This window comes from Anopheles stephensi, chromosome 2, assembly GCF_013141755.1.
Source record: "Anopheles stephensi strain Indian chromosome 2, UCI_ANSTEP_V1.0, whole genome shotgun sequence".
NCBI classification, from domain to species: domain Eukaryota; kingdom Metazoa; phylum Arthropoda; class Insecta; order Diptera; family Culicidae; genus Anopheles; species Anopheles stephensi.
In genome coordinates this window covers 26,296,686-26,548,429 of record NC_050202.1, presented here as the reverse complement: position 1 = coordinate 26,548,429, position 251,744 = coordinate 26,296,686, and the positions used below count along the sequence as shown (strand labels likewise).

The window sequence follows — 251,744 nt, the reverse complement described above, 5'->3', positions numbered from 1 at the left end:
ATGCTCGGGATACCTGTCTTCCTGTTGTTAAGGCGTGGATTTCGTCGTCGAACGTATCTTGTTGGGCGAGTTTACATAGGGCGATTTCGGCTTGATGAAGATCTTCAGTTGTGATGGTTGCTTGGACGATATCTGTATCAGCTACATCTCGTTTGTTTTCGGCACGACACCCCTTTGGATGTTGTGAAGAATATGCCTTGGTTCTCAGGCACCGCACGTATTTGAATATGTATGCTACCACACGGCGAAGTTTGTGGTAACTTGAATACCTAGCGAAGAGTGTGTTGGAGAAGGCTCGTGCGATAGTGGTGCAAGTGATGGGTTGAGCAGCCTTCCGCTCTTCATCTGCTAATTCACCTTCATCGTTAGACGGAATAAACGTTGGCCAATTGCTTTCATTTTGTGCCAACCAATGTGGCCCGTTCCACCACCGGTGTCGATTGATCAGATCCTCAGCCTGTACACCACGTGAGATATCGTCTGCAGGATTGTCCCTTCCAGGGACGTGCTTCCAGCTCATACCGTCGGTGTCCCGTTGAATCTGTGCAACATGATTAGCCACAAACGGTTTCCAGCGACTCGGCAGTGATTGCAACCAGTATAGTACCGTGGTGGAATCAGTCCAGAAATACACCTTGATGTTGAATCTCGTTGCGTTGATGATCTTCTTGTAGAGTTGTGTGGCTAACCTTGCGGCACAAAGTTCCAATCTTGCTATTGAATGCGTATTTGTCAACGATACGACTTTAGATTTTGCCGTTATTAGTTGTACTGAAACATACTCCTTCGTTTCTGCACGAATGTACCCGCATGTTCCATAAGCTGACTGTGATGCGTCTGCAAACATGTGTAGTTGAACGCTACGTGCTTGCACCAGTGAGACGAATCGAGGTACTCGGACCTCTCGCAATCGGAATATTCCTTGATGGTATTGATTCCACTCCTCCTGAAGCTGTGGTGGCAGCTTGCTATCCCAATCTAACGCCGTTCCGTTCCTCTTCAGAGTCCATAGACGTTGCATAAACATTTTTGAAATGATTATGGTGGGCCCCAGTAGCCCGAGTGGATCGAAGATCTTCGCGATGAATGATAATGCTTGGCGCTTGGTTAACGACATTGGTGGAGGTGGTAAATCTACTTGAAACCGAAATGCGTCGTTTCTTGGTTCCCAAACCAAGCCTAATGTTGAGACGGAGTGATCTTCTAGCTCGTGAACGGATTGTATTGCTATATTTTCTGCAGGAATGCCTTCTAATGCTTCTGGACAGTTTGATACCCATTTTCTAAGCACCATTCCTGCTGAATTCAGCATTGCAGTTATCTGAGTTACTTTTTTTACCACATCTGCGATATTGCTTGCTCCAGATAGAAGATCATCGACATAGAAATCGTGCAGAACAGGATCGACCGCATCAGGAAAGCTCTGCTGATGATCACGTGCAATTTGTTGAAGTGTTCTGGTGGCTAAAAAGGGTGCTGATGCTGTACCATACGTTACTGTAGCCAGTTCATAAGTAGAGATTGGGTCTGTGGTGGATTTTCTGTATCGTATGCGTAGCAAACTTCGATCTTCGGGGTGATGTAGTATTTGGCGATACATTTTTTCGATATCAGCGGCTATAGCTATGGCATGTGTACGGAATCTCAGGATGATGGAAAACAGATCTTCTTGGACAATCGGGCCTACTAGTAATGTGTCATTGAGGGAGTAGCCGGACGAGGTCTTGCATGATGCATCAAACACTACCCTAACCTTGGTAGTGGTACTGGAATCTTTGACGACAGCGTGGTGCGGTATGTAACAATGTTCGATTGTATCATCTACAGGCTCGGGAAGCTTCTTCATGTGACCGAGGTTTTCGTATGCTTCCATGAATGCACTGTAAGCTTTCGCCATTTCAGGATTGGATCTCAATCGACGTTCTACGCTCAGCAAGCGCCGATCCGCAATTTCTCGTGAAGCACCCAGGGTTGCACCGTTAGTAACATTTCGGGGGAGTCTGACCACGTACCTGCCCGAAGGTTCTCGATTTACTGTTGATGTGTAGTATTCCTCACAGTAATTTTCCTGTACTGAGAATGCTGGTCCGTCATCAACAGTTTCTAGCTCCCAAAAACGTTGTATCATGGCTTCGAGTGGTTCTGATACGATGGCGGCACTCAATAACGCAGTCTTATTGGATGGTGTTTTCTTGTGCGTTGCATTTCCGGCAACCACCCAGCCAAACGGTGTTTCCATAAGCCATGGTTTGCCTGGACCAAGTGCTCGTTTGCGGCCTGTATGCAGTTCCCAGAAGGCCTCCCCACCAATTACCACATCGATCTGGCTTGGAGTGTGGTAATTTGGATCAGCCAGTGTAACGTCAGGAACCTGCCATGAAGAAACATCAATTGGAGCCGAAGGAATGTCTGATGTGGGTGCCCTTAAAATAAAGAATTCCATTTTAGTGCTGAATTCTTGATTTTGAGATTCAATAGTAGCCACGATAGAGTTTTTAACTTGCTGTACTGCTTGCCCAATGCCAGTGATGACGATGTTGACCCTTTTCTGCGGCGTTTGCAGACGTTTAGCCAATGACTCCGTGATGAAGTTTGAAGTAGATCCGGAGTCTAGCAGCGCTCGTGCTTTGATTTGCTGGCCATGGTCGTCTACAATGGTGATTATGGCGGTTTCTAGTAATACCATGTCGCCTTCCTGGACCTCATCTGATTGTGCTGACATGCTGATTTTTGCCGGAAAATTCGGTTGACCGAAAGGTGTGGTTGTTGGTGCTGGTGATGTAATATGCAGCAGTGTATGGTGACGCGCGTTGCAAAACCGACACGAATATTTTGAATTGCACTCAGGAACCTGATGATCCATTGACAGGCAGTTGAAACACAACTGCAGCTTTGCCACGATGTCCCGACGATCCTTCACCGACTTTCTATCGAATGCTGGGCACGTGCGCAGTGGGTGTCGGTCCGAGCAACCCAATGAACACGATGTTGGTTTCACTGCGACTGTCTTCTCACGCCCTGTGGTCACAGCATAGGATTGCGAACGACGATGTGATGGGGATGATGTAGTTCCTTTGACCACGGCACTCGACTTGTGTTTCACCCCGGCCACCGTGATCGCAACCAGCTCCTTGCTCCTTTCCAGGTTGAGTGTTGATCGTAGAATGCGAACTCTGTCCTGTAAAAAACTGATTAGTTCCGAATACTTATCTTGAGGCGACGTTGACGAGTGTCGTTCCCAAGCCCATAGTGATTCGGAGTCCAGTTTTAAGAACAAGATGTTTATCAGCGGCACGTCCCAAGAATCCACGGGTTGATCCAGTTTCCGAAGTCCATTCACGTTTCTCGTGAATTCGTCCACGAGTGAGGCCAGGTCATCCACGTTGGTTCCGTCCACCGATGGAAGGAAATGTAGTCTCCGGTAGTACTCGCGACACAACATGCGTTTGTTGTCGTATCGTTTCAGAAGCATCTTCCACGTTACGGCATAGTTGTCAGCCGTCAACGATGTGTGCTCGAACGGCCGAGCAGCATCACCTTTCAAGGTACCGAGCAAGTACTGCAGCTTCATGATCGGTGGGATTTCGGGCGAAGAATCGATCATAGCAACAAATCGATCTCTGAAAGTCAACCACTTTGTATCATCACCGTCGAAAGTCGGTAGCTCGACTTTGGGAAGACGAATGTTCACTGTGCTTGAGCTGTTTAGAGCTGCGGTGCTCGAAAGCAGCAATGAATTGTTCACTGTATGGTTCTCCATTGGTTTATGTTTGAGGAAGAAACCACGCAACTTTCTATAACGTTCGTCCATATCACACCTATCGTTGATGCACGCTTCAATAGTATCTTCTTTGTCATCTAGTTCCTCTAGTTTCCCGATCGCGTTTATGAAACTATTATGATGTGAGTCCAACTGTTCTAGGCATGTGGACAACTCATCGACTTGATTTTCATCGTACCTCAACATAAAATCCTCTAATCGCGCAATATATGCTTCGGATTGCCTTTTCTTCAACAGCACATTTTTAAGTTTTTTGTCCATAGTGACATATGAAATATTTCGCACTCGATACGCACTGAAAGCTTTGTTGTATGCAAAATTGTACGCAGGTCCAAGTACGCGATTCACTTAGCACGGTTGCAGTAGTAACAACACCTTTACTTTACAAGATGGTGGTGAGATGACGCTATGAAATTGGCGCGCGATGGTGATGAGGTTGTCGACCGAAGCTTGGATGAAGCGACGCTTCCACTAACACAATTATCGAAATATAAAGCGGATGAGAAGGACGATTGTTCACGGAAGTCTGCGTTGACGGAACGCGGTTCACTTTCACACGCGAGCACGGATGACACAAAAACACACTAGTAATCGGCTGGCAGGAAGGTCCGTGATAATGATTGTTCACAATATTGTTCTATCACTGAGCACAGCACTAACGATGTACGAAAGTTACACTCACACGCATATACATACATGCACACTCCGTGGGAATGTTTCGATCTCTTGATGCAGAGTGACCACACACGGATGTTGAAACGAACAGACGCGATGATTCGAAAGGAATTCACGATGGATGGGTATCGTGAATTTCACAGTAGAGTAGGATACTCAATGTTCGTGCCCTTGATAGCGGGGCGATGATTGTACTACACCGTAAGCCTAGTACAACCGGAACTGGCTTGCACAAAACTGGATGAGAATTGGTAACACGTAGTGCCCTAATTCACTATTGTACAAGGATACAAGTCACGACACACGATCCGGTTCGAAGGACCAAAATGTAGAGATTTTACTGGTTGTGATATCGTGATTGTAGAGCGATAGATGTAATACGTCTGGTTTCTTTGCGAGTGTGAATTCAATTGTCCTTTATTCTTATGCATTAATTAGAGTTCATTACAAATTCATCATGATTCATTTCTACCCTATAAACATTTTCGTAATTCGAACAATTTTAAAATCATCAAAAAATATCTGAACCGATTCAAAAATATTTTAAACACTGTCTAAACAATTTAAAACGGATTCAAACATGATTGGGAAATTGTTCCGACCAGACATGGGAAACTGTTTGAAGCCTGTGGAAATTGATTCAAAAATACATGAAAAATTGTCAAAAACAAATTCAAACGTACTTGGGAACATGTTTAAAAACTTGTTCGGATTCAAAGGTATATGAGCAACTTTATCATAACTTTATCGGCAAGAAAATCAGCCCGAGAAACCCTGTAAGGACTGTCTGTCTGCCGATCATGCCCCTTTAGGTGGTACCGTCCTGCTAATGTTGCTAATGTGATGGAGTGTATGTAAAGTAAAGGCAGACGCGTGCCTTTTGCTGTGTACAACCTCCGGGGTATCTTATTCTCCTAAAGAAATCTGCCCAACCGAAAACCGATAGGGCAATCCGAGGTGTTCGCTCACGTGATGCTGCCAAGTGCACTGCGTACGGTGCGTGGACAGATTCTACCCCTCCCTAAGGTTGTGGTGTATCGGCGTTGTGTTTTAACGATGTCGCGCACGAGCCAAAAACCATTGCTTTTTTATTTATTATTTTTTACTACCGAAGTCTCTTCATACGGTCGGTTGTTGGAATATGGTCCCGGGGCACAACGACCAAGGGTAGCGCGCGTATCATCAGCGATAGGCAACCAATATTTCCTATCAATAAATTTTGCTACCACAGATACCCCTCGCCTTGGTGAGAAACGATCGTGCACAGAGTGTCCTTTTTCCTTGATTTCGCTTCGTTTTCGGTTGTCCTCCCTCCCGTAACGAGTTCCGGTCCCCAAGGGAAACAAAGAAAGCAAACTCGCTCGCTTCCATATCGGATACATACAGTCGCAGTAGGCAACTGGATGTGTTATGAACCATAACAACCATTAATTATTGCACGGCGTACGGGGATGCTTTTATTCTATGAACCAAGCATTCGGTGTTCCTTCCTTTTTTCCATTTCGGGTTTCTCATCTTAATGTACCTTGATGCGGTGTCCCCCTTGTGCCCGGGTTTCATTCATTTGCGGATCGTTTTGAAGGACATTCCGTGTGGAAATAGGGAGTTTTTTTAATAATAATTTTTAACGGTGGCACAAATTAGCTGCCACTGGTTTAGCAGATGAGACAATTGCAAGCACAGGACGACGGGTTTGTATGTGCGTGTGTATGTGTGTATGCGAAGTTTTTAATGATTCCGTTCGTGCAAAAATAGGAGGGAAATGTGCGATCGTTCACATTACAACGACAACTACTCGTTGTCGGAGGACTCTTCTATCGTCCCGCTGCACGTACAGTGCCTCAAGCATGAGTTCGGACTGGTAGAATTGAATAACCGGTATAACTAGGAATGAGCATTCAACATTTCTTTTACACCTACCTTTATTCCCTTCTACTAATTACTCTTGTGTGCGATTCAAACGAACCGTTTGCGATTTGATTGAATTCATCAAAAAAAAATCTTTTAAAAATGTTCAACTGTTTATTTCACTTTTCTTTAGCTTTTATTATTTTTTTCATAAACCTAATGCTACTATACCATTTAACAAACATTTAACTATGATTTTAGTTTTAGCAAATTTAGCCAGCTGTTTTCATCGCTTTGAGACGTCGTGGGATTTGAGACCTCCGGAGACCTACCTTATGAAGATCAGCGCCGTCGTCGCTGCTTCTACCAACGCACCACCCTTTATATTATTTAGACAGTTTTTCATAACATCATGCGGGGAAAAATGAAATGTGTGTCAATGCCAGTGATAGAAACAAAAATTGTCATTTTATAATCAGTTAGTGTATGCTATTTAAAAGCTCTAAGTGCAACAATACTTATCAGCATCTCGTTCAAAAAATAATATGTATGTGGTTTTATCAACACCTTTTGATGGTTTATTTAATTTGTGGATCAGAAGTATAAATCTTTAGAAGCCGTAATGTGAGTCTTGTTTTAACTATTATGAGAAGTCCTAACCATTGGCAATTTGTTATTATTGTTAATACACATAATTCACTTTTATTACTTTTATTACGTTTCCTGTCGTAGCTCTTCTCTTTCTTTTTTAGCCTATCGACTTCTAAGGTCATGCCTGCAATATCTGGCTTGCTAGACTTAATGATACCGAATAGTCGGATAGTCAACTATCGGGGAACGGCTCATATGGGATTTGAACCCCGGTCCTGCCGTGTGAAGACCGGCGCCGCCATCGCATCTACTACCGGACCGCCTGTGGCTGGTGTTAGTTCTACATAATTTTCTTAATTTTCGGACCCTCTTATCGTTTAAGTTTATGATAAACTATTAATCTGCATTTATGATTAACATTCTCGAAGAGTAACATATTACATTTGTATTTAAATTTAATAACGTCTATCATTTTTTGTAAAAAAAAAACATAAAATACAGAGAATTTGTCTTGCTATAGGCCAAGAATATCAAATTCTAGCAAATGTTCAGTTTCATGGTGTCCATGTGTCCATTTGAGCCACTGTATGTACAGAGAGAATGTTATTGTTTCACTCTTGTTTTGTTTTTGAATGAATGAATGCAAAAAAAAAACAGTACAAACCAGTTTCTTTTCCCTCTGCCTGCGCCCGTTGTTGATCCTGCTAGAGGTTCGATGGTTCTTACACTCTTACCACATTCTTGACTATCTTCTTCGGGATCCTTGTCGCGCTCGGGATCGTCTTCGCCGCTTTTGTCACATGAAGCTTCTTCCCATTTTTGTTGTTGTTGCCTTGCTTTGTTTAAACAAAGAAATAAAGTAACGAAACCGATGTTGGGAAAAAGGATATTCGCCAGAACGGAAACATGATGGATGATGGATATAATGTTGATGAACCAGAGAAGACAAAGTGGACGTACGCGTGTGTGAGTGTGCGTGTGTGGAATGAAGGAAAGACAGCACAATCCCAGGATGCCCTAAAGGACACTGGTTGGATGGAACGGTTTACAGCGAATGATCATTTCACGGAGCTCAGCGGGCAATGTGGTGCTGCTGAAAGGTGTGAACGAGAAAGCAGGACGAAGGAAGAACATACCGTGCTGATGATCTTTCATTATGTTGCTCGTCTTTCCTCCTTTCATTTCAGCATTAATTATGAAACTCTAAATCTAAAATCCGGTCCCTGGCTGCTGCTCGCTCTACTGTTTTCGGGGCCTGCGTGGCGGAAATGAAATGAGTAAGAGCAACGGAAAGCAGCTTGCATGCTTTGGCTGACAATATCTAGCCAAAGCTGTTTCAATATTTACTTCAGTATCCCTTTTTTTCGGTTTCAGGTAACAGTATCACGTTACGCATTCACGTTGGTTGCGCAAAACGGACGATCTTTGCTTAACATTTATGCTTAAATCATTCCAAGCGATATGAAGAAACTAATATACTGGAAACAATTGACAAGAATCAACCAAAACGATATAAAGACAAATGTTCAATCTTGTCTGTACTAATGATGGTGTATTTTTCGAACAAATACGGGTTACATATTGGAAGGACATATTTCAAACATATAAGGGGAACACAGCATAAACACAACAAGCTCGCTATAATTAATGATTGGACAGCATTGCACATCATCTGTCAAATTTGCGCAACTACAAGAAACCATTACAGCATTGGACAGCACTGTACAAATGTTTGAATTTGATGTATAGTTCTTGCTTAATCATTGTAAAAAATGATGGTACAGTGTGTGAGCAAGACTGCTTATCTTAGCTTACTTCACGTTTGTTTGTTTTTGTTTTGGCGATTCCCTAACGGTCCACGGCCTGCGTATGCTTCAGAAGTCTTCAGGACGTCAGAAACGAAATTTTTGGTGGACCGATCAACGCCACCACTCCATCTCAATTTAAGTATCCTCTTATGGGCTGGATCGTCCGGTGTCATTCTCATGGCATGCGACTCTCGATCGCGGCTTAGAAAAATTTGAAAATTTTGGAGAGAAACCCTGTCTTAGAGACGAGTATGAGTCTTGGAACTAAACATATTCTGCCCAAGTCTCAGCCTCATCTCACGCGACAGGTGTTTTAAGTGAACAACTTTCCTAAGATTGTAATCTGATTTGCTTTTCAGCCAATGTCCTTGCGGGTGTCCTATGTTGCTATAGGACCCCAAACCCTGTGTAGATCCTTCTCGTTGTTCTATTGCCCAGGAGAGCCTCAACACAACCATGTTTGTGTCATCAGCAAGTATACCAGGATCTGGATAGACTTTTAGAGTATGGCCCTCAGCGATTCTTCTTTTGAGTCTCGGTTGGTTTTCCTTAGCGTCAGGTTGCAAAGAAGACAAGTGAGCTCCTGGTCGCTCTGTCCATTGATGGTAGCAAAGAGCCCTGAAAGTTTTTTTTATCTACTTTTACAAATCATGTGATGCTGGTTATTACAAGCCTGATAATATTGGACAGGAAAATTTAAAAAAAGTTAGATGTAAGTCCTTTTTAAGGGGTCAGACGTAAAATCAGACTTTCAAATAAATAGTTAAATCTTCTTCTTCTTCCTTGGCACTACAACCTCGAGAGGTCTTGGCCTGCCATTTCTTGCTTTCTGTGACTTAATTTTACCCGTAGTAAAGTAGTCAGACTTACGGGGAGGCGGTCTGGATGGGATTTGAACCCCGGCCGTGCCGTGTGAAGCCCGGTGCCGCTGTCGCCTCGGCCACCGACCGCCCCAAATCAGTTAAATCATTAAAACTAAAATTATTTAAAACATTTGAAAAGGCTCCCATGTTGTTTCTTTTTCTCAGGTTCTGTTGAAACATATTAGTTGGTTTGAAATACAGGAAAGTAAGACATACATTATTGTATTTTTTTTTGTATCAGATAGTCTTCTGTATCGTCCGGTTAAACAGAAGATAAGAAAACCCATCTTCCTGGCGCAGGACCCTGATCTATCCCTCCACTCTCAGTTTACAGGTGATGTTGGTCACTGACAAGGCAGGTTAAGTCGGAAAATTCTTGATCGTTACGCTTATACCGTTGTTGGATTCGAATAAGCCATGGTGAAATCTCTCTGCTACTTCACTCCACCTAACATTGATTTATAGGAATATAGGAATATCATATAAGGATATACGAACACAACATAATGTAAATTATGCAAAAGAGAAAATATTAATAAAGAAAAAACTTTGAAATCCACTAGATGGTACACCCTGTACACGTGTAATTTCACTTAAATAATGCTTTTGTTTTCGCTTGTATACTCACATAATTTACAAAAAAAAATCATTAATTTCTTTAAAAAAACAACTCATATTTATAATTTACGAAAAATTTCACAATTTTTACGCAATTAATTTGTAAAAATCCACCTCCAGCCAAATCATTCCATGGGCTAGTCTGCACACTCCCCAATGTAATGGGTACGAGCTAGAATGCGTGTGTGTTCTTCATTCATACACCAAAAAACCCCAGTACTGGTGTGCGTACAATCACTATACGAGAGAGATACGGAGAGAAAAGCCGCTCGCGGGCAAGCAAAGAACGAGAGAGAGAGAGAGCGTGCAAATCAAAATGCCACAGACGACCGCGCGGTACCGTGAAGAGAAAAAACATCAAAACAAAAAAAGCCCTCGAAGCGTGCGGATGTGCGTCCGTCGTTCGCTCGTCCAAAACCGACACTATTTACAGTGTGTGTGTGACTTTCCATCCCAATCGGACTTGAAACCCAAAGTTCCTGCTTAAAAAGTGAAGAAACAAATCCGTGTCTCCTTATTTTTCGGATAATTTGTGGTGTGTGCGAAAAAATCGTAAAAATCACGGCGTGATCACTGTACGTGTGTGTGTGTGTGTGCGTGTTTGTGTGTGCAGCGGCAGCATCAATCAACCTCCCCTCGCCCCAATGAAAGGTGGTGCGGTGTGAAGTGGTTGGTGGGGTGGTAGTTGTTGTTAAATATCTAAACGGAGTAAATTATCCAAATTGGATGGGGCCTGCTGCTGCTGCTGCTGCCGCCGCCACACGACAAATTCGGCCCAGTGAAACACCAAAGCAAGGCAGAGCTAGATCGGATTGAGAAGAAGCAAATTAACACCCGTCCACCTTCCCACGGGGGAAGATGATGTGGTGATCGGATAGCATCGAGTGACATCAAAAAGGTGTGTAAAGTTCGCGAAATACTTCTCCAGACAGCTCTGCTCGGTGCGTGCATGCATGATCCTGTTCCTGTAGTGTGAGCTTAACGTGATGCAAAGCATCCGTGCCGCTGGAGCCTAGTGCGTGTGTGGTTGCGTGTATGTGTGTGCGGGTGTTGTGCAGAATCAAAAATCAAGGTGAATATGATTAAAGGCAGCTAACAAAAAAGGCCTTCTGAAACAAACGAAAAAATGGCAGCAATATAAACGCGGGGGATTAATATTCAAGTCCTTTCCCTCGCTCTTCTTGTCTCCTTTTTGCTCTCCTCTTCCTTCCCATCACCTCAGCGGCGGGTGGGGTGCGAGAGGATAACATTCCTTCCCCGTCGTTGTGTTTCCATTTTCCATTGAAGCTTTTCTTGAGCGCTGCTGCTGGTGATGGCCGCAAGGAAGAAAACCAGAATTGGGAAGAAGTGCGATTCCAGTTCGGCCAGCTTCGTTCGATTCGCGCGTCGTTTCGCGATATGTGTGAGCTCGTTCGTCTCGCTCGCTCGTTCCTGTTCCATGCGGATGTTCTCTCTGTCACGCGCGTCAAAAAACGTAAACGGTATAGCCTGCTGTCTCGCTCTGTCTTCAGTTGCATCTGAGGTGTGCTGTGTGCGGTTTTTTTTTCGCTCGCTGGTGGTGTTTTCGTTCTGGAGTGCAAGTGTGTAGCGCACAAGTCGAGAAATATCGTTTTTGGGTGCGTATGCGGTTGCACATGTGCAAGTGTATGTGTGTGTGTATACCAGTGTAAAGTGCAGTGCAGAATGGAAGAAAAGAAGTGAACAGTTGCACTTCGGATGCATTTTAAAAAAATATGAAAAACAAAACTTGCTCAAAAAATTATTTGTCATTTTAAATATAAAAAAGTTAAGAAAGACCGTTAAAAACGGTTTTGATTTTTTCAACTGCAAAAAAAAATCGCTCACCGTTGCCAGAGAAACGCAGCGCTTTCTTTTATCCACCCGAAAATGCATGATATTCGCACACACACTCATAGAACCATCCATTCAAGCATGCAAATAGAGTGGCATCTGTGTGTGCGTCGGACGCCGTCGTCGCCGGTTAGAACGGTTCTTTTTATCCCGGTTTCGCGAATGTGTGTGCGAAATCATCATCATCATCTCACACTACCGGCCAGGGTGTGAGTGCGCGCGAGTTGGTGCGAAAGCGAGAACGAGAGAGGGAGAGAGTGAGCGAGAAACATAAATCGTCTTCGATTCGACATCTTCGGTGGATTTTTTTTGTTCCTCCTGCTGGCAGTCCTGTCACCCTTTTTTCCTGTTTTCCCTGAAACGGAAACGACAGGACGATATATGAGGATTTTTGCGTATTTTTGTTAGTTTCTTCTTCGCTCTGCTCGTTCCTGCTAATGTGGTGGCAAAAAAGGGGTGCGTGGATCTTTGCTTCCCTTCGCTTTGATGGTGTGTGCGATTTCGCGAAAAAAAAAACACACATAGGAAGCCGTGTGACGTACGCGTGTGTTGTCCAGGGGAACGCAGGACGGCTTCCCGGTGTGTGTGTGTGTGTGTGTGTGCGCCGCTGGGAAGTAAAAGGAGTGAAATTAAATAAAAAGGGGAGTCCGCGGCCGGAGCACATACTTCGCGATTGTAACCGGTGTACCAGCATAAGCGAAAGGTGTGTGCGTGTGTATGTGTCTGCGCTTCTTCTATACAAAGTTTGCATATCGGACAATCACCAGGACGTAAGGAGTTGCGAAATGAAAAGGTGTTCGGAAGACGTTCCTGTGTGTGTGTGTGCGTACGTGTGCATTTTTGGTGTGAGAATTGTAATATTGAATATATATTTTATCGCTTCATATTTAAAAAAAAAAAAACAAGCATCAAAAGCCATTCCGTTCGGATCAAAATCCCGGTACGGCAGAAGAGTGTGTAAGAGCGAGAGAGTGAAAAAAGCCGTCATGTAAAAGACGTGAAGCTGATGGTGGTGGTGGTGGTGTATGCAAACAGAGCATGTGGAAGGGCAGACAGGCAGGTGGTGTCTCGATAGCGGGAAAGGGTGTATTGATTGACAATATCGAGAAAATACATCGTTACTGATTGAGAAGCGAAAGGTTTTGCTCTTTACAAAAGGGTGTAAGAGAGAGAGAGAGAGACGGAGCGGGCACGAGACGCACCGGTTAACGCGTGAGTGAGAAAGGGCACATCGAAACAAAACGGAAAAAGAGACAATTTAGAGATCTCGCGTCCGTACGGGTATATATGTGTGTGAGAAAGAGAAAGCGAAAGCGGGAAAGAGAGTGTGTGTGTGTGCGAGTGGAAAGGAAGGTGGAAGGTGTTTTTTTGCTGTTGTTGTTCTTTCTTCGGTACCTTATATTTTAATATTATTCTTTCTTTCACCCCGACGATTCTTCCAACATCCTCCCTCACATAACCCCTGCTCCTCTACCACCCCTTCCTCCCTTTCACCCCCTTCTGATGATGCGTCCATGCGTGTGTTTCTCCTTCGTAAACGTAAACGGATATTTTTCGATTGTTGTCTCATCGGAATCCCCTCCTCCACCTCCAGCGCCACCCACAACTCACCCCCTCCCTTTTTACACCACCCTTTCTTCATTCACGCAGCCCTCACGATTTCTTCGCTCGACCCGTTTTCTTGTCAATTTATTCATTTCGAAGATTTCTTTGCGCTTATTCCGCGTTCTGGCAATTCTTTCGGTTTTTTTATTTTTTATTTTGGGGGAGTTAAATGTATGTATCGTTAAAAAGTTTTACCCATTTCCCACAACACCCTCTCACTCAGTAACACACACACACACACACTCAGTAACTCCCCCTAAATAGCGAGATAAAATGCGCTGCTCGGTCTCTCTGCGTAAAGAGGGCGCAAACCGGGTGCGCGCGCGTCCCAAACGAGGAGATGCGTTGGGGTTGGGATTGTGTTTGGCCCGGTTGAGTTTATTGACTGGATATTTTAATTTAAATTAGTTCTCCACACCTTCACGGTGATTTGAAAATACGAATAAAATATTTCTCTTTCTCTCGCTGTAGATGCTTGTTGTTCTTCCTCCTCCTCCTCCTTCTCCCATTCGGGGTGGGTGGAAAAAGCTCAAATGAATTTAGCTGCCGAGCACGATGACATCGTTTCCCAAGGGCTGGGATGGGAAGGAATCATTTTAAAATGAATATTTTATGCTCGCAGCAATCATTGGAAAATATGTATGAAGGAGAAGGAAGATTGATCGTGGTGCAGCGAACAAAAGAGGGAGTGTTTGAAATGGTCCAGGAACTCTATGCTTGGATTCAAACGATTCGAGAGCGTTCGTCGCTATTGGCAACCGATGGTCATTTTGAAAATCTTTTATGCGTTGACGGTTACATGCAAATTTAATTTTTAAGTGCAGAGGTAGAAATGTCCCTTTTTATGTGATATTAACTCTGTCAAGGAATTATTGTTTTGTGCTCAAATCCCAGGATGGCCTGTCAGTTCTGGCATTCTGGAAGTTTGTTTGCCTGCTTGTTGCTGGATAATGAATTCTTCGCACTGGGAAATGGCCAGATAGTATTTGCTAGTGGTCTACTAGTCATGCAACTTATGAACAATTTTGTTGCGAAAAATCCAAAGAAATCTCCAAATATTTGAAGACAGAAGTTTTGATAACATATACACATTACAACAGAAAAAATGTCCAAATTGAGATATGGGTATAGCCAGTTGAATTTGGGAAACTATCATCATCTGCCCTATAGGGATCACCTTGTAATACTATACATCGTGCATCGTGTAACAATGACGAGATCATCCATGTAGATCAACAATTAGTGAGATTAATCGAAATCCATCTGCACAACAGGAGCTGACACCAATAGATTGATTTTTCGAGCTGTCCAGCAACTTTAGCAGATCAAAAATTCAGACCAGCTAGTTGGCAACTGTGCCACGTGCCTTGTGCTCAGCTAAATGGGTCATAATTTGCCAGACAGATTTAAATTATTTGCGATTTGCGTGAATCAAGATTAAAGTGATGATATCGTTTATCATACTGGCTTTTTTATAAGCGATAAACGTTCTCGTTAAGATCGATTTCGAGAATAGTTCCGATTTGTCTGTAATACATTTAATAGACGATGATATAGATAAGGGAAACGATTTAATTAAATTAAAATGATTAAAAGCTTCGACAATACTTTTATTCATTTTGCAGGACAAAATTCATAATTACTAATAGATGATATAGAATACGAATCACTTTCTGTCATGTGTCGTCATTTTCCTTATACAGCCATACTTCCATACTCATTCCATACCATTACGGTTCACCTCAGTTTGATTAACTATTTTTCTTCGACTGACGTCAATAAGACAAGAAATAGCTTCAAACCTGGCGTACTGACCACTCTGACCGACATTACGCTGACCGAGTTCGGGCGGTAAACGAAATGCCGGGTCTGATGGCTTGCAGGAAGAAGTATGGCCCGTTGAAGATTCTACAAGGTGCCCGATTTGAAACGCTACTCGAGCTCGGTGCCGAGGTGCAATGGAGTAGCTGCAACATCTTCAGCACACAGAACCAGAAGCACGCGTGCATTAGGCAGACGCTCATCTTCCCGGACGGAAAGCCGTTGAACATCATGATTCTGGACGATGCACACGGAATATCCGGAACTGCTGAAGGACATTCGCGGGGATTGAGCGAAGAAACGACAAGGGGTGTACACAACTTGTACAAGATGTTCCGTTGTCTCGCTCTACCTGCAATTTAATGTGTACGATTCGGTAACGAAGATCAAGTTTGACAATCCGTACGGATGTCACGAATCGTTGCTGGATGGAATAAATCGTGCAGCGGATGATCGCCACCGAGATCGATCCGTTCAATGCGTTGCAGGCGGCAATGGAAGGTTACGAAATGACGACACGATAGAGGGGGCAAGCAAGGAGGCCCGAATCTTCGTCACAACGTCGGGCTGCACGGATATCATTACGGAGGAACACTTTCGGGCCATGAAGGACGATTCGATCGTGTGCAATATTGGGCACTTTGATTGCGAAATCGTTGTGACATGGTTGCAGGCGAATGCGGTCGAGAAGGTGAACATTAAACTGCAGGTGGAGCGACCGGTTGGCGAAAAGGGCATCATATTATTCTGCTGGTGGAAGGACGTCTGGTGAATTTGGGTTGTGCCACGGGACATTCGAGCTTCTTGATGTCGAATTCGTTTACCAACCAATTACTGGCGCAGATTGAGCTGTGGACAAACCGGTAGAAGTATACGATTGGTGTGCACGTGCTGCCGAAAAGAACTGGACGAGAAGGTTGCTGCACTGCATCTGGATAAGCGGGGCGTGAAGTTGACAAAGCTAACCTCCTCGTCAGGTGGATTACTTGAATCTGCTGGAAGCAGGGCCTTACAAACCCGACCATTACCGTTACTAGAGATTGGTCATTAAATGTTGAAGACAGTTTGCATACATGATTTTTATAGATCAGGTTCTAGACACTTAAGTTTCAAGGAACTATGACCGAAATAAAGTTAAAAGATAACTCAAAATGCGTTAATAAGACAACTACATCATGACACACATGGCTGGGAATGATGATTTCGCAGTTGGGTTGGAGTGCGGTGCATGTGAACCGTGAACCAGCGCACATCTCATTCCGACAACTCCACGGAGCTCCCGTTCATGCCGTTCTCCCTCCGACGGACACACGATTTGATGACATTTGAAGGTAGAATAAGCTTTGTTGCGCTAGCAATTATTAACCAAGACAGCTGGGGTGAGCGGTAGAGACGAAACCGTGGATGATGGGCGGGATAGGTGCATAATTGTCCCCCTGGTTTGTGCTACCCCCTTCGTTTTGCATGCCGAACCGACAACAATCTTGCTGCGTACATTGTTGTGTAATTTAGTGAAACAATCAAACTCATTGCTTGTCTGCCCGGTCTCAAGCAAAAAGCGAAACGATTCGATTTAATGTTTTTTTTTTTTTGTGGCAAAGAAAAGAGACGATGATGATGATGATGATGCCTTTGCTGGAACTTCGCCCCGCGTTCCAGCGGTAGGCGACGATAAAATGACAATTACGATTGTTTTTAAATCATAAAACCAACCGCAGCAGAAGAAGAGTAGCGACTTTCCATCGGTGCATGACGACGGTGGTTGTGTGTGTGTGTGTGTGTGTGTGTGTGTGTGTGTGTGTGTGTGTGTGACCGTCGCATTTGTTGGTTAGGTGCATGCAGAAAATGGCTCGAAGAGAACACGGGAACACGGGACGACATTTATTATGCAGAGCTCTGAAGCTTCTTCTCCCACGTTGGTAGCGGCCAAAAACGGGAGACCGACATTTTTTTGTAGAATCGTTCGCGATGTCACCGACCACCGCCAGAGGGCGCGCCTGTCTTTCCTGTCAAATGTCAATCATAGTAAAAGTTGGGCTCCAATGGTATCTTGGATGTTGATACTTGGAACTTATGATGAGAACCGATTCCCCGATGCCTACTTCGCTTCTGTCCTGCGTAAATTACTTCTTGTAGAACCTACGGATAGGCCAGAAGGCTTAGTTGCTGCTCCAGTTAAAAAACGATAAATTTTATTTTTAATTGCAAACAAACCCTTAAGCTTTATAGTTCTAAACGTTATCTTTCCAATCTAGAATTCCACTTTCTGAAAGGCTTAATGAGGACAAAGAATGCAGATCGAATTCCAACACTTCATTACCTTCCTCCAGGTGAAGGAAACAGATGCCTTGGGCGCTAGACCTGCGGTACTGATGTTACTTGAGATTGTAACCCCTTTTTGAATGATAATAAGCGCAGAACCGGGTCATAAATAGCGCAACCAATTTGCAAAAACTACTCCACCGCCGTTAGGAAAAAAGGTGTGAAACAAAAATTCGATCCGTGCTGGGGCAGCTGTTGTTGCCAGCTGAAAGATTCTATTTTCGGTGACTGTGACCACCGTATGCATGCCGTGAAAGTAGAGCAAAGTAACAAAACTATAGATCCATTTTGTTTTAGAAATAAAAAAAAAATCAAATCACCAGGAAAAGCCAACATAAATGTGTGTGGGTCCCCGCGTAACCAGTAGTTCGAATCGCGGCCCACACCGCTCCAAAACAATTACCATATATCCGGGACTCTTGTGAACCGTAAATGACGATGATGGGCTCTCAGGTCTTCTCTCCTCCCCGAATTTAATGCTGGCCCAGCATACGAGCTTCGTGCCACACCCTTCGAAGTGTATGTAGAATTTTCCCTACTCCCGACAAAAATGTAACATTAACCGTATATGTCTGGTTCGTATGAGCGCACATTGTTGCTTCCAACGGGGCAGGCCAGCATATTTGTGCCGTTTGTTCGAAAGGTTCGAAATGAAATCACTCACTAGACGTATAATCTTTAATTAACATCAACAGTCGTCGCTCGGATGTCGTACGGTACGTAGCAGCAGCGAGAACGAGTGTTAATTATCATAATTTGATCAGTTAATGAACAACATCCGTTTAGTTCTGTTTGGTTGTTGGTCAGCAGACGGAACCTTGCAACAGCAGCAGCGGATGGGATGGGGAGACTGAAAGCGGAGACACATTATAAGTGTTATTTCACACTCGGTGACTTGGTGGTGGTACCTACAGTGCGACGCGCATTATGGTGATGAAGCACGCTAAACCACGAGACAGCGATGGACCTATTTTCATGCGCTTGTTGTTAAATCATAAAAACAATTATCACAGAGAGGGGGACGCCATTTTAAAATGGTTTGACAGCTGATGTTGACTATTGTTGCTTAGGGGGTTGCTGTGATGTATTTAGTTAATGGAGATGAATCGCTAGGTATCTGGTCCATACGAGAGGTTGTTTGCTTCGTATTTGGTGATTTGGACAACTTTGAGTATCTTGTCAATTTTGCCTAAAAATATTCAAACTATTCGTGTGGATGTTCGGCGCCATTGTTGTTGTGCCCATTGCGTGTTGTCTGGTGAAGATTAAGAAAATGAGCTTTTAGTTTTATTTTTTGAAGAACCATTTTTGTCCTAGATAATTCATTGGCCGAGGCGTCAGCGGAGTCGGTTTTCACACGGCAGGACTGGGATTCAAAACCCATCCAGATCGCCTCCCCGTACGCCGGCAGGCAAGGCAGGGCGAGACTTTTGAGGTAGTAGTGGCAAGGAAGAAGAAGTTAATGTAGTTGACAACATTGATGTTGAGTTTCGCATAGGGGTGCTGGCTGCTAACCGGTCAGAATACAGTCCGAGGAAACTTCTCCGCTCTAAATACCTGTCGCGACGGATGAAGCTGGGACTGGGCAGAACATTTATAGTCCCAGTACTCACGTACGCCTCTGACACGAATGCCTATTTTCCGCGTTCAAGAGGAAGATGCTCAGAAGGATTCTTGGTCCCGTATGTGTGGAAGGACGAAGAACCACAACAATGATCTCACCATCGTGCAGCGAATAAGATTCGCCAGGCTCTGGTGGGCTGGTCACGTCATGAGAATGACACTGGACGATCAAGTCCGTAAAGCCCTTTTAGGCCGTCCACATGGGACAGAGGAGCTCAAACTGGGATGGAGAGATGGCTTTGTCTAGATGACGGACCAGGACCGTGAGCGCTATCGATGATGATTGCAGCAGGCCACAATCGCGAAGCGGTTTTAGCGCACGATAAAAAAGACGTTATTGTAGACAAGTAGGGCTACTATCAGAAGTAAGACCAAAGTAGGCATTGATTCGATCATCTCAAATTTGGTATAAATCGAGAGCATTCTACTGAGAAAAATAGCTTTTAGCAAATCACTTACCGTGAGTAGTTCGTATAGTAATTACATAAACTTCTCATAACTTTGAAGTAACATCAGAAGTATATCCTTAAATTATAGATGAATATCCGAATAATCAAGTAACAATTTATCTACATTTTTAAGGCTTCCGGTACCGCGTGGAACCTAAACTTCAAGCTATATTATTCTAAAATGTCCCTTTTTTCTGTTTTCCATTTCCAGCTACGTTTTGGACCATCCGAAAATCCACAATTAAGTCATTAGAGAAGGAATGGAAACAAAATTGTGATTCACGCACACCGCCGCCGAACACGCGCTCACGGATACGAACGAGAAAACCGACGCATCCCCGGATCCGGAAGGATAAAAATCCGTCACTTTCTCCCGTACCCTCTAATACACATTCCCTCTCACCGAAAAAGAAAGGTAAGAAATCATCGCCTACTGCCACCGCTACGGGAAGAATATATTAGAACTCCCTCCCCCTTTTCTCAACTCACAAATGCAACATAAATAATTCCCAACCAGTGCGCCACGCTGAGACTCCTTCCCACATGCTGCCGGTTCGCCGGTACGAAGGTGCTATAAATTTATTTTTATGCTCCTTCGCCTATCGTCACGAAGGATGGATGGCGTGTGGTGTGTCTAGTTCCTGTTGCGGTTAGCGATAGTGCGTGCGTGTGTGGTAGTAGTGGATATGGTTGACAGTTCGAAAGTAAACAAAACCCCGCTCACGCTATCGCTCTCTCGCACCTCGTTAAGGGTCGAATCCAAAGAAACCATGAAGCAAAGCTAGGAACTCCGGCTGTCCTGCTGTCCGCCCTAGGCCTGACCACACAAGGCCTGTGGAGGAAAATCCTTGCCCACCGAAGACGAAGCAAAAAATGGGATAACCAACCAAACAGGCACATTCCTTGCCTTACGATTTCGCTTGTTTTTTTTCTACGGTTTTATCGGTTGTTTTACGGTTTTTTTGGGATGTATGTGTTTGTAGAATTGTAACACTTTTTACCTTTTTCCCATTTTCGTTTCTCACTTTCTCAAGGGTTTTTGTCTATTTCCTTTGCCTTCGTTCCCCCGGGTTCTCTTTCGCCTAGTGTTCCTGTTTCGCCCTATTGTGGTTTCCATCTGCTACACAGGATATGCTCTATGCTACCTTCCGACACTTGCATTTTCGAACACGATTTTTCCGTTTGGCCGTTGTTGTTGTTTTTTCCCTTCACGATCGTTATCTTCTTCACTTTCCTCTTGCTTTCCATCACCAGACGATAGTTCGAGTTCGATTTTGCTGTTTTAAGGTATCTTACTGGTGTTTTTTTTTATTATTTCCATTTTTGTTGATTTGTCGATATCCTTTCGGGTTGTATCGGGTGCTCTCTCGTCCTTCTTCCATCTCATTTTAGCATTTTTTTATGTAGTTTGGTTTGGGTTTCGATAGGAGGGTTTTATACCATTCCATAATCGTGTTTTGTTGACGCGCTGTTCCAATAAGGACCAAGGCATGGGCGAGGTCGACCGGCGGTTGCGGTGGTAGGTGCCGTTTGTAACAAAGCGAAATGAAATATAATTTATGACCTGCCCGTTGTCATCGGGGACTTCGGAGGCTCTTGCTCTCTTCCCACCTACCCGGTTTATCGGAGTTCCCGGTGCCTTCGACCAAACCACATTCATGAACCGGTCGGTCGGTCGAGCGTCGTGGCGTTGGTTGCGAGCTATTGCTTTGCTCCTACATCTGGGAAGAATTTCGAGCACCCTGCTGTGCGTGTGTGTGTAAGAAAAAGGATAAAGAACTGTGTGGTGACGGTCGACTAATTGATTATTTGCTCACGAGAACGATTGAAGAAGGGACAGCAGCAGCAGCAGCTAAACGGAGTAACAGTTTCCAGACAGCAGAAAGGAATGAAAAATGTGGGAGGATGTGTGTACGGTGCCCCCGGAAGGCGACAGATGCGCTACCGTGAAGCGAAACGGTGGGCTTTTCGAATCGTTCGATTCTTGTGCCTTGAAAGCGGGCTTTGGAAAGTCGTTTCGTTCAGTCATTAACTTGCGGACTGTTACGAGGACGAACAAGAGGATCATTTTGCCAAAGACAGAGCAGAATGTAGAGTAACAGTTGTTACACGACCTTTTTCGTCCTCTTATTTGCAATTAAAGTTGGACAACATGCATCAGTTGGCTCAACATTAGGCAAGGGAGCGTTGTATTGGCGTTGAAGATATTTATCTTGAAGTGATAACTTTGGAAATTAAAATGTGTCCGACGTACCAGTGTAATGTATGTGCAACAGTTGTTTATTTCTAGCGACTGCTGCTTAAAAAGTTTGCTGGCGATCTCTTGGCTGTATGGATATCTTTCAGCAGGAACTATTCACTATATACCTCAACTACCTGTTACTGCAGAGAATCCACGGCATTCTAGCTGATCAAAGCGGCATAAGATGCCCGAACAGAAGAGAGTTGCGAAGTAAAGGCGCCTCGCCCTCTTCTCGCTTTTTAGTCATATTAGCCATCATCCCAAAGAATTCTGTTTCAAGGTATTTCGAGTTTGAAGAATTTTCTCAGATATTTGGAAAGACATTCTTTGCATTGTGTAGGAACATTTCTTGCATAGTCTAAGCTACCCTTTTGAAGAGAGTCAGATTCATGCTGATCCTTGGTGAAATTATGAGAAGAATTTCGGATTTGACATCACCGATATCATCATCTTGGGGTAGTCTGTCAGTCGATGTCTTTTTCTGCTTCTTCTTTTTTGGCCTAACAATCTCTTAATATCACGTCATGACTTATTAATACTTCATAGCTGGATAGTCAGTAGACACTATGGAGGAACGGCTCAGTTGAGATTTGAACCTCGGTCCGGCCGTGTGAAGACCGGTGCCGATGTCGCATCTACCACCCATGTCAGTCGATGTCTTGTAATGCATTTGTGAATATCTTAGACTAATCCGGTCTTCACCTTGTACAGGTACTTCTGTACGGTTTTGGGCCATCAGGTCCTCAGCGTTCCTCTTCAATCTCCTGATGCGCTTGATAATAGTGTGGCTCTAACCGAACATCCTTTCAAGGAACGCGCCTTCTTTCGTAGGGGAGATGACGTTCATAAGGCGTAAAGGATGAAATTGTAGCTTTGTCTAGTCTAATATCACAACTATAGGGATGCTCGCGAACATTTGATCCGGGTCACGGATCCAAATGTTTGCAAATTGCCCTCGAATAGGACATTTTTGATAACTTTTGAAGGTGTTAAATTTCCGATCCTGGCCACGGCACCATATGTGCGCACAAACGATTGATGAAAAACTCGAAATAAAACAACATAATTTATAGCCTATAGTGGATACACGAAGGGCCTTATTATCCTTTCTTCCCTCCAAGAGTTGTTTAATTCAATGTAAAATCAGCTTTATTATTTCGTAAAAGTTAGCTAATAAATGGAAACGCATTAGTCCGTAATGTTTTCAATCTCTTGCAAAATGGACGAATTTCTTCATCATCGCGCGATTAAAATGTCGCCATTTGCACGTAAATTTCCACCCGCACGTAAAACATGCGCAAACGTGTGTGTGTGTTTTTTCTTTTTTTCTCTTAAAATAAAAAAAAAATAAACTCGCTAAAGAAGCAAAATACGGTGCAAAGGCCACCCAGCAGGGAGCGTGGTTTTGCGTCGCGTACGTGTTAGTTATATCGTTTTAATACTTTTGCATTACGCACAGTAAGGAGTCCTAGAATCGATCCGCAGTGTAAAAGTAAAAAGAAAAATCACCACGTGTGTGTGTGTGTGTGTGTGTGGAAAAACAATTTTTGACAAAAAAAAAAATGGAAATAAATCATTGGGACGGTTGTGTGGTGTATACGGCAACTACGCGTGTGGGGTATTGTGTGAGAAGAAAATCTTACATTTCCCCCACATGCCGGTCGAACTGTGTATGTGTGTGTATGGGGATGGATTTCCTCCGCTTTCCTCCATCTCGAAGAGTGCTCTTGTGCCACAGCTTGCTTTGATGGAAATTCAAGAAAGTGTGTTTGATTTCTTCGTGCACGACTTCCCAACCCTCCGCTTACTTCGTTTCGGTAGCAACGTCAAGCGGGCTAAAAAAGGAGAAAAAAAACTCGCAAAAATTTTCTCTTATCACTCGGCGGCGAGGAACGCGCGCGTTGAATTTATTGGCCTTCGCCGGCACGGAAAAGGAAAAGCTTAGAAGGGAAAGAAAACCTCCTCTAGCTAACGGCAAAAGGAGACGACGTTAGACGCCTTCCCCGGGTGCTCTGCTCCCTCCAGCATCACCCACCTAATTCCGTGGGGGAGGGTTAGCGTTTCGATACGCTAACGAGCAGCAGGAAAAGGACGATGTCCTTTCGCGCGTGGTGTGTGTATGTAGATGTTGAGTTTTCGAAGTTTTTTTTTTCTTTCACCCCCACAACTTCATCTTCTGCAGCACAGTGTGGGTTGCGCTGGCGAGGGTTCGTATCGGTAATAAGATTGGCCCTCATTCGGGCGGGAGGACCGACCGAACCCAGAAAGGATGCTGCGATGCGCGCGACGCAAAGTGGCGTGGAAGGATAGTAGAGAGCGAAAGTAAATTTAAATTGGATACCGAAATACTTGAAAGTTTCCGTGACGGACGCAGTGAGCGCGGTTCGCCATTTTTTTTCTCGGCCGTTGGAAAAGGACATTGAAAAGGTTGAGGGACGGGAAAAAAGAACCTGCTAGGGAAAATAATGAGATTTTCCACTCGTGCTCTTCGGAAGTGGTGGACAAGGTAAAGGAGGGATATTAGTGTATTCACAGTCAAATGCAAACACTCTCTCTCACACACACAGACACCCACATATCTATTCTGGCTGGCTGTTGTGCAGGAGGAAACCCTGACGATAAGTATTAACTATACGCCTTGAAGCGTTTGACATTGGTGGGATCAAGAAGACGGCGAGCGGATGTAAAGTGAAAAGCTCAAGCATTTCCGACGAGAATTGCTTGCTTCTCTGGCATGTGCTGCTGTTGCTGCTGCTGCTGCTGGTGTTTCCGCTAGCAACAGCAGTGAGGAACTTTAGGAACTTGAAGTCAGGTGCACCGTGATAGGGTGAACAATCAATGAATGGTCTAATTTCACATTGTAACAAAAAATGTCTAAATTTATTAAAACTGTTCTTATAATAATTTTCAGTTCATAAAGCTCCATGTCTCCATGTTTAAAACATTGAGCGGTTTTGATATACTTGTAAGCTCATAAAGCTTTTTGTCAAGACCTGACAATCCTTCAAGGGCAGACAAAAAAAAAATTTGGCCTGCCATTTCTGTCTTCCTTGGCTTTATTTTACCCTTATTTGAATATTCATTCCTCTGTAAAAGGAGACGGTCCAGATCGGATTCGATAGCTGGTACTGTCGTGTGAAAGATCCCTATTGCCGCTATCGACGAGGACAGATCACACATTATTCACTATATTGCTTGATAAGCGCTTGTAAAACACTTTGAACCCCAATGTAACGCTTCGTAACGCTTTTCAACGGTCAGCGAAAAAAGACTGAAGTTCGTGACAATATTGGATTAATGTTGGGATTCAATGTCCGGTCGCTCTTTTGTCGGGGATGAGTTAGTTAAGGATAATGTTTTTTTTTTATATTAAGTTTTCTTATATTAGTTATTATATTCTTCCTAATTTTACCTCATTGAAAATACGAATTTTATCTATTTTTGCTGAGCTCTTAATTTAAAAAAATTCGGGAAGATCGATCAAGAAATACTTAGGATTTGTTTAGTTGACACATGTCTAGTTAGGATATAATATGATTTATTCCATCACATAATTTAATTGTAATATTATATTCATCATGATTTATAGGAATTTTGCCAGAAGCTTGCCTTTGAAGTCTGTTTTTTGTCCCTTGTCTAGTACCTTAAACTCTGTGATGTAATTGTCGCTAGCGTCCAAATAGAAATGCCACACTCTCCCACATCATACAACGCACACAGTGTCAAAGAACTCTGGAACATACAAGCAGGGCCAAAGAACTCTGGATCTTTTTTTTGATTTTAAAGCCAGTGGAAATCCTGGGTGTCCTTTCTTCCATGTTGCACATTGGCAGTGAAAAGACTTTGGCGTCATCAGCAGCGGGGCAACTACAGCAAAACGACAACCACCAAGATGCAAAGCACATTTTTAAGAGTCTGCGCAATTGACATCCCTTTGCCGTGGTGCCGGCTGACGACTGAAGGCTCTGGGGAAACTTCTTTTGGTTCGTTTAATTGCTTCCTTCAAAGTCTTGCATTATTCGCTGCTCAAAAGCTGCTTCCTTCGCAGTAGAGATCATTAGTTTTGTCTGACAATTGAAATAAATCGTAGAAACAAGTTTGCCGACAAACTAAATCGACTGTCGGACACAAATATTCAAATGCTTTTCTGGCGTGTGAAACGACGGCTTGGCTTGGTGTTTCATGCTAATTTTTGAAAATCGTGTGACTGAGCGATGGTGGCTCTGAACTCCTAATAGATAAATGACACCCAGAAAGAGACAAAGTGGCCGTTTAGGTGAGAAGGCAAAATGAAGAAACGAAGCCGCTTTTGGAGAATATCTAAATCCTCCTCCTCAACAGTCACGCTCTGGGATGTGGGGATCTAATAGGCGAAGGAGAAGCAAAAAAAACACGTTACTGACGGATTTAACGTCTGATTCACGTTACCTTGAAGGTGGTCGATCTCGTCTTGCATTCTAATTACCCTTTGGTGGGGTACCTGAACTCTGCGCACGAGGGGGTGTGGAGTGTGACGAAGTCGCGGCCGAGAAGGTGTTAACCGTTAATAGGGGGAGTTGGTTGGTGTCTGTTTTGATGATCTTCCCAAACCCTGTGGCTTCAGGAATGCCGTTGTTGTAATGAAACTTCATCAATAAGGCTCTCCACCACGGGCGTATCTATCTTGGCGGAGTTGTCGGAGGGATCGTTTGGGCGCCCTTCCTTTCCTGCGCACACGCTTTGAATGGATTAGACGAAGAAGGTGTGGAAGCGTGTGGTTCGTAAGCTAACTGGAACATGAGAGGGTAGGGAAGGGAAGAACGGCCACAACCAACCAACACACCACCCTAACGTTAATACGCGATAGGCCCGGCCGGGAACCCGTTGGCCATTGACTCGGGTGCGCTCACACGAAGGAGAAGATCTGGTTACGGGAATCATTTTTCAATTTCATCGCGCTAATGAATTAGTAAAACCAATAATCCGCGCTCGTCCATCCATCGAATGAGAAGGGGGGGGGGGGGGGAGGGAGCGGTACCCCCTTGCTGGTCGATATGGTGGTGAAGGTAAGGAACTGTTTGCTCTGGTGTAAATCCAAATGTGTTTGGCTTACGATGAACGTGGTTGTTGGGGGTATGTGGATCGCGCCGTTTGTCCGTCCGGGTGAGCTAAGGGTTGCAGTTAACGCGGATGATGAGCGCTTTCTTTCACGACTTCGGCCCCGAGACTCAGGCCCGGACTATGCTGACTGATTCTTCTCGTTGAGAAGCTTGATGTGCCCGGTCGGCAAAAAGGGGAAGATGGTTAGATGGAGTGTAATGCTTTTTTCCCAATAAACCATCAGGTTGTCGGAAAAGTTCGGTCGTTGTTTGCCTACTGTAATGTCATTATATTCTAAATCTGGATGTTCATTGGTTACCAATTTTTCTTAAGAATTTTCATGAATTAGAGAGTTAGTATGCTACGACATTGGACATGATTTCTAGTATCTGGTCGATTTGATTTAGTAGTGCTTGTTTTAAGTATAAAGTTTTACAAATCTGAGCATATGGTTGCGGAATTTATAGAGATTTTAGATTATGAATAAGGGCTCCCCAGATGCTTAAAATGATTAATTTTTATGTTTGCCGGATCTATCCACTATTCGATCGAGTTCAGCTAATTACAACGAACACAGTACTTTCAGCAAGGGAATTAAATAATAATTGAATTAGACTACACTACAGTGGCAAGAGTTCGATCCGATTCCAATGGACAGTTTCTTCTTCTTCTTTCGTACTATAAACTCGACAAGTCTCGGCTTGCCATTTCTGGATTTCTGTGACTTGATTTTACCCGTAGCTGGATAGTTACAGGCCTGGGTACAGTGAGACGGTCTGGATGGGATTTGAACCCCAGTCCTGCTGTGTGAAGATCGGCGCCGCTGTCGCCTGTGAAACTGGACCGCCCCAAAATGGACAGTTTAGTGGTTTGATATACTTGTTAACAGTTGATCAAGTCCAGGGCAATTTTGACGTGCCTTGAGAAGGATTTGTAAGCAATACGGTCTGGTCTGGTAAATAAAGTGAAGGCATGTATTTAGGGGCAAATCTCTTACCGGCCATTTCCTCGTAGTGAGGACTGACTATCCATCTACGTGACATCAATAAGTCTTGTATGCCATCAGTCTAGTCGTTACGTTAAGTAGAAGAAGAAAGGCATTTACAGCACAGAAAAATACACTGCGATCTAATCGATTGATCGGCTCATAAACAAGCTCAAATCAGACCCGCAGCTTCTCACCACTTCTTTAGGGTATTTATGGTAGAATCCTCCAAAGTTACTTTCAAATACTTCAAACGGAATCCTTATTAAAATTAAAGATTATTATCTCCTAAAGGTTATCCTCTTTCCCACTTGCTGAGGACTCATACGAGGGGCTCAATATTTGCCAAACGAACGTGTCTGAAAGCAAAAAATGAATTTATAGCTTCTGTGGAACATTAGGTGGAGCTGTGGAGTTACAGGTTGCAGAATGTACTGAAGAATGACTTTTCCTTTTTATATTTCTTGAATACAATAATATAATCGTGAAATTTAGTTTCATTTATATAATTTTATATTTGGAAAGCTCCTTAAATTTAATTTAATTAAATTGTGGGAAACCGTCACAACTTTTCCATCCACGTAAAAGCGATTGACGCGTTGACGCCTGAACTTAAGCGCAGGCACACACGGGGGGAGAGGAGATCAAGGAATTCAACACACAGTTCCTTGCTGACTTCTTTTGCGCACCCGGACCATTTATTTATCGTGCTTATCGGGAATATAGCTAATATTGACATAAGGCATGTTATGAGAGTTTGCAAAAAGCTGAACGGAAGACATCGTGCAAAAATGTTCTCTTCTTGGCGACGCTCATCGTACATCCGGTTGAAATTAAAAAAAGGAAAAAACTTCAATTCCGAATTTGTGGAAAAAAACATCGAAGAAATGAAATGTGTAATGGAGCATAGTTCACATCAACGCGCTATACCCAGGGTTAAGGGAGCGATTCCTGGAGGTCGGTTGAATGACTGTAATTTCCCTATCGCGATCGTTCTGCAATGGGTCCGAATGTGGATGGATTGGAACAACATTCAAGCGGGAAAGAGAGAGAGAGAGAGAGCGAGCGAGGTGTGCTTATAAAAATCCTCAATCATTACCCACCATAATCGGCACTCGAGGGAGAAGCGGGACTACAATTTCGTTCAGACCTCAGCGTTTCTTCAACCGAGCGTGGTGAGGACGGGGAAACGATTAAAGCGTCGGATCAAGAAACCTGGGACATCTTTGTCAGCTCCAAGACGCGGGACCTCTGGTTAGGGAGGTTGATTTCGTTTTAACTCAATCTTTCACCTCACCCACCGCTTCTCGACGTTCTATCGCGACCGGCTGGTGAGGCGTAAGCTTTAAACGAATCATCGATGCAAACACGTTTAAATCATTTCATCGTATTTCTGCTTCGGCTTCTTCCTCTTCCTTCTGTTGGCCTATAATCTCCACCCGCACTCCCGACGAGTGGTGAAGCGGAGGGGATAAAGTCAATGCTTTCAGCACTGGACCTTGGATATTCATTATTCCGTGCGGGACAGCATAGACTCGACGAGCATTCCACCACTCTGTGCCTTTCAGTTCTCGTCGAGTTCCTGGTTTTCTGGATCTCCCTAGGGCAATTTTAGGGTGGTGGTGGTGGGACACCTTCAGAAAACGGAACGAGTCGGTAATGTGGCAGTCCCTCATTATCGGGTGTGTCTCGGGTAAGCTCTTCGGGAAAGACGTCAGAGAGTGTACATACACAGCCACATCAGCCTATTAAGGCTGCACATCCATGGTCACTCACGAAGACGATCACGGCGAGCAGCTAGCTTCTTGTCCTCGCACTCCCGCCCTTACCTTGTGCTGTGAGCTTTTATTTGTCTATGCTATTAATATTTCCGTATGATTTATAAGTCCCCCGTGAGTTTGCGTCTTTCGTTTGCATATCGCGTTCTCTGCGTTCGATTTGCCCTCCCGCTTTCGCCTCGTATCGGTTTACCAATTAGGTTTTGCTTTAATGGTTCTTTCGCTTCCCGTCTCGCGCTTGCAACGCTTCAGTTTATCGCGGCACGCACTCCAACATTTACCCGGCCGTCAAAGGTGCTCCAAAACAGACCAACCCATTTATGCGCTTCTGCTGGAGCCGAACACCGCGCGCGAGTGTGTGTCTGTGTTTTCTTTTCTCTTCCGACATGGCTGTGTCTTCCTGGCCGTTTCTTCGGTTTCTCCGAACAACCCGTGATGTATGTTGTGCAGTTGTTTGATTTAGCACTATTGATTAACATCCTGTGCCTACACCCGGCTTCGATTGCTCCGATTTTTGTAACCCCAATGGTCCCGCGCTCTGTACATCATCATCGAGCCTGCTCATTTGTAACGTGCTGTTTTCTCTTTCAAATTTTAGATAACGCCACAAGGCACACACTGCTACACCCGGGACGGTTGGGGTCACCACAACAACATCACAAGGATCCAAACGGCGCGGGGCACAAATTAAACACCGCGGCGGCGGCTGGAGACACGGCGTCATTCGACGACAGACGAGGGCTAATTTTTATTGAACGACGCTGTTCAAACACCGTACGCGCGGGATACCGCTGGGACGACGCGCATATTGCGCAGCGCACGGCAGCAAGGCAGTGTAGCGTTTGGATTAGGAGGTCCCCTGCGAGCAGCCAACTACAGTTGAAAAGCTACCTAACTTAGGTCAAGCACTTCATACCATCGGAATGCCGCCGCACTGGTGGCGTTTGGTGCATCCGCTGCAGGCGTGATGCGGGCGCGGTTCACTACTTCCGAAGCCTCCATCAGCAGCATCGATGGCAGCACGTCCTGCAGGGCAAAGTCGCAGCAATGGAAGCAGCAGTAGCTCAGACCGTTCAATCCTGCCCTCAGCAATGAAGCGCAAACAACTGTACCACTGCGTCAGTAGCATTAACATCGGCAAACGGAACCGCAAACGGAGCGGCACCTTATACCACCATCCCGAAAGCACCGACAAGGGTAATGGCCAGCGTGCTGCACTACTACTTACCTTACCTAGCGAGCGTTGTTGTCGTCATCACCAGATACAGCTGACCGGAAGCGATCGCTTTGGCGCACCGGTGCGGAACTGAGTGTCGAAAAAACGTTGAAGAAGAGAGAGAGAGTGAGAGAGAGAGAGCGAGAGGGGAGAGAGAGGGAGAGAGCTCTAAGATTTCCTAAACTACTATCACGAAGAGAAGGAGCAAAGACGTTATACCCTATTATACGATCGCATTTAGGCCTGGAGGCCTCAAGACAGGAAATCAAACGAGACACGTTGTGAAGCGAGCGAGCGGAGGCGCGTATAAAAGAATGACACAGCCGAGCTACTATGTCAGCAAATATGCCGGTGAATTCTGCAAGCTGGTGGTGGAGGGCGACTTCAGCAAGGTCAAGTCGAAATTTAAGGAGTTTGTGCTGGACTACCAAACGCCGGAAGATCTCAACACACCGCTGCATCTGTCGATCATAGCCCAACAGAACCGGAATGAAATCATCCAATTTTTGGTGGAATCCGGTGCGGACTGCGATCTGCGCAACTCGATGAACCTGACCGCGTCCGAGCTGGCGATCAATCTGAACTTTATCGACGTGACAAAGTTCATGCTGGCGGTGGAGTTTCGGAACCTGACGGATTATCGCTGCTTCTATCGGTTGATCCGGCGTGGATCGGTTCCGCTGCTGCAGCTATTTCTGGAGCTGAAATCGTTCGACATTCATCAGCAGATCGGGTACGTGTCGAGCGTGTGGCATGAGCTGTACGTGAAGAATGTGCCGCTTACGAAGAGCATGGAGAACTTTCTGGAGTATCAGCTGCTGAACTACAGCTACGCCTACCACCATCCGCCGGCCCACCGGCCCGAGCGGCCCAAGTTCGACAAGGAGCTGGAGCAGCGGATAGAGCTGATCGTGGAGTACACGCGCTACCTGACGAAGCACTACGGTGCGACGGACAATCTGAACGACTACGACGACAAGTTCCTGCTGGCGATCAAGATCGTGTACGACAATCTGTTCTTTGTGCGGGAAAAGCGCGAGCTGGTCGGTTCGGTGCCGGTGGACGAAATCTGTCGGCTGCTGGCGGTGTTTCTGGCCATCTTTAAGAAGGCACCGCACTACGAGGTGTACAAGCTGATCCTGAACAAGCGCACGGTGCTGCAGTTCCTTTCCGCCGTCAGCGATGAGCTGGACAGGATCAGGTGCGATACGGTCGAGAACCGGCAGTCGTCGTCGCGGTGGTCGAACGAGCTGTTGCTGTATCTGATTTGCTGCATACGCGATGCGGCACCGGCCAAATCGACCAAGGCAATCAATGCGCTGTGGCGCAAAAAGTGTGTGCTGAAGAAGAAGCTTATCTACTACGTGAAGGCACGCTTGAAAGCGAACCCGGAGCTGAACGCGATCCAGGCGCGGTACGTGAACAATCTGTCCAAGCCGGAGCTGGAGGTGCTGCGGCACGAGCTGCGGGCGAGAGAGTTCGTGGAGCTGACGCGAACGACGGGCCGCAGAAATCGGGTCACCTTTTGCCGGCTGCGCAAGACGTACGATCATGTGATGCAGCTGTACTCGATCAAGAAGATCCTGCGCTATCTGGACGGGATTGCAAGGATTCAGCTGCCACAGTACCAGGTTTCGGGTGTGCTGGCGATCAAGCGCACGTTGCAGGTGATTGCGGAGACCGTCTCGAGCACGCGCTATTCGCCGGCGATTTCGCGCAAGCTGGACAGTGTGGTGCACAAGATATTGCCGCTCAATCTGGACGTGGATGTGCGAGACTTTTACCAACCGAACGTGTCGCTGTACAAGATGTGTTCGGATAAGGCGGAGAATGGTCGGTTACTGCCGTTCGCGGAAGTGCAATGCAGTCTGAAGTCGGTGCGGCGTTACTTCGCGTATGTGCACGATCTGAAGATGCTCGAGGCGTACAAGTGCTACCTGGGGAATGTGCATCAGCTGAAGAACCATCGGCAGGTGGCGAGCTACAATCAGTACGTTGGGGATGCGAATCGGATGTACTTTGAAAACCACACGCTGGACGATCTGTACTTCGAGCTGGAGGATTGCATCCGCGTGGTGGAGGAGCTGCAGGAAACGTTCAGCCAGCAGCAGGACGAGAAGCTGTGCGATCTGCTCCGCTGCGTGTATGGACCGTTGGCGCAGCGATTCGAGTCGCTCACCAAGGGCGACGCGGGCGGTGAGCGTGCTGCGTTGGCCTCGATCAGTGCCAACTTTAACACGGTGATGCAACTATGCGGGACGGAGATCGAAATGGCGAAGGTGCGTCGGATTGTGGGATCGTTTTTGGCCGAAAGCTACCCCAAGTACGATATCTGCAACGATGAGCAGCTGCTGCTGTTGAATCCGCTCCTGCAGGAGCTGCTGCATCTGTTCACGAACTATCTCTACCAGTATCAGATGGACGAGCGGGTGACGAAGAACTTTGTGACGATGGTGGAGGTGCTGCACGTGGGTCGGTACATGGCGGTGGATCACTTTATGCCCGAGCGAACGAAACCGTTCGACAGTTTGCTGCATCAGAACTACACGCACGACATACTGAAGAAGTTTAATCTGCAGAATCTAAGCTCGATTGAGTTTGCGGTGTTGCACGAGCAGCTGTCGCAGAGCTACTACGACAATTGCTACAATCTGGACAAGAAGTACGCGGTGCTGACGATGTTCTTCAAGTCCACGAACCGGCAGGTGAACGATGCAATCGTGAAGCGCAACAAGCGGATGGATCGGGAAGAGTTCCAATCGTTTCTGGATGCGAAGCTGAAGTTTATAGGGCAGTTTTTGCCGTGCAGTGATTTCAACGAGGTGACGCAGTTCATCAACGAAGCGGCACCGCACGTGGAGTATGCGCTGGAGCACTGTTTGCTGGAGCTGTGTGAGATCCTTACCGATCTGGGCGTGTTCCAGGACAATCAGTACGTGTTGAAGCTGCAGTCGGCGAACGTGAGTGGCCGAAATCTGCACGACTATCTGCGCCAGGATGCGCTCGAGTGTGACATGCTAACGCTAACGCACAGCACCAAGGTGAAGGTGTTTCTGAACGGGCTGATCTTCAAGAGCAACGAGTTTAAGCTGTACCAACCGCCCAGCAGCCAGAAAGCGAACCCGGACGAGCTGCTGGCGATCAACGAGAATCTGATCAACAACTACAAGATGCGCTGGAGCTGGGTGGAGCAGCAGGAGCGATTGTTCAAGTCGGTTGAAACGATCGATTTGAAGCTGCTGCAGGCGCTCACACCGGACTATGCGGACATTCGCGGCATGCGGTTGGGCGTGCTGTGCGACGGTACACCGTCGACCGAGTACGAGATCATCGACCACACGATACGCAACAATCTGAAACAGATGGTGGACTATCTGTCCGAGGAGCTGCAGGCGATCTCGTTCGAGAAGAAGCAATTCTTCCAGTATGTGCTGGTGCGCAGCTCCAACTCACTGTTTATCGATGCACACTTCAGCCTAACGACGGTACAGGAACGGCAGGCAACGATCCTCTTTATGGCGCTCTACTTCCGGGCGTACGATGTGTTTCTGGAGTGTGTGAAGCGTTTCGAGCTGACGGTGAACCTGGGCAAGATCATCAAGTATCTGAACCTGGAGTTTATCGAGAAGATTGCGAAGCAGATGAAGGACATTAGCTGGAACTGTCAGGACGGGAACGGAACGACCGTGTTGGATCAGTGTGTGCAGAAGGGCGATCTACCGGCGATCAAGAAGCTGATCAAGCTGGGTGTTGACATTTGCTCGCAGACGGCCGACGGTACGTCGGCGCTGCATCGTGCGTGTAGTTTGGGCCACACGGAAATAGCTAAACTGCTCGTCAAGCAACAGGTTCCGCTAACCTCGCACAGTGGAACCGATCGCTTGCCGTTGCACTACGCTATCCAGTATCACGAGAACGAACTGCTACCGTTGCTGTGGTGTGACGATATTGAGGTAGACTCGGACAACCATCGTTTGGTGAAGCGTGCGATCAAGTACGGAAATTTGGAGGCGCTAAAGTTCCTGGTTGACACCCGGCACGCGAAACTTTCGCTCGTGGATCAGCGTCAAAATACGGTGCTGCATCTTTGCGCGAGTTATGGACGGTTGCACATGTTGCGGTATCTGTTCGACAGCCATCAGAGCACCATCGAGGAGGACGATCTGCTGAATCGCCGTAATGCCAGCGCCAAAACCGTGCTCCACATTGCGGTACAGAAGCGCCAGTCGGCAATGGTTGCGCTTTTGCTCGATCGTGGTGTCGATGCCGGTGCGGTAGATGATACGGGCCGATCGGCGTACGAATGGGCCGTCCAGGAGAACAGTGTGCGCATTATGAAGGCGTTCGCAAAGCATCCCGCAACGAGGCGTGCGATTGCTGCCGGTAAGTCCGGGGGAAGCTACTCTCATCCGCTGACAATCGCGATCGAGCAGAGGAACGTGCGGATGCTCAAGTTGCTGCTGCGCAATGGGTGTAGTTTCGTCGGACAATCGCTGTGTCTGATAAAGGCGGTTTACACACGCTCGTTGGAGCTGGTGCGGTTTATTGTGGAGCTGTGCAAGCCGGCACTGCAGTACCGAGATCCGTACGACAGTACCCCGTTGCATGTGGCGATCGCGATCGAGTGTAACGAAATCGCGGCGTATCTGATTGAATCCGGTGTGGAGCTTAACGCTGTCAGCAAGTTTGGCGATACGCCGCTGCATGTGGCTGCGCGGCACGGTAACATTGTGGCCGCCCGTATGCTCATCCTGAAGTACGCCACCATCGACGAGCGCAATGCGTCCGGGTTGACACCGCTCATGCAGGCGATGTACTCGCGCAATCTGGACATTATGAAGCTGCTGATCGGGGCGGGCGCCAACATCGATCTGCTGAAGCTCCATCTGGCGGAGATTGAGCAGCTGGCCAAGCTGCCGACCATTCACATGTTCGTCGACCATTACGGGCTGCTGGAGTTTATGGTCCTGCAGCTGCAGTACGACCCGAACGTGCGGGACGTCCGCAACCAGCAGAGCTTGCTGCACAAGGCGTGCTACGCGAACAACTTGCAGATCGTACAGTTTCTAGTCGACTGGTGCCGGTTGCAGACGGAGCAGCAGGATGCGAACGGGCGCACACCGTTGGCGATAGCGAACGAGTGCAAGAACTACGAGGTGTCGGAGTTTCTGCGCAGCAAGAAGAGGAAAAAATCACAAATCGCTCCCCAGCGTTACTTCGATCCGGCCGGTTTGATGTAACGGGTTGGGTGTAAAAGGTTGGGGTAGAAAGGCATCAGTGTCAGGTTGTTTGAGGTCTTTTTCAGTTAGAGTTGGCACGCAAAAACCAAGGATACAGCTTGTCATTTCTGGGTGTCGTTGCCTTTTAATTTACCTGTATTCGAGACGGTCCGGATGAGATCTTACGTCAGTTCCTATCCGTTTAGATCCCTCTACTTAATAGCTATCCCAGTGAATATACCTCCCAAATGTAGAAATGTCCCAATCGTTTTGCTTCTTGTGGGCACAATCGAAGATTAAAAAAAAAAAGAGAACAGAACTCTCTCCGAGAATAATGCAATGGAACTATGTTAGGTGTTTGGAGCACTAACCTCCTATCGATTAGCACCGTGTGCTACAAAAAGTAGGCTCAGTCCAGGAGCAAAACGATAGCCGTACATTTCTAGTTCCTTCCCCGTTCCGGCAGCTTTGTAAAGGCTTCTCGCAACAAAGTTCCTCGCGTCCTAACTCGCGTCCTACGTGAATCAACCCCAGAATGTTAAAGCCACGAAGCATCGATCGCCTGCCTGATCACCGTACATCATCGGGACCGGGGTTGCGGTAAATGAAGTAAAGGTGTGCGTGGCACACCTTTTTTTTAGATGTAATATTTTATCGCTTCGTATCGTGAGCCTCTCGTGCAGTCGTGAGCCTCGAGACACGGTGGTTACTACGTTTTGTGGAAGTCTGGCGATCGATGTTTTCGTGCCAATTGGCTGATTCGCATTACGCGCTCTGTGGGATGCATTTCAACAGAAGCCTTCAAAAGTTGCTTGTCCTCAGACTACGGTCCTGGACTTACCCTCAAACCTCTGAGGCCTATCCCTATTTTTTGGCTGTTCTAGTCAGTTTAAAGCAAAACGACTGCTTATGAGTAGCGAAAGGAGTAGCCCGCCAGCCCGCCCAGCAAACAAAATGACACTGATGGCGCACGAGTGCTATGATAGCACGGTGGAAACGGAAAACAAAATGGTTGCCATTGCTCGTCTACGAAAAGTGAATGTTAAGAGCAGTACGGAGCAAACTGATGGATTTCTTTTCGTGATTTTAGATGGCAAAAAGGTACGTGATTTTAGCTGTTTACAGCACACCCTTACATTCCTCTCCCACTGATACAAGCGCGATAGTGTAGGATGCGCCCGTACGACAGTCAAACCACAGGCATACTACTTGTAACTACTATTGTGTGTATGTGTGTATATTGGTGTATGGAAGCTGCTAAACTCCTAGACAAAACAAACAACCACCAATATGGTATTTGTGTGCGTGTGTGTTTAAAGTAAATGGATGTACTACTACTACCACTACCACTACTCCCTTGATGTCTGTCTAATAGGATTTACGATAAAGCGCGGTGGGCAACAAGTAGTAGCTGTCTGTTTTATCCCCAATATTCCTCGCCGTAGAATAAGAAGGACCCCGGGGGGGATCGGGGAAAGCGCATCACACGTAAGGATAAGGAAAGGGGCAGTGTGTATCAAGCAACAAGCACAAAAAGATACACACTCTCGACACACATTTACTAGACGCGTAAGATAAAATCTTTTACTGTACCTTTTTAAGTAACGAAACCTCGCATATTCCTTCTCACCCGGATGCAGCGTCCAGAGTGGTGTGTGTGCCGCGGTGTAGTAGCAGCGCGTGATGGGGGAGATACGGTGGGACAAGTGGCTATACGTTCGTAGTGTTTTAGTAAGACGTGAAATGAAACTACTAACCTCGCATTTATTACACGATTACAAACTACCATTATATTATATAAATATATGTATACATAAAGCGACAGACTGTACGTGCGGAAGCAATCTTCTACTATTACCACATTTTATATGAGTGTCGTAATTGTCCCCCAACTTTATCGCGCCTGTCCGCACACATGTCTCTCCGCAGAGGCGCAATCACACGCGGCGCTTTGCTGATGGGTAGAAGCAAATAAAACTATTACTATACTGAAACTTAACCACATAAGTGAAATGGGAAGCGCCGAAAAACGGTAACACATGCCAGTGCAGAGTAGGGAGAGAAGAAAAGGGGGATAAAAAAAAACCCGTAAATTATTTATTAGGTAGACACTCGTTATGCATGCACCAAATTTAATATAATATATTAAATGGCAATGCAGCAGAGTATATAGCAAAACGGAAAGTGGAACTCTAACAACTAGCTGTCGATCAAGATGAGAGAGAGAGAGAAGGAGAGAGAGGAAAAGAAAAATCCCGTGTATATGTGTGTGTGTGTGATGAAAAATATGTTTCAACAAAATACTACATGCTACGGATAATCCTAGTTCTACACACACACACACACGCCGTATAAGCCAACACTGATCTACACGGCTCCCTTCAGCGGGGGGCGCCGTTGATTGGGAAATTGGGTTTTTGAAAAAACGAAAACTCAACGCTAAACCTCGCATGGTTTGTGAAAATAAGTAACAAGACACATATAGAGCATAGTTTGTAAGTAATGTAAAACAAGTGAAACAAATGTGTGAACACTCGCAAAACACGTAAAAGTCGCCATCCCTCGCATAGTACGTAAGCAAAAGAAAACAAAACAAAACAAAAAAAGAACATGGAAACGAAAAAAAGCACAGAAGAAGAAAACATATAATTATAATAAACAAACAAGCAAACATATTAAGAGAAGAAACAACAACAAAGTGGGGGAAAAAAAGGATGAAAGTAAAATGTAACAATATCAAAATTAATGGAATGAAAGAAGATGAAGAGCGGGAGAGCAAGAGAAGAAATGCAAACTAAACGATTTCGTAAAAGAGGAAAAGCAAAAACAAAATTAGCAAAAATGAAGGCAACAAAATGGAAGGAAATAGCAAAGAGATGATAAAACTCGAACAGCGGCAGCAGCAACACATTCCAGAAACGCAAAATTGCTTCCTTTCACCACTACTGGAGCAACCATTCCTTACTACTACTTGGCTAGAGAAAAAAAAAACGAAAAAGATGTTAATTTGGAAACCCCAATTGAAGATGACTCGTTGGTGTCAAAATTGTGTCAAATCGAAGCAAACAAAAAACACTTGTTCAAATTTATTGCATAAAACAAAAAAAATCTGTTTTCCCTGCCTGCGTTGTGAACTCTACTCACGGAAAACGGCTCATCAAATGAAGTAGAACGACACTGCCTTATGGATGACCGGATTCCAGCGGTTTATTTGCGGGCTTTTTTGTGTTCATTTATTTGTTCCTTTTTTTTGGTTTTCCCTAGGGAATGTTTTTCTATCGATTTTTGGCACGTTTTTTTTACGAAAAAGTGGTAATTGCCAACCAGAGTAATGTACGCACACTAATCCTTCTACTCGCCGTGTTTCGTTGGCTCGTGTCTCGAACTTCCTTTTTCCTTTTCCACTATTCGGTAAGCGTGCAGTGTGTTGTAGCAAATTCAATTTATCTTCCAAAACATAACTATTACATTCCTAACTGTAGTGTAAGCTAAGGCGCGCCAAGATAAGAAAGGAGACAGCAAAGCAAGGCAAAGCAAACAAAACTATTCTTTGTATACGCATCTCACCCAGATACATTCATTGATTCAGGATCATGTGTTTTTTTATCCTCGCAATCCTCGCATTTTATTTTTATTAAGCAGAGATTTATGCAAAGAAAAACGAGCGGTGCAGCAATATTTTGTTGTACCGCGCGTGTATTGGTCGACAAACCTGATAAAGGGATTTATTTCATCTGCAATATAGAAAACAAAAAAAAACACACACAGCGGCTCTTCACAGTGCTGTACAAGATGTACCGGTGTCAGATTATTTTGTTAACAAAATAAAATGAATTGATTTTTGGAGTAATGGAGCGATCCCTCCGGCCACGTGTTTTATTGTCACATCCGAAGTGGGAAGAAGTGTTTGAATTAACGATTCAGTTAATTTGCTGGCAGTTTGAATGCATGCAATGACTGCCAGTATGTGTAAAAGGGGCGGAGCTACGAACCGATTCGTAGGATTGAAGGCGCTGCAGTAAATACTGTTTAATATGGTTATTTGTGTAACAGAAAGGAATTTTAAGAAAATTTACATATATTTTTCTTGAAATTACTGAAAATATATTAAAAATCATAGAAATTTCATATAATAAACCCTAAATATCTCACTTCAAAAGCAGGAATTTGAACCCGAATCCAATCCGAAGAACTCAACCCTGTTGTAAACCGACCCGGCTGATAGAGTCGAAATTGACGTGGAATTGTTTATTCACGGCGACGAGAGCAAAAAAAAAACAACAACAATTCATCAACAAAGTATTTCAAGGTGGATTTCGCAGCAAGGAAAAGCTTAAATAATTCCCTTATACCATCCGTAATGATAGCAAAGCGTAGATAGTTGAAGCTTGGCTTTGTTCTTTTATTTTAAATTCGCACTAAAATCGGCTCCCAGCGAAAGGGTGCGAGTAAACTGCACAAAACGGAGCTGTAGAAGTACAATTTCGGTTCGCTTTTGTAAATCCCACAATAGTGGGCTTATCAGTGCTACGTGTCGATTGTTTGTTGCTTTCCTGCTGCGTTATTCGATTGCTGGCGGAAGCGCATTGTCCATTACAACCATGCTGAAAGCGGTAATCTTGATTGGTGGTCCTGAAAAGGGTATGCTAGTGTAGTGACACGAAGCAAAACGTTCTCTACTTGATTCGGCAATATTCTGTTTTCTGTCTTTCAGGAACCCGGTTTCGTCCACTCTCGCTGGACACACCGAAACCACTGTTTCCGGTAGCCGGGAAGCCCATCATACAGCACCATGTCGAATCGTGCGTCCGGATCAAGGAGCTGAAGGAGATCCTCATCCTTGGCTTCTATCCGGCCACCCAAATGCAACAGTTCGTTAGCAACATGCAGAACCTGTACGACGTAAACATTCGCTACCTGCAGGAGTTTACTGCGCTCGGGACGGCTGGTGGAATGTATCACTTTCGCGATCAGATTCGTTCCGGCAATCCGACCGCCTTCTTCGTGCTGAACGGTGACGTGTGTGCGGATTTCCCACTGCAGGAGCTATACGATTTCCATCGCAGCAAGCGGGACAAGGCGCTCGTTTCGATTATGGGTACGGAAGCGACGCGTCAGCAGGCCGTCCACTACGGGTGTCTGGTGCTGGGGAAGGACGAGGAAGTGACGCACTACGTGGAGAAGCCACGATCGTACCTGTCGACGCTGATCAACTGCGGTGTGTACGTGTGTTCGATGGACATTTTCGCCAAGATGGGAGCTGTGTTTCATTCGAAGCAGCAGGATTACAGTATGCTTAACAACGGCAATGGGAAGGATAGTGGACACATTCAGTGGGAACAGGAAATACTTACACCGCTGGCTGGGACGGGCAAGCTGTACGCGTTGCCAGTGAATAATTGGTGGTCGCAGATCAAGACGGCCGGATCGGCGATTTACGCCAACCGGCACTACCTCGCACTGTACAAGAAGGCACACCCGGATCGGTTGGCGAGTGCCGGTGCGAAGACGGAGAATGGGAATGCGAACCTGATCTGTAATATTGTACCGGATGTGCACATCCATCCGACGGCTTCGGTACACCCAACGGCGACGGTAAATTTCAATTTTGTTTGGGACATTGACTTGAATGTTATTCTAATTAACTTACTTTTTTAGCTTGGGCCAAATGTATCTATCGGACCGGGAGTTGTAATAGGACCGGGTGTTCGTGTTCGCGAGACAATCGTCTTGGAGAATGCCGTCATCAAAGACCATTCGCTTGTGCTGCATAGCATCGGTTAGTATTTTTTTATTTTTTATTTATTTATTGGGAAATGAGAGTATGATTTTTTCTTAACCTGCTACACTATTTGTCACTTTTTTTTTGTTCCTTCTAGTCGGTCGTGGTTCGCAGATCGGTATGTGGGCGCGTGTCGAGGGCACACCGAGCGATCCCGATCCGAACAAACCGTTTGCGAAGATGGAAAATCCGCCACTGTTCAACACGGACGGTCGGCTGAACCCGTCCATCACGATACTGGGCTATGCCGTCAGTGTGCCTTCGGAGATGATCGTACTGAACTCGATCGTACTGCCGCACAAAGAGCTCAGCCGTAGCTTCAAAAATGAAATCATCCTATAACGCGGCGAGCCTTCGCTACCTCATATCCTTGCGAACGGTGGTAGGAATATGTTACACAGAGACACGCACGGATTTTCGTGACACGGATGCGTGCCAAAATTTTGTTTTACGTTTATAATGCATTATATCAAAGAAATAGATACATTGACGATACTGGTTTTGGAGAAAATGGCATGCAGCGCTTATCCGAAAACAATGCAGGCGGTATCTTAACTAAACGATGAGCTCTTGAAGTTCTGCTGCAGGTTGGTAATGTCATGAGAAACACACCGGACGACCTAACCCACAAAGGGATATTTTGAGATTTTCACTGAACAGAAATGAAATGTAGGGATGACTCTTTCGTAGGTTCTCCAGAACGATGCACGAGCAAGCAGAGGACTTCAAGCAGCTACAGCGCCAGACAAGTAAGTATAATTAATCAAATAATTCATTTGATGGCAACCGTATTAAATATGGCGTCTCAACCACTCAAAAAAACAACGTTTTTCTTCCTCGGCCCTAAAAGAGATATTGGTGTGTCGTTTCAAGCTTCCTTCGTTTTTATTTAGCCATTGCTGGATAGTCAGTCCCTGCGTCCGAGAGGGAGCTGGTATTTTCTAGCCAGAAAATATCCACTCTTGGTGAGTATATTGCCTGGTCCTCCGGACCTCTGATCAGCTATTGTAGCTATTGAGCTAGGGGTAATTGCAGTCCAACATGGTCACAGATGTGGTAGGGGCCTGAGACTTCAAAGAATATTTATTCAAATAAGAGTAAAAGGTACTGGATTTGTAGCTAAGTTTGTAAGTCATGCATGAACAAAAGGACATCCAAAACAAGTCTAAATTTGGCCTTAATTTACATTCTATTCCTACTTTGTTAATAGCACGTAAAGTTTAGATGATTTAAAACGTTAAAAAATGCAATAAAAGTAGATTGAACGATCATTTAACCTTAAAAAGATTTGAATTATGGCTGCTCCCAACGCGGCGCACATGGAAAGGAGCTCAAAGTCGTTGAAAGTGAGCTACTCGGGCGCTTCAAACGAATCTGTCAGCAGGGAACGTAGTGCGCACACTGGGTGCCGACCAAAACTAATCGGACATGTTCCTCCAAAATACAAAACATCTTTTATCCACTTATCACTTAGTTCTTGCTACTAAAAATTTAATTTAAATAAATAAATTATTTGTGAAGCTTTTTCGTTCCGCTCCTTCTCCGAAGCTCGATATAAACACAGACAAAACTGCGCTCACTCACAGCAACCGTGGACTTCCATATCGCAGTTATATCTCCCCCCCAATCCAAAATTCCAGTCCATCGGCGGCACTCAGTGGAAGCAGGTAGCAGCAGGCTGCTGGAAGTGGGCACGCAGAACCATCCCGTCGGTGCCTGGGTATAGACGTTGCGCTCAGCAGTTCCATCGCCACGGTACCCGATTTCAACCTGTTGCGTGCGAAAACTACAACCGTGTCCACAGTTGATTGTGGTCATTTGCCGAGGTGTGACACGGTCGGTGAGCATTTCCGGGACGTGGGCAACTCTGCCCGTCCGTTTAACGTGTTCAGCGCACTATCGTTTCTATCCATTCAATCGAAAACTGGTTTCTGGTGAATGAAGTTTTGGGTGTGAAAAAGCGTCGACGTGAACCTGTGTGAATCGAGAAAGAAGGTGATTTTTGAATGAAATCAAAGGATGCGCTAGCGCGGTTAGCAGCAGCACGAAAAAGATTCGTGTTTCGTTTTTCGCGTGCGCTTAATGCAGACGATTTTGCGCCGTGAACAGCAGCAGTAGCAGCGGCATCCTTGTTTTTCCCCCCACCCTGGGTGATCAGTTTCCACGGTTACTCTCAAAAGGAAAACAAGCAAATTCTTGCATCAAACCGCATGCAACACACTGCAGTAGCAGTAGGCAGCGCCAGCAAGCAGCAAGTGATTTTCGGTCGAATTCCGGAACCAGAGTACGATTTGTTGTGTGTGTTGTGCGTGACGTTTTCTTTTCGTGTGTTGTTTGCTTATTGCTCGGTGCGTGCAAACTCTGTGTGGTAGTTTCGTCCGTGCAGTAAAGGTGAGTAATAGTAGTAGTAGTAATCGTAGTAGTAAGTAGACAGGTGAATTTCAGTGAAATTCGGGAACGCAACACAGTTTCTACACGCACCTTTTGCCACATCAAACACGGTGGCTTGTGTTTTCTTTCCTCCACGAATCCCTCTCCCTCGCTCGCTTGCTCCCGTGCGCCCTTTCCTGCCCACACCTGCACGGTGCGCTGACGTATTGTGAAAGATCCGCGTAGTGGTGAGACACAGGTAGACGAGCAGCGAGTTGCCTTTTGCCACCAAGAAAAAGGTTTTCTGTTGCCCTGGCAACCGTAACGTACGATTGCGGACAACCAAAATTGTTACGGTGTCATCGGTACTGCGGTAAGCTTTTGGTTTTCCGCACAAATTTCAAGTGTTTTGCACTGTTTCGATTCGCCAGCAGGCGATTGTTTTGCTTTTGCGAGTGGCTGATGTGCGTGTGACAGTTCGACTCACACGTACGATCTCACCACGAAAATTCAGATCATTCTCACCTGGTGAGGCAGAGCCTGTTTGCTCACCTGGAACGCTTCATCGCGAACGTCCATCATGATGCAGGAGGCATCCAGCAGCAGTGCTCTTGTTTTCCGTTAAAATGTTTAACTGTTTTAACTTAAACCTTGTGCAGAGTGTTTTCTTTAAGTCGAAAGTGATTCGGTTGGGGAAAGGGTTTGCCAATTGCGACTGAAAGCAGCCGACATTAAACCAACTTTACCTGCGCGGCGGCTGTGAAGTGCCCCTGTGTGCGTATGTGTTAGTGAGATCGGGCTCACGCAACTCACCACCGGAATGCTGCCAGATCGATTGATTGCAGGTAGAGCGAGATGTGTGTGTGTGTGGAAAAGCTAGCATAGCAAGCGCTCATACTCCGAGCACTGCTCACTCGCTGCATTGGAAAGCCTCATCATTCGGACTTTTCTTCTGCGAGCATCTATAAAAGCATCTATGCTGCATGTGAGGATGCACCTGCAGACGAACATCGTCAATAACTGGTACCGTGTGTTAGGTGGATGGGTGTGCGTGAGCCTGGCGGTGCCAATCGGTAGACGCAACAATACCACACACGTTCGGTCTCTCTCTCGCTCTACCTAACATTACACTCATTATCAGAGTGGCCACAAATGCCCGAAAACGTCCGCCGTCATATCGAACCAGCAGGGAAAAGCGCAACGGAAAAGGTAACTTTTATGATAGCTTACTGTGCGCATCGCCGCCAGCAAGCAAGAAAAATAGGTGACTGCGTTTCACTCACTCTTCTGGTTAATTGTTTTGTACAGAGGTACAGCGCAACCACCTGGCGGGCCTGTGTGAAAATGTGTGCGTGAGTCTGAGAAGAGTACGACAAAACATTATCCCGTTTGGAAAATTGTGCGCCTAACATTGGTACGATTGATGGTTACCTTAATCACACGCCAGCCTGGATCTGGATATCGAATCCCGTCTGGACCGTCGTCTGGTCGTACGCAAGGACCAACTGTCCAGCGGTTGCAATCTTAAAGAAGAAATTAATATTTTGGGCTGTAAAGCTTGTGGTCACCGCCAGAAGGACTCCCCTCAATCATTAACGGCCCTAATGCGTGTCGCGTCTACCGATGTGCTACGAATACTGGCTGGCTGAAGATGGTTCTTTTAATTTGTATTCCTCAATCAGCTCGAGTACTTTAAAGACATTTTTATTGCTTAACCAAAACAGAATGGCGCGGGACACGCATTCCCCTCCATTGGTACCTGTTTGTTTGTTTGTGCCGCACATGATTCAGCAGTTTTGGTTGTTTAGTAATCAGGTGTACCACTAGACCTAAGTGGTTTTGTGATTTGTTTTTGAAATTTAAATTCATTGTTGGATTCACGGGCCACTGGAGCGCAGGAACGGGTAGCGAATCCCATCAGGACCGTCTTCCTGTACGCAGGATTGACTTTCAAGCTACGAGTTGACTATGATAAGAATGTCAGAAATCACTTACCAGACCATATTCAAGTTGTAGTTTTTTTCTGTAAGTTTCCTAAATTATTATCTTGTTTCCAGAAGTTCAGTTCGAGCTACTAATCATATGGAATAGGTTTAAGTTGCGTAATCCACAAAATATTAGACATTGGTCCCATTGCTTGTCTACAGCCACGTCTACAAACGTTGTCATAAGGCTACAGTTCTCGAGAAATGAATACGCGGAAGGATAGCAAGTATTTTGGAAACTTTTGAGCATATGACAGGGTTTATCTCAAGTTTCATGTAGCTCATCGGAACTTGCAAAGAGAGTTATGGAGAACATTCACTAAAATTACAACACACAAAAAAAGTGAAATACCCATTAAACGATCCCTGTGAAATTGATTTAAAATCTGCTGAAAAATTTCATTTTCAAATCGATTAGGTACAGCAATGATGTCGATGATGATATCTATCTCATCGATCAAGCCATCGATCGAATCACCACTTGGCTGGAGATCGTTGTCGTCAGCTTGAGATCCAAAGCGAAAACCTCCTTCCTTCCTAATGCTACTACAGACTTGTATGGTCAGTGATGTGAAGAAATCACCCCAATGATGGTTATGTGTGGGGTGAGTGTGTCTCAAGATAAAAGTGAAATTCCTTTCCCCCCCAATTCACCGAGCTCTGGTGACCAAGATAAAGGTAGAGGATTGAAATTGTTGTTTGTATTAATTTAAAAACGCAATATGCAGTGTTAATTAAGCGTACAAACCGAGGGTATGAAATGTTTATTATGTTTGCTTCATATTTGCATATGGAAATGCGCTTCAAATTAGTTGATTTGATCGTGAGAAAATTATCCAAAAGATATTAACAATAGGTCAAACATTAAATTAAAGCTGATAAATTAGTTACTATTACTAGGGAATCTATTAAAGAAGAAAAGTCCTTCATAACCATTAAGAAAACGGCTTTCTTTATTTAGTGCTTGTTAAAATGTCACCTTAAAATATTTCTCTTGCATGACGAGCTTGATTGTGTGTATGTGTGTTGGTGAGGATGATTTCTTAAATTAATTCCGACTCCATTTCAAACTTTGCGCTTCCCTTTGATCTTTATTCCTTCTCGTTTCGTTAACACAGAGTAGCCCCAAGTGGGTGACTGTAGATAACATTCCGGAACCGTTTAAACGCAAATTTTCCTCCAGAGGAAATGGATTTAAAAAGCGATCTATTACATTCATCACTAAACAAACCTAATTACTATAGAGAAACTAAAGCAAAGAAAAGGGACAGACTTTACCTTAAGCACTATTTTGCAAACATTGGCATCGGGGAAGTAGAACACAAAGCGCGCGCAGACACACATGAGATGAGGTCTTCCGTAATATTTAAAGCAAGCGCGCGCAGAAAAAGACGGATGGAGAAAGTCTGCGGCCAGCCACTGCCGGGTGGGTTACCATGGATACATAAAAATTGCTTCTGCTGCTCCTGCTGCTGGAATGTTGGAAATAGGGTGGGGATATTTTCTTTGCCTGAGATCGTGGTCGGGTTGCTTTGATTCTCTGACCAACAACGCAACAGGTGACAATGTTGTATGCCGGCGACTGGAAGAAAGAGAACACTGGAGGTACTGTGAAGGAGGGAACGAAAGAGAGAGCTCTATAGAACGGGAGAAATGCTTGGAATGCAAAACAGAAAGATACATATGGTGCCATGGTTGGTTAGCCAAAATGGGGTGGTCACCCTATTTTTAGGGGCGAATGAACAAAAGTGTCATATTGTCGGATGGAAAATTGACCCGAAGAGGGGGATTAAATTTTCCCACAGTCTTTTTTTTTTATTCCTGTGGAGTTTAAATGTTATGGGGGACATACATGTGGTTATGCTGTATTTGCTGGTTGCTTCCTCTAAATATTCAACTCCAGGTTATATCTCACTAAACGAGGTTCTTTGCCTGTGTGTGATAAATGTTCAGCTTAAGTTAGGGAGAAAATTATGTTTATTGTCCCATATATTGAATCCTCACAATCGGTTGACATGTTTCGATAATCAATGTCCAATATTTCAAGCATCTTTTTAGTAACGGTCCACAAAACAGCCGTTATCAAATCTTGTCTTGCTCGCTCTCTCTCTCTCTCTCCGCAGTGTCTGTGAGCATAGAAGAGAAGCAGGTCGATCTTTTTCCGTATCCGGTTTCGCAGATAAATTCAGTTCTGTAATTGGATCGTTCCGAGTTTTGTTGAGGATAATAAATCCCCATGCCTCTTTTTTTTCAAGAACCACACAGGTTTGCATGTGCTGCAAGGTCGATTGGGGAAAACAGGAAAAACAACTTGATTAACGGATGAAACTAAACCTTTCTGATGGAAAATCATTTCGTGCACCTGTTGATAGTCCAGGTGCGCTAGATTATCCACGAATGATAACTAATCGAACGTGAGAAAACGGGTTAAAAGAAAAGAGAGAGAGAGGGGGAAAAACAGTCTTAATCCAATCTAATTAATTGCTTATGTGGCGTGTGCGGTAAACGAGTCTGTCTTCTTAATGCGGCGCGACACATTAAGCACCTTAATGCACATTTCCTGCTGGCGGTTGTACCAAATGTGTCGCTTACGGTTATTTTGGTAGATTAATGTTTGGCGCGTAGATTTTGAGATAAATTAATATTATTTTAGAGTTAATTTATATCTGGCTCCTCCGGAATTTTTTTTATCAAACTCTGCTACAAATTTTTTTAATAATTAATATGATTTAAATATGGAGATTTTTGTTGTTTTAAAAATACATATAAGTACTGCTAGACCCAGGAAAAGCGAATGATAGCAGATTTTGATCTATAGATTGTGGATATTTTAAAATTCTGATCATTTGTTGACACAGATATAAATAATGTCCTAATTATTTGCCAACGCATCCTCAGGAGGTCTTCGCCCTGTCTTAACGACTTGTTTAGATCTGTCGGCTAGATCTTATCCTTCAGGTATCCTTTCCTTGATTGACCTTTAGCTGGGTATTCGCTCCTTCGTTAGGGGAAATAAGAAAGAGGGGCGACCCGGTGGTGGTGGCGACAAAGGCACCGGTCTTCACAAGACAGAGGTTCAAATCCCATCTGGACCGTTCCTCCGTAGGTAATCCTGACTATCCAACTATGTGGTATCACTTACTCTAGCAAGCCAGAAATGGCCTAAGAGGTCTTTAGGTCAAAGTAGAAGAAAAAGAAAGATGAGATTTAAGACAGGTTCTGTCTTGTGATAGACTTGCGCTACTATACCATCCGATCCTCCCCCTAACTGGGACTCCGTCTTCGGATGTCTTCAAAATGATAACTTAGACTTACGAAGTAACCCAGCGGCGAGTATACTGAAGTTGCATAAGCAAAGACTTGCAGAACTTCAATTAAAGATAGCTCAGGTACAAAATTTAGAACAACGTGAAGGCTAGAAAGGCTTCAAAACAGTTGGATTTTCTAGTTCTTTCTAGGTGCTCTCTAAGGATCTCTAGCATAGTTAGCCCTATGGTAAAATAAAGCTAGGTTTGGACATGCCTTCAATTGGGATTAGATTTAGTATTATATTAAAATTAAGGTCCAAACAAGACAAATGTGAAGATATTCTACCAGGAACTTGAAATCTTCTAATTTGGAGCTGAAAAACAGAGACACCTCTTTAGCCTGTCATGTATGTCACTTTTGGAAGTGATCTAATTGAAAGCACACGCAAGAAACCCTTGGAGTAGGCAGTGTCTCAAGTCGACGAAAATCTTCTTCACCAATCGTGAAGCAGCGTGCATGAGCGTTGTGTTGGAAAAAGGGTGTAGATTATTTGTTTAGTGTTATAGTGCGTGCGAAGCGTTTTCTACTAACGCTCTCCACCACCCAATCCTCCCGCCGAATGAAGGTCGTGTGCGCGTTTCCATTCCACGATCATTCTTTGCACGGCGATCTCATCTCTTTCTCGCCCATCCGATCCCCGGACCTAGGCAATTGAAGTCGTGCGTGTTTGGTGCGAGGTGGTGAAAACAACAAAAAAGGCTTACCACTCGCTGGAGCACTACTTTTGGAGGGTGAAAGAAGGAGCAGGGTGCGCAGAGATTTGATTAGAAACGCGAAGCAACCACAAACCGACGGCGAAAGGAATCAATTAGCTTTATGAGCGCGCGCTGCTCCTCTCACAATGACTGGGCGGAATATGAGAATAGTCGGACTGCGAGCGTGAGAGACATTTGTGTGAGGATCGCGAGTTGATGACAGCGGTAAGACTCGAACGGGTGTGATGGGGATGAAATTTGAAGCGAGACATGGCGGCCGGCCACAAGAGTACCTTGGTCAACATAATCCAACAGCGTTTTTGGCGTCATTTTTGCGAGTGACACCTGTTTTGACGTCTGGACGCGCTCTCCAGGGTGGTTGTTGATTTAACGCGTGCGTACGTGTGAGTGTATTCAGCGTGGTGAGGGTTGGATTGGTTGGGACAATCAGCTCCAGGTAAAAATGGCGACGAACTTTATCGGATTGGGAGTTGGCGGTATTCCAACAGAGTGATCATCCTCTCCAGGGGGAAAAAAACCTGTTGTTGTGCGTTGGATTTTTTGGGAAGTCGAAAAGTACCAGGAATTGATGGAAAAATATTGGATAGTTCTATATATAGACCACGGGTTTCTGCCGGGAAAGATATCCAGCGTGTGGCCGATATGTCTAATGGACGCCAGTCAAATGCGCGTGCGTATCCCGTCCGCGTCATTCGTGACACGTGTACGGTTGATATGTCTTGGTGCTCACCGGTTTCTCATTTCTACTCGTACTGCTGGAATGAAGGAATGAAGATGATGATGATGATGACGACGACGACGACGACGACGGTGACTCCAAAGTGCGCGAACCGGTCTCTCACGCCCCGAAGTCCGGTTTGTGGTCCGGATACATTCCCCCGTATATGGGTGGTGATGAATGCCCTCATCCTGCTCGCACCGCACCTCCTCCAACTCCAGCTCGTTCCCCTGGATTGCTGTAATTCATTCTTGACCATCTCCGTGCCCAAGAATACCTGAGTGAAGCGTGGTGTGGTGCTTTCTTTCCCGCGTACCGAGGTGGTCGGGGTGGCAGTTAATCGAGAGAAATGGCTATGTGGAAACCGTTCCCCCCACGAATGTTTCTGCTTTTCGACAACCCTGCAAGACTTTTGGTTGCTTTTTCCATCGTATCTTGCGTTGCTCTCTTCTGTTCGTTGGGTTTTCTGCGTTTCTTTGACGCTTTTCGTTTAATTTCTCTGCGCTTCACATCTCTTCCTGTCCGTATGTTCGTATAGGTTCGGGTTCTTGCACAGAGCTCGCACAGTTGTCGCAAATGGTTTTAAGGATAAAGAAAGAAGCGAAGAAAAGCAAATGTTTCAAAAGTGTAATAAAATAAACAAAATTGAGTTGTAACAAAAACGAGTAAACTAAGCTAATGGTAGGCTATAAAGATCACAAAATTGACTCTTACACCCAAAGGGAGCACGCAACGTACAATTGTGAGTGCTAAAAAATCACTTAAACCTCTTCTGAAAAAGTACAGTGATGGTCATTAAAATAAGGTCAAATGTTAGTTAAAAAGCACTCCATCATTAGAAAAAAAATTGTTAGGTCATTTTCATCCGCATTTTAAGAAAAAAATATTTCAGTTCAAGATCAGTTTAAGCTATCAGCTAAATTTGAATGAGCAAGGTATCAATGTGCCTGATCCAAAAACCATAAAAAAGCGGCATTTTGGTACAAAACCAATAATTTCAACCGAATAAACCAATAAAAGTTTGCAATATTGGCCAAGCTCACAGTCGCACTCAAGTGTGAAAAGGTGAGAAACAGAAAATGATAGCTGATGAAGGCGTCCCTTTATTTCATTGGTTGGTCAGACCATAAAATGAAGATTTTTTTTGCTTGTTGTTTGTTTACCATATTACTGTATTATTATACGCTGACAAATGCAAATTTCGGACTGTTTTGTTATGCTTTCGGGTTTGAAGTAACAAGCTAACCGTTAATAAAATTTCTGCAGCCTCATTTGATTCTGTTAAGCTGATTGCCAGTGTTATTGGCTAGAGCCTGAAACGATGATAACATTTTGCTGGATTAATAGTAGTTTATTTATATTATAATTATGACGGCTAGCACTAGTATTGTCCTAAATTGATAGTAGTTGTAGGGAACAATTAGACGAAAATAGGAATGATCAAGCGGTATGGGCTTCTACTTGAACTTTATTTTTTTTTTTTTTTTTTTTTTTGCAGATTGGTTATAAGAGACGTTGTTCAATAATAAAATTTCTCAACTTACCTTAGAACATAAAAAAATGTATTGAAATTTTTGAAGCGATATTTTTTAAATGCCCACCACTGTATTTTTGTATTTCATAATCGTTTGTGGGCATTTAAATTTTGTTTTAAAAACGGCATCGGACCGTCATATTTTATAAATGAAATTAAAATAATACTCTTTACTGACAGATTTTTTTGGTTAAATTTACCCAAAACATAACTAAAAAAAAACAATTAAAAATCCACTGTTAATGAATTAAAATATTGAAAACTGGCAACCACAGCCATCTCACAGTTGCAAAGTTACATCGCTTTGCAATTAAACCCGATAAGGAAACAGCAAATTGAATTATGTCCATTCCACCTGTGCACCATTCGACCACAGTTTGCGTTTGTGCCACGGCGGTGGTAGTAGCGGCTTCACCAGGCAATCAACACCCGGTACATCTATACACATATATCTTGGCCGTATATGATATATACACACAGTGTGTGACGTGATCCACGTCGGTCGGTTTTGGTTGGCTACATTTTCGCTGGCAAGTAGAGAAAGTTTCCCTACACCCGACCACAGCGGACGGACATACGACGCACCTGAAGACGCTTCTGCACGCACACCACTTCGTACGATTTCATTGTGTTGTGCGTGTGTGAGTTGATGATGATGGTGGTGGTGGTGTTTCGGAGCTTAATTTTCCGACCTGGCCTGGCCTGATGTCCGCCTTTGGTCCTGGCCTCTTACCTCACGCACTACAACAACAACACCATCATACACCACCGCAGCATGTGAGCAATACTCTGATGCCGCCCCGTGCATGTACATCAACTCCACACCAGTGTTGGGGCTGGGAATGAGTTGGTGTGTGCTTCTTATGCTGTGGCTGCTGGCTGCATGATTTAAATTGTTCTTCATCGTTTCGGTCATTGGGCTTTTAACAGTTAGCAGCATCAATTCACTGTTGCTTTGTTGTTGCTGGGGCGTCCTTTTATCCCATTCTGTTTTCATATTGCGTGTTTTTGTGTTTTTTTCGCTCTTTCTTACTTTCTGTCTTTATTTTGTTCTTTCTTTCTTTCTTTCGTTTTTTTCTGTGCCTTGTTTTCTTTTTCGTATTCATTCCTTACTTTCTTTCTCTTTCGTTGATGATGATGTTGTTGCGAGTTGTCCACTCCGCTTTGTTTTTTTTAAGATGTTGCAAAATTACTTCCAACCGATGATTCCGTTAGCTTTGGATCGCGAATTTTCGCGAGTGTATCGTCCGGTGGATGCATCCGCCAACTTTTGTTCCGCGCTTTCGGTGGAATTTCTGGGTGGTGTCCGTTTATGTGTGTGTTGTCTCTCTTTCCACCATAAACAATTGCATCGTACTGCAGCATGTGTAATTAATTGTATCATTTTATTTATCTTTCCCGCCCGGAAAGGTTCCCGGGACACACTTACGACTTTGTACTTTTCTTTTTCTTTCTTTCTTACAATACTTACCAAAAATTTTAATCCTTTTAATATTTTTTTACTTACAGTGTGTGTGTGATCAATAAGCTGCTGCGATTTGGCGGGACCACTTGGTAAATTCGGAATTTCTACTAAAAACGTTTCTTATCGGTGTGAAATAACAGTACTGGAGGATATCGTTAAACATAAATAATATTTTTGAGTGAAAATAAGAAACACAAGCACATCGACTACCTTCTGCCACGGTCATGTTTTACCATTCGCCGCTGGTGGTGGTCGTCATCAACCGTTCCAGTAACGTTTATGAGCAAAGTTTGCGCCAAGGAAGTGCCGATCGAAGTGGAAGAACTTGCTGCATATGATATCAGTGCGTGTTTAGTGGCTTAAACCCCTTTTTAAAAGCTCATTATCAGTGTTTTTAGTAAGGAACGAATTCTTTGTGCTGGTTCACGAAGAAAAGAAAAAAGTAAAACAAAAGGTAGCATTTTTGTTAAGGTACAAAGTGTTGAAGAAACAAAGTGATTTGTGTGTGAAGTTGATGTTGCGATCTAAACTCAAAGTGTACACCTCACGTCCAGAGAACGTCTTTCTATCGAGATTTTGGCGTCAGCCGGTAGCATCTTCAAATTTTATCGATATCTCTCTGGTGGGATAAAGAAAATCCATCTACCACTCATCATAACTAGCGCCAAAAGCTCTCTCTGCGGCGACTAAACGTCAGTGTTTTAGGATATGCCGTCACTACCCAGCATCCAGCTGCCGGCCACCACAACTACCAACACCGGATCCGCCAACCGTACGATGGTGGTAGACACGACGAAGCAGATGCTACTTCCGGGCCATGTGGCGGTGATGCATGTGACGACATGCGGCCAAAGTGGGCCCGGGCTCGGTTCGGACGAGAAGGAGATCGTACTGCTGATTTACGTAATCATCGATGTGCAGACAAATAATGTAAGTACGATAAAGCGCGCGGGAGGGGATTTAGCAAAAGAAGATGGTGCCTACCACAAAAAGCTCCAGCAAAACAAAAAGACATTGGTTAAACCGAGGAATGATTGCTGTTTGGGTGGAGATTTTTTTTTCTACTTGTGTATTACTGCTCCTTCTTCACTCAGCACTGTTTACACAGCAATGGAGGAGACCACCGCAAGGGGCACACGGGTCAGCATAATGTCTACTTGCGCGATGCGCACGCGTGTATATGCCACAACCTTGATGTGTCTTACAAATGAGTTCTGATCGGCGATTGACGAAAGAAGTAGAAGAACACGGTACAGCGGATGGTATCCCTTCTGAACTTGGCTGTGTGTTCAATTCTGGCGAATCGTTGCTGCTGTCTGGCACTCCCTCATTTAGCGTGTTAGCACTTTTGCTACAGAAGACGCGGACGAGCATAATTTTTAGCGCATATAGGAACTTTTGTGGGGAATTTTGTGGAGAATTCGGGAAAATTGGACGTTATTTCCGTGTTGACTGTGACGCTCTATCAAGAAGATTGTTTTAAAGCAAATAATTGGACAGTGCAAATATTTTTGGATGGGTTTTTGCTTATCCTATGAATTTCCAGTAGGATAATCCCATTCTTTGAAGCATACAGTGAAGGTATTGGTTTGAATCTGGAATCCTGGCTCTCTTTAGCAAGGTACAACTGTCTGACAGCTAATGGTTTATTGGAAGTCACACACAATGAAGATCGTTTGTCGAATTTGATTTACCAGGCTTTTTGGACTAACCAGGCTTTCTAATAAACCTTAACATGGCCAAACATTGGCCCTGAGTTCGGTAGATCGGAATTTTTCATGATCTAGACCGTTAGCCCATCAACCGTTTCTTCCAACAATTCCGCCCGTAAACTTTATCGACTCTGTCAAGCTGGTACAAAGTATTCTGGTTTAATTAACCCCCAGTAGGGTACCCCAGCGGACACATGTTAAATGGACTTCGTGATGGCTATGATATCCCGCGGATATTCTCGTGGTGAGACAATAGTGGCCCAATTATATAGATACTAGAGATATTAGTGATTATTCTATGCTCTTCGACATGTTTTTGTTACCACATCAAAGTCCTGTGTTTTTCCTTGAGCTTTTGCGCCTAGATTGAGGCCAAGGATCCTCTTAAGATATTCCGTCGCTCAAGAGCTTTCAGTGCATCATGCTGTGGTCATCGACCAAGGTACAAGTCCCAGGTTCTATAAGCTGAGATATCTTGTTTTTGCTCATAAGTAACGGTTTACGTTAGCCTGTACCTCCTCTAGCCTATCTATCTCCTCACAAACGATGCTTTAAGAATAGTATAAATTCGATTAAAGTTGGACTGGAATGTACTTTTTTTTGGGTGGAGCACACACACACACACCACCAATTAAATATCGTTCACTGGCTGACCTATAATGATCAACCAGGAACCTTCACCATACAGTACAGTTCGAAGTTCGAATCCGGGCCGGAAGTCTTACGGTCGATGTACAGTTTTAATTTCCAGCAGCGAAATACTGTATTCATGTTTTGTGGTATTTGATGGAAAAGCAGACCGAAGATAAACATCCACTGTCCAGAAAACCCTTCGTACCAATGCACTTTACCCGTAGTTGAGCTGGTGCTCTCTATGTCCCTCCGGACGCTGATCAGAATCTTTCGGCGAAGAAAAGCTCCCCTACCGTTGGGATGAACTAGTTTGATCTGCAATCGGCACTAAATTAGCTTCCATTGTCGTTTTGTAGCGGGGCTCGCTCTCTCGACAGAGAGAGAGAGGGCTTTGATGATTTCACAGCGCACTACGGTTGAAGCTTAACGCACAACAGGAGCTTTTAGCTGTACCTCCCGCCATCCTTCTGGATATTCTACTGGAGATGAGCAAATTGGCATCAAGTTTTATTTGATTTACTGTTTTCGATCCTTTATTATCTAGCTTAGCGCCGATCACCGCACGCGCTCTGATCACCTTTGATGAGGCGAAGAGGACGGCAGGGTCTCTAGAGGGTTGTTACGTGTGTTTGATCGCAGCCGAAACTGTATACGAGTTCGGCAGCGGCGTGAACGATCAATCGTACAGTACCGCGATCGGTTTGGGAAGAAAACAAAAGCGGTCTCAGCTCTTGGGCTGTATTTGTTCAGCAAATGTGGAGTGGCTTTTGGTTGGGACAGGCGAAGAGGCAAGAGGATTTCTTTTCATTGATCGATTGGCGGCAGGTCTTCCCCAAAATCCGGCCGACTTTACGGTGCGGTATCCAGCTGCGAAACAGGTCCACCGGCAGCGCACGGTTGAATAGGCCTCACTCACCGGCAATCCATTCTCATGGTGATGCGCTTTTTTTTCTTCGTTGGTTTGAATTGCTTGAGGATGCCGCTTCGACTACTACTGCTTCCACGTCCACGACTACTACGACGGTGTGTGGAGGTCATCTAAAGCAATAAATTATTTTGATGAACCGTAGATTGAATTGTTATTCGCGCCAGCGGGTCTCCGGTGCGTGTGTGCTTTTACCGTTTGGTTTTGCAAGTAAAAGAAGGCACAAGACACACACGCTCAAACTAGACTTTAATCCGGAATGGGGTGATTAAGTTTTGTGATAAATGGTGCATTTATGGGTGTACCGCCTTGAAATGAAAAGCCACCGGACAGCACAGTTTTATTATGTCTTGTTGTTTTGAAGTGCTTACCATTGATGAATGATTAATTTTTTTTTAATATAATTGGAGTCACCTGGCCGTATTATCGGTGAAGGATTTATTTGTGGAGATTGAATTCTTGCCTTATTCTTGTTTATTAACTCGTTACGTTAGCGGACTGTGTTGTTTAATTCCATTATGTCATGTATTGATGGTGGACATAAAGCTTCAAGATTTAGGAAAAAGTTATTGAGCCCTTATGAACTAAGTATCTCTTATTTTCTTCTTCCTTGGCAGTATAACCTCGAAAGGTCTCGACCTGCCAATATCTGTCTTTCCGTGACTTAACTTTACCCGTAGTAAAGTAACCAGCCCCACATACGGGTTGGCGGTATGGATGGTATTTGAACACCGGTTCTGTCGTGTGAAGATCGGCACCGCTATCGCCTCGGCCACCGGACCAAGTATCTCAGCGATCCCCTAAAGTATCTGATACTGGTAGAGCTTTTGCAGGATGACGCTATTTTGCAGTAATTATAAAATGAAACAACTAACTTAGATACTTAAGTTGGAACATAAGTATCTAAACAACTTCTATTAACGATGAAGATGACTATTTGATCCAAGAGTTCAAGACCTGAAATCGGCTCAGTATTTTTTTAAACTCCCTTAAATTAATTTTTTATTTATTTATTTATTTATTTATTATGCCGACTTGAAGCCGTATTGACAGCACCGCATGTGCTGACGAAATACAAATGCCAAAAACGAAGAAAAATTCCCAAAAAAATTACCAAGGCATTTCCTCCCTGATATTTTCGCCTTATCCCGGGCGTGCTCGGTTTCCTTTAAATTTCCCAGGGGTCTCAGTATTGCTAAATTTCCCAGGGTTATACCTGATACGAAACTGTCGTATGAAGACTTTTAAAGGAAAATTATTACAATACAATTATTACAGCGCATCCGGTTACTCCATACCGCCAGCGGAATATCGCTTCTTCGTGCACGATAAAAAGAGGTCAACCTTAGCGCAGTCACTGCAACTACTTTGCTACACCGGGTGCGAGTGCGTGTGTGGGAATGACATTGTGTATCGCGCGACGGTGTTTCCTTCCCTATTTAAACCGGATCGATCGATCGATCGTGTGCGAGAGAGGGTCATTTCCGGTCGGACATCAAAACCGCACGAAGGGTCGACCATCGCTGTCTCACTGTCGGTTCGAGAACAAAGCCGGCAGCGGAACGGTTAGTGAATAGGTTCTCCCGACCCCGGTTTAGGGGGGTCTAGGTGATGATCTTTCGGAGGTATTTTAAGAAGGTGCAACAGATTATTTAATGGTACAGGGTGGACGTTCCAGTCCCGGGCCGATAGAAAGAGAAATCTTTTTGGATGTAAAACCGATGGTCCCTTAGAAATGGAGTAAAAGATAAGAATGAAAAACGATTTCAGAGCGGTCGGGTGAAGTCGATGTGATGTGTTGTGTGGGTCTGTCCCTGTCGATGGAGTTAAGTGTGTGTGTCCCGGTGGCGGATAAGAATGAACAAACGGCAGACCAGACCATCGGTTGACCGGTTCGTTTTTTCCCTTCGTGCGTGTTTCAAAGTTTGTTGCATCATGTAAAATTCATGATCCACACTGTTCGTCGTCTTCGCCGACGTCGGCCACTGTCGTCGCCGGGGTCGAGAACTATGGCTGACCCTGTGCCAACAACGGACGAGAACGTGTACCGCCGTGGACGCAACTGTCCTCCGACGGGGGTTTACTGTTCTTCACTCTCTGGACGGTACGGTGTTCGCTTGAAAGTCGCAAGTACCTACGCGCGCGCTCTACTTTGAGGTCAACAAGCTTGATGGGCGATTGCCTGACGTTGCTAAAATCAAACCACGAGTTAGCTCTAGCTTAACTTGATGCAACAACTCGTTGGGGAATTTTTTTTTCGTGTTTTTAGTACAATTTAGTACAACTATTTGACAGACGACGGCCCGCGCTCGTGCACATTCTCCCTGGTGCACAAAACGTTGTTTATTCATAAATTGTTCTACATGCGAGTGCATCATTGCATGCATGCGTCGGTCAGTTAAATTTGAGTAGAATTTTATTCGTTATTGAGGCATCAAAATGTGCATAATGATCCCTGCCGGTGGTGGTTTGCTGAATTCGAACCGACGTGTGTTTGTGCGCTTCCGTTTTTAAGTTGGTTAGGAAGTTCATTTTGTTGGAAAAACTCCAGTAGCGTCCGTCGTCCATATTGGCGAGAGAGTGCTTCGTGTCGAAAGGAAATTACCGTTTGACACCAAGGTCAAGTTGTCCTGGTTATGCGTCCGTCGCCGTCGTCCGATCGTACGGTGCACGCCGATTCCGTGTGCGGTCAGTATACACCGACAGGAAAAGTGTTTCGCCCCGGAGTGCGGTCAGTACTTTGGGGGGTGCGCTCGCTTTGCCCGGGGGAACTTAATTGTATGTAGATTTATGTTGCTCCGTTGCGCGGTTTATCGTGCACTCGAACTCTTTTTATCCATCGGTTGTTCTGGGGTTGGGATTCAGGGGTTTTTGTGTGATAGTGTGAAGAAGTTGAAGGGGTGAAAACAAGGCGGGAGGGATGGGGGAAGCGAGAGGATTCTTGGAACTTGGTGCGATGACGCCTAAATCGCCAGGGTGGCGAATCTCCCGAAAAGTAAACTCAGATAGTAATGATTTAAGTTTGTGTGATAATCTTGCCTTTTGTATCTGTTTGTTTTTTAAGATAAGTTCTCTTTTAGTTTATTGTGAGAAACGTTTTCGGTTTTTTGAGAGTTGTTTTGTAAAAAAAATATTATTTGAAGAATCAGAAATGAATTTTATCGAAAAAAAAGCTTCGTTGTAATTCATCTTGTCCCTATAATTCATCAGCTATAATTTGTCTTGTAATTGATTGCTATAATATATTTGCTATAATTCATTTTAGGACTGACTATCAGGCAAAATCGTATAAATAATTTACAACAAATCTATGCCTTTTTCTATAGAATCTTAACAAACACCAATAATTGCAACTAAATACGGCAAACTAATCCAAACAAGATGGATGGTATAAAATCGTCCATACGTGGTTAAGTTCATGAAGTTGATGGGTCATGATAAACATCTGCAAACGGAGTAGCGTCGTGCACAATATCTTGACCCTTAACGATGAGAGAACAATCCACTCTTCCGAGCACGTAAATCAACATTTTTCAATCATATATCATCTGGCTTTACACATGGAGTCCCAGCGGGCAAAAAATACACACTCAAAAAAAAACCCAACTCCAACACACATTGGAAGCTATGATTTGCCGATTATGGTTTTGCGCTAACCGTCTCTTACCGTTTGTTTGCTGTTCGCGAATTCATTTCCTTCTCCCGTCCATTAAGAGGTCCGTTGGGCTAGCTGGTTGGCTTGTAATATGTGGTGTACCCGTGTTGTGATAAAACTTCATTTACGGAACGGTAAAACTTGCCATTTTGCGCGATCGCCTCCGATCGCCGAACATGTGTGCAGGGCCAGATTAAAAGACCTCCGTCCGGCACCGTCTTAAGGCGGCGGAAGCACAGATCATCTAAATCGGCACAGCTTTCGGACCACCGGCTCAAATCCAAAATCGTTGAGCCTGCTGGTCAGTGGTGTCCAAGTAGCAGAAAGGCGTCTAAAAAACCAACAAAAAAATGTATTTGTGCGTTGAATAACGGATGATGAAACGATTTCGGCGCTTGTCGGATGGAAGGTTGATAAGCCTGCCGGGTGGGGTGAAGATCTGCTTTTCTTCCCCATCTTCACCGTGCGCTGGCTGTAAAAAGAGGTGGCTTATCTTATCGTGGCGCATATTTCCTGATACTCACTTTCCTCGCTCAACAATAGCCAAAAAGGGTTGGGAGGGGAGAGGTTTTCGAGTTTTGAGTGTGTGCTTTCGCGTCGGACACTCAGCCGTCTATGGTCGAAATTGGTGGCGGTGATTGTGTGCTGCATCTGCATGCATTTGATCCATAGTTTCATAGATGTTGTTAACCGCGGTGGTGAAATGCAGACATGGCAGATGGGTATACAGCGGCGGAAGTTTTAATGATGTGAAGGGTTGCACCTGATGCACCTGATATTTCGAGACTTTGTCCCTTCATTTGAAATCCTTTCTCGATTATTAGTTTTATCTGAATCAAGCATCAAGTGCATCATCTCCCTATCGCTTCAAACCTTCATTTCCTACGTCAAACTTAATGAGCATCACCTCACAGACGGGTCGGGTCACATCGCAGACGGTAATAGCATTATTATATCGTTATCCTCAAAATGCCTCAAATTTTCCAATTTGAAAGTACTTATATACGCTCACGGTGCAATGACGAAGAGCGGCGATAAGAGTGTGTTAAATTTTTTCCCCATAAAAAGGCTAGAGTTTCACGTATAATTCATTTGGCCACAAAAATTTTGCTACACTGGAGAAAGGGAACCGAATGAGAGTAAATTCAGTCACCACCGTTTCTATTCGCGCTATCTATTGCTTTATTGATGAGCTAAAGTACTCCTGCTCCTGGCCGCTCATCTTGCGTCCGTCGTATGTGGTACATTTGAATAAAAATTTTGAATATTTATACCGGGGCCCGTATTTTTTAACAGCTCAAAAAGCTTATTGGAGAAGATTACATTTTAAAGCGGGGGGCTCATTAGATGACTAATTTGCACAATTAGGAGCTGATGTGATGTCTCGCATTCAAAGGGACCGCTGAAAGTTTTGTGCTTAAAGTTGCCTCTCAAAGCTGAGCTCAGGAAGCTTGTGGTTTTGTGTGAGCAATTATGGATCGAAATATACCCCGTTGCCGCTGCTGGCTACGGTTCAGCTCGCCCGAAGTCTTAGGCACACACACCAGAGACCCGCAATACTGCGCACACTTGAGCTAAACTATCGGTAGCTCTAAACTGGTACAGTTCCAGGAAAGAATGTGGAAGGGCGTAATGGATTTTCACAGGATGTGTGTGTGCTGGGTGTGTTTAATCCGGTGCTTAGAAGAAAAAAAACAGGCAGATTTCTTTTTGCTAATTGCTTGATGCTTCCCTGGTGCGCGGTGAAGTAATATGGCCAAGCCTTACCAACGTCGACCATTTACGCTCTCGGGTGGCGTAAGAAAAGGCGGCCGAAAGCATAAAAACACCAATTAGCTCGCGAAAGTTTGCACATTAACTAGCGCAAGTTTGTTCCGTTCTAGGTGTGCTGGTGGCTGGTTTTGAGCTAGCGATAGTTCGCTTTCGATAGATATTGCACACACAGGAGGGGTCTTACCACGATGCGCGCGCCGGAAATTGTGGTTCCGGTCGAAACGAGCGAAGCTAGTCGTCGGATTGAATTTATCGCTTATCTAGTGCGCGATCCAGACAGATGGGTGCGCGCAGATCATAGTAACGCTCTAAATCTAACCGCAGTTATTAGACGTCAACATAGACTTGAATGGTGGAGGAAGTGTGCAGCTCGTAACCCCATCGGGCATGCTATGGACGGCTGGGTAGACATCGTTCGTGTTTGCCTTCTACCTCGGTGTGTGTTGAAAGGTATAATACTAGGTGTATCAAGAAGCTCTTATCATGTTAGCTTCCTAGTTTTAATTATTTATATGAAGTTTAAGATAATCGTATAACGTCTAGCTCAGTATACGGTTCAACTCTTTGCTCGATTTGTCTTCTTTATGAAATTTCTATCTCGAGAATTAATATCTCCTCATTTCTTGTCAGTCATAACCGCTGGTGAAATTTCGAAGCAATGTTTGGGGCGATCCGATGGCCGAGGCGATAGCGGCGCCGGTCATCACACGGCAGGGCCCGGGGTTCTAATTCCATCCAGACCGCCTCCCCGTACAAAAGGCTGACTACTTTTTTTTTATTCATAAAGAACGGCCTGGCCGTATTGCTTAAAGCCAAATTACAAAATTAATACAATTCACAATAGAGACATTTCCTTCTCCAAACCGTGAAAGGGCACCTTATCCCGGGTGAGCTCGGTTGATCCGTTCATAATATATCCGTCATCCAGTAGCCGTGGCAGTGTTGGTTGCGAGGGTCGGTATCGTAAGTGATCATCCCGTTTGTTTTGGGAAATGCCATCGTCAGATTTCGGCGTGTCGAGATCCAGCGTTCTTCCATCCCTCTGTCTTGAAGGCTGACTACTTTACTACGGGTAAAAATAAGTCACAGAAAGTCAGAGATAGCAGGCCCAATGCCTCTCGAGGTTGTAGTGCCAAGGAAGAAGAAGAATAAGTTTGGTGTGGTCCGGCAGTCGTGACACGCAAGTCCGGGGTTTAAATCCCATCCAGGCGGCCTCCACGTACGCAGGGTTGACTACTTTGCTAAGAGGAAAATCAAGTCACAGAAAGTCAGTAACGTTAAGCAGGCATGACTTGAGAGGTCGTAAGGCCAAGAAGAGAGAGAGAGAGAGAGAGACGTCTCAGATTCCCAAACCTTCTATAAATACAAAAAATAAAAAAAATCTTCGCAACTTTGTCCTGATGGTGGAGAGGTTGTCAGATGATTAATTCGAGATTTTATTAAAGATAATGCTCGATGTAGAGCCGTGATTTGCTGACCCAACTATTATTACCCGTCCTATTAGACTCTCCTCACAGTGTCACATATGTGATAGGTTTAATGAATTTCTCGTACTTCCCAGCAGTAGACGTCCATTACTGAAAGTGGTGTGACGTGTGAGCTTTGTTTTCTTCTTTGTGGACATACATTCGTGACGCTAGTATACACACAGTAGCGATCTCCAACACACACTGCCAACTGGGAAGTAGCACAAACGAGTAATTACCAATTCTTGAAGGCTAAAGCCAGCTTTACCAGAGACAAGAAACGCATGCATTAGAATGTGTGTGCTTGCTCGGGACAGTATCCCCCGGCTCTATTGGTGTAAGCAATCAAGTTGGAGTTTCACTCTCTACCTCCTGAAGAACACAATGTTTATGTAGATGATGCAGGTGAAGAAGCTGCAACATTCCGATGGGATTATGTTGACGCGAGGAGACAGCTTCTTGCGCTTCACCAAAAGGTCTAATGTTGCGGTGAAATCGAACAGAGAGGGATCGTATTGATGTCAACAAGTTGATGCAGCTATGGTCGCCGGTCCTGTTGCTGCTGCTGCTGCTGCAACTGCTACTCTCAACAATGCTATGATCCACCGTCCTAAACTATGCTTGGATATAGCGTACAGCAGGTGTGCACTTTCGCCTGCTCGGCGCTTTAAGGTTTTAGCGCAAAAAAGGAAGAAGAAGAAACCAAACAAAAAAAAAAATCGGTTCGCTTATGCTAACACTTGACCTTATTTTGTGTGAAGATGAGGCTCCAAAACAGGCTCCTACAGCACGGTTCGGAAAATGGTCAAGCCGATTGGCGGAATTCACCTTCTTGCTTCACATTGGGTTTCTAATTTGATTTGACCATGGAAGCAGCATTCGATTTGTGACACCAAAAACTGCGGTTGAGGTTTTTTTCTTCTTCCCTATTGCGACGTATGTTTGAACAGCTGCTTCTTTATAAACAAATCCCCCTCCCCCTCTGCCTCTGCTGCTCCGCTTGATTCACATCCTCTCTCGCATCCTGAACAGAGCAGATTGAGCGGAAATTGATTTTGTTGTGGGCTGTTAATAAATCGTTTAGATATTTAATCAGGCAAAACAAAGTGATTGACAGGTTAGGGCGAACAGGAGAGAACACCAAACTCCGTACGCGAAAGTAAAGTTAAATAGTCATAAATTTAAGCTAGTCTTTGCTGGTTGATTTATCTGGTTTCCACAAGTGTGATGATATGGTTGCAGCTCTAGTGTGCGCCCGCCCTGGTGGTTAATTAATTTTTCGTGAAATTAATTTAACTACGTTTTTGGAGCGTTTTCGTTCCCGCCAATCAGCCAGACATCCGGTGACTTGACGGTTTTTCACTCGTCTGGAAGGAATTAGTGTGTTGCGTGAAAACAGAAACTGCATGCACTGGGGGACCAACTATAAATAAATTATCCAGCTGAAACTGATGCTCTGGATTGTTCGCGAGAAGCTCGAACGCTCAAAGCAAGATGGATGTTCTTGCTGTGACCTTGCGGGTCCCTCGTGTATTGCGTTTTTGGAGAGCCGATACCTTAGGATGAAGAGATTTGCGGATTTTTTTTTTAAATTTGTTAGCACTGTTTTTTGGGGGAAACTTCTCGCTTTGTGCGTGTGTGTGCTATTTTCTTCAGCTGTTGGTGGTTCACCTAAAAAAGTTAGAAAAAAAAAAATAAAAACCTGCTAATCACGCTGAATGGAGGAAAAATGGTACTTCGCCGGTTTTGCATTCAACCAGGTTAGTAGCGCCTTACCGCCGTCTGGAGATGACGCCGTCCACACAACGATGGTGGCTGTTTAAAGCGGACACGCGGTTCCGCACATTAGGGACGCTCGTTTAACTACGTCTGGACGTTGACTTGCGCCGGCTGCATCGTATCCAGACCATTTGGTGGTAGACAAATGACAAAGGGGGCAACAACAAAAAACGGAGCACCCGTCTTAATCAGCCCCAGAAAAGGTAAACGAAGTCATCGCCAAATGGCGCACAGCAAGGACACTTCATTAAAGTACGATTAATCCTTGCCTGAGCTTCCTCTCTCTCTCTCTCGCTCTTCGTCGTGCCGGCGTGCCCTACCTGTGGCTGTGCTTCCTTCTTACGCGTTGTTCCGGATGGCATTAGAGAAGAGTCTTTTTTTGCTCCAAGCTCTTATATCGTGGACATTCGCTGCTTGAGAGATGTAGTTTTTGTGGATCATGGAGAGCTGAAAAAAAAGAACAAATTTGGCACCGTAAATGATGCAGAATTATCCACGGTACCACCGAAAATTACAGATACAAACCCCACACTTGATTACCATACGCCGTATGACGTTGGCAAATGTTTTAACGCCAGAAGGAGGCAAGATGATCACTGAGAGAGAGAGAACGAGAGGTGACTCTTGTGACGACAATTTGGTTATTTTTAGCCGATGTTCTTTTGCAGAAAATATCCTTGAGATTTTTATGATAATTTCATAATTTAATGTAATTATAAGAACAATTTAAAGTAATAAAAAAACTAATAAATCAGATGATATAAAAAGCAAGCACCAGCTTGAAGTTTGGATCACAAACAATCAACACTACAATGAATATAAACAATATATTTTCAGGGTAACTGCTCGAGTTTTCGGCACGTTAGTGAAACTGATCAGAAAAAAATACAAATACAATTGTTAAACTTAATAATAATGATTGAAGGTGGCATTATTTTAGTTGTAAAACTCGGAAAGAATGTTTCAGCATTCATGATTTATGGATTTAAATCCGTTTTTAATAAAAAATAGCAAAAATGCGAACATTGGTTTTGCTCCTATTTTGGGCAGGCTGTGTTCATATTTTCGGCATCGAGATTACACGATTTGAAACACTCGAAAAGGTGTAATTAGTTAAAGAAAAATATTTTAAACAATTTTCTACTCTTACTTTGCTAAAATTCTTGATAGAAAGTAGTTAAATAATTAATTTTATGTTGCCCATTTTGGATTTCAAATTGCCAGATTTTGATGTCTCTCGAAAATCGCTCTGAAATTGCACTGGATTGAGCTGTCAAATATCAACATTTTCCATGTACCTATTTTCGGCAGCCTGTAAAATGAAAAATTAATCATTTATTGGATTTTTAAATTCTCAATGAGCTTTGAATAAATTTTAAACTAATTTTATTGTTCAGAAAAATCTCAAAACTGCCTAACTATCGGCACAAAGCCAATCTGACGAATTGTCTTCGATATTTCGGTAAATATCGATCTAAATGCGTCAAAGCTTCGTATTTAAAGAATAAACAATGATTTATTCCTTTAAAAGTAGTTGAAAGATCATTTCTATTGCGATTTTTGCCATAATTTTGCTATTTTTGCCGATCTGCCGAAAATAGGTACACTGCAGAAAACTGGAGCAGTTACCCTATATGAATACAGTAATGTAGAAGCTAAATTTGCTATAATTTTTAAATAGTTTCAACGCTGATCGCCGATAAACGCTACAAAAACGGTTCCTGTGGTACACGATAGAACAGATAGATTAATTGCCCCCAAAAAGGAGAACAAGTACAAGTTGCGAAATTCAATCGATATTAATGAGCGACTTTTTGGCAATTAATGTTCTCATTTTTGTTCGGAAGCCACTTTCGCTTCGCTCGCTGGATGCTAGAGGCTAGATGATCGAAGATGCTACCAACCATTTTTTGTTTTGCTCTTGTAGTCTATAATCAGTGAAGACTGTAGTTTGCGGACTGCTGCTTATATGTGTTTGTCTGGTTTATATCTGCTTGCCAAAAAAAAAAAGAACGACAATTCGACACTTTTGAAACGTATTGATGGCGCCGTAAACATCAGCCAAGTTTCTCTTGTACGTGTGTCTCTAAGGTTCTGGCATGCCAGTGCTACGGTTCATACCCATCATCATCATCATCCGGTCAGTAATGATTGTACTTTAAGCTTGAGTGGCCCTTGAATTGGTACTTATTTCGCAGACCCTAATGTTGTTTACTTACGAAACATTCGTGTGAGTATCGATTTTAACGGTTGGTGTGGCGTTAGGAAAGCAAAAAACAAAGAACCCCAAAGAAACAACGCACCAACACACGTAAACCCAAGACTCTGTTGGGTTAGAATGCTGTGGTTCTGCGTGGGAACACGGCACGGGGTTTGGAAACACAGCTCTTCAATGACCACCTTCAGCCCTTCATTTCATGTAACATTTGATGCTACAGACCGGCTTCTGGTGGGGAGAGGCTAGTTTTGCCCGTTCGATAACGAACGCGTTGGGCCGAAGGGCGATAAGCACAATTAGCGATGCAGTTTTTTCGGTGAACTTCCATTATCAAGTGCTGCTGATTTTGCTTTGTGTTAAAATCATACGAAACTGGTAGCATAAAGTGTGTGTGCCTCTCCGCCCAATAGTAGCGCTGATAATTGCGTGGTGCCGTGACCAGGATACACAGATGGAATGGAGCATTAAAGACGCTTATGGATTGAGTGTGAGAACACACGCAAACACACCGAAGTGGAGAGAAACCATATTTTTGTTATGCCTCATACACCTTAAGAATGGTCAGAGGAATGATTGGAATTTCAAATGAGAGAGGGTTAGGTAAGGCTGAAGAGCCAGGAGGTGGTGGCTTATCGACAGTTACACGACCGTTGAAATCCGATCAACATTGAAAGTGAAATTAGAGCCCTCGTGCCTGCGCCGCCCATTCCCGTGTCATTGCTTGGCTCGTTATTAATTTGTTGCCTCCAGTAAGTGAGTTAGACGAGCTTCTTCCACATACGAGAGCGTTACAGCAATACGTGCTAATGTTGGGTGGTGAAATTGTTCGAAGAGTGACCACAAGCAGCGCTCCCCAGTATCGGAATTCCGTTTCATATTTCTTTTGCAAGCGATTTTCCTGTGGCGCCATTCCCATGCACCGCCTTTTCGACCGCCTTGCTGCTTGGTTGTGTTGGACTATTCGACAGTTTCGGATAGTATTTCTTTCCTATTTCCGGGCTTCTGTTTCACCGAGCCGTGTATTTAACCAGCTGAGGTTTGCTGCGGTGGTTATAATGCGGTTGCATAAATCGATCGAGCAACGCACACACAACAGAGTCGATCATCGCTTGGTGGGAGATCGGAGCCGCCACCCTGTCGATGTAACATGTAGAGTGGGGGAAGTGGCGATGTTTTGGCTTTACGCTGCGTCTTTGTTTATAGTTTTTGGCAAGTTTCAATGAATATATGATTGAGTATGTATACACATGAATTGTAGTCCACGATTGTTGGAGGTAGTTGGAGATCTTAGAATAGAAGCTCTTTAAAAGAGCACCATTACATCAGCTAATCTTTGTTATCGAGCGATATTTTGGAACAATCACTGCTCTGAGCACAGATTTTCTGAAGGTTGATATTCGAGACTCTACCAAAAGATCCTCTTTGGGTGGGACTTTTCATATATTAAGCCTCACGGATATTACAGATATTTTTAACCTGTGGTGGAAGTCAGTCCTGCTGAGTGCTTCTTCATAACGATGTCTATCATGACTATCAGAATCATTTTTTTAGTGCTTGGACAATTTCTAATTACCTCTAGAATAAAGACAACTCAGTCAATGTCTGTACTTAATTGATTTACTGCAAAAAAAACGATAGACAGTCGCTAACGACGCTAGGAATCGCTAGGACACAGTGTCTTGACACAAAAAAATCTCCAAAAAGTCTCTTTTTTTCAAATTCGTTTTTATTTAAGAATTTTTAAGATAACATTAAAATTCCGGACTCTTACAGTCCACTCTCCTGTTCAAACAAACATGCACACACCCCATCATGACAGCCAATCCTAAGACGAATGAGTGATCTTTATTACGATTAGCGCCTTCTCGTCCAATCAGGCAGCACAAAAAATTTAATCCGTTAATAATGCTCCCGATTGGTGCGGGGGGGGGGGGGGTGAGGGTGGGTTTGGGGTAGAGTTATAAATTCTCACACCCTTCTCTCCCGTGGGATATAGCTGGGGATGGGGTGGTTCGCATCTCCACCACCGCCTCTCCAGGGAGCAGCATCAATTAGTGAAAGCGAACGCGCTCTGTCAAGAACTCGCTCCTCTCTCACTCGCAGGCAGTAGGCCACTGGTGGTGAGTGGTGCGCATGATCGAGACGGTGTTTTGTTCTAAAAGGAGCTTTATTGCGCACTCGCTCTCTCTCTCTATCTCTCTCACACACACACTGACGGTTGGAGCCGGTGCAGTGCATGCATTACGCGAACGAGGTTGGGTGATTTGAACGATCGCGTGTGCACGAACCTCGACCAAGCAAACGAACCTGTTTTGAATTTCGAAAAGAGTTTTGTGTTATTTTTAGTACGCTTTCAGAAAGCTTCTTTTAATATAAACTAATAAATACATGAAACGAGTTTTTTCAATAATCAAATAAATAAATGCTTTCAATAGTTTTACCCCAACCCCTTATCAAATGATGACGAAAAAAGGGAATAGCGTTGTACATTCGTCACCGGAACCTTCCATCATTAGTACATCATCGTTAATAGTACAGGCCATTACGGGAGAGAGACAGAAAAAATGAACCATCGTACTCGTGCGCGCGTTTGCCGGTTCGAGTTTAATCGCAGGAAGGTTACCGTGTGACCTTAGACCTCGAATTATTCCACCAGCGGCGGCGGTCGAGCTGTTGGAGAATTGCAGATGCATTTCGTGCGCTGATTTATCGCATCCGCGGGGTGGACGTGCGCGCGCGCGGTGATGATTGGCTGTGTAATGGATGGTTTTGAATGGAACTGGGCAATTTCGTTTGCACTTTGTGCACACGGCAGCGAGAGAGTGAGCTTTAGTGGGATGTAGACAATTGTTTATGGAGATGACGTTTTGTGTTAAGCAAACGTTTCTGTTACGGATTGAAATTTTGTCCACAATTTGGTCGGTTATTTATGCGTTACAACCGTTATGCGACAGCTTATGCGAAGGAAAAGGCAGCGAAAGTATAATCCTAAAAACAAAGGTTCCATTTTACGCCTGTCTGAACGGATTTGTTTTGGAAGTGGAAGTTTGTTCGTTTGTTTTTTGGACATTGCATTGCACTGTATTTGTGTTGCCATGGTTTAATGAATTGCCGCCATCGATTAACGAAGTGTAACCACTATGGTGTGGCTGTACTACTCTCTCATACACACTCTGTACACAGGTGTCCAGTGCTTAGCCCTCCAGTGACTAGTGAAACCGATCGATATAAGTATGTGATGGGCGGGGAGTGGAAGTTCGCAAGTTCGCTTTGGCAGGTTGGAGCAGGCCCGGCCTGGCAGGCGATTTCATGGTTGATGCAATTTTTCCGTCCCTCCCCACCACATCCCACCTGGCTCCTTTCCACACGTCTAAATCCATAACCGTATCATATTCGTTCATAATTGCAGCCCCGTACCTCGCGCACACAGCTTTTGTTCGATGCATTTTAGTGGCAAATGCAGCGTGGTGAAGCAAATATGCCGAAAGGAAAAACAAAGTGTATAACAGCCATCAACACACACACACTAGCGAATGGGCGTGTTATGGTGGAGAGGTGGTTGCGATCACCCGATCGCCGGTGTTGGAAAAGCAATTTTTCATTGGAACTAAAAGAAATGCTCCGAAAAGTGGACGAAAAACATTTTCGAGTGTCCGGTTGTGTATGCTGTAGCATGTGTGAGAGTGATGATTTTCCTTCCCGTTTTGGTTACTTCACTTGTGGTTTAATGCTCTTTTTGTCCTTTTTTTTCTCTTTACTTCGATCTTTCATTGATGTGTTGAGTAATAGATTTTTTTTCTGTGCCGCCCTCCGTGTGAGAGTATATTTATTTTGGCACAGTTAAATGAACCACCCGAATTGGGGAGGCACGTGTTGAACCACCCGTCACTGACTGAGATTGGAGAGGAAGCTTTTCTTCTTAATTTGTATAGCCATCCCACCACCCTCTCACCTCACTCTCCTCAACCTTTATTGCCAGTAGATTTGATCGATTTGTTGCAATTTTCCGATGGCTTAACTGCTGCTGCTGTTTGCCAGTTTTTCCTTTTACCTCACACGTATTACGAATGAAGCTCGATTTCATCTTGTTACTTCCCGGGAAAACGAGACGCGTTTTGATTGCCTTTATCGATCGTTTCGTTTGGACGGATTTTCACTGGAAAAATTCGCGTGCTGCTAGTTGACGATGGTGGTGGCATAATGAGAAGTAGGTTTTGCCAAAGCAAATTGATTGAAGTATGAGACGAGATTTTGAAATTCGTAGAAATATAGATTTTCGTATGCTTTAAGGTTTTTTGTATTTATCCAATCCATATATTTGGATAAAAATATGATGCAAGCAGGACCGGGGTTCAAATCTCATCTGGGCCTTTCCCTCATAGTGACTATTCAACTATGCGATATCAATAAGTCTAGTAAGCCAGAAATGGCAGGCATGAGTCAAGAGGTCTTTAGGCCAAGAAAGAAGAATATTTAGGTATTTAGATAAAAGCTTATTAATTTGTTTTTTAATTTTTGGATTTGGTCCTTGTTTGTAAAAAGGGCTTATATTTGTAGAATATATTTGTTGCCTTCCACTGATGTGGTCGAATAGAGAGCATTTGGTAACGTACATCCCAAACAATACAACCAGTCAGGGAGCACTTTTATTCTACTTATTGAGTTATATAGCCAGTAAGGGATTTGGTAAGGGATTCTCAACAAGAAAAAACTAACACTTCAAAACATCAAATTGTTTGCCATTTTCGTAGCATTTTTTAATTAATTTTAATATCGGCTCGTACTATTGCCTTTTATTAGCTCATAATACATAATCTTCAGATGATCCTAACTGTTTTCAAATATCTATTTTGTGAGATAGATTGTTCAGTTTCGAGGGTAAAACTCAGTAATCTAAACGGTAGCTTTAATAACTATTTTCTTGCTAGTGGAATTTTCGGTGAAGTATCTCGGCTAAACAGTATCAAGTCATAGACCAGAAAATTTGACCAGACACTAAAGAATGTTAAGCCACATCAAAAGAAGGTTATCTGGGTAGTAGAATAATGTTAAAGTTAAATCATTGTATCAGAGGTTCTTCAACGAATTTATCAACTGTCATTTGCTTTAATAAATTCAAACTTACCCCTTCACCCAGGTTATCTAGCAGGCGTAGAACCTGATTCCTTTTTCAAACTAGCATAATTTTTCATCCACTTGACAATTTCGTTTCCATTGTCTGAATGAAGTGACCCACACAAGTCTTGAATAATAGCTCCCAAACTGAGGGCTACTGTCAGCACATACAATCACTTTTGTGTTCTTGCTACCGAATCCAGTTTCGCGGGCAGCATTAAGTTAAACGAAACCACATGCGCACAGGTGAAATGTGAAGGCAATGATGAAAAAGTGTCTAATTTGCCTATTTTGTTGCCTCTCGTCGTGTAAAAAAGGGAAACCCCTTTTTTGGATGATGCAGCTGAGCGAAGGGGTCCCCACTAAATCGCTTTCCTACCGTTCTTATGCACTTCATGCCGGTGCTACTGGGCTGGGGATTAAAAATTATAGCTTTCGGTACACACACAGCGGGCAAACAATAGCGCCACGATTGGACCAAATCAAAGCCCAATCATCTAACGCTTAAATGTGAACGTGGCGAGACACTGTGGTCGACCCAGTGGAAGACGGCGGGTCCTTCAACGATATAGAGCTGTGGATTAATAAAAAAAATTACGGCTGGTGTAGGCTCTTGCTCTGTAGCGCCAATTCATCATTTGAGCATGGGTTTGGAAGTGAACGAGAGCGGGTCATGATCACGTTTTGCTATATTTGATTTAAATGTTTCAACGCTTTAGCGCTTTAGTGCTGAGTTTGGTGGATTTTTCTACTCCACCCGTGTCCGTACGCTGGATAGCTAAATAGTTCGACTTCTTAATGCTGGAGTGATTTAATCAATGAAAATTGCACCCTTTCTGCAGGACTCGCTTACACTTTTGCGCACACGAAATCCAACCTGTGCTCTCAAATAGTATAGTGCTTCGGGGCGTAACTAAATTTGCGCCCATTTGATGGGCAATAATGTTGACGCCTTTGGCAACGCGGTAAAACGCTCTGCCCGCAGGTAGGCAGCTCCAGCTTCTTCAGCGTCATCAGGATGGAAAGTTAAATTAGCGATAATGGGAAAATTGCTCACAATCGTCGTCCAGGGGGCGTGTAGTTGTGTGCCGCGCACATTGAACCCGAACGGAAAATCCCGGCCCACGGTGGTGGTTGGGTCAGATTTCTTTGCGGAAAATTATGCACTCCGGTTGGCTTCTGTTTGTGTGCCGTAATCGCGCAACTAAGGGGTGTTGTTGTTGCTGGAAGACATCTTCACCTGTTTGGTGTTTGGCTTTTGAATGGGAGGGGGGGATTTGGAGGGATATACCCTACGGGACCATATTTTTATGTGGCACGTGCCTAGCTGTGTGGAGCTCCAATTTCAATTTCGTTTGCACCAGCTCTCGCATCCATATTTCCCTAGAGCGCGCGGACCTGCCATCAATATATGGCTTCCGGGCATGTTGTAAGTATGTTTGGTGTGTGTGTGTGTTGCGTGCCATGGCGTTACCAGCCACCGTGCTGAGCATAATTTCATCCTAGTTTGTGCGCTTCACTATGTCTAATTCCATCTTTCCCCGACAGTAGGAAACACTAGAAGAAGTAGAGGTAGAGGCAGACAGCGAAACAGTAACAGCGGCCGAGACTATCCGAGGTCTGGTAGCCAGAGCCACTGTTGTGATTTCTTTATGGATCGTATGTGGTAATACGGTGTGCGGGAAATGTGCAGATTATCCGTAGCATCTCTCTGTCGGTTGCGGTTTGCGTAATGCACCACCGGAGGGTGGGTATCGTGTGGTAAACACACACACATGCACACAGAGAGTGATCCGATTGCTGATCGCTGCAGAAGCCAACATTTGTTTGCTCTGGTAATCGAATGATCAGGCTAAAGATAGGAAAATGAGGAAAATGATGGGAAGAAATTGCGTTTGATGGAAGGGAAAATAAACTTGGATAAAATATTGATAATCGGAGCTATTATTGGATTCAATCGTTCCCGGGAACGTTAGTCGCTTGGTTCGAAATGACAGTTTAACTGACCGTTAGGCATCAGTGGTATCGCTTTTTAAATTTCCCTTAAAAAACGTTTAATTAAATTTAAAATTAATTTCAAAAATCAATTACCTTCTCTGCTTTTTTAATCCTTGAAAGACGTTTTGCTAGTGCTGGTCGTATGGCTTATTCTTTCTGCTTAAAAACTAAACTTATAGCCGGCTTTCGTCAAACCTTTTTTTGTTCAGATATAATAGGGAAAAGATAACACATAACACAGGGTTTTTCAGTTGATAAGGCAATCCATCTGTATTGTACGCTCCTTAGATTGAATGGCAAACAAAGCTAGTTGATATAGAAACGTCGTCAGATGATAGGGAAATCAAATACCTTTTTTGTGATGCCCTCAGATGATATTCTCATAGTAGCTGTTGTTATTGCAAGCACTTATCCGAGCGCTGAAAGGACGTGTACAATATCAACGGCAACTATGACAATATGAACTGAGGACATTGCAATAAAAGGTCTTTGATTTCGTTGTCATATGAAGCCGTTTCCATATCAACCAGCTTTGTTTGTTATTTCATCTAAGAAGTCTGCCATAAAAATGGATGTTATTGCCTTATCAATTGAAAAACCCTGTAATATCGCTATTTATTTTAAAATTTGTCTGCCTTTCTGTGTTGTTAGTATCTGTCAAAAACGTAAAAGAATGCTTCATTTTGATTTTTGTGTAGCAACTTTGTACACAATATGGCGTCAAGCAGTCATAATTAAAATATATTTAGATTTAAAATAAAATATAAAAGTCTGCATAGAATTTGTTTTTATGCATATCTAGGAACATTTCATTTGCAAACTGAATAAAATATACTTAAATGTCAGCTTAAGTCTTCTTAGACCTCCGACAAGCGATAAAAGTGAAAATTGCACGTAAAATGTGAGTTACACATTAGATAATTTATTCTGTTCACGTATAACATAATTTCAAACCCCTTTCTATACTTACCTCTCTATAAAAGAATTTCAAACCGACTTTAAAAAAAAAGTTGAAAGTGAACCAAACTGAACCCAAATCATCATCGTTAACGTTCGTTCCCGTAACGATCGATTTCAAGAATAGCTCCATATACAGAAACAACGTATCAAACGAACCTGATGCATCAAACAATATTATCAAATTAACCAACTCTTGCATCCTCGAGCTGCCGATAATCGGCTTTAACCTATTTCTGGTACTTAAATGTAATAACAGCTCTTAAGGGTTCCACATTATGTCGTATAAAATAATTTACTCTATTAAAATGCTACCCTCTCCTCCTCAAGAGGAGCTGCCTTTGGGCATGGAGATTGGTGGACACAAACATATTTGTTGATGTATTATATGATTGCATCACTTGCGCGCCGTGGCTCGCTCAAACGTTGATGTCGATAAGACAGAGCAGCCCTCACCAGACACGTGAGCCTTATGGACGGTGGTGCAGTGGACCGATAGCGCTTTTCATCACAATTTGCCACAACTTACCACGCATCCGCCACTATGTGGGGTTGTTCCTCACTGCTGCGGATAGGACTGTATCAATTTTCGTACTTATTTCAATTGCTACCATAGCTTGTCACAAGAGAAGCCTTCGTAGCGTTGTTTTTCTTCTGATTGAAGGCGTTAGTTTAGTGTAAACATGATAATGATACTTCATGTGAAGTTGAAGCTGTCTTGAATACTAGCTCCGTCTAACAACTTTGTCGTTTCTCTACCGATAGTAGCGGTAGTAAATGTTGTTCAATTAATGGTAATATAAATTGTTTCTTCGAATAATGTGTGTGTGTTTTTTTCTGCTCAGATCGTTATTAAAGATTTCGAGAAGCAGTTCGATGAGTTCCTGTTGCGAGCAGATATAATCATAACTTTTCTAGCTTGTGGTCGTGTCGCGTTGTCAGTGGTACGCGCGCGGTGGTCGCAAACCGGTGATAATGACGTACCGGAAACGAGTCACAGATTCAACCTGCAATTTGAAATCCCAACCGCATATATCTAATGCCCCCCCCCCCCCCCCTGTATGTGCGTGTGTGTCCCTGTGCATGGCTGTGAAGCTAGCAACGACGTCTGAAGGGGTGTGTACTACTGATCTTGGATTGTCATACGTGCGCCGTTCGACGTACCGGACGTTCTTGTTCGGGCGTTGGGTTTGATTTCTGAAACTGTTGATTGTCGCAATGACGGATGATTATTTCGCCTGGAAGCAGTTGTGATCCAACATTGCTGATTACCGCACGAATGGGTGTATTGGGTTGTAATGAAGTAGCTTGTGCGTATAATGGCCCGTAATTAATTCAAAGCAAATTTCTTGTTCAGCAAATCAGCAAACTAGTAGAGGTAATCATATTTTCATGCAAAAAGATGTATATTTTATCTTGCAAAGCATATTCTTGATGTGAAAAAGTCAGAAGGAAGAGAAAGATAAACATGGTATGACTTCTTTTGCATTTTTGTCTTAGTCTTCCAGACGCCTAGACGTTGTCTCCGCGTTTGGCCAGTATTTCTGGTTTATTTGTTTCTCGTGTGGTAAGCACTTTTTAACAAACAAGTTCCATCACTAAACTCCCCTGTCCGGAGTTGCGTCTCACTACAGCGTTGCCTAGCGATATCTTCCACAAATACTTTATTGCTGCGGCCGAACGCCTTCTGGAGTGGAAACACCTCTTAACTCGTCTCCAGCATCAGTAGTTCTCCAGTGGTCGCACTTTAGCAGACATAGTTTGCAGCTCTCGGGAAGCGGAGAATCAGCTGCGAAGACGCCATCAACAGCAGCTTCATCAAACGAACTCTTACACCTGTGTGCTGCTGCTGTTGCACTCTTCTTAGAGCTCTCTGGATCTCTGCCTGCTCTGGGCAGGGTTGACCGAGCCAGAGTATACGAGCGTATGACGCGTAATTATCTGCACACGACACAGTTTTCCTCCCGACGAGACCCTTCAGCGAGGTAGGCAGAAACGTCTCAACGTTGGAGATGTACCACAGGTACTTTACCGATAGGTTTCGCGCATCGCAAAACCGCATCTCGTATCGGATCGCATGTCATCGTGTCCGCGAAAAAGGGTTGGCCTGGTGTGCGTCGTCTGCACCGTTGCACCTACCCCTCCCAAGAAGGTCACTTAGAACTGACAATTTTGTTTATGTTGCATTTGAAGGAGAGACTTCGATCGATCCATCTGCAGTGTGGCGCGTCGGTTCTGGGTTTGATAATCGCCTCCTCTTCTTCTTCTCATCATTAGCATCGAATGTGAGGTGTCCCATTCGTGTGGTTTTGGCCAGACGCCAGCAGGCAGTCAGGTGCAGCAGTGGTGTTGCACCAGCACCGTCTAATGGATGCACAAATAATGATTTTACCTGACTCGCTGCTGCGGCGCGGTAGTTGGCCGGGTCCAAAACCGGGAGAAAAAATAACATTGCAACTTAAAGTGTAAGGCCACTGCGTTGTGCGCCTCATCATCTCCGCCGCATACGCACTTACGCACCCGTGGGAGCTCGCGAATTGTTCACCACATTGGCACATTGTGCTGTTGAGGGCTGCTGGTATGATGGTGACGGGTTTTGACCATGCTCGGAAGCTTCAGCTCTTGAGTACGTTCCTGAGAATGTCTTCAAACTGCGCTTCAGAATGCAAAGCAGAGAGCCACACGTTTGGGCTGTGTGTGTGTGTGTGCCAATGACCATTAGACGGACCACTACAACCACTCTTTCTCTGTCTCTCTCGCGCGATTAAGAAGCGAAGGTTTTCTAGCGAAGCTGAAGCTTCTTCTCCCGAGCACATCTTAACAATGTTTGTTTTTATTGTTGTGCATTAAGCGAAAGATTCGCTTTTTCGCATAGCGGAAATGGTTTGGACACACGGCCATTCTTGACCACTGGTTGCTGGAACACTGGTTTGCGCGGTCATCGATTTGGCCCGCCGTCAAGAGCTCAACTTGTGCAAACGGACGAGAAGGACAGTTCGGTTTGTTTCTCCCGGGCGCTTCAAGTTGAAGGATTCGTCGCCTGTTTCGAACTCACTCCTATAAACGAAAGACTTCAACGGCACGTTAGAAGACGAACGGAAAATAAAGAACACAAACTTGAAAAAAAATCGATTTGTTGGTATTTTTAAAACGACCTTTTTTTTGGTTGTTGAAACAGGAATAAATTACTTGAAAAGTTCTCCTTAAATATCAGAACCGGCTGCTCTCGCTCGGGTTTCGTTCAAGTGTGGCTGAGGGTTAATCATGGTACAGTTGCCATTTTTCTTGGAATGGCTGGCGCTGGTACTTCACCTCCTGTAACGGGTCGCTTATTAATTGGCGTGTTTCTGCGAGTGTGTGTGTGTGTGTGTGCCCCATTCGAATAGAATCAGATCATATATTACGGGTGATTTGTTGCACGGTGGAACTTCGCCGGACGATAGAATTCCTCGCAGTCGATTAATCTCGTCGGCAGTAGTAGGAAGGTGTCAGGCTGTTAGCTACATCGCTCAGCATCACTATTATTGATGTCAGCACGGGCAATTGATAGAAACACCTATCGGATGTGCGTGTGTATGTGTGTAGTGAGTTGATCCTCCGGCCCGGTTTACGTTTGATGTATAATTACGAGCAAATTGGCAAGCACACAGGTTCTGGTGTGGGCAGACACTGAAGCAGTCCGCGTGCGCAAGGTCATCATCGCAAGGGGTGAAAAAGGTAAAGGTCGAACGTGTGTGCGAAGGAAGGTGCGAAAGAATGTTGCTCTTGGACAGGAGAAGTTGAAGCTGTTTTAATGAGATGTTTTGGGAAGTTGGGGGACAGGACGTAGTCATGTAGATATCTCCTTTTTATTGTTTTTCAATCTGATGTGGATTATAGGGCAACCTACTTCCAGGTTTTTTTTTGATAGTGTTGGGGTGGTTAACAATCCACCGGTAACAGGAAATCTGCATGCTGCACCTCATCTGCACCTAAGCTTCAGCCAGGAAACAATAGAAAAAAGTAGATTATTTTCTTGATTGCACCTTTTTCTGTCATCGTTGATGTTTTGCTGCACCTGCATGTAGGGATAGTAATAATCTTGAGCGTGCTCTGGACGAGTTTTCCTTTTTCGGTCATGCAATTGTTCCTGCCATGGAGTTGTTTGTTTTTCCTCCTCTGCACAGAACACCTGATCTCGGATGCACACATATACAGAAAAAGGTAACAACAACCACTGCAATATATTGATCATCATTGCAACCGGCCACAGCAGGGTAGGGAAGTAGTTATTTTCAAGATTCATCATTTTTAATAGAAAAGCGACCATTTCGGTACCGTGCTCTCTAGTCGCTTCGGTGCGTTGTAGTAGTAGTTTTTGCTGGGGGATGATTGGGGATTTTTTTTTCTGGAACAAGATGTGTAAGTGTGCAAAAAAAAACCCCAGCCCAGATGCAATGATGGTGGCGAGTACGCTACACACCGGAAGACACGTTTCGTGTGGTGGTCGATGTGGCCGAGGCTAATCATGCGCGTTTCTTACCCCTCAGATGCATACGCGATGCAGTGATTGAGTTTGAGATTAAACTTTCTTGTGCTCTGATACTATTGCCATTTTTTTCCCGCTCCATAACTCATCTGCTGATCAATAATGTTACATTCGAGATGATATTGCATAAATTGAGAGCAAAAATAAAGCGGGCAAAAAAAAATGAAACTTGTACACCGTGATCTTCTTCCTTGTCGAACGCAAGCTAATCACTAAAAGGTAATTACCATCCTAACCCATCACCACGGCGGGAGCGTTGAAGTTACATTGGGTTTGTTACTCAAAGCAGGCAATTACGCGATCATCGCGCGATGGTTGTGAGACGAACGATAGAGGACACACATATGTGGTGTTGTTGTTGTTTTTTTTTGGGTGATCAAAGACGAAGGTTAAAACACGTTCAGTATCACCGGGAAGTTTGGCTCGAAGGGGAATGACTCGATGTTATAAACAGTGATACAAAAAAAGGTTAACTCTCTGTCTCTATTTACACCACATTACAACAAGCCACGCTAATAATCTCGATGCACAGTCGGCAATCGAACAAGGTGCAACGGTTTGCTGCAGCTTCTCCAGATGACACGGGCTCCAGTTGACGGGATAGAGCGGGATTAATTGCTCTGAAATCATACCGAAGCGTAACTTTTAACGGGTTCAGAGAGGCGAAAGAAGAAGAAAAAAAGTAGGATCTTTATACGATAGAGCCACACAGCCCGATGGTGTATAAGGTGGTGGTGGTGGTGGTGTGGTGTTTGAAGATGCTCATTTTCAAGCCCATAATCAATGCGATGGTGCGCGCACACTCTTATTATATACGGCGCGTCGTCGGGCCAAACGTCAATTAGACTGTGAGCACACACACACATACGTGGTACGCGTGGTGTGGCGCCACGATGAGGTGTGTGCGATTTGGTTCCACACTTCTAGGCACTTCGGCGGCGACCCTAAGCATTTCGCGGCGTACCATGATTGGGGGGGGGGGGGGGGGGGGGGGGATGTGGAAGATGAGTGTCCTCTTCAAAGTCGCTTAATGTCTTTTTAACAATATCCATACGGAGACGTGTTTAAGATGCGCGTCAGTTCATCATAATTAGCCTGTGCGCGCCTGGTTGCAGGGGCAAGTCTAGATGCAAGAGACATGGAAAGGAAGCAGAGCAGAATACAGCAAATCCCCGCAGTACGCCATACTCGATATACGCGATTTCGCAGTACGCGCTTTTTGAGAAAATGACATTTCTTTGCGTTTACCGTAGCTGTTTGAATTCTGGTTGGACAATTTTCCTCTATAGAGTTTTCAATTCGCAATGTTAAACCGGTGGACGATGAGCACGCGGGATTATTTCGATTCGCTTAAGAAACGTTCGATTGTACTTCGAACCAGCTGATATTGCTGCTGTACGACAATAGTCTGTTGGATATTTTGCACATTTTTTGCACAAAAAAAAGCAACGGAAAGAAGTGTGCTATAACAATAGCAGAAAAGCAGAACATCATCAAACAGTTCGAAAGTGAAAAAAAACTGTATCAGCAATAGCCCACGATATAAAAAGACCACAATCAACAGTGCGGTCTGTCGTGAAACAAAAGCATACTCTTCTTAATTCTGGGAAAGGAGCTGCAATGGGAACGCGAGTACGAAATAAGCTCATTGAACATACTTGAAATAAAATTTTGAACTACATTTGTTTAGAGTTATTAGTTTACTCATTTTAGATAAGTTTTAATATAATTCTTAAGTAAACTGAAATGAACGCCTAATGGGATTATTTTTTAACAGGTTTAAGTTTTAATTCTTCATTTATAATTATTTTTCAACTCCTTAATTTGATGTATGAACAAAATGTCAAAGGAAATTCGATATACGCGAAAATTCCAGATACGCGCGAGAGTTCGGTCCCAAACATTAGCGTACTACGGGGATTTGCTGTATATAAAAAGCTTCCGCTTCTGTTGTTGGAAGGACTTTGATTTTTACTAAGATAATGCAAATGAATTGTTGCAATATACTTTCTGATACTTGATATGGTACATAATATAACTGCTATTTTTGTAAACAATATCATTTGGTTGAATAATGAAGTTCTAGATGTAAATCTGGGTCACCGGTTTGGATGTGATTTGAACTCAAAACGTGCTGTGTGGAAGGAGTATTGCCGTTGCTGCTATTTGGCCTGCTCAGCTATGATGTGTTTTGTTGGTGATAAAAGATTGTAATACAGACATTTGAAGCGTAAGATCTTCAGAGATCTCTTGACCTCTAGAGCAAGTTAATGTAGCAAGAGTAAAGATGATCCTGAATCTGAATGATACTGAACCACAATGTATTCTTAAGCGTTTTTCTCTATATCGAGAAATAAATGCAAATATTTCACCCATGCACCAGTAACAGTACCCTCTAAGTGGTCCAGCAGCGATGTCAGCCGATGTCATAGGGCTTCTGGCCCCAATATTCTACCAAGGTTCATCCTGGAAGAGAAAAAAAAACTAATACGGCACGTGTGTGCTACCTTTGCACAGTTGAATATGTTTTCTCTGGGGAGAGCTAATAAAGTGCTTTCGTGTGCAATAATGGACCCAGAGAGGTCAAGTAATACAGGACCTCGATTAGTGTGGATGCAAGCGCCACAGATGATGTGCGCGCGGGTAATTACTTGCGGCTTCCTAAACGATGCCCAGATAAAGGCAGTTAATCCCGTAAAGAGGGAGAGGTTAGTAAATGTGAAGAAGGGCTTTATCATTGTGCGCCTAAGCGGTGACTTGTTGCATTATTCAAGCGAAAAGCGAGAAACCTCAAACTGAACATCAATGCTGAATGGTGGTTTATGATTCGAGTCGTTTACTGGGCAAGCGAAAGACGCGGCTGCCTGGACGTCTGGTGTGTGTTCTACTGATTAGCTCTGTATTGTTCTCGGGGTTTGCGTGCCGTCCCAAGCAAGTCCCAAGGGCGCTTAAGGGGCTTTTTTGAAGGGTTAGCTATTCCATTTTTCTAATGCTTGTCTTTGGATTGTTTTTAAAACTAAAAGCTCACTCAAATCAAGAACAAGAGTTGTTGCAATTTTTTCACATTCTCGAGTAAACCTTTTAGCTCTCGGGCTACCGGATTTTTACACCCTTCTCAGCCGATGTTTTTTTTTTCGTACACAACAACAATAGGGCCATAAACAGTGTATTGCTATTTTGTCTTCGACAGCAAATGAGTAAGATAATCTGAGCCAGTGCACCGTGATGCTCTCGTTTGGAGCCGATTTACATCGTTATCTCTGGTACACATCTGACAGCTAATGGCAGCTGGAGGAGTTACTAGCGAGGTACGCAAGATCGCGATCATCTCACAGGTGTAGCTGATTGAAGGCTGGGGGCTTCCACTTTATCAGCATGTAACAAATCATCGGGAAGAGGAAAACGTTGTGTTTTCTGGTAGTGTGTATAGGAAGTGTCAAAGCGTAAAATTTTAATCCTTGGTTATTAGTTACGAAAGTGTTACTCACAGCCGATAGTTAGTGTAGTGTGGTAACGTCTTTCGCTCGAGGAACTTTATGTATCTTTTATTTCCATCTTCGCCAGGCAACTTACAGCTCACATATTCATTATCATTGAACGTAATAATAAAAGAAGAATGTCATAAAGTTATGTTTGCCCGTTGTGACACGCGATGTATGATGTATGGTGCAATAGCTACAATCAAGCTTTAATACAAATATATTACTGTACGAATAGCGTGCAGAATGAGGTGTGAATTGGCGGCAATCTCGCCAACAACAATCTCGCCCATCGATAGGTGAAGGTCGGTCGGAAGTTTAATTTATTCCATACAAATTTTAACACATTCAACAGCTTTAACACGACTTGCACCATACCGCATAGTTTGGAGTGTTATAGAAGGTTAAATTTATTATAAATACAGTAAATAATGTTTTGCATGTTTTAAGCGTTTTCTCGTTGAAAAGTTATTAGTTACTTTTAACCGTGGGTTTGTTTCGTTGGGAGTCGCCGACTAGCAGCAGCAGCAGTTTGTCGAAATTTCAATGTCGTGAGAATTTTCAATTCCCCGAGCTACGAGAGCACGCACTGCAGGCGAGCTTGTTGCGTTTCAAAATGCAACATTTTCTCATTTGCGTTTTGATTGAGCGTGTAAGCAGGTAGGGGTGTAGCGATTGCTGCTAGAACTGATGGGATTCTAAAGCTCTCGCCCCATCACACTCATTCTTAGACGTCGAAGAGCGTCATTCTTAGACGAAATTACTGTTGGGACGTAGTTGGGAGTAGGCATTCATTCCATAATATTTACATTCTTTTATCGGTGGTTACACAATAACCCCTTTCTCGGTACGCAAAAGGGGGGTTTGTTTGGAGAAGAGTGGTGTGAAGTTTGGTGGGTTTAGAGCTTTGTAAATCAACATGACATCTTACCCATCCATAACATTGTATTTTATGGCATGCTTTTCTTCGACACATTTTTGCATTCTTTTCGCAACTTTGTGTGAGGGCCATTGGATGGTTTTTCTGGACTGCATTTCGTTAGCTTGTTTTTAGAGATAAGTATCGTAGTTATTGACACAAGAAATTATAGAACTTAAAAATAATTTTCCTAAGGAAATCTCACAGATTTTGAAGACTCTCCACTAATAGACGAGTCACTGTGAATCAACTGCATAAGTTAAGCTGCTTCATTTTTTTAACCAGAAATGCATTAAAATATCTTCTCGTTGTATAACGTATGTTATCTCCTCCAACGCGGCTGTTTTCCCCCTGGGGGAGAGGATTGCGTGCATGCAGGATTGCGCCACATCAATTGATAGCCTTCGCATGATTAGCATGACCTGTGTTTGCGAGGAGCAACCGTAATATAATATTCTCCTTCAGCCAGCATTATCCTACCCGCCTGCCAGCAGTTGATTTCATGGCGTGTTGATCCTTCTTCCCTTTGCAGATAATTGGCGTGAAGCAGTATCTAGTCCGGCCGAGAAATTCGACATTCCGCACCGAGTCATCGGGCAGCAGCAACGCTCTCGGTGCGCTGTCCGGCAGCAGTCTTACCGGCAGCAACAGCAACATCAGCAACAGCAGCACCAGCAGTACGGCGACGGTGGGTGCCGCCGGATGCCCTGCCGGCGGTGGCCTGGTCAACGCATGCTCGGCCGCGGGTGTCGGCGGATCGACGGCGGACAGTAGTAGTAGCAACAGCAGCACGGCGCTTGCTGTCCCGGTAGGCTCCACGTCTCCGGGCGCTGTCGCCGTACCGTCCCCGCCGGAATGTGCAATAACGCAGGAGATCCCGGCCATCGAATCGCTGGTGCAGACCAACGGGCGTCCCCTGGAGGAAGTGATCCAACAGGTAAGTGTCGTGTCCCGAAGGGAGGGTGATAGGAAGGCACGGAGGGGTGTTGGGGGATGCGTTACAAATAAAGTGATCCAGAAAAGAACTGTCAGCGGTATGGAGATGGCGTGAAGATATTGGTTCAAGCTGCAAGCTGCTGCTGCTGCTGCTGGGGCTCTTTCGAGATCTTCGCGAAACAGATGCGAAACGGTTCCAGATAAGTAGCAGGTGATTGAGGTTGCTACTTCTTAAGAGACGAAAAAGTTGCAACCGCGATTAGTCCAATTATGCACACTCGAACAAACTCCAAGTTGCAGTGAGCGAGGGAGCGAGAGAGAGAGAGAGAGAAGACCCTGCGCAGCAGGGTGCAGTGACAGCAAGGTTTTCCGCTGCACTTTGGACCTGTCGGACATCGAGTTTGTTCGCGTCCTACTCCTTCCTCTTCTCCCTTCTCTTCGCCATCACAACTTTCACAACCACCACCTTCCACCCGTGCATGTGTCCTACCCAGGTCCTAAGGCGGCCTCCTAAGCAAACCCCTGCCATATGTCCAAGAAACGAATACGACAGGTTTCCATTTTGTTTAAATACGCCGTATTTTTTTTTTAATTCCATCGCGCGCTACACTTTAGCCACCACCTGATGCGATTACACGCAGCAGAGGGCTTCTAGCGGCGTCTGTCATTTGGGAACGATTTTGCATTTTCCCAGCGTTTTTCCCCCAAACCCCAGCTGTGCCAACCATCGCAGGCTCGCGAGCATCCCGTTAGCTAGTGGTGTTAGCCGGTTTTTCGGGGTAATGTATCTACTCCCGGTTCTAATAGGTTGGCCCTATCTACGAATCTGACATCGGCCAACCTGCCGGTGAAGGTCTAGTTTGGCAGGTATCCAGTTGTGAAAATCAATCGAATATGTATCGCGAGGGCAAAAAAGATTACATGGGGAGGGAAAAACGGGTTCGATTTCCTGTTGTTGGCTGCTGTTGCGAGTGGGGTGGAAAAATTAAACATGTTTGATTAGTTGAAACCAAAATGGATTCGTGGATTGCAATTGGCAACGTGTTCAGTGTGACATTTGCATTTCTTTTCCCCTAGATAATAGCCCCTCGAAGACTTGGGGCGCGTGTCACAAATATCCTTCTCGGTTAAAATTGATGATCGCGATTCAATTACATAGGGGTTCAGAACATGGTGTGTCGTTGCTATAAATTTATGGCAACTAGTCCAGGATGTGCAGGCCGTTTGATGCCGGACCGACTTTTGATGCCATGGATGTCAATTTTTAACTCGCCACAGCATAATCTTCATTAGTCTCATCAGCTGTAGAAGAACCCGTAACAAGATCACAAGTCACTGACACGATCCGCCGTCTCAGCCCGGACAGGTTTCACATTCGATGTCGGAGTGATTCATTTTTCCGTTGGCACCTAAAAAGGGAAAATCAACCCACCAACCAGCCAGATGGTGGATCGTGCCAAAATGGATGGAAATCGTTGGTGCGCGATGGAGCAATGCCAGTGTTGCGATATCTGGAGCTCCGGTGTGAGGTGATGAATATCGAGCCCCCCGATTCGATCGGATCGCGGTTACGCGCTCTGCATTATCCGTTTTACATCGGCACCTGTCCGATCTGGTTTATGTCAACGCACAGTAAAGCAAAACGTGCACAGAGCTATCTGTACGCATTATCGTGTCACTGTTGTATCGCGATGCAATGCTGGGCAGAGTTATTTGCTGATTTTATTATTATTTAATCGACACACAACGTCAAACGGGAGGGGGGGGGGGGGGGGTTTGACGTTGATGACGGGTTTGCAAAGAGTTTGTAGTAGCTGCATCTTATTTTCTTCTTCTTCCTCCTATCTCCATGATGTCGCCTATGCATATGAAGCTGCTCGGTACTCCTAGCGCAGCGGGTGGATCGGACGCAAGATAAAGTTGGAAGTGGTCGTGTACCGAGAATAACTAGGTCTCTCAATTAATCTAGTTTGAAAACTCGTTCCACTCGGGATGCAGGACCGGGTGTGTGTGTGTGTGCATGTGCGTGCCCGTGTGTATAGCATTCCTTACTCGGATGTGATCGATATTTAGCGAGATCTAGGTATGATGAAAGCAAGGAAAAAAAATCGAAACAAGCAAAATAAGCACATAGGAGATGATGTGCTTTTGCTGGTGCTGCGGCTGGTCATTTAAAATTCATTGAGATCTGCCTGAGTTTGTCGCATGGTTGATTTTCTTACCACGGAAGGGTGGCCTTCATTTGACAAGAGACATGGGATGGGATAGGACGTTTAACGGTTGGTTAGCGTCATCATACTCGATCGATCGATCTGTCGGCTTTGCGTCAACGCAATGGATGACCGGGAAACATAAGGTGGAGTTTTCCATTCACCTGGACAGTCTGCATACATAGTAAGCCCTTTGCTAATTTATTTGTCAGGCACTTTGATCACATCTATGCAATCTATTCATGGCAGGGTTAGTCTTACGACATCTTCTCTGTATGTTCTGTTATTAATTCTCCTTGTCAAATCTCTCAACAAAATGACAAGATTTGCAGATGTCCTTCTAATGAAAATACTAACCTATCAAGGTTAGACGAGTCCGTTGTGTGGAGTTTTACCAGCCTTAAACTGTGGTGACGTCTCTCTCTCTATATCAATGCTGATGTTTAATACGAGATCGGCGAAGCTTTGAACGATTTCAATAGTTAGATTACTTGCCTTATTAGTGTTTACGAGATTATTACAGGGGTTTTCAGTTGCTAAGGCAATGGCATCCATTTTTATGGCAGGCTCCTTAGATGAAATGGCAAACAAAGCTAGTTGATATGGAAACGGCTTCGTATGACAGGGAAATCTAATACCTTTTATTGTGATGTCCTCAGATGATATTGTCATAGTAGCCGTTGATATTGCACGCAGCGCTGAAAGGACGTGTACAATATCAACGGCTACTGTGAGAATATCATCTGGTCTAAGGAGCCTGCCATAAAAATGGATGCTTTTGCCTTACCAACTGAAACCCCCTATAATAGTCAAACCAGACTGACCCGTTATTAAAAATAAGCTATATTGAACCAACCAGTGTCTTATCATTGGCTCTTTTTTCGAGTTATAGATGTAACTCGAAGTTGTTCTAGTTCCCCAAAAGCAGATCCTCTTAATATTACATAAAAGACTACCCTAAGTGCGAGAATAGAGATGTGATCAGTCGAAGTACTTTGTAGGAATCAAAAATAGCCGAGAGTGTATCATTCACTTTCAACTACCATATAATGTGAGGAAGTAGATGCGACAGCGGCACCGGTCTTCACACGGCAGGACCGGGGTTCAAGTTTAATCTGGGCCGTTCCCCCATAGCGAGGACACTGACTATATTCGAATACTTCTAGTAAGTCGAAAAAAATGGCAGGCATGACCTAAGATACCGTTTGCCAAGGAAGAAGAAGTAGAAGATAACGTAAGGCGTTAGATATTTTAATAGAGATAATAATGATGTTTATTCTAAAAAGGTACATCAGATTATACTGATGGATTAATTTTTCGTTTCGGGTCTGTCCCTGACAGCTTCGTACTTACTCTTATACACATAGCACACGAAGATCTTGAAGAAATCTGGTGTAGCACGAATCCAATCTCCAATCGTAATAGCTAATCTAGCTTCCAAGTCCTCGTTAAATGGAATCATATTCGAAGGGCCCTTAAATTGGCTTCTGGCTAACAATCTGCCAAACCCTATTTCCACTCTCGTAAGAGAACCTTGAAGATTTTTTGATGTCCTATTAATTCTTGGTAGAATTTTGGTAGTATATTAGTAGTGATTTATGAGCGATTTTCGAGTTCGTTCTTCGCTATTTCAATTGACCCAACAAACCTTTTTACGCCCCTACTCAAAACAGGGCATCCGTGGATGATATCCATAAGAAATTGAACGCAGCTTCTCGAAGAAAAACACAACCCTACACCTAATTGTTTTCACTCTCATCAGCAAGGCATACCATACCTCCTTGATGAAAAACAAAGTAGAGGAAAGAGTTAAGCTTACCGCAGATTGCGTTGTTTTTCCGCTCGTATAAGACGGTTCAACGAAGTGGAAATTCATCGATCACTAATCACTTTTTTTCCCGCCACTTTGGTTACCCACCCATCGGTGAACCTGGTCTCACAGAGCGACCAGAGGAATTCGGTTTTTCTACTCGTTCCGGTGCGGTAAGCTGTAGCTCGTAGCGTTCGGTCCTTTCTTTTGGTTGGGCCCCCCCCCAGGCCGGTCTTACGAGCAATGTGGAACAGCGCCATGATGCCATACGAATGATGAGCATACGATGCAATTGATGGATACGTCCCGGTTACGGTTCGAGGGATTCTCCTCCACCTCTTCACCATTACCTTGTGGGAAGGCTTCCCACCGAATGTCGACGTGTCCGTCTAGCGCCCCTTCATCGGAGCACCTTCAGCGTGTTTCGATTTGCCGTGCTTACCTGCCGCAACCCAATCAATCCTTGGCTTAATTTATGATTTATCCGATTCCGAGCGCAAAGAAAAGCCCGGCGAGAGGGCAAAGGTGTGCTGGGCGAGAAATCACAACAGAGTCAGGCTCGGAACGCTGCTGCCGCGCGGCGTTGTGCAGCAGGGCGTTAATTAATGCTCATTAAGATGCCAGCCTTTGCCCTCACTCTCTGACGGGCAAAACCAGGGGGATTCTTGGATTGTATGCGTGTGTGTGTGGCTTGTTCACCTGTTGGCTGCTTTCTGACGCCCTAGTGATTACTGTGCTCTTTTGCCTCATTTTGTTCATCCACCACACAGCGTTCGAAGCCGATACATATATATTGCTTCTTAGGAGGGTGATTTCTAAAGACCCCCATCAGTAGTAGTAGTAGTAGTAGTAGTAGCAACAGTATGTCTGATTTTCTAACAAATTGGCAGCAAGCGCGCGTGTGTGTGTGTGTTTCTCGCCCTGATGAATGTTAGATGGGGATTATTCGGGAAGGCGGTACCCGCCGTAATTTCAAAATTGAGGTACGCCTGTGAGGTATGCAAGGTGCGTGGCATCTGTTAAATTATGCTTCCAATTACCGACAAATGGCACACTCTAGCACCCGTAAGTAGAACAAACGTACAAAGATCATTGGTATTTCGCATGCGCATAGATGAGAATGAGCTTTTTTAACTGTGCTTCTTGATTGCAGCACTAGCACTGACGCGGGGGGCTATGGGTTAGTGGCGACGAGGAGTGGCGAGAAAATTGGTGACCCCGCGCAAACACACATACACTCGCGGGCAAGACCTTTCACCGTCGTATCCCACCGTCTGTCGCTTCCATATGAGATATCGATCAAACTGCGCGTGGTGCATAATTCTAGTGATTTGCGCAGGTCTTGGGCGACGAACCTTCTCCTCGATTCCGAACCTTGTCGTAACGTTCGTTCGCGGCTTTGTGGAAGATTGCGTTCCCAAGCGAGGGTTTTGGTTGTGCTGTGCTGGAGGACAGTGCAAATGTCATCGTGACAGCGAGCGATTGCAAAACTCGGTGGATTTATGATAGAATTGCAGGGAGAGTCGCCTTATGTCATATGCATATGAGTTTTATTTTGTTGTTGTGTTTATTGACCACCAACGTTACCTTGACCATGATGCGTATATTCTACCGGCTATAGGTCCTTAACAGCGACCTCAATAATAGGGCTCACTCCTCCATAGGGTTGGCTTCTTGTGGTCAGTTGTATCTCTCCCAGTCGCTTCCGTTCAATTGAAGCTAATTGATGGATTAGACTGTCGTGATACAACGGGGAACTTACTGACCACTTCCCGATGCCCTTCGCAAAACAAAAGGGTAAATTCAACATAATTGAGACGTGTGTTGTGGTACCGTATATTCCCGACGACCGTTGCTACACAAAGTGAAAGGTAATTTCTCGAGGTCTCTTCCCTTCTCTTGCATCCTGATGCTGCACTGCTACAGTTCCATTGTTGTTTTGGTTAATTTTTAACGCCTTGAACACACGGATTGAAGGCTTCGCCGCGGTAAAACGCGGTTGTCTTCCTTTTTGGAGAAAACGGTTCCGCCCATCTATAAAGCCGGTGGTTGATCACCATTTCGATTACGTTTTGTTTGATTAAGAGCGAAATAAATTTATTGTCCCACCTCTCATGGTCAAGGATTCTGATCGTATTCGCTACCCCGATGAGGAGAAAGGTTTGACATTTCGCTTAAAGCTTTTTACCACTTTTTACAGAAAGATTGTGTTGAAGCAAACTATTTTTACATAACCCACTACTTACGGTTGCAATGGTAAAAATACTCCCAACAAAATGTTTAAAAGTTTGCCCGTTTTTTGTTGTCCACCAGGAACATTTTCACTAGTCGTCGTCCCTCTTACCACCAGCAACTAGCAATCTCAACTCTCGCATTAACGATGTGTGGTGGCTCGTGTGGTTGTTAAGTGCTCGTTACGAAGCGGCCACTGCAACAAACCACGAACACCGTGTCCTAGCCCGAGCGACCGGAAATTCCTCCACCTAGATTAACGATGATGAAACATGAAAAAACATGGCGAAAAAAAAAATGCTGAACTGCTTTAGGCATCCATCATCAGCGCGTCACATCGTCATTTAAGGTGTAAAGCGGTGCAGCAGCTACAGAAGCAAAAACAAAATGAAAATCTAGCCCTCAAAAGAAAGCGAAAATGGCTTATCCACAACACACATTACGGGGGTCGTTGAAGAGTGTTCTGTTTTTTGTTTGGCCTCACTTGTCATGTAGATGATAATTGTTTAGCATACCGCCTTTTTTCCCTGCGTGTAAAACGTGCGATTAAAAGCGAAATAAAATCCCGTAACGCGGCCCCTAATGGCAAACGGGGACGAATTTAATTTCGCTGCTCTGTGGTGGAAAGTCCTCGGTACAAAGTAGTTTAATTAATTTCATGCTGTTAATCGAGGATGCCAGCGGGAAGGCTCTACATGCTCTAGTTTTATCGCGCACAAAAAACAATGTTACAAGCAACACAAACACTATTTTTATCCTTCTATCGAGTGAAGTCCAGTCTATAAATACAAACCTGATCATTAGCATTAAATGTTGTAGCATTTTATGAATCCTTCAGCAGCACCCACTGCACAACGCAGGTGCAACTGACAGCACTTGATCTCGGCGATCGTGCGGCGGCCACAAGGTACAGAACAACACCAGATCGCACAGATCCGCACCACGAAGACAGTAATTTCCGATAATCTCCCAGGAAAATAAAGACTCTCCATCGCACGGTAGCACCGGCAAAACCGGCAGCGGCAGCGGCAGCAAAAGTTGCCCCGTGGGCTATAAATGGTGCTCAATTGTGTACCGGCTTTTTGTCGGCTGGCTGGCTGGCGGTGCGAGAGAACAACTTTTACAAAGCGTAGATATTCTAGCCCTAAGACATGCTAAAGGCGGTACGGCTTACAACGGGAGCGAGAGGAAAATACATTACAATTGGCTATGATCCGGTCGTCCTTCCAAGGAATGCGATGCATGATGCATGTTGGTTGGTCCTAATAATGTTTCGGTAGCGTTGATCCTTAGCGCTACTTTGACTATCTCGTAATGATAGGGGTCCGCAAAGAGCGCCGTGTGGCGCAATCGGTAATGACAGGAAGAGCTTAGGGTTAATTAATTGGCACCGGCGGTTGCTACCGGTGAAGCTAACTGATTGCTGTACGTACCCGGCGGGCGCTAGATTAGCTTCTAATGAAACACGTTTGTGTTCATGTTTCTGCAACATAAGTATGATGGCGGGGTTTGTGAAGTTGATGCATTTTTTTTTGCATACCATTCCAATTGGTTAATGAATTTTTGTATAATCTTCAACTTTTAAGGTGCATTGGTAGGAATCTCTATTATAAAGACTCTGGTCATTTTTCTCCGTGAAAGAGCTCACAAAAATTCTGCGATAGCTCGGAAATCTGGAATATCTCGAAGACTTTCTTCTTTAAATGTGTCTAGATGCTTCTCTTCTTTTGTTTTGGCCTAACGACCCTCTATTACTCTGACTCTGAGGTCATGCCTGCCATTTCTGGTTTACTAGACTTATTGTTACCGTATAGTCGGATAGTCAGTCCTCACTATGGGGGGACGGCCCAGAAGAGATTTGAACCCTGGATCCCGGTCCTGCCGTGTGAAGATCGGTGCCGCTGTCGCATCTACCACCGGGCCGCCCGGGATCTAGATGCTAACATACATTGATAATGTTGTAAGAAGATATCGTTGATGTTTTGTCTGTTGTTTTTCACCAAGATAGCTAAGCTCGCCCAGATCCCGGTATACGTCTAAAATATAGATATAATTTTCTGTCTACATTCTGTCTGTATTCTATATGTTTGTGTCTTCTGTCTGTTTAGTTGTTTCCACAAAAGAACTAGCATAAATTCTGAAATATCACTAAAATCCGGGAACTTCCTTCTTTAAATGAATTTATAGACATATAGTACATTGATAATGTTGGAAGTTTGGTCTTAGATATATTGGCGCTGCTTTGAAGCAGATCAAAGTTTATTGTTTTTCACTGAAGATAGGGCAGTGGAAAATTAATTGAAGATTACGTCTTGCACTGTAGATACTTATCAAGGGATCAAACGTAGCCAAAATCGGCAGTCTGACTCTGCGCCAATAACGCATCAAAGAGTGCTAATTACTCGTCGAGATTCTTCTCCTTCTTTCTTCACCTAATGATCTCTTAAAAGTCGTGCTCATTATACTCATTGATTAGACTCATCGTGAGGACTACCTCACGATGGGGGAACGGCCCATGTGGGGTTTGAACCCCGGTTCTGACGTGTAAGGACCGTCGCACCTGACGCATCCACCACTGGGTTGCCGTAGTCGAGGTTCAAAATAGGCTTTTTCTATAAGCCAATCCAGATTCTGCACGCTAATGTAGACACCCTATGCTGTTAAAACCCAAGGATTTTATCCCTCGCAACTAGCCGCTGCAATGATAAGTTCCTCAAGTTGACCGGTTGCCACAGAAGACATATTGGGTGGGCACAACATGTCATTAGAATGATACCGGACGTTCAAGCCTATAACATGTTCCTAGAATATCCAAACGCTCAGGTAAGGCTCTGAGCGCTTCCTAAGCCGCCTTCAGTAGGTCACGATCAGCTAAGTGATTGTAGTGATGCATGTTAAGTTAGCAAATAAATTGATTCCCCATCCACATGGGTCTGTTATGTGAAAGCGATCAATCTCATCGCGTGATGTACAATAGACACTGCCAAGGAAATATTTTCGCCACAATAGCAGTATTACAACGGTTTGGCTCGCGCTCTCGTCAGTGTGTGTGTGCGTATTTCTTGAAACGTGACGCTACGCCAGCATACATACGACCAGCAGCAGCATAAAATAAATATTTATCTTGCTCGTGCTCGTCTCCATAACCGAGCGTTAGAGCCAACTAATTTATGTGCTTTTCTATTTCACCGTATTAGTGCTGGCGGTGAATGAGATGTTTTGTATCGTTGCTTTCCTTCTTTGCTTTTGCCAAGGATTTAGGGTATCGTATCATGTATATTTGTAAGCATCAGCGTATTATAGCGTGCATGCTGCGCCTGGCTTACTTTACCTTTAGGAAGGTCAGAAAATTAGCAATTCCAAACCGTGGATATCCTCACAGGTGAGCTTCATTTTGCCTATCGGATGTTTGTGTGTTCTTTGCTTTTTTTGGAGCAATAACTTTCCATGCGACTCTTGGAAACATTAGTGAGATACTAAAAATCGGCTCGTTGATCGTTGTTGATCTCCCGCCACAAGGATAGTGTGGAATGCCACCCTCGGCAGTGGGTTGATGAGTTTCGAGTCGAGGTCGCACGCGACTGATGCAGGCCGACAGACAGGAACTTGGAAAAGGAAAGCACACCAAATCTGTGCCAAGGAAGATTCGCACTGCCTGCCTGCTTTGGGAAGTTTGCTGCCAAGGGTGGCAAAGTGGCTCATTAGCATACGGTCTCTGGCAATTATGCGAAATTGTGGCTGCGTAATTTTCACCATCTCACAATGGTGATGCGTTGTCGAAGGGATAGCAATAAAATTAACAAAAAAAAAACTCTTGCTCAGCAACATGCGCCAATCTTCGCGCGAAAGGAAAACACAAATATTGATGAATAAAATGTGTAAAATTTGTCACCCTGTGAAAACTGCATTTGACTGCATTTTGGCTGCACACTAGTGTGTGACATTCCGGTGGTGCTGTGGGAAGTTACAATTGTGCAATTAATGTCTGATTGCAGTGAAAACACAACAAACCCGCCTAGAAAAAGCGCAAATGTTGCGCGTTTGTGTACAGCAGCAAGTACAGTCGGAGGATCGTTGGGGCCTGCAGTAGCTGCTCATTCACTTTGGCGGAGTGTTGCAGGGTATCTTTTTTTGTGCAGTTGAGTAAAAAAAAAGCTCAGCTTGAAGCGATTTGTGTGTACATTGTAGCTTAAAAGACGGATCCATCTGATCTCTAGCAACAGCCAGGAGAATGGCAATAATTGTGCACGATTGCATGCCCGACGATCCAGTGTTTAGTTTGCGCTTTGTACCTTTTCTACTCGTTACACCACCCGGGACAGCAGCAGAGGATGTACGGCATTTGGTGGAATCTGTTTAGTTTTATAGGATCTGTTACATGAGCGGTGACTGTTTGCCGCCGTCGTCATTGCGACTTGTGCTAAATGGGCAAAAAAAGCACCTTTTTGGTGTGGAAGTGTCCGCTTCAAAAACGAACTTTGTTTTGCGTGTTTTAAGACAGGAAAGTCCACACACACACACACACACACACACATCACATGCCGAGGTACCTGCTGTTGGAAGTAATTTTTTTTGGCCTGCGACTTGGTTTCACAATTCTTTCGTGTGCTGTGGTGAAATCGTAAACTTTCATCAACGTCACACACATTTCTCCTTTGTGACCAAAAACTGTGTCTCCAGCAAGCCATTCCGCCGGCGCCGGGTTAGTTAGTGGACGGTCAAGATGGGCGATAAATCACCGCCACACACCACCGACACACCGGTTGACAGTGTTGAAGCCGAACATTTAGAGCAACGTGTCCCGGGGCTGGGCTGGTGTGTTCTATCGCGCGTGATCTCGCGCGTCTCTGCGCTGTATGATCTACTTCTCCGCTGATGAAACGCTCCACTTGGCAATGATGAAGAGATTAATGTGCGCCCGAAGCCCTTTCGGAGAGGAGACAAAAAATAAACGGTTGCTCTTCTCATAATGTCACAAGGTGATAGAATTTTAACCATTTAAACGCTTTATTGCACTACTTTAGAGGTGACACAATGGTGTGAGCCGTTCCATTTTCCAGCCGAACGAAACATGTGATACCCGCGGAACGGAAGTTCAGTTCTCATTCGTGTAGGAAAAAGTCGAATCCTAAATGGTGTCGCTTAATCCGAGTAATAGGCTTGTTACGAGCTCCACTATCGCTTTTAATTAACCTCAAGCAAATGGATGTTGGACGTTGGGTACCAAGTTTTTCTTTCAATAGAGGACGTCAAAGGAAGGATTTGAAAGGCTTGCTTTTGGTGCGATAAATGTTGTTTTTTTCTCTCAAATCGTATAGACGTAGCAGCAGACAGTCAGTCAGAGTGTGACGCAAAAGATGATGCCTCAAGTCGTGGTACGGTGTGAATGAAGAATTGTTAGAGGGTGCTGTGTGTTCCATTGTGTATGTGCTCGTTCCTGATTGTGTTGGGTCATTGTCAAAAGTCCAAAGTCAAAAGGCCCTCCATTCAAGTGTGTGGTACTGGGGCAAAGACACTTTGAGTGCCATTTGATATGGTTATGTTTGGACAGTATTTGGACGCAGGCGCAGACATCTTTAAAATATTCTTTTCTTCACGAGAGCTTGAAGTTGGTTGGAGTTGAATCATCACCAACAGTAAACCGTATAATCGGTTTTATTTTTGGTATCACTTTCTGAAGCGGATCTCAAAGCGCTGATATGAATCTTTCTTCTGTTACTGCAAAATCATGTCTAGAAGCCGACCGAAAATCGACCAGGCTTATTTACCTCCTCGCGAGCCATCCACCAATCCTGCAGTTCGATAAGAACTGCCTACGCGCTCTTTACACCCCGATGCCGATTGCGCGCGTATCGAAGGCAATAAATTTCTCAAATCTCCAGCAATAGAACACAACCTCCCCTGGTTGGAATGATCGCGGTTGATAAAAGCGTCAAAACACACGTTAGGCTTGGGAATGTGTTTGCTGTCAAGCGCACGAGGTGGGCTTGCAGCGATGATTACACGAACAACACCTCCCTCAATTGAAGGTTACTTGCAATTTTAACCCACCATATACCTGGCCGCGGCACTTGATTCCTTGTCCAGGTTTAGGTGTCGAACAATGGTTATAAGATAAGAAATAGGAGGTGTTGGGCTGATGGGATGTGTGGGGTCGGGAAGCCTCAGTCAAGAGCGGGCGCGCAAAGTTCAAGTAATCCGCGATGCTCGATAGCGCAGCATTCCGCGACGACGTAAACAGAAAATGTGCAATAAGCCGCCGCCACCGCTGCCACCACCAGTCGTCGTCGTCATTTGCAGGCTCTGTGGTCAAAGGTTCTGAGCCTATTGCGGTGGTGACGTAGGGTGGCATTCCCCGTCACCGGAGACACCTGTGTGTGGGGCCCACGGTCTGCTATCTTTACAGCGTACCAGTTCCCGTTCTTATCAGTTTCGCTTTTCTCACCGGCACCGGAGAGATGCTTTTGATCGAGTGTCCTCACGTTAATGGCTTCAGCAACTAATCCTTCTTCCTCTTTCTTCCCTTTCACAGTTCGACGAGTACACCAAGTCGCTCAACCTGGACCCACACTGTCCCAGCTTTCGGCTAGTCACCGACGGACAGCTCCCACTCCGGCAGTGTCTCCATCCCGAAGCGAGTGCCAAAGACATCGACCTGCCACAGTACTACTGGCGGTTTTGTGACCTGCGGAAGGAGTTTGTGCGCTTCCGGGCCGGCGATCTGTCCCGTGCGCTGGTCCCGATTGCCGAGGCCCAGAAGCTCGCGTCCATGCCAAGTCTGCCGCCGACTCCGGGCTCGGTTGCTGAAATTATTAAAGGTAATTTGAGGGTTTAATCCTTCGCTGAACATTACAATTTATTTTTATTTTGAGGTGTTGAGCCTGAGTATGACATAAGCGTGTTACGGCGGTGGTCTATATACAACCAACAAGAATGATACAAACAACAGAAACACGATTAAATGGGTGATTACGATAAGAGCACCGGTAATTGGACGTTTCCTTACTCTGCTGAGTATGGCGTTTCTTGGTGTGGCTTGCCGTGCTCGGCTACAGAATTGTTGCAGCATTTTACTGACAACATAATGGATATTAACAGACGCATAATAATTTGAGGACACACAAAAAAGGACACATTGAGATTCGTTTGGGATGTCAAAGCTTCTCCAAACATCGACGATTTCGACGATTTTCTTCTTCTCGTCTAAGGCCTCTTATACTGTTGAGCATGAGAAGCTGATTTGTTGGATCGCGGCTTGTATGTGAATAGAGCGCCATTTGATAAGATTAACGGTGCAATGTGTTTTAAACCTCCAAGCAGCTTATCTTGATGATATCGCTGATGTGTGTGAGGCTTATGCTCCGTGAGTCACATACGAACACCACGAATGACTTTGATATTTTTGAACCACGAAACTAGTTACAATTTCGGTATTACATGCGCCTGTATACGAAACAGCTATTAAAGATTAGTACCCGAGCGCACACCTTTTGCGTTTGCGTTAAGACACCTGAAGCCCTTTGCACGCGATTCGATCTGAAGCCGCACACAGGCAAGAAAAAGAGTAACAGGTGAGAGGTTTTTGCGCGCCATAATTTATTTGTCTATAAATAAGGATTGGTTTTTGTAAATGTATTTCAATCGAATGGAAAAACAGGTACGATTGTTGTTTCGTTTTTTTTTTGTAGTTGATGCTTCGCATTTGTTCACTTGCCTGCCCTGGTGCGCTCTTTCATACAATTGTCACTAAAAAATGGAAGAAAGCCATTTTGGCATCTGTCAAAAGTGACATCCAATCGACAAGTGCTTTTTGCGTTCCCCGGGAGCGATACGGCCGGTGGGGAAAAACCTCGCGGAAATTTGATTGATGGACTTCTCTCGTATGCTGAGTGACCGAGCTGAACCGACGCAAGTAATTTGCTTGCTTGCCAGCCACCCAAATGCCATTGGCCTCATTTGCGTATGGTCGTCACCGTACCTCGAACCTGATGGATTTAAAAATCTTTTTATCGCAATTGTTGTACAGAAGGGCAACGGATGCAAAAAAAAGTACTTTAATTGGATTCGTTCGATTTCCACAAAAATGTTTGTGTGTCCTTCGATCAGTGTTTTGTACCGGTTTGCTTTAATGAATGTTTTACGTATTAGAAAATGTCTCAGCAGAAACAAAAACTGTGTAAAAGCACATTGAAAAATCATCGTGCACACGTCACACGAAGAGTCCTCTTATCGACGAGGATACGTGCGATCAGCATTAGATAATGTTCTTCTTCCTGGTACAGCTTAATGGTGCTGCTAGAGCATCAAAGCACAAGGGCATACAGGAGAGTTCCAACTACAAAAAAGGATATTAGCTTCCTTCAAGTACAGAGCAAAAACAACGGACGGCATTAACAACCTGTGTTCAACCGTTGATGATTTACTGTTCCACACACTTCATGGCGCGAAACAAGAGGCATCGCATCTAGACACGACGTCGTTCCAAGGAGTCAACGTGACGGAGGACACGATCGAGAGTATGTGAAACAAATGATCGTTTTTTCTTCACCAACTGTCCAGAACCTGTAGTTGACATTGTTGACGTGTGTGATCGTGTGTTATTGCAGCGCAGGGGAGGTAGTGGAGCCGATGCTGATTCGCTGTTGATGATTACCTTGATGTGCTTGTTGGTGTTGTTTGGCTGGCGATGCAAAAAAAACAGATTGTCGTCCATTAATATTCGCTACCATAACCACCAAATCAGAGACACCGGTTAGATACGTTTGATGGTTGGAATAGCGGCGACTGTACTTGCCCAACTGTTTGTCATTAAATGGTGCAGTTAATTGTATGCTATACGACGTATGATACGGTTCGCTTTGTACTTGCTCCGTTACGCTTCTTTATATCCGGACAAATGTATAGACAGAATCAAATTTTTATTTTTTTTATATTGTATTTTAAGAAAGTTCAGTTTGATTGAAGAAAGACGTTTTAGATTGCATTTTGTATCGTTGAATTCGTTTAAATCCTGAAATCCGTATTCAAAACTGCTTCTTATTTGCTCGCAGCTCACACGCATATCATGTTCACAAGCAGTAGTTTCAGTACCCACCGCTTCATGGCATAATGGCGCTAGTGTGACGTTAATGCACAGTGGACGGCTTGCAGTTTGTAAATCCGTTATCAGCTACATGATTTATTTAAGATTCTCATAATGATGAAGTTATGTGCAAACTATTCCACCAAAAAGTTACGACTGTGTTGAAATAAGTTTCTTATTTATTTATTATGTCCAACAATTTTATTTGAATCGTTACATTTATAATTAACAGCCTCATTTAAATTTAATTTAAAATCTACCCTTGCGCACGTGGATTGTACTATCGCTCACTTAACTATTTCTGTAAAAATTAATTAGCTTACAAGCTATACAAGTAACTTTAAGCGAAACACAGCACAGTTGAACGCAAATGATTTAAATATTCCACATGGTGATCTCTTCTTTCACGCCGCGTACCTCATCATGTCCAGAGCGTTGAGGTTAGTGAGCGTTGCACTCAATGTTTACAATTATGTTGCACCAACACTATTGCATCAATGTGTGCGACCTGCTTATGGTGGAGATGTGCAAGCATTCTTAATGCATTTCTTACCCTCCGTCTAGGGGATAGACGGTCGGTCGGTCGGTAAAATGGGCTAAACAAACGTGCGGATTGTGTTGTTGGTGCGGCCGGCCGGCCTTGGTGTAATGTGTCCAGCGCACAGCTGACCGAGTGCATGAGCGTAAGCGAGATGCGATAGAAGGTGCGGCGAGCCGAGGTTGTGGCACGCATTACCATCATCGGGTGACACTCGAAGTGCATTCGGTCGAGCATGGGGGCGCTCAATGTGCACTCGATTAAGGAGCGATTAAAGAAGATTGTAACATACTTTAGTCTAACCCTCGATATGGTGCGACGATTAGAAGCGGATCAGTATGGTGCAATTATTTATTTTTGAAGCAATTTATTCTATTCAAATCTAGAACCAGCAACAAAAGAGACATTTATACTCAGTAATTTGTTAAGCGATATTTCAATTTTAAGTTATCTAACTTCGTAAGGGTTAACGCAGGCCCAATCACGTCAAACCTAAACCAAGCCGAGCCGGATCATTTCCTATTGGTATCACATTTGTCTCGCGCGCCTTCTTTAGGGCGAGCCCCCATTTCCAACCAGATCGTCTTACCCGGCGTGGTTAATCCATTGCCATCGCGAGCAATGCAACAAGTGTCTGTGCTCTGTTTCTTTTCCTTCACTTCTTTCTCATCTTTCGTCCGGAGTCATTTCAACAGACCTCTCGAGACATTAAAACACGGCGGCGGTGGGATGGGACGGGGTCTGTGTTTTCCTTTCTGTTTTTCCTCCCGCCGGCAATTATGCGCCGTTTTTGGTGTGGGTACGGTACGGGACACAGGCCAGGCACCGCAAAAACAGAGCTAATGTAACTGCTGCCAACGGGTGGATCAATTTGTCAATGTGCGCGATGCAAAACGAACGAAAGTTGGTCGCAATGTGAAATTGTGGTGCCGACAGGTAGAGAGACAGGTAGGTTGCTGGCGACGAGGCGCATTGGACAGGTTTAATGTGCTCTCCGTATATGAACGGCGCCGTAATGCAATCATGCGCACCTGTTTGGACGTGTGTGAGTGCGTTTTTTTTTCTCTCTCTGTGGGCACACGCTAAACACCCCGATTGGGAGCATAATTTTCTAGCGACATATTGTCAAGCCTTGTACGCGACAGGTCGATCGGTGGAACAAGTTTTATGAGGATCGTTCTGTGTGGATGCAATTACACGCTGTCTCAGATGTCGTTGTGACGGGTTAAAGGTTCATTAGTTGCAGGTTAACATCTTATGGGCGAATGTTCAATCTTAATCTGTAACATCGCAGGCATTAATTTATCATTTTGATTTCGTTTCAGACCTAGAACTGCAAGCCTGTCAAGACAATAATGAGTTCTACGTGAAAGAAGCACGCGACATGGTGACGATCGTGAAACATCTGATCACTCTAGGTAAGAATGAGCCCTATTAGGATATTGCTATAAGATAAATAAGCCATTGGGAGTTTTACTAATAATGTATTTGTAATTCTTTTTTTGATTTTAATTTTAGGACACAAATTTGAAGCGAATGAAATAATAAACCTAAATCTGGAGCCTGGCATATGGTGAGTGCATTAATTCATCTAGCAGATAGAATTTTCCAAGAGTGCGCTACTTGCTCTTCGCAACCAGAGAAACACAGACTCAGATTTCTGTGCCTGTCTGAAGACCTGCCGCCGGTCCTATCGCTTATCAATCGATTCGAGTGGGCGACGCCGATGTGTTAAAGCGGCTTTGACCTTTGAATGCGTTTCGATGCGATGCGAGCGGGAGTAGTAGTAATGCTGTCTCAACGGCAAATATTTGCTTAATTCGCTTCAAAGATGCATCAACTAGCGATTTCACTAAAATGGACACCCGAGAAGAAGGATGAGAGGTTGTGCGCCTTGAATTTTTAAGTATGTTTGATGTGTTTTAGTTGATACATAAGATAGTGAACACTTGAGCGATCGATGTTCACGGTGGTGCCATTGAATCTGAAGCAGTAGTATGTACTGATGTACGGAAAAGGTACAACGCATCTTCACAAACATAAACCGGCCATCGTAAAGTAATGGAATTCATAGCGCCATTACAACTACTGATAGACGATTGTATCGCTACAGGCCTGACGCTCGTATATTCCACGATTTATGATAGCTATACATGTTTGAGAAATTTGAAGAAAATGTTTAAAACAAACGGGGTTGAATGTTTCCCGTTGCAAAGGCGATTTTTTGCACTAAACGATGTGCAGACATTTTCATTAGTGTTAGCAAGTTGGCGTTCTGTTTCCACATTAACCGCACAAAACACACGCTTCGCGAAGCGGCAAAACCTTATCCCGAGGGGTGATGTTTAATCCGGGTAATGTTCAACCTCTTTCCTTCCTTCCCCGACCGGGTGCCACATTGTAGTAGATTAAGGAAAAACTAGAAGTAGTGAAAATAGTGTGCAGATGGAGAAGGGAAAATTAATTGACCCATAAATGTTAATTTTATGCGCGCGTCTTTTTGGCAGAAATGATACTATTTGCCTGTTATTTGTGCCGTTTTGCTCGCTGGAGCCATAGAATGATAAACTGCTGCTGCGTACATAATGTGGTGAATGTACGGGAGTGTAGCGGATATAGTTGGATACAGCTTTTAAGCATCTCAGGCGTGCTAAACATCGGGAGTTAATTTCATTTATCTTGTATCGCAAGATATGGTGCCCGCTAGTCTAGCCGGCTATCGTTGGCAAGCGTCCGTCCCGTGGGACTAGTATAAAGGCACAAGAAAATCCGCTGATTAAGTCATAAATATGCAAAAATTCGGCAAACTGCGCGTACCGAGAGGTGTGGAGAGAGATAGAGAGGTAGCGAGGATGGGATGAAGGATAGCGCACCGTACTTTCCGGATGCTATGTCAGACATTTTATTGAATTGCGAACGAGATTGTGGCTATGTGTGGCTGTCACTGTGTGATACTCACGCGCTCTCTTTGGGGCAGAATGGGCAGCTTTTACGATTATTCAGGTTGTGAAAGATTAGGGAGGCTAAAGATTAGCGTGTGCAGGCAACCGTGCAGCTAATATGCCTATGGCCCGCAGAGCTCCACAAACGAACGCGCCTGGTGTAAATGGTGGAAATGGATTTCTAAGAGTCGTTAATCGTTTCCGACATGGTGTAGAACAAATTGCAGTGATGAGCTTTACCTGGGCCGCGTTTGGGCTGCCTATTTGGAGGGCCATTATCCACAATCGGGAGGCTCATCAAACGGAAAAAAGGGGGAAGAGACAAAACAGAGCAGAGAGATGTGGGGTGGAGGGTTTGTTGCGGTTGGAAAATTTGAATCGCTCGCCATTAAAGGGGGAAACGTTCCAGATTTGTCACCATCATTCGATACAGTGCTATAATTATAGCTACTGCTTATAAAATATGCTTACAGTGGGCAATATTTGTATGATTAGTAACGACGCCCTTTCGGGACTTGAAACCGTAACCTATCAGGGCCTTAGCAAATGCAACTCCAACATGCATTATGCAACGCGATAATTGAGCACAAAGCTGCAACGAAGGGAAAACACGGTAGGATTAGCAAGCAAAATCTACCGTTCCAGGGGGTACAGATGTGTAACAGCAAGTCAAATGTTATCTTCTGACCTTCAGGTGGCGATGACGGTTCCGTTGCAGAACCGAAACTCCCGCCCTGTATCCTTATCGCGATAATCTATTTAAAGCGTAATCGTTTCGGATCCAGTAGCTATGATAAATTGTAATTTATTGCTCGAAATTCGTGTTGTGCAAGTGTTGGACTGCTTTCGTATATTATGCCAAAGAAACCTTGCAAGGCTCCATGCTCTAATAGAAGAGTATATGGTGTTCAGTCTAGGTTTAATCTTCTCCCGTGAAGATCAAGCCTTTTCGATGTCGTCCAGATCATGTTTCCTTGAGATCTCTCTTCCAGCGCGTCTGAGTGTTGAGTGATTTTCCTCCAACCGAGGGGTAGAATGTCACCAGCTAACGAGCCGATCGAATGGTAGATGGCTGAAGGCTCCCTGTCGGAAAAACTCTACCAACACCACTCTCATTTAGTCGATCCGGATCTCCGTGTAGTGTGGTGTGCTCTGTGTGTGCAGAGAGTGTGAGAGAGAGAGAGAGCGAGCAATTCGATCGGAAATTATTCAAAGTGACGGCTAACACCCTTCGGCCATATTACATCCCCGTCTCCGCTCCTCCTGCCAACCTCAGACACACTGCTGCTGCTGCTACGGAGTCATGGGACATACGGCGACGACCCTGTTCTCTCATCACCATGGAACACGCTGGTGGTTTGCGTGCCGTTCGTTTGGTCCATAGCCGTTTGAAGTACTTGTCGTTGGAAATGATACGGCTCTCAGTACATCGTTGAATGCGCGATAGGGCGAACCGCGACAGAGTGTGTACCATTAGAGCGTCCGTTGTGCACGTACACCGGAGTTCCATTCGCGGTTACAAACAACATCGCAGTCGCTCGCTAGAATCGGTACCAGCCGTTCGGTTTTTGTGCAGGATTCATCGTGCACTGGTCATCCTGTTGTGCGTCGCCTTCTATTATTGCGTCGAGAACATAGGTTTGTTGTTGATTCCTTTCGCTTGTTTTCGCGGCAGTCATTAGCGGTATAGGCCACGACAAAATAAAAACCCCATGAGAGTAGTGAGTGTTGACAGTAGCTGGTGTCCGGTGGGAATGGTTGTGGAGTATAGTGCGTTCGTGTACGTGACTCGATGCTGAAGTTACGGTTGAGCTGAGATCGATCGTATCGTCTCAGACCACTCGGTGTCGAAAAAGGGCCGGGAATGAATATATTGTCACCTCATTTGTTCGGTGTCATTTTCGCGCGGCTTCGTTTTCTTTGTGGTGGAACGTTTTGAGACTGCTGGGATTTTCCGCATGTTGACGACGCTCTGCTCCAAACCGCGCGATTTGATGCCTCCCGGCCGGTAACTTGATGTAACAGAAACTTCCATAACTTCGGTTTATTGACTTCGGGAGCCGTGGTCACAGACCGCGGCCGTTCATATCGTGCGCGGTTTTTAATGAGTTGTGTGTGAGTGTGTTTTTTTTTGTGGTGCAAACGTGCTTCTGAACCAACCCACCCCTGGCCGAGTAATAACGCTAAGCATTGAAGGTGTCATCAAAGGTGTCCTATGAATGTGTGCACGTTGCAATAAGTGCACCGATCTGATGTTCGGAAGCAAACCAGTAGTTCAGTGCACTTTGAAGATCGCTTGTGTGTGGGCCTGGAACGAACCTTGCAGGCATCACCACAAGGATTCAGATCTGAGATGTGAATAAGTAATCCAGAATAAAGGTGAGAGGTGTCTGTTGGCTTATTGAAAGATCAGAATTATGGTCAAAAGGGTCAGCTTTCGGGGTTTTGTGAAGTAGCCGCACCCAACCGACCCCCGCGTCCCCGATGGGGCTCTTATCGACGTGGCATAATAACCCAAACGCAAAGAGCGCAGTGTAAGCAATCTGCTAACGCCACTTGCTGCGAACGTGGTGTGGTGCAGTTGGTGCCGTGTTTCTTCGCTCGAGTGTGTCGTTCGCTAAGGGGAAGGGAAAGTGCCGCGAGGGTTGAAGCATGACTTCTTGCTTTTCCGATGTGTGTGCTGCTCGCTTCCCAGTGGCGGCAGCTGATTAGCTTCCGCCGATCGGTGGTATTAATCGAATTACACATGTGATAGAGATACGCGCGTGAGAGAGGGATAGAGCGTGTGTGTGGTTGTTGTACACAACGCCACAAACATATTTTCTGCCCGGCTGATGATAGTGGCCGCCGTGGCCCAGAGGTACCCGGATCGGGAACATCGGGTGAAGAAGTTTGCGTTCGGTGTACGCCTGAGAATATGGATTCAACCTTCTAACGCTTGTTACATACATTTTAGGGGTTCTAATCTGCTATTATAAATAGTGTGTGTATGTGCGCCTCTGTGCGTGTGTGTTGTGATAAGAGATCGAAGCAGCCGACCGCAATCAATCAGACGTGTGAGAGTTTCAGTAGTGTGTGTGTGTGTGCGTAGATGTAATCAGAGATCCTGATCCTAAAGAAGAAAAGGTGCCAAGAAGTTCTAACAAGTCTGCGGCTGCGGCTTGCCCAGCGCCAGTGGTCTCTGGTCTAAGAGCATTACACCTGCAGCAGTAGCAGCAGTACCAGCCCGCGTTATCGAACACTGCGTGCGGCGGATTACACGGGGCATCGATAGGATTTCACCAATACCAGTATTAGCGCTTTATTGGTGAGAGCCATAAAGCCTCTGTGGTGATAAGCCAAGTCGAAAGGAGGGGGTAAGCAATTCTTGTCGGAGTGATGATGGAAGTTGGACACGGTTCGGTATGACCTTCCGCTGCTGGAAAATTGCACCTGAATGACAGTTCTTGGTACCCTCAGTGTGCTCGTCTTTGGATTCTCTCTGAATGAGTCGTCCAAATAGTCGTACCGGCTCGTGGATTAATTGCCTCGGGGAAACCAGATAGACACAAAGATTAGCAAGCAACAAGGTGACCCGGGGAAGTACTATTAATTATACCAGCACTCTACTGCTGCCACAGACACCATCACACCATCAGCTGTGTGAATGAAGAATCAATTTTCTATCCGTTTGCTTGTGATCAAACTGACGTACTCTTCTGCTTGTCTTGGGTTGAAGCTGCGCTGAGTCGTGCGGTCGATGTGGCCGATGAGCAATTAGTCACGGCTTGCAGTACATCGTGATGGCTTGTGCACTAGTTCGTGTGCTGGTATGTTCCACTGGAGAAGATATTGGCACACAAAAAGTACATTTTTTACATGGACTTTGGAAAATAGACGAGAGGACTTACTTATATTAGAAATAGTAATAGTATTTACATGCTCCAACAGCTACTGAGCTGATCAATCATTTCGCCCAAGTTTTTATGACCCGAACCGTCGTCGCCCAGTTATAAAGTGGTGACATATACGACAATGTCGTGGTCTGCCAGGAGCCTTTCTAACCATTAGTTCCAGCATCGTTAAAACTGGCAGTTAATGCTTGTGGGCCCCGCCACTTTACCACTGTGACTGGGGTTGCTAAGCCCCGTAAAGGCTGATAAAAACATACAATGTGTGCTGTTAGTGTTGTGCTCTGTGACCTGTTCGTGCTTTTCAGGCTCTTTCTCGTACCGCAACAAATACTGCGTGGAGCTGTATGTTCACATGCAGTCGGATGGCAGTCAGTGAGACGATTCTCTACCCTTGCTCTGGTAGAGAGACTTTTGGACAAAATTAATCATTGCATGTCGTTTTTAGTTTGCTAAAAAAGTACAAAAACATACATTGCACAGTAGTAAGTCCGTGAAATGGTGATGGCGCTCTCGCACACGATCTGCCATGTAGATGAAAATCATAGACCGGAAGGCGCAGCCATACTAACGACCGCATTTAAAAAGCATATCGATACCACAAATCGCTAATTTGGCTGTGGTTTTGTCTGTTGCACACCACGGGGAGCAGCGGGGAGATTTGTTTACATTTCACTGCCCCTGTTTTCCGTTACGATGGTTCGATGGCGACAAGTTCGACAACAACGCACCGATTGCATGACACACTCGCTGAAGCCCTGGTATGGCAGAATATCTAGGTTGCGATCATGATCATGTTGTTGTGTCGTGTGATGTAGATGTGCGTATGGCTTCAGCACTAAGGGTGGGATTGGAGATGTTGTTGCTAGTGGGAAAGCAGCACTAGCACACGATGTTGAAGAGAATCTGTTCAAACAAACGTACGTACCGGGTTTGTTACACTGATTGAAGGTCTATTTTTTGCCTTGTGAAGTGGAAGGAGTTTTAAGATATGAAATAGTTTTGGAACCCTGTGGAAGCCCACCTGAAAGTAAATATAGGTGTCCATACTAAGGTAGCTATAATTATCATGGCATCTTTAGCACCTAACCTTCCATAATATGGGATGTATATGGGATGAAATTTTAAATGGATACTAAGGCATATTTTTAGCATCGCAGTAGAGGAGTTACAGATTATCTAGTACGATAACATGATAAAGAAATAATCATTACGCCGTTTTATTGCGTTGTACTTATTTTGTTTTCCTTTCCTTCTCGCCCAACAGCTCGATCGACGACGAAATCGATGGAACGTGTATAGTGCGTGCACGTGGACTGCCCTGGCAGAGCAGCGATCAGGATATTGCCAAGTTCTTCCGTGGATTGAATGTGGCAAAGTAAGTACCCACATACCGTGGTCACATATCGAAACGTTTGTGTGTGCGTGAGGCCAACCAAAAATAGAAAATACACTAAGACTTGCTATAAAATTGATCAAGTCAGCGAAATTTCTTACCTACCCTCTCCCAACCGTTCGGCATGTTCAACACACTGTTTTTTGTGTTGTTGAAATCAGGCTGCCACTATAACTGGTGGCGGCCAGCGCCAGCAAATGAAATGCCCAACTGGTGTAGAGTCGGCTGGCGTCGGATCCTTGTTGTGTTGTGTACGATCGCGAAGAAAAACAATTGATAAATCTATGACCTATTCGACTTTGGGCTCACGATCGGGCGGATCCGACCGATCGTGTCGCCGCTTCCGAGTGTGTTTGGTCGCTTGGAAAATGGCTGATTATAATTGTGCCGCTTTGTGATAGTAGTTGGAAAGTTAGCTGACTTAGTAACGACGTGTTTCCGGAAAGGTTAAAAACAAAAGAGAAGAACTGGAACATGGAAGCTTCGTATAAGTCTTTGTAATGCATGCTTCTCACTAAAACGCGATCGTTTTTGTTCTGCACCATGGCCGATGACTAAGACTTTTGTGTCTATTACGGAAAACTAAACCCACGTCTCTTTATTATTGTTTCCAGGGGTGGTGTAGCACTTTGTTTATCGCCACAGGGACGCCGTAACGGCGAAGCATTGGTACGGTTTGTGTCACAGGAACATCGCGATATGGCGCTCAAACGACACAAGCATCACATCGGCAATCGATACATCGAGGTAGGTGTCTTCTACGCGATCAAAATCGAGTCACTAGGGTGCTATAACACAATACCCCATCTGCTTTTAGGTGTATCGAGCCAACGGGGAAGACTTCCTGGCCGTGGCTGGTGGTGCATCAAACGAAGCGCAAGCCTTCCTGTCGAAGGGCGCCCAGGTAATCATCCGGATGCGAGGATTACCGTACGATTGCACTGCAAAGCAGGTGGTAAGTAGCTGCAAATACAATCCTTCCAAATGGATGCTATAATGAAAGTACCTCCTTTACTTCCCCTTCCGCTCTATAGCTTGATTTCTTCGCAAACGGCGAAAACAGCTGCAACGTGCTGGATGGTGCCGATGGCATACTGTTCGTGAAGAAACCGGACGGCCGGGCAACGGGCGATGCGTTCGTACTCTTCGAGCAGGACACGGACGCGTCGAAAGCACTGTCGAAGCATCGGGAATCGATCGGGCAGCGCTACATTGAGCTGTTCCGCTCGACAACGGCAGAAGTGCAGCAGGTTTGTAGTTGGACAAGGGATTTAACAATTTGAATATCAAACAATTTTTAAAAAATGTAACGTCAAAAAAATGTTTCATTTATGCTATCGTATTAATCTTTCGGAAACAAAAACACAAGAATCGGTAAGATAGAATGATGGAAAGCTGGTTTTTAAGCTTAGTTGGGATTTTTATTTTTAATCGCTGCGAATACGTTTGTGCTATGAAGATTTTAATCGCATCGTACCACTTTAATACGAACGCAGGTTTTGAACCGGTCGATGGATCCGAAGACCTACGAGCCACCGCAACCACCGCTGATTGCACAGTTACCGCAGGTCCAGATGCAACTATTACCCCAGCACGTCATCACTAGCGGAATCGAGAAGAACTGTATCCGGTTACGAGGGCTTCCGTATGAGGCGAAGGTGGAACATATACTACACTTCCTGGACGACTTTGCCAATCACATCGTCTACCAGGGCGTGCATTTGGTGTACAACGCTCAGGTAAGTTGTGGAGATTCCTTCATGTGCTGCCGAACCTTATTGTTTTCGTGTGTTGAGTTTTGGAATTGGAACCAATATTGGAACGTTGTCGTGTGGCGTTTTTTTTCTTCTCTTTTCCATTCACTTCCATCGTAGGGTCAGTTCAACGGTGAAGCATTCATTCAGATGGACTCGGAGACGGCCGCCTACCAGTCGGCGCAACAAAAACACCACAAAAACATGATGTTCGGCAAGAAGCAGCGCTACATCGAGGTGTTCCAGTGTTCCGGCGACGACATGAACATGGTGCTGAACGGTGGCTTCCAGCAGCCGGCCAGCCTGTCAAAACCGTCGCTCCTCTCACCGGGTATGTTACCGACAGGGGCCACACAGCCACCGACACAATCCCCCCAGACGCTCTCACTCTCCCAAATTCCGCTACCGATTCCATCTCCGCTCGCTCTCTCGGTACCGCCGCCGAACCATCAGCTGCTCGCTCAGCAGCAAGCACAGTACATCGCGCAGCACAATCTGCTGGCGCGCCAGGCAGCGGCCGCCCAGCAACACCAGCAACATCAGCAGGAACAGCTGATGCTACAGAATCTGGGCATGTACGTAACCGGTCCACCGACCAGCGTCGCTACCTCGTTGAGTGTGTCACAGCAGGGTAGTGCCGTTGCGGCCGGTACACCAACGTACGTTACGGCCGGTAGCGCCGGTGGACTGCCGACCTCTGTGACCGGTGGTAGCGCTGGTGCTGGTGGCGGGTACGGGTACGGGCACGGCGGTTCATCGGCCGGTCTTGCCGGTTTGGGTGCCGCTTCCGCAGCGTCCGGTGCAAGTGGTGCGGGCGGTTTGCCGCCCCACCTAACCGGCGGTGGTCATCCGGGCCATTCGCTGGCCGCCCAGTACCACCATCCGCTGTACTTTATGCACCGGCAGATGCTCGCATCGAACGGTGGCATACCGATGGGGTTGATGGCCCCGTCGCATTCGGCAGCAGCAGCAGCTGCAGCAGCCGCTCACCACCACCATGCCGCTGCGGCATTCCAGCATCAGCTGCATCACTTTGGAGGTGGTGGTCCGGCCGGTGCAACCACCGGCTCGGGTGCGTCCAGTTCGCTGGCGCATCATGCATCCGGCTTGGTGCATCACCCGTCCCAGCATCACGCAATGCAGGCGATGGCGGCCGCCGCCGCCTCACAGTCGGCTGCGGCCGGTATGCTTCCGTCCAAGCGTTCGTACGACAGTGCGTTCCGCGGTGATCAGTCGGCGGCGCTGGCGTCCACCGCCGGCAGTAAACGACCCTTCCACGGTACACCGACACAGGGTGCGGCTGCGGCGGCTGCTGCAGCAGCGGCGGCAGCTTCAGTCGCATTGTACGCACCGTACTATCATCCACACATTTGATGCGAAGGAACATACTTTTTAAAGTTTTGATTGCGATTCTTTTTTAACGTTCGCGTTGGCATTCGGATCTGGAACGAACGCTAGCGTGAAATTAGACAAGGTAATTTTGTTATTTATAAGGCTGCAAATCCCATTAACGTTTAGAAAGACGTTTCATATAAATATTAAAATTGACTTTCTGTGTCCTTGTATAAGCAAGGGACTCGGTCGTTGTATGGGGGGAGGTGGGAACCACACACAATGCCTTGATCAATCAGTACCTATACAGCTAATGACCACTTTGTGGCATTTTTTTTCCATGTGTGCATGCATGTGTGTGTGTGTGTATGTTTTTTTTTGCATACTTAATGCAGATGCTACTAAAAGTACTTATATTGTTAAATAATGATTGAGGGCAAGCATCTACCAGTACTGTAAGGTAGGCGATTAGGTTAGTTTATTTTAGATGGAGCACGTTGCCTGTTGCTGCTGAGCTGCTGCTGCTGATGGTGTGAGGCGCATTGTGCGGTATTTTTTAAAACATTACAACAATCAAAAACACCCCAACTGGTGCAATGATATTGCGAACCAAATCATGCAGTAGTTTTGGACACATTTCCTTCCTTTGCTCGTGCTCACTTTCTATCACCAACTCTTTTGGGGTTTTATTTCGTTCCTTCTTTCTTTGCTCTCGCTCCGTCTCTCGGAACAGCAGATTCCCCGTTCCTTGTGTGTTGTCTACTATTGTTCATTTCCCTTCTTCTGGTTCCCGTTTTCTTTGCCTGCTATTTTTGTTTTATTTTTTGCAAGACTTGGTTGCTCTTTGCTTGTCTTATAATCTTGTATAGGGAAAGAAATTTGGAAAGTACAAGGGGGATACTTGTTGGGTGGTTGTGAACATGAATAGGAATATACGTATACAGCTTGAACTATTAGTATACAACTTCGTGACCTGCTTTCCTATGTTTCCTGAGCTCCTTTCCGAACCTGTTCCCTATCTGAATGCAACACACACACATACATACTCACCCCATACAAAGACACATTCGCTGATGCTAAGACCTATGTCGACCATTCTTCGCGATGCTCCTTCCAACTTCATTTCCAACTGACCTACCCATCCATCCACACACGATTCCGACACACACACACAGACACTACAAACGAAAGGTGCATATGAGCCGGTTGTGTTGTGTAAAAGTACTTGGCTAATATTATCTTGTGTATGTGAGCAACACGGGTGTTTGTGTGCGGTTTAAACGTGTAGCGAAAGCTGGAAGGGGGCGAATGTGTGGGCGGATGCGCCCGCGACGGGAGGAGGGGGGTCAGGATATGCGCGCAGACGGGATTTAGGTTAAAGCAAATTACAAACGGTGTTGGGTCGGTGCTGCAGAGCCACCGGTACGCGTTTCCTGTTTAACATTTGACACTTTTCTTACATTACAATACTATACTATTATTATGTGTGCGTTTTACTATGTGTCTGTGCGGTACAAAACACAAAACAAAGGGGCAGTGTAGAAAGGGTGGCAATAGTAACCGGAGCTACTAGATATGTGTTTTCGTTTTTCTTCTTTCCCCTGTAGAGATCGTTAGTTGGTGGAACAAACGTACATACAAAAAAAAAAAACCGCATAAACGACATCCCATCTCCAAACAGCAAAACCATTCAATTGGGCTTTTTAGAAATTGTAATAATAAGAGAGAGATAGAGAGAGCGGTATAAACGGGAAGCTTCATTAAAAATGCAATAGGGAATATTGGGGTGGGCCGAATCACATTAAACGTTGTGTAATGTGAGTGTGTGTGTACTGTAGTTTTGCAAATGTCGGTGTAACTTGCATTTTGTTGTGGTTCTTTGAAAAAAAAAAAGAAAAACAAAAGAGAAAAACAAAATCCCATTGTGTCTGACCCTAATGTACTACCTTCATTCTTTCATCGTTTTATTATAACACTAATCAACACACACACACGGCACACAATATAAGATAAGTTTTCTCCCTTTTTTTTTTGTTTTGTTTATATTCATATTCATAGTTATCATTGCCCACTACTAGTTACAAGTGAGATAAGCAAATTTATTTTCTTTAGCTTTAAAATCATACTCTTGCGCTTAAAGCAACAAAAATACAACATAGAGGAACCTCTACACGCTGCTAGCTATATATTATATGTAAACGATAGACAAAAACAAAAAGATGGATAACTGCATTACGCTGTGATCGCGCTTTTCAAACACCAGGAAAACCATGGGTGTGAAGACACAGACACATGTATAACTCTCTCTCATTATGGGAAGAAGAAAAAAAACAGTAAAAACATGGAAAAAGATACGGCAGGTGTAGTTTAGTAATAATATTAATAATATTACATTCCATTACATGCGCACACACACACACACAGACACGCACATACGTGAAAGTGTTTTGTTGTTGTTTTTTCTTACCTTCTTATCATTATCATCATGTTATACCAAGCACTAACACAAACCACAAACCCCGTTCGAATCTTCGAGGGGGTGGAAAATTCCTTCTTCTTACAAACGTCCATTAGGCATGCTAATATTGACCCCTAGTATGTAAGTGAACAATTTCCGGTACGTTTTATATACACACACACGCATCTAAATGTTATAGTGTAATACACTACTGACCTAGTTAAAATCTAGTTAAACACACACACACACACGCAGTCTTTGCTTCTGTTTTTTTTCTTGTACTGTTTTGCTGTTGTTTCTTCTGGGTGCGCGAAATCGGATTCTCGGACTTTTGTGTTGTGGTGTACTCTTATGGTGAAATGTGTGATTTCTCCTTTCTTTACTGTTGTACAATTGGTTAGAAGAGTTTTTGTTTGTATCCTCGGAATGGGAGCGATATGATCGATGTTTGCACAGGACAAGTGGTGGTGAGTGTGGGTGCAAAGATCGATCGATTGAAGGAAACTCATTGAAAGGTGATGGTTCGCCGGATGGTACTTGTCTTGTCGCGAATGTGCGTTGCACCTGAACAGTTTCCCACCTTGATGTTTTGGAGTACAAAAGAAGTTTCCAATCGATAGACTTGGATCGCTAGACTCAATTCTGTTGCCACTAGAATCCAGATATTAGCTTCTTGACAGCTTCTTGGTTTAGAATGTGATTTGTATTTCTTAAATCTTAGCTTTTATTTTTTCCCTTGAGCACTTGCGAGTCCAATAAAAAGTAGCATATGAGGACGAACAGAACTTTTTGTTGGCCAATACGCTGCTTTCCCAAATATTATTGAATCCGTCCCACACTATATTGACAATTTCCCGAACATTTATGAAATAGCCCCACTACCAATGGACAGTTTCTCAAATGTCTTTGAATTTATCCTGACGCAATTTAGTATCAATAATCCTCTTCTTCGTTGGCACATCAACCTCGAGAGGTCTCGGTCTGCCAATTGTGGCTTTCTGTGACTTGATTTAACTCATAGCTCCAATCTTCAGTTCTGCGTACGGGGAAGCGGTCTGGATGGGATTTGAGCTCCGATCCTGCTATGCAAAGACCGGCGCCTCTATCACCTCGACTCCAAGCATCAATAATAGTGTTGAGAAATTGTGGGATGGATTCATATATTTGTATATTTGGGAAGGTATTTAAACAACTCTGGGACAGCCGGATGAAAATCAACATTACTCGGTCTATTCGTTCTAAACGGGGTCGGTCTTCCGTTGTTGTTCACCCATGCAAACACAAGCAAAGGCACACACACCCACACTCACCACCAACACTAGGCTTAAAGAAGTGGAAAAACTCTCTTCACACACACACATACACTAAAAAAAGCAAAAAGGAAAACTGTGGCAATTAAATATGAAAACTAGAAAAAAAAACCGGATTGTGCACGGCATTCATTATTCGATAAAGTAACGCTGCTACTAGTTAATATCAAAACCAACCAACCCAACACACAGGTGTGCTCACACTCACTGCGATTGGAAGTAGGAACTTAATTTTAAAATAATTTTATATTTAGTTGGTATCGTGTTTTTTTTTCTGTTTCTCTTTGAGATGAATACACCAATTAATATACTATCGCGCTGGTCTTGTATGGTTTAAGAATAATTGACTATAATATAAAGGGAATGTTTTATTTTATTTTTTTCCAACACGTGCTCGTTACTACCAACAGGGCGTTTATCCTCATTTTCTTACTATTTTCTTACTTCCCTACTCTTACTTGTACTTTGATCTCTTTTATTTGATTTTCTCGCCAGGTATCGTTTCTTTTTGTTGTCTTGGTTTTTGTTCTTTGTAAATAAGCATATTCATGTGTTTTCTTCTTTATTATCATGTTCGGTGGGTTCATTGGGTTAATTTGGTTGCTTAGTTTAAAGTTTCAATTCTTGCCTATTTTCACTGCCATTTTGCCTGATATTTGTAATGATTAAAACACATTTTTCATATATTTTTTTGTAAAACTTTATTTTTTTCATTACATAGTTTTTTTATTAATAAGTTTCTGTTAAAGTATCTATCCTTTTTGGTAAGCTCTTTAGAAATGGTAAACAGAGCTAGTTGACGTGGGAACGGCTTCAGAGAACAGGGTAATGTTTTTTCTTTCATTGTGATGGTACCAGATGATATTGTAATTGAAGCCGATAATACGGTGCACGACCTGTCAGCGCTACAAGTATAAATATGGGCTGTGAGATTGTCACAAGCTCTTGTTTTGAAGTTCATTGTGTTGGGAAAGTGAAAAACAAGTATCGCTTATTAAATTGGTAAATATCTTAAAACTGATTCCTAAAGTAAAATTCTGTATTTCTGAATTTCGTGTACCACCAAATTTCTACAAAGCGTTTACAACTCAGTCTCACACCCCGCGTTTAAACCTGTGAGTTACGCACTTACTCGAGCGCTGACAGGCCGATAAGGAGGCGAAAACGGTCTCAAACACCAAAAGCTTCTATAAATAAGAGAAATGAAAAAAAAAATGGCTGGCCGTGTACAATGTCATTAGCTTTGATTACAATATCATCTGGCAATATTATCACAATGAAAGGAAATTGATTCTCCTGTCATCTGAAGCCGTTCCCATGTCATCTAGCATTGTTTACAATTAAGGATCGATGCTTTTAAATTATCAACTGAAAACCCTGTATTACACAAACACCTCGAACCCATCAAAATGGACACATGAATATGCTTTGAAACGTTTAACAATCACACACCCGTTCTCGACTGGCTGCTGGTTAGTTGGCGGAGCTTTGTTTTGTCCGAAATTGTTGGGTGTACTGTTCGTGTTCTGCTACATTTCTTTGCTTCTTATGCTACACTCTCTTAAATTTGTGTCTCTTTTTGGCGGCCGTTTCTGTTACTATTATGCACCAGCTGACGACGATGATCATAAGATGAAAGAATAATGCTAATATGAAGGGGAAGCACGCATACACACGATAATCCGTTTTAATCCATATTTAAATTATTATAGAAACAAAATGGCTTCTCCTCTAGTGCCTGTATATGGGTGGCAAGAGCACGCTAATAATATTGCGCCATCCTTCTTTACCTTTCGTGTGTGTGTGAGTGTTTTTGTGGGTTATTGTAGTAGTGTGCTAGCGTATCGCGTTCTATCGTCTGGTTGCAAAAGGTGATTTAATTTTAGAAGTTACTATAGTTGCTAGCGTTTAAGTGCATCGTTTAGTGGAGAAGTGAATGGTGTATGCTGGCAGGAAGATGTGATCGTCGTACATTTTGTTGCAATTTTCCCGCTGGATGTTTCACTACTGTGGTGCGTTCTATCACGGTTTCTACATGTCTAAACTCACTAGACTGCTTTGCAGGAACAGCATCGGTCACGTTGGTGCAGGACAATTAGGCGTGCGTTATGGTGTTTGGGTATCATCAACGGTTAGATCGTGTATTAAATAAAAGCATCCTCCTTAAATCATATGTACGAAACATACGCCGAAGCATCAAACACTAGAGGCTGCTCTACGTAACATAACACGCAACGAAGAGTGGGGTCTTTCTGCTAATCCCAGGACTACTCTCCACAAGTCCTCCTGCTGCTGGTAGTGATGCTGGGCCATATATGAGGGGTGTCGGTGCACTCTTCTTTCCATGCTGTACCTATATTGTTCGTATTCCCGATCCGTAGTTTTGTCACCGCTCATCATCGGAACGTAGTAGTAACCGTACGGCTACTAAGGAACGGTCTAAGGGGGAATACAATAATAGTGCGTCTCACTCACGTCTCACTATCCGCTATCTCTGTCATTCTTCTGCTGTGTTTTATCTCGGTGGTGCATACCTTCTAATCTGTGTGGAAAACCGGGGGGGTGGGGGGAGGAAAATCCCTCGCTTTTCCCAAACTGTGCCGTAATGTGTGTATGTGCGCGCGCGCGATTAGTGGTATGTCCGGATGGCGGTGCGTAGTATTGCTGTTGGAGAACATGATGCATATATAGCTATAGAAATGAATAAAACTCGTAGAAACATCCATCGGACAGAACAACATACCTCACAAACAAATACACACAAAAAACACAGACACACACACACACACAAGGTGGACGGCGTTATTGTTGGTGTGGACTCTCCGTGTCGTGGCTTTAGGCGCTGGCCTGGCATCAGGTGAAAAAAAAACGTGTCCCGGCTGATGATGGTGATGACGTGCCTCACTACTAGTACTACTTCCCTTACATTACTATATTCGTTGGTGGTTTTGTGGTGGGTACACTGTGTACACGGATGCTGGCAATTAAACTCCATTTAAAGGAACGGTAATTTCATATCCTTTCCAAATGTACCTTTGTTACGCAATTTTCTTCCTCTCTACGGGTGAGTGTTACGAAATCAGTTTATTTTAATTGTGTTTGTTAATTTAGTTTGTTTCCTGTTTTTTTGTTGTTGTTGTTGTCATTCTTTTAACTCTTTCATTTGTGTCCTTCTTACCATAGCCATATATTATTACTAACCCTTTTCATTATGTTTGTTTTTGTTTTAATTTTCCATTTCCATTTTTGTGATTTGCATACAATCCTTATTCTTCTCCCCTCCCCGAACACCTGCTCTATTTATTGTAACTATGTTTGTGACGTTTTTTTTATCGGTTTTTGTCCTTTTTTTATCTTGTTTTTCAATAGTATTTGTTTTTTTTATATATTTTTTTATATTTATTTTGGTGCATGAACGTTTTAAAATTTTTGTTTTTATTTTAAGATTTATGTTTTGTGTCGTAGATTTTTTGTTAGTGTTTTTTAAAAATGTTTTTGCTATTATAGCACGCGCCGCAAGATTAAAAAAAAATGTTTCAAATAGGAAAGATGAAGCTTTAATGTGAAGGTCGCAAATATGACGATGGAAAATGTTTACGATTAAAAAATAGTTAATATAACAATTCCATCTAAAAAAACTAATGGTCAAATTAATATAAAACTCTTTTTAATAAATTAACAATACCTTTTCTAACTTAAACCCAACATTAACATCATGCTAAAGTCTTTAGCAGGACCATTGCTCCCTCTCTTTTTGGACCATACGATGGACACGTGTTTGACCGTTTCCTGTACCGACTCTCACACAAAATTATTGTTTTATCTTTATTTCGTTTCTTTTTATGATTTATTATTTCGTTACTAGACTGTTATATTTATCCCTCGTTTTTTTTCTTCTATAACTCGGTTGTTAATATAATATTAGATGTTTTTATTCTCTTCGATTTGGCGCCAAAGTACCCACAAGACTAATGGGAGCTTTTTTTGGTTACCTTCTTTTTTAGGCGGTACAATAGTTGGTGCTCCGTTCGGTGGATACGCTCCCTTCGGCCATCCACCGTCAGCCGTATTGCCACCACCGAGACATGCTGCCTTCTATCCGCAACCGATTCTCTACTGGGGCTACCCAAGCCCGCCAGTTTCACCCACGACGTACTACAGCACGGCACCCCCGCCCGGTACACCACATCATCTCGGTCCGGCAGCAGCCCATCAAACGGCTCCCGGCATCCAGACTCACGGTCAACCGACGATGGTAGGTTATGGCAGGAAGCGCTAGCTAAGATAAGCAGAACCAATGAAACATGCAGCAATCGTTTATCTCTCTCCTCCGTTCTGTTCCGCCAGCTTGCACTCAGCCCCGATCAACGCAATCAACGTAGCAATCCTTCAGTTTCCCTCGTCACAACGGTACCATCGAGACCGCCCGTCGGTACGGCAGGATCGTCCAGTGGCGAATCGTCCACCTCACAATCCTCTTCACCGCCACTACTTTCACCCACCGGTGGATGTTCCAGCTCCGGGTCTGTGACGAGCTCGTCTTCCGGGACGTCTTCCCAACGGCATGGTGCCGCAGCAACCGCAATCCGCACGTCATCACCACCACAACAGTCGTCGGCATCGTTGCTTAGTCTGCCGCTTGCATCCGTCTCACAACCGCTCGCTATACCGGCGGTCACAACACCAACCGGTGGATTGGCCGGAGCATATCCCGGTTCGCAGCTTTCCCCGATACAAGCAATCCCACCGCCGTCGGTGCACTTTCCACACCACGCTCCACTGATGGGTACGGCTAGCCCACCGGGAACAACCGGCACGACGTTCTACGAGCCTCATCCGCACCTACCACACCACCATCCGTCTCATCATCATCCACACCACCACCATCATCCGCATCCGCTGACGCACCATCACCATGATAAGCTGGTGGCGACGGCTCCAAGCATCCTGACACCGTCGCTCATTCCGAATCAATATGTGGAGCTGTTTATAGTTTAAGGACAACAGAGAGAGAGAGAGAGAGCGATCAACTCGAAAACTACCCCGTTTTTTATCCATTGACGCAATATCAACGTTTAGAGTTAAGTCGTGTGCATTACTCGAAGAGATGTTTGTAATTTAGTATATAATTGCTGCTCGAACATGGGATAGTGAGAGCACCGTGCATCTATGATGTGGACCGGTGGTTGAAACGACAACGGCGCCGGTCTTCATACGGCAGGACCGAGGTTCAAATCCCATCTGGACCGTTCCCTCGTAGTGAGGACCGACTATCCAACTACATGGAATCATTGAGTCTAGTAAGCCAGAAATGGCAGGCATAATCTTATTAAAAGATCGTTAGGCCAAGGAAAGAGATAGAGAGAGATCGCGCATCTTAAAGCATAGCACGCAGCGCTCGATCATTTAAGTACCATCACCACTACATCCTAACCAAGACAAGCAATCAAATCAAAGCTAGTGAAGTAAGTTTAGTTGATGTGTTTGTGTGTATTTTGTGTACTCGTACGCATAGCGCGTGTACATTGAAAGACCAGAATCTAGTGGCAATTGATTTGTTGTTGTGCGGTGTTTTGCTCAGCGGTCGGGAGACGAACCCCTATAGCTAGAAGCTGTTTATTTAATAATGCATCAACATTTGCAATCAACCATTTTTGCTCATTAAAAATACGCTCAAAAGCTAGGAAACTAAAAAAAAATATTAAACCCACAGAAGGCTGATCGGGGTGACGTGCGTATGTATGACCACCGACAGGAATAGTGTGAAGTGAATGTGGAAAAAAGCACTTGCAGTGCTACCAACCTACTATTAATAATGAAGAACACGGAGAAGAGTGATGCACCGTACAGAGTTTCGATCAATATCTGGGAATATTTCATTCAATATGGGAAAAATTTCATTCGTAAAGTGGATGTTTGCAATCGCAGAAGGAAATATGCTTTTCAAAACTGTAATCTGTAAGGAAAACACTGACTTCTATCATCTGTCATCTGTCATCCTAGCGAATGTCCACTTTCGGATTGTAAACTTCTCTTAATCGACTGAAAAGCGCGCTCCATACGAGGGACAAAGATCCGTTGTGCAGTTTAAATTTTCCCCACATTGAATGAAAAGTTCCCCTATATGCATGAACACTCTTTAACCGTATTGAACGTTTGTCTACAACTGCTTAGAACATATTTTATAATTTATTTGTTAATGTTTTGTTCGCGTTTGTGTGTGTTTGTGTGCATGTTTTCTTTATTATTTTTTGTAACCTTAAAAGATCTATTTGTATATGTATTTTTTCCCCCCCTATTGCTAGGCGCAATATTACCATTGTTAAAATGTTATTTCCATTTTCGTTACACCGTTATTGTTATCCGTCACAGGTTTTTTGTTTTGTTTTTTTTTGTTTTCACTGTACTCTACTTTTGTGCTTCATATTTAAGCTTCCTAGAGCTACCCTGCTGGATATTAACCACACGTTTAGAAGAAGGCGAAAATCTTATCAAATCAACTGAAAACAGCAATAACACCACACAGTTAGCAAATAGCCTTAAGTTGTGCTGGTTGTTTGAAGATTTTGTTATGTTTTATTTTTACACTATCCGGATCAGTTAACGAACAAAAACTGTAATATTTACTTAACTGTGTAAAAGTGATTGTTTCATAAAAAACAACACCCTTTATCATCTAGTTTTTATCGTTAAGAAATCATGTTGCTCGTTATGCGAGGGCTGGCCGTCGAAAATGCTTACATTGGCGGGCCCTTCTTCATTGTTAGTTAGCCCTTAAGAGTTTGTTTATTCGAATTGGAGTGCATTGCACATCGATCATCGTTACTTACCCCATGCACGAGATGTGTACGATTGAATGATATTTTCCACCACCATAAACGATAAATGTGTTATCATGTAAATGTAGCGTAGTGTTCATATATTTACATCATTATTTTATTCGCATGTTTTGTTTTTTACGAAAAAAAAACGACAAAAATCCCGATTTAAAAAAACACGAACAATCATTTCACAATCGTTCCTTTTGTAAACGAGATCAGCAATCGTCATCACCCATCATGCGTATGTCCAGCAGTATGGAAGGATGAGCAAACGCACGCGAGTAGCATTTATTTCATATTGTTAGCCAATTTTTGCCGTACTAAAAGTGTGTTATGTTTACCATGAATGTTGTATGGTATGCTGCTGCATGCCGCTACAGAAGAGACGTCTCGACGAGCTGTGCGTTTCGTTGCTAACCGACAATGAAACAATGAATTTTAGTGTATGCAAAAGGGAGAATGCTGTTGTGTGCAACGGAAGCGGGCGCCCCCTTGAATAATATCCTAAATGTATAACAATGAATTGCTCAACCACGTTCATAGGGCAAAAGCTTCCGATTTGTTCAGCCCATCAGCACGAACCGTAAGCAATAAGGGAAGGGAATGGCCATTGGAAGGTGAGTGGCAGGGAGGTAAGGAAGGGAGAAAAGTAAATCCTGCGTGCGTGAAAACACGTGAGCGGCAACGAATAGGATTTCAAAGTGTTCAAAAAGGCGGAAAACGTATGGAGAGGATTGAGAAGAACAAAACAGGATATATAATAGGATCGGGCGAAAATGTGCATTCCGTAGGATTAGTTAATACATAGTTGAAGATTTATGAAAATTTCAATAAAGTAATCACACTATAAAAATATGTGTCTTCATTTTAAACAATGATAAGCCGGATATACATTAACACGGCATTAACACATTCGGCGTCAACTAATAGCGGCACGAAGGCTTTATGAACTTATATGAGTCTTTGGGGCTTGATCAACTACAAGACCCTTAAGAGACTAGCAAATTAGGTCATCGAACCATTTTAAAACAAGAATTTATTTATAAAAAAATATTCTGATTGAAAATGTTCTTACTTAGGTTTGTAATGTTTTACTGCCTATCAGGGTAACTATTGGGGTCCTAGACCGCCCTGGTAACAAATTCATAATGCTTTCTCACTCTATCTAAGTAACAAGTAAACCTACCAAAGCGAGGAAGGATGACGATTTTGATACCGGGCGGAGATGAAACCCTTCCGGGGCCGTTCGCCTGGTCTCAGGAAGTATAAGCCGAATGATCTGTGGGATGTATGATTTCGTTATTCGCCTATTTTCGTTGTTCTGTTTATTCGTTCGTTTAATCTTTGTGAGAAGGTATCGTACGGAACTATGTTTTTGAGCCGAATTTGTTGAATTTAATTTTTATTGTTTTCATTATTAATTATTAAATTTTGAAGACATTCTCGCTTAGGGAGCAACTGTGTCTAAAGTATTATTTTAAATAATTTTTTTTTATTAAAATACCTTTTTTTTGTGTCTGAACACTGCTTCAGCACCTCGCGGGCAATTTGCTGTTTGGGTATGGGGAATTTATGTTGCTTGGACCATTTGTTTACGTTTTTCAACTCTTGAACCCGAACAAACGTAAACGCGTGCATTAATCCAGCTGTCAAACAACAGTTTGCCGATTTTCGTATTTCGGATTGGTGACTTTCTTCACTGATCCAGTTTTGGCGAGCTGAAAATGGCAATTTAGTGTTTTAGTTTCTGTTCCGTTGCCAATAAATCTTTCGCCGATTGTTTAGCAGCACGGTTGTCTGTTAGTAAAACTGTTCTTGAAGATATATTTACAGTCGCTTGGTGGTTTCTCCTTTGTGTGCGTGTTTGTTTGTGCGAAATCGAAGTTCGCTTTGCTGTGCTCGTCGCATCCGCTTTCACCGTGGGAGACAAAGCAGAACAACGGAAGCTCGAACGCGAGACTGAATCCACCGGACGGGATGGATAACACTGACGACTTCGAGTCACTGTGCCGTATCTGTTCGTGCCCCGGGTCGCACACTATTTTCGCACGCATACCGGCCTACTGCCACGAACACTATCGAGAGTACGCTCGCTGGAAGCAGCCCATTTTTCAGCTGATTGCAGAAGTTACTGGCGTTGAGGTGAGTCTTCGGGTTAAGGGCCAGATGTAACAGCTGCAACGGTGAAATATTACGCTCTTCGTTTTTTCTATTTTCAGATTACGACAGACGATGGCTTGCCGAAGAGAATATGCGTTCTCTGTATTTCGTACCTCAAGCACGCGTACACCTTCCGGCGACAGGCGATCGACAACATTGCCGGTTTGCTAACGGCCAAATATCTATCCAACCTGCGACCAGAATCCAAGAAGCCATCGGTCGATGACGAACGGCTGATTGGTCGGGATGAAATCATTTCCACCGAGGAGGGGACCGCATACCGGTCGGTTAATCTTGCCAACGCGTCGAGTGCGCGAACCGCCACAAAGCAACCGACAAAGAAGTCGGCCATAATGCATCGATTTGTGGCCAAACCACCGAACAACAATGCGGAAGAAGAGCTGGACGAACCTAGCAGCGGACTGTTCGGGTACCGGGAGAAGGAATTCATCGAGGACGACGTGATGGAGCTGGACGGGTTGCAGGAGCACGGCGTCACGTTCACGCTGCCGGAAGATTACAAGGAAAAGAAATGTTTCGCGTGCCGGAAGCGGTTCATGTTTTCGGAAACGTACGCGCAACATTTGACCGAATGTTTGCTGTACAAGCTGACCGAGGCGATCCGTTCCCTGTACCACATCATGTACCTGCGAGAGCAAAGCGCCATTTCAGCGTTTGAGTTTATCCGGCGTGCCGTGTTTACGGTGCGCAAGTGCAACCGGCTGGTACTGTCGTACGATGGTGAGCTAGATGAAGATGATACGGCTGGGGAACCGGTGGACAGCACAGATGGCTGTACCGCAGCTGAACCGGGCATGGGCACAAACTTACCAACCGGTTTCCTACCGAATCAATCTTACGGTAGGGTTGAGCTCGATTCGCTAAGCGACAGCGGCTCGTCCGGTTCGCCCAAGCTTAAACCACCGCTGGCAGCCGGTCCAGCACACGGTTACCGGTCGGGAATGAACAACTACCAGCCACCGTTAGCCGGAAGCTTGATGGGCAACCAGTCGATCGTACTGCGTCCGCCGGAATCATTCACACTCGAACACTCGAACGTAGATATTATAAAGAATCGACTGACCAAAAGTGGCCCGGAAGAGGTAAACGAAACCAATCCCAACGATCGTTACAAAACGATCAAATGCAAGCAGTGCGAGGCACGGTTCTGCACGATTTCACATCTGGACGAGCACACGATCAAGGTACACCAGCGCCGGGTGCGAAACAATCCGTTCGGTTTGTAGTAGAAGCAGAGCAGTTCGAACGCAATGCTCTGGGGGGGTAAGCTACACATTTTATTTTAACTTCCACACACGTGGCGCCGACCAGAGCCAGCCAAGATTAAATAGACTTCAGTAAGATATTTAAGGCGTCCTGTTTGTCTGTAGCGCAAAATGGAAGATGCAGTCGGACAGCAGAATGTGCTACGAGTGTTTTATATTATCTAATTTATATTCTTTCAAAGCAAATTAACGCTGCCAGAGAGCGGGTAAAGACACACACCCACACACACACAATTGACTGACTTTAAACGCACAATCGAATACGCGCGCGCGTGTGTGTGTGAAACAATACTCTTCAGGATGATTATTTATATTCTTTAAATCTCAATGACTAAATTTTTTAACTCAGTTTTGTAATACTTTCGCCAAATGTTTACTCCTATACGAAACGAGGCACATTTGAGCCGAGATTTACTTAAATAGAAGGAAGTAAAATCGGTCGCTGATTGTACTTCAGTAAAGTGCAGCACAAAAAGCAACTTAACTTAAAAGTAAAGGAGTGCAAAGTTTAATCTTACCCTGCCATTGCGCATAAATGTTAGGGTATGTAACAAATTTGTAAAAAAAAAAAGGAACAATGGATGTGACACGGTGGGAAACATACCGACCTGTTTCTGTGTGAACACGGTGTTTGTGAGGGACAAAAATGTGGTAGAAAAGTATTTATAGTGGTATGTAATAAAAGCAGTAAAATTAATGTAATCGATTTGTTGCTTTAATATTCAGGAATCATTTTATTATTATTATGCAAAGAATTAGCTGCTGAATTAGCATAATTTACTACGTATTCTACGATTTTCCTACGTGGCTTTTATCATATTGAACCACCATATCAAACAGACCTGTTATCAGTTTGAAGCAAGAGAGGACATTTTATGGAATAAGGGTTAAAATAGATTTTCAGGCAAAAGGCAATGCCGGTTCATTGAGAAGTAAATAGCTCCTTATAAATACCGCTGGCGGTATTGTCCTCAGGTCCTCACGAGATCTTCAAATTGGTCCTTCTTTGGCGGACTCGACAGCGCCAATATTCTATTTCGTATGGCCAACCTGTAGGAAAGATGATCCGGCTGTTAAAGGCCACCATGAACGGGGTGCAGTGCAGAGTGAGAGTATCGAATATACTGTCGGAGTCGTTCGAAACTCACAGGGGTCTGAGGCAAGGGGACGGACCCTCCTGTCTACTGTTCAATATAACCTTGGAAGGAGTCATACGAGGTGCGGGGCTAGACAAAGACTTCCGTGGCACGATTCTCTATCGGTCTAACCAAATTTCTTGGCTTCGCGGACGACATAGATATCGTTGGCAAGACGACAGCGAAGGTGTGTGAAGCGTACACCCGGCTGAAACGTGAAGCAGCAAGAATTGGACTGATGATCTTTGCGTCGAAGACGAAATATCTGCTTGCCAGAGGCTCCGATCGTGATAGGGCCCGATCTAACCTCGAGGTGGTAGAGGAGTTCTGCTATCTTGGGACTCTCGTTACTTCGGATAACGATGTCAGCAGCGAAATCCGGAGACGCATTGTGCTGGGGAATCGTGCCTACTACGGCCTTCATCGTCTGCTGAGATCCAGAAGACTTCTAGACCGCACGAAATGTGAGATCTATCGCACACTGATTCGCCCGGTGGTCCTATACAGCCACGAGTCTTGTCAACCATCCGAGCGGAGGATGCAAACGCTCATGGCGTGTTCGAACGACGCATCTTCCGGACCATCTTTGGCGGTGTGTTCGAGCATGGAGTGTGGAGGAAAAGGATGAACCACGAGCTTGCTGAGCTATACGAACATCCTGACGGTGGCGAAGACCGGCAGGATACGATGGCTGGGGCATGTTATGAGGATGCCGGACTCATGCCCCGCCAAGAAGGTATTCGTCAGCGACCCTCAGTTCGGCACGAGGTGTCGGGGAGCACAGCGAGTTCGTTGGCTGGATCAGGTGAAGGGAGGGGAGACCTGTCGGAGATCGGGTGCCTACACGGATGGGAAGCTGCAGCCAGGGATCGAGGTTCCTGGAGATCTATTGTTGACCGGGCCATGTCACGACAACGTGCTCTTTAAAACAGTAGGCCAACATGATGATGATTTTTTTTTTCATAAAGAACGGCCTGGCCGTATTGCTAACATGATGATGATGATGATGGCCAACCTGTACCCTGAAACCCTTTACCGGAGTTTCCTCTTCGTTCAAGGAATCTCGTCCAATTAGCCTTGCTCAAGAAGCCTTGTCCAAGGAGCCTTGCCCAAGGAGCCTTGCCCAAGGAGCCTTGCCCAAGGAGTCTCGTCCAATTAGCCTTTTCCAAGGGGCCTTGCCCAAGAAGTCTCGTCCAATTAGCCTTGCTCAAGGAGCCTTGCCCAAGGAGCCTTGCCCAAGGAGCCTTGCCCAAGGAGCCTTGCCCAAGGAGTCTCGTCCAATTAGCCTTGCTCAAGAAGCCTTGTCCAAGGAGCCTTGCTCGAGGAACCTTGCCCAAGGAACCTTGCCCCAGGAGCCTTGCCCAAGAAGATACGTCCAATCAGTCTTGTCTAAGAAGCCTTGCCCAAGGAGTCCTGCCTAATCTTACCCATGAAGTCTTGCCGAAGGAGTTTTGTCCAAGGAGAACCGTCCAAGGTGCCTCGTCTAAAAAGCTTCTGCAAGGAAGGTTCGTCTAAGGATCTCCCCCTAAGAGACTAAGACTTGTAACATTGACATCGCTGAGATCTTTCTGGCCAAGAAGCATCGTCTACAAAGAGATCGAGGCTTCAAAAAATGTTCATGGTCAAGGGACGTGGGCATGTAAAGGGTCTCGTTGTTCCACGACACTCTCTCTTCTCCAGGTGAACTTTGGACAAACAACCATGTCTCATATTCTTCACGAGTTCCAGCTTATCTGACTGTAGAGCGTCATTTGAATGATGTTTTGCTCCAATTTTTAGTCTAGAGCATCATTGGATTCGGTTACAGCTAAATTGAGAGTTCGTAAACAATTTTATTGGGACCAGCTACGCGTGATGTTCTATGAGCTATCGAAAACAAAAGTTTCATACTAAAATAGCCATACTAGCCAGAACAATTCTTAACGCATCATCAAACAGTAATAACAGTGTAATATCACAAAAAAACCTTTCTGATCTAAAAATGATTCCCTTTAAAAAATATCCAACCAGAAAGTATTTTCTGTTCTTGCCCCAGTCCATTAGGTCCTTATTTAAAGTAAAGTTTTCCAGTTCATTAACTATTGTGTTTTTTTTTGTTGCTGCTTTCCATTTTCTGCTCTCTTTACGAATATGGGCTTGTGAAATTTGAGATAAAAAAACTTCAGGAATGGCAACGTAATTGTGGTATGCGCCAGAGAGGGAGAAAAAAATGCCTAAAAATGCCACCTAGTTCCTAATTCACTTGCGAAACATGTCAACAACAATCTAAGAACTCTCATGGATAAAAAAAAATACCGAAAACAGAAAAAGGCCCACCCAGGACCTACCCATGCCGAGGGTAGACCGGAAAGAATCCCGTTGGTAAATTTCAGATGCCATACCATACCATCATCTAGCTTCTTCTACTGTTTTTTTTTTTTTATCTCAATTTAAATATAAAAAGCAACCAAAAAAAAACGTAACACAAAAGCTACTAATGGGGAATCATTTGTTTTTTGTTTGGGTCCACTTCTTTTTTTCCCACCACTACTTGGAAAGGTCCCGTTCTTTGTTTCATCCATCCTGGAAGACCTTTTTTCCACCTTTTTCCTTTCGCTTTCGCTTTTAAATCTCACCCTTCGTAATTTTTTTTCTCTTTCTCTCTCTCTCTGTCTCTTATCTTTCGTTACCCTGCTGATTACGGTGATGGAAAATGAAATTTAAAAGTTACATTTTACCGCGGGGCTGTACTAGTTTGCCCTAGCGCTGTTTCGCTTTGCTTCCGGTTTGCTAGCACGAATGCAATTAATTTGCTATGGTAGCGTTTTGTTTGTGTTATGAACTGCTTTGTTTGTATGTGTGTGTATGTGCCCTTTAGTATTCTTACAAGATGATTGTAACGAATTGATGATGTTTTCTAAAGACGTCTACTGTATTTCTTAACTCACTGGAAGCAATTAAATTTATACAGTTTGAAGAAATGTATAAGTTTATTTGGATTTTAAAGTAAAATCATTCAACGGAGTGTTACTTTAACCCCAAGCTTTAACTATTAACCGTGTGCCGGTTAACCCTGGCGCTGTTGTTTGGGAAGCTTTCTTCTGTGTAACGAGAATGATTACAGCTGCTCCATGCACATTGTTTGGAAGTCGTTTTTTCATATGCACACGTGAGTTATACTAACATGGGCATGTCACAGTGAACCTCGTTGAAGAAATAATCGGACAAAATTAATCCTATGCTTTTTTAACGAATAGATGCTTTAATAATCTTAAAAACACTTTACGATAAAAATATTCATAGAATTAAAGCACAAATAAATAATCAATCAAACAGTAGGGTGGGTTCAAGTGGGTTAGCATTCCAATTAGAAAAACTAGGTACGATGGAGGCGCCTGGTATATTATGATTTGTTAGTGCTATGCAACGGAAAGCATTATTTATTTATCAATCATTCAATAAACACAAGACTTTAATATGAAAAATCTGCTATTTTGCGATAAATGTATTTGGCTCAATGTTGGAGAAATATTGTGCACTATTGTTGTTTTATTTCTTCGCCTAAAAAAACAATAGCAATACGGCCAGGTCGTCCTTTACGTAAAAAAATCCGTCTTAAAAAAAGGATTGTTGAATGTTTAAACGATTTAGGTGATTTATACAGTACTTAAACTACTTCTAGCTAAAAAAATCTAATCTGAAACTAATTTAATGAAATAATAACAACTTGAACACAGTACTTAAACTTCGTTACGAAATACCGATAATAGTTTTAAATTTATTTACAGGGTTTTCAGTTGATAAGGCAGTAGCATAGCAATAGGTTTCTATGGCAGGCATCTTAGATGAAATGGCAAACAAAGCTAGTTGATATGGAAACGGCTTCAAATAGTAGGGAAATCAAATACCTTTTGTTGCAATGTCCTCAGACGATATTGTTGTTGATATTGAACACGTCCTTTCAGCGCTAGGATAAGTGCGTGAAACAACAACGGCTACTATGACCATATCATCTGAGGACATCACAATAAAAGGTCTTTGATTTCCCTGTCATACGAAGCCGTTTCCATATGAACTAGCTTTCTTTGCCATTCCATCTAAGAAGCCTGCCATAAAAATGGATACCATTACCTTATCAACTGAAAAACTGAATAAAGGCAGATAGAATATTTCGTTCGCGTTTGGCGTCCCCAAAAACCTGGCAATTTGCATTTTTCCACAAATTATTATTTTTAAACACGATCAAAAAAAATTTTTTTATTGTTTGCAACTTTGTATAAATAACAGAGTACTATTTAAGAAGCATTTTATAAAATTTCATTCATTCATTCAGAAAATCTACATACTGTATAAAGCTATATACTGAAAGACTGGGCGTCTCCATTGTGTCGGTTTTGAATTCCTAATATGTGCTGGTGAAAACGATTGCCTTACGGTATATGCCGACGATATTTCAGTAATACCGTCCGCTCCAGATAAACTTCACAGGGTAAAAGAAGCGATGCTTAAATTTGGAGAAGAAGCAGGAGCAAAGCTAAATTTGGCAAAATGCAAAGGAATAGACGTTGGTTATACAGCCAATCGTAACAATATTAAAATCTCTTGGATAAATACCACCGAAAACGTGAGAATCCTAGGAGTTAAGTTTCTGAACGACATTAGGCTAATGGGGAAAATAAACTGGGAAGAAGCAACACAAAAACTAAAATACCATGATTGGAATAACAAAAGCCGTCATCTAAATTCGATCCAGAAGGTTAAAATATGCAACACTTACATTCTTCCCAAGCTCTGGTACATAGCGTTGATATTTCAACCGCTCAACTCTCATATAAGCAAAATTAAGGCAGAATTAACCAGATTTGTTTGGGACAGAGGAAAGCTTAGAATTCCAGCGCAAACTCTATTTCTGCCCCTAAACCAAGGCGGACTTGGCCTGCACATGCCAGAATTAAAAAGCAAAGCTCAAAAATTCTAATTCTAAATTCTCACATTCTCAAAAATGGCTATAGAAAATCTAAACAATCCTCCCAACATAACCAATTCAAATATACCCTCCATTAAAGCAGTAATCCTAGAAGCGGCATATATACCAATCAATCTGAGAACGACACCCACCAGCAAAACAATTTACATATATCTACTAAATAAGCTAATCAGGCCTAGTATATGCGAAACACACCCTTTGAAAAAGTGGGACAAAATATGGAAAAATGTGCATAACCCCAAATTAACAAGCAATCAAAGAAATTTATATTACTACCTAATACACGGAAAAATACCTCACAATGAAATTCTCCATAAAATGAATTTAGCCAACACGGAAAAATGCTCCCATTGCAACGAGGTAGAAACATTAGAGCACAAATGTTTCTAAATGTGCTAACATATCGTCAAAATGGAAAACATTCATAAAGCTAACAAAAGAAATAACTGGAATCAGAAAGACAGATTGGGAAAATTTCGTGTTTCCCGTAACTAGCACAAAATCCTACAACCATTTAAAATGCCTTATCAACTACATTTCAGAACTTTCCAATAATATAGACGTTATAATAAACAAGGAGGCATTGGTGCAAAAATTTATAACAGAAATCAACAAAAACTAATTTATACTGTAAAAAAAAAAGTATTTGTTTAAGCGATTAGAAATAAAGGACCTAATGTTACTATTTTATAAAAAAAAGTATACACTTTAGTTTGCATGAGAGGAAGGAAGCAAGATAGGTTCGGTGATCTTAAAATAAAAAAGTTGAGGTAAAAGTTATTTAAGGTTAAAGTTTGACAATGCAAGCATTTAATTTATTCCCATGGAAAATTGTAGACTAGCGCCATCTAGAGTAATTGAGTGGAAATATTTTATTTTATTTTTATTCATAAAGAACGGCCTGGCCGTATTGCTAAATATTTTACAATTCATTTTAAAAAATCTATAGAAAGTTATATCATCTGATAATAATTCTAAAGTGTCCTTAGTGCATCGGTATTCCCTCTTTTCCATTTCCTTCTGTGCTGTTGCTTTTCAGAGACGTGTACCCCCGAAGTGTTTGTATGTGTGCATGTGTGTGAGTATGTGGGGAGAAAAATGGGAAAATCAACGTATCAACAGTTCCAACGCCCCCCGTCCAGAACCCGTCGAACGAACCAGCACACCGTGTTTAGGGCACGGTGTCTTGTACTATTTCCGACTCGAAGAACCCAAAAGGACAGCGCTGCTCCTGCTGTTGCTGCTGCATGCTTCCATTAGTGTGCTGGGGTGAGGATGGGTAAGGGTTTTGTTGATGTTTACTTATGTAACACAAACTAGATTATTTCTCGCTTTGTTCGCCGTGCTGCACGCTGCACAAGCCCGGGTGGCAGGATTTGCTATTATTTGAGCTAACCGAGCTTGTGCTTCTCGGAACTTCTGCTTGGCGGGAGATGGAGTCAGTGGCATACCAACAGGACTTGCTTGCGGATGTCGATGCGCGCTGACTGGTGATGTGGTACGGGTGGAACGGCAACAAAACATGAACCTAAATTACTGTACTACATGCAGATAAATTGAAGTCGACAGTTTTTTTTGCAACACGTGTCAGGCGGTCAGGATTCGGCGTTGAGGTGGGGATTTTCTATTGATTTTCAGAGTGAAGGAAGGATGTAACAGAGATTGGCAAGTTATGAACATGTTTCTTGTTACACTCAGATTAGAAGATTCTGTTGCATTCGTTTGCATCACGATTTCCGGTAGTCTTGTTTCGACGGAACACGGATTACAAGGATTCAATTCAATTTTTAAGCTTCCCAAGCGTGTAAGAAGAGTCGCAAGAGGGCGATTCGGTGGTCGAAGCGATAGCGGCACCGGTCTGCACTTAGCAGGACCGGGGATCATATCCAATCCAGAGCGCCTCCTCGTACGCTTGACTGACTTTCCAGCTACGGGTAAAGATCGAGTCACTGAAAGCCAAAAATGGCAGGCCGGAACCTCTCGAGGTTCTAGTGCCAAGGAAGAAGAAGATTGATCCTTGTCGAACCAAATGTCAGACGATATCTCCGATAGTGAACTTACTTATTCACTTATCATGAGCTTCAACTGTCCAGCGCATGTCATGTCATGCTCATGATCAAGCGCAACCATCTCCTGACTGCTTACCGACTCTTCTGGAAACAACACTATCACTCCATCACGGCGACCCGGTGGTAGATGTGACAGTGGCGCCGGTCTTCACACGGCTAGACCGGGGTTTAAATCTCATCTGGGCCGTTGCCCCATGAGCCAACTATGCGGTATCAATAAGTCTAGTAAACCAGAGATGGCAGACATGACCTAAGAGTTCGTTAAGCCAAGAAAGAAGAAAGAAGAAGGAGACAGATCACTCTATCTGAATTCCTTCCTGAGAGGTCCCGAATTGCCTACCAAAACATGGCTGGTCGAGTGGACCTTGTTACGAGAAGCAACAAGCGCTCCCCGATTAGTACGCGTTTTGCATTTTCTACAAATTTTAATAATTCGAATGCGAGGTAATATTTTTAGTACAATATTTACTGGCTCGAATTTCAAATCACCTGCGTTTATTCGATGCGTGTAGAAAGAGGCTCATCTCGGCGCGCGCCGGATTTTTATCCTTCATCCAGCCTCCGGTCAATCATGCTTCACCGCTGCTAGTGAGAGTTCATTTTTCGAGGCGGTCTCTCCTGGAGCAAATTCGGCCTTGTTTCACCCGTGCTTTGTCCTTAAGCAGCTTAAGGATGGATTAGCTCCGCTCCGCTGTGAAAACGACGTGGACCGTTGCGTACGTGACAGGACCTCGTAACAGATCTTGAAGAGCTGGATATTTTACAAAGACTAATCAAGCTAACCTGATAATTTAAAGAGACTTTACCGAATTTTAAGTTTATTGTACAGTTCATGGTATAGCTCGTCAGTACAAATGATTCTTTACATGAGTAATGAGGATTTTAACAAATCGCAGCATAGTACAAAACATTGATGTTGGGCTTTCTCAGTTGTTATATGCCTATTGATTTATTGATTTTCTGTAAGGTATAGCAAAAGCAATGCTATACACTTCATCTATCCTAACCTATCGAGTAATCGGAGGGAACGAGAAGGAATATACAAGGAAATCGAAGTACGTAGGTCAGGTGCATTTGTGGTCAGACAGCTATGGCATTTAGCAGAACCGCTAGACAAATGAGTACTGAGTATAGAAGATACGAATTTCAAGTGACAAAGACAAAGACAAAGCAATAGGCATTTGTTCTCGTAGCAAGGCAATCCTGTGGACTTATCACCTAAGGTGTTCTCTCTCTCTCTCTTTTCTTGGCCTAACGACCTCGTAGGTCATACCTGCCATTGCTAGTTTACTAGACTTAATCATACCACGTAGTTGGATAGTCAGTCTTCACTACGGAGGAACGGTTTGGATGGGATTTGAACCCCGGTTCTGCAGTATGAAGACCGGCACCACTGTTGCCTCTATCACCGGCTCTGAGGAATCGCGTATTGCAAATCTGATGCAGGACCTTTGAATACACTCGATACGATTGATAAGGGTCCTGGAGATAGGGCAAAATAAGGCTTTGAGGAGCATATGAGGTCGCTAAAATCATATTCGAGCTAGAAGGGTTCTACGAGCTCTAGATACTTGATGGTGCATATGGTGTATGAAATAGAGACCCGAGTCCAGCTAAACACCCAAATACTTCACCATGGAAACACGATTTACGTTGCATCCGGATTAGGGTTTCTTCTGTGATTAGTTTTAACTTAAAGTTTTCTGAAACTTCTCTACTCAGAAAACCTATCGTGAAGGGTGAAGCTGGGACTGTACAGAACATATATAGTCACAGTTCTCACATACGTCTCTGAGACATGAGCTCTGCCTAAAACTCACGAAACTCTCTTAGCCGCGTTCGGGAGAAGAGAGGCTCAGAAGGACTTCTGGCCCCGTACGTGTGTGGAATGGAGAAGCCGCTATAACCACGAGTTCTGTGGGCTCTATCTTACCATCGTACAACGAATAAGACTCGTCAGGCTCCATTTAATTGGTGGGCTGGTTATGTCATGCGAATGGTACCGGACGACCCGGGGTCCGTACAAACGGACAGAGGAGGCGTGGTAGGCTCAAATTGAGATGGAGTGATGGCGTTGATGCTTCCGCCAGAACGGCCGGGACAATAGATTGGCAGACGGAGGCGCTAGACCGTGAGCGGTTTCAAGGATTGCTGCAGCAGGGCAAGACCGCGAATCGTTTGAAGCGTCAGGTAAGTTAGTAAGCAATGTTGAGTCTGAGTCTTTGGTTATCTAAATTGAAGTTCAACAATAAGATTTTTTGAAATCTTTTTATCCTCTTTTTATCCTCACGCAGGACTGACCATCCAGACAAAACAAAGTAGAGGATGCCAAAAATGAAAGACCGAGTCCGATAATTCTGCATCCAATTTTCTAGACGTAGGAAAATTGTCCTCATATTAAATAAATTCTATTCCTTCTATTCCTTCTATTAAATAAATTTCTTGTAAAGAATTCGATTATTCACAATACAATAAATAAAAACCTTAGTAAAGCTCTCCTGTTTCAAAGCCAGCACACAGCGAGCTTTAATCTGATCTCAACTCCTGCAACGGTCAACTCTTAGAAATTCGCGACAGCTTTGCCTTCACCCAACCACTCACTGGCCATCGGTCATCAGCGGGAGTCGGCTGTAATTAGAGTCTGATTTTGCTACTTCAACAACTACCCTCAACTCCTCCTAGCTAATGCTACTACTTCCGCACACACACAGCAGAGTAGGTGGTAGCCATCCTGCTGCTGTGGCAAAATGGAAATTATACTCACATTTGTGGTTTTTGCGGTGGTGGCTACTGATGCCGTTGCAGCAACTTTCGGATGCAACATTCGGTCAGTGTTAAGCGGATTCTCGCAGGAAACAGTAGTAGTATGCATTCGAGACATGCACTTTTGTGGTCCGGGCTGTGCTGGACAGGGAACGCTGGGTTGAGAGGGTGAGAGAGAGAGAGAGAAATAGCGAGCGTCAGGACGGTAAACAGTGCAACCACAGGAGCATGCATTTTTCGTCAAGCAACTGTTTGCGGTCGGTTTGCAATAAGTGGGAAGTCCTGCCATTCTTGATGGTTGCGCCATTTCTTTCCCTTCTCGGTTGGTTTGGTTTGGTTTGGTTGGTTGGTTGGTTGGGGTGCAAAGTGGAAGAATGCTCTGGCATATAATGTGCTTGCTAACATGGGAAAAAGGGAGCGGATTAGCTGTTAACACTGCGTCGTAAGCATGGTGTTTGATGATGTTTGATTGACAGGGTCTGTTTCGGGGCTAGCAGTCGTAGGTTGGGGATTGTTTGTGGTGTTTAAAACGTCATATGGGGTATTTTTAAGGATATCCTATTTTATTTTCAAAAAAGTAATAAAATTTGAGAAAGTAAGCATAAGTATATAAAATAATAAAAGTAGGCAGAATAAATTATGCAAAATTATAGGAAAACTTGTAAGTGATAAAAAACAACATGGAAATAAAGAAACTAGCAGTCCAAGTATAACAGAAAACTCAAAAGAATTGATAAAATACCCAAGCAAAACATGAATTGAACAAAATGCAGGGTTTTTCAGTCGATAAGGCAATAGCAACCATTTTTATGGCAAGGCTTCTTAGATGAAATGGCAAACAAAGCTAGTTGATATGGAAACGGCTTCGTATGACAGGGAAATCAAATACACTTTATTGTGATGTTCCCTGATGATATGGTCATAGTAGCCGTTGATATTGTACACGTCCTTTCAGCGCTCGGGTAAGTGCGTGAAATATCAACGGCTACTATGACAAGTTCTGTAGTCAGTGTTTGTAGCAATACCGCACTGATACGGGTATGGTCCGAAGCCTCTTGAAGGATAATATAGGATATCCATACCCTACTCCGATTAAAAACGTCCACGGCGTACAGAACGGTAACATATTTCTCCTATAATCTGATCTTGGGTAAACGGGGAAACCCAACCCTTTGGGAGGATGGGTCATATGGCTAAATTGAGCGGGGATAGGGAGGATGGTCAGCGTCTGTTCTCCATGTTAGGGGCGGTTGATTGCGGTTTTCTGTCCTGGCATCCCAAGGGACATTAAGTAAGGAACGATCAATCGATACAGACCCACGCATGGAAAAAGGACTTACGATTGAAGGCTCGGAACCGCGGAATTGCAGATCCCTTACATCTGACGGGAGCACCCGAATCCTGTTAGATGAGGTCCAGATCCGTGGCTTCGAGATAGTAGCACTTCAGGAGGTGCGCTGGAAGGGTACAATGGTGCGCCAGTACCGTACTAACTGCACAATCTGCCAAAGTGGAGAAGAAACACGTGAGCTCGGTACCGCGTTCATGGTGCTAGGTGCTATGCAACAGCGAATGATTGGATGGTGGCCAGTCAACGAACGAATGCACAGGTTAAGGATTCGTGGCAGGTTCTTCAACCTGAGCATCATAAAGGTGCACAGTCCGCACCTTGGGAGCACCGATGACGTGAAGGAGCTGTTCTTTACGCAGCTGGAGAGGGAGTACGACCGCTGCTCACAACACGACGTCAAAACTGTTATCGGGGACTTTAATGCTCAGGTCGGACGGGAGGAGGCATACAAACCGACGATAGCTGACAAACGACAACGGCCTCAGGCTTATCAATTTTGTCTCCTCCAAGCACATGAGCATTCGCAGCACCTTGTCCCAGCACGCACCTCAGTTCAGCTATACCTGGAGATGACCACTACAAACCTATTCCCAAATCAATCACGTTCTAATAGACGGAAGGCACTTCTCGGATATTATTGACGTGAAAACATACAGAGGCGCAAATGTCGACTCGGACCATTTCCTGGCAATGGTAAAGCTGCGCCAGAAACTCTCCGGTGGTCAACAACCAACGGAGCAAGGCTACCCCAAGGCTCAATCTGGATGGGCTGAAACGTGCTGATGTGGCGGAGGGTTTTTCAGTTGACAGGGCAATAGCATTCATTTTTATGGAAGGCTTCTTAGATGAAGCAGCAAACAAAGCAAGTTAATACGAAAACGGCTTCATATGACACGGAAATCAAATCCTTTTATTATAATGTCTTCAGATGATATTGTCGTAGAAGCCGGCTACCTTATCTTATATTATCTTATTCTATATCTGCTACCTTATCTGGCTAAAGTCTGAATAGATGCCAGCCCCCCCCCCCCCCCAACACTCACGGCACTCACTTTTCGCTACTGACTTACCTTAAAGTTAGGTAAAAGTTAAGCAAAAATGTGAGAAATCGTTGTAATAATTATGTATAATAATTAAAAACAATAAATAAATAATAAATAAAGGCTAAAGTGAATTGATTGATGCCCTTACGGACACTCATTTTTGCAACTGAGTTACCAACTGAGTTTGCAACTGAGTTACCCAAAAGGGTTTATTTATCAGTCTTTTTAGAGTAAGTATTTATATATTTATTGTTTATTTATTATTTTTAATTATAATAAATAATTATTACAACGATTTCTCACATTTTTGCATAACTTTTACCTAAAGTTAAGGTAACTCAGTAGCGGAAAAAGAGTGCCGTGAGTGGGGGGGAGGGGCATCTAATCAGACTTTAGCCTAAATAAATAAATACTTACAGTAAAAAGTCTGAAAAATATACCTTTTTGGGTAACTCAGTAGCGAAAAATTAGTGCAGTGAGTGGGGGGGGGGGGGGGGGATCTATTCAGACTTTAACCCCTTATCTTATATCTGGCTAAATTCTGAATAGATGCCCCTCCCTCCCCACTCACGGCACTCACTTTTCGCTACTGAGTTACCTCAAATTTAGGTTCAAGTTAAGCAAAAATGTGAGAAATCGTTGTAATAATTATTTATAATAATTAAAAATAATAAATAAATAAATACTTACAATAAAAAGTGTGAAAAATATACCCTTTTGGGTAACTCAGTTGCAAAAATGAGTGTCCGTGAGTGGGGGGGGGGGGGGGGGGCATCTATTCAGAATTTAGCCCTTATATCTTACCTTATATTGCCTTATCAACTGAAAACCCCTGTATCAACTGAAAAACTCTGTAAGTGATAACTTCAGGTAAAGAAGAGAAGAAAACAGTGGATAAAAAATGTAAAAAATGTTAGAAAAATATAAAAACTTTATGCTTGGATAACTTTAAACAAAAAAATCACAAAACATCACAACACGATTCATGATCTTACCGGTTGAAATGGGATTTGGATTTGCTATGATTATCCCAATGTAAAGAACAACCTGGCTCCTGTACAGGTGTCGATAAAAGGTAATCTTTAACGGTGAACACGACACGGCTAAACAAGCATTGCGACATGAATTTCCCTCACCTTCCGACTACTGACTGTTTCCTGTTCCGGCTTCCAGTCTATTGCTCTGCCGTAGTGCATCATCACCATCCGGAAAAGCGTTTACCTGCAGCCATGCTCAGTGTGTGTGTGTGTCTGTGTGTGTTTGGTTTTATCTCATGCCTCTCATAACGAGCAGCGATGCATATCTTTATCCCGCCGTTAGGAGCAGATTTATCATTCCCATTTGTGCGCGAAGGTCGTCACCGGAGAGCATCATTCACGCGAAATGCCATGGTTAGCTTTTCCAATCCCCCTTCCTGGGGCGCAACGTTGATTGTAAGCGATATTTTTGCATGGTTTTTTTTTGGAAAGCGCTCAGCCACTTCAAAGTGAAATAGGCGAAGCGGTCTCGTCGCACACTGTCGGGCGACGGATGGAGGCATCCTTATCCGTGGCGGATCGTTTTATAAGTGGATTAAAATTGATTCGGTGCATTTTCTCCGCTGAGATCAGAGTGAAAGAGCAAAAGAAAAAAAATTAAAACAAGGTTACTGGATGGCTGCTTCAGGTAAAGCTCATTCCTGGCGAAGCGAACGTTGAGTAGCAAAAAAAAGGGTGAGGGGTTGGGGGGAGGTGTTTGCACAGGGCTTGTTGGAAGAGTGCACCTTTCAGCCGTCGCTTTGGAACGCTTTGATGAAGTTGGTTGGCTCGTTGCTGATTGGGAGCATGATTGGGTTAACATATTGAGTGTTAAAGCTTTTTTTTGTGCTAACGTATAAGCTACCGTTTAGGAAAAATGCTTTAAAAAACGCCAGAAAAGCATATCTGTTTTAAAGGGATTTCTGAGAAGCAGCTGACAGTTATTAGTACGTTTACTTAGCTCTACTGTGTTTTTGGTGTGTATGAATAAGCTGCTCACTCTAAGTTCAAACAAAGTGAACAGACAGATGACTTTAATCACCTGACACAAACATTATTTCCCTTATAAGATCGTAAAGTGCACTCACAATAGCTAAGCTACCCCCAGGGTCGTGATCATTTCTATAGTAAACTTATTTGCTGACTCAAACCCTTGCGATTTCATCTGCAGTGTAAGGATTTATTTTACTTATTTCATTTGAAACGAATTTATTAGAAAACAATCGATTTAAGACCTCTCAACTTTGCGATAGACTTTTGAAAAAATATTACAAACATCAGAGCTAACCTCTGATATTCGGAGCGAATACTTATCGTCTTCACTAACAGTGACGTACAATAGAATAAGACCCTTTTATATCCAATTTTCAAACTACAGTTTTCGTTTCTTCTACTAGTTATAATCAAAGCAAATTATGGTAAAAGCATTCTCACCACCTCGGGGCAATCCGGTGGCCGACGGCGCCGGTCTTCTCACGGCTGGACCGGGGTTCAAATCCCATTCCAGCCGTGAGAAGATTCCAGCCATGAGATTCCAGCTGTGACTGTAAAACCAAGTCACAGAAAGCCAGAACTGGGAGGTCGAGACCTCAAGCTTGTAGTAGCCAAGGAAGAGGAAGAAGATAACAATTATAGTAACAAAAAATCGATTTTTTTGTAGTGAAAAAGCTGGACTGAAATCTAGCAAACTGTCGAAGAGATAGTTGGAAACTATCAGAGAGGATTCCGAAACGGAAAATCAACCACTGACCAGATCTTTACGATGCGGCAAATCTTGGAGAAGATGGCGGAGCAGCAGCTCCACTCCTACCGTCTCTTCATTGATTTTAAATCCGCATACGACAGCATAGCCAGGGTGAAACTGTACGACGCCATGAGCTCTTTTGGAATCCCGGCCAAGCTTACCAGGCTTGTAAGAATGACAATGGCCAACATCACATGCCAGGTGAAGGTGAATGGAAAACTCTCCTTTGCTACCACCAAGGGCCTGCGTCAGGGAGATAGACTTGCCTGTCTCCTTTTCAATCTGGCGCTAGAGAGAGCCATCCGCGACTCGGAGGAGGAAACTTCGGGGACCATCTTCTATGAGTCAATCTAGATCCTGGCATACGCTGATGACATAGACATCATTGGTTTGAGGCTATCCTACGAAGCAGGACCTCGGGTTGGAGATTAACGAAGCGAAAACCAAAATGATGGTGGCACCACCAGCGGCCCTGTTAACAAACACTGATTTACGCAGGGGTGATGTACAGATAGGTGACCGCACCTTCAAAGTCGTCCAAAACTTCACCTATCTGGGGTCAAAAGTCAGCACTGACAACAACATTGATCCTCTTAGCCGCGTTCGAGAGGAAGATGCTCAGAAGGATGTTTGGCCCCGTATGTGTGGAAGGACAATAGGGAGCCGCTACGACCTGTACGATGACCTCACCATCGTGCAGCGCATTAGAATCGCCAAGCTCCGGTGGGCTGGTCACGTCATGAGAATGACACCGGACGACCCAGCCCGTAAAGTCCTTTTAGGCCGTCCACACTGCCAGAGAAGGCGTGGTAGGCCCAAATTGAGATAACGGAGGCCCAAACGGCCGGGATAACGGATTGGCAAATGACGGCGCTAAACCGTGAGTGGTATCGAGGATTGTTGCAGCAGGCCAAGACCGCAAAGCGGTTAGAGCGCCTGATAAGTAAGTAAGTAAGAATCTGGCAAGAATTCTCTCATCCTCGTAACGATTTACTATTCAATTTTTACAATTGCTCCATGTTGCTGGGTATCATCAAGCGCAAAATCATAAGATCATAAACAACACTAGAGCTCAAGACGTATAAAACAAAATTAGTCGAATGCATTTTCCCCGGTATCAGAACTGATCGATGGAAATTTGGTATTTGCTATTTTTCACTGCTATCACCGACTATGTTTGGTAACTCATCTTAAGATGCTAATTAACAGTTTCATAGATAATTTGGATTCAATTATTATAATTTATAATATCTTTTAATTTAATAAAATATCTCAAACCAAAATTCAAAATTATTTAAATTTATTTAATTCATGAAGGAAAGCCTGACCCTATTGCTATTATTTCTGCTTGATCTTTCTTTTATTTGTTATAAAATTGTTTGTTCGGCGAAAAAAGCAGTTATGATTTGTACAAAACAGTATATAAATCGCTAGAATCGCTTAATGAAATGTGTCAAATAGATCTTGTATTATTCCTTTATATTCCAGTTGATAGTCTTCATTAAATGTTATTAGTGTATGGGATATCAAAATCCTACAGAATTAAATCAATTTTGCTTATATTACATTTAGTATCAATTTTAAGGTCCATCAATTATCCTTTAGAATTACCTAACTTGCTTGTTAATATGATTTTCCAAAAAGCACTCGAATTTTCAAGCTTCATTCACATTTACTGGCAAAACTCTAGCAATATTCTTATACTAGGATACATTTTTTTAAAAAGAACCACGGTTTATACTCAATTTACTGCCCGGCAATTAAACGCACTTACTGCACTAAATGACCTTACATTGCAAATCTGCAATGTAAAAACGCCAAAGCCACAAAGCTCCCAACGAAGGAATGAAGTCACACGGGAAAAGTGGTTTCCACTCTCGCAAAACCCAGCGCACTGAGGAGAGCAAAAACAACCCGAAAAGAAATGTTCCTCGCTTTTCCTTACAACGAACCGAAAACAATGGTCATCGATAGAAAAAAAGCAATATCTCACCATTCCTATCGAATCCGAGTGGAAGCAGAACGTCAGGTCAGGTTCCATCTGCTAGATTGCAACTCGATTGCATCCCGAGATGAAACGGAACCGATGGGAACACCGATGCCGAAGCCCCACCCCCGCCGGAGCCGAGTAATGAGCTCGGAATCCTTTGTTTCATAGGGCGCACAGTTATCGCTTCGCCGTTTTTGGGATTGGAAATTCTCGCCCGTTTCTTTCGCACGATTGGTCACCGATAATGAGGTTTTCCCCGGTCCCACGGCCAGAAAATGTGGTGTCCGTCTAATGAAGATCGCACCACGGTGTGATTACGGGAATTCGCCGTTCAATTTACGGCCAACCGATGTAACCGATGATGAGTAATGGGAGGCTGTCTGGTGCCCGGCCACGGTTTGAGCCACGGTGTGAGAAGCGTTGACGATGAAAGATCACGCGCTAATGGCGTCCATTTGCTGGTCGAGCTGTCCCGTACCGATGACTGCATTTCGGGGCTTTGTTTTTTGTTGCTGTTTCATTTGTCTCGACCAATAAAATAAATCAAACAGTAGCTTCATAAGAGCGTCTTTACGCTTTGATTTATCCAAACCGGCCGTTTCTTGTGGCTTCATTCGCTCTCACAAGCTCCGTGTCATTATGCATTATGCACTGGAGTAATAATATGTTTCTGCTTCGGTTCATACATTCATCCGAAGGTAAACTCCTCTCTTCGGGGGGATGAGTTTCTCCCGTACCTCAAGACCGTGCCCAAAGTCTTGAGTAGCTTTATTAGGAAAGATGGCACACATAAACACAGCTCGCCACATAAAAGCTCGCCCAGAAGAAAAGGTACGGCCACCTTTGACTCTACCGTACGGTACCAGGGGGCTTTTGTGTGCCGTTCGTTCCCATACAAAATGGCACTAATTAGAAAACTTGCTCAGCTTCATGTTCCATGTGTTTGCGGTTGTTTGTGGGGGGGGGGGGGGGGGGGGTTGGTGAAAACGCGTACAGCAAGGCGCTTTGCTTGGTTGTGTTGTTTGCTGGTGCTACAGCGCCGACACTATCAAAAGCGAGCGCCAGCACACTAACTACCCTTTTTCAGCCCCATTTCATCATGGTAGACCGGGAAGGCCGACGGATGGGTACGCTTGCTTAAGCAAGAAGAAGCCACCCGTCAAAGCACCCGAAAACGGAGGCGACAAAATCGCTGGACGGTCGGGAGTGCTGGTGGCATGCAAGTGACTGCAACTGGTGCGTTATTGAAAGGAATGCAGCTGAAAATAAGTTGACGCCGCGAGCGATCCCCGTTACGGTGGGAAAGGTTGTAACGGGCCATAATGGAGGAAGCTCCATGGAAGTTGTGGGTCTTTAGCAAGGTAACACACAAAAAAAGGCTCTGGTAAGCTGATGCTGGTGGCTTCGGGAAGATACAAAGGCTAATGTGCGCTGCACTTTGTACCCTTTTCAATGGGCGTGCGGGTGTGTATATCGTTACTGAAAGAGAAAGAGAGAGAGAGAGAGGGAGAGGGAGATAAAAAATCCGCATTATGACTGCACGAAATGTGTGTCTTCAAGGGATCAAATGGCGAGCAAATATGGGTAATGATAGAGACATGGTACCCATTTCCACACCGCATTGCCAACGATGGAAGTAAAAAGGAAAGTTTTGTTACTTTCTTTCCAGTTGCTTGAAAGCTTTAAAGCTTTCGAAATGCAATGGAGGCATCGTTGAGGATCATTTTGTAGCGCGAGGAGGTAGAAGATGCGAAAGAGAGATGGGCCAGTACGTTGAAATGCAATGTAAGAAGAAGCTCTTTCGCACTTTGTATAAGATGGTACAACTCTTGCCAACGCTTCATTGATTTTCAGAGTCTCAAATGACATAGTAGAGAAGAGTCAAACCACTATGTCACTATGAGCTTATTTGGAATCCTGGCTGAGCTATAATGAAGGTGGAGACTTTCCAGACTCACTAGAATGGGGGTTTGGAAAAAGACTCGGAGTCTATCTTTTATAAGTCAATCGAAATTTTGCTATGCAGGCTGATGATATAGACATCTTTGCTTTGAGGCTCTCCTCTATGGAGGATCGAGAGATAAAAAAGAATCAAGCGAGCAGCACTAAACCTGAAGTAAACGCAGCAAATATCATAAAATGATGGGCGAACAAGTACGATATAGGTCATTGCACCTTTAAATTCGTCTAGAACTTCTCCTCTCAAAAAGTCAGCAACGATATCAACCTCTATGCTGTGATACGCACAAGAATTATGGCTAATCAGTCATACAAAAGCCTGAGGAAGTAGAACAGAACATGTATTGTCCCAGTACCTGTTGATTTTACAGCCGCATATAACAGCATGGTCAGGGTAAAAATGTAAGACGGAATGACTTCTTTTAGAATCCTGGTTAAGCTCAACAGGCTTGTAAAAATGACAATGGTCAACATTACATGCCAGGTGAAGATGGATGGAAATCTCTCAGGATTCTTTGCTACCACCAAGGGCCTCCGTCATCGGGATTCAGTTACTGAGGGCGAGCTGGTGGGCATTGCGAAATCGCTCAACCCACAGCGTGCCCCCGGTGATGATAACATCCCGAACGTGGCTCTGATAACAGCGATGACGGCCTTTCCCCGTGTCCTCAGGAGAACGTTCCGGCCAGTTCCAGGAGGAATGGAAAAAGCAACGGTTGGTGCTGTTCTCCAAGGCGGGGAAACCACCCGGGGAATCGTCGTCGTACCGGCCAATCTGTCTGCTGAGCGAAGTTCGTAATCCGGAAAGGATGCTCCACTATGGACGCCATCAACAGGGTGCTCGCCAACGGAAGAGTTGCACTGGAGAAGAAGCGCAAAGGCGACCGACTGTGTGCGATGGTGACAATCGACGAAAAGAACGCCTTCAACACGGTCAACTGGACAGCGATCGGAGAAGCTCAATCGTAATCTAGTCAATCGTCAATCGCACACTCCACTACAAGAGGGATGAAGGGCTGGTTTCGCAACCAGTGTCGGCTGGCGTCCCGCAACACTGTGGAACGTCATGTACGACGACCTTCTTCGGGTGGAGCTGTCCGGGCAGCTGGCGGACATCGTCAGATTTGCTGACGACGTGACCTTCACTCACATCGGTAGAGAAACGCAGGAAATCAGCGACCATGCTACGAGGAACCTTTAGACGATCGAGCGCTGGATGAGCGGAGTTGGTCTGCAGCTGGCCCATCAAAAGACCGGCTACATGATCTTCTGCACCCATCACAACGCGCAACTTACTGCGGGTGGGCACACGATTGTCTCGGGGGAATCGCTCAACTCTGCCGCAAACAGCACCACGGCTGGCATCTCGAGAGGTTGTGCACCAAGACATCTCGAATAACGAATGCCTTGATCGCCTTGACGCCGAACGAATGTGGCCCGAAAAGCAGCAGAAGGAGACTGCTGGTTTACGTGGGGAACAGCATCACACGCTATGTGGAACCGGCGTGGGGACGGTCACTTCTTCAGAAGGAGACCCATCGTACCACGATCCAGAGGACGCATCGGACAGGAGAGTTTTGAGTTGCCGCCTATGTGGTTGCTAGTACCATCCCGTTAGTCCTTCTCCTAGGGGAGCCATCCGTGACTCGGAGGTGGAAACTTTGGGGACCATCTTCTATGAGTCCAGTTCCAGATCCTGGCACGAAGTTCTTCTATGTAGCACAAGCTTACCGAAGGATCGAACGAGGGGCACTAAACTTAGAGATTTACGAGGCGAAAACAAAAATTATGGGTGCGTTTTGTTTATAGCGTCGAGAGTCTGTTATAAAGCTGATCGCACCTTTAAAGTCGTCCAAAATTTCGCCTTTAGGAAAACATAAGTCATCGCCGTCAATAGAATAAGTGTTGAGACATGGCTTTAAACTATCATATAACCTCATACTGCAGCCTAGGGAAATTTCTTCCCCAAAAACGCCTGCTAGGTCCTGCTGATTCCAGGACTTAATAAAAAAATGTATAGTCCCAGTATTTATTTATTTATTTATTTATTTATTTATTTCTTATTGTCCGCCAATGATGGTTCAACAATTTTCTTTAACACTTAAAGGAAAAGCGAGGATGACAGTAGGATTAGGTGGCAAGGAAAGAGGCTTCACGAAGACGGACACGAAAACGAAAAAAGGGGACATTATAGTCGAACAGGTGATAGCACTTATTGAATGCTGATAAAGCTCGTAGCAGAGGATCTTTCAAACCGTAGCGAGTGTGGCGGGATGGAATGTAAAGGGGATGTCTATCGCGGAGGCGACGGGAAGGAGCATAAAGGGGGATGGTAGACAGGAGAGAAGGGACATCAAGTTCATTTAACAGGAGTCCTGCAATGAAGCTAGCACGGATATGGAAATGCCTATCCTCAATACACGAGTAAATTTGCGCTGAACACTCTCCAGTCTGGCCATCGCAGTGGATGGAGCCTGGGGGAGACCAGACTACAGCCGCGTATTCCAAGGAGGATCGCACCCAACAGCAGTACAGGGACTTCAAGCAAAGAGGATCGCAGATTTCGCACGATAGCCTAATGATCAGATCCAGTGATTTATTAGCCTTGCTGATAACATAATCAACGTGGGAACTGAAGTGGCGTTTCATCGAGCCACACACCTAGATCCTTTACAGAGGATACGCGACGTATAACTGTATCACAGAGGGTGAAACTTAACGAAAAACGAGAACGAGAACGAGAAAAAGAGATCACACAACACTTATCGGGGGACAGGAGTAGGCCATTTTTACGACACCAAACAGAGAAGGAATCAAGTACAGTTTGGAGAAGACAACAGTCAGCAGACGAGGACACAGGAAGGAAGATCTTAAGATCATCTGCGTAAAACAGAAAACCTTCGGCGGGGAGGGTGGAAATACAGTCATTAACAAATAACAGAAATAAAATAGGACTAAGGACACTACCATGAGGAACACACGAGGAACCTACGAAGGAGTCGGATCTGACAAATCTCTTTCAATCATGATCTTTCAGGAGGATTTTTGTCTCCGTATCCGCAAAAGGTTTGTTAGACTCCCAGTTTTGGTGGGCTGGTCATGTCATGAGAACGGCACCAGATGACCTAGGCCGTAGAGTCTTTCTAGTGCCGTCCAAACGGACAGAGGAGGCATGGTAGGTCCGAATTGAGGTAGAATGGTGATATGGATGCTTCGCGCTGAAAATGCTGATGTGGATAATGGGTTAATGGATAAGCTAATCACGGTGCTAGGTCGTGATCGGTATCGACAACTTCTGGAGCAGATTATGGCTTAAAAGCGCTAGAAAAGTCACTGAGTAAATTATTTCTGGATACTTATAATATAAGCTAATCATAGGCCGAGCTCACCTGGGGAATTGGGTGCCCTTGCACGGTTTTTGAGAAGGAATTGTCTCTAAGAAAGCACGTCAGTTGAGTAAGCAAGTTTGTTAACTTAAGAGAGTTCCCTCATCTTTGTTCACTTTAGAATCTGTTGCTCTGTCCTTGGCATAGGAAATCATTACTGCACGGACAGGTTCACAAAAATTCGGTAATGGCTGAATTGTCAACCAATACATGTTAAACAAGCCATGGTTGAAGTGGAGGTTAATCTCAAGAGCAATAAGAAAAAATATAACCAAAAAAGCCCAATATTACTTAAAAGAAATCTATTTTCATTACTAGCATCTAGCGAGTGCATGCTTACTATCACACAACCTTAACTTAATGATGTTCACTTCACTTCCTTATTTACTTCTAACACAAAAAAACAGACGGAACAAAATGAAGTAACATCCATTCGGTCGTGTGCAAGTTCATGTACACTCGGGGTACGGTGTGAGGAAGGTTTGACCCAGTTTAATCTTTTACAGCTTCAAGGAGTTGTGTGTCGTGCAGAACTTACTTGCAACATGGTTTCCAGGATCATGGGGCCTTTACCTTGCCGTGTAAAGAAACCAACTGAACCCTGCCCGTTGACGAGAACACACTGAAGCTTGTGTTTTTACGTTCACTTTTTTCCCTCGCTCTCTCTTTCTCTCTCTCTTTTCTTTGCACAGGGAAACGGGAAGATATTAGCACCATCATTGAGTACGTGGCGTGGAATGTTCGTAGAAGGTGGCTGCGGTGGGCTGGCCCGAGCGGTTAGAAGATATATTAAATTCCTTCCGTCTCCAGATGACATCAGTATTTTATGCTTGTTTGCCATCTGGCTTTCGAGACTGCTGGAAGGGGGTGGCATATCTCGTTCACCCCCCCCCTTGGTGTGTCAGTTAAACACTACGTTGATAGCACCATGGAATGTGTCGTGTCTTCTTCGTGTCGGTTTTAAAGCACGTTAAGTGTGAAAATGTACCGGGTTAGGATTGGGTGTGGATTTTTTTTTCCGCCTAGCGCTACTATCTCGCAATGTCGTTGGTTGAATGGGAAATATTCGCGAGTGGGTGGGCATGAAAGCCGAAAGCTAACGAGCAGCAGAATGAGCAGACGGTGAAGACAACGGGCTGAAGGACGGGACAGTTTTTTTTTGAGTGGTTCTTATCAACAAATTACTGAGTTTGGGTATGGAATATGGGGTACAACGGGGCGAAAGATTTGCATTTTATTGGTGTGCATCATTGGCATGTCATCGAGGCACAGTAATGCGTAGCGAACAGTGCTTAATGACCACGGCGAAATGATGGTTGAGCTTGGAATGCAAAGTGACACCAAACACCAGGCGTCTCCATCGTAGTTTAGTATGAGATATGATAAGAGTTTTGCTTATCGTAAGTATTTACTAATTTTTAGCATCGGAAAAAAGTTCTTAAAGTAAACGTACTTTTTGATAGCAGAAGTAATAGCCTTGTATTTTTTAACAATTTTTTTTAAATTTTTTTAATAACATGAAGTACCAGGTGTCTCCATTGGCATATAAAGGATAGTTTGATTTGATTATTTCAAAATTATTTGCTTCTCTTTCAACAGCTCCCCTTCCACTCTCACAACAAACTCAAACCCGTTCAAAGGGAGAGCTGTGTACAGTTGGTACGGCCCTTGGCGCTATTATGCTTGCCTCATTTGCCTGTAACGAGCATGGCGGTGGTGGTTAAGCTATTTCCATCGAAATTTATTGTACGTACAACTTTAAGCGGATTATTATAATTTTGCTGCACGAATTTTAGAGAGGATTATTAATTTTCTCCCGTGCACAACTGCACTCGCAACCACACGGGCAAACTTTCTCCCTGTCGTTGCGAGGAATTTATTCGATTCGAGCGTTCGAAAGTGTGCACGGACTCGCGTCAGCCCTCTTTGTACGGGCGAACGTTCAAAATGTATTCCCAACCCGTGCTGGATGGTTCACGATTTGTGGTAAGTTTTGCCAGACCACTTCAAAATTAATAATCGGATTTAGGGCCAAAAAAAGGAAGAGTTTTGGGGGCTTGAATACGGGTTTGGAGCGTGTGGCGGTAAAAGCTGTTGATGCAATTTATTTGTGGTTCGTGTAAAATGACTCTTGTAAGGGAATGAGCAAACAAATAATGATATCAGTAAATGGATCGCTCCGTGCAGCGAAATATATTTTATTGGCAAGCAAAACGCTCATCAGAAGCGCTCAACATCTTGAGGAATAGCGCAATAGAAATAGATCGTCTTGCCATAATCGTATTGCTGGGTGATGATCGTCCCAAAGTCCGATGGTAGATACGTATCGAAAAGTTTACCAACGCAACCAACGGAATCCATCCGAACGGTGCCAGCTGGGGCTAAAGTAATTTCCGCTGTTTTGCGTTTGCAGGCTGCTGCACAACTTTAGCTGCACAGTTTCGCGTTCGCATTAGTTTTGACGAGTTTCATCGTGCAGAGGAGTTCGTCCGCACCCTGATGGGAGGGTAAGAATTCTAATCCGATTGATGGTAGAAGCGCTAGTTTTTGGTGAAAGTTTTCCCGTTCCTCGGCAGGAAGCGTTGAAAGTTCGGTTCATGGTTTTGAATCGAGTTCGAATGTTGGTTAATGGATATGGATGTTGATGAAGCACCGGCAATTGGAATAGTTTATTTAGGGGTAAGCTATTGAAGATGTTATTGGGTTGAAAAATGCTGTCAGTGAGAGATGTTCAGGGTATAAAAAAAATTAGACAAGTTTATAATGCAGGTTTTGCAAAGATACCGCCAATGCAAAGATAATTTTGTTGGTTTGTACTGCATCTCTTAAAAACGGAAATTCAATTATATAGCATGATTCTGAGTACTGCATTTAATTAGTTCATGATTTAATTAGTTGCATGATTCTGAGTACGGGTTAGTTCAAGTCACAGAAAGCCAGAAATGGCAGGCCGAGAACTTTCAAGGTTGTAGTGCCAAAGAAGAAGAAGAATTTGGCGGGCATATCTACGCAGTTCCTTATGAACAGATGAAGAAATTCACTCAGTACTATTAAAATAATTCTAAACCTCCAGAGAAGTATGTAGTTAGCGTGTACATAGAGGATTTCAGCATAAATCACATTCAGGCGGTAAGAAGTACCACTCTGACTGAAGAAGTAGTTAGTAAGGTGTGTTCACTGGAAAATGGATGATTTAAAAGTGTTTTCCAAAAATAAATTTGTACTACATTCTGTCATGCTTGTATAATCTCTTAGGTTTTAGTAACATAACTATGCTTGAAAGTAGTGAAAGACTCCAGAATCACACCTGATTATACAATTGGTTTAATGTGATGACTTACTAACATAAACTGTTTCTATTGTTCTATCATGGGACGGTTCGGTGGCCGAAGCGATAGCGACCTTAACACGGCAGGTGTTAATCCGAGTCGACCAAGCGAAGGAGTGATCGATTCGGGAAATCTCCGCGCAGACTCCTGCCTTTGTCAGAGTTGCTTGAATCAGGCGGCTAACCTTTTTTCCGGGATAACCAGGAGAAGTTTTTAGCGGCAGACTCGCACTTCGCTAACTCGGTGTGGAATGCCGCAGCTTGATCAGACGATTAACCTTTTTTCCTGGATAACCAGGAGAAGTATCTAACCGTGGTTCTTGCTTGGCTTATTTTCGCCTAATTCTTCTGACGGAGTGGGGAGACACCAAAGTGCGGGACCAACATCCGTAGGGAAGGCAAATTCGATTTTATTCTCAAAAAATCCTGTCTTATATACTAAAATTTTGTGGGAAAAAGAACATGAAATAGCATTACATCGATCTCCTTCATCCTAACTCGATATACCGATGCGTTTGATCCTTGCCGATGCGTTTGATCCTACACTCCGTCGGCTAGTGTAGGAGGTCTGTTAGTTTTGTCGTAGTGTTGTAATGTTACAATGTCACAGCAATTGCAGCTAACGTTACCCTGTCGTTTTATGACCATGGGTAATGCATCGCGCATCGTGGTGCATATTCGATAGGCTAAATCTGTAGCTCAAGTGCGTATGCTTATTTTTCTATCCTGTGTCTGTGCGTCGTTTACCGTATTCGTTAAGTGATCTTTCCTTCACTGCACTACGATCGTGCCTTGATCTTCGCGTTGGTCGTTTTTTCGTGAAACTATTCGCGCAATGACAATGTATGCGTTGGGTTCTAGCGTTAACCTTTTTCGGCTCATGTTCTTCACTTTCGTTTTTATTAGATGGCTTGAGTTTATTTATGATTTCCATATGTCTGGATATTGTCCCCTTTCTGATTTTTCCAATAACGCACCATACTTTCGTTTTCTCATGGTAAGGGGTCCCCATCTGTAAGTTTAGATTTTTTGTAAGGTAATATCCGTCTGCAAGGTTTTATTCCAAAGTGAAAGATATTTAAAGTTGTTTATCTAACCTTCGCATGTGGTTAAATTTAGTTCGATTCTTCCCATTCGCAACAGCAGGCCTTTGGATCAAATCCTATCTAGACCGGTACCCCGCACGAAGGACTGAAAATTCAGCTATGGGTAGAAACTAGACACAGAAAGAACGAAATGGCAGGCCGAGACCACTACCGGTTGTAGTGAGCAAGAAGTAGAAGAAGCAGCTTAGGTCATCATTGGGCCTCATAGGTGACAAGTAGGACGGGGCATATGTGTTGGAGGCATATGAGAGATATGTAAGAAAATAGTCTACTATATATTAGTCAAATTCTAAATTATTTAGACTATCTTAAGGATGTAGCTGTATTTTTAGCTATAATTTATTTAATATTACCTAAACAACATAAAAATATGACGGCCTTGTTACATAGTTGCAGGATATTACATCAGTAGCATAATCAATTTCATTCCTTAACCACGCAGGGCTTATTATCTTGGCAAAAAAACTGAAAACATATAATCATATGTATTACAACTTGCTTTAAAACTTTCAACTGCCTTCACTCAGGATACAGACAAAACATCGATAGTTAATATGTCATCGAAAGCTTTAGCCTAGAAAGGATACGTACTAATACGCATTTCTTTAAGACCAGTTTGCATTGTACCAAATCAAACCCGATTTCCTGTGCTGCACAACACCTCGTTTGAAGGTAAATTTGCCCCCCCCCCCCCACTTTGCCCAGCATTTCCAATCGGTCTGCCGTAATAAATCATCCGCGGCAACGCTTTCCGCGCCACATACAGCATTCTGAATCAGCGCAAATTTTAATTGGGAAATATGAAACAACACAGGGAGGGTACGGCCCGAGGGTGAGCAAAGGGCCGGAAGCGATGGGAAATCATTGCGTGGAAAATGCGTAACTTGGAATCGGAACGCATTCCACCCGGCGCCGAGGGAAAGTATCGAATGCTAATGAATGTGTGTGAGTGTGCGAGATGTGTTGGAGGCTTTGTTGGGTTTTGCGGGCTTCCGAAATGAGCAAAATGGGAACCCCCCCCTAGACCCAGACCGGACAATCTGTGATGCATAATGTTGGCAAACGAGGTGGGAACGTTTGTGCAACGACGAATGAAAATGTATATCGGCTTGTAAGCTTCATAATTGAATTTTATGTCACAGTGGTTGTGGATGTCACCGGTAAACGTGGAAAATTTCCCTTTGAAGCAATCGTGAGTAATGGGAGGAAAATTTCACCGATTGTTCCTGTTACTGTTGAGCTTTCCCGAATCGAATGCCAGTTTTTTTTGCAGGAAAGGAAGCTTAATTAAGGAAAGTATCAAATTGTTGTGCTTTGGAAATAATTTTCTTATATTTAAAGCGATATTGTTTAATTCTCCGAATTTTCCTGAGGTGAAGTTAATCGTCCCGATTTTATGCGCCACTTATACCAATGAAATTCACAAGAAACGAACGTGAAGATGTTGGTGGAAAGTATTTAATCGCTCTACACTCACACAAAAGGGATGCCTTTGAAAGAAAAACGATCCGCACAAAGCCACTCGCACGATAGCCACCCATCGCACAACACCATCTACACACTAATTGTGGTTTTATGGATCGACTTTTCGACCCGGCTTTAGATTGATGCTCGTAAAGAAGCATCGCACCATTTCACAGCTTCCAAGCAGCACCGTTTAACAACGCTTTTGAGGCTTCCGTTTTTTTTCTTCTTCATTTCATTTAAGCTCGTTGGAAATGTTGGGCGCAAAAGGTAAATACAGCTATAAAAATTTAAGTAACTACCTGGAACAGATTTTATGGCACACACACAGTTTCGAGCAGCAGTGAGCGAGCGAGGGTAAATTTATGCGTCTCGCGTTAATATAAACAACTTTATCATAAAGTGCAAACAACCTGATGCCCTCGCCCGGGCTAGGAGAAAGGGTGGGTTATTAGGATCAGGATCAGGCAAACGTGTATGAGTGTGTGTGTGTGTGTGTGAAGGGGAGCAGCTTGTGATGTGTTTGAGAAGCACCTTTTTACGGTAGGATATCGGTTTCCCTATTTGCTCGCGTAGTCCCGGCGGGATTTCAGAGCGTGCTGCCTGCGGATGGGATGCCTGCTTCCGTCGATAGCTGCCGAGCTTTTAGTTTATATCGTATCGGTATAAGTGGTTGAAGCTGCTACGAGCTATTCAGGGATATTGCCGGGGATATTGGGATATGTTGTGTTGCCTTTTTCTACTTGAAACCCTCTCCATAGACTTTTGGGTATTAACAGACAGAGAATTATGCCAGACGATTCAGCTTTGGCGCATGCTAGTTTATTCGGCGGTCCGGTGGTCGAGGCGATAGCGGCAGCAGTCTTCATACGATATCCCATTCTAACCGTCTCGTCGTACGCAGGTTGTAGTGCCAAGGAAGAAGCAGAAATATTTTATTGTCTGAACATAATGAAAAATAGAGCATTTGTTTGAAGGCTTACAAATAATACGATTTGTGCCGGATTTTACGAACACTGGTTCAAATCTACAGCAATTTAATCGCTTTACTGTTTAACAAAGCTCTGGAAGGTACCATGCAAAGTGAGTGCTTGAACAATTTCTGACCGATCAGTGCAATTCCTAATCTGCGTGCATGATACAGCTGCATCGGCGTGAGTACTGATCAGACTGAAACTTGAGACGGTTAGGGTTGGATGGAGGTGGGGGCGCGTTGAAACCTGAATGAGAAGCTAGTCATGATTTCACTGTAGTAAAGGATTTCTGATACCTTGGAACGATTATATTTATGAATGACAGCTTATAAAACCTATGATATTCTCTCATGACGTAAAATGCACGATATACCTTACATCCGGTGGCCCTCTATGGTCTGGATATTCTCCCAGCTATGTCTGAAGTCCTGGACTATGCTGACAAGAGGTGTCAGTGGGCTCGTGATCGTCAATAAGTGAAGGCTATAGAACGGAGCGTAAACCAATTAACAGACCAGTAGATTCTATCCCACCAGGAAGGGTCTCTTATGCTATCTGTGCTTCACATCATCTGTGTTTAAAAGGGCACAGTGAGCTCAACAGCTGGAGCAAGTGAAGTCAAACCAGGAATTTTATTCGCGTTTCCTTTCTGGCTTTCAAGACTGTTTGAAACATTCATTTCAATGAACTAACATGGTTTCTACCTTTCGATACAGAAATGGTATCTAAGACAATGCGGCCTTTTCTATGGGATGGAACCTGAGGCATTCAAATCCCATTGCCTCATTTGGCCCTCTCACGCAGCCGAGGTGGGCTCAATCTGAACATTCCCGCCATCACCACTACAGCGCTGTTGATATAGCGCAGGGCCCAATATGGTGATCTAGATGGTACGAAGATGGCACATCTTCCAACATCCAACATTACCACCAGAGGCCTACGACGGATGATAATCGACACACTTCCAGACATCAAAGGAGGCAGTGCAGTCGCCTTTCACTAACCGGCGAAGGATCTGTTAAGCTTAAGATCCACACTGTACCTGTTGGTGCACAACAACACAGGATGGAACCGACTCCTTCAGCCTGCTCAGTCTGCTTCCAGGGAAGGTTGGCTTGAACCCCTTGGGATTTGAACCTCAGTCCTGCCGTTTGACGACCGACGCCGCTGTTGCCTCTACCGCCGTACCGCCCACATCAATTTTTATAAGAGACACTTTAATTCCTGTAGTCTATAACGTGTTCTTGTTTTGTTCCTTATTGATTTTAGGTCTTTATGAGTAGGTTTCTGTTCATCTTATAAGGCCATCATGTTCGACCGAGCCAGTCTACCTTAAACCATACAATATTCGATACATCTTTAAATTGATTTCATTCCAACCTCCATTTGTAGTCTTTTTTGTAGCAAAATATGTTCTTATCAGTGGCACGTGGACATCCGGACACAGGCTCAGCTGTTTGCTATAGTAGAAAGACACATCCGTCGAGACAACTCCACTCGCACGTGACAAGAATTGACCAAATAGAGTGTTCTTCTCTGCTTCAGCTCTCCCGTACAAAATTACAGCAAATTACACCATCACCCATCCAACTCGAACGCGCCCGAAAGGAGTCTTTGTTAATGGTGAGTAGTTTGGTGCGGAACTTTCGCCCCGACATCGAACCACTTCCCATTGATTGCCTTTGGGGAAAGGAAGACTTACGTCCGTGTTTTTTTTTGTAGCTTTTATTTCGCTGAGCCCATTTACCGATGAAGCGATGGGAACGGGTTTCTTTATAGGCGATGTGCGTTTTGGGGGCTTTATTTCTCACCCATTCATCAGCCACCTTGTGAAGGGTGAATTGTCTTCGCTGGAATCGACCGGTTTGATTGCTTTGGGGCTTTCTATCCTTCCAATAACCGTTCAACACACTCCCGCTAATGGTTACCATCTTCCGTTTTTGGGCCACGCTTCTTCAGTTCCTCAAGCAGCATATGTGAGCGTTCCACTGCGAACCAAGCCCTGGAATGGTACCTCGTAATTCTTCGCCGATGTTGTTTGCATAATTTGATGTGCCGTTATTTTTCGAGCGTTGTGTTGCCATTTTTCTCGCGTCCCGTGTGGCTGGGTATTCTCTAGAGTATAACTAACCGGGGCGAATGGTGAAATGTTCGATGAAGAGACGCTCATTGGATGTGGTACAAATGGTACACTGCTAGCTTTTATTGGGTGCTAATGATGCGAAGAAAGCAGGAAGGCGTTTGAACATTTGTTTTGTGCGGCGTTTCCATATGATACTTATTAAATAGTTGATCTGTTAGGGGTTTAGTGAAGGGTTTGCTAAAGAAAATGTGTTTATTACAGGCAATTTGTTGTGAGAATTATGAAGAAAATGGTTATTTCAACCAGAACATGCAGAGCAAAAATTTATTTTTAAACAGAATAGTTAAATCAAATTTATCGCCTGAATATGTAAAAATTAAGCTAAAACACGTAGCTTTATCCAAAACAATAATTTTGAATTGATAAAACCTATTCGTTTTTCATATGACGCCGCAAGGTATGCAACCATAAAATCAAATACACCATGAACATTAATTGCATACATTTAGGCGACCGCAAATCTTACCATTACAGCTGATTTGTATGGTGTGCACAAGTTTACTAATTGTACCGACCTGTGTTCGAACATTTTCACCGCTCAATTTAAAGTACTTTTCCCGTCAGCAGGCCACCCCGCACTACATCCCATACTGGCGCCAAGCGCCCACTCCAGTACATGCGCACGTGCTCGGTTGGCTCGGGCGAGAGAAACCGAAAGGAGACAGTAAGTAGTGTCGCCAGTGACAGCAGTTTATCAGTTATTCACATCATGTCGCATTACATTCAACAACATTTCACTTCTGCCATCGCCAGCAGCCAAGCTCCGGCACAACTGCTCCACCGAAACCCTTCGAAGCCGGCAGCAGGGAAAGCGGTATCATTTCAATTGGATAATTTGTATAATCACTCCAATCACGGGGGGGGGGGGGGGTGGAGTAGCTGGCTTGATTGGGGAAGAATAGTCCTACGGCGGCGGTAGTTGTAGCAGCGGTGTAAACCCCCACCGGAACTGAGCCGACTGTTTTTGTAGGAGCTCGCTGAAATGTAGGACACTTAATGAACTGACAGCTCGTGTCCCACCAGATGTCCCTCGAAGCGCACTCCACACACACACACACACACACTCGCAGGCTGAAGATTATGCGAGTACAATATCTCCAATGCCTTCCCTGTGTGTACCGTATGCTTTTGCCTCGAGCTGTCGGCATCGAGTATGCATTACGAAGGCCAGAACGTTGTGATGTCCCAACTCATCATCATCATCCTCGGGGAAGAGAGGGAAGGCTGGGCAAGGTTTGAAGTTGACGTTGGTGACAGTTTTGCATTCGTTATCCATAATGATAACGTTGCACAACTAATTAGGCTTAAGCGTAAGCGGGCATACGCCACGGAGAAGGTGCGGACGGTGCCGCAATGTCAACAATCCCGCCGGCAACGAAATGGGCTGCGAATGGTGAACGGATGCTGCGAACGTGCAAAATTATCCTTTCGCTTCAGACTCCGGGGAACACAAAGGGGGGTGCCTCGCAGAGACACTAATCAGGCACAGTGATGCGTTATTAGCAAGACATTCACCAATTACGACTTGCGCTCAACGTGACCGAAACAGTGCGCCTGGAATCGATGGTTTGGTGGATGGATGATTGATGAGTTTGCTGCTCGCAGACACGTCACGTCTCGGGCACGGTGTTGATAAGCTATATAGCACTGATAAAAAATCGAACGATACGGTGGAAGGGGTTAGTAGCTTATGTTAACCGGCGTAAACAGGTTTGCTTTAGCTTTGATTGAAAAAATGATCCCCCGAAAAACTGTTATACAAAACTGTTATACACTGTTCAAAACTGTTATACAAAGAGATTTTTCTCATTTTTTTGCCCCAAAAATCACACTCACAGTGTTATAGATGTAGAATACTGATTTTATTACTGAGTGCTCCTTAGCTGTTTACACCTTCTTCGGTACCTGCTGCTTCAGCTGAGCGATACGATCCGCCAACCGTACCAGTGCTTCATTCTTGAGCGCCTCCTTGTGGTCGGTGTTCATACGCGTTGCTTCGATTTTGCTCTTGAACGCTTCCACCGCCTGACGGAACTGTTCCAAGCGTTCCTTCGTGAGCGCACCGTCCGTCTTCAGCTTGTCCAGATCCAACACTACCGGTGCCTTCGGAATGGCAACATTCTTCTGTCCAGCGTCTTCGGCAACACGTCCCTCGGCCAGACAGCAGACAGCAGCGACGAGCAACACCACCAAAGTGATAGCTTTCATTATGGAGTTTTGTTTCACTTTCGATTTCACTACACGGGGAGAGACTTTTTCGATCGGTCGTTTTGCACGAGGAATTACAACTGACACGAACGGGGACGGGGGTTTTTATAAACAGCACCTGCCGTAAGGTTGGTAATATCTTATCCACTGGAAGGGGACCATAAAACGTTCCAGTCACGGCCGACCGAGAGAGCGAGAGAGAGAGAGAGAGTGCGTTAGGAAATAAGATTTACGTAGATTAGATTAGGCCAAAGCACGGGGACCTTGATGATGCAAGGTTTGACTAGTGGCGATATACCACGTCATTGTTGACCGGATTCCGGGTGGCTTCCGGAATGATTGGTTCGCTTTATCGCCCCTCCAAAATGCGTGATTATACCACGTCATTGTTGACCGGATTCCGGGTGGCTTCCGGAATGATTGGTTCGCTTTATCGCCCCTCCAAAATGCGTGATTATTAAATTAGTGATTTAGAGGCATTTTATTAGCAGCTGATAATTGAGAGTGTCTAGTGATTAACCTTTCAAAACGCTAGGTACGATTTATGTACGATTATTCGCTATCCGGCAATAAATGTCCACATCGATGAACATTCTAATCCAAACACAGTAATCCATGTAACTGACACACTGCATGATCTACAGGTGAGATGGTCCCAAATCCCCAAAGTCCCCAAGCCCCAAGATCGAATAATTCTCATCCCTGGATTGCATAGTATAGAAAAATTCTTTCTCGCTTCACCCACCAGCTGTTACCACCGAATCGAAGGACATGGATAAAACATGGATTACCCTTGTTAGGACTAACGATTGCATCGCCGGTTGTCAGCTGGCCAAACACACACACGTGCATCGATTCCCGTTGCTGCAGTTTGCTGCGGTTAGGGAGATGGTTTATGCCGAGCACCGACTGGGAATTTGGATGAAATTGGGCCATCCATTCCATCGATTGCAGGCACGTGTTCCGAAACCGCAAAAGGGGAAGGAAACGCAAACATTGAGGCTCATATCGCTGACTTATCGGGATGTGAATTTACGGCTCATGTTTGGAAAAGGTAGAACTCGCTTTTTTTTAAAGGTTAAATGATGCTGACGAGGTTAGTTTAGTGTTTGTAAATGTGAAAAGAAAGCTCAAGCACTCGCTAGCTGATGATGTACATCGTTAAACGAACGACAGCCAAACAAATCAAACACACAAAGGTCAAAGAAAACATTCTAGAACGACAAGCGAAAAAATGGGGGGAAGCAAAAAAACAAGGGAGGCAATTTGCAAACGCAAAAGTACAACCCCGCGTTGACGACAAAACACTGGGCTAATCCTCCGCCGTCACAAAACACAACGCTTCAACGGTGGGTTTGAAGCAGTCGTACGCAGTGCTCTAAGTCAGCCGTTTGACAAGTTTCCATCCCTCAAACCAACGTATTCCAGTGAGCCTCAAAGTGCTTTGAAAACTGTCAATTTTGATCATGTGTTTCCTTTTTTTTTTTTGGTTGTGTGTCCTCTGGTTAGACCATTTGGTAGGCCTTTCACCACCGTTCATTGAATGGCACATGGCAAGCAGGCGGAGCCTTGGGTGGTTTTTCCGGACGCGAACCTCCAAATGCTAATTGGGATGTGGTTGTGAGTAGGTGTGTTTTGTTTTCCGCTGTCTTCCGGTATGAAACAGACCGACATGCCGTTTGTTAGTGTGTTACCGGTGGTCGGAAAGGTTCAAGGATTAAGGGAGGGATTAAATTCGGTCAGCTTAAGGAGGTGGTTCGCTAGGTGACATGTACCTGGCTTTCCTTCAATCACATAGTGCCGTGATGAACGGTGTTTTTAAAGTTCAGTTTAAATAACATGTGACATGTTTGCTGGTAAAAGATCTACCAATTTATTGGCGCTGACGAGGTGTTTAAGGCGTTGTTGGACTGGCTAAAAAAACTGTAGAAGAAAAAGGGGTTTACTAATGCTCAGAAGGTGTAACTACTACTCACGTATGAAGTTTTTGGAAGATTTATGTAATGTTAACAAATCTCCTGACTGTTACTTACAGATTCCTTTTACTTTGTTAGAATCGCTAGAGTCGGGCGGTTAACCTTTTTTCCTGGATGACCAGGAAAAGTATTTAACCGTAGACCGAAGCTGGCTAGTTTTGCCCAATTCTTCCGACGGATTGGGGGAAACACCAAAAAAGTGCGGGAACAACATCCGTAGGGATGTTGTGGTGCGGTCAAAGATGAAACGTCCCCGGATCTGTAAAAGAAACCCTACTCATGAAACGCACCAGCTTCTCCGTTCAGGTCTGAATTACAAGTCAAATTTATTCTCAAAAATTCTGTCTTATATACTAAAAATCGGTGGGAAAAAGAACATGAAATAACATTACATCGATCTCATTTCTTCTTATTCGAGTATTCTGATACGCTCGATCATTGCCTAATCCGCTGGTCGTTGTAGGAGGCCTGTTTACGTTTGTCATAGGCGTAGCGTTACATTATGATGCCACCCTAATTGCACCTAATGTTACCCTCGTCGTTTTATGATCATGTGCTGGAGATGTTGTTTCGTTCATGTCTTTTCCCTTTTTTATGAGTCTAATTACGCAGCGATAGTGTATGCGCGGGATTATAACGATAATCTATTTCGGTACACATCTTTTAATGCTTTACCACATGGCTGGTGTTATAATTATGATTTTCCTATGCCTGAATATTGTCACTTTTTCGAGATATTTTATGACATACCCTGACTTGTTACCATGATTTCGTATTTTTCACAGTATGGGACATCTTCTGTGCGTTTAGCCTTTTTTCCTAAAATAATATTTGTCTGTGAAAACCTATCGAAAGCGAAAGATATTTAGTTGTTTAAAGTTGTTTTCGAACTCTTGCTTGCTAGTTGGTTTAGTTCAATTTTATTTTGTCGCGCTTGCAACATATTTTTAAATTAAATAGTCATCACCGCATGTGTTGACGATTCAGAAGTTCAGAAAAATTAACAAGGCATTTCTGCCCTTTTATTTTCCTTATCCCGGCCATGCTTGGTTGTGAGGTGGTTGCGGGGTGTGTATCCAGGTTTTTGTTGTTTGGTAGTTGTTGTATATGATGAAGATGTTTGTCATCTGGATCCGATTCTATCTGGTCTGGGTTGAAACAATAACCAGTGATAGCCCAAGCTCGACTAGGCCAGCACCGAACTCAGAAACAATCGGCGAGTTCCATCCCGTAACAGCAGGGTCTCTGCTACTCGCGAGATTGGACCCGCCTTTCACCTCCGAACTCAACGTCAGCAAGGCCGCACTCGCCCAATCAAGGCTAGACAGAGATGAAGAACATTGTTGCAGAAAAGTCTGTGACCCTTTTCACCCCGTATGCTGTTTTCCGTCAACGGATCGCCCGTGGCATTACAAAAAACACTTAAGACAAAAAAAAACCACAACGAATAACAAAAAAGGGGAATGGCGGATATGGTTTGGAAGGATAATGAGGATGCGGAATCAAAGGATAAGACCGTTGTCGATGGGGAATCGGAAGATGAGCTTCATGTATGCGAGGTCCCTGGTCGCCAACACTTCTCTAATTTCGACACCCGGTCGTCTGCTAATGCTCTCGACTGCGCTAGTATAGCTTAACAACCGAGACGCTAAGATAGCACCACCTCCATATCCAGCTCACCCAATACCCTATTCCAGTCCACCCCATCCACATACAATGTATCAATAGTTGAAATAAATCACTCTTAATTTGACCAGCACAGAAATCAGATCTAGTTTTTCGCGTCTACGTTCATTCGAAAATAGTATTTTTTACTCGTTCACCAAGGAGGGTCTTACGGTTTCAAACTCCACGCAGGACCACAGAAGGTGATCCACATCGTGAAATCCGTCACAGCAGCCACACCCCTTCGTCTGAGCCAGAGTTATACGCTGAAGATGAGCATTCAACGCGAAATGATTCGACATAAGTCGAGACATCATGCGTATGAATGCCCGGTCAACAGAGATCTCACTTGCAGAGAGATTGAGAAAAGGAATCGCCTGAGATCATCCGCCTCTTACATGCTCTGCCAGCGAGAAAGGAAAAGTCGGGCCGAAATTGGACGGTCATAAAAGGCGTATTGTTGGACGCCTGTTTTGGCCAGCGGGTCTGCCTTCTCGTTGCCGGGAATTCCACACTGAGAAGGTACCCAAATTAGCGAAATCCTGATCGGCATGTCGTTCATGAAGCCAAGCAATTCTATGATTTTCATGGTAAGGTAATCCTGACTCTCAACAGCCTTCGGGGATATTAGTGCTTCAATAGCGCTAAGACTATCTGTAAAAATGAAGTACTGATCCGAAGGTCTCGCTGCTATAATCAATAGTGCGTACAAGATTGCGGCTAGTTCTGCGGTGTAGACACTACACGGCTCCCGCAATTTGAAAAATGCTTCGGCGGACTCACTAAAAACACCGAAGCTGGTGCCCTCCTTAGAGGATGATCCATCAGTGTAATAAAAGTATGTCTGTAGGAGATCAGACTAAAGGAAACATGTTGATGGGAGATCATTATTATTTGTCTTACTCATTTAATACGTTGCCAAAACGTGGAATGAAAAAATATTTAAAAATACAGCTTAACACAAATAGTAAAACTGGTTAATGAATTTGGAAGAACCCTGACAAACAAGCATAGTAATAATAAAGAACAAAAATCCCAACAAACTACTATAAAAATGATTGAAAACAGTTAAAGCAATGTGCAAGCAGAGCAAGGCTTTTGCACCATAAACTGCAAAGTACAGTCAACTTAAGCTGCCCCATTTGTGCACCCTGCCAGCTTTAGCTAAGTTTACAACCATGAGTAATGTTACCGAAGTATCGAAACGTTGCAATAAACATCCAAAACTTTCCTACGCTAGGAGCTCGGAGATTTTCTTCATCACGATCGGTAGCGGTAGTTCGGCTGACACGATTGACGTGGCCTTAACCCTCTACCACAGTCCGTTTGATGCAGTCCGTTACATGTGCGGAGCGACACAGCGTGTCAAAGTGATGCTGGTGGTAGTGGTGCAAAAAAGTTTTTCCCTCGTAACACACTTCGCCCAAGAGCGGCCGTGTTCGTGTTGGCAGCATTAAATTTTGCTCCCACTGGTGGAAAAGGCGTTGCGACAGCTGTTCCGAATCACACATACACGCACACGCTGGCAACAAATTACGGCATAAAGTTTTCAATCCCACCCGCACTACGGTTCGGTACGGGGTTTTGCCTTTAGTTTTCTATTGGCACTGCACCAAAGGCAGATAAAATGTGGCGCGGATGAAGTTTCGGTGACATGCGCTTGTGATAAACTTTCGGTTGTGCGACCCATGAAGAATCCGTGTACCGTTTCCGAAGGGGTTGTTGTGTTATTTATGTGACTCTTGTATCGGGCGGGAAAAAAGGAGTAAAGACAGTATCAGTAAGTAATTGCCAAGCGTAATCCAACCCATGTGTACAATGGTACAAAGCAAGAAAAAATAGGATGAAACAAGAGTCAGCGAAGTTTGGGATGAAATAAAATTTAGTAGAACCGGCGGAGCATTTGAAGTGTGAAAATCAATCAACTTGAGTGACACTTACGTTGGGACGCGTAGAGCGACCCAAGATTCAACTGATAAACAGTACCCCGGGGTCGACCCATGTAACTGTGTGGCCTATGAAGTTAGCTTCTTTGATGCTGTTTTTGAAACTTGAAGTGGAATTGGAAGGTGTTGAGAAGAGTTTTTAGGTTTGAAGCTAGGAGCTATGTTTTTATCACATTTTCATCAGAAACCAATGTCCTTAGCGTATTTAATATATGAAATAGACTGGCAGAGGATTCCCCTTGAGCGGATGATGCTGATATAAGAGGCCTTAACCCATGATACTATACTAAGGATACACAACGAAGTATCCGCATCAAATTGAACTTCAGGCCTTTATGACGTTCAACATATTGTCTTTAAACGCAGCAGGAATATCATCAGCTCCAACAGAAATTAGAAGTCGTCTTGAAGCTAGGACGACATCTGAATACCTGAAGCAAGGACTCAGAGCGTGGCATAACAGCGTGTCTTTCTAGATAAAACAGGTTAAAACTCTAATATCTGAAGCAATACAACAGATGGAATCCTTCTCTCTATTTTTTGGCCTAACGACCTCTTAGGTCATGCCTGCCATTCCTTGTCGCCTCTACCACCGTGCCGCCGTCGGAATCCTTGAAGCCCTTAAAAATCCAATAGTACGCTAGGATGAGTCCTTCATGTTAATTTTTTATTTTTCAATTATATTTTTTTGCTGTGAAAAGGAATGATTTTTTTTTCATATTTTCTCTCAGCAATGATCTTATGTTGTATTTGGAAGAACGTTTAAATCGTATGTTACAACATAATTCGATCAAGTACTAGGCGCCTCCATCGGCTTGTACTGGAATAATACAGACATTAAGGATCAATCTCTAGATCTTAAGAAATAGGCTCATAATTGGGTTGCAGTTTGTGTTTTTTGATAGCACCTGAGAGCTGCTTAAATTCTGCTTCCTGTAAGTGTTGGAATAGCAGTAATATTTAATACATTTTTAGGTATCTATTTAAGTGTTAATCATTTAATTTTAACCATTAAGCATTTCCGGGATAATGCAAGGAATTATGAGGAAATAGCTAGGAATTATCATAAAAAACTAACACTATAAAAGCAGATTCAAGTGTAACGTTGAGCAGGAACGCTTTAATAAACGAACTAAGTTCTTCTTAACGCATGTTTTTTGTCATAACGTGGAAAAATTCGTAAAAATATTCCGAGAAAAAGGGTAATTTTTATGTGTTTGCCTTTCTTTAATTGTGCCTACTTCAGACTACTGGTAAGTCCCACTCACGAACTGCTCAACCGGTCACCGGTAATGGTCACGTTCCACGTCTAACCGTTTCCAGCTTTATGAATGTCAACTAAGTGGCCTATCATATCCCTGCCTTCTGCCGACAGCTCTACCCCAGCACCACCTACTTGGCCAATTTTAAAGCAGCACGTACCCGCTATCGTCCTTTAATTGATCACGTTCTTTTTTGTTTCAAGATCCGGCTGGCGTCCCTTTCCTTCCTGGTGCTCAGACAGAGCCGTACCCGGCACACCGTACGCTCGCGTACCAGCAACGCTTAAGTGGCTACTTAAATGAAGTTTTTAAGTGATTAACGAGCCGGGCCGGCCGGGCTGGGTCGGTGTAGGGAGAAGCTGTTATGCAAATCAGCATTGCTTGCATACACGGTTGCAACGATTTTTATGAGACGTTCGTGTCGCGAGCTAATTAGCTATCGATTATCATTGGCTCGTGTTCGTGTAAGTGAGCGGCGGGATGAAGATGCAGATTGGATTGCATACTTTCGGGCGTCAAATAACGCGTGCTGCGTCGTACCATCGCCTTAATGTTTTCATTTAAATATTCAGTCCATTTTCCTCTGCAGAAAATCGATGGGCGAGTAACGATTGGCTGATACCGTTCGATGGAAAGCAATAAAAATAAACAACACAATAAGGATAATGTTACTTAATCCGATTAAATTCTATTTACTACCGAGCAGGATAAACCCCGGTAAGCTACTCTGTTTCTCGCTTCCAATTTAGGGTAATCAAATCCGGGGCCCCATAAATATCCATTAGTGGCATCGTGCAGAAGCGTTGTGCGTAAGCGTAGAATTAAGTCAAATTATTGCACCTGCATGAATTCACCACCGTTCGGTAGTAATTTTCCTATCGAAGCATCCGAGCGGAATGTCGGGCCTTCTCGAGTGTGACTCTCAGCAAAGAGAAAACAAAAGAGAAGTTTCTTCTTGGAACTCTCCAGTCTCCAATTTGCGTGACGGCTTATTTTAAAAATAATAACTGCTTTGTTTCCTCCTAAAGCCGGACGGACGCTGCCAGACAAATTGGGCCAATTATTAATGAAACGCGGGAATATGATTCATTAGCAAACCCCATGCCAAGAGTTGCCGACTCCACCCTCGTTGACCTCATGCTTTGCCAGGCATTATCTCAATTATTCAATCGTGCCGGTCGCTGCTGTCTCGGTGCTCTTGGCTCAATTATTGCATCATCAAGCAGAAGTGCGCTCGTGGCGCGAACGTGGAGCAAAACAAGAAAACGGGGAAAACAAAGGCACGAAAGAAAGCAGGAAAGCCGCAAACCCAACGAAACGTAAACATTAAGATGCGTCTAATTTTGTTATGATAAATTATGGTAATATTTCAAGCTGTAGGCGATCCGACACAAAACGCCTCCGATGGTACTTCAGGCAAACTGCTGTTGCTGCTTTTGTGTGCGTGTGTTTGCGTTCGGGATTGGAAGGTTCATTATTTTACTTGAGTTGAGTTTCTTTTCCTGCTAGTGAGATAGAGGGTTAAGAAAACATAATTGCTTCATGTGTATGGTTTCTCTTGAATTTATTTGAAAGGTTCGCTAATAGCAAATGCACTAGATAATTTAACTTTGCATCCTATTAACACAGGAAGAGCTATGCTTGAATTCAAGCGCTATGGAATCGTTCGATGCAATCTGGAGAAAGGAAATTTAATAAATAATTGGAATATGTCCCCTTTCCTGTAATTGTTTTGAGATTTCGTAGGCCGAGACCTTTCGAGGTTGTAGTGCCAACGAAGAAGAGAATCTCGAATGTTTTATTTTTTACCATTCTTGTTTGCCATCTGGCGCTAGAAAGAGCCATCTGAGTCTCGGAGGTGGATCCAGATTAACGGAGAAACAATCGGTAGAATAACAGAAGGGATAACAGTCTTGAAGACTTTAGACACTGCTCAAAGTATAGAGATGCCTCGTTAATAATGTGTTAATAAGGATGTCTAACCACTCTTTTTAAACACAGGGATCAGCCAAACTGATCTCCACAGTGAGGGAAAGACTCTTGCAACAACCAACATAGTAAAAAGGTGAACAAGCCGTCAGGACCCGGAGAGAAGTAGTGCTTCAGCTGACAAAGTACAGTAAGTATCAGCGGCTCATCATTTAATTCGTTTATTTCGTTTATTATCATTATAATTCAACGGGCCACGCAGGGCCCCCTTGAAGCCTAATTGCAAAGACACTTAACAGTTATGAAGAATACAAATTCGAATTAAAAGCGCAGCGCGTGGCATGTCCGGTTGGTGACGATTACCTATACAGCTCTATTCACGGCACATACGGAGAAAGGGATCAAAGGGTCCTTGGGCGAAGCGGCCTGGTTAGGACGTATAGGTTGAGCCCAGAGAGTAGTGTTGGAGAGTCGATCCGGTAGTCCAAAAGTCCCGCAACAAATAGTCTCTGGGCGTTGCAGTTACGCTGGCTCAGCGACTCGATACCCAAAAGCGCACAGCGAGCGTCGTAGTCCACTTGAACCATTAAGAAGCGCAAAGTGAACCGGGATAATTTGCGCTGGACGGATTCCAAATGGACGAGGGGCCGAGCAGCATATGACCTCCATAAATTGGAGGCATACTTCAGCACCGATCGCACCAAGGAGCAGTAGAGCATCTTGATGGAGACCGAGTCCGTGAAGAGCAAGTTGCTTAAGCAAATCCATCAGCTGGTTGCCCTTGGTGACGACGTGTTCGAGCTGTTCGTGGAAGCTCAACTTCTCATCTAGGAGCACTCCTAAATCCCTGACACAGCTTTTTCGGACAATAGTAGAACCGTTTAATGTGTAGTCGTACACCCGAGGAAAGCGCTCTCTCGTGAACGTTACGGCAACACACTTCTCAACGCACAGCTCAAGACCATTCTCTGAACACCAGGACTGGAATGAACAGAGTGTAGCTTGAAGGCGGAGTTGCAGAAAGTTGGCGAACAGCAGCGGTCCGAGGTTGCTCCCTTGAAGCACCCCTAATGAAACAGGAATACAACGCGACAAATGGGGGGGTCCCATTTTTACGCGATACGATCGACCGGCGAGACACGCGGACGATATAGTTCCAGTACTCACATACGCATGTGAGACATGATCCCTGTCCAAAACTGACGAAACCCTCTTAGCCGCGTTCGAGAGTAAGACGCTCAGAAGAATGGTTATACCGATAAGTATGGAAGAACAATGGAGGAACCGCTACAATGACGAGCTCCACCATCGTGCAGCGAATTATACACGTTAGGCTCCGGTGGGCTGGTCATGACATGAGGATGACACCGGACGACATGAGGAGTGATGATGTTTGTGCGTCGTATTTTTTATCGGTTGTTTGCTGGATGAAGATAGTTGCATTTCAAATCAATCCTGAATTTACTAATAAACTTAACTAAAATATAATTTGAAATAAATTACTTGCTTCAAATGACTGGTAAATCAATACTGGCTTCAAATGATGTTGTAGCTTCAAACAACAAAACTTGATATCAGTTGCTCCAAAGATTGTTGTTGCGCCTTGGAGACGGATTAAAGCGTAAGGTAATCGTTTCCAATCGGACTGTTTTTCCTTGTTTCAAAGTATTTAGAACAATATTAATAACTTATTAAAGCAATGCTCTGGTACAACACACCCGCACGTTGTTTCTCGCTCTAAAACTTGGATGGACATCAGCTCCATCCGGGTTAGTTTTACGACAGGCATTATCTAAGTAATTGTCACCACAATTTTGTAACCGTTGCCACCGCCAGAGGCATTCCCATAGAAACTGGCCTATAAACAATCATATACGTGTGTGTTCTCTAGGGAAAGATGTTTTCCTCTGCCTCTGCTAGAGCCCACTAGAGGGACAGGTTTATCGGTGACAAACTTCTTGCAAGCGTCCATTCGGAGTGTAACAGAAAACGGTTCGTCTCATAATCGTAAGTGTCGTATTTTCACTCGTACCCGGTCCTATACATACGCCATACGGAAAAACACTGTATGCACCATTTGAATGTGAGGTTTTGTCAGGTTCAGACTAGACCCAGTCGACCGTGTTCTCTTGAAATGAAACGGCATGAAAGGAAATTGTCAGTAGTTACCGGTGGGTCCCCTCTTTTACCGTGAACCACGCACACACACACAAACATGTGGCGTGTTAGAATGAGTACGATGAGCGTAAGTACCACCAGGAAAAGTTGAACTAAGGACCGGTTGAAGTATGTTTTTCGCTTCTGGTTACTGGGTCAAGTGAGGATTTCAATAAGAATGTTACCAGTTACACTTGTACGGGGGTTGGAATTGAGTGCTTTTACTTTGCGTGAAGAAGTGGAAAATGTCAAGCTTGAACGAACTTAAAGTTAGAATAGTTTCGAACGAGGAGTTTATTGGTGAGAAAGCTGTCTGAGGTGACTTCCAAAAAGCAAGACAGATTTGTAAGGTTAGAGAGAAAACTATCTACAATCTAACCGATGATGTCTTAATCAGACCTCAACCTTTCAGCTACATGTCAACTTTTCCACTGACGACCAAGGATATTCGTTTTTTTTCTTCACCATCACTAAGAACCACCTCACTGGAACCAAGATCAAATGAAACGCTTTTCCCGATGTCCCGAATGGTTTGGTGAAAGCCATCGTTGATCCCAACCTTACGACACGATTGAGCTGGCAAGCAAATAACTCTGCAACGGATACGGTTTCGAACGAATGATCTGCATCTGGGGGAGGTAAATGAGCAAAAGTGCATACGATTCCGAAGAATCTATGCACGTCAGCATGAAAAGAAAGCAATCAAATGAGGTCATCAAATGGAATACCGATGAAAAACGGGAGAGATTGAAGCGGGATGACTTGCTCCTGGATGCTGCAGATTGCTGTATAATCCAATGTCAATCTTAGTGCTATTGAGCGGTAGAAAAGTTAAGTTGTTTTTTTTTTGTGTACACAGTGAGCTCTTTGGGTGAATCTTTTAGTTCAATTGCTGGTTTAGTTGAGTATTACGTACTAAGCATAATGTGCAACTTCATCAGTACTTATTGCAATCGATGCTTGAATTTTGTTTCTTACGGAAGTTTCGATACTGTAATATGTCCGCCTTCTTCGGTCAATTTGTCATGCTCTGATAACTCTCTGGGGCGGTCCGGTGGCCAAGGCGATAACGGCACCGGTCTTCACACGACAGGACCGGGACTCAAATCGCATTCCAGGCCACCTCATCGTACGTAGGGTTGATTATTTTGCTATGGGTAAAATCAGGTCACAGAAAATCAGAAATCCTCTCGAGGTTTTAGTGCCAAGGAAGAAAAAGAATAAGAAAACTCTCTTTGCACATAAATCTGTCGGTAAATTGTGTGATGGATTTCATTACGAGTCTGTAAATTGTGAGGTTCCTCCTTCCTTCCTTAGCACTAAAATCTCGAGAGGTCTCGGCCTGCCATTTCTGGGTTTCTATGACTTGATTTAACTCGTAGCTGGATCCGTCAGTCTTGCGTACGAGGAGGCAAGCCTCGATGGGACTTGAACTCCGACCCTGCCGTATGAAGACCGGTGCCGTTGTCGATTCGGCCATCGGACTACTCCAATGTGAGATTATGATATTAAATTGATTATGATATAATTGTTTATCTTTGTAACGGAACTATTTCCGTAATACATCCGACGATCACATGTTTAATATCATATTTGCCAGCACAAGCACGAGCCGTGTTATAGAAAGTCGATGGAGCTCGGAGAAGAGAATCCGTCGAACCGTAGCGGGTGTGGCGGAATGAGTTATAGAAGGGAGGTCTATCGTGGAGCAGACAGGAAGGAGCATAAAGAGGGATGACAGACAGGAGAGAAAGGACATCAAGTTCGTTTAACAGGAGGCCTGCAATGAAGCTTGCACGGATATGGAAATGCCTTTCCTTAATGGGCTCTAGCCCAAGAAGGTGACAACGGACTGGATAGGGAGGGAGAGCTAGATGGTAGCCGGTAAGGAAGTGCCGAACAACTGCATGAGTGAACTCTCTCATGTCTGGCCAATGGAGTCGAGCCAGGGGGAGATAAGACTACAACCGCGTATTCCAGGAAGTATCGAACCCAACTGCAGAACAGGGACTTCAGGCAGAGGGGATCACGGATTTCGGACGATAGCCCTGACGATCAGACCCAGTGGTTTGTTAGCCTTGCTGATAACATAATCAACATAAGAATTAAAGATACACGACCTATAACTGTATCGCAGAGGGTGTAGCTAAACGGAATCGCAAGGGATCGGGAAAACGAAATCACGCAACACTTATCAGGGAACATGAGTAGGCCATTTTTACGACATCAAACAGAGAGGTCATTCAGGACGTATTGAAGAAATAGAATATTACATTTTCTATTGCCCTCTAGACTGTTTCGGAACCAGGCTCGACATTTTGAACCTGGACAGTCCATGGGAAAGGAACGAATCTGACCAGGCAAAAAGGAGCGAAACAGATTTAAGCTTAAATCTTTAATTTCTTTCACCAATCCCGTTAACTTGCAGTTCCGTTCCTTCCCGTTTGCCTTATTAACCTAGTTCCGTTCTGTTCCATGTCTAGGGAAACTACTACATAGATATGTAACAAGAGTTGATTAAAAAAACTATAACTATTTGTTAAAAATATAGAACTTTAGCGATTATTAAAAACTCTCGAAAACATTTGCCCCACATTTTAGCAGAAATGTACCACATTTTTTTCCATTCCATATGGAATGGCCTACCTGGCGCAAGACAGCAAAAGCGTTGTGTCGCACATCGTTTCACTTGAAAACGTAGAATGATATTGGGCGAGTTAAGGTTACCATTTCGTTCTGTTCCCAATCGTAACGTAAGGATGAACGTTCTCGTCATGTGTTACGTTGCTTGCATTCAAGAAAAAAAGCTCCACCAACCGGGCAGCAAAGGAGGGGACAAAACAGTTAATGGAGGAAAAGTGCCATTTTAAACGAGCAGATAGTTGACATGTTCACAGACCCTGTGCTCTGCAGCCTCCTTGCACATCGGGGCAGCGCGCTGGCTATTGTTTTGCTTATCATTTATTTATTCTACCATTTTAGCTTTCGCTAAAGCTTGCGTACGTAACTGCGTGCCGGTACAATTGGTCGCGGAGCACAATAGGGGGGGGGGGGGGGGGGGGGGGAGGGCGCGCTTTGTAGGCTTATGCTGTCACTGTACAAGAGTCCTTTTGTAACGTTTCATTCTTTTTCCTCCGGGGTTTTGTGTGTACCCGCTGGATAGTGAAGTGCAATTTTGCATCGCGCTGATGCACGATTGCCACACGGGCGCCGGAATGTCAACTGGGTGGCTTGCTTCTGTCAGTTCGGTGCATGGTTTCGAGAGTAATGTGACGTGAAAGGTGCATTTGGGGATGGTGCACTCCGGAGCTACTATCGGGTGATCTTTCCAGACAACCAGAAATGTAGGTTAGTAATTCATGATAAATAAAATGTGTAAAAAATGGTTTCTCGTTAAAGATTTATTAATCCCAAACTGGAGCAAGCCTTTAATAAGCTCTCACATTGCTATCTGCTCAATACCGTATGGTCTCTGGAAAGCCATATGGGGAGCATTTTTACCCCAAAACAGGTTCCACAGGCAGCCATTTTCATGGCAAGTTGTATCGTAAAATTTATGCCTTCACTTAACAGGGTCTAATGGGTGAAAGTTTTCGGGGTCGATCATTAGCATTTTCGGGTTCGATGTCGTTACCGCCAGCGTGAAGCCACCGACACACAGAACCTTTTGCCACGTATGATAACGATTGGCACAAAATTAATTCCGAGCGAAACTTTTAACATATTCGAACCGAACTGCTCAATCTGCGCGCCCTCTCCCGATGGTACGGTGGTTGATGTTGCAGCAGCAGCAGCAGCAGCAGGTTATAACCTTAGCAATTAAGCAAAAGTTTTTCGATTTTCGCCCGGAGGTTTTCGCCACCAAACCTACCCACGAAAGCCCGTTTGGAGCTGGTAGGGTCGTTTCAATCACGCGGTTGGATGTGAACACATTGATGGTCGTTTTTTTTCTCGCTCCCTCTGCTGTGTTGCTATTTTAGTTGAAGGGAATTCTTTTGCTTTTATTCTTCGTATGATAGTCTTTTGGGTGGAGGTTTATATGGCCATGCCCAAAAATTAGCAATGCAAATCGGCCCTGACACAGATGCCTCATGTACGGTATTTAATTACCGTTCTTAAGATAGGGCAGGTTCTGAAATTAATTTGACTGACGAATGTACTTTTAGAATGGGGTTGATCGTCGAATAAGAAGGCTCATTTTCTGCATTAAAATTGAATAAAAATGATTTAAAAATTTAAAACTGCACCGATTAATACTTTTCTGTAATGGAACGTACTCGCAATTGAAATTCCACTGACACAGCAATTGTTTCCTGTACCATTTCGTTTGCTAACCCATTACAATGCGCAAGAAGCGGTTCGAAATCGATTTGGTATTCACTATTCGTCTTTCGTAGCGGCATGCCTTTGTTTAAGGCACCGCGATCGAAAAAGGAGTACATTTTTTTGGTTCATTTTATCTAAAGTGCTGCTAAATCAACTACAGTTCCGGTTTCGGTACGTGCTTGGAATAGAATGGTCGTTGGATGGTACACACGCTGCTGCCAGCTGTAGGCAGTGTACAGTGAGCATGCCCTGTACTTTGTACTGTGTAGTGTACACATAGTGATTGTTTTTTGATGGGGATAGTAATAGTTTCACTGCTGCTTAAGCTACTAATATAATTGAAAGGGTAAATAAAAAATACGCAGTAAGCATGTAAAGTTACGCCTTCGTTTGTTTGAACATTTCGGTGTTCGAATAAGGAAGGCGAAGGATTATTAAAGTCAGAAGAATTATAAGGATCTGTTAAGGACAGCTATACATTGCAATAAGAAATAGTCTTCCTTTAGCATTGCTAGCTGTTAAAACTTGCCTCTAGTTCGTAGGAAAGCTTCCATTTTGCACAGTAGCATATCGATGAATTAAAAAAAATATTGTTTTAAAGGTGGTAATGCACCTTTCAGTGTTAAGTTTAATCTAAATCTCTCTCTCTCTCTCCCACTCTCTCTTCTTGGCCTAACGACTTCTTAAGGTCATGTTTGCCATTTTTTTTCTTACTAGACTTAATGATACCGCGACGTTGGATAGTCAGTCTCGCTACGGGGAAACGGTCCGGATGGGATTTGAACCCAGGTCCTGCCGTCCTGTGCTGGCAAACCGGCGTCACTGTCCGGCTATTAATTGTCTATAGCTCCTAAAAGTGGTAATGCTCTCTTGTATCTGACGCCAAAAGTTTCAATCGGCTGAGACCTAACAAACGGCAGTACTCATTGAACTCGGTGAACGATAAAAAGCGTTTCATCATATAGCGTAAGCCTTTTTTGCCACGACATGGTGTCGAATCAGTTTCCAGGAAACTTGGTCCATGGCAACACTCCTCTATTACCGGCTGCATACGATCTCCCACAGGTCTGACTCCACTTGTTCCTTGATGACTTCAACTTGAACGAGCTCGCTGTGCTCCTCTACGCCTCGTGCCGAACGAGTCGCTGACGAGCAACTTCCTGGTAGGGCATGAGTCTGACATACTCATCACGTACCCTAACCAGCGAATCCTTCCGGCTTTAGCAAACGTCTGAATCTTCATACACCGCCAAAGATAGTCCGTAGCACCCGCCTCTCGCACTAGAGGATGTGCTTTGATGTCTTCCGCCAGCATAGCTCAGGACCCGTGCCCGTAGAGGATGTGTCGTGCGTTGTAGGAGTCTTCTGGATCTCAGGAGTCTGTGGAGCCCGTAGTAGGCACAATTTGCCTTCGTATTTTGCTGCTTACGTTGTTGTCCGAAGCTACGATCGTGCCACGGTAGCAGAATTCCTCTTTTACCTCAAGATCGTCGCACTCAACCAATACTCAGCCTCCTAGTCGTGCTCTATCACGGTCAGAGCCTCCGGCAAGCAGGTATTTTGTCTTCGTTGCATTGATCCTCCATCCAATCCTCACGGCCTCACGTTTTAGTGTGATACCTAGAAGCCCTTAGAAGTAGGCATTTGAGGAGTGTTTGAAATTCAAATCTTCACTCTTATTCCCGAAAAGTTTCAAGTCATTTTTATTATCTGACTCCACGTTCCATGCCTGAATCTGGATCCTGGATCTATATTCTAGATCCAGGATCTAATCACCTTTTTCTTGTTGGTCAAAAATTTAGTGGTTTAGCTCGCAATTGGCCTAACATTAACGTCTCCTATACCTTTTCTTAACCACTGTGGTACAAAGCGATGTGCTGTTCGCTGGTCAGGTCTTTGTTAAGACATTACTCAGATTTATCGTTTTTAAAGGCTCGGATCTGTATGGATCGTATCGAACGTGTACAACATTTTTTCACCATCTTTGCTCTTCGTACAATGTGCGGTAGTCTCTCCTATTCCTTCTCGGGGCGTTCCTCCAACTACGCGATACCAATAAGTTGAAAAAATGGAAGGTACAGTTAAGATATTTTTGATAAGTCTTCCATGCTGATTTACAATTGTAATCTTTAATGAAGTTTTATAGTAAAATAATAAGGTGGAATATAATGAAATCTCAATCAAAGGTTTTTGACCAAAAACATCGTTTCTTTGAGTTGGTATTAGAGAAAGTTGCATGCCTTTGAGTTAATATCGTTGTTATTTAAAGAAATTCAAATTAAATCAAGATATATATGAGATTAAAAATAGTTTCATGAATGTGAAGTACCTAACACTCGAGTATCTCACTAATCACTCTTAAACCTTCTAGGAATCATAAATTTTCGCCTAGCTGACAAAACTTTTCGTTAAGCGGAAATCAATTCACGGACCAATGGTTATCTCTCGAAAACTATCAGTTAAACCTTGAAGATAACCACTCAGGTTTTGTGTCGCTCCGAATCTGTTGCGAAAGTAATTTTACCTCAACTTTAAAGAGTAACGAGAAAAAGAAGACTTTACTTCCTTTTTTTTTTTAAACTTTCCTCCTTAAGTATACCAGCGAAAGCATTGAAAACGAACTTGAAGAAGATAAAGCATTAAAACTTGCTATACGAAAGTGTGCTTCAGGTTTTCAATTTCATTCCCTTCTTTTAATAATCTGCTTTGATCTGGCAGCGCGGCACCAAAAACCGATCGCCTGCTGAAAAATTCATTCAACCGGTCTGATTTTTCATCATCGACCGCTTTTGCTCGCTCTTTTCCCCGATAATGAGATACAGCAGCTTAATTTCCAGCGTGGCGAAAATGCGCGGTACACAACAATCTAATTTATGCTCGAACGCGATAATCATATTCAATCCGTCTTTTGTCGCCGTAATTACATCACGAGCGCTTTTCCACTCCGCCCTGCGCCGGTTTTGCCGTTCGTCCCGCCCCGGCGCTATATCCGTGTCAAATGTGCGGGATGTCGTCGCAATTATAATTTTTGGCCCGTGATGGCGATGCTAAAACAGAGACGCCTGAGACATTCGTTGTCGTCCCGCCGTTGCTCATCGGGCGATGCCTCGAGCGGCTACCGTTCCGGACAAATTCCATCAATTTTCCAACGATAACAAGAACTCGGCTTGATGCCGTTGGCCAAAGCGGGTGTCATAGCAGGCAGGGGCTACCGGGCCAGGTAGATGCGGTCCATCGTGAGCAGAAGAAAAGTTAGTTTAATTGGATATTTCGATGTTTTGACACCGGGCACTGAGCTTATTAATTTGTTTAGCAACAATTCCCTCGGACGGGCTCGCTTCGCCGGGATCGTCCACGTGCTGCATTTTAATTCGGCCAGCAAACGTAGGAAAAGTTGCTGCTGGCTTTGAGACATTTTCCGACCGGTAGGTTTTCTTGTTTAGAAGTTGGCGAGCAGTGGAAAGTTTCTTCGGTCGGATGCGAAAGTTGGCGAGTCTCCGTGGATGAAGCCCGAGGCGATCGGTGTGCTATCGGTGAAAGCTATCTTTAGAAAATGTAAATATCGCGTTGGAAAGTTCGGTTTTAATTCTACTAATTGGTTGTGCGTACTTTTAGAAGAAGACATTTTCCGAAAGCATCCATCGAATGAAACTACTGTCCTTCCCGAGGAATGGCTAGCATCCTTAAGCTGCACAGACACAATGACAATGTGAAGATGTGACATTGGGACATTTTTCACAAGAAAAATGAGAATAAGGGGAAACATGGAAGCTCTTCACACTGTAAGTAAGCGGATTAAACTGTACTTAGCAAGTGTCTGGCGTATGTCTGTCCACGAAGCAGGCAGGATGTGAGAAAGTAATAAAGATCATCAGCACACACGCGCACACTCACACACGGGAGTCTGCGTCATAACTCATTTCCCGAGGTGCATAAGCACGGTTAAAGCTTACCGTTGACTGGGAAGTGAACTTATTCTTACCACCACTTTCAACTGGGGAAAGATTTTATTTTATTTTCCGTTAAAGTGGGTAAGTAGTTTTAAAGGATTAGGACTACGCCTGAACTCGGGTGCCCTGGGTGTTACGAGGAATATTGAAGCGATGTGTCATGCAGTTGGTAAGGTATGTTCAGTAAAGTCGAAATTATGATTATTTTTTACGAAAAATAAAATTACTGTGCAGCAGTAACTGAAGTTTAAATTGCACGGTTTAGCTATTGGGAGGTTTGTTTATCATTTTGTAGGTTTATTTGTATACTTACTTATCAGGCGCTACAAACGCTTTGCGGTCTTAGCCTGCTACAACCGATCCTCGATACCGCTCACGGTTTAGCGCCTTCGTCTGCCAATTCCTTATCCCGGCCGTTCTGTGTGGATGTATCAACGCCATCACTCCAACTCAATTTGGGCCTACCACGCCTCCTCTGTCGGTGTGAACGGCCTAAAAGGACTTTACGGGATGAGTCGTGCGGTGTCATTCTCAAGACGTGGCCAGCCCACCGGAGCCTGGCGAGTCTAATGCGCTGTACGATAGTGAGATCATCGTACAGCTCGTAGAGCTCGTCATTGTAGCGGCTCCTTCCACACATACGGGGCCAAAAATCCTTCTGAGTATTTTCCTCTCGAACGCGGCTGCCGGTGCTGACTTTTGACCCCAGATAAGTGAAGTTTTGGACGACATCGAAGGTACGGTCACCTATCTGTACATCACCCAAATCAGTAAATCACCCAGCGTAAATCAGTATTTGTTAGCAGGGCCGCTGATGGTGCCAACATCATTTAGGTTCATCGCCTCGTTAATCTCCAACCCCCCCATGTGTACAACACATGAATTTTTCTGCGTGCAATATTCTCTGAGTAGCCCAGCAATGACACAGCCTTTGATCGACCAAGTCAACATCGAACTCAAAAGCGATCGGCGGATTCCATCTCGTAACAGCAGGAGTGACTCCACTGTGTACAAGGCTGTACCCGCCGACGACTCCCGAACCTAACGCCAACTCAGATGGACCCACTGTATCAAAGCTGGACTGACTTGGAGCACAATACTACAGACAAAAAAAAACAAGCCCGCCTCTTTTTATGGCAGTATAAAAATTGCCCTCGAATGCAACTTGAATGAAGGATAATGGGGATGCGGAAAGGAACGGAACGGAAAGGATAAGACCGTTGTCCCTGGCGAATCCATAGATGAGCCTCATGTAGGCGAGGTCTCTGGTCGCCAGCACTTCTCTAATTTCTATGCCCGGTCGTCTGCCGATGCTCTCGACTGCGCCCAACAAGGAGGGTCTTGCGGTTTCAAACTCCACGCAGGACCACAGAAGGTGATCCACATCGTGGAATCCGTCACCGCAGCCACACACCATCGTCTGAGCCAGAGTTATACGCTGCAGATGAGCATTCAACGCGAAATGATTCGACATAAGTCGAGACATCATGCATATGAATGCCCGGTCTACAGAGAGCCCACCGAACCAAGGCCGCAGGGATGCCTTCGGAGAGATCGAGAAATGGAAACGTCCGAGTTCGTCCGCTTCCCACATGCTCTGCCAGCGAGACAGGTCAGGCCGTCATTGTTTAATAGTGAGAATCTTTCAACAGCGATCGACTGACAACCGCACATTCGCGTGATAAGGTTAATAATAGGAAGGAAATAGCTAGTAATTTTTTGTATTTTTTTGTGAATTTTATAGTGTTATTTTATGTTGACAATACGGCGTCAAGCCGTCATAATCGAATATAAATAAATAACAGCAATAGACAACAGAAAATCGCATCGATCCCTTAACATTTTCATGGAAAAATAGACGCTAAAAAATGTTCGCCTTCGATTCCATTCTAACGTCTTCAATATCGAAACTGACCAAATTGATTCGGTTTTGGGCTCCACAGGTTTAAGAAACCCGAAAATAAATATTTTGAACTCTTCTAAGGACATATGGAAGAACACAAGAAAGGAGTTACAATGATTAACTTTATCGGGTGACAAGAATTTGACTCACAGGGTTCAAGAAAGGGTTTACGAAAAGTCTTATAAGGCCGATTTAAACTTGTGCTGAGAGTTCATGATAAGCCAAAGTAGAGATGGAACTTTTATTTTACTTTCACTAAATAACACGGGGAGTAGAATGCCGTTCGAAACGCCTCTTCATGTGCCGAACTTACTTTTCAACTATGATCGAAATAAAATCAAAAGAAGACATAAATAGCTGCTCGAGAACTTTCAATGTTGTCGTAGTGCCATAAAAAAAACCGAGTAGTACATATAATGCCGGAAGATGGTGTCCTTTATTGAAAACAAATAAATATGGGAAAGGCGATCGTGACAGCGACTTTAATTTGGCAAAGATAAAAAAAATCTGAAGGCTAACTACCATTCGGATTTTATTCTTGTTAGTTAGTTAGCTGACGAAGCTTGAAAGGACAGATCTATATAGTTTGAAGAATTTTATTTTTTTATTTTTTATCTATTAATTAAAATAATTTTATTAACTGAAGTATAAAAATTAAAACATTTTGCCCTAGAGATCGAGTTCATCCGAAATTTTAAAGTAATTTACACCCTAAAACTGAAACTGATAGGAAAGACTTCCGAGCCAATGTCTTAGAACATGAAGTGGGACTTCTGAAGTGGGGCTTGAGTATGTCCTCCAGCCAAATCATTTTACTGCTATAGTTTAGTGATATATCACCCATCGTCTTGAGTCTAGACGATGCTAATCTCTGTTAGAGGAAATCATTGTTTTCTCTACGTGACTTTATGGTAAAGTTTTTGGCAAAATCCACTTCACTTACGGCTCTTATAAATAGTTGTAATAAATAGGCGCATACTTGACTCACATCCTAGCCAAGTATCAGTTCTATTGCCGATCAGATTATTTGCTCAATTCCACTAAAATACGATACGATAGTCATAAGCTTCCAGCGCGACTTGCGATTACAATCCTTTGAAAATGAACTGTAACTACAGTCATTGGATGGTTAATAAAGCACCGTCCTGTTAAGTCCTGTTTGAGGTACGGGACTCGGGCAAACAGTACGGAAGACCTGTGTCCACAGAAGCACCGACTATTTATTTCCAATTTGTGTTGGCAAACAGTAGCGACCGTCGAATCGTTGTACCACATTGTCACCTTTCGTGTTTCGCTTTCGGTGCTTGTGGGCTGCCCCCGAAGGGATTAATACAATTCTATCATTATGTTGTAAAATTGCTCCTCCGACACACGCGCGCAATCGTCAAGTGATGGAAATGCCTTCGAAACCTCCGAAAAAGCATTATCTCAAACACGTACGCTCGCTCACCGTACAGCAAACTCCTTTCGCGCACGTGTCCCGCGGGTACCTTTGGTGTATATTTGTTTCTCATTTCGTGGCTCACGGTACGGCGAACTTTTACCTTCCGGCGTACAGAACCGTCGTCGTCAGAAACCGATTCCGGTACATGTTGCAGGGTGCATGGTGCTTCCAACTGCAGTTCTTAGCTGTTCGACGATGATGGTGATGACGATGATGATGATAGGAGGGAGGCAAAAGTTGCTCTGCTTCGTGGCAAACGAGTTGCTTTGTGCGCTTCCCATCGGGACTTGGGAATGCGTGTGTGTGAATTGTACGGGAATATTTTCATAATCGTAAATTTCGAAGCCATGCACCGGGTCTCCGGAATGCATTCAAACAGCAATTGAATGGATAATTATTCCCCGAAACAAGCAATCGAGCCGTACGGCTAGTGTACGGCTGCCGGAAGAGCGAATCGCAACCGAATCCGTGAAAGGAACCATGCTAAGCACCCATGTCGCATGCACCAGAAGCTAAAAGATGGAACTTTATTGCGGCGACGATGACTTTCGATAGTGTAATAGCGGCGTCACGACGGGGGCTTTTCTTCGAGCAGCTTGCTGTGGGACGGTGTAAGTAATTTAATGATATCGTGCAGCAGTTTGTTTTACGACCGTAACAAACGACTCTTTGTGGTGAGGTGGTGATGCAATTCACCGATGATCACCCCAAACTGGAAGACAAGTTGATCTACCGTGGGGGGGGGGGGGGGGGAATCAATTCAGCCCAAACCGTGGGAAACAGTTGAGCTGAATCATAAATTGTGGAAAATTCGAAAGCTTCGTTCGATCGTGACGCATTGAGAGTTCTAAAACCGTGACACAGCAACAGTTTTCCATTCGACTCGCGAGACGCAAAAAATTCACCGCCGAGAAGGCTTTCCGCAGCCGTGGGCTAATCATGACCATGCATAATTTATGTGAATTTCCGTTTCTTTTCCCGTGGGTTTTTCCTCCTATCTCCGTCCGATTGAAGTGCGTTTTGTGAGTGCTTGATGTTGGCGGTAGGTTTTGGAATTGATGCTGACAAAATGTCGACTCGGAATTCGGAAACGTAGTTCGCTCCACCATCAACTGTCAATAGGGGGTTTGAACGCGGAACGGGACGCACTTCAAACGTTTCGCAGGGGTCGTGATGTGCAGATAACAGACAGGTGGTTGAAAAGCCCCGCAATCGAGCCTTCAGTAAAAAGGGGAATGAATCGGAAGGATCTGGTAGGATTTGAGGTAAGCAAAGGGAAAAAGAATCAGATTAGATTATAATTTCATGGCTCGAAGCGACACGTTTGGTTGTGCTGAAGGCGAGGCGGTCGACGGACGGAGCGATGTCGCGCATCAATCAATGTGACCGATTTGTAATCAGTGTGGATGTAACGAGGTGGAAAGCCTTTTGAAACTTTGCAATAGGGGAAACCTTGTCAGAAAGCTGACAGTTCGAGTTAGATGAGCCGGTAGCATTTTTTCTTTGTTTTGGGGTGACTAAGCAGAAAACAGTATTTTTGTGAAGAACAGAAAATTTATTGGATGTACATTACTTTTTTATAAATATTGGTTTCTGAAAAAGTTGCACTCAGTCCATGAAAAAGTTTCTTTTCTGTTGTGGCCGGAAGGCTATACATAATGTATACACTTTTAAACCTATCTTTACTTTCTATCCTATCATATCTTATTTATAATATAGAATGGAATATTTACGATTTGTACATAATTTTACTCTTACAGTTTCTTTTTATCGATGACCGAAGTTCTGATCATCCTAAAATTTGATGTACTCTCTCTTCCTCCCTTTCTTTCTGTTTCTCTCTCTCTCGCTCTCTTTCTCTCTCTTCTAGACCTTACCACCTCTTACTTTGGTCATGCCTGCTATTTCTGGCTTACTAAACTCAATGATACCACACAGTTAGATATTCAGTCCTCGCTACGGCCGAACGGACCAGATGTGATTTGAAATCCGGTTCTGCATGAAGGCCAACGCCGTTGTTGCCTCTAAAACCGGGCCGTCCTCTGATGTTAGACATTTTGATTTCAGATGCTTCAGATTGTGTTGAATCTGGTTCCTGATAAGAAGAGTTTCAGTTTCCGAGTGAAACTAAGGTTTGCGAAGCCTTGGCGGGTGCTTGAGAATCTTGTTCTTCCTTGGGACTGTTCAACCTCGAAAGGTTACGACCTGCCATTTTAAAGGCATTCCATGAAATCATTTTAACCGTAGCTATTTAGTCAGCTCTGCGTACGGGGAGGTGGTCATGGTGGATTTCATGGGATTTGAACCTTGGTCCTGCCGTGTGGAGAACGACGCCGTTATTGCCTCGGTCCCGGACACACCTACCACCGTGGTTGAGAATCATGCTCAGATAATTCTACTTAAGCATACTCCTGCTGAAGCAAGACCTCTAAGCGTTGGATCCCTACAAGATTGCAGGGATTAGGGCTGGATGCTGTCAAGTCCGGAAGCCTGGCTGACTTCAGTATCGGCACGGCAGGAATGCTGCATTTGAGATAGCAGGAAGATCAGGCAGCGGAAAACTCGGCGGTAACGGCGGGCAAAGCAGCAGCAGCTCAAAAGGCGGCATCGAGATGGCCACAGACTAGCCGTGAACGACTTAACGGGAGCAATGTGACGCCTGGCCATGCAGAACCCATGCCATGGCCATCTGGGAGAACGATTGCGAGCGGGCACACTCCCACCTACCACTCCAGGTCAAAGGAGAAGACGCCGCCAGCTACCTTGCGTTGAGCACATCGAGTGCAGAACGGTGAATCGGCGCGAACGCGAAAGACGCTGGCGCTAAGAGGCAGCCGAGGTCGTTGATCGCAGACGGGGCATTTTATCGCGCGATCAAGAGGTCACCATCAAGAGGCGGAAACGTCAGCGCGCTGATCGGCTCTGCCTAGCGTCCTCGATGGCGACTGGGCGAGAAACGGGGTTGGACGGATCCTAGCGGGATTGGCGGATTGTGTTTGTTTCTTTGTTAGTCCCGTCAAGTTTCGTAGTGTGTTGCGATTTGTAATTGGCGTTAATGTTGTAACCGATTTGTTAAATTGAAATGTCTGTGTACAAGATTAATTCGATTTCGTGTCGGGTTTGTGGGGAGGGGCGCTTGGTTAATGCGCGTGTTTAAACCAAGACGCAATCGGCCGACAGTTACGCCCGTCAGGGAAGGCCGAAGGCCCAGGCGTATTTGTATTTCATGTTGTTTGTTGTAAATAACGAAATACACACCATTTAAAACATTGCAGGGAGGATAACTTGTTTGTACAGGATTAATTATATTTCAATTATAAGTGCGGACCTTTGCTAGATGAGTTGATATAGGCTACGTAGTATACTGCATGTTTTAGATTAAAAGTTTTCATCATGAGTTTTAAATGTAAGGATAATAATGCAACGTCAAGATACCATTGTGCTCATATTGTAACAAAATTGTAGTGCGAGCTGCGTATAGTGACAGATGAATGCGTTGTTTTAAGCTTAGTACATTAGCAGTGTAACACAGCAGTGTTAGTGTTGTACAAGACAAGTCTTAGGACGCTCCCCTGTGGAACTCCTGCTCCGTTGGTATAGGGATTCTGATGAGGTTGAGCTCAAATGGACTATTGACGTCCGGTCACGCAGGTAGCTTTTTATAAGTTTTACAATGAACAGCGAAAAGCCTTGTATTTTAAAGGGTAATTGATAGCTCATGGTGCCACTCATAAGTCAAAGGCCTTGGTGATGTCAAGAAAACATTTTTAAAACTACATACTCATACATAGTTTATCGGTTTGAGCGCAAAAAATTGTTATTGTTTACTTGGAAGAAGTAAATTGAATTACGCGCTGCACCGTTGCGCTTAAGCACGCTTCTGTGTGCCACTTGGTTGTTATCGTCTGCATTGTTAGCACACTTACACCCCTGCATCTGGTCAACGGGCGGTACGACGACAAAAACAACAACAGAAAGCGCAATTTCCGATAAAGCAAACACCGGGGTAAATGGTAAAAAGAAACAGGAAGTGTCTTAATTAAATTTTAGTCCCACTCCAGAAGGGACCGCGCTGCTCACTACAATGTGTGGGGGTTTTTGCGACACGCTAACTGTAATTGTATGGGTGTGAAAAAGGGGTTTAGTGTTTTGTTTTCCTTGGTAAACAGCAGATGGCGACGGACTTCCTGTTGTTGTTGTTTTTTTATCGAATTGAAAATTCAATTACAATGATAAGGGCTAGCGAAGGAGCAATGTTTATAAAACTGTTAAGCTGCGGATGTACTTGAGCTCATTGTAATGCGGCATAGGTGAGCCATAACTATGTTGCTTAACTGGTTTTTGTGAGTGGAACAAATTTAATTGGGATTGCAATTTTTCACTGTCGTATTTGTAATGACTTTATTTGAAAAAAATAGTTTAAAAAGGATGTTTTTATTTTAACAGCAAGGATTCTCACTATTGATCAAACCGCATCATAATGGCACCCATCTTATTTGTATACAAGCTTTCCATCACGGTTGGGTGTAATTTTCAAACAAAGAAAAACGACGTTTTCCCTTTTCATAAGAAGCTTTTCCCATTCATTCCGATTCGAAGAAACATCATAATTGGTTGAAATCCACTAAATTTGCTCAATTTGTCTTCATTGCGGCGTCGTTTCGCTATGGAAACCACACCAAAGAAGGAGCCACCCATGGAGACGCCAGGTGGTTCACGACGATTCACGACGAGGACGAAATGACGATTCTTATTAAACATTTGCCACTCGCACGCACCTCCTCCTCAAGAATTCCTTCCATTTCCGTGATGCCGATTTTCACGGCCCACCGTTTCGTTTATCAAAGGACCATCTATCAAGGCAAGACAAAAATGGGCGTCTTGCCTGTGTGCGGCGGAAAATTTTCTTCCAAATTTGTAATAAACGTCATGGTGGCGTTTCGTTCCGGTTCCTTTTTTTTTCGTTCTGTGAAAATGCTTTTATATGAATGAAGGCCAAATGGAATGTCTGGGTGGGTGGGTGCGTTTTTGAAAGCGATATATATTTTTATTATATTGCTGCTAACCATTGTGGCGCCTTACGCTCAGGGGGAATGGCCTTGGGTGAACGAATTCAAGTAGGCTCGTTGCCGCCAACGATATGAATGGGTCACACGAAACCACCGCGCATTGTTACCGCGTGACTTTGTACAATTTTATCAGCCCCCATTTTTATTCATTTAAGTGGCACGAGAAAGAGAGAGCGCGCGAGTGTGAGAAATAATTCGATAAGAATAAAATGAAAAATTATGTTTTGGCTTTGCACTGTATCCTGAATGAAAGTCTTCTTTTGCGATATTCATGTGTAAAATTGCTTTAAAATTGCTACAAAAAAAAATCCACAGAAAGGTCTGTTACACTTCTGCGCTAGCAACAATCACTGTCGTAGTTTTCACAATCGGATAAGCGTGCTGCTTTAAAATAGAACTCAACCGGCTGCGTGAAACGGAACCACCAGCAACACCTGCTTCAACAGCACCCCGAAGGACACTTATGAATAATTCAACATCTCTTCACCAGCGCCGAAAGGGAACGAATTACCAAGTGGAGCGGATTATTGTCACGGACCGGAAGTTTGACCGTGTGATGCTGTCGCTGCCGTGCCTAAGCCGTTTGCACGAGATCGACCGAAGGGTGGAAAACCGCGGCGAGCAAAAAACCGGTTAAAATTATCACTTCATTCCGTTCGATTCAGTTTTCATGCTTGTGTTAATGTTAAGCAGACAGAAACATTTGCTCAAACATAAGATGATTTTAAGAGGTAATTTATTTCCATTGCCTTATGTTCTTTTTTTTGTTGTTGAAGTTGTTCAGGATTTTCCATCAATTAAATGTTGAATAAGGTTTTTCAGAGCGTTTGTCCGTAGGAAAAAATCGCACTTTGATTAATTTTGCTCTCCATGCGCTGCAATTATCAACCTATAAAACATATTTATGACGCCCCACTACGCAGCTGGGAGTTTTCTGCTTCACAAGTTAAATGCCTACCGCCTGCACAGAGAGGGAGAGAAAAAAAAATCGATACGCGAGATAAGCAATTTTTCATATCGGGCCGGCTCGTTTGTTTGGGACATTTTTTGCCGCATTCGCCGACCGCCATTTCGTAGTGAATCGCTTTGACCCGTGAGCCACACTAACGATGATGATAATCCTTTCCCAGCGCCTCTTTTTCTAACGATTATTTGTAGAAGCGGTTCCAACAGTAAAAAAAAGTATCCACACACACACACACACACACACACACAACGAAAGTGGAATTGATTGAAGAGATCAGTGGAAAGATTGCAAGATGATGATGGCGCTGATGGTAGCAAGCTGCAATATGGTGTGCGTGTGCGAGATGAAATTGTGATATGAAACGTGATGAGATTATCGGGAAGCAATCAGGGGAAAAATCGCTTTGCGTGCTTACTAAACCCGAAATATTGAGCACGCTGACGTTGCCTCAAATTTATACGCTACGAGAGCATACCCGATTAATATGTCAGCAGAAATTTAACGTACACACTCACACCTAAGGAAAAGTTCATTTTCAATAAAGTATTGCAGCACGAGGGAAGCAAACAGTACAGCATAAATACTATACGCCTAGTGTTTATCGATGGAGTCAAACAACAACATTGTCTATATTCCAACTCTAGCTAGTTATTCGAACGCTGTTTATGTTACGCGTTTCACCACAAAATTGAAGCAACACATTTGTGTATTTTACTATCACAACAAAACGGGTGGAGTTGGGCTAGAAAAAATAACAAACAAAAAGCCCCCAGAGCATCCGCCATTATTATTTGCCAATCCGAATGGAAAACCAAGGGATGTTGCATCCAGCAGCAGCCCTTCTTGCCCTTACCCAACACACAGGTGCCCGTCCGCACGATCATGTGTGTACGATTGTGTTTGCTCATCCAGCTGGAAGTGAAGCAATAAAATGGAGATAAATTAATTATCGCACTGCATTCGTGCGACGGTAATGTTTGATAAACTGGTACATTTGCCCAAATAACCCCCCACCATTTGATTTTTTGGCTAGTTTGTAGGGGTTGATTTGCTTGAAGCAGTAGGAAGGAGCAGTAGGGTGGAGATGTTGGCTTCATTTGATGATTACATTGTTTGTTTTCGTTGGGAATAAGCGTTCAACATTGTGTTTGCGTTATGCTCAAATCGCATGGGTCGCATCGTCAGTAAATGATGATTTACTCACTAGATTATAAAAATAAATTATGAACAGAAATGCCAGATCACATGAATGAGTAAGAAACATTAGAGTTTTTTTATTTTTCCTAAGATCAAAATCACACTGCTGATTTTATGTTTTCTTTGCAATGCTTAGGTCCGTAATATTTATGTTTATTTTACAATAATGGCTTTAATAGATGGAGGCGCCCAGTACTTTATACCATAGCGCCTGCAATGTATGCAATTTGCATTTCAATTTCATCACTCCATCCATCACTAAATATGGCAATGACTCATTTTACGTCCATGTGAAGGGTTTAAACACATTTTATCGGTTGGGTCATCTGGTTTCACAGTCTTGATATGACCATCTTACCGGAAACTAGTGAGTCTAATTCGCTTGATGTTGATGAGATCGCCGTACTGATCGTTAGGCTTATAAAACTTTGTTTTGAAAAAATCTTCAAAAAAAAAATGATCCCAACAATGTTGAGAATATCAAACTGATTTTAAAACATTTTTTATACCATCAAAGATCAACAAAAATGTTGAATTTATAAATTTTTCCATAAAATACTCAAATTTACATTAGGTAGGATGGCCTGTGGGCACTGATTTAGGATATAAATTGCGAACAAACCTAATTAAAAATTTTCTTTATAAATATTTTTCTTAAAATAATATAAATTTGGCCCGGTTCAATATCTCAGGTTCATTTAATAATTTTTTTGAGCGTTAACTGTAATGTCTTCTATTGAATACGCGTTATGACTGGGCCGTTCTTTATGAATAAAAAAAGTAAGTCTTCTACCAAAAAGATCAAGTTTTTTTTTAACCTAAATAACGATTCATCAAACGCAAAAACTCTTAAAATGTCACTGATCTTCTGTTCACATTGCACTCACAAACCATCAATACTCAACCATATTTACAATGACCGGGAACAACGGTCCAGACAACGCGAAGCTGAAAACCCCGAAGCAACCACGGTAAAAGAATTTTCCACCAACACCACACCACTGGCTGGTTTCCAAAACCCAGTCACGCAACGGCACTAGAACGAATGGATTTCCGGTTCGATCAGCAGCAACGGACACTGTTTGATTGCTTTCGCTGAACCGTCGATGCGAATCGACACGCCGCGACAAAGTTATGCCCAAATTAGAAACGGTCGCCATCGTGTCGAAACCGGAAGTGGAAATCCCGCACCCGGGAATGTGCCCCGAGCACACATATGCTGGCGCCAGCTTAGCGAGAGCGAACTCGTGATTCCTTCCTCGCTTAGTGGCGGTCGTCATCATCGTGTCCCCGACTGCATCACAAACGCTCACGTCGGCCAATGCCAATAAAATGGGTGACTGCACATGAACTGGTCGGAAATGGGCCACAGAAGGGAAAGCGAAGCAGCAGAGGAGCGAAAGAACAGACCAATGTCCAGTGCCGCGAGGATGTATGTACTGTTCGGACTGGCAAGCCAATCAGTTCGGACAAACGAGAAAGTGCTTGGAAAAGCTTTGTTTGTGGAAGCTAAATAATAACGGAGGGGGTCGAGAAAAGAAAGAAGACAAATGACATTTGAAGACAATATTGGACCAGAGAAAATGTGACAAAATGTGTCAGCATTTTATTTTATGCTAAGGTTGGCGAGAAACGGAAAGCATCTAAAAGTGTAAAATGAAATCTGAAAAGAACGGAAAATTTGAAGTTTTATGAACAATCATGCGCAAAACAATTGAAGAACACTAAAATATGTGTGCTAGCGATACAATAAACTTATCATAAATCGGTTTCACGGAAACATTAACATAATTCTGCATTGAACTCCCCAGACATCCCGAATCGAACCGTTAGTTCAGTACTTAATGAAGTACTTGTAGCCCCATCGGCAGTATCGCCAGCAACAGCAGCAGCAGCAGCAACAACAAGAGAACAAGCGAACTAACAACCTGACCCCGGTTAGCCACTTGGCACACAATGGATGTGTTACGCTATCGACGATCTGTCGCTTGTGGGGCTACATTAGAGCGTGTGTAGAGTTTAAACAAAGCAAAAGCGAAACAGCACCCCATGTTGTAATCGAGAAGCGAGAGCGTGTAAATTAGTTCGCTTAGTATCGTATCGACGGCGAATTACTAGAAATGGCCGGGGTGGGGTTTTGAGTGCGACAGGAACGGGTTTGAATTACATTTATTTTAATGGTATTGGGTGGAAAGTTGTAGTAAAATATGTACACCCGTTCGATACAAATTGGTTCGATAGTGATGGGATATAACGATACTGTTAACGAGGTTGACTAGTTTGCAATTAATTGCACGATGAAATTGATTGGCTTGATGAGTATTTTTTTAAAACTTATTTGGTTTTGACATTATTTTTGATGCTTAAATAAAGTATGTACCACATTTTTTTATGAATATTTATCGAAGTGTTAAGCATAGCAGACCGACAGGAATTTTATTGAACAGCATAATGTCAATAAGTAGGTTGTTCAGTTTAGTGAAACTATCACATTGTGAAGATGAAGGTTATTTTGCTATTCATAAACTAGTTCTTTATTCAGTATCTACATTTACACTAACTAAAGTGATAGACTCTTGAAGATCATCTCTTTGATTACCCTTATCAAACGATACTATTTCTCGTGTGTTGCGAATTGCATAAGAAACGGCGCAAACATTACTTATCGTGGCTTACACTCCGTGAAAAGAAGGGCAATTAATGAAAAGCTTTGTTTTGAAGAATATTTTGCTACTTTTCTACTCGCTGTTTATAATTTTTAACATACTCAATTTATTGTCAAATTTTAACAGAAGTTTACTTAGACAAGCTTTTATTTCTGAACTTTCTAACAGATGGTGCCACTTGACGCATAAAACAAAGTGTATGAGAAATGGTTGTTTTCTGTCTTAAATTATTTGCCGTCGCATCGTACATGAAAATTTACAAGATTTTCCTACTAATTTTAGAGTGTGGGGAATGTGTTTCAATTCTGTTATTGGCGTTTTTAATATTCGATTAGTTTTTAATAAGCAAGCGATGTTCACGAGCAAAGCAATTATCGTTGCAAATTGAGCATTAGAAATTTCATAAGCTTTCAAAATTTAAAATAATTAAAACTTAAAAAACATGAGCAGCATTGAAGAAAAACTCGTAGCATCGTTAGATTCACCAAAAAGTTAGTTTAGTGTAACTGATCGTTTTCCAGTGATTAGCGCCATCTGCAGTCAAAAACTAAAAGCAAATCGTATGTCAACTGCGTTCGAAGTTGTAAAAACCTTTATGGATTTATAATAGTGATAGAAAAGATTAGGTGTGGGATCAGAAAAGATTTGATGCGCCGATCGTCTAGGATTGATAATTTTGACTCACAAGAAACACAACACTAGAAGCCTTGAAGCCAAAGAATAGAAGTAATAAAGGAAAATTTTGTTACTCAAGAACCGATTCGCCATGACAATACGGCTTCAAGCCGTCATAATAAATAAATAAATAACTCGACACTTCTATGAACGCATGACTCCTGTTGTGTGGTTGCGGGGATGATGCCGCTGCTTCAACCGATGCCAAGACACTAGCTGTAATTATAATGATTATAGAGTGGACCGTACTGGTGGTCTCACTTCAAAAGTGGCAGCGGGAATGGCAGAACTTCGGACTTCATGGCACTTGGACATGTCAGCTCATCCCAGAAGTGACGACATCCACATCTCGTCGTTTTGGTGAAGTTAAATTCTTCACCGCACAGCTGCTGCGATGAACCTTATTCAGGAGGCACACTGCCCGAATTGTCCGGAGTTTGGAGAGACACCTGAGCATGTAATGTTCGAGTGTCTTCACTGCATCACTGTGAGACGCCATATGAATACACAGGTCGGGGAAGAAGTGACTGTGGTTAACATCATCCTCCTGATGTGCTTTAGCCGAAACATCTGGTGAGCTATATCAGAGACCGTTAGGATGATCCTTAACCGCCAGCAGCAGCGACGTATTCGCGTTGAAAGAGCTACAGCAGAGACCGGTCCAGGTGCTCACCAGAATGTATGTCAGGAGAACCATATCAGTAATGATGATTCCCGGCTTCATACTGTAGCGGTGGTTATGAACTTAATGGAAGAACATGCTGCTGCGACAAGCAGTAGATCATCGTTGAAAGCTGGAAGAGTTTCGTTAGCGCTTCGGTGACCAACGATGATCGTGAAGCTAAGACGCCTGACAACCCTCACCAAGATCCAAACATCCTCTATACGATTCATTTCCAATGTCATACTCCCTTTGGTCATCTGGAAATGTTTGGCGAAAGGCTCGAGGAGGTTTTTAAGTCGGTACGAATCCGGCAGTACCCACCCAATCGGCGGTCCCATGGGTCTCTATGAAAATCTGAAATAATTGTGTGAACGGTTATACAGCGTGTTTTGATACTACATGCGTCCGTATCATTTCAATCAAATTGCAAAGAACACACAATGATAATCCTCAGTAATACATTATAAAGACATTTATCATTTCTAGCTATAATTTTAAGGATTTTAAAATGTTAAAAAGCTACGAAGAGCATTTTCGATTTTCGATAGAAACGTGTTACGTTTTCCAAAGATAGTGTTATGTAGTTGAGCTCAGAATTCAAGAGGAGAAGAACAATCAATCGAATGTTTAAAAAGTTATTTACAGAAACGAAAAATGCTTCTGACATTAAGGTATGAGCCAAAATCCTCACTATTGTGAGTAAAGTAGTGTAAAGTCTTCTTTCTTTAGAAAACATCTCCCAAAAACCTGTTATGATTTTCCTAACAATTTTAATTTATTGCACATGCACTCAGGAAAATCAATTCCAGTCTTCTTCAGCAAAACTGGTCAGCAAATGGTTCCTTCCCGCTTCCAGCGAGTGCCCGTTCGGGATCAAAAATGCTTCATCACTTTGGCTGAATTAATAGCTTGTCGAATGAATGGCTTTTGATTAGCACCCGGTTTACATTCGAACTGACCACACCTAATCAACGAGATACCGACCTACTACTCCCTCACCCTTCGATACATCCTCACTCGATGCCCACTTTACCCCTAACCAGGCAACCAGTTACAATTAGAGCGTAATCGGTAGAGATTTATGTTTTATGACATCTGGTGTGTCACCAGTGTGTGAGTGTGATCGAAAACCACAGAACGTTCACCGCCAATCGGATGAAAATGGGTTGGCCTCCTGTGCCTTGTCATCCCATTTGTTTTTTCTTTCTTCCATCATTGCACACATGACGTGCACAGTTGGAAGGGCACACAGCAGCAGTATTGGTTTGTGGTTTCGTTTGGGAATGTGGCAATTGATTTTCGATGTCGTAATGGATTTTAGAAAGCGATTCTCTACATGCAGACGCAGAATTAGATGTAGATTAACAGGGTAAAGTTGTGTCAATTTTCAGAGAGAAAGAGCGAGTGACTGATAATAAATCATACAAGTATTACAAGTACATGATTGATCCCAGAACCTCGAGCTGATAAATGAGAAAAGAAGCTTCATCACAACCACAACAACATTGCACCACATTTGCTCGAAACCGCTGCTCGTTTTGAATGTAAAACTGCTGGCTGATGAATTATTTATTTTCAATTAAACGGATAATTAAATTGTTCCCCAAGCACGGCCATTCATTGTGTCGAACGTTCGAACTGTGCCGAAACAAAGGAACGTACTTTTGTATCCGTTTTTTTGTCTCATGTCTATTTCCCGACCAGAGGTTTTCATTGTGGCCCGACGGTGGTCCGTTTTAAGGGCCAAACGGATCGATACCGGAAAATTGTCAACCGTACCGAATCCGATTTCCCAATGCATTATCATCACTTCATTAAATATTAATCACAAAACCCCGGGCTGTTGATCCAGCTGACTTTGAGACCGGTCGTCAGCCGTTCGGTTTCGGGTTTGGGGATGGTGAGTTGCAGCTGTAGCATTGGTGGTATGCAATGCGCTTGACAGATATGATCTTTTAAGAGGATCTGAGGTAGCTAGTGGGATTTATTGTAAAATGGAAAACCCGAGCTGCTTTTCCGTACCTCACATAAATGTCCCATTCGCAAACAATAAGCCGTGTGCAATTTGAGTAATAAAAGTAACAAAAAAAACCCAGCAACCCATTAAAGCTTTCCTGGATGCTTTAAAATATTAATGAGACTTTTTGCTTTGCTGCTGCTGCTGACGTTGTTGTCGCTTTTATCGCTTCGCCGTTGTTCCATTCCACTTAGCTAAGCCCTTCGTTCGACATTGATTGGGGCACTAAAAATGAAGTAGTGGAATGTAGTACGATGGCAAAAACAAAAACCCCCCACCCCATCGTGCCACAAAGTGGAAAAGGATTAATAACCTATGAAAGTTTACGGTCGCGTGAACATAAACAGATTAACATTCTAGCCTAGCATGTACCCACGCGGGCAAAAGGTGGCTTTACATGGGGTTTTTGGGGGGGGGCTCCCTCCATTTAAACTCGCTGCACTTGCACATGCACACAAGGCAAAATTTACATTTATCAAAAAGCAAAAGTAGATTGCACAATGTGCTTTGTTTCGTTGGTGGTTTTCTCGCTCTCTCTCTATTTTTTATCCATTGAAGTTTTGTTGCTGGCACAGCTAAACCATTTTAGTGGCCCTCGCCATCCGTATAAACGCACTCAGAGCGGAGCATTTTTTTTCGGTGCCTGAAACGGTGGTCGAGAACAAACCAGAAGAAAACAAAAAGGAAAATTGTTTTGTTTATCAGCTTTTTTCAACTGAAAGGGGGGAAAAACAACGGTAACAAGAAAAAAATAGGTGGAAACTTTCGCCTCGGCTGGCAGTGAAGTGAAAATATTCCCACAAATGGAACTGTCAACATTTTGGAATTTTTGTTTATATTATTTTGTTCCCGGATGCTTGCTTGCTTGCTTGCTTTTATCCTTTTATCGCAGTTCTGCTACTGGGGCTTTGCGGTACCGGACAACACACTCACTGCTCACTCACTCACTCACACTCTCACAGGAATCATTCTTATGCTGTTACGCGGGCCCAGCTTGTTGTTTATTCTTGAAGCGCGGCAGCAGCAACAAGACACAATCGCGTAGCGAATGGACTGGCAGCTCATTTTATGCTGCTTGTCTTGAGGTGCCGCCGCACTGGTGGCGCACACGTGCCTTTTCTTCGCCTCTGTGCCAACAGTCGGTAGCGCACGTTTCAGCAGAAAGAAAGAATACAGCATAAACAATTCATGCATTATTTATTTCCCGCTTACATACGCGTTGGACTGGTCCGTGAACTAGCAGTGGTGCCCTAAAGGTGGCTGGGATTGTTGGGAGTGACCCGGGTGAGTGTTTCGAACGAGTGAAATGTAAGTTGGGGAAACATTTTCTTGCACAAGATAAAACGTAGTGTTGATGCGACTTCAGAGACACAGTGAAGAGCCACAGTGTGTGTTTTGTGAGGGTAAAATTATTCGATCGTTCGTTATCTATCAGAGTCGGTTAGATAAATATGGTTACAGATGAAGCTTTCGGTTTGGTTTATTATGGCGCAGTAAGGGAAGCGATGTGAGCGATCGATTTCACATGAACAGAGAAGCGATGAATACTCTTTTAAGTGCTGCTGAGTGGTTGACTGGTGTGTGTTAGCTACTTTATTTAACTTTTGATTTTTGCTTTATACGGCACTAAGTTTGCAGTGGGAGATCTGAAATTTAAAGCAAAACCTAACCTTACAAATGTCTTTTTGTTGGATGTGTCAGTACAAGGTCAATGAGAATTGCATACTTTCAGGAGAAGTTTTACTTTTTGTGGGGTCCTAGTTACACTGTAAGCAGGGCACACTTCCAGGCCCAGGCAAATTAAGTCAAGGGAGATGGAAGTGGCTGGCTCTCATGCTCACGTAGAATAATTTACACCGAATTTAATTAGAAGTGGGTTTGAAAAAGCAAATATTCTTTTTAAACCATTTTTCCAAACTCATTTGATAGTGCAGATTGGTTTTGCTTTACTTTTTTATAAGTTCCAACAGATTTGCATACTTTTGGGCGCTTTTATCATGACCCAGCAAAACATTGAGGTAAATCAATTTGAATTTTAAATAAAATAAAACAATATTGGGTATAGTTTTGTTAAGTTTGATTCACTTGTGTATCGATTTTTGTTTGCTTTCAGGCTTTTTACTGCCTGATAGATTTATATGAAATTGTTTTTTCTTGTTTCAATCCAATTAAACCGTGTTTTGGGTTGTCTAAAAATATATATTTAAGGGACTTTTTATAGCCATTAAAATTTAAATTTATCTTTTTATTCGAGATATTCGATTTTAAAGATTGATAAAAGACTCGAGAAGGCCTACCCCTGACGAAATGTAATCATCACTATACGAAATACGCCTTAATGTTTGCAAATCGCTGTGCATATCTCGAAAGCTGCACAGTGTCCTTTCATTGTGGTCAAAATGGTTTAACAAATTCGAATGAAATGTTGTCCCTTCCCGAATTCGTTTAGAACCTTCTGCCCCCTATCATGACCATTCATTTTGGCATTAGGGGGCTACTTGTACTTTTTTTCGGTCGCACAAGGGGGGGACAATCCGGCCCTTAATTTGCATGGCGTTCTCAGATGGTTACGGAACATTGTTTCGATAGTTGTTAGATATTCGGTAAAAGAGGAAAAATAAGATTTTCAGAATTTCCAATCACTTGTTAATATGAATATTATCATGCTCTACTCGCTGCCTAGTAAAAGTATTAAGGAAACATGCACAATGTTTTTATCAACCAATTTTTGACCAAACAGAAATCACACTATGCAAAAAAAAAATAACAGGTCACAGTGCTGCACACAAAAGATTCTAGGGGGGGGGGGGGGCCTTCTCGAGTTTTTAATCAATAAAAATATAAGACAAACAAACCATTACTACCATCACTAGAAATATAGGTTAGTTGAGCTAAAGTTCTTATATCATTTGGAGAAACTTAAGAAAGAAACTGAAAAAGTTAAATATTAGAATGCCGTTCGCAAAGCCATCTTATTACGACAACAATCAATAAATTAAAATTTTAATAATTTAAATAAATTATTTATTTAATTTATAATAAATTTAATAATTTTAAAAATAATACAAAAATGAAAATAACGATGAGTTGTTATAACATTTTATACAAAATGTTAAACTGTCATACGTCGCTGTCCTATTGGTTTTGATAGTTTCTGCTTTTCTATCGTTTTTTTGTTCAAAATTTACATACTTTTAGGCGTTTCATGGCTTATTCTCGCTAAAACGGTTGAAGATACGCAATCCTTACAAATATTTCATCCTTATCCCCTGTTATACTCTTATTTATCTTGTGTTTCATGGAATCGACATCCACTTGTGAAGAAAATCCACGCTATCTTTCCTCCAGTGACCGTAACCGATTTCAACCAATTTCAGTCACCGGTTCGTTACCTTACGCGTTTGCAACGTGAGATAATTTTTACTTCAACAATGCTCTCCCAGGCATAGGATGTGCCCGGGGGCAGGGTAGAGGAGCCCAAAGCAAACGCCAAAACCGAAAACCCAAAACCCATGGGACCGGCTATGAAAAGAAAACACGCACGTACCCAATGCTGAGGCTGTGAACCGTGAACCGATCGCGATACGAAAGCGGCACCGCAGAGAACGGCTGTAAGATGTGATTTATAACTTCATTGAATTTTCATATCGTCGAAAATTATTCAAGAAATTTATTCACCTTTTCCTACCTCCCTTGGGGCTGGAAGGGAGAAATCTGAGGAGAAGCGATGTAACGGTGATGTTGTTGCGCAGATCGGTTCGGGCCCGGGATCCGACCTCGAAACATCGGCGGGTGTGTACATAACGTGTGCTGTGGGTAGGGATGGGCCGGGCAGGTTCGGTCGACCGGTAACGAGCTGCTAAAGGTAATAAGCTCTCGGTAAGAACCTCGCATCTCTCGGTAAGTCATTTCGATCATGCAAGATGGATGAACTCCCATGAGATTTGTAGCGCCTAGCGCGGCTCGTTACAGTAGCATGGCAACGTGGATGGGCGTGTGCAGTGCCGTGAAGTACATTGCTTTCGGCGCCCCGTGTACGGCAAGCGATGTTGATTTACGCTTTTTTTACGCCACTGATGGAAATGAAACTCTTAAGTGCTTCAAGTGTATGTGAGTGCCGTTGTACGAAACATTGAGAAGAAAATATTAATTTTTAATTTAAAATTTCGCTTGCATTGCCCGGTACATATTTTCGTCACTCGAGCTAGATATCAATTTAATCGCATGCTTGCAAGTAACATATTTCACCCAACATTTCACAATAAGAAAAAATGTTTGTGAGCAAGAAACGGTGTGGATCTCAAAAATATATCAGATACCGTTATCGATTTACATTTAATCTCGTTAGGAAGGTTCTCTTGCACGTGTCCTCCTGTGAGGGGTGGGAGGTTTTTTGTGTGGGGACGGTTCGCAACAAACCTCACACCGTCACGCCGGGTGAATAAAGTGGTACGCTTTTGCGCTTTGGCATTGTGTAAAGCCAGGATGCTTTACCGAAATTGGATACGGTTTTCCCGGTAGAGTGGCTTACCCGGTCGAATGCTGGCGAGAATCGGTGATGTATTTTTAAAATAGTATTCCTATTCACCGTGCACCGTGGGTCGGACCGGTTTTTCTTCGTTGGAGTTGAAGTTGTTGCAAGCGCTTTGTGTGTGTGTGTGTGTGTGTGTGTGTGTGTGTGTGTGTGTGTGGGTCCTGTTTGACTAAGCACAGAGTGTTGTATTTAATTGTGATAGAAAGCTGGGTAGGTATCGCTTCACGTTAAGAATAAGACACACAGTTTAATCACATATGACGTTTTCGAAGCGACAGCCCACAATGCTGGAAAGGATCCATAGGGTTTGTTCGATGATAAATGAAGAGTTTTTTTTTCAATGCTCAGGATGATGAAGCAAAGCGAAGTTGTAAGAAAGGAACGAATTTTTTATTTTACTTGCAAAGATTTGAAATCTTACAATTTTACCAAAATCAAGAAAATGAAATATGTTTTCTATTATTGAGGGACATCAAGTACTGGGCGTCTCCATTGATGTTTAGTTGTGATATATTTCTTCACATATTTGACTCTTAACATCACCAATTTAAAATTACTAGAAACAATGGAAACTTAAAACATTCAAAGACAAAATGCATTTAATTTTTTTTTGAATCTGATGTTTTGTAAGGTTCATATTTTGTTACTCATAAGAATAGAATATATAGCTAGTTGTTAAAGGCTTTATTTGATCCAACGGAGGTATAAATATCCATACTAAAATGTACTTCAAAGTCACTTATATCTTGAAGATTATTTTAAATTCTAACATTTTCTCGCATTTTTTCAAAAAATCAATCTTTTTTTTTAAATCCTTTCAGTTTTTCTTAGAAAAATATTCAAAATGATTCTAATTGGAAAAACTATGTTATTTAAGCAATACAGCCAGGCCGTCCTCCATGAATAAAAAAGAAAAAATTGTTATTTATCTTCATTTCACACGCCCTTACATCACGTATGCTGTACAATTTCTAAATTCATCTCCTTTTATCGAGAGAAAGAAAAACCCATCCCATCGATTCTCATAAAACGCTAATGAAAAGCAATTTTCCATCGGCAAAAATAGCACGCTTAGCAAGAAACTTAATTTAAGTTTAATGAGACTTCTTTCAGTCGATCCTGTGTAGAAACCAAAGAAGCAGATAAAAAACCCGTACCAAGACGTCGAACATCCCGAAGCCAAAAGACAACAGTGTCTTCTTGCCTTGCACCATCAGCATGAACCTGCCTTCAAGATGCAAGCAAGACAGCTTGAGCGCGGGGGCACGGCACGAGATTGTTGTGCGCTGTGCGTTTTATAAGCTTTTGTAAAGGATAGCCATTAGCCATCCCGGCTTGGCAGCGTCGCCACCGATACACACTCGAACAAAACGGTGCGGTTCGCGCTAGATTTACTTCTGTTTGTTTCCGAGGGCAATTAAACGGTATTGCAGGGCGGGACGAGTTGCCGGTGAAAGTAAGGCGTATGCAAGCACGACGTGAAGTGCAGACGGATATCGAGTGCACTGGCGCTCGTTTTGTTTTCCTTCCCCACCCACGGTCTCCCACGGCTGTCTTTATTCTCTGCGGGCTCTTTGTAAGGAAGAAGATTAATTCCTGCTATCGTTAGCAGCTAGCCAATCGTAAGCAGCGGCAAAAGTAATTCGTCGGAAAAGCAAATAGGACTGTGATATTACGCTTGCCGTCTTAATCGTACCGATAGCACATCGGTTGACCACAGCTTTGCCATAGCACAGAGTAAATTGTCGCTCGTTACCTTGAGCACAGGGTGATCAAAATAGCGCTTCTCTGTACACACATAAATTTGGTCCCGCTTCAAAGATGAAGTTTAATATCCGGCTTCAATATCCTTAAGTTAAGCGAAAGGATTCTTACTCAAAGGTATTTTTCTAAAGCACTCATGCAAAATCTCGCGAGAAACAGCTTATTTCCGAAAAAAAACATTAAGCCGCTCAGCAACGTTTCTGTCACGGAAGAATGGTTGGAAGGACTGTCGGTATTTGGTCGCCCAAATTCGGACGACGTCTTCCGTGGGAAGAAAGGATTAGCATTATCCGTCGTAAACAGTCCGCTGCTTTGCTTCGCTGCACAAATCGTTTGGCGAGTTCTTTGAGAAAGGGATTTAAATTTGAGGCGATTGATGCTGTATTATACTGTGGATAGATGTGATTGCCATGTTGGATAATCTTATCGTCGTGAATGGGAGTTGTAGTGAACGTTAGCAACAACGAAATGTGCCGATGTTCACTGAAAAATCCAACTAAATTAGATATAAATTTGAAAATGTCTCCAACCATTCCAATAATGTCTTAAGCTATTAGCCTTCACGAAAGAAGCCATCAACACCATCGGGTTTAAACGGAAGGCTAATCTTAATTAATGAACATTGCGTACAATGCTGGCCGAACATCTTTTTCCGTTTTTTTCCGCTGGCAAAATCTCCATTACGACTTTACTTCGAAGAAAAGCCTTCTGTTGGTCCGGGGACAAAACTTTTTAAAGGACCAGGCGTCCCAATCTTGACACGTCGTCAAAGCCATTTATCTTCGTCGAGCGACGCTGATGTGTCGCCATGATCAACGTTTAGGCCTGTTTAGCCCATAGTAATCGATGAATTATCGAAGTCGATGTGATTCTGGTTTTTTGTTTTGTTTCTGTGTTACTATAAAAGGCCTGGATGGAGGGCCGAGATTAATCGACCATGAAAATGCGATAAAAAGATGGAACCGTTCTTTCTACAGGTTTCGATAGCCAATTCCTAAATGAAGCGTGTAGGATGAAGAATGATGGATTAGTGCAGAAGATGTGTTGTTTGAAATTTATAACGTTAATATTTCGGTTACGGCATCGTTGCTGATTGAATGATGCATCATTACATAAATATAGTCTCAAAAATCCAATTAAATTAAATCTTATCACAATGTGTAATCATTAGAGACCGCATAAGCTTCCCGTTACAGTAAGCAGACTCCTTATTTATAGTGTAATTAATCGATTCGATGAATAGGAAACTATTGATCATGGTTTCGGCGTGACATCAAACATCAGAATGCTTTTAGGTGGAAATAAACACATGTTCCCGCGTTCGTTTTAATCAGGCTCCAATCATGTTGCGATTGTGTTAACCCATTCTGCCCAACCTGCTGGACCGAACCGGGCAGCCGACAAATACTTAACCTCCATCTAATTAACGAACATTTGTCGTCGCAAAGGATGCGGTCGGCCCGGGTTAGCCACGCTTCAATAGGCTTAATTAACCCTCTAACGAACCAGCCGTTCGTTCAGCACCGTCAGCAAATGTGTGCGACGGGATAATGCGTTTAATTAACCTTCGGCAACGGTAGCAGCATCGGTTTCATCAAATAGAAACAAAACCATGGAACCGTCAGGCGAGGCCGTGACCGAACCGATATCCGAGAACCGATCCGATGTGTCATCATCGAACGTTGGCAGAATTTTGGGCAGCGATTGTTGGGGCTGCTTTTGTCCCGGGTTTTGGTCACAAAACCAGCATCATCTGGGGGGAAAACAAAAAGGCAGCTAGAACAAAGGACTGATTAGTGCAGTAGGGGTTTTTCTCTGTTTTTGATGGAAGAGATCGAGAATCGAGTAATTTCCATTAGCGCTATTGGATTTGTTCAGTGATGATAGTCGAACGCGTACGTTAAGCAATGCTAAATGGTGTGAAGAAATGCTTTGGATTTGTTTATGTATTTCGTCCTGTAAAATATATCTAGTTCTGTATGCAGTTAAGGTACACATAATAGATTTTTGTTTTCAGATTTTGCACAGCTATTAAATTAGTACTATTCATGTAGTTTTCCACAGAAACATTCTCTCTCTTTCAATCTGCTGCATTAGCTTTTGAATATTAAGCTTCATGTGTGAAAAGTCAATTCAAGATTCAAAGAATTCCTCTTTTTTCTTGTGGGATCAATCTTATCGTTATTATCCGGAATAGCAGTCATCACTCTGTGTGGGAATCATTATAAGGCTCTTTGGTCGTTGAAGCTGCTTCGGCTACTAGCTCTTTTGATATTTTAAGCCTAGGTAAAAAGATTTGTTGGTAGATGAAGCTACTTTGGCGAAGGAGTCTCTTGGTAGAGAAGTTATGGAAGAAGTGAGCTTATGGTAAATGGGATCTTCGATCTAACGTGAGGTCTCTTGATAGATGAAATCGGTGAAGGCTTACGAAATTTCGTGGTAGAGGAAACCCTTCCAGACCAAAATTTTCTCCTGATAGACGAGCGCTTTTGCACGTTAAAAGTCTCTTGAACTACACTGGCCCCTGCTTAATGGCAGAGATCTATGTGATCGCTTTACAACTGCATTCTCAATCTCAACATTATCACGAACAGTGTTGTTTACTCGCGGCCGAGTTCTGGACAGCTCTGGTGTACTTCATGTGTCAAAGTAGATGAACTCCATTTCATACAAAAAAGGAAGGAGATTACTGTACTTAGAATGGGGTTCTTATTTTTGAGGATTGTCTTCTTCTTCTTCTTTCTTGGCCTAATATCTTCTTAGGTCATGCCTGCCGTTTTGAACTGACTAGACTTATTGATACCGCATAGTTGGATAGATAGTCCTGATTGTGTGGGAACGACCCTGATTGGATTTGAACCGTGTGAAGACCGACGCCGCTGTTGCATCTGGCCCTCTATCCGCAGGCCGTCATTTACCACTAGGCCGCGCTGTATCCAGGCTGGGATCATCTTTTATAAATACAAATAATTACAATCATATCATATGTTGCGAATTGGGAACATTGGGCTCCTTATTTAGAGACAAAAATCAACTGTCTTCTTCTTCCTTGGCACTACAACCTCGAGAGGTCTCGGCCTGCTTTCTGTGACTTCATTTTACCCGTAGCAAAGTAGTTAGCACTGCGTACGGGGAAGCGGTCTGGAGGGGATTTGGTCCCCGGTCCTGCCTTGTGAAAACCAGCGCCGTTATCGCCTCGGCCTTAAAATCAGCTGTAACAGGCGCTTGTATCGAAAACGTTTACTCTAGCATCTAACTTGCCGAAAAGAAAGTCTACTCGACTGAGTTGAACGAAAAAAAGTACCAGAAGCACCAGAAAGGTATTTATTGTTTGCAAGCAAGGCCAAAGAAAACCTCTAAAAGCTATTTACAAAAAGAAAAAAAAACTGTAGAAAATTCAAATCTCCCGAACCTTAGCAGCGAAGGAATGTAGTTCTTCGACTGGAAAATCAAAGAGATATCTTGACTTGATGTTGACAGAACTCTTCTGGGGACAGACTCTTCTGTCTACTATTTAACATCGCTCTGGAAGGTGTCATGCGAAGTGAAGCCTTCGTTTTGTCATCCAGTCTCTGCAACTCTTTGGCGGATGATATTGACATCATCGGACGGACACCTGCGACGGTGTGCGAGGCGTACATCTGACTTAAACGCGAGGCCTATAGAATTTGATTGAGAATAAATGCGGCTAGGATAAAGTACCAGCTTCCCGGAGGCTCTAACCGTGACGATCTTCAGGAAGTAGAGGAGTTCTGTTAACATCGGACAACAACGTAAACAGTGAAATACGAAGGTGCATTTTTCAGGGGAACCGTGCCTACTACGGGCTCTGAGACTCTTCCGAGATCCAGGAGTTTCCTACAACGCACGGCATGTGCCATATGTCGCACACAGGGTACCAGTAGTCCTCTACCTACGGGCAAGAGTCCTGGAGTCCTGAAGGAGGACACCAAAGCACTCGCCATCCTCGAGCGCGAGAGGCAGATACTACGGACTATCTTTGTCAATGTGTGCGAACAGGACATGTAGAGAAGGAGAATGAACCGGACGAGCTCATGTTTAGTTCTATGGCGATGCAAACAATCTGATGTTTGCCAAAGCTGGAAGGATATGCTGGTTGAGGAACGTGATGAGGATGCCGGTCTAATGCCCTACCGAAAAGGTGCTTGCCAGCGACCCGTGCTCCATAGCAGCAGGCTAGAAAGGAAGAAGAAATTATTCCGTACTGCCATCTTTAACGCATCGAACTGAAGAAAATGTCATCCTCAACTGTAGCAAAAATGAAACGGAAGAAAAACATCCAACCGTTTGGAAATTATAACAACATTTATTTCTTCTCTCACGCGAACGCATCATCGATCGGTTTTCGACAATGGTTATACTCGTAAACAACGCGCCCCGTGATTAACCACCAGGCCAGCCGACCCGGCCTTACATACATAATTACACTTATTACATCATTATTGACGACGATTTGATTTGATATTTGACAACCGCCCCCCCGCGGCGATTCGGCTTTACTTTCGACTCCTTCACACTCACACACCCGAACGCGCATCTCGTGTCTTGTCATTTGTTTGCTTTACTCACTTCCTTTCTCACAATCCGTGCTGCTGCTGCTGAATCGTTGGGTTTTTGTATATAAATTCCTTTAGAAAAAATAGTCTCTCTTCTTGCTTCTTGCTAGCTGTCTGCGCGCGCGTGTGAGTGTGTGGGTTCACGAGAAAGGGGTTTTCTCCGTGTTTGTGCTTATTTACGTTATGGGTTAGCTCGCTGTTGCATTACATTCAGGAGCAGTCACACTGCCATTTCCTATGCTACAAAAGCTGCGCAGGTTTTATGATGATTTACACATATCCTAAGCTTAAGGTGGGGGCTAGTAGCGATGGCTATTGAACGAGAAGCAGTTCGAAAAGGGGAAGGACAAAGAAGAAAACAGAAAGCAAAAATTGGGTGTATTCCTGATGCAGTTACTGGGTTTGTTATGTGCTGCCAAAGCTTTCACACGCTAGCAAAAGCTCACTCTTAGTCGTGCTAGGTATGAAGCAGACTGTATTTGACCTGTTTAATCCTCGCTCCGTTCTGCGGTATCTAGTTTAGTTTCTAACACGAAAAAGCTAAGCTAGCTTCTGGGGCTACCACCCACTGCCACTCACCGTGGCTCTCCTGTTTTCTAATAGTTCTTTGGTTGTTGCAAAAGTTTGACTGTGTTTTCAGTTCCCGGCTAACTGGGGTACGGGGTGTAGAAAAATAAATCAAAGAAGCATCACCAAAAAGGATGGGCAAACAGCTTGGCGACTACTTCGCAGTGTCTTCTCTAGCATCATGACATTAGCGATAGTTTTAGACATTAGGCATTTAAGAGTACGTATGTTGCGGATATACCTACAAAAGAAAATGTTTTAAAATAAATTTATAATTGAGATAAAAACTGTCCCGATTAAACAAAAGCCGTTTTTTTTCTGATGGCATAGTATCTGTTTATCTGTACGAAAAGCAGCGCTCAAGACATCATCAGTACACTCAGCTCCTAATAGGTTGTTTTAACGGTTGTGTTCTTTCTTCACTACAAGCTTTCCCTATTTGCATTCAGTCACCACCTTACACCGTACACCGGCAGCGCTTGTGAGGGTGCGCGCATCGCAGTGCAACTAGACAACTATTTGTTATGGACGTTAAATACTGGCAGGACGTTAATGTTCATCGTGTTACATTTTGATTTCGAATGGTTGATTTGGTTTGTTAGCCTCTCCTTTCTCTTTCGTTCCACAGTGCTTGCATTTTTGTTTTGGATTTGATTTGTGGTTTGATTTTTGTAAGTAAAACATAAGTGCACACTGATTTATATAAACCTTAAGAAACTATGTTTTATAAACAGGAAATAAGAGAAAACAGACAAAAGAACTGCGCTAAATGACTAGTAGAAAATGAAACTACAACACTAAAGCTGGATATAAAGAGTAAGGTATGAAAGTATTAAGTATTGCAACGGTTATACGCATCGGTAAAAGGGCGGTACGGAAATTTACAGCTTACGTATGTTTCGCTTCTACCAGCTCGTTCGTATCGTACCGAGAAAGCAATGCACAAAACAGCAAACCTGTGTATATATATATATGTGTGCTCAGTGGATTCGAGCGTTTTGTCGAGGGTTTTTTTTTATTCTCGTATTTTGGGGTTTCGTTCATTAATATTATTTAAATTTATTTTGATCTTACATTCGACTTTTGCGGCCTATCAAGCAAAGTTTCCTATGTACAAAAAGCGACCAGTACAAAAATACTTTCCTACAGCAATGCAGCATCGAAAATTGTCAAACATTCTGCGCTCCGACTCGGCCATGCTAGGATTTATTCTATAGGAATGATTATACACAAACGAAACGCACACCACACGCCTATCTTCTAATGTGCGTGTGTTTGTGAGCGCGTTGCTTCCTCCCTCTCCTTTTTCACCCCCCCATAGGATACGATTTTCACCATCGATTTTTTAAACAAACGCAAATCACACGTGCGAAAACAGCGATCGGCTCTCGATCGATCGATTGATTGATTTTATCTCTTCCTCTTCCGTTGGCTTTGGTTTTGGGTGTGTGAGTGTGTGTGTGTGTGTGTGTTCTATTTCACAAAAAGGATTTTCTTCTTTCTCCGTCAAGCAAAATGTTTGTCCTAAAAATGAATAATGGTGCATTCGGTGCGTGGTTGATATTTATTTTCCAGCTTTTTTGCTATTTTTTTTCTCTGTTTCTATTCAGCTTTTGTGTTTTGTTCTATATTTTGCGTTTGATTTATGTTGGTTGATTCTTTGTTGTTGCTTCCCTTCGTGTGATTGAGATTCAATAAATGTTTTTCATTTCATATCTATTTTCTATCTCTTCGTTACGATAGGCTTTTTGGGTTTTTATCTTTTGCTTTTATCAATTTGTTTAGAGGTTTTCGTTCTCCGTTCTTTTCGGATTCTTTTCGCCTCTTTTTTGTTTTCTTTCCTTCTCCTATTAAGTGTTTTATCGCTTGCATTTCGTTACTTGTTGCCAGTGACTCCAGAAGCTGTGTTATGGATTTCCAGAGTTAAGCTTGAAAAAACAAAAGGTTTTGCTTTCATAAAGCAAAGCTCGCATCTTTAATATCCTTGCTGCCTGCCACGAGTTCATCAACGTTTTCCTACTAAATTCTTCCTCCAGTTTGTGTAATGTACACCCATATCTAAATTTATGTTATCATCGAATGCTACCTATAAGGACACGCACTTAAACGCGTGCCTTCCGATGGCTCTCGTGCTAGCCCTTCCCCACAGCTGTACGCCACAGCTGGCTGTTTCGAAGGACAAACAAAAAAGTGTGTATCGAAAAAGCCCCCGAAACAAAACGCACTCACGTAATCGCCATTTGTGTTACTCTCGTCCCACCCCATCATGCCATCATCGGTTGAAGAGAAAATCGATGTAGGTGTGCTGTGTTTTGTTGTTATTCTTACTGCCACCGCTCCCGCCTCCCCCGCCGACGCCACCCACACCGAACCCACCGCCATGGTGTCCGTCATGCTCGTTCGAAGGCCAACAGCGCCGGATGACGGCAAAGTGCGTGGTTTGATACTGGTTCGTCCGTTCGCAGCCCCGCTCGAGCGTCCCCGTCAGGCAGTAGCCCATGTTGTAGTCGGCCAAACTTATGTTGGACGAAAGATAGAGCTGGTTGGGAGAGCGAGAAAAAAGGACGTGGAAGGTGGTAATTTAATTTCAATGTCCCGAAAACAAAACGTCACGGGGGTGTATCAGTGTATCGTTGGACAGCAAAGGGTCCTCCTCTGTTTGGGTAAATATTATTTCGCCCAACCCGGGCTAGGAAAGATAAACAGAGGACCGGAATTATTTCGTGACGGAACGGAAGGGCCAACACTGCAACAAAACTGGAAGCTATAATAGTGCTCTAAACTAATAAACCATCGTTACGATGGAACATTCCGAAGAGTAGCAGTTTATTATGTTTGCATGGAATGTTGTTTGCTGATAAATGTGAGGTGTACTGGTGTGGGGAGGGGGAATGGACGTTGAACCGTGGAACCTACCTTGAAGTCGGGATCGGGGACGCGCCGTTTGAAGGTACCGACTATTAGGAGAGCTCCGTCACCGACAACGATCATGCGGCCCTGTGTTGATTGTCTAGCGGAAGGGAGAGAAAAAAAAATGAAGCGTGAGAATTTTTATTCAATATTGGTCTAAATATGATGTGGTGTCTATGTGAATATAGACAGTGTAGTTGTATGATCAACATTAAATGCGATGCAATGAGTCATGTTTGTTTAGCCATCCCTGGCAGCTACAATAATGTATTGTCACATCGAAAATCGAGGGCTCTAAGTGCACTCTTCTCGTTGAAAAAGATAAACTGATAGGCACCAGGAAGCTCTGTCCTCTCCTTGAAGTGCTGCTCACATTAACTGCCCACTAAGCAGAACACAGCAGAACTCACTAGCAAACTCTGTTCTCATTACAATATTCTTCCTCAGTTTGGAGCACTGTTCTCACCGTGGTGCTCGCTCATTACCTTCACTAAGAATGTTCATTTCATTTATGATTAAAATGAAACTATTCCGTCACCAGAATGATCGGTCTCCAAATAGTAGCGCAAAAGGAAGCTCTTTTATGATTTTGGGCAACAGACTGATTAGCCAATGACCGAAGGATTAGTTAGCTGTGTGTGAGATGGGATCAGTTTAAAGTTATCTATTTTGGATTAGTGATGAAATAAATGAGTCCCCCGGTAGGGATTCGAATCTTCGAACCCCAATCCTTATAAAGATTTAGATCTCGGAATCCGGGGGTATAGTTGAATTCGGTGGGAAAGTGCTCGCCCCAGAGTGAGGAATAAAAGTCTTTTAATTATGTTATTCTCTTTGTTCCTTCAATTTTTGTGCACTACTTTTCCAACTTTATCAAATCCTGAACTAAACAAATTCTAGCCCTGTTGCGAATTGCAACGCCTGACCAGCAATAAAAAAGGCGAGTGGATTATTTTGCATACTTTTTTCAGCGAAACTAATAATTCGTCCGCTTGGCTCGCTGGTCAGGATTAAAAAGAAAGATCCTTTCCTCGTTCTTTCGATCGTCACGCCAGACCACGTCATCTTTCGCTTCAGGTCCGTCCGCCAATGTCGTCCGAAGCAACGCGCCCCCTCGCGCCCGTTAGCACAAGCTGACAATAGGCTCGCGTGCCGTCCTCCAACGATCGCGTCGTTATCATAAAGTAACAAGTCCTGATCGAATGGTAGTCCTATCGAATCTCAGTGGGATCCCAATTGTATTCCAATCCAAGGATTCGGATCCTTCACTTAGAATCAAATCTCATTCGAATCTTTCTAGGGATTCGATCTTGGAATCTTTTCAATCCCGAATCTCCCAACACTATGTTGGCTATCCTCAAATGCAAATCCAAATATTCAAAGTTTGGAAAGCAAAATTTAAAATCGAATCCCATCTAGACCATTTCCTTCGCTGTGATGGATGACTTTCCAACTTTATTGCCTGCATTATGTAGCCTGCATGATCACGCTGGTCATTCAACCAGGAAGAAAAAGGTTCTTCAATGTGTTGTAGGGGTCTAAACCTTTTTTATGTTTTCACATTATTTGGATGAAATGTTGCAACTGACAGCAGTGACGGGTCAAAATATTTGGAGGCAGTTGAGGCCCCTTTAATAGCGGGAAACCGATGACCCCACTCATTCCGCTCCCTCCCCCCCTCATTCCGCTCCTAGGTTGATCTGCCACTAGGTTGATCCGCTTCTTAATTCGTCAAACATCCGCCAGCGATACCACCACCAGCATTCTCCTCAATATCCTTCCCCTCGATGAATTGCTCTGTCAGGTTGAGAGATGTCAATTTACTCTGGACAACTCACCACCTATAGTCATTTACCTTGCGAAGGCCTGACGCGCTTAGCGAACCAACTGTCAAACGTTTTGGGGGAGTTTACCTGATTCTAAACAACTGTGAATACTTGATTGGCTGACGGAATCATCCTTTTTTCTAGCTGAGGTTCTCATAGACCCCTTACGTAGATTTGTAAAAGATAGAGTACAACATACAAGCCAATGGACGCTCGAAATATTGTAGCTTTGCAGCTTTGGTAGAGGCACCAAGAAACGGCAGAATCGAGTATGAAAGCGTGTCTTCTGGACCGATACCGCGTAGTAATGATTGTTCTTCCGAAAATAAGTACAAACAAGTCTACGCAGCCATCATGTGTTTGTGTGTTAAGAGTTCAACTGGGTTATCTTGAAATCAAATGAATAAAGTCAGTAGCAACGAATACTGACTGGAAGTTGTTGAAAGAGTAGAGCATAGCGTTGTTCAGGAATTCCTTTTACTCAACATACTTTTCAGTAGCAATAGGGTTAGGACGTTCCTTTCGAATGACGCTGCTGAACATTTGTTGTTAGGAATTGATCTCTTCTTCGTGTTTTTATTCGGCGAATAATCATTTTCATGTCATTTAAATGTTTAACAAAATCTTTCCCTTTATATAAAATTCTTCTCCGAAATTCATACCACTTTCTAAGAATTCTTCTGCAATATCGCCAGTAGAACGATAATTGCCTCGAGCCTTCCTTTGAAGATTGCTTTCATTTCCAACGAAATTATAATCACACCGAGGCACAAAACCGCTGGGCCTCGCTCGAATTCATCAAACAAACAACTTTATTCTGCTCGAAAGTAGATTGACCAATCGTGTACTTCACTCTGTCAACCGGCCGGTATCCGCCACCAGCGATTCAAAAGATGACGACTCCACTCACAAAGAACCAACTCTACATTATTGCCCATTCCTTCGGTAGTTAATTCTCCACGCGGAGAAAGAACCCACAAACCGTTGATGATGATGATGATGACGAATCTGCGAAACACCAGATTTCATTGAAATAAACGCACAAAAAAAAACACTCTTCACCGCATCACCGGACACATCTCCTTCCGGCGGTCTCTAGCTTAACACGAACGGCAGCGAAGAGAACTTGGGATTTTGGTTTTGCGTTTTGATTTCCTAACCTCGGCTGCCAGATGCCGCAAGCCAGTGAAAAGCAACCACCATTGGGCCAACAGCGAATCAGAAAGTCTGCGTGCCCTAAAACGCGTGGGGAACAAACTCTCGCAGATAAGCTGTGTCGTTGTTGCGTTGTTGCGAGGCAAACGCCTGGACGGAAGCGATGGGGGCCGGATTTCCAAATGACTCGGTTTAATTTGTGAATGTTTTGCGCAGAATTATGACATAATTTCACAACCGTTCTTCTTAAAACGGGAGGGTGAGCTGTGCTTAGAAAACGGCCTGGCAGGCAGGACAGGCAGGTGGTTGTTAATTCCTTTTCTGTGGGCAAGATGAACAACCGAACGGGAACAGCGAGAGAAACAGTGAATGAAAATCTTACCAAACTGTTAAGCTTTTCTGTTGGCGACTTTTTCCGTCCGCTTCGTTCGTTTTGTGCTCATACTGAGGGTGCAAAGCAAGAGCACCGGGCGCGGCTGGATTTAAATTAGGCGGTTTACCACTGCAGAAGTACCGTGCGCCGTGGCCTCGCCCTGCAAGTCCCTGAACTGAAGGCTCGGCTAATGAGATGCTATATTAAATTACTTGGCAAATTTAGTGTGCTCTTGGTTTTAAGACGCTTCGCTGGCGCTTAAGAATGGGAGGCGTGTATGGTGTCCTTATTACGGGGCTGGTCCACGGCTGGTCTTGGCGTATCGTTAGGCTCGTTGGCAAGTGTGTTCGAGGGTTTTGAGTACCGGGGATGAAGCACCGAAAAGCGTGCTAATGGAAGTACTCTTCCCTTTCCTTTCTCTCCCGTTCCGGAGAGTGCAGACAGCTTCTGTTGTCATCAAAACCCGTAAGACGGAGGGAAATTAAAAAGGACACTCGATCTAATGGCTAGGTTAGATGGGCTGGGTAGCGAAGCTTTATGGTTTTTGAGAATAGAAAAGTGTCTTGGGGAGGAGAACAGAAAAAGGGGTGATTGTTAGGTTTCATTTTCAAATGGAGGCTTCTACAGGTAGGGGTTAATTTCATTATTTTCCATGAGTTATTTTGAGCGCTATACATAAATACTTTTTATTTTATTATTTTAACAAAACCTAGTGTAATACCTATAGACCTATACAAGGTAAAAAATATATTAAAAATATAAATCAAAAATATTGACTGAAAATTAAAATATCTAATAGCAAGCAAACGATTGGTTTGGACGCATTAGAATTATCTTTGCCAAAATAAAAATATTTGTTTTACAGGAATTATTCAGTTCATGTTGTGAAATTCATACGATTGATATTATGCTATTAAACCATATTTGATTAACAATTTCTTTATTGCTCAAAAATTCAACGGGCACCGCAGGGCCCCCTTGAAGCCTTATTTCTAAGACACTTAACAGTTAGAAGGTCGGACGGATCGAATACAGTTTAAAAGCGCAGAGCGTGGCATGTCCAGTCGGTGACGATTAGTAATAATGTATTATTCATGCCACATACGGATATAGCGACCAAAGGTCCCAAAATGGGTTCGGCAATCCTCTACGTCAAGCAGCGTCCTTGGGCGAAGCGACCTGGTTGGGACGTATAGGTTGACCCCAGAGAGTAGAGTTGGGGAGTCGATCCGGTAGTCCAAAAGTCCCGCAACAAATAATCTCCGGACGTTGCAATTTCACTGGTTCCCTTCACTGGAATGGGGTGAATTTGCGCTGGACGGATTCCAAGCGGGCCAGGGGCCGAGCAGCAGAGGGCTACCATACAATGGAGGCATACTCCAGCACCGATCGAACCAAGCAGCAGTAGAGCGTTTTGATGGAGACCGGGTCCGTGAAGTCGCGTTGAATTTAGTTTCATTTAACGTATATAACAAATTGAATATTTCTTTATATTATAATGGAAAAGTCTAGGTTGTTCTGGAACAAACAAAACCTATGCCTGATTGTGCAAATACTCAGTGGTAATAGACTGTGACGGATCAAATAGAGAGAAAAAACAGTCTTCTTTTTCTTTGGCACTACAAATTTCCATTTCTGGCTTTCTGTGACTTAATTTTACCCTTGGTGATGTAGTCAGCCCTTCGTACAGGGGAGGTGGTCTGGATGGGATTTGAACCCCGGTCCTAATGTCGAGAGGTGGACCGCCCCAACATTAAAACTGCAGTAATCCTCAAACCGAGCAAATATTATCCATGACAAGTCCATCACAAATGACTGCTTCACAATCAGTATAGTTTATACAATTGTAAAATAAAAGTGTTTGTTCAAGGACTATCGTGGGTCGGGCAAACGATATCGCGCTTTAACGCTTTAACTTTCTGACCATTTGCAACTACAGTTGACAAGTAGTCACAGAAAGCCAAAACAAAAGGAGAGACACAGACCTATCGAAGTTGTAGTGCCAAAGAAGCAGAAGAATTAAGCAGTCAAAAACCGATGACTTTGAGCCAAAGGCGTCAAGAATTAATTTTTTAAAGTAACTAGCGATCGATTTTTTGCTCCAGATTAAACCAAACTAAAAACAAAGTAAATGGATGTTTTCCAACAAATCAACAGGTGATAGGGGATGTTTTTATAAATTCTTCGCTTTCTTATTTGAGCCCTCGACTGGACATGGACTGCCAGTATAAGGTTCCTTGGATTGATTTTGCTCGTAGCATAATAGGCGGTGAATAGTAAGTCCTATGTTTTGAAATTTATTCAATAAATAAGTCTCCAAAAGTTGGCTGAGATGATAACTTCGCCTTCACACGGAAGGACCGAGAGTTCAAATCCCATCTAGACTGCCTCCCCGTAAACAGAGCTGATTTTTTTTCTACGGATAAAATTAAGTCACAGAAAGCCAGGAATGGCCGGCCGACACCTTTTGAGGTTATAGTGCTAAGGAAAAAGTAAATCTGTCCACAATAATTTTCGGTATAGAACTGGCAAACGATGGTGTTCGATAATAAATTGTTGGACTGCTAAGTGCCTTGCAAGAAGACGAGCATGAAGTTTCATAATTTTACTGAAAGAATCCTAGGTGTCTGCTTATTTTGTTAAAAATCCTTTCTCTCGTTTCAGTCAAGGTTTTTACAGTTGACGGAAATTTAGAAGCTTCGAGCTTTAAATAAGAGCTTTTTTCAATTCATTTTCAAATGTTGTGATTATGACATAAGTAGAAATTAATTTGTTCTAACTCTCTCTCGTTTTAAGATAAATGCCTGTTCAATAGGCTCACTGTAGAGAGTGATTTTATCTTTATGATTTCTTACATTTATTTCAAAATTTTCATTAAACAATTTCCCCAATATCCATAAAGGCACATGGCTTTAAACTTAGAAGACGCTACAAACAAGCTCATACACCGAAAGAGTGATTACTGTCTTGAAGAATTATGGCACATCAATAAAACACAGCTTACCTCGCTCAATCTTTCCCCAACAGTTTTCAAAATCAGCTCACTCTATCCACGCTCCCTTCACACGCGAAGATCCTTCTCATAAAGACGCTACAACTTAATCCTCAAGTAAAACCAGCTCCACCTCGACTGCTCGATTAACTTCTTCACGGTAGCAAAGTGAAGCGAAAATTGGGAGCATAATTATTTAGATTAGCCCCGTGGGTGAAGTGAAGAAGGATTTATGCTACTTTCCCCCCCTATACACTCCTAACCCTAGCAAAAGTTTGTTCCTCGTTCGAGAGCCGAGTCGATGGTGTAGAAGATTGATTAGCGTCGGTGGTCGATCATGATACACGGCAGCCATCGAGCAGGATGCGAGCATAAGCATCCTGAAAGCTCGAAGGAGATATTAGTGATGTGGTGCGCTATCACTATGAATTGAAGTCAATCCATTTCGCAAAGTTATACCACAGGCCCATGTGGTTAGCTTCTGGCTCCCAGAAGCCCCATAAATATGAAGCCAATTTGAATGAGCGGGCGTGTTGAAGTGTTTTGATTACGAAATCCACCTTCTTTGGAACAAAAAATCGAAACTACACATGAAGATGGGCTCCAAAAACAGGTCATCGGTGTCGATAAAGTTGTCAGAGTAAGTCAGAGAGAGAGAGAGTGAGAGAGAGTGAATTGAAAAACCTTTCCGATTTTATGCACGCTCAGGATGGCGAATGAAAAAAGCGACTTGCCTTTCCAATTGACCTATTGAGCATTGACATTATCAGGCCTTAGCTTTCAGCGTTTCATAACACCCCGAGCAGGCGGAGCGATGAAAAACGAGGCTGAAGTCAGCTCCCGAGGGTATAATTTTCAACGCCCGAACTGCACAAACATTCCCACTCGCATAAAAGTCATCGTTTGTTGGAGGGGGTTCAGAACACACACATGCCAGCAAAAAAAACTCTTTTGGGACACCCACCACACACAGGACACGAAGAACAGAGAAAAAAGACGGCAAAAAGAAAATAGAGGAAAACTACCATATCCGTTTGGTCGAATCGCAAGAAACGGTCTCCAGCCTTGGTCTCCTTTATTTGGCCCACTTCTAATAACGTTTTATTTGCACGGAAGCCTCATGCTTTCTGCGTGAGCCCAGTCCACACACTTGCCACGAAGCTTTCCTTCCTAACGAAAGGAAGAAATAAAAGAAAAAAAGAAACGCCACTGGAAGCCGACGAAAATCGTACCCTTCGGGCCATTGAGACGACAGCAAACGGCAGCCGAAAGTGAATGCCGCACTGTGGCCAAAGGGAAAAACCTACGCACCGCTTTTTTTTACCGAAAGGAAAATAAATATCTCACAGCTCCCATGTGGGTGATGACGCCGATGAGCCCGATGTCCAATTCGTGGCCGGTTTTTTGTTTTTTTGTTTCTTGGGGGGGTTGCTTTCACTTCAGGGTGGATGAATAGGTGCCAGCTTTGGACTGTTTTTTTTTTCGTTTTTGTATAAATCCATTTCCCTTGTAACAGATAGGCTGGGCTTTCTTTCACAGGCCAGCTCGGCACAGCCATCGTAACGTCCCATCAGTTTCGTGCTTTCGTTCGATCGTTTCTTTTCAATTATTGTTATTGTCTTGTTTATGGGGTTTTCTGTACGTTTTTCTCGTCCTCCTCCGAATGGCAAGACCGAATGGCCAGCTTTTACAACCATGTAGAATTTTATGATATATGCCGGCTGCCGTTGGAAAATGTGTTGTTGTTCATGGGCGTCTCATGGGAGGTTAAGAATGATTTTCCAACACACTGCAGAGGGTGTTTGGTGTTTGTTTTTTTTTTTGCTTCGACTCACAAACCAACAACCAGGAATGGAATGTGAATGTTTACAAGGCTCTTTTTCACACTCACATTCGAACATGAATGGCGTTCGGTGGATTGTGAAGAGAAAAAGGGGTTCGAACGCATACAAACACGGATCCCTCAAGGAATGTGTCACAAACAGTAAAGACCGAGCTGCGGTAAAGACACAGAGAAAACCCGCCCAATCGACATGTCTACTCACACGCTGCACTGGCTGATATGGCTCTACACTCCTAGTATCTTAGTAACCCGCTGGCAAACAAACAGCTTAAAAACCAAAGAGGGGTGTGTGTGTGTGTGTGTAAGAAAGGGACGGCGAAGTAAATTAATTAAATATTTCTTCATCTAAATCCCGGCACCCGGCATCGCAAAACCCCGAAAGCAGGACGTTTTAATTAAACGAATTGACACTTTCGTAATTAATTTCTGCTCGCAATTTTACAAAACTTCAACGCCACCGCCAGTTCCGCCAGGTCGGTGGGATGGGGGTGGGCCTTTTCCTTCGTGCTGTGCCGGTGCTGTCAGCGTTGATCAGGTTGAGATTAAATCCGTTGTCACCATCACCAAAAACGCCGTTGGAAAGTGTAGGCTTAGGTCGAAGTGTGTGAAGACAGCCGATTTTTCCACGCGTTAGGTAGATTTGTGTGAAAGCGCTCGCAAATGCACACGGTTGTGTGGTGTGAGATAATCAAGTAAATGTAAATTTTTTACACTGTGTCAGCATAATGCTGTGGAGCAAAACAAGTGGTGGGATTAGGGACGAGAGTATGTATTAGTATGTTTTGCTGTACGAGGAGCTTTTCTTCGGAAGTTGATTAATGAAAGTGTGAACGTCGAACGGGAGGCAATAGCGATGGAAATAAATTAAATGACAGCCCACCATCATCAACCTGGTTCGGCATTGTGTCGTAGAGTGGTGTGTGGAACGATCGATAGTGAAAAATTGAAAGCAACTAATGGAAGCAAATGGTTGGAAGCTAGGAATACCAGGAATCAGATAATTTGATCCCATTTACAAACACTTCCCTCTTCCCGTGTGGACGGCCTAAAAGGACTTTACGGGCTGGGTCGTCCGGTGTCATTCTCATGACGTGACCAGCCCACAGGAGCCTGGCGAGTCTAATTCGCTGCACGTTGGTGAGATCACCGTACAACTCGAAGAGCTCTTCATTGTAGAGGCTCCTCCATTGTCCTTCCACACATACAGAGCCAAAAATCCTTCTGAGCATCTTCTTCTCGAACGCGGCTAAGAGGGATTCGTCAGTTTGCCTACAGAGTCCATCTCTTAGAGGCGTATGTGAGTACTGGGACTATGAATGTTCTGTACAGTCCCAGCTTCGTCCGTCGCGACAGGTATTTAGAGTGGAGAAGTTTCCTCAGGCTGTAGTATGACCGGTTGGCAACCAGCAGCCCTTGCGCGTATCTCAACATCAATGTTGTTGTCGGTGCTGACTTATGACCCCAGATAGGTGAAGTTTTGGAAACCTATCTGTACATCACCCCTGTGTAAATCAGTGTTTGTAAGCAGGGCCGCTGTTGGTGCCACTATCATTTTGGTTTTCGCCTCGTTAATTTCCAACCCGAGGTTTAGTGCCGTTCGCTCGATCTTTTGGCAAGCTACTGCTACATAGGAGAGCCTCTAACCAAAGATTTCTAAGCCATCAGCGTATGCCAGGATCTGGATTGACTTATAGAAGATGGTCCCCGATGTTTCAACGTTCGAGTCACGGATGGCTTTCTCTAGATTAAAAAGAAGACAGGCAAGCCCATCTCCCTAGCACAGGCCCTTGGTGGTAGCCAAAGGACCTGAGAGTTTTCCATCCATCTTCACCTGGCATGTGATGTTGGCCATTGCCATTCTTACAAGCTTGGCTAGGCTTCTTAAAGTTTTACCATGGCTGTTCTATCATATGTTATTTTAAAATCAATGAAGGAATGGAAAGAGTTTATGTAGCCTCCGACATCTTCTTCTAGATTTGTTACATATTGAGGATCTAGTTAGCGGTTGATTTTTCGTTTCGGAATCCTTTTTAATAGTTTCCAACAATTTCCTCGTCGAATGGGACAGGCCAATCATGCTACATCTGAGTGAAAATCTTGTAGGTAAAGTTCTGTAATACTCCTCTAGTTTCTGAACTCTAGCCTCACTAGTTTATTATATATGAGATAGATGATGCTATGATTCGAATCACAAGGCATCGATTCAATATCCCATACCTCAGTCATATTAAGAGTATCAAAAAATAAAATCAAACGGATCCTACAAAACGATAAGAACAGTAAAGAACAAACATTTAGCCGCCTCCGAACAAATAATAAAAAAATATACATAATTAGTCTTTGTTTAAATCTCTTTAGCCAAAAACTTAATTACGGAGCGCATCAGATTTCAATAAGGGTACTTGATGCTCTTAGGAGTCTTTTGTCATTTCAAAAATCGGCAAGACTTTTGATAATATATTTTTAACGAAATTGCCAGTGAACACTATTGACTAAAACTAGAAGAGTGAGTGAATATTAGCTTATAGGAATGTTAAATTCTTATTAAAATACTCATGGTACACTTTTTTTCAATGAATTTTCAGCATTAAAAATGAATATTATTTCATTTTACACCACCCTGTTTATCGAATGTTAAAAAAGTAATCTATTCCATCACAAAAAACACATCCATTTAATTTAAATGAACATTTACCCACCCACCAAAGGAACAAAAGCTCGGACAAAACAAAAGCTTCGAGTTCAATAATGACTCAATAAAGTCGTCCACCAAAAGTAACATTCCCTATGGACGTAGACCAAAAGCCTTTCGAGCAACAAAAAACCTAAATGAACACCCGGCTATAATAATCATTCCACGCCACAGGAACAATAGGAAAGGATTAGGGCAGCGTCCGGGTAATTAAATCGGTACAACAAATTAAAACTTTCACCACGTGCCGCCCGCTTCGAGGTTTTGTGAGCGAGGCAAAGGAGTACACAATAAAGGACAAAAAAAATAAAGAAGCAAACACCGAAAAGCATCGAAACCTTTCACCTTGACGGTGGGCCTGATACCCGCGCAGACACGCCACGGAACTAATTACCCGACGGATTCTTTCACCGCCGACCCGAAGGAAGCAGTTCTTTTGGTGGAGTCTTCTCAGCGGTTGTACAGTTTATGCAGACGAACCACGGAAACCACTCACAAGCTATTGCATTTTAATGCTTCTCTCACGCTTGGAGGCATCATAAGGTCCTTTTGGTGGAGAAAGCGTCACAGCTTAATGCATTGCTAGATTTCCGAGACACTATTTTCCTTTGGGGTACGGTCAATGTCTTTACGAATTGACAGTAAACGGTCGTGATCGAGGGTCAGCAAGTTGAATCCATTAAAAAAGGACAAGCTCCCGGCCAAGTAAAACATTCCCTGGGTCGGCGCTTTTAAGGTCCTCAGTCAGCTCGCCTCCAGTGCTTAACGATTCGCCTCGTGACTGCTGCGTGTGGCGACCCTAAAATGTCACCGCTTTTCGCTCTAGCGTTTGTTTTGCGTGGAAAGCACAACTTTTACCGGTCCTCACCGGAGGCCATCGCAGTGTTTGACGGGAAAGTGTACACCACAAAGGATAATTATCTCCATTGCATAAACAAGCGGTAGCTTGCTGGCTTGCTTGGCCGGTGCTTTCCGAGCTAACTGGGTGGAAAAATATTGGCAGCCCCGTGTCGAACTCCACGTGGCGCTAGTTGTGAAAATGGAAAAGTTGGAGCACATTAATGGAGCGACGCTTTTCCATGTTTTCCTTTTTTTTCCTGAAAAAAAAACAGCCTGCCAACACACCGCGGCAAGCAAAATGGTGAAACAAGCAGCGCAAACAAATGGGTGGACTTTTAGGAACAAAATTTAACTCACCCATGTGCGTGAAGCACCGCGTTTTGTTGAGCGCCCTAAAAAGTTTGTCCTCGAGAAAGGCGCTCACCTTTTTTTTCGCCCGTGCATGGGTGGCAGCCACAACCACTGCCACCACAGGAAGACAAATTTCCCGATCGACAAATAAACCCAATCACTGCCCTGAAGGGAGATTTTGCAACATAATCCGCATCCGTAGCCCGGTGGAGCTGGGCTGGAGGTGGCTTTGCCCTTTGGAAAAAAACAGCGGGAAGGAAGTTGGGTCGTTGTTTTCCTGTGTGCCGTTTTTGGCTCTCCTATCAAGCCCAAGGGTAGAAAATATGGAAATCAGAAACGATTTGTCATTTGGCGCGTATTATGCGGAAGGAATATCCCTTTGAGCCCCTTTTCGCTAGCCATGCATGCATGCGTAGCTTTTTCACATCCCACGAGCTTGCTCATCCATCCATTCCACGCCGGATACCGGATCGGACCAGCTCGAGGCGGCGTTATTGAATATTGAAGGAAAATATTAATCATCTTCGGCAAACATGCAAACTCGTGGCTGAGAATGGGCAGTAAATCTTACGAAAAACTAGAGCAGTGAAGGCTGGGGAAAGCTGTGTATGGATCATGGCCATACTGGTGGTGCCATGGATTAGATATGTGCCGGATGGGACAAGAAAAAAGAGCCCCAGAGCGTTTGCGAATAACAAATCACATACCCTGGGTTTTGTTTGGGACAAAGGCAAGCCAAAGGCAATGACTGAAAGAATTAAAAATAGCAGCTCTTTAAAGGAACTTTAATTTTCCAACCTCTCCAATTTTCTATTCGCTACGTCAAGCTTTACGGTGGAGATACAAATAAGCTACGGGGAACAAATAACATACCTTCGGGGTGAAGTCCTTTTTGAAGGAAAATATGTTTCCTTAGGTTAAATCAAATACACAGTGCCAGAGAACAAGAGCGACACTCACACAGCGAGAGATACGTCATCCCTATACGACCGGATGTCCGGCTCGCACGTGATACAGGAAAGCATCTTCGTCGAGTGCTGTACAAACAGACACGTACAATCGTCCGGCACGGTTCGAGAGGGCAATTTGTGACCAAGTGTGCCAGAAGGAAAAACCCCTAACCGGACACACCTTTTTTCGGTTTTGTGACCAGACGTCGGTCGTTTGGTGCTTCAGAAGGCACCAGCGCTTCAAAGCAGCATCACAAGTGGTGGAACGATAGCTTCACGGCTTTTGGATGCAGGGAAGAGTTACAGTTTCGATTCTCCCTTTTAGTGTTGCTGTATGTATTTTATTTCTCAATTTTTTTTAACATGCATTGTTCTTGGTGAAAGTGGTGCCGAAGACGATGTGTTTGGAATGCATGACTGTAGCCTTAGTTGAGTTATTGTTTTGCATAAAATTACAGGAGTGAATTGAATAATATTGGGTTGTTTGAAAAACTGTGCTTAGCATGCAGTTTCCAGCAGAGTTCGGGATATTCACGGTTAAGTTTCAATATAATCAATATTATATTCCTAAACAATTTCTCAGGAAACTACTACTACGAATAGTGTTAAAATTTCTCGGAGAACATGTTGGTAGTATTAATATGAAATATGTCTTTTTGGCAGATGTGTACCAAAATCCAGTCCAAAGACGGTAAACTAGGCAGTGGAATTATTATACGTAATTTAAATATTTTCCTACAGCTGGAAGAACCTTTGCACTGTGTTTGTCGCTGAACTTCCAGCAAACTTTTGTGCAGTGGAAGCTATTGATTGAAGGCAGTCAGACAGATATGCCATTTTCATCGACAGCCTCAGTGTGATTGAAGCCCTTAAGTCTCGGACGATTGGAGCTTACAACTACTTTTTGGACTAGTAAAAGTAGCGATGAAAATTCGTTGTCAGATAAAGGCTTTGGTATGTTTTTAATTTTGATTCCAGCTTTCCAATATATGAGTTAATAGTGAAGATAAAATTATTTTAGTGATTCTTGGCCATTTTCTTACCACCGATTTGACATTTACAATAATCGCTCTGTTCTTGAAAAGCAAGAACTTCGGATTGGGGCTAGAATTCGATCATCCTTGTTTAGTGTGATCTTTGAATGTAATGGTTTATTGTTCAACATCGCTCTGAAAGGTGTCATGCAAAGCGCAAGCTTCGACCTCAGAAGCACGAACTCGGTATCTCCAATTCCTTGACTTTGCGGATCACATCGACATCATTGGACGGAAATCTACGGCAGTGTGCGAGGCGTACACCCAACTGAAACGCTAGGCCAATAGGATTGGATTTAGGATCAATTCGACAAAGACAAAATACCTGCTTGCCAGAGGCTCTGACCGTGATAGAGCACGACTCGGAAGCAGACTAGTAGTTGACGGCGACTATCTTGAGGTACTATAGGAGCTCTGCTACCTTGGCACGATCGCAACTTCGGACAACAACGTAAGCAGCAAAATTCGAAGGCGCATTGTTCAGGGGAATCTTGCCTATTACGTGTTTTACAGACATGAAATGAGCCATATATCGCACACCAATGCGGCCGGTTGTCCTCTACGGGGACGAGTTCTGTACTATGCCGTTGGAGGACACCAATGCACTTGGCGATGCAGACATGCTGAAGGTTGCCAAAGCGGAAGGATCTGCTGGTTAGGGCATGTGATGAGGATGCCGGACTAAAGTCCTACCAGGAAGGTGCTCGCCAGCGACTCGTTCGGTACGAGGCGTAAAGGAGCACAGCGGGCTCATAGGCTGGATCAAATGGAGTCAGACCTGAGGGTGATCGGATGCAAACCGAGTTTCTTGAAAACGAATTGGACATCATGCCATGTCTTTAACAGGTGCTCCATCGAAGCAGGCCAAGAAAGAAAAAGAGGTAGAAGCTGGACAAAGAAATCTGAGAGTTTTCTTATAACATTCTTATATTATATTATATAAAACATCTGGTCGAAGCAATCCTAGTCTGAGTTATAATCAGTAGCTGACGACGTTCCTGAAGAACATTTCCCAAAAAAGTAAAATGGTAAAATAATCTTGTGACCAAATTTAGAAGCTATCGGTATCTAGGGCTCTTAAAATGTTGGAAACATTCTCTTGACTTATTTACTATATAGAATTGGACTTTGTGACCTTCTAGAAACAAAAAAGGTATATCTTGAATAAAAAAGGTAAAAGGTAAAAAGGTAAAAAGGTAAAGGGACAAAAAAGAATTCAAGTAGTAACTAAACTATTTCAATCATGCAATGTTTAAAACAGAATACTGCACAAAATCAGAAGAGCATAGTGAGCTTTACTGGATGTCAGTGCTTGTAATGAATCATTTTTGAAAAATTATTAAAAAGGGGTAAATATGTATTGCGATGCATTATAAGTTTAAAAATTGCTAAACTATTCTTGATGAATCAAAAAACTAAATGGAATGCGTGATAGCCCATCGTGAATATTTGACGCTGGAATTCAAATATTGGCTCGACATTTTACTCCATCTCCTAACTAATCATCAATCAGTTTCGTTGGCTGTTGCGAGCTGAGTATCATGTCAAGCTTCATGCTACGTATCACATCAGTTCCAATAAATATAGAGTTGATAGCAATATTAACTTCAACTCGCAGGTACAAACACGCCACATGGAATGTGCCATTATTTATAAGCACACATCGCATAGCTACAAACTGGCATGTATTGAAAACAACTAGTTGCATTCCACAATCGAACCAGCGAAACCGGTCACAATGTTTCATTTCAGTCGTGAATCAACTGCTTTTCCTGCGCAGAATAAATTGCAAGCTGCATGTCGCATGGTGAACGAGACAAAACCAACATGCAACATGCAAATACGCAACTGCTGCACCACCATCACGGGGCCTGTCAGCTTGCCAACTTGTTTGAATGCCGAACCCGGAAACCCCCGATGGTGCCTGATGGTGGTCCCGGGGTGTAACACGTACATTGTTTCCTGTATTTTCCAACCAGCTCCGCTTGCAGTTTTTTCTTTCACGCGAGAGGAAAAACTGTGTATAAAAATCAACAACTGACTGAGCGCGTTCCATATTCATGAAGGTTTGGGATTTTTTTTCACCGCGATTCAATAATTTATCGTAGCGAGTAGGGAGTGTGCGCATTTAACAAGAGATCAATTCAATTTAGTTTGCCCCGATCTACCACACTTACTTCCTAGAGCCTGCCACCTCCTCCACGATGCAGCGATTCCTTCGCCACCGGCAGGGCGCTATCGTCCAGTAGCTGGAAGCTGCACTGCGGGCCCATCCTTCTTCCGGGTAGAGTAGGACCTGAGAAGAAGAGGAGCGTAGTTAAGATTCATATCAGACACCGAGCTTTGGATGGGCATTAGTGCGGGATTAGTGTGTGAGAAGTTGCGAGCGAATTTTTTTTTTCTCTTCCCTATGGTGAGTTCCGTATGAAAGTTGTGTCAGTTACAAAATGAGTTCATAGTGAAAAAGAAGGACAGCAACAAAAAAATCTCTTACTTTACACACTAAATATATTCGTCGGATTTAGTGAGGCTTTTACGGTGGAGGTTGAAGCTGAAAATTTGGACTCATCGTTCAGGGTGTTAATCCCTGGCCAGATCCCCTTCGGTGATAATGATGATGTTGGGTAAAGTGAATTAGACTCCCCTGCTATGGGGGGTGGGGGGAACATCCACCGTAAAACACTTTGTCTCGCATTCAGCTCGAGCAAGCATTAGCAACTTTAGCTTTAGCAAGATTATATCAAGATAATGAAATTAAATTGGAATTTAGGACGGTTGCTGCCGCACGATTAACACACTGCCGCTTTGCGAGCGAACTTGCGAAACAATTTACTAGTTTAAAGATTCATCGCAACGCATTAAGAAATCAATACATGTCTAATGCAGCTGTTTCCCTTAAAAACAACCATCATGAAATAGCTGTACCAGCTCCGTGAATTGCTTACCTTGTTCGGATACCCGTTGTACCGGAGCAACTTCTTGCAGCATTTGCCCCGGCTTTCGAAATAGATTTCGGACGGGGGCCGTGCCGGTGCCCGGTTCAGCACGCAGCAACCGACGTGCGTGGGCGATGCCGGTGGGTGGAAAAAGGCCGACGCGAACGTACGGTCGCTGCCCTTATCGATGGTGGCGATGGTGGCCGTATTGGACGCCTTAAAGTCCATCATCAGCATCGAGACGGATCTGCAAATGGGAAGGAAATAAAACATTCATGCTATAAACAGTTTCGATAGTTTGGATATTAAGTTTATTTAAATTGCATAACATCTTCTTATGGTTCTTAAACAACTAGTTGAGATAGGGAAGAAAGATTTTGGCTCAAAACACACTCCATAATCTCCCATATGGAGAGAGAAAATTGTATAGATTATCCTGAACAAGCAACACAGCTTCCCACCATGGCACAGTGCACACATGGGAGTTGGCTTACCAGTTTGTGTGGTGATGCGCCAGTACAGACACAGCATAGCACCGTACACAGCGAACACACACACACATAAACACGCACAGCAAACGTGTGGTAAGGATAATTTAAATAAGTGATGTCCCGGGTTTTGGTCCTGCACATGTGTTTACTTGTGCAGCAACGTTGGCGTTTTCCCCTGCGTTTCTTTATGTACAGACAGGGTAGGAACATGGTGAGCAGTGGCTCCGTGTGTGGAAGAAACCGACAAGAATTATCATATATTTAATAGGTGTAGCTGAGCAGGATTACTCGGAGAAACAGGCACGAATAAGGATCTTCCCTGAGGAACTCCTCTAGCGTTTTCAGAAATATCTTGTTGAGCGTAAAGATATCATAAATTGAATTCTAAATATTGCAATTAAAGTATTTTTTAAGAAACTTTATGAGAAAATTAGAAAATAATTAAAGTATTCTGAGAAGGATTGTTGCTAGTTGCTATAATTTTCCAACCTTGAGAAATTCACTCTTTATAGCAAAGTTCACTTGCTCTGTTGACTACTGGAACTGGTATCCCCATTTCTTTTCAGCTTAATTCATTATCTCAGCTGTCATCATGATAGTCAGAACATTTCGCTCGTCCAAAACATTCGTACAAATTGTAGAACAAACTCCCGAACCAGGAGTTGCTAGAGCTGTTAGCAAAAGCTACCAAGACAAAATGGGACAAAAGAACAGTTTCAAACTGACAGACAGAGATATTATGCTTTAATTACCATAATTATAACCATCACTGCTCTCTCCCCAATTATGCTCCGCTTCTGCCGCCGCACCGATCCGATCGTTTGATGTACGCCCGGGACAAATGCAGCAAATGAAGTGATAATGATGAATGCATTAACCATTTGCTCGTCAGCAGCAAGAAAATTGGCCTGGTAAATAATTATCCACCATTTGTCATCAGCGAACATTGTGGTAAGCGCATGATAAGCGACAACCCAAATTCGCTGTCTTTCGGGAGATAACATTCTCTCCTCGTCTGAGGATGTCTGGGAAGCTTGGGCCGAGAAGTTGGTCGGGGTTTTTAAAGCTTATTTTCGTTCGATTGCTTTAAAGCTTTATCGTGATTAAAAATCCCTTCTTTCAATTAAGATCCGATTTCGACATTTATTATCATGAGAGCATTTTTTTAAGATGGATAACTCCAATGGGAAAATAGAAGAAAATTGTCGCTCGATAGAAATCGTCATTAGTCCCACAGCTAATTTATTAGAAATTACTCAAGAGAGGGCAAAATAAAAACCAATCATTCAACGTAAAAATGTGTTGTACTGTGAAGCAGCAAATCGAGAGCTGGTCAAGAAAATAGAATACGAATCAGAATGATCTCGATGGTTTGTACCTGTGCTACATGCAAAACGCTGAAGAAAACCCGCTTCAACCTTGCAGCTCGAGCTGAGGACAAAAGCAAAATGGAGAGCTTTTCTCCTTGTTGCTTGTTTTTTCTTCTCGCTCCTCTAGCTTTTGTGTTAACGAAGATTTTAATTAAAATTTTCCTACCTTCTAACTATGGTTCTGTTCGCGTAACGTACAACAGCATTAGTGGTATATTCAAAATGGGGAGAGAAAAAAAGTCCATCCTGCTCAGCGCGGCGTAAATAGAAAATGGAAAAGCAAACGAAGCTTGAAAGTGTCAACGTTAATCCTCGGCGGAAGGAGTTGTTGATTCGAATTGAAATTAAAAACGGAAAAAAATGGAAATATATTGAGTTCAATGTTTGCTTAAGCAATTATTATTACAATTCTCTGTTCCAATTATTTCAAGGTTGATGGTGTGAAAAATTAATTGAAAATTAGCTATGCTTAGCGAGCTTGGCACAGCTATAGTTTAAAGCCTGAAGCAGGAAAAGATAAAAGCCTTTCATTTTTTTCTGACCCATACTTTAAGAACTACTTGGCGTAACTAGTTTACGGATTTCCTTCTGCCTTCTACCAGCAGCAGCAAAACGTTCACAACCAAACAAACGGCTTAATCGAAAAAGTTCACCATGAAAGAATCACCACAGGAAAACCAACCCTCTCCCCAAAAAAAAAAAGACCAAAGAAACTCCAAACGGCCATGAGACTTGAAATAGCCGGCAGGAAACCAACCATTGCGCCATCAACAATTCGAACTCTCGTTTAGTTCAGGAACCAACAGCCCATCCTCATTTAAGGGGTCAGCTGCTCGTTGTGTCTGTATGTAAATGGGCAGGCAGCTGTTCCCTGCGTCTGCGTGGCGAATAGAAACCTCATTCAAACAACGGAAACGAGGAGCAACTTTGCAGCCTACGTCGGTACGCCTTTAAGTATCTGCCAGTGGCGAATGGAGAAAATGGAAAAGAAAAAGTAAGTTCCACTGAGGCAAAAACCTAGATCTGGCACTAGTTGGTGGTTGGTACCGTCATGGGTAGGGACGAATAGGGCCGTCGAAATACTTTTGGCTCGTGGTTGGAGGACGAGCGCCCGTGAGTGGTTTTCGAGCAGCAGATGGATTGACTTTTAAGCTTTTCTGCTTCAGCTGTTGGGCAAACAGATGGAAGCGAGTATTTTCGTGGTGTTTCATTTCAACTTTCTTTGCGCGTACGGGAAGTGGATCCAGAAATAGACAGGATTTTAAGGCGAAGTAGAAGCAGGATAGAGAGACTAGTGTCAGTAAAGGGAGAAACTGCTTCTCGATGAGTAAGCAATTTAATTTCTATTTTAGACCAAAACAGGCGAGCAAAATTGGAAGCATTTTGGCGATGTTTTCAAGGTCATGGAACGATTTGTTCATTATTTTTGGTATCGTGAAACTGTGTGAAAATAACAACTTATTAATTTTTAACTTAATTTGCTAAAACAAACTGAAGTTTCGTACACATAATGCTGGGTTTAATTTGATATTGAAGCAAAATGGCCATAATATTTATGCTGATTTTGAAGAAGAACAATATTCAAAATTGCGCATAAAATCACTCGTAATGTGAGGGCTAAATAAGATTAAAAAAAGACCAAAGAAACCAATAATTCCTAGACAGGATAGAAGTCCTGTTGAAATTGAGCATATGAATTCGTTAAAGTTCTCCTAAACGTAAAAAGCAATATATCTGAGTCTAAGTGAAAATTTAATATTATACAATTCCTTCTTTCATGATACTTTTTAAAGGACATTCAAGCTAAATTTGACAGTTACTGTTCTGTTAATAATTTCCCACAATCTAGCACTTCATTACCAGCAGAATGACTTTGGACGGCCCAGGAAGCTGAATTCTCTAGTCGTTCCAAGTGATTACCTCTCAGAGAAGAAAGCGAATAGGGAGATTGTTTTGACACACCGACAAAGGCGATACTTCAATCAGAAGCTAACGTTGTACACTAACAAGGGAAAACTTGTCAAGTGCAGCAAAAATGTCACACCCTTTTGAGTTGTGACAATGAATCACGTGCATCATGCTGATCGGGGCTGGAAGGCAACACCGGGCCATCATGAAAGTAGCGCAGATTTCCTTGGACACAGTAAATCAAATCGAAATGAGATGGAAAACTGTGATGGGAATTTTAAGAAAGAAGGACGCCCAGCAGACTGATCGGATTGCGTTCGATCGAGTCATCCCTTGACGGATTTTCCGGAAAAAAGGCCTTGTAACTCCCCAGACTTGAACCTGGGGGGGGGGGGCTATTTGTTTATAATGATTCCAATAGCACATCCAACAACACCAAAGAACAATAAGTCGCAAAAATAATGTCCTTTTTTACGGTCCTTCGCAGAGACACTGTTACCCTAGTTTCCAGAGGGGTTTGCCCTAGTTTCCAGAGTTGGCTCGAGGCTGTAATCGATGTCGAAGAGTGATATTTTGAATAATTTTAATAAATATCATGAAGAGCTACTCTTACTAAAAAAAAAATTGTTCTGAGCCATTATTTTTCCCATTTTTTTTTGTGCCACCTAACTTAAGCAGTTGAAAAAATGAGAAAAACTAAGTAAGGTTATAAAACAAAATCGCTCATAACAATAAATTACTATCCACAAACACCAAGAATTACTCACAAATATTTTTTTACATAAAACTATATTTAAAAAAACAAACAAAACACCAAAAAATGTCTAAGAACAAGCTATAAATAAATAAAAATAAATAAAATAGCTGAAAATTAAAAACGAAGTAGCAAACAAAACTTCTTATGCTCAAGAAACCCAAAAAATAATTTGGAAAACGGTTATAATTTTTTTTTAAATACGTAAAATGGAAAACCATGTCCAAATAACATGCATGCCCTGGATATGGCAAATAACAAGGAGGAAATGACTTGTTTATTTTCTTCAATTGTTTTTTTTTGTGAATTTAATATTCACAGTCATCACAAGCGGTGATGACAAAACGGCGACTGACCGTAATAATGAATCAACTAATAAATATAATAAATAAAATGGATAACCATGTAAAAAATTTAACATATTTTTAAAGGTGTTTACGATAAATACGAAAAGGTAAATTTAACCAATAAAATAAAAGAAACATTACTCTACAAAAACCCTATGCATTCAAGTATATCAGAACACTCTCACTACTCCTGGAGACAAAATTTCTACCCCAAAAAGCACTTCAACGTACAACAACTTAATCTCCCAGGCTTTTCTGCTCTGGCCCTGGGCAAAACAGCTTTAAACACTACTTCTTAGCATCAGCGATTTTCCTGCTTCCAGATCCAACCGTAGGACGCGCCCATAGATCGAAACACGACGTCATCATTAATATTGTTTAATGTGCTGTTCTCACAGGACAGCTTCCGTCTGCCTGGCGAGCGAATCATCTCGGGCACTCTCCGGTGCGCGCTAGATTACAAACACTTCGCCGTTCGCTCTAACGCACAAAACATGAATTATGACCGACAGATCAGCTATTATTTTCCATCACATGTCTTCATCGTGACACAATGCTTTCACACCCAACCCACCGCCATGGCATGCATCTTCGTGTGTGTGTGTGTGTGTGTGTGGGGGGGGGGGGGGGAAGATAATTTATAGGGCGGCAACCGAACCGATACCACCGTGGTCCATAGCGTGGGGTTCCGTGTTGAGGTGAGTAAATGACTAGCGCACACGACGAAACATCCGGTAGGCATCTTAATGTGCTGCCAGGTCGATAAATTTGTGCCCCTGTGCAAACTCATAAAACGCTTCGTTGGCTCGATTGTTCTACGCTTTATAGTCGCCGTCTTCATCGATTGAATTGCGATCGTCATGGTAAGAGCCGCTGGACGAAGCTCACCAAACCAACAAGCAACTTGGTGTAATATTATTTACGATAAAGAAACTGAGTTTAGAATTCTATTAGTTTACTCATTAAAAGAAGGATATTGGCCCCTTTCGGTAGTAAATATTTCCTAGACAAATTCCATTTAGAACAATGTACTTTATGTTTAGTCCACCATAAGGATAGCTATCCCATCCACGGCGCCTACGGTACATAAATTCAATTTGGCAAGCCTAATTGATTTTACTGGCCCTACATTACCCAGCATCCGTTGGCAGAAGCCGCTCGATGACTAGCATTCTCATCGCTAGCCCGCAAACTCCCTCCTTTTCATGCGTAATAATTGACTTACGTTGCAAAAATACCTTCTCATCGGAAAATTAGCTGACACAGGGCCATGGCTTACGTAAAGTTGATCCGGTAGCCTTCTTGCCGAAAACTTGCTGCTGGTTGGCTTGGCCGCTTGCCCGGGAAGTGTGGAAGTTCGCGTCGAGTGTATTTTCCAAGTGGCTACTAACTTTTTCCCGTCTTTCACGTACAACCAGGGTACGTGGATGGGTGGGGAGGGAAGTGAGAAAGAGAGGGCCGAGAGTTTCGTGTCGATAATAGTCGATAAGCGAAAGGGCCACCACACTCAGCCCTTGCTCCAATACGTTTCCTCTGACGAAGGTTCAACGGGCCGGGTGGAAACTTTTGCGACACAAAATCTCGGCTAGCAAAACGGAACATGCTGCCTGAAGGAAATGTGTGTGTGTGTGTGTGTGTGGGTGCTTAAGAAGATTTCTTCATCCAGTCCGGTATTGCCGAGGCCAAGTAATATCCGGTGTGTGTGTGGTGCTGAGTGAAAGTTTTCTTATGCGCGGCCAGTCGAAATAATTTCCGGACTGGATAGCTGATTGAGGGACGGTAGGTGAGGGATGATGTAGGTTCAACAGCGAGGTATAAATATTGATCGATTTGTGGCTTCTTGAATCAAATCGGCAATTATGGTGAGATTTTTTGTACACCTCTGATATTCTTGGATGTGGTTTAAGGTGTTGCTAGCGTTGCGGTCAGTTAGGTTTATGCGGCTGTAAATTAATGATTCCGAAATTCTTTTTACACTTTTCAGTTCTTTTTCAGGCAGTGGCAGATTTTGTGGTTCAATATGGCAACGGAAGTCGCTGTTGAAGGACTTCTGCTTTCAATATTCATGACAGCTCATTAACTCTAGTTAACCAGCCACAATAAAATCACAAATATTCAAAGATGACAGCTAAGCTACAATGCCATCCGCACCATCCCTTTGTGGTGACTGCCAATTCAACTCAGTGTTTTTTTCAATCTAGGAAGCCAGAATTGGCAGGCATGACCTAAGAGCGGCACTGGTTGAGGCGACAACGATGCCGGTATTAATACGGCACAATGGAGGTTCAAATCCCATCCAGGTTCGTTCCCCCGTAGTGTGGATCGCTATCAATAAGTACTAGCGAAAAGTGAGTGCAGTGAGTAGGGTGGGGGGGAGGAGATCCATTCAGAGCCGGGTAATAGTTGAATTATTAGCATTGAATAAAGACAAAAAATAATAAAAAATTAACTAAACAATGAGCGATGTATCCAATCTTGAGATACACTTTACGACTTATCCAAGAATAAAAAGGACGACAATTCGAAACTAGACGCTTCACACTATGAAGAGGCTTTGACAGACATATTGATTTGAAGAACACTCTCTGTAACACTGTTGCACAAAAATGGGAATCTGTCACATCTTAATATGACTCGGCGCATCGCAAAGTTCTTCCGAATTGAGCTTAACAGTCTCTCTCTCTCTATCTCTCTCTTCTCAACCTTCTCTATATTCTCTCTCTCTTTCTTCTTGGCCTCTTAGGTTGTGCCTTTGAGCATTTCTGACTAACTAGACTTAATGATACCACGTAGTTGGATAGTCAGTCCACACTGCGGGGAACGGTCCGGATGGGATTTGACCCTCAGTACTGCCGTATGAAGACCGGTGCCATTATCTCCTCTATCACCGAGCCACCCCATCTTAATAATAGTCCTTTGATTATCATAAAACATCAGGCAACGTATGCAAAGCCTCTCGATCTCCAGTTCAGGTGATAAGGTGGGACTATCTCACAATCTTATATTGCAAGCTGCTACAATACTACCAACTGGTTTTTGATTATTTTTTAGGACTAAAACTGTTAAAACAAAAAACAAATTCGGGGGTTTTTTAACTTCAGTGTAGTGTTCTAGGATGAGCCATGTTGGAATACAATTTTTCAAAAAGTGTACTTTTGATAGACTTTTACATTAAACAAGTTGATTGTTCATTGTGGAAATTCAATCAATAATTTTAAGAATCAATGCAATAACTACTTTGAATTTTAAAAACAATATTCCTTTTACTATCTTATTTGCAAATATTGGCAATAGAACATAAAAACCACTCCATACTCTCAAACCTGTAGAACAGCTCACATTCACACCAACTGCATGAATTCTCTGTAACGCTCTGGGCCATAAACACACCGAAAGGTTGCACTGCAGCAATTGCTTTTAACTGCTCGCATTGGCTTGCCAGAAGGAAGTGAACGCGCGCCAAAACGATAACTCCACAAATAATTGCCTTCTACGTGTAGCGTGTGAATGCCGGCTATGGTTTGAGGTTATACGGATTCTGGTCAACGGCATGCGCTGTGGTAAATTCTACCACAAGTCACGGTCAAACGGGGAAGTTTGACCGTTTCCCGAATTCCCAGTATGGCTGCAGAGAAGCCAGTATGTTGCCAGATTTAAAAATAACATATTACATTGTCCTGCTACGGACCTTGTGCCATGGGACGAAGACGCTAAGGTGTGCTATTTTTACTAGCACTATGAGGGCATTTTTAACTTTTCTTTTTCGCTTTCTAAATCGTTCACACAGATGAAAGTAAGCTCGGGAAGGACCGAAAGCATATTGACTTTACGCTTCAGTTGAGTTTGTCGTTACGGTCAGTTGGGAACACACACACACACCTGTACATTGATCAACGTGTCGGTTATCAATGGGAAGGTCACAAATTGTGTCACACTTGAAGGAAGGACCGTACGATTTATCCACCTGACGCTTAATCGTTTTATTGGCTTAGCTGCACCGTTCAGGGGGATATTATTCCTGGGTTGAATGTTTTTTAAAGAGGAAAATTTAAAATCAAAAGTCTCAACTCCAACGACTTCAGCTGACGTTATTCGAACAAATTGGTCCCCTTTTATGCACCGGACATAAGCTCTCAGCTCAGTACATCTATTTTCATATCCAACTTGTACCGCTGGAGCTGGGGCTGACTGCCGTGTTATCAGGTGTTCTGTTACAACGAATGCAGCTAAAAACTCGCCGAAGTTGTCCATGCACGGCAGTGGACGGTTTATCTCGCGCCGGCTCACACCCGGCACTGCCGGCATGTCAAGCCATGTCAGACCCGGGAAATAGTCACTGACACTGAAAGCTAATGCTCGACGTACATGACCATGCATACTTTCACACACACACGCACACACCCGCTGGCAAAAGCCAGCCCCCGGAAGCCTGTCAACTGTTCAAGGATGGACAGGTTTCTCACGGCTAAAAGCAGCTGGCAGACGATGTAGCGCGCTCGCAGTTGGACCTCAGCATCCACAGGACATCCCTTAATCAAATTATTCATTATCATTTGCTTGCGGGTTCGCTTTCAACGGTCATATCGTTCGAATGACGGCCAGCAGGTGGGCTTGCTGCGCCGTGTGACACAACACCTGGGAAGAAACGAACACCGGGATGAAGAGGTTTTCTGGTGGGACAGCATTATAAAGCCGTCGAATGGAACAGAGAAGCCTCCCGGACTTTACAAAGGTATGAAAGGTTCTAATTGCTGGCAAAATACGGCCCACCGTGCCTAGTGCGGCACAGCGCATCTGAGAGCATCCATCGTCAGGCCACGAGGGGCTGCTTCGCCCGGTGATAAGCTGTCCCATTGAAAAGGGAGTAGCGGGACCGTTGGGTTGTTGGAGCTGGGGCGGGAAACTGCATTTTCCCAGAGGTCCTTTTAAAATATCGTTGGAGGACTTGGATTTGATTTGTGCAGCTTGTGGCCCGTTCCTGAATGTGGAGTGCTTTCTAAAACGGGTTTGGGGTTTGAGAGTTGCGACCGGGCCCGTGGGTGTTTTACAGGATCATTACCGGCGTTACTGCTAGGAGATGTTGATGTCATCGTGTCTCATTATAGCAGCAATATCATGTGCAGAGTGGGTTTCTTGTGTGCTGTATGGTTGGTGGGTGATATTATCTTTCAACACAGCTGGGATAGCTTTTGCATAACATGGCGAGAGATAGGTTTAGTGAAACTAGTGTAAGCTCAATTTAAATACGTTTGAGTAACTTTCGTGAAGGTTGAGTTGTTTAATTTTGGACATTTTATGAAGTTATAAGATGCAGGTTAGATTGTCGCAGATTTCAATTAAGTAAAACCTTTTGTCAATTAATTTATTACTAAAACTTGTACAACTCTCAAACTATTGCAATGAACTTTCCATACAAAACCTGCTTGCATGATAATTGTATTAGTTGGAACAGGGGAAATCAGAAACAGATATATCCTCTGAACGTTCATTTCTAAACCCTTGCATTGGTGAGTCAACTTGAAGCATTATTTGAGTCATTTGAGGGTGAATTTATACTAACTTTGATATTAGGTCACTTGTGTAATATTCGTTCGTTAGTTAAGTTATATTAGTACTCTTGACCAATTATCAGACAAAAGTCCGTCTGGATCGAACAGAAGTATCTCTTATCAATCTCTTATCAAAGATAGGATTCTCTCAAACTCTTCTAGAAGTTAGGGTTGTCAAAGAGTTGATAATTCTGAACCACTAAATTGTATTCATGTATTTTTCAACTAACAGGGCTATAAATAAGTTTAAACTGGTTTTTTTTAGAGTTTGAAGCCTCATAGACATGAATAAGCATCGATATTACTTAGAAAAGTAATTTCCGTCACTTTGTTCAACATTTTCCCATCTTTTGGGTAGATTGTGAATTCTTTCATAAAAAAGATATCCAGCTTGGTATCCAATTTTTCAGATCGACGTAAATCTAGAAGTGCTGCGCGGACAATATCTGAGCTAAACGGCGGGTGGAGTAAAACAAACAATTATAGTGTCTTCAGGTAAGTTTTATTGATGGTTTCTTTTGGTTCCAGTAGTTCGTGGTACACCACACACAATCGGTCTCACTAAATGCATCTTGGTGCCGTGAATATTCCGCTTAAGAATGAAGAAGGAAGCATGTCCCGGGCAACCATACGTTGCTTTACGTTTTGGAATGTCGTAATAAATCAGCTTTTTGCCGCCAGTAACAGGTGCAAAAAAGCATTCCAGTTATGCCGTTGGAATCGTTACTCATAGGTGATCAAACGACGATCTTTGTCACGGGGTTTTAGCTCATGTGGCACCCAAAGCCCTGTTTTCCAGATCATGCCTAATGCTTTTAAACGCTGAAATCGCTGGCTGAGTAACCTAAAACGTTGTTGCCAGCTGAGTCTGTGTTCGAGTCTGTGTCTTCATCAAGTGCTGTCTCCAATACTCGATCTTCGTACTTTGTTGACCGTCTGTAGCGTTCATCATCTTCCATACTTAAATTGCTAATTGTAAACCGTTAAAACCACCTCTGGCACGTTCTTTCCGACAAAGATTGATCGACATTATATTCCATCAATATACGTTGTCATTATCAAAATAATGAAGGAGAATACCGCTCTAAAACATTTTTTCTGAAACGAATTTCTTCATTTTGTATTTTTATAATGTAGTTTCAAACGACGCTTGTATAAAAACGATCAAAATTCATGCATGAACTTGATAGAAATAAAAAAAAACCATCGTTTTTTCTCCATCGAGTGCTTTTGCAAAAAAAACGATATCAATTTGGAATTTTCCATAAAAATTGCTGTACTTATCCTTCTTCTTCTATTTCGGGACTAAAACCTTAAAAGGCAAGTTCTGACTTTCTGTGACTTGATTTTACCGGTAGCTGGACGGAATTTGCACCCCGGTCCAGCAGTGTGAAGACCGGCGCCATGTCGTTGTTTTCAAATAAGATTTCTTTATTAATCTTCCATACTCACCCGGCCTAAATCTGATTAAAAAGACCCTGTTTTCTTTCATTTCCAATTACACATTTCAGTGGTACAATTTTGGAAAGAGTAGGGCCATACTACACTGTCTCGACAACTTATTCGAAACCATATTGACATTCCAAAGAATTAATAATACAATTTCACGTAGATGTGAATTCTTTGTGATACACGTTTGCTTCAGTTATCCAGACTGGAGTATGCTGTTAAGGAAATCAAACTTAGAACCTCTACCATAGCTCTGACGACTCATCGCAATCTGGTTTACCTTAATCATTTTTGTTTATAACTATCCACAGGTCCTTTATTTTTTATCAAAATTCAGTTACAAAATTTATATTTTTTTCATAAAAGAATTCTTAAAAGAATGACAGTCCGAAACCGTTCGAGGATGTAATGCCAAAGAAACAAAAGAACACTTTAACCTTCTAAGTGAAACGTTCGAAACAATGTTTCGCTGAACTCTATATTTGTTCTTCTAACAACTAAAGCCCCATTTTTGCCACGCACTATAGTTACACAAACATAATTGTTTTACCCGAAAGCAATCGACTCGAGATTATCTCCGTTGATTACATTCCGAATAATTTCATTTCTAGCCATTCGTCCGGTAACAACCGAATTACAGAGCAACATTTACAACAATCGAGTTACATAGAAGCATCAAACAAACGAAAAAGCCCTACCTTCCATCAACTGTTGGGAAATGTAATTTGGTCGCCAACGAATCGACTTTGATCGAAAATTCACCAATCGAACCGAGCGCGATAGGTTCGCTGGGAATGGATGTTCGGAATTTCAACCAACAACTAAAGCAACCTATCGCCCTTTAAAGCTTGTCATACAAAACCACCCCGCACGGAGGAGAATTGTTTGTGTCAAGGAATTGGTGGAAGGAAAAGCCGTCGGGCTGTGACACAGCGAGCTGACACGATTACAACACGCCTCTGGAAAATACCAGTGTGGATAAATGGGGGGGGGGGGATGACAAAAAAAAAAAACTTCGACAGACATTCGAGACAGACAGCGAGTCCTTTGTGGCTTGTGTTTCGTCTTGCCGGGATGAAACTCATCCCGCTCTGGGTGATGGGAAATAGAATTGAGCTAGCGCTAAGCAACAACAGCAGGAAAAAAAACCTGGAAAAAAGGTAGTACAACACACTGGCTCTGTTCTCGGAAAAGCAGGCCTACATGGAGCGCACAATATGTGCCATCCCTGGTAGCAGAGGTAACAACCGAGCACGGGCCGACCGGTGTTGGTTTCCTATCGAAGGAAAACTAATTTTAAATTTCGTATCGCTAGAAACGACCTGTACCTCGTAATGGGCAGGATTCTGTGTGTGTGTGTGTTTTTCCCAACCCAACAGCCCAGTCATCACCGTTTGGAAGGATTTTCCCAGGATTCAACTTTTATAAATAGCGAAACAAAGCCTCCCTTCATGATGATGTTTTGCGAATGCGTTTCGTCGCTTTTCTTTGCCAGTTTCGTTTTCCTTTTTTTGTTTGGTGGATGAAGCCCATTCCGATTCAACTTTCCCGGTGGATTACATACATTTTCTGTTAATAAAAGCCTCCCTTCCGGCGGGCTGTTTTATTTCTGTCCTGTCCTGTTTTACGCCCCATTGCTCGCTTTTCCCATCGACGGATGGTGATCTTCGGTGTTTGAAGACGGTGAATAAATAAACTCGACTTTCGGTCTTCCTGGGCCTTGTTGTTCATCCTAGCTCATCCTAAATATGGGAAGCCTAAGTAAACCGGTACCGGTAGCAGTAGAAAGCGGGGCAAAAAATAGACTCGAAAAACGAAAATAAAAGCAAGAAATTCACTAATCTAAATTCCTTTTCAAAATTACGCTTCGGCTGTGGGGTAGCATTTGCCACCAAACAAAAACCAAAGGTGATCGTGGGAGTTGGACATTGCGAAACCTTACGTACCTTTTCGCATGGGCTCATAGGATGGGCGCAAGATAGGAGAAAAGTTCTCTCTCGTTACATCTCATTCGTCCAAAGTTGCTGGGAGTCTTGGAATTTGGGATGAAGTGACTGAACTTTCTGCTGGACGGACGGAGCTACTGGTTGGGGCCTTTGACCGAAATGTGTGTTTTTCATTTTTTCTTTTCACGATTTCTTAGTTACCCTTGAGAAGATTAAGCAAAAGGTGAAGATCAAGCTGAACGACCTCCCGAAAGAGGCTGTGTCCCTTTCGAAATCGCTGGACGCCATGGGAAAAAGTTTTTAACAAGGGAAATGGGAAGCTGTCAAAATGAAATTTTACGCACCAATTCGGGCCGTATGACAGGTGGGGACACGTTAAAAATTCATACGCTTTCTTTTCATACGCTGTTAACGAGGTTGTAAGCGGGCACATAAAGTATGGAAAACCAAATCAACAACATTCAAGTGTTTTGAGTGTTTAAGTTTATGTTGATCGGTTGTCATAAATGATATTGCTTGATGTTTGACTCTAACGTAGCAATACGGCCAGGCCGTTTTATCTGTATGAACAGAATGATTCTAACGTTAGACGACTCATTTTATGTGTATAGAATTTGAGCTTTAAATGCTCATGATTGACAAGTTCTCCTCAAGTTTATCAAAACCAATGTTTCTTTAAGCTATAATAACAGAAACCACTTTCACGTGTAATATGATAACTAGTTGCGCCTGAATTTATGCAAACAACAGATCATTCGAGTAGGAATTTGACAGTAGGATAGGAACGACAAATGATTCCCTCGAATTCTAAACCATCCTCTATTATTAACTGAGATAATCCATTGTTTAAAGGTAAACCAGTGATTGACTAGTAAACGTTCCTTCAATATTTTAAGTCAGGCATTTCGAAACCAATTTCAACATGTATATCATGTTGGCGTGTTTCGAGAGACTGCAAACCGAGCACCCGACGTCTGTCCGAGTCACAAGGAACTTGAGAGGGACGGACTCCAAGAACCTTACCGGTGGTACACCTTGTAAATGACCTCCAAACTCTCACGATACGGTCAATCTAGGCCTTAGCCAACAGCTCAGAGAAATTATAGACAACACATTTCAAGAGTCCAAGCGTTTCCCGAACCCTGGCATCCAAAGAGTTGATATGGTTGGAGAATAATGTGTGACCAGCATCATTTGTGCATCAGCATGAATTCATTATAAATTGCAAAAATGCTCTACCATAATTCATTTTAAAACCCTGTCCATGTATAATAATAACTCTTTTTGGATATATCATACTCATCATGACAAAATTCCTGAATAGTTTCGTTTGCCTCCACAGGTTGCTAAACTGGCTAGTTTGTCCTAGTCATTGTAAAGATGTCAGCTAATTCAGCTAATAAGATGAGATCAGCTAATTTAGCTCAATAATTACTTCTTCGGGGATTTAATTGCATTTTTTTAATATCCAAGTTAATCTCATTTTAACACTGATTTAGGGTAAAATTTACCACGCGTTCACTATAGTTTATAAAAAATGATGTCGAGAGAAGCAAATTATGAACGCCAGTGTTAGATAATAGGAATTCAGAAGGTAGCAAAAAAGGGCTTTTCTGTTTCGGCTTAGATTTTTTTTACTTTCACTCTCTCTCTCTCTCTCTCTCAATCTCTCTTTCTCTTTCTCTTCTTGATATAAGAACCTCTTAATCTTAAATCATGTCTGCCATTTCTGACTTACTAGGCTTAAAGACACCACGTAGTAGGATAGTCAGTCCTCACTACGAGGGAACGGTCCGGATTGGATTTCCGTTCTCTTTTTCTGCTTGAAAATATCATCCCTGAATATTTTCTTCAAAATAACGTATGTGGGACCAAAAAAAAGCATTAGTTGATAAGAATTATCAGCAGTTCTTCCTTGTTTTCTGTAGCATTGTAAACCTCAAATGTTCTTGGTTTGCCTTCAGTGGTTTGCTTGACTAAGCTTAACCGTAGCTGAGTTGTCAGTCCTCTTGTGATTCGATTCATAAATATGTACAACATGATGAAAAAAGATTATTCCTATTTATGCTTATTTTACTTCAAAATAAAAATAAATAGATCATAATTACAAACATTGATTCAAGAACTTACCTTAGGTTGAATCCTACTCCAACCACATCAAAACGATAGGGCTAAAAGTGCTGCTTAGGCCGTAAAGGATTTGAAACTTCCACTGCAGTATATCAGCCGCTTATCACCAATCTTTTATTCATGTTTTGAACATTTGTTTTCGTACACTTTTCGTTTAAACGGCCCTTATTTCCCACCGATATCATAGACACACTCGTTTGAAATTTATTTCATTTCACTCTTTCATTTTCTGAACACTCTATTCGGGAAAAAGAAATATTTTAGATTATTTAAAGAACGTAAACCCGCTTTAACAAATGCTATCGAACATCAAATCACATATCAGCATTATATTTTTTTCTACACGCAAGCCCCATTTACGCCTTAAAGTAGGCTAGCCGTCAAACCCTCCGTCACTAGGCGCATTTTCGCTAGAACTTCTCTACCATCGCCGTCTTTGTTATCTCCATCGCTGCGGAACGTACTTCGGTTAAAATCAACATTTACACTACCACACACATACACACACACGCCCACTCACACATACACGCACATAGAAAAACACACACAAATAGTGAGCGCCATCGCTGTAAATATAATACCGAGATTCACGGAAGAAGGATGCAAAACTTTATCCCCGCACTACCGCGTACCGGGAAACTTTCATCGGACGGGAATTGATATGCTACCGGCATTTTCCGGCCTTTCCGGTGGATGGCGCACATGCAACTAGCGAACGCACACATACACATAGAAACACACCACTACACACGTTCGAAATCACACCCCGTCGTGTCTGTGTTACTCTCCCCGATTGCTTGCTTTGCTGAGCAGAAACAGAGCGGCTGCACCCAACAAACGAAGATGGTGGTGGGAGGGTCGGGAAAAGTTAAAGTAAGGAGGGGGGTGGAAAATCAACCGATGAAAACAAATACACTCGCGTGTACGCGTGTACGCAATACGCGGCTGTGTGCGCACGTGTGTTATGGAAACGAGGCTGGGAGATATTTCTCCAAAACATCCTTAGGTACGTCCTTGGCATGGAAGTGTAGCACAATTTCCACCGACTTTTCCCTCGATCGCAATCCGCTTTTTTATCATCGCCGCGTTCGGTGCGAGGGTGAAGAAAATGTGTTTTTTTTGTCGCTCTTTCGCTTTGTTTTACAACAGTCGGTGCGCGTTCATCCCCTATTTCCATCCAAGGTGGCAAGGATACAAAGACGTTAGCAGCAGCAGTTGCTAGAGTCCCCCAGGAGATTCGGGTAACTAGACAACGGCAACGGTTGCTTGGGGATTTTTTGGGAAGCGTAATACCTTCATCACCCCGATCCGATCTCGATATCGACACGCAACCCCAGATAAGGCATTGGGTCCCCAGCTGCTGCGGATACGCTTCCAGGATGATTTATGATACCGTTCACCTCGCCATCGGCCAATTGGCGTATGCTGATTTGTGCAATCGAAAATTCCACCGAAGTTGAAAAATGGAAGCACGTGCGAGCAGAAGACTCGTAGAACTCGGTTTGTTAAAGCGCGTTAGAGCGTAAAAAAATGGGAGAAGAATTGTACACTAAGAATGCAGAACAGCACACTTCAAGAATACACACTGGTTGCTACCGGAACGGTCTCAAGTGCAGCACTAATAGAAGGCGCCCTTATGTGGCGTGCCCTTTTCTGTAGTGCGCTGTCCACCTTCGCTTCAAGAGCCTCGTTACCGGAAATAAACGTCGCTTCCCAGAGGCCCTCACACTTCCTTCATGCCACGATTTGCAGAACGTAAAAGGATTGAACAGTTCCCTCTCGCTAACGGAACCATCCTATCTTCTGCAAGGCTTTACTACCAACACCACCGACCGACCGAAAAACAGGACGCTACGTCTGCAACATCATCATTATCATCCCTGAAACTCACACACAGCCCTATCACACAATGCCCTTTAGCCCGATGTCTATTTCTGGACCTGTGTCCGCTTTATCCAACCCCATCTAGAATATGCCACAGCGATTTGTCACCTTCCAACAGCCTCCCTACAGCCGAGCTGCAAACCGGAGACGACGCGTCACACGCCACACGCCACACCAACAAAGAATGTACCACACCGAGCAAACGCGACCGAACCGATTCGCTTAAGTTCTACCGGACAACTGACTTGCAGGGAAATGGTCCTACCGTCAGGATACTCGCTCTCTCTCCCTGCCAGCACCGACGTTCGGGATGTACGCGAAAAGACCGACCGGTAACGCGGGGAAGATGAACACGCACACGAACAGGCTGTGAGTTTGAATGAAGTGAGTTTTGCCGTGGGGTTTGTTGTTCTCGGCGAGGACACGCATGCGCTGACACGCGTGTGGACGTAACATTCCCCTACAAATGTGTTGTGTTTTGAAGGTTCGCTTACTACGCGGGTTGTAAGATTGTAGGCTTTACAAAAAGAAGGGAAACAAGAAAGGTGCTTGTAAGAAAATTTTACATATCCGCCTGAAGTTAGACAGTACAGTAGTGTTGTAGTATTTTGCTATTTAATTTAAATAAATAATAATTCAATATTCGGAATGATTTGTAGAAAAGAATATTAAAAGGGATTTATTTGAACTTAACGAATAGGATAGGGCTACGGAATAAAAAAACAATTGTTTGCTCCTATATTTTGGCAATTATTTTACTTTTAAGTATATTGCTGCTGAATATTGTGTTTTCTTCATTAATTACATTAAAATAATCGGAGTTTTGTGTTCCATAATAAATTGATCTCATTTTCTACATAAAAAGAGTAATTTAAACAAAAAGAAAAAAATTGCAGTACGAGCATGAAGCATGGAAGAGGCTTTATGTGCGCCTAATGATAGGCAATATTTTTAATAATCGTACTTTGTAAGGTTAGATTCAATAATACACAATTTGTATTCAGTTGTTATTCATTGTTATCCAGTTACTGCTCAGTGTCCAGTTTTTCAGTTTTGCTCAAAAATTGCCTTCACTTTTAAAGGAGATATTGCAAAACGCTATGACGACCTTCTCCCTTAACGATAATTTTCATTGCATATCCCGTCTGGTTTTTGGTTATTTCTGAGCCTTGCATAATATCCTGTCCCTATTCTATAGCGCTCTCAGAACTGCCTACAATAGGGAAGTCAGCTATTGTGTAAACCGAGGGATCATAGAATAGGTAACGTGACCTTTGGTTCAATGACGCTAGAGCATAATGCTTCGCTCCACAGCTCAAGGACTAGGGATTAAATATGGATATTAGATACGGTAACAAAGAGTATTGATTTCGCTGTGGATGCAGAGGAATAATTATCGTTGGGAAAATTGAACGCTCGTTGACTCCCAGAAGTCAATAGTCTCTTGGCTCACTTCATAATCGTGAAGTAAATACACAGAGCGCTCCAAGCATACAAACCGCAACTCCAATATTATCCTTTCTCGAGCCGAATTCATCTATCAAAACATATTACACTCAACAGCTTGTAACACTCGCTCGACACTCCCGAGCAACCCGAAACGGCTTTCCCGCCCGATAGTCGAAGCACGCAACCTCACCGCGTGAAACAACCGCGCAAAGTGCGTTGAAACGACATTTTCGGTGTCCCTTCCCGTTCTCCGGCTGCGAGGCGTGGCATGAAATTTCACGCTGCTTGCGACGGTCCGCAAGCCAGGCGGTGGCCTGACGCCATAATAATAAACCGCAATCAGCATAAATCTTGTAACGTCACCGCAACTCTCGATGGCGTCGTTGTGACCGCCGTCGTAAGTAACTCCCTTTACACAAAAAGAAAACCTTCCACATCCTCGCGCCGAGAGTCCTAGGCCAATCTTGCCCTGGAGAGTGGTTGCCCTGGAGCTTGGAGGCCGACAACATCCTTGCCCGGTTACGTCTCGGGAAGCAGTTGTACACGTACCTCGCGGACGGCGATGAAAGTCGAACTCGAGTTGAAGAATAAATAAATATTAATCCAGTAATCTAATCAAACCACGCGCTGACCACACAGGCTTTGATCGATGGTTTCAGCAAATCGAACTTCGCTGATAGGATTGCGGATTATGAGCAATTGGCTGGTTGATGGTGAATGGGGTTGTTGTGACCGTGTATTTTTTTCCTTTTTTTTCGTGGATCCAACAGGGTTCGCACAGCACCCGAGCTAATCACGTTAACCCCCCGCTGGGAGATGATCGGGAATAAGATGAACGCAGCTTGGTGGAGCACAAGAAATGGGAAATGGAAAATAAAACAAAGCGTACGCATTTCGGCAGGAGTGAAGTTTATTTGATTGGATGTAGCTGCGGATGATGGTTGGGTGTTGGAGGTATTGCTGATTGTATTATTAGCATGAAATGGAAAGGAAATGTTGAGAGGACTAATAAAGATATAAAGAACATTATTTGCCCTCAAATACATTCTGGATCTTTATTTCGCCTACTTCCCAAGTGGCTCCTGGTTCCTGTGTATCTTCTTTGTAAGATACGAGGCATGTATCCCTAACAAGTACTCAAACTACAGTGCTAGCCCAGGGTTATATGTATTATAAGATTCGCATCAGAAAACTGACGTCAGCTTGAATACTCGGAAGCCTTAGAAGGTTCATATTGCTTGCATATGGTAATACTGTGCTTAGGGTGTGTCTCTTTTTCTCAAGTTTTAATTAAAATGTGTAAATACAATTATCTCTCATTTGCTTTTCCGCCTAATAGAAGAGAATAGACACAGTTTGTGCTTCTTGGAATAAAGTCCACTATTCACTTTACATTTTCTGGGATTAAGTCCAATCAAAATCATCTTCAGCCAGGCTTTATGATTACGAAAATATACAGCTTTTTAAAACCTCTAACCTTTAAGTAGTGATACTACTCCATTGAAATGGATGTTAGAACCCGTAAATCTAGTGCTTGTGGTGTTTCAAGCATCTACAATTCTGATATTTCTAAGGGGAGAAATAGACCAAGCTTGATGTTGTCTGGTGGAGTCAATTACTTTGTTCCAAGAGATTGGGAAGTCTCTGTGTATAAAAGGAAAAGTCTTTCGAAGTAACAGTTCAATCGTTCAACAACTTCTCTTCTTCTTTTTTGGTCCGTTCCTATGGAGGACGTCTTAAAGACTGGTGTCCAATACGTTTCCACGAAACCCGGTTTGCATCCGATCGCTCTCAGGACTGACTCCACTTGATGCAGCCAACGAGCTCACTGTGCTCTTCTACGCCTCATGACGAACACCTTCCTGGTAGAGCATGAGTCCAGGGCGCTTACTAGCGTATCCTTCCGGCTTTGGCAACCGTCAGGATGTCTGCATCGCCAAGTGTATTATTGTCCTCGGCATATTCCAAGACTCGTGCCCGTAGAGGACAACCGACCGTATCATTGTGCAATATATGGTGAATTTCGTGCGTTTTAGGAGTCTTCTGGATCTCAGAAGAGTCTGTGGAGTTCGTAATAGGCACGATTCCCCTGAACAATAGTTACGTTGTTGTCTGAAGTTACTATCTTGCCAAGGTAGCAGAACTCCTCTACTAACTCAAGATCGTCGCCGTCAACTACTACTCTTGTTCTGAGTCGGGGTCTATCAAGGTCAGAGCCTCGGGCAGGTACTTTGTCTTTGTTGCATTGATCCAATCCTATCGGCCTCGTGTTTTAGTCGAATGTACGCCTCGCATACCCCGCATAATGAATTGGGGAGACCGGGTGAAAATCGTGCCCCTGATGTGCCCGTTCACCATCTTTTAGTAGTTGAGGAGTTATGTTTATTGATGGAAAATTTGGGATAGGGAGAACGAGATCTTTGAAGTTACTTAATCCTTTTTAATAGGGGTTTTCAGGTCATCTTTCACTTCATTGCTTATGATGAAGGCGATGATGAAGATGTGTCACAAATCCAGGTTCTTATATGTATGTTAGATAAGAGCCAGGAGTTGTTACACCACTATGTATGTTGGAGTAATGATTATCCTTAAGGTAGAACAAATAAATTAGAGTACGTCTAGAGCATGCAACTCGCACGGTTCTTGGAGAAACCTTCAGCTCAAAAACAACAATCTTTAAAAAATGTTGTATAAATAAACTCCAGTATAATCTTCCACAATTCTATTCTGAATTTTACTATCGGTGTAGCACACGCCGTTGCTTTCGCATCTAAGCAGCAAATAAAATTTAATGAATTTATTACCCAATAAAAGGGTCATCTTTTCATACGATCTGCGGTGGTGGCTTTGTCTTCAGACAAAAACACAACCACACACAAACACTCATGCATTCCTATTTCTGTCAGAAAAAGCGGAGGCCCTTTTTGGTCTATTGCACCCTTATCAAACTTGAAGACAGTCTGACCTTCATGTTGCTGTGGCACGCTAGAAGGAACCACGTACCTAGAGGGATTTTTTGCTTCCTTCTCGTCAGCATGCACGCCAACATTCTGAAGTCGTTCCTGTCCGTGTGTGTTCGTCGGTCCGTCCGTCCGTC

General features: G+C 43.5%; 6 protein-coding genes and 1 pseudogene across 10 annotated transcripts; 6 read left to right on the top strand and 1 right to left on the bottom strand.

Moving 5' to 3' along the window:
• The first annotated feature begins 10,374 nt into the window (after positions 1-10,374).
• On the top strand, positions 10,375-40,228 carry LOC118505950. Of its 4 annotated transcripts, none has more exons than XM_036042477.1 (3): positions 10,375-11,082; positions 20,067-20,270; positions 30,538-40,228. In XM_036042477.1, exon 3 carries the CDS (start codon positions 31,470-31,472, stop codon positions 36,393-36,395), a length of 4,926 nt encoding a protein of 1,641 aa, XP_035898370.1. In that variant the 5' UTR covers positions 10,375-11,082; positions 20,067-20,270; positions 30,538-31,469; the 3' UTR covers positions 36,396-40,228. The 4 variants fall into 4 exon arrangements, with proteins under 4 accessions (XP_035898370.1, XP_035898369.1, XP_035898371.1 ...); XM_036042476.1 differs by having other exon boundaries at positions 10,375-11,256; XM_036042478.1 differs by lacking the exon at positions 10,375-11,082 and adding an exon at positions 11,987-12,738.
• Positions 12,753-17,236, top strand: LOC118505951 (annotated as a pseudogene).
• Positions 40,229-40,617: 389 nt separating the features above from the next.
• On the top strand, positions 40,618-42,651 carry LOC118505949 (mannose-1-phosphate guanyltransferase alpha). Its single transcript, XM_036042475.1, has 4 exons — positions 40,618-41,015; positions 41,089-41,969; positions 42,033-42,153; positions 42,254-42,651. Exons 1-4 carry the CDS (start codon positions 40,976-40,978, stop codon positions 42,496-42,498), a joined length of 1,287 nt encoding a protein of 428 aa, XP_035898368.1. The 5' UTR covers positions 40,618-40,975; the 3' UTR covers positions 42,499-42,651.
• A 1,166-nt stretch (positions 42,652-43,817) lies between these two features.
• On the top strand, positions 43,818-117,613 carry LOC118505947 (RNA-binding protein fusilli-like). Of its 2 annotated transcripts, XM_036042472.1 has the most exons (13): positions 43,818-44,547; positions 44,773-44,774; positions 54,298-55,183; positions 85,943-86,347; positions 99,131-99,416; positions 103,544-103,636; positions 103,737-103,791; positions 110,318-110,428; positions 111,061-111,193; positions 111,264-111,401; positions 111,481-111,696; positions 111,943-112,185; positions 112,321-117,613. In XM_036042472.1, the coding sequence occupies exons 3-13, from the start codon at positions 54,962-54,964 to the stop codon at positions 113,572-113,574; spliced, it is 3,156 nt and encodes a 1,051-aa protein (XP_035898365.1). In that variant the 5' UTR covers positions 43,818-44,547; positions 44,773-44,774; positions 54,298-54,961; the 3' UTR covers positions 113,575-117,613. The 2 variants fall into 2 exon arrangements, with proteins under 2 accessions (XP_035898365.1, XP_035898364.1); XM_036042471.1 differs by lacking the exon at positions 44,773-44,774.
• Positions 117,614-118,536: 923 nt separating this feature from the next.
• On the top strand, positions 118,537-124,974 carry LOC118505948 (leucine-rich repeat extensin-like protein 5). Its single transcript, XM_036042473.1, has 3 exons — positions 118,537-120,364; positions 121,305-121,555; positions 121,648-124,974. The coding sequence occupies exons 1-3, from the start codon at positions 120,328-120,330 to the stop codon at positions 122,296-122,298; spliced, it is 939 nt and encodes a 312-aa protein (XP_035898366.1). The 5' UTR covers positions 118,537-120,327; the 3' UTR covers positions 122,299-124,974.
• Positions 124,975-125,762: 788 nt separating this feature from the next.
• Positions 125,763-128,269, top strand: LOC118505946. The gene is made up of 2 exons (XM_036042470.1): positions 125,763-126,263; positions 126,341-128,269. Exons 1-2 carry the CDS (start codon positions 126,099-126,101, stop codon positions 127,526-127,528), a joined length of 1,353 nt encoding a protein of 450 aa, XP_035898363.1. The 5' UTR covers positions 125,763-126,098; the 3' UTR covers positions 127,529-128,269.
• An 80,362-nt stretch (positions 128,270-208,631) lies between these two features.
• On the bottom strand, positions 208,632-247,439 carry LOC118505945. Its single transcript, XM_036042469.1, has 6 exons — positions 247,307-247,439; positions 245,315-245,552; positions 229,380-229,617; positions 228,612-228,730; positions 212,385-212,478; positions 208,632-212,007 (listed from the first exon to the last, which is right to left on the bottom strand). The coding sequence occupies exons 3-6, from the start codon at positions 229,605-229,607 to the stop codon at positions 211,741-211,743; spliced, it is 708 nt and encodes a 235-aa protein (XP_035898362.1). The 5' UTR covers positions 229,608-229,617; positions 245,315-245,552; positions 247,307-247,439; the 3' UTR covers positions 208,632-211,740.
• Positions 247,440-251,744: the final 4,305 nt, after the last annotated feature.

Bases quoted from the DNA above. Each gene is read 5' to 3' on its own strand.
- LOC118505948 (XM_036042473.1), top strand. From the start codon at position 120,328: ATGTACCTTTGTTACGCAATTTTCTTCCTCTCTACGG. The intron at 120,365-121,304 runs GTGAGTGTTACG...CTTCTTTTTTAG, and splicing joins AATTTTCTTCCTCTCTACGG to GCGGTACAATAGTTGGTGCT. The intron at 121,556-121,647 runs GTAGGTTATGGC...CTGTTCCGCCAG, and splicing joins CTCACGGTCAACCGACGATG to CTTGCACTCAGCCCCGATCA.
- LOC118505947 (XM_036042471.1), top strand. From the start codon at position 54,962: ATGCCGTCACTACCCAGCATCCAGCTGCCGGCCACCACAACTACCAAC. The intron at 103,637-103,736 runs GTAAGAATGAGC...TTTTAATTTTAG, and splicing joins GAAACATCTGATCACTCTAG to GACACAAATTTGAAGCGAAT. The intron at 111,697-111,942 runs GTTTGTAGTTGG...ATACGAACGCAG, and splicing joins CAACGGCAGAAGTGCAGCAG to GTTTTGAACCGGTCGATGGA.
- LOC118505950 (XM_036042477.1), top strand. From the start codon at position 31,470: ATGACACAGCCGAGCTACTATGTCAGCAAATATGCCGGTGAATTCTGC.
- LOC118505946 (XM_036042470.1), top strand. From the start codon at position 126,099: ATGGATAACACTGACGACTTCGAGTCACTGTGCCGTATCTGTTCGTGC. The intron at 126,264-126,340 runs GTGAGTCTTCGG...TTCTATTTTCAG, and splicing joins CAGAAGTTACTGGCGTTGAG to ATTACGACAGACGATGGCTT.
- LOC118505949 (XM_036042475.1), top strand. From the start codon at position 40,976: ATGCTGAAAGCGGTAATCTTGATTGGTGGTCCTGAAAAGG. The intron at 41,016-41,088 runs GTATGCTAGTGT...TCTGTCTTTCAG, and splicing joins GATTGGTGGTCCTGAAAAGG to GAACCCGGTTTCGTCCACTC. The intron at 41,970-42,032 runs GTAAATTTCAAT...TTACTTTTTTAG, and splicing joins CGGTACACCCAACGGCGACG to CTTGGGCCAAATGTATCTAT.
- LOC118505945 (XM_036042469.1), bottom strand. From the start codon at position 229,607: ATGCTGATGATGGACTTTAAGGCGTCCAATACGGCCACCATCGCCACC. The intron at 228,731-229,379 runs GTAAGCAATTCA...TCTTCTTCTCAG, and splicing joins ACAACGGGTATCCGAACAAG to GTCCTACTCTACCCGGAAGA. The intron at 212,479-228,611 runs GTAAGTGTGGTA...CCCTTCCGCTAG, and splicing joins GAGGTGGCAGGCTCTAGGAA to ACAATCAACACAGGGCCGCA.